Raw genomic sequence first — 243,793 nt, forward strand, 5'->3', positions numbered from 1 at the left:
TTCATGGCTGCAAGCACAGAAAGAGCCATGGACCAGCTCAGTCAATACACCAGCAGGGATGCAAATAAAGTGAGGGACCTAAAAATGGATGACAGCTGTCCCAGAGCCCCACAAATCAAAATCCCAGCCAGTGAAGAGGTGACTGCAGCTGAGACCTGCTCAGCCGATGCCTGGAGTGCCACAGGCAGTTGTTTATCAACAGAATGTGTCCTCTGAGCAAAGCTGAGGCTTTACAGGAATAGGTGAGTCTGTGGAGAACCAACTAATTTTCTTAACCACATAACATTTGAAAGATTTGTTTCATCCCAAATTCAGAGGCTGAGGAAAAAGAGAAATTGGGGACAGGACAGCAAATTATCAAAAGCACAAATGGCACAATGCAACGGCCCTGTGAGGGGCAGGAAGACAAAAGAAACACCTTAAAGGAGATTAAAATGAATAAGGGGGACATTCAACTGGAAAAAATGGGGTGACATGCTCAGAGAATAGAGTAATGAATCCCAAAAGACAGCACATCCTCTCAGGATGGAACACTTTCTCACTGATGACCTCACTTCATTTGGCCACCAGGGTTTCTGTAAAAGGTACAAATGCATCTGACCTTTCCTAGAAACTTATGCAGGTGCCCAGGTGGATGATTCAAATGTGAGTCACATAGGCACAAAACCACCGAAGGGTTTTGAAAAAAACCACCAAGGGTTTTGCACAAAACCACCGAAGGGTTTTGCACACAAACAAACTCAGAGCTGCACATGCCTTTGTAGAAATACTTGTAATGGAGGAGGAGCATTTCAAGCACCCTAAATCATGAGTGGTCCTCAAAAATATTTCAACAGTTGCAGTTTATATATATTGAACTCTGATATTTTTATCTTCTCCAGCCAAGTATAGAGTTCTCTCCATGATAAATGCAATTTATTTTCACATTAAAACTATTTTAATAACTTGCACTCATAATCATTACAATCATAGATCAGGATTGCTGTATTTCACAGTAGAAGACCCAAATGCCTTGCAATTAATTTTGTCTTTTTATTCTCCAGCAGACTTTTCCTTCAGGCCTACAGAAATACCTCAGTAGTTTCCCAAATGTGAAAATGATGTTTACACCACTCTGCTAATGAGAGCATTTCCTTTACAACATCACTGCTGAATAACTTTGCCCTGGCTCGTGCACACACTCCTACCCATGAGCTAATTCACTCTGGAATATTAATGCCATGACTCAGTGGGATGTTGAGTCACAGTGATGCAAGAACTGTTCCCACAGCCCAGCTCATCATACCACAGCAGCAGGAGCAAACACCCATCCAGAGCTGCTGTACGAGGAGCAGGGACAGATGTGGCTCTCTAGGGACATCCCTCCCAGATGAGCACCCCCAGTCCCTGTGCAGGAGAAGGTCTGGTTGCTCTGCAGAAGGCAAGGAAAGGACAGGTTTATTTGCAGCCTTAATAGTTGCTAAGGAAAGACACTCCAGTTATCCCCATTACTGCCTCCTCATTGCAGGCAGTGCCTACTCCTCCTTTCTGCTCTCTGCCTTGACCTTCTCAGGGCCACAGGGCAGTCATGGTTGATAAGAATCTAATGACTCCTGCCAGGACAGGATTCCAGGTGGCTCTGTGTCCCTGGCAAGTCACCCAGGTGCAGAGTGCAGCCCGGAACATCACCACAGCTGAGCTAAGGAGGTGACTCAAACCCTGGCAGAGACCCAGTTCCTTCCTCCAGGAACCAGCAGATACAGGAAGAACCTCAGATAGCATCATCCCACAATCTGGACCTTCCTTCCCTTTCCCTTTGGCAGCTCTTAGGAAGACACTCAGCCCATTTGGCTCACTGCAGCCTCAGCCTTTGTCTCAAAGTTCTTGTCCTTTATTCGCAGTGAGAGCTGCAGAGAGGACAGCCCAGCCTGCTCCTCCTCACCCCTTGGGACGAGCAGTGCTGCTCCAGGGATTCCCCTCAGCTGGGGGAAGCTCCAAGTACCCTAAAGGCTCCTGCATAACCCAGTGAACAGCCAAGGACTTTGCCAGGGAGGAGGAATCCAAGTAGCCCTCGCCTCTCTGGAAAAGGGAAATGCAAAGTTTATTCACTGAGCAGATTGGATTTCTTCGTGCTGGGAAGGTCACCACTCCATCTTTCACTGGATTTTATTTATTGCTGCAACTTTCTTACTGAATCTCACAATTTAAACTCCTATTAAAGCACCCACTCTGTTCCCCAGTGACTCTGCCCCACTTTAGCTCTGCCCCAGACAAAGCAGCCTGATGCCTAATGATTTTTGTTCTTTCTTTTTATACATTTTTATACCATTTCCCTTTCCTTATACCCTTCACAAACACTCCTTGTGCCGTAGCCCTACACGTTTATAACTCTTGTAGTCTGATATTTAGCTTAATTTGGGAGTCCTACAGAGAAGAAAGACAAAACTTTTATAACCATCTCAAAACTAAAGGCTCCAACCTTGGACAAAGCCTCCTCTCTAGAACATATTTTTATAAACTAGGCTGTAGTCTCACTTGGGGGAGAGTAATTAGAATAGGGAAACCATTACTTCATTTGTTAAGTTTCTTATTGGAGGATTTTAAGTAAATATGGCAATTTGTGAAGTCCATAAAATTCTATACGTGTTGTACATGGATGTACTGCTGGATGGATTTCCACCTTTGATGAGTGTGCACCAGGATCCTATTAAAACCAAAATAATACCCTTTTCCCCTATACTACTGTGCCTACCTCATATTTTTACTGGCTTTTAAGGCATCAAGCCCCCATCAAGCAATGCCCCCAAAATAGAAACCATCACCTTTTGGGTCAGTCCGAGCTTTTGGGGAACAGCCGTGTCAGGACTGAGGCAATAACCACCCCAGAGTGACCCATCTCTCTTCCCAGGGAGATCCAAGTCCCACCACTCCTCATGCAATGCTTGGCTGTCTCCCAGCCACGTATTTGCAGCCTGACTGTTAAAATGCAGAGCTTCCCACTTTCCCCGATTAGGCGTTAAACTCTCCTCTCCCTGCCCATCAGCTCACGGATAAAGCCTGAAGGCTCCAGCTCGGCCTGGAGCTTTTGCAGAGGCAATTTAAAGGAGCTGAATCCTTTTCAATAAGGCTTACAAAAGGATTAAAGGAGCTGAAAGAGGAACACAGACCTCCCGAGTCTCAGCTCGGCTTCATTCACAACGTCAGCCTCTTGCATTCTCTGCAGTAAGAAAAACCTTCATTAAAAAGAAAAAGTAAAAATAATAATATGAAGAGTGCTCACATCCTGAATGCAGAACTAATCCACAAGGGTTTAGCTGTGGATTACTCCTTTGCCATTGTCGACTCACTGTCTAATAACAGTTAAGGAATTTCTGTCAATCAAATGAAACCTATTTTAGCAGATAGAAACATTAGCAATGTTGCATGGAAAACATTGAATTGGAGGCTTTATTTCACCACTGCACAGAGCCACATAAATTGGCCTCCCCTGCAAGGGAAAAAACAGTCTCCCCCGAGCAAATGTTTCCTATATTAAAAAAAAAAAAAGAGAGAGAGAGAAAAAAAAAAGGGTAATTCAGTTTAATATTTCCCCTCCCTCCCGGATGCTGTGCTAATTATTAGAAGAGAATGGAAGAGAGGTAGGTTTGGAGTAACAGAGCACCACTCAGACCGAAACTGAGGTCAGGAAGTAGGGCTGCTGGATGGAGTAAACCAAAATTGGCAAAGGGATTAATCCAATCTGTCATCTTCATCTCCGGGTATTTAGAAATATCAGAGAATCACAGGAGGGTTTGGCTTGGAAGGGACCTCACAGCCCATCCCATTCCACCCATGGGCAGGGACACCTTCCACTGTCCCAGGCTGCTCCAAGTCCCATCCAGCCTGGCCTTGGACACTGCCAGGGATCCAGGGGCAGCACAGCTGGCAAGCTACAGGCTGGGGGATGGTTCTAGTCTGGCAGCACTGCATCTTTGCATCTTGATGCTCACAAGCATTTCAAAAAGCAGCCTGGTTTGCATTTCTTGAGGTTGCTGACAACCAATGCCTAATTGCATAGAAATGGGGAAATTAATATCTTGTGGCTGCTGCTCCAAATTCAGCACCTTCCAAAGGGAAACTGGCTATGACATGCTGGCAAGGCTTTTTAAAGCAGAGACAGATCTACCGAAGAGAGGGAAAAAAGAAAAAAAAAAAGTGTAAATCCTGACCTTGGAAGAGGTGGCAGAGATAAATAAAGAATTGATTATACCATAATCCTTACTAACAGGTCCACCAATATGACGAATGATTTCTTCACTGCTGCTGCCTCTCATACTTCAGAGAAAATATCTAATGGCAGCATTGAGATGCTGGGCAGGTTTACACTGGAAGGAATGAGAAAATTATAGCTGCTCAGGCAAGTACCAGTGCTGGGCACGTGCTGATAACACAGAAAAGGCTGGGGGAAAGAAAGAAACAAAAAATTCCAGTCCACCAAACAAACACCAGAGCCCCCCACCCCCACATTCCTCTCCCTACTACACTCCTCTGCCCTATTGGATTAAGGTTTTCCAGTTTAGGAAGGGAATTACTCAGCGAAATATGCCAAGACTCAGAGCCAGAGATAAGCTCCAGATGAGGAGAGATTTCCAAACTCTCTAGGAGCTATGAGAAAGGAACAAACACAGCCATTTTCCATGGATGTTACACCCAGTGCCAGGACTGGCTCTGGGCACTGCTGATCCTCTTGGGATGGCAATTACAGGGCAGGGAAATGATCTGCAATGTGATAAAGGACAGAAACTACAAATGCTCTCATTTGCAGCCCTGTGGTTCCTCCAGCCAGGAGCACTCACTGATCCAAAACACTCCCATGGTCTGCAGTAGGAAAATGCAGCAACTTCTCCAAGAGTTACTCACAGAGTGAAGCATCATAGCCCAGCTCCTGCCTGCAGAGACAAGGATGTCACAGCCCCTGAGCAAGCTCCTGCTCAGCTCAGTGCTGGCCCTTGGAAGTTGCTGGTGAGCCAGGACACAGCACTTGACACACCTGCCAGGGCCTGACAGACACCTCTGGCCAAGACAAATCTCCCTTGGTGGGCACAGAGGCCATTCCCACCTGCAGGTCTGTTGGGAACACCAAGCCACACAACTGCTGCTGTAAATCCATTGACCTCAGTCCCTACAGCCTCCTCTGGGCAGTAGGAATGTCCCAGGGACCCTTGAACTGCCACCTACTCCTACATTTATAGCTAACACAGTCTGTCAGGTCAAGCATATTTTTCCATCCCTTGCCTTCACCTCCCTGCAATGTGTATCAGCAGCTCCCAGGCCTCCTTCCACTCTCTGTTCCACAGGCAGAACAAGCCCAGGAAAGCTTCTCTAATCCCCTCAAGGGAGATGGCCATGCTTCACCCATCCTCCACCTGCTCTGATTCCAGGTGCTTACTCTAAATAGTCAGCTCTTATGCCCAAACTCATTTCAGACACAGCTGCAGCTAAATCCCCAGCATAATATTAAAAAGCCTTTCTCTTTTCCAAGTAGAAGAGACATCCCATCTTCAAGAGCTTTCCCAGAACAGGTAGAACGGGGAATACCTCCAGGTCCTTCACCCTGAGATGGTTTCAGTGAGACAGTTCAGGGTTCAGAGATTTCCATTCCCATTCTGATTCTGCAGTCAGGAGAGATGAGGGCTGGCTTTGCAGTAATCCTCCTCTGCTGTCTGTGCATCCAAATGAACTGTGAAATTGGAAGGAGGGGGTTTGAGCAGCCTCACCTGGTTCCTCAGCCAGCCTTGCAGCCCCTCAGCAGCAGGAACAGCTGCCCCACATGATGCTCAACCTCTCCCCAGCTCTGCCAGCCCAAGTGTCATAAAAAACTGGAGGAAAAAACCAAAATAATTAATAACTAAGTAAATGAAGGCAAAACCCATCTTCCCCTTCCCTGTACATTCCCATTGGATCAATAAAATCCCAGCAGCTGGTACTGAAGCTGACATGTCTGCAAGGGACCTGTGAGGAAAGACCTTGCAGTGCCCTTGCAATGCAGTGTGGTCTTTTTGGAGAGGACAAATGTGCCACAGGAGAAACCCCACGAGGTGCTGCTGTTGGACTGATGCAAGGTAGCAGGGACTCCTGTTCTGACAGACTATTGAGTGTGATGATGAAATCTGATTCATGAACTTCTTGCTGTGAGGCAAAGAGGGTGCACATCATCTGACTGCCCTCTGAGATTGCCACCTGCACTGACACCCAAGAAAAGCCTGTGGGAAGCTCCTGGGCTGCTCTCCAGGGCACTGTCAGCAGTTAGCCCAGCCTGCAGGATCACAGCCCCTCAGATCTCCTGCCTTCCCAGCTCCTGGGCAAGCAGGGCAACACCTCCAGAAGGAAAAATCAAACTGCTTCACTCTCAGAGTGGGAGCACAGATAAAAGTCTTGGCTGTCCAAACCAGCTGCAGTTTTCAAAACACAAACAGAGACAGGATCTGGGGGAGCTGAGCAGCCCAGAAGACTAAAACTTTTGTCAGACAACAATTCTTCATAAATTGCTGCTCTGAGCAACAGCAAGGTCCAAGAGTTGTTAGTTCCCTAAAGCAGAAAATTATAGTGGGAGAATTTTTAGTCACTTTTTTTTTCCTTCTTTCTCTGCTAATAGGAGCCTGGGGAGCACAAACTCCTGTCAGCTCTCCACGTTTCCTTAGATGAGGCTCAGTGCAGAGATGTTTTCCCTACAGGAGGCAGACAAAACCTCACTTGATCACGGTTTCATCTCTGCTTCAAAGAGAAAAGTAGCTGGACAGAGCTCAGCCCAACACAGCAGAGAGGGCAGAGAGCCCAACTGCCAGAAAAAATCACCCAACAGATACACAGAGCAAACCAGAGACTCAGAGCACCTGGATTCAGGGAGCTGTTCCCAGAACTGAGGTCCCCACAGTGCCAGTTTGCTTTACAGGGCAGGTGACACCTCCAGGAATTGAGTGCCATACACTCGGAGAACTGGCTGCACACTGAGAGCTGGGAAAAGAGAATTCCTCATGGGAAACGGGAGCAAGCCTGCAGATGGGAATTCAATACCAGAGGACTGGATTGCTGTCAGTGCTGCCACAGACAGGCTCTGACTGCAGGCTACAGATATTTTAATCCCATCCCAGCCCTCGGGTAGAGTGGCTGTGGCATCTCCATATGTACCAGCTGCCTCCCTCCCCATTCCACCCTGCCAGGCTGCTGCAGAGAGCACACAGAGCTCAGGCATTTGTCCAGCAGGACTGGGACACACAGCCAGCCCTTACAACACGTGGAGGTGCAGGAGAGCTGAACCTCTTGCACAGAACTGGCTCCATTTGGTCACAAGCTCTCCTGGATGAGGATTTCCCACTTAGAAGGTCTGGCAGGGGATGCAGCTGCAGTTCTGCCAAGTAGAAAGATGTGGGCAGCCATGGGAAAGGTATCCCACCCAAACCCCTGAGTTCCAGAGCTCACTGCTCCATTCCCTCACTCCATCAGCAGACAATATCTGCAGTCACAACTTCCACATGCACTAAACCAGTTTCCATCAGTGCAATGCTCACACTGCCATGGGTTACCAGCATGGGCTCTCCACAATATTGTCTGATCAGGTTCCACACTCAGAGGCTGCCCCACCCACTGATCTTCTCCCAGACATGCCATCCCAGATATTTCACCTCCCAACACCCAAACGGGCAGCTCCCAGCTCCAGCATTTCAGGTACAATCCATCAGTCAGGCTCCAGGTGCAGGGGGAAGAGGAAAGCTGTGTTTGACAGCAGTTGTATTTGTCTCTGTACACATAAAAATATGATTAAAGCTATTAAATAAACCAATTTGTTTTTATGGGATCATTTCCCTGGTTAGAGCTAATGCTGAGAAAAGCACTAGCCTTGCCAACACAATTCCCACTGGGAAGCATGAGGCAGAAGCTGGTGCTGGGTGCAATTAAAGCTGCCCAGGGTAAAAGGAAGAACATCCATTTTCTTGTGGATACTGATTTTCTTAGATTAGGGAAATGCTTACACACAGTCATCAGTTACAACCAACCAGAAAAGACAGTAGAAAACTTTTATGAGAAAAATCATCACTTAGCCCCAAAATGGAATTTAAACCAGGAGTTAAGACATTTGAAATTACTTTCAGCTCCAAACAAGAATGGAAAGCTGGAATGCTGAGGTCTCTCATGAACTGGAAAATGAGACATTAAGTAGCCCTAGATGAGAAAAGTTGAAATTAAATGTTTCTTTTCAATAGAATCAGAGTATTTTACTAAATACTAACACTCCTAGGCTTCAGGTAAAGCAATAGGAAAAAAGCTGTAAAAAGTTCATACCTCCATGAATATTTACCATGGAAAATATCAGTGGGAGCACATTTTTTATTTACAGAAGTCTCTTTTCTCTAACATTATTCATCTGTGGTTTTAAGAGGCTTTGGAGAAGGCTGGGATTTTGGAGGGGGTACATGAATTAATGATTAAATCTGCAGGAGGTGCATCTGAGCTGTGAAAGCTCAGGGCTGGAGAGCAGCATTTGAACAGGGCACTTGTGTCATCTTTACATCATCTGTAGGTAGGAATTACAGCAGGAAGAAAGCTGAGATGTGTGGACTGCTCTTCAGGAAGGATTCCAGGCTGAGGGAACATCAACAGCACAGGTAGCTGTGAGTTGGTAAGTCAATACCAGTGGGACAAGGGCTTGTCTTTCTGAAGTCAAAGTCTTATTTGCTACATTTTCAGCTCACCGTTTTTTGGCTTTTGTTTTTCAGCCAACTTTACTGGAAAGAGGAGATGGAAAAAAGAGATACCTGAGTACAGCTGCTGCCAAACAGAAGAGAAGTTGTATGACATGCTGACAGCCAAGTGTCCATGTGCTTCCCTCATGGACAGTGTGCTACTGCACATCCATAAATAATGCAAGAGAACTGTCTGCAAAGAATTAGCCTGTGGTTATTCTGTTATTCAGTGCACACAGGGCTGAGACCTGGAGTCATTAACCTGAGCAATGGGAGAAGGGGATGTGGGATGTCAGCACAGCTGTCACTGCCACGATGTGGCCAAAAGCAGCAAGAGATTTGGGCAAATTATGCTTCCCACAGCTGGGAGCTGATAACAGCATCAGAGTGGAGAAACGCTGAGCTGTGGATGAAGGGACAGCCAGCTCCTCATTTACAGTGCCCAAGCTGTTATTGCCTGTCTGTCCTCCCCCCTGGGCAGCCTGCCCATGCCAGCAGCACAGCACCATGTTCTGAGCAGCTCCAGGGCAGTGCTGGGACATGTCTGTCCAGTCTGCTTCACTCTGCACAAACCACACACAGAGCATCAAACCCAACCCCTCCCCACCCCAAGGGACTGCTCCAAGGGATCCTTTCCTCTCCTGCAGTTCCCCTCTCATTTCTTTTCACAAAGCCCCCAGACTGCTCCCTGCTCAGTGCTCTGCAGCCCCTCCGAGTCGCTGTGATACCTCACTGAGCACACCAGCATTCCTGGGGACCAGAAGCAGCATAATCACATCAGGGCAGGCCTGCACCCAAATTGAGCAGCTGGAGGGAGCTGCAGGGCTAATTGGCACCACACAGCTCTGCTGTGCCTGTCCTGCTCTGGGGCCTGGAGCCTGGCACAGTCACACAGAGCAGTTTGCTCCCAGCTCCCTCCTGCTGCTCATCTCTCCCTGGAGCCACGCCAAGGGCAGAGGTGAATCCCACAGACACTTCTGCAAGAAACAGCACAGAAGTGCCCTTCACCCCCTTCAGGAACAGCCCAGCACAGACACTGACTGCTGCAGCTGGTTCAGACAAGGGTCTGAACCCCCTTGGCCCTCACACTGGAGGCACAAGGTGGGTCCATGTAAGCCCAACTCCAGGGTCACAACACACTAAACCTGTGTCTGTCCAGCTTATCCTCAGCTGTGTGAGCAGCACTGCTTCAAGGTTTTACCAAGGTCCAGATGGGCTTCAGCGACCTTTAAAGATGAAAATAAACATTTGAGCAACTTTAGTAACCTTTAGGGAAGCCAGGAGACGTTTGAGAAGCTTTCTGAGCTGGAGCAACCCAAAGAAGAACCCACCAGATTTTCTCTTTTCCCCATCATTCTTCACAACTTCACGCTTCCTCTTCACTCTCATCTTGTCCCATGCTCTCCCACAAGCCATTCAGTCCTACTTCCCATCTACCAAGGCACCAGGTTTTTGCTGCTGCCTGAGACATCACAGACACAGGGACAATTAGATCAGCACAGGGCTGGGAACAGCAGTTCTTGGCAAGGTTAAGTCTCAAGACAATCCACAAAACCAGAAAGAGCTGCCCAAAGATTCACACAGAGGAGAGGTCTGAAATGCTCAGACATTGTGTGTGCTGCCCAATTACTGAATCCCCACCCAGCCCAGTTTGTTGGGGGGTTGCTCACCAGGAGCACAGGGAGTGTGGATACAGGCAGAAAAGGAGCAGTGACAGAGATGGAGAAGTTTGGCACAAGGCAAGGGCTGTGCAAGATGAGAGATAAACAGGTGAGGTGGGAATCTGACACAGGAGAGAGGGAAGGGTGATACAGATGAAAGCATTTGGGAAATGCTGCCTGCCAGGTGCTGCACACAGAGGTAGAAACCACATCAAATTTCATCAAGTGTCCTGACAAGAAGCTTTGTCAAGGAGTGCTGACCAGTGAGAGATGGGATATTTGTGCACAACATGCTGCCAGTTTGGAGAGAGAAGGCAGAAGCTCCTGTCAGAATGGGAGAGAATCCATTTCCTTACACTTCTCCCATTCTATATTTTAAAGTCTTGAAAAGCCATACTGATGGAAAAGGTCTGTGTTGTTCAGCTGTGAGTTACAGCTCTGGGGAACATCCAGTGCAACTCTTGGGAAAGGCTCCAAGAGGGAAGGTTTTGCAAGTTGATTTGTTACTTTGGCAAACTCTTCACATAGGATGCTCTTGTGGAAAAGAGACCCAAATCTGTGCACATCTCCTGTTCCAACCTCATCTGGCTGGAAGCAGAGGAGAGCATTAGCTCCAGTTTGGGAGGGGATGAGTTTTCACCAAGATTTTTCACCCTCTCCATTCAGGAGGAGCCACAGGAACCTTCCCCATCTCAGCATTTTCCAGGGAAAGCCAAGCCAGCAGAGGCACAGCAGGTTTGCTGTCACACCAAGGGCACAAACAGCCTGCCAGCTTGAAATCCCAAACCCAGCACCACTGACATCACCAACACCCCCTGCACTCTGATCTGTTTTGTCACAGTCTGAGCTGTGGCTGCAGGAGATGGAGAGCTGCACTTTTACATGAGATGGATCAAAACCATGGGGTCAGCTTTATCTTACCCTGGAAAGAAGAGAATGAGAAAATACTGATGAGCAGAAATGACAAATGCAGCAAACCTGCAGCACAAAGATGACTCAAAAAGGAGAGGCTGAAGCACTTTAGCATTCAGAAGGCTGAACATACCACATAATCACCTGGGAACAGGTAGAGACTGTGCAAGGAAAAAGAAGATTGCTTCCTCGTGCAAAACAAAGCCCCTGAGAGGGAACTTCCCTGCAGGGAGACAAAGAAGAAAGAAAAAAGGATTTCCCAGCACAGGGACCTGCTGAAGAACCAGGCTGGAGCTGGCAGACACCTGCCTCCCATCCAGCTGGATGCTGCTAAATGGGAGAGAAGGGGCAGGTTGGCCACCCTGGTGGGTCTGAGCAAAGAGCTTTTCATGCCCCCTCAGCTTAAACACACCAATCTGCACTAACATTGCCTGTGGGGACTTATTTTCCAGATTCATGTGTGCAAAATGGACAGAAAATGCCTCTAGGGATGTGTGAAAACTCTGAGACACTCAGATTCATGACAAGATCTATGATCAGAGGGAGCTGTGAAGGCAGCCTGGAACAGCAAGAGCCTGGGCAAAACCAGCTCTTACGTGGAAGAATTTGTTCTGTAATGTAGAAAGATGATTATTATTACTATTTTTTTTATTTTTCTTCCTGTTCATTTTCCCTTTTCTTTCTAAATCCCTCCACAAAACACCAGGGGTTATGTATTAAGAGCTGCAGATGTCAAAGAATGCCCTCTGGTGCATTTAATAGCTCCTTTGTCCCTTGTGAAAGGACCTGGGGTCAGCAGTCCAGACTTGATAGCTTCAAATGCTTTTTTAAAAGTAGCATTTCCAGTCCACGTATTTTTAACTCAGTGCAAGCACCACAAAACATAGATTTAAGCCTTAAAACATAGACTTCTTTTTATACAGTCAGTTAAAGACCAGAAAATCAATGACATAAATAAATACAGCTGACTACAATCTCCCCTCTTGTGTGAGCTTATTTCAAGGATGCCAGAGCTGTGCTCACCCAAAAGCTTTGAAGAAGGGCTGAAAGAGCTTCAGCTTTTGCTGTGAAGTGTTGCTTCTTGCTCTCAGCTCTGTGCAGTGAATAACTAGAAAGTGGTGAATGTGATCCCAGTTCCCAAAGAAGGCTTCAGTGATGAGTAGAGGGACTCTGGAGCAGTAAGGAGGGTGAACTGGGAGAAACTGGAGTAAAGAGAGTGAAGAGGCACTTGAATAAGCAGAGTGGGGAAAAGGCAGCTCAGGTTCTTGAAAAGCTCTGTCTCAGGAACAATTTGGAGCTCTCTCAAGGAGCTCATGAGGTGTGGAAAGGGGAAATATCATTCCAGCAGTTCGTTTGGATTATCAGAAAGCAGTCAGCAAGGTCCTTCAACAGCTAATCTTCCATGAGCCAAGAGCAGAGGGCATCTTACAAATCAATCATTTGCTATAATTTAAGAAAAAAAGTGTGGCAGTAAATGGTTAATTTTCAGAGGAGATGATCAACTGTGATGTCCAACCGCCCAGTACCTTCCTCAGAGAGCAGGAAAAAAGGGAATGAAGGGGAAAATGACAGTTTGCTGATGATGCAGAGAGATTTCTGGGGAGTGAAGTCCAACTGAAATGTTCAACATGTTTGCTCCTTGATCCTGACAGTATCTGAGTCTCCCAGCTAGGCTGCACTCCCAGCAGGGCTCCAGCAGCAAATGCTCCTTACACAGAGTATGAAAACCCTCAGCCCTTTGCAATGTGATTACTGTGAGGCCATGAAACAGCCAGGTGGGTCCCTGCACTGCTGCCAGAGGCACTGCCAGAGCAGCTCAGGGTGGCTGAGAGCAGCAAGGGAGGCAGAGTGGCACCAGCACAGGCATTTCCCTTTGTGTTTCCTTCAGCCACAACAGTGATGCAAACTCGTGATAAACTGAGTTCCACCCGAGCAGTCAGTCTGACAGGGCAGAAGGGCATTGCCTGGGCTGCAAATGGGCATTTTCATGGTTTGTCTGCATCCCCTTCTCACACCAGGGCAGGGTGAGCCCTCAGCAACCTCAATCCCACCCTCAGTCCCCCCAAAGCTGTGAGCAGCCCCTTCCCACTGAGTGGGGCAGCACCTGCAAAGGAAAAAGCCTCCACCAAGCAAAGTGTTCCTTTGGACCAAAGCAAGGCAAAGAAAAGCATTTTGAGACAATCAAACACACTTTCCAGCTGTGGAGCCAGGCACCTGCTCAGTCTTCCCGCTGTTTTTGACCAGGGAATTAAGCTACTTATTCTACATTAGAGCCATTTCCAGAGGAATTTTCCTCTGAAATAAAATGCCAAAGGCCACATCCCTCTCAAGGGGAGTTTTCAAAGTGCAGGAGCAAGCAGTGGTGGGAAGGGACAATGGGCAGGGGAGGGCTGCACCCTGGTAGAAGGGAAATGAGAGAAGAAACCACGAGAGAGTGGCACAGGTGGAGTGCTGTGTCCACTGCTCCCTCCAGCCTGTTCCTGCAGCAAAAGTGCCAACAGAGGGACAAACACTGCACAGCCACCTCCCTGCGCCCTGCAGGGTCCATTGCTGCCACCCCAACCTCATCCTGGTGACGCAGATGTCCCTGCAGAGAGGGACTGTGTCACTGGCACAGGTGACACATCTGCTCCCTGGTCTCCATCCCAGGAAGCAACTCACGGGGGGCAAAAGGCTTTATTTAAAAACTGCCACATACTTTTGAGTCTTTTAACTAGCACCTGTCATTTTTGGCAGTGCTTTTAGCTCCAAAGGTTTCAAGGCCCCTGCACAGAGCTGTTCCCACAGCAGGGAGCTCACAGCAGTGCTCAGGGCACAGGAGGTTCATGCACAAATCCCTGAGGAGAGAGACTCAGCTTCTGGAGTTTGAGGAGAAGCAAGAGTTTATCTCACTCAAATCACCCAACCAGTGGGTAACCCAGCCTGTCCTGCAGCCCTCTCTGACCACAGATGGGTACCCAGTGCCATAACTGTCACTGCATGGCAGAACATCTTCATTAACTCAGCCTCGAGGAGATGGCAAGAGGGGACCTGGGGACCTCATCCCTGTCTGTCCCTGTCTGCAGGGAGGGCTCAGAGCAGGGACCAGACTCTGCTCCACAGGGTCAAGTAACAGGACAAGAGAGCACAGGCAGAAGCCTCACCTGGACATGAAGCAGAACTTCTTTCCTGTACAGTGACTGAGCACTGGATTGCCAGGAGAGGTTGTGGAGTCTCCTCACTGGAGATATTCCAGAGCCATCTGAACACAATCTTGTGCCATGTGCTCTGGGATGGCCCTGCTGGAGCAGGGAGGTGGCACCAGATGAGCCACTGTGGTCCTTTCCAGCCTGACCTATCCTGTGTGACTGCGATGGCTCCACATGCCACACACTGAGCCATGGGGACAAACTCATGGCCAGGGGACAGACAGCTGCCTCAGCTGGAGCTGCTCATGGCCTGGGACACCCCCTCTGGGGGGGGGGGGGGGGGACGACGACACAGTCCTGCCCCTGCATGGTGACACCCAAACTGCTACTGCCATCAACCCAAACTGCTACTGCCATCACGTGCTGGGAGGGGCTGGATGCTTCTGGTGCCCTGAAAGACTCAAGAGAACACAGGGCAGAGCAGAAAGGGGCTGCAGCCCAGAGGGGCTGACACAGCATCGTGAGAACCCTGTGTCAGTTTGGTGTCACTGCCACAAGGGTGGAAAAGGACTTTACTGTTTCCTTTTCTGTTCTCTCAGCAAAGACAGGCACTAGAAGTCAGCACTGAGCCATCACCACTGGGAATGGAAGTTACCCATCAGAGTAAGCAAGGACATGTATTATGTGGGAGTGTAATTTATGATGGAAAAGCATCTTTTAAAGGAGAATTTGAATTAGCATTTGCTGCTGCAGAGAGGTGACCCACAGCAGCTCCAGCTGTCACCATCCCCAGCTCCTGTGTGCAGGATGGCAAATGCCACCACTGAGTCCACAGTGGCATCAACTCTGTGCAGTGACATTTTCTGCTCTTTATGCACTGCCAGACAACTTTCCACACTTCATCTCTTGTCTCCTGTGAGAGGATTCTGAGAGCTCCAGCAGGAATCCTTGCTGCCAGGCTGAGGATGTGTGCTGCCCCTCCGTGCTGAGAAAACACCTGGGATCAGCTGCAGGAGCTTTAACTGGAAATTCTGGGAGCTTGATATTTTTCCCTACAAGTGTTCTGGCCCTAGAGCACTTTCCTAAACCTTCTCATTCCCAGCTATGAGCATCCAAGTAGTGAAATACAGAATAGTCTCCCAGGAGGGAACAGGGCAGCTGGAGAGGATTTGGGAGGACTTTGATCCAAACTGCAGAGGAATGGTGTGGTCAGCACCAGCAGATCAGAGCACAGAGGTGCTGCACAGGATATATGGGATAGAAAATAATGGCAAAGAGGCTTTTGCCTCTCGTCTAGCAATAGCTTCTGGCCCATGGAAGGTGTGTCTCAGTTTGTCTGTACTCCCCATGGCTTTCTTGATAATGATTTGAAGGATTTCCAGGAGAATCCTGCTGTGATTTTGTTTTTTTTTTGTTAATCTTGAATGGCTTTGCAATAAAGAGAATTCAGTAACATTTTCCTGTGACTCTTAGCCCAGCACTCACAAACTATTCACAAAGAGATGATCAGGTTTTAACTGCCAGAGAGGAAAATGTGACATTCCCAGGCCAAATCCAATTCCTGAAGAAGTTCCCCAACAGGCATTAGTGAGAGGGAGAAGATTTTCTTAGAATTTGAAGAGAAGCAATGACCTCTTCTGTCTCCCACAGCCTGCCTGCCTTCCCCCTGATAATTACACTCACTGCAGCTCTTCCAGGAGCTGAAGAGAAGGTGGAGAGGGCAAAGGATAAAGAAGATCAAACAGAACACCTCAGACTTTGCAAATAAAGTGTAAATGGAGCTGTGCAGACTGAGAGGGCAACTGTGTTCACAAAATGTGAAGTACCTGGCAGGTTGGCTTGATTTAGAGTTTTAATGAGGCAGCTATGCCATGTTGGCCACACTGTGGGAGGCTGCCAGAAAGTCACCAGCATATGTGAATTAGCACTGCCAAAAGAGCTTTAGTCCTGCTCAAACCTCTCCTAAAACCACCTGAGGTTTCTGATAGCACAGGCAGGAACCACTGTGCCATCACAGACAACAGCACCTGGCTGGGGACAGGTTTGACTGTGACAAATCCATGCACAGACAGTTCACCCCATCCCTGATGGGCATGGAATGAGCTCCTGTCACACACCTCCCTGGGAATGCAGGGACCTCAGCCTCACAGGGAACCCCATACTGCGGGATCAGCCCCTGACTGCACCAGGCTGGGGTGCAGTTTGGCCCCTGTGCCACTCCACACTCCCATGTGGACCCCAGAGCACCTCCCATCACCCTATAACAAGATTTGGATCTCACAGGAATCCAAAAATCCTAACTTGTGTAGGAGCAGAGGTGATCTGGGGCATCCTGAGAGCATCCCTGTAATAGCAAGGTGGGAATAGCTGGGTTTCTTCCCCTGCCCTGGACAGTGACACAGCTTGGGCCAAGAAAACCACAGACAGGGTGACTGGGACTGACCCTCTCCATCTCCTTTCAGCATCACCCCTTGAATTGTCCATGGAGTTCCCACTGTGCAGGGGAAAAGCAGAGCAGCTACCAATCCCAGATTTGCGTAAGGGATCCTGGATGAGGGAAAGCAAACCGGAGATTTCAGCCTCCAGAGTTTCAGTTCCACAGAAAGCAGCCAAGTGCAAAAGTACAAAGCCATACCAACTCCAGAAGGACAACTGAAGTCTCAGATTGCAAAAAAAAAAAAAAAAAAAAAAAACCAAAAAACCAGGAAGAAAGGAGACCAAAATGAAAGAAAACCTCAGTGAAGCCTCCAAATGCGTTGGCTGAGTTTGGGTGGCTCTTTCACCGGTGGGGACAGACAGCAGGAAGAGTGGAGAAAGCAACTGGGGACCAGCTGGGAATTTTAATATCACATTTGCATGTGTCCAAGACCATGTGTGTTGCAACAGAGGGATTTAAATGCAACGTTCCTAGGAACAAGAGGCCACCAGGGGACTGCCATGCCTGAGCAATGCTCTTCCTCAGGTCCTGCTGCCATTCCTGTGTGCTCCTGGCCACCAGCACAGCTTCAGGAGGACTTGGCCTCAGCACAATGCTGCAAATCCTTGCTCTCCTCTGGGCTGATCCCAAAGTCAGGGCAGCTTCTCCAGAGCTAATTGGAATTTCTGTGTGACCAGGAGAACATTTGCAGTGGAGACTCCAAAGATGGATGTAGTTCTGTGACTACTTGTGGGTGTTACAGGGTCTGAAGATGAATAAACTGAGTCAGGAAAGTGGAAATCACATCTTATCCTGAGCCTGCACGTTTTCAGACCTGACCCAGACCAAGAATGCAGACACATTCATGAGATTCTTTCCTTTTATCAGTCTTGGCTCCATTTGTACACATTTTTCCCTACAAGGAGGGAGCAGCTAGATTTTAAAAACGTTATACCTAAACAAAGGTATACACCCAGCTCAGAGCAGAAGGAAACCCTTGGCTGCTGGCAAACTTGAACTCAAAACTGCCCCAGCAAAAGTGGAACAGACCAAAGGACCCTGCAGAGACCTGGGAAGGCAGCAGACAGCTCAGTTCAAGACACACAAGAAATTTTACTGTTTCCGCGAGGTTTGAATCAGTAACCAAACACAACTAAGTTCACGTAGCACTGGCATAAATCCTCACATCAAAGGGGAGAAGGAGTCTCTTTTGCCCTGTATTTAATAGAATAATTATGGTTATTGCCTGTGCAGTAACTTCAGAAGGCTCCCATGCAGAACTCCAGCCCTGCTGCAGTGGATGTTGTCTGATTGATTAAACAGACAACATTTTATTGTTTAGATTGTTTCATATTTTAGACTCTTGTCTTCACCCAGTACTGACTGTGCAGCTCCTACTCCTGTTACACATCACAGGGTTTGCCACCCCTGTCTGCAGCTCTGGCAGCTTCAGACAAACATTAAAACCCCTGAAACTCAGAGCCCTGGGAGATGAGTGAGTGCAATGATCCTTGCTTTAAAGAGGAGGAAATAAGGGGAACAGAAGGAGCAAAACTGTGAGCACCAAGAGCCCTCTGAGCTGGGGCTGTGAACCTGACACTATCCACACTGCTCCCTCCAGACACCTCCTCTGATGACTCCAGCAGGACACAGTCATAAGGCAGCCCAGCTTCCCCCAGTGGCAGCCCCGTGGGCACCGAGATTTCCTGATAGATGAAATCACCAGTTTAATGTTTGTCAAAAGGTTTAAGTGCCACAAAAGGAAGTATCAAATTGGGATCTGCAGGCACAGAAAACTGATGGATTACCCAGATGGATTACCCTTCCTCCATCCCACTGCTCCTTCCTTTCCCTGGGATGGACCAACACCAACCCCAGTGACTCTTTGGTGACAGACGAGTGACAGGAGTGTGGCAGTTCCAATGCAAGTACCTGGAGAGAGATCTGCAAACACCATGGGTGCTGAGCAGAGGCACCCATGTGCCCATCAGCATCCCTGCACTCCCCAGTCCTTTGGGCCACATGGAGGCAGTAGAAAAGGGTTTCAAGGACAGCAGCAGGTTGTCCCTGCTCTGCCTGGAGGGAGGACAATGCCACATCAATGACCAGTGGGAGCAAATAAATCACTTTGCCAATGGCTTCACTCTTGGTGCTCACTCAGGGACTGTTCCTGCTCTCTGGAGTCACACAGGCAATGGGAAGTTGGATCTTCCCCAGAAGACAGCCTGAGTAGCAGCTCCCATCCCACACTTTTCCAAAGATTTCTAGGGGCCAAACACAAAATGCAAAGTTGGAGCAAAACATGTCCATTTGAGAGTGTTTGGGCTGGGGTTTCTCAGCCAACCCTTGTTAGAGCTGCTAATATAAAACCTATTTTCATTGTAAAATCCAGTTTCCACATGAGGAATTGCTCCTAAGCTGAGTCCTTATCCCACTCAAAAGCCTTTCCCTGTGCAGAGCCCTGCTCTGCCCACCAGCTGCCCCACTGTGGGGACAGGCAGAACCAGAGCTCTCCAAGATGTCCAGGTGCCACCACAGCCACCCTGGGCAGCCAGAGCCACACTGGGGTCCCACTGCAGGGCAAGACCTTAGACACAAGATGTACCCCAAGGCACCCAGACTGCAGAGTGTTGAGAACACAGAAGCAATGATATGAGAATCCAGGGAAAGAGGCAGAGGAGGGAGCAGCACTATGGCAGCCATGCAGGGTGGATGTGTCAAGGCTGGCTGCTGTTTTCTCCCTGAGCTGGAAGCATCACCTGCTCACTGTGGGTGCCCAGGGCAAGCCAGTGAAGCAGGCAATGGGCCTGCCAGGCATCTCTCACCCCTGAGCTCTGCAGGAGGCACCTGGGAGAGCTGAGTGCTCCTCGCTTCCCACTGGAGTAAATCAGGAGCAAGTCCCCACAGTCCAGAGAGAGATAAAGCAGGAAACTGGGAGGAAGAGCAATCCCATCGTGTGCAAGCAACCAGCACAACATTCAGCTGCTCACAAAACAATCCAGAGTTTAGCCTCAGCATTTCCCAGCACCAGTCCCAGCCAAACACTGCTGTTTCAAGGTGCTGGGTTGAGCTCACTCTGTCTCTGAGTATTGCTGGGGAAAGAGAATCATCCAAACCCAAACAACTCAGGTAAGATCTTGGATTTTGTTACTGCCAGCCTGAAATGTCTCAGATGCTGAGGTGTGTGATACCACTGCACACATTCATCTGTTAGCACGCCATCCAACCCAAATAAACTTCAGCTTCCCTTTGGAATTGATCTCCAAATCAAGGAGCTCTGCTGTTTCCCTGGGCAGCCCATCCTCCCGCAGGAATTCGACCCTCCTGCAGGATTTTAACCCTCCCTGGCCCACCCTCTCTCCCCAGCCGTGATGGTTCAGCTCAGGCAGCGTTAGGAATTTGTCCTCTCCCGTGCAGAGCACAGAGTGTGGCTTTGCCTTCCACCAGCTCTGGGATGAAACAACCTGAACCTCTCTCATCCCCACCCGGGCAGGGGGACGCAGCTGAACAAGCCATGGTTATCAAACCCTGCTTCTTTAAACAGCCTCTTCACTGGCTGCAGCCAAAGCCACGCTATGCCTAACGTCACCGGGGAGCAAAAATAGCCGGCACGAGTGGAGGGAGGGGAATGTGAGTATTAAGAGCGCCCAGATTTCAAACATACTTGGCTTGGCAGCACGCTCCCTTCCTGCCCCTGCCGCTCCAGATGCGACAGAGCACCGGGATCTCTCACTCTCTGCCCGTGAAGAAGGATTCTCTTCTTTCTTTTTTCCCTCTTTTTCTGTTTTTCTTTCTTTAAGTTTCAGCTTTGATGCCGCTAGATCGATTTTTATTTTCTCTCTTGTAAGAAACTTCATCTCCCGGATTTAAAGGCAAGGTTTGAGCAGGAGAATTTAATTTCTGTTTACAGCATGGTACTCCTGTGGGATGATCTTGTAGAGGGAAAGGCAAGGTTGGCTGGGAAAATCGCTTGGACTGTAAGATGTTTGAATGGCTGCTTGGAATAATAAGCTCTTTATTGTGTGTGCATGTGTGTGTTTGTTTATAATGCAGCAATGATGGGAACTTTACAATGATGCAAGGGTTCCCCATTTGGCTTAATTTTCCTCCTCTAGCTCTGTCTGGGGATGGGTGAAGTGTCTGAATGGAACTGGTGCTGCAGGAATTTTATGAATGGAGCAAAAGGCAGGTTCAGCAGCAGAGCAGCAGAGCAGGGAGATGCAGTGGGCTCAGCTCTGTCCGGCAGGAGCTGTCACTCCACAGGACTGCACAGACAGACACCAGCATGGCACAAACCTGCTGCAAGTCTGGGACACCAACCGAGGCAGCTGCAAGGAGGCAGCTCCCGAGCCATGGAAATATACTCCTCAAAATGAGCTATCAGCAACACACCGAGCTGTTATCTGTGTGTGGGATCAGCTCTGGGCTCAGCTGGAGCATCCCATGCAGAGCTGCTCGTTTCTGAGCAATGATTGTGTGGCAGAGGAGCAGCCACAGCTCTTGGAGCAGCTGTGTGTCCTTCGTGGGAGACTCTCACTGCCAGCACAGCTCGTCACAAACATCAATGAAGGGACAATGAGGGAGCAGCAAGACTGGCTGCACCTGCCCTACAGCAGGAGGGAACTGCGCAGCACAGCACGAGCAGGATGAGGCAGATTTGGGCTTGCAGGGTCCAAGAAATAGACCTTGATGCTGGTGAAGCTGCTGGGGACCAGCCCAGAGCATCACTGTCCTGAAGGAGCACTGAGCACTGCAGAGCCACGTTCAGATCTCCCACTTGGATGTCTGTACTCGATGGACTGGGGGGGAGATGGGCTCTGTGGGTTTCTCTTCTTTTTTTGCACTTCTGTCTCAGTTGCTAAGGGAGGAACAAATCTCCCTCTGTACTGGATTGTCCTCCCTTGTGCAGAGTTTTTTATGACATCTCTGTAGCACCTGTCACCCTCAGCAGGGGCTAATGGGGACAAGGTGAGGGCGAGTCAGGAAGAGAATGAAAATTGTCCATCCTCAAGTGCCACAGAGGTCACTGTCAGGGTGACACCAGGGCAGCAGGGGAGGGCCTGGGACTGTAATTTTCCTGCCAAGGAGATAGTGGGAGGGAAAGAGGCAAAGGAGTCAGAGTTGGTGAGGAGGCAAAGGGACACCTAACTAACTGGGAACAGCTGGAAATTCCCAGGATAAAACAAATCCAACCTGCCCAGTGGAACAAGGCAGAGGGGAGTCTTTGCCTGCTGAGCCCTACAAGGACAAGGCAGTCCAGCATGCCTGTTTCTCAGCATTTTCCAAAGAAAGAGAGACAATCTGAGTGCTGTAAAACACACAGTGCAAATGCACTTCTGTGTGCTGTGACCTTTAGAATGGCACAGGCTTTTGGTATGCCTTAAAATATGGACATTTTAACTACATCTTTTCTCTGAGGTAGGTTTGATCTCCTTTTCCTACTCCCAGAATGAATTCAAAGCAGCACAGTCCTGATTTGTGCAGCACTGAGTCTGAGCTAACCAGAGGCTCCCATGGACAGAGTTGCCTCACACGTTGAAGAGCAACCTCACACCTCTCTGCTCAGGGCTGTTCAGGCAGCTTCACACCCAGCTCTGGCTGAAATAGATCTCTCTTACAGATACAGGGAAATCTGTGGGATCACACTGGACAGGGAGCATGAAAAACCCTGTGTTTACAGATGTATAAAACCCACAGGGAAGCCTACACTTTGCTTTATAAAGTGCCTTTTTCCTCACCACTCAAATACTGTTTGAAATTGCAGGACAGAGGAAGAGCTCCTCATTCAAGGGAAGCTGCTCTGTGAAAACACTGCAGGAATGCTGGACAGGACTTTGAGTGCATCACTAACACAGAACAGATAATTTGGCTGGAAATGATAAATCCAAAGTTTGTTTTCCCTTTTTCGGGGTCTTCCGCTCCTTCAGAGTTAAGAATGTAGCAAAGAGGTTTAAGCAATCATTCTGACAGCTCTGCAAATCATTGTTATGAATTTAGGCAGGATGATTTTTTTTTTCCTCCAACCCCAAACTAAGGATTGCAGTAAGTGGTTCCAGTGATCCACAAAATCCTTTTTTTTCTTTTTTCCATGGACACACCTCACAGCTGGGCTCTTGTAATGAGAGCACAAGCCTTACATGAGTGGCCTTTGGTGTATGCAGGCAGTGCAGATACGTGCTCAGGGACAGGGAACTTCTAAATGATCTTTTGTGTTGCTCTGGCAGATTTCTAACATGTTGGTTTTGATGTCTTTCCTCTAGTGGAGAATGCAGATGGTCCTTGGATGAGACCCCACTGAGAAATGGTTCAACATCTCCCAGCAGCCACACTTCTCAGAGCAGGAAGAGCCCCCTCAGAGCCCTGTGACATGAGCAAAGCCTCTGGCATTTGAACCCAGGAGGATGTCCCTAAGTGACGAGCTGGAGAGCCTCTTCTCTGCCACCCCCTACATGGTGACAGACACAAGTGAGGACAACCTGTTCAGAATTAAACCCAACGTCTCCATCAATGCCACCGGGGTTGGTGCATCAGCTGCCGGGTCCATGGAGGACATGATTGCCATCTGCACCATCGGGACAATCCTGTCACTCATGTGCGTGGTTGGGGTCACAGGCAACGTCTACACCCTGCTGGTGATGTGCCACTACCTGCGCTCCTCTGCCTCCATGTACATCTACATCATCAACCTGGCGCTGGCCGACCTGCTCTACCTCCTCACCATCCCCTTCATCGTGGGCACCTACTTCATCCAGAAGTGGTACTTTGGGGACGTTGGCTGTCGCATCCTCTTCAGCCTGGACTTCCTCACCATGCACGCCAGCATCTTCACGCTCACAGTGATGAGCACAGAGCGCTACTTCGCCGTGCTGAAGCCGCTGGACACGGTGAAGAGGTCCAAGAGCTACCGCAAGGCCATCGCCGTGGTGATCTGGCTGGTGTCCCTGCTGCTCACCCTCCCCATGCTCATCATGATCCAGCTGGTGCAAAGGGACAACAAGAGCATCTGCCTGCCCACCTGGAGCAAGCTGTCCTACAAGGTGTATCTCACCATCCTCTTTGGCACCAGCATCGTGGGCCCAGGGGTGGTCATTGGCTACCTGTACATCCGCCTGGCTAGGATTTACTGGGTGTCACAGACTGCATCCTTCAAGCAGACCAAGAGGCTGCCCAACCAGAAGGTGCTCTATTTAATCTTCACCATAGTGCTGGTCTTCTGGGCTTGCTTCTTGCCTTTCTGGATATGGCAGCTCCTCTTCCAGTATTATGAATCCTTCCCTTTATCTCCCAAGGTGATGAAGAACATTAATTACTTGACAACCTGCCTGACCTACAGCAACAGCTGCATCAACCCCTTCCTCTACACCCTGCTCACCAAAAACTACCGGGAGTACCTGAAGAACAGGCAGAGGTCCCTCAGCAGCAGCAGTGGGTATTTCCAGAGGAGGAATCGATTCCAGAGGATTTCAGGGCGATCCCTGTCCACGAGCAGCCAGCACTGCACAGAGACTTACGTCCTTGCTCATGCTCCTCTTGGAAACAGCAGTGCCTGAAGGTAAAATATATCTCCGAGAACAATCAATATTGACTTCAATGTTGCTTTGATTTAAAGTGTACATTGTAAAGGCGAAGCCTTGGCAGACCCATAATGTGCACACATTTAGTCCAGAGGCTGTGCCGTGTGTCTGTTCTCATTTCTCCAGTGCCACTGATTTGATGCTCCCAGCACTCAGCTGAACATCTATCTAAATAGCCTTTCACTTTTTATCTTTATATTTTATAGTGTATGTCTCCTCAAGTAGCCATCAATAATGAAAGCCTATAACAGGGCCATGGTTTTTAATAGTATCAGCTGTCTCACAACATTTGAAATTATGTTACCCCATGAATGGCTGTAGTTTGCTCTTTTTTTCCTTTAGCAGTAGTGCTAAATTTGTAGTTGTATGAGGACTGAAAACAATGAAATAAAGAAAAAGCAGCTGATGTTTGTGACAAGCCATGCAGTTTGCATTTGGGCTAGGACTGGATAATGTGGATGAGGCATGTCCAGGGTTGCTTGTCCTGGTTTGGGTCATACATTTGTCCTGCACTTGTGTGTATGCCCTGGGCTGGAGTCTGCAGTCACACAGGTATAGCAGTGCAGTGACACCTCAGCTCCTGTCAGCAGCACAGGCTCCCCATGGCAGTGCCACAGACAGGGAACACTCAGCATCCCCTGCAGCACTGTGGAGCAGCATCATCTGTCCTGGGCAACCATATCCACCCTCTGCCCAATTCCAAGGAGGAATTGGAAACCTCTGATGTTGCTGCCCTCAGGGAATCCACTGGCAAACTGCAACACCCAGCCTGAAGCACCAGAACTCCACCACTACATCCAGGAGGAAAGAACAGAGGGAGAGGAGGAGGTTGAGGTGTGATTTTCCCCAGGCAAAGCAATGATCTCTGGAGTGCTTAATACTCCCAATTATAAAAGTGCTGATTCTCAGTTAGGGAGACAACTTGTTCCCTTCACTGGAGGTGATTTTGCCCTTCCACTACAAAAAGCAAATGTAGTCTTGCCTACACTAAAAACTCATCACCTGTCTTGGCTTTCCCAAATGATAAGGCATCATTAGTATAAATATATAATCCATGCTGCCTGGCACTACTCCAGTGAGTCTAAAAGTACCTTCTCTGGGATGCTGCCAACATCTGTACAGGAGTGCTCTGCTTGCCTCAGCCCTCCCATCTCATTAGCAGGGACACAAGGATGCAGTGCCAACACAGCCCTCACAAGGGACAGAATTAGAACCAAATGAATGCTGAGCACTGAACTCACAACTGCAGTGGGATATCCGTTTGGCAGTGAGCTCTGTTTGCTTAGACTGAACCTGAATTCAGGGTTTTACCCTCTATTCCTCTTCAAGGTGTTTAAATACTCATTGCTGATGGGGACAGGACAAGCTCTGCATGCAGCTTCTCACACTTGGAAAATTTTCTCTTCCATGCATGAGCTTGAAGTTTGTTATGGATGGCGAAGATTCACTCCATGAGTCAAAGGATGGTGAACTGGAAGGGCCTTGCTGTGTTCCCAGTCCCCTCCACACACCCCATCCACACTGGTCCTGGCAGTCAGGGTGCTTTACCTGCACCCTGCTTGCAGTGCAGTGTGCCAGCAAGTCCTGCTTTAGGATCAGCCCCTTCCTGATTCCAGAGGGGCAGAACACCATGTATTTGGCCATTTCCTGTGCTGACAGTGCTTGTTAGTTTTTCAGACCCTCTTGGATTGGAGACACAATTAGAGAAAGTCCACTAGAGAGAGTAAAGCATCTTCACCCTGCTCTAAGGGAGTGGGAGCCCATGGATGGAGATGAAGAGGTTTGTTAGAAAATCATAAAGGATGGAAGAGATCTCCAAGACTGAGTTCAGCTATTACCCCTGCACCACCTCACTCACCACATGTCCCCTGGTGTCACATGCACACATATTTTGAACACTTCCAGGGTATTCCACCACTTCCCTGGGCAGCCTGTTCCAACACCTGATCACCCATTCATGGAAGAATTTTTCCTAATATCCAATCTAAATTCCTGAACCCATTTTCCACTTATATAGTCAGGTGTTTATCATGAGTAAAAATGTAAAGTTTAGCCTCTTTTTTTTTTTTCTTTTTCTTTCAAATAGCAATTTTAACTTTTCCTTGCTCAGGAAGACTCAGACAAGCTCAGGACCAGTAGTTTCCATGGTTGTGAAACAAAGATACTGCAGACTGAGCCTTTAGAAAGCACAGTCCCTCTTGTCTAAAATCAGACAGTCAAAATGAAAGGGGATTCGCAAATCTCAATTCACCCGAGTGTCACACATTAATGCAGACAGTGCAGAAGCTACTGAAAGATCTGCCTTCAATTATTCAGTCTGACCCCTTCAACCTCAGCAGCTCTGCTCTGATCCTCTTCTCCAAACTCTCCCCAAGCAATCCTCCTCACAGAAAAGAGTTTCACAATGCCTTTGATGGGTCTGTCAGTGCAGGGAGCACCCTGAAAGCAGCATGAACAGCATGTTGAGGGCATGAGGCCATGCCAGATGTCCTGGGGAAAGGAGCTGGGAAAGTCCCCTGTTTCCCTGGCAGGACACACAGCCTCAGCCCTGGGCTGCACAGTCTCTTCTCTCGTTTGAAGCTTGTGCTGTCTCAGCAGAGGCTTGAGATGTGTTTGTCAAATCAGCACAACAAAGCCAAGAGAGAAGACAGCCATAGGTCAGGGGATGGCTGCAGGTGATGTCTCTGTCAGCACTGGGTCATCTCTGAACGATGAGATGTTTCACTCAAGCCTTTCGCTTTCCACCCCAGGCTGGAGCTGGTTTTTGCTCCTTCAAACACTCACATCCACCAGCACTCAGCTCAGGCAACAATAAGGGAATATTATTCCAAGCCTGCAGGTACCAGCAAGGCTCTGAGCACTTCCCAAGCAGCACAAGTCCCAGCTCTGCATCCCAAACTAACTTCACAGGGCATCAGCCACTCTCAGATACCAAACAGCAGGGAGCTGTTCTCTGCCTGAAACCAAACAGCAGCTCAGCCATGAGAGCCTCTGAGTATTAACAGGGGAGCACAAGGAGCCAGTGAGAGCCAAAGAAGGAGCTGCCTCCTCCAAGACATAGATTAATTGTGTGTTTAATGATAGCTGTAAAATTATTGTGCTCTATTTATTCCTCCTTGCACAAACTTATCATCAGTCAAAGGCCCAGTAGCAGACTTTTGCATAAATAAAATCTGAAATTGGTGTGAAAGGGAAGTGTGTATACACATGGCTGTGTGCTTGCATAGCTCAGACCTGACTCTATTTGTTAGTTTTCTCCTGTGGAGTGAGGCCAGGAGTTCCTTCATGATTCTGAACCCTAAAATCCCCCCATCTCTGAGGTATCTGGTGCCCCACAGACTGGAATCACCAGCTGAACTCCAGACAGCAGAAAAAATAACACCAATCTTTTGGCCAGTTTAAGCCAGGAAGCGTTTAGCAATGTCTCAAAACTCACAGAAAGTGCAGCTGTAAATTCACCAGGATTTTCCAAACAGAGCCAGGGCAAAGACCAGTGCTCCTAAAGCTAGGAAAGGCAGGTACCCACTCTGGTGGCTGAAACAGGCAGCAAAGTGCAGCTGGGGCCAGGCAGTGCTTTCAGCTGGATATGGTCTTTGCCAGAAAAGAATGACATCTATGTTTACCCAAACTATTTGCAAATCCACCCAGAAATTTAAGAATCCTTCTGGAAATTCTTTTATTTCTTCTTTTTCCAAATACTGAATTGTCTCATTTCAGCCTTTAGGAGGCAAAACAGCACAATTTCTCACTTCAAGACGAAGCTTTACCCACGAGTTTGCTTACACTTAATTTTAAAAATCCTTTTTCCATTTTGTTCAAACCGCAGGACTTCTGTAAAAGGCCTGTGGTTCAAATAGGAAAGCAGAGAGCAGCTGTGCATCCCTCTGTCCAAATGCTGCCTGGACAGGGTGGTACCCACCAAACTGCCCCCCTGCCCAATTCCCAGGTGCCACAGCAATCCCAGGCACAATCCTCCCTCTTCAGCTGCTGATGGAGCCTCATTTAAGCTCAGCAAGAACCCCATGTGCAGTGTGAACCTCCTTGTTCCTGCAGCCTGGTGACTGCAAGGCCACTCTCCCCTCCTGTGAGTGTCCTACCTGGGCCAGGGGGACACAGCCAGTCCAGGAGCTCTGCAGCCTCAGCACACCCAGAAACACCTCAGCACAAGCTCCCAGAGGGGATCTGGGCAATATGCACATTTTGGGGCACTTACAGCTCAAGAAGGGCCAGGCTGGCTGGGTGAGGAGGTGGAATTTAAGGAGCACTTTAGCTCTCAGTCAGCAGCTCAGTGATTACCCCCCAGGGCCAGGGGGTGAGGGGTGCCATGAGGGACAATTTCCAGATTGTTGGGTGATTCCTTTCATTTCTCTAGGGTGTTTGCTCAGAAACTTCTCAATTCAATATTTTCCTAATATCTCAATATTAAAAGGAAAAGCCAAAGGCTGAGCAGAGCTCGGAAAACAAATCCACACCCTGGCAGAGCTGCCTAGAAAAAATAATTCTCTTGCCAGTGTTGCCCCACTGGTATCTGCTGTGGCTGCCACACCAGGATGTCTCCACTGAAATTATCTGCTCCAGCCACGTCTGAGCTTTCCCCACAGCAGCACACTCAGACTGACTGGTTTGGGAGATATTCCTTCTCAAAATGCACAGTCAAATCCCCTGAGACCTCCACACAGCCACTACTCCTTCTCCAGATCAAACTCCAGCTGTCTCCAGTGCAGCAGTGAAGAATTCATTGAAAGAAAAATACCAGATCTTGTCTTGTGTTTGGCAGCTTTGCTTTAAAGTGACATCTGGGCAACCTGAATATTGTCCTGTGCACCCCTGGATCCAGGCCAGCTCTGCATGGGGAGCTGTGCCACCTATTTACTGCATGAGCTGCCATATCCTGGAAAATAGTGTCAGCTCTAAATGATTTTGACCTCTTTTGCACCTCCAAATTCAGCATCTCCGCTGTAAGTCCTGCTTAGAGCTGATTTGCAGCTGAGGATGCTGCTCCAGGCACATCAGAAGTGTGGTGGAATCAAGCTCATCAAGGAGGCAGTGCAACAGCAGAGAATAAATCATGCTGCCAGAATATGGAGGGGTATTTGAAAGTGGGGTGGAAATGGCATGGCAGAGCAAAAGCAGGTCATTTGTTGTTGACTCCCAGTTTTCCAGTGTAGTAAAAATGAAAACTCACTACAAACATTGCAGGCAAAAAAATCTTGCATCTCTGAGTGAAAGCTGAGCAGCAGATAAATCCATTTGCTTGCAGTACCATAGAAGCTCATTTTTATTCTGGTTTCCCAGGAACAAACACCCCATCAATGTACTTAAAGACCAGGGAAAAAACTATCAAAAACTCAGAGTTTTCTATGCACTGAAGGCTTGCTGCTAAATCCACTCTTCCCAAACATTTATCACCTGTAAAGCCATCTGTCTGTGAGGAAAGCACATGTTTTTGCCAAAAGAGAAAGTGCAAATATCACAATTTGTGTTTCAAAGACCAAACCACTCAAGCATGCATAATTGCAACTGTTATTAGCTTTAATTACATGTTGAGTAGCTGCTGTTATTAAAGCTGTCTAGGAAGATGATAAAGTAGGACAATAAGAGCAAATATGTGACAAAAACCAGTGAAACAACCTGCCTCAGTGATAGAGTAAAACACCCACTGGCACTGGACCAGACAGGACAGGATTTGCCACACCAGCCCTGACTGTTATTAGCATCCCTGGCCAGTTCTGGCATCTCCCTTTCACAGACATCCTGGAAGTCCCATAACAGAGTTAATTCATTGCCATCAGCTGCAGCTCCAGCCACTAAACATCCAAGACCTATTTGTATTTGAGATGTTTCAAAGGCAGCACAAGGGGTGCACCCACCAAAGGACAGAGCCTCAAAATAAATGAATCCTTGTGGGAAAGAAAGGCAATGCCAGGAGTGAAGTGTGAGCATCAGTAAGGTAACTCTTTGAGCCCTATGAACATGAGAATCAAATATTATGACAAAGATCTCTAATTCTTAATCACTATTTCACAAAGGGGGGAAAAAATCAAAGGAGGGAGGTTTCCTCCATTGGCCACAGGTCCCCACATGCTTTGGGAACCAATGTAACAACACTCCTTCCAGGGTTTTCTTTTCCATATTGAATTTGGGAAGCAATAGTGAACTCTGGCTTTTTCTGCATTTGTGTTTATTTGAAACACAACAGGAAGCACAGGCAGCAAAGCCTCCTGCTGATTACTTAGTTTAGTTTATGGCTTACTGCTGAAAGGAGAGTGTAACATAATTAATTCATTAACTGCAAACGTTCTACAAACGGAATTGCTCCATGTTTATGTGAACTGCAAAATGTTTATGTGAATCTGTGAGTCTCTTCTATCCTAGGAGGAGAATTTCCTTGTGGATCCAGGACAGGGACTGCAGAGAGCTCAGTTCTGAGGGCAGCAAGGCACAGGGTGCCCTCAGCCCCAGCACACCCTCCCTGGGGTCAGAGGTTCACCATTCCAGCCAGTCCACTTGGGAGATGCTGGATCCACCTCCTGAGAGCAGCATCTCCACTGAAATCTAGGGAGGAAAAAATGTTCAGGTAGTTTGGAAACACTTTGTAAAAGCTGGAGAGGAGTAAGGCAGGAGTGGAGCAGCAGGTGGGACCCACCTGGCTTTGGCTGGAATGTGCAGGTAGCCCAAGGAATACTCTGAATGTGAGGAATATGAGCCAAACCACACAGGGAGCCCAGGACTGACACATTCAGGCTGAGATTTCTGGAAGAAATACATGTTTAATTTTGCACAAAGTCTGCCTATCCTATGTTTTTAACTGAGGCTATTAATTTTTTATTTCATGCAAATTAAGCTTTCCAGGGAAAAACTACAAGTCTCTAAAAAATAAATTAGGTTTGTTTCCATTTGAGTCAATGCAGTTGTTCCAGTTTACACTAAAAACAAGCCCTGAACTCAATCCCAAGAACACCCCAAGCATTTTTGACTCTCTGACTCCAGGAAACCTGCATTTCAGCTGCCCACATTAGTAACAGTCAAGATACCAAATGATCCCATGAATGACAAGGTGCTCCATTTACCAGGACTTGAAGTTTTCAAAAGTGAGACCAACCCCATCACACCAGAAGCTGTGCAAAACCATGTGATGTGAGGTGGAATTTCCAAACATTCCTAGTCCCTGGAGTATCAGAGAATGGTATATTTCCACTCTTTAAGGGCAGCCTGTGCTGTTCCAGCCTCCTCCTCCATGGCTGGGTTTCAGTACAGCAGCTTTGGCCATCTGGCTTCATTAGAACATCATCCCCAGCTTCTTTGTGATGGACCAAAAATAGTAAAAGCAGTTTCCCTTTTGGCATTCATCGGAGCTAACTGGTGGGTTGATTAAGATTTAGCTTAGCTAATTAAGGAAGGAAATATCTTTGTAAGCTGCTGGGGCTTGATTTGCTTTCTGCTGCCTAAAACTTCTTCCTTGCTTTGCAACCTGTGCTGCTGGGCCAGCCTGCAACAGAACATACCCTGAGGCAAACCCTAATGCTGCCACACTTCTGCACTGCAGCAAGGAAGGAGCTTTAATTTATGCCATCCCTGATCAATGGATGGAGCTGAAACTTAATTACGTCTAAGAGGAAACAACCAGCACCAGCAGGACCAGCTATGGGATTTTGGACACTCATGCAGACCTCACTTAATTTGTTCTTTATGGTTGTCCTGTCCAGGGAGGTTGGGAACATTCATGCCCAGCTGGGAGAGCTCCATCCCATCCCATCCCATCCCATCCCATCCCATCCCATCCCATCCCATCCCATCCCATCCATGGAGCTCCCAGCCTCAGACTCGCTGTCCAGGTTAAAAGGGAAAAATTCCTGCAGTGCATGAAGCAGCTGTGCTCAGCCAGCAGAGACCTAAAAGGTCTTTCTCCCTTTCTACCAGAATATCACAATCCTATACCATAAAGAGAAACCCACATTCTTTCAAGCCCAAGTTTGCAGTGATTGAGGATGATCTTGAATAGTTTAAGAATCACAAATAACTGCTTTAAACATTTCCTTGGAGGAAAAAATCTTTCTCAAAGGTGATGAAAAACAAAAGCCCAGCCTATATCCCATCACATGAAGAACAAAACACTCTTGCCCGGAGCAGGAGGTGGTTATTGTACCTTTCTCACATGAGGAAATCCTCATGTCCCCATGGAATGGAGGGAAACAATGGAGATGTGCTGAAAACACTTGGCTGAAATGGAAGAAATCAGAGTGAAACAGACTTTCATGTGAACCCAGGCCAGCCAATTCATTTTTCTGGGTTTGAGATTCTCATCACTCTCTTGCCTTTTCTTCCCTCCAATTTTGTCTCTCTCCCCTATTTAGGGCACAAACTCCCCAGGACACAGAGTACCTCTTGCAAAGCCTGTGCAGATGTTCAGCACAGTGGGGCCACAAATGTACCCAGTGGCTTCAAAAACAGTGTGACACAAACAACACATCCGAGCTGCTAATTCTAAAAGCCAAGTATTCACTAGAGAAGCTTTAATCCTGGACAAAGCTGGTGCTGTGCAGTCAGATATCCACACCTAGACAGCACCCTCCATCCGTATTTTTGAGCAAGGAAGGGGCAGGACAGATCTCTGCAGCAGAACAGACCTCAACCTGTGCTTGTTGTCAGCTTTTTGAGATGGCTCTGCCCTTCCTCAGCCATCAGGAGGCAGTTATGCAGCTGCCTCTAGCCATTGCAGCAAATAGGGTTTTTCCCCTTCTTTTATTTCCATTGAGTAATAAAGTAGCCTTTCTGCCCTGCTGTGCAAAGCATGGATATCTCTGGATATGTGCTTATGGAAGAGCTGCACTGGCATATTTAGAGCTGCTCTGACTGGTCAGGTAAATCCATCAGTGACATGAAAAAATGCTGCCCAAAAGGATCAGCTATCAGTCTGCAGGAAAGACATGAGTCAGGAAAGCAAGCTAATGTCAGATGACCCCAGGATGAGTTAAGTGCAGTGGTTTCTCCTCAGAGAAGCTGCTGAATTTGCAGCTTTGGGAGCTTGAGTTATGCACAGCACTACCCAGAGCTGCTCTGACACCCTCTGCAGCTGCCCACAGCCCCCCCAAATGAAAACTGGCTTTGGAGGATTCAGAAACTGGAGAAATTGGCTTTCCTGGGGCTTCTCCACACAAGCCTGTAAGCTCCTGGGTGTGTTACTCCCTGCTGAAGCTCAGCAAATGGCAGAACATCTGGAAACACCAGAGCAGACCAAACCTCCCCACACACCTGAGAAACACAGCAATGTTTTCCTTTTTTTGCTTTGTCCTGTCGACAGCGCAAACCTCACAACGTTTGTTTTCCTCCTGAAGTCCTTTGAAATGAATGCATGGGACAACAGTATGTCCTATACCTCCTGGACCTTCTCTTTGGCATGAACTAACTCACAGCTCTGTGTTTGCTTTATTTCTGAGCAAAACAATTTCCAAGAAGAGAGAGGATCTGACAGATTGGATGGCAAAGGGAACAAGAAACATTTGGGTGCAAGCAGGGAGACCTGAGAGCTCTGCAAAAGGCCACGTGAGCCAAAATCATCTACCTGGCACAGTGTATGGCAACTTCAGCTCCCAGAGATTTGGCTTCTCCTGGCTGTGGGGCCTGGGTGAGCCTAAGGAAAAGCCTGGGAGGTGAGCTGAAATGGGAAAACTGCTGAAATGGGAACACTGCTGAAATGGGAACACTGCTCAGCCCTCTGCCGCTCCCGACAGTGCTGAGTTATCCTTGGCACATCTCCCCCGAGCTGAAGTGATGTTTCTAAGGGTGCTCTTTTAAATGGAAGAAAAATATACCCAAGCTGAATTAAATGGCAGACATTTCTCTGGAGTGAAGTTTGGCAGGGGGTGTGGAACAGGATTGTTCTGGCAGCATCCAAGGCAGCTCCACTCTGGTGGAGGTTTCTCTGTCTCCTATTTATTTATATACTTCTTCTTTATATTCTTCTCCTATTCTGTTTATTTATGTACTTCTTGTGAATGTGTAGTTCTCATTCAGGACTTGGCATGGCAGAGGGTGAAAGGGCTCACAATGCCCACTGAGGGGGAATCCAAAACTGTCTATGGATAGCAGAGTAACCACTTGGGAGACAAGATACAGAGCTGTGGGCACATGAATGTGGTAATGCCAGCATGGAAGCATTTGGAAGAGCGACTGGATATTCCTTTGGTGCTTGACAGAGGCAGATGAGTGGTGTGTTCATGGCTGTGTACATGAGCAAAAGCACCATATTCCTCCTAACCCACTTTGTTAACATTCCTGATGGATCAGCCACAGAGATAACAGAGCTGTCTTTCAGTCCTGGAAAGAGTAAGTGTATTCTTTGGGTAAAGGCTCACTGGAGATAATCAAAACCTGCCAGCACTGACTTCCACCCAAGGAATTTCCCAAGACTTTCCCAGAGGTCTATATCACATCTGCTTAGCATCACCTCCACACCTCTAAGCAGCTCCTATGCCAAACCAGCTCAGGCAAGCCAGGGGAACACAAGAGCCTGGTAATAACAGCACCTAAAACCCCCACAGGGAGCAACAATTTGCCCTTCATCACTCCTGTAACAGAAAGCTGTAATGGGCTACAATAAATTTCTGTTTTCTCTACAGTCATTTCATTGGGAAAACCTCAACAGTTTGTCAGGAGCAAACCCAGCCTGAGGCATGGCACAGAGCAAGCAGGGGACAGGGGTCAGGCTTTCCAGGCTCTGCACACCTCAGGGAGCAAGAGCAGCACTCTATTACACCTATAATGAACATAGGGAAGTAAAGACTGCCCAGATCCAGTGTGGCCCAAAAGTTCAGCCTCTTAACAGCCAGAGACTCCATCCCAGCTTCAAGCAGGTGTCCATGTCCTCCTGCAGCCTCCACATACCTCTCCAACCTGGGGGGATTTCCCTCTCAGTAGGGGCAAGACCTCATGGGAATCACCATCGATAGATCTGCATCACACCAGAATCAGAGCATCAACACCTCTGAGCCTTCCATTTGATTCATAATTTCATGGCCAGCACAGGAGTCACAGAAAATGCAGATGGTTCTGCAGACCAGTATTGCAGGAGCTCCCAGCCCCTCTGCAACTGGTGGGGCCTGAATGCTGTTCATCACTATCTGATAGCAGCAGAAAATCAGTGTAATTGGCATTATAAAGCACGTGGTTATCCTGCAGACAATTGTACCTTGCTGGATTAAGCTACAATCAAAAAAGACCTTCATATAACTCTGCAGCTGAGTGCACTGAGGCCTGACAGCAAATCACTGTTATCTGAAGTGCTATAAATATGGGCTGCTGCAGATGGGCAAGAGCACCCTGCTGGCCTTGGCTGCTCCTGTGGCACTGAGCTCTGCTGCTCCAGCCCTTGCCCACCTTCTGCAGCACATGGAGACATCTCAGAGCCTCAGCTCAACCCAGGGTGAGATGAATGCTGCCCATTCTGGCAGAGATACAGGCAGGGAAAACAGCACAGAGAGGGAACAAATATTTCTACCTTCTTTTTTTCCCCCTGTCCTGACTACTGGTGTTTTCTGTTACAATCCCCATGGCATCAGAACATCAGAAATTAAAGAAGCTACTATAAGAGGAACAGCAGGTATGCACATAGGTGGGAAAGCTTTCAAATAAAGCACTTTAAAATCAATTATTAGATAACAATGTTGTATCTGAAGCTACTTAGATAATGGCACATTAATAGCTGGCAGGACTGACAGAGCCATTTCTGCTCACACAGGCACAACAGAAATATGTGCTTTTTCTCATAGCCATGCTGGGAGCAAAACACATTTCTCTGAGGATTTTCACTCTCCCCCAAAGCACTTTGAAAACGCAGAGCTCTGTTTGTCCCATTACACACCCAGCTCCTCCCTCCTCCTCGGCACTGCAGTTTGGGCAAAAATGCTGAGTACATCACCACAAGTGTGCTTCTTTATTTGCAGTCTCACACACATCCACCCATCTGCCTGATGCCCAGCCCCTTGCTCTTCTCATCAAACCAAGGTGGTCACCTGCACAGGTTTGCCCCAAAGGCTAGCAGGAGGAACTACCTCATGCTTAAGACATGGAAGAGCATCCCAAGTCTGAGAAGTCAACCTCTAATTTTACAAATTGCAAAATAACTCCAAACTTTTTCAGCATGGCCCACAGGACAAGGAAGGGGATTTGTCTCTGCTTCCTTGGGCAGCTGCATTTACATGAAGAGTAACCTTAAAAATTGTCACCAATCAGTCAAATTCCTGCCATCACTTTGAGGACAACCTTCCTGCAAAGCTGGGGCTGTGACAGCAGCCTCACATACCCACCAGCAGCACTGGACTAGACACAGGAGGAATTAAGTCCTCTCTGCTGCCAGCAGGACCAGCTGGCTCCAGGACACTGGGATGAAGGAAAGCATCCAGGTCCTGCCTTCTTGGAGGCCTGAGGAACAAATTACCATTTCAAGGCATGGTGTCAAGGGATGGATAGCAAATGCTTTGGCTGTTGGTGCTACTAGAGCAACGACAGCAAATTAAGCAGACACATGTTTAGAAATCAAGACCATATACATCAGGCAGGAAAGGAATCTGTATCCTTCCCAGGAGGAATGGATGTTATCATCACTGATTTTTTTAGCTAGGAGTCATCCTGCATTGCCACATTTCACGGAAACACTACCTTGGCATCTAATACAGGGCCTTTTCAAAAGGGCTTGGTAGTGTAAACTTTCTCACAAGTGGACACTTTTCCACCTTATGAAGTCACCAAGGTTTTTAATTTCTCTCTCTATTCAAGACAGAGCACAGACTGCAGTCCCTGCAGAGTGTGAGGAGGAGGGCTTGGCCCAGTTCTGAGACTGGGAGAAACTCATACTCACACAGTGCCTGCCTGGAGAGGGCTCTTGGTTTCATCTCCCACAAGCACTGAAATTTATTCCAGGTTTTTATTTTCTTTCTTTTTGTTCTTTTTCTTCCTCTAAGTAATCCTACGTCTCTGATGGGATTCTGCATTTTGTTTGTTCCAATCAGCAGCAGCTCTAGTGGCTTTTGGACTGCAAACAGCAGAGTGGAAAAGCAGACAGTGGTGGGAGAGAGAACACACAGACATCTCAGTGCCAGCACTGATGTCACGCTGAATGGACATCTGAAAGAATTTAGTGTCTCAGTATCATTTGCTCCCAGAAGCAGCAGCTATCCAAAGCACTCCAGCATGGTTTGCATCCAGGAATTCTGATCTCCATGTGCCCAACAAGCAGAACAAACTCTGGTTTGTGTCTCACGTTTCAGGGTCAGGATGGTTAAAGTCCCCATGACTGCTGTGTCCAGCTGTTTCATGGCAATTCCAAAATCATCTTTACTGGCTCGAGTGTGGCAATTTCCCTCCCCAGGAGATGACCTGAGCTGAGAGGCAGCACTTCACAGGGTGACACTGGACAGGCTCCCTTGTGTCTCTGCAGAGGGCTGGGCTCACTCAGGTTCCCTCAGGGACAGGGTCTGCTGGCAGTGAGGAGCTGCAAGTCTGAGCTCCCCAGCAAAGAGCAGGGATGTGCTCCAGGCTCAGCAGAAAAGAAGAATATCAAAAGGCAGAAGTGAGTGGCTCTAGGAGATGCTGTCCCTACCTCACCTTGATCTGTCAGACCCCACCCTGCAGAATTAGGGATACTCTGCAGGGATCAGGGATGGAGCCAGGCTTGCCTTGGGCAGCAGGACCTGGTTCCATCTGTCCTGAGCCCCCTCCAGTGTCCTGCCCTGGCCCCAGCCCATGGTGCAGCTGGACAGGAGCAATCTCAGCACAGAGAGCCCCGATGCTCTCAGGTCAAGGGCTGGTTTCCAGCAGCAGGATCCTCTGCAGTGCTGCTCACACCCTGTGGGCACTCAGGCACCACCCTGCCCTTGCCAGCACTGCCAGCACTCCTGGGGCCAGCAGGAAGGCACACTGCAGAGCCTGGCATTGCTTTTCTCCACCACCAGAGCTGCTTTTAATTGATGGAGTGGGACCTCTGACAGGGCTGGGAATGCTGGGAGAAAGTATCCTGCAGGATAAGAGCACTCCTACCCCTGCTATTCCACAGTGCATAGTCCTTGTTATTCTCAGCAGGTAAAACTCAACCTGTGCTGACAGCAGGCAAAAGACATCTGAATCACATCCTGCAAATGGAGCAAATTAAACCTGGAACAAAGCTCTCTGTACCATCCTGCTTGTGGCTTGTCCTGAGATATTCAATATCTCACACCAGGTTTCCTAAAAGCATGTGCCCCTGGTCTCCTGGTCTAGTGCCACAGGTTGGGAATAGGTGAACTGCTAGATTCATAATCTGAAAGGGGAGAAGGGAAAATCCTGTGGCCAAAACCAAAATCATGAATGAGAGCATACTGGAGAAACCTTAGGTAGGAAGACAGGGATCCATACTCTGACATTTGGTCATTCCAAAGTAATTCCCTCCATGGATGTGAAGGGCTTGGAAAGCACACACAGCAGCAGGGAAGGGACAAGCTGAGACACCACAGATACAGCCTGAAGTGTCAGGAGAGTGGCAGCAAAATGCTGTTTTACAATATGGTTGTGCCAGTGCTTCCCATCCCACAGCCACCCTGAACACCTCATGCCAGCTATAAACACAGAAGACAGAGATGCACACACCCTGCCAAGCTACAGGACATAAATACAGCCAGGGCAGCTATATTCTTTGCCCAGTATTTATCTATTAATAATTATTTATTTATTACCAGTTATTAATTTATTTCTTGAAGATCAGCTTTTCCTCTGCTAGTCCCAGCTGAAACAGATCAAACAGTTTCACACAAATGAGGCAGTCTGGAGATGATCAAAACATAAAGAGAAATCAGCAGCTGTATTTCTCACCATCATCTCAGCTGTCTGGCTGAAGGATTCACTTCCCTTGGATAGATGAAAGGAATTATACTTTGTGCTGAAGCACAATTTTGCCTCTCATGACCTTCTCTAAATCAGTTGTTCTGCACTATGGAACAGAAGGCAACAAACTCATTAAACTACCAGCATAATGTATTTGCCCCACAACACTTTTTGCCCCTCAGTTAACGAAAATGGGGAAGGCAAAAAGGGTAAACATGGGAATAGTTTGCAGGCACCACTGTGGATGCAGCAATCACCTTCATGCTCTGGGCAACTGATGAATTAACACAGTATTAGAAGTGACAAGTTCCAAGGATTCATGCAGTGGAGATGGTCCTCATTTGCCACAATAAAACAGACCATGAGAGTATCTGTCATGAGGCTATTAACTGGTTCCTGAGCCCAACTGAGCACCCTGTGACACATCTGGATGCTTCTTGGCATCCAGAAGAGATATTTTACACTCCTTTGATGGACACATAACTGCAATCGGCAAGGGCAAGGTGTCTATAGCTATGTCTCAGAGTGAAGCAAAGACAGTATTTTATTTTATTTTCATCCTTCTCCTCTCATGATTTCAAAAAAAAAAAAAACAACCAACCAAACAAGTTATCATTTACTCAACTGGATTCATTTCAAGAAGGTATTTCTTCAGAGAACACTCTGATTTTTGTTGCTCAGTTAGGACTGGACACCAGTGTCAGATGAGATTTTATCCAGATGAAATAGACTCACAGACCTGGATTTCTGATGAAAATTTTCACACTGGCAAATTGAGACATTTGCTTCCTGCAAATCATTCATGGTAATTTTTTCCCAAAGGCATTCCTGACAGCAAATGCATTAGCTCAGGTATTTGGGGATTTAACCACAAATGAGGGTACAAAAAACAGCAGAAGCAATATTTAATTTGACAAATATTTACCAAAAAACCAGTGCCCAGCCCGTGTGGCAACCATCCCACAGAAATTATACTCCTTGCATGCCTGTCTAATTTAGAAAGCCTGAATGAAAGGAAACCATCAGTAATCATCATTTGGGGAAACTAAATTTACCTTGAGTAAAATCAAGCTTATGCAACCAGCCACCAAAAGCCCTGCCAAGCTCCCAGGCAGGGTTTAAGGACAAATTTTGCCAGCTGTAGGCTACAGAAGCCTGTGTTTAATAAATTTTGACCCATCAGTAAGTCCCTGGCAGCAGCCTGAAGGGAAAGTGTGGCAGGTTTTAAAAGGCACCAGGCTGAGGGAGCTCACAGATTTACTTGTCACGGATAACAGCAAGAAACCTCTCAAAGGGTAGTCTGAGAAAATTGGTTTATGTAATTACAGAGATTTATGTCTGTTACAGTTCCAGAAGTTTCACTGTTATCCTGGGGATCTCGGCACATAGGAGTCAAGAGAAGAGAAATGTAATGTTGTTTTTGGATGGAGAGTGTAGGATCAACACCCAGAGGTAAATAAAGGGTTTGGTTAGGATGGAACAGAGCAATCCCTCCCTTGGAGGGGCAGAGGTGGCAGAAGAGCCTCACTGCAGCACCACCCTGGTGAGCAGCAAAAGCCATCAGGGCTGGGAACCAGCAGCCACATTTGGATTTATTTCCATAGGGCAGAGAGAAGCAGCTCATTATCGAAGGCACTGAGTCTGCCAAGACTTCTCATTAGCAGTGCACAGTTGTGTGGTCAGCCTGTGATGGTTTTCATGGCTGGAATGAAGTAAAGACTGGGTGTTGAGGTCTCATTTAGGGCTAGGGTGTCTAGAATAAACACCTACAGCGCTAAACCATGACAGCCCTGAATTTCCCCAGTGTTTTATAACAGTAAATTCATCATTTAAATAGCATCCCCAACCGAAATTTCAATGAACCAAATATATGGAAAATAAACGTCCAAGTCCATCTATGTTTTTCAGTGTACACACAAGGCAGAAATAATGACTCCACAGAGATGGAAATCAAGGACTTTTAAAACCAGATTTGTCATTGTCCTATCAAGCCTGAAACAGGACATCATGCCACCAGCTCCCACAGTCTTCTATTAAGTCTCAGATGTAAATAGATTTTTTTTAAACACTTTGGTTCCTGAAATCCCTGGACTGTTGGGAAACTTTACCTTACTTTAAAAAAATACATACAGTTTAGTTTCTAGCCTCTCAGATTAGCTCACAGGCATGACAAAGAAGACCAAGAGAAATGCAGGTCCATTTTTTCATACTATCCTGAGATACCTAAGTCAATCCCAGCCAGAATTCTGGCTCAGCTCAAGTCTAATTCTCCTGTTACCCAACACCCATGGATTCAATGCTGACCCTCAGCCCCTGACTTGACACATACATCCTGCAAAAGTCTTGTGCCAAAGACAAGGGCAAAATAAAGACAGCGAAGAAGAACAAACTAAAAAGACTATTTGGGGTCTTCTGATGCAGCATCTCCTCAGTCATACAGAATTTCTGGAGAAGGGACCACCATAAAGGACCCAAATCAAAACCTTATGATGGGAGGCTTGCAGGCTGCAAAGAATTTGGAAAGTTGGCTTTCGACTGCACTTTACATTGATTACAACATATTGGTAGGTAACTAGGAATTAATAACTCCAGGAATTTAATGCCTGAACTCCAGGCCAGGGCAGCAGCCCCTTCCCAGGACAGGAAGGCTTGCTCTGGCCACAGACCCTGTTCCCTGAGGCAGAGGACTGGAAAGGCTTCACGTCAGCACAGTGCTGAGGTTTTCTCTGACTGGAAACGTTCCTCCTGTTTTTCTGAACAGTCTGTCCACACTCCACGGCATCAACTGCTTTAGAAATTACAGCCTGGAATGTAAACCCAGGCTGGGCTGGCTGAGTGCCCTGGCTGCTCCTCCAGGCCTCTCTGCCAGAGGGTATCTGGTGTCGGCAGGAGAAAGAGGGACAGGAGCATAAAAAAGCAAACACCTGGCTCCAGCAGCCATCCACCCTCCCAACCAGCACTGTTTGCTTTGTGCCACAAGAGAGGGGAGAATAGAGCCCACATTTTGGGCTGTCGACAGCCAAAACCAGCCCATGGACAAAACATGTCTTCCAGCAATTACTCTCCCCTCAGGTTTCCATCCTCATCTGGATTTTGCCTCAATGCCATAGAACTGAGCCTCCTGCAATGGCTTCTTGGTCTGCCAGCATTGGCGTGGAAAGCAAGCAAGGCTGTTTTGGGTGAGGATTTGGGTGAGAAACACCCAGAACTGCCACTGTCAGTGGTTTGGGGAAGGAGCTGAGAGCAGGGCAGTGCATGGGCCACGAGTGCCTGCCCTGGCCTCAGCAGTAGGAACTAGCAGGATACGTGTCAATCCACCCCAAACACAGCCAGTGCAAGAGAATGCAGCCAAGGGAAGCAGTCTAGTCCAAGGCTTGGCCTCCAGGTGTTGCCAGATAAGATAAACATCTTTGCACCACAGCAATCAGACTTTTCCTTCCCTCTATTAGCTCCTAACTTATCAAGGGTTAAGAGGGCTAAAGCTCACGCACATTAATGGGGTTCTAACACAGTGATCTACCCCATATTAAGGCAAAAAACCCCAAAAGCACAGCCCAACTGAATCATGCTAAAGGGCTGTATTCCTCAGCCCCTGAGATGGCCCCTGTTTTATCAACACACCAGCCAGAAAAGGGTTTCTGGCCCCAGATGATATGCAGTAATTATATCTTAACAGCAGTACTTGAAGGACACATCTTCTCTATTGTTCCCTGTGTTTTTAACGTTAAACTCCCTACCACCAGATTTCAGACCAAAGAGGGTTTTCAAGGCAAAAGCCAAACATGTTAAGAAGGTAAAATTAATACAAATTACATAAAATTGCATCTTAAGCAGCAAAGAGAGCAGATGAGAAACTGGGTGAAGGCAGAAGCCAGAGTGATGAAGCTGATGCAGAACTCTTTATCTCACAGAAAAATGACTGGGTAGCTGCTCATTTGATGTGCAGCAATTAAAGACTAATTTCCACAGTGCCACTTAGTGACAAGTATAATTATGTCCCACTCAGGGTACATATCAGATAATAATTGCCTCCAGCTGAGCTGGAGGTTGTAACCCACTGAAAGGACTTTAATGATATGACCAAACATGGATTTCAGCTGGAAAGTTTATTACTGACCAGAAGAGCACAGGAGTTGCTCACAGCTTTTTTAGGATAACTGCAATGGAAGCTTGATCTCCTCTGTATAAATAATTGCACTGATCTATGCATAGATATACAACAAAGATAAGAAGGTACAAAAGAAATTCGATTTCTAGGACTGATCATGCAGGAATTTTTTCAATTCACAGGGTTCTAGCGCCAAAAGCTTTAAGAAAAAGTACTCTTATCTGGCTGTCTTATCTGTGGCTGTAGCCACTCCAAAAGACATCAGCTACCACTCCCAGGATGCTGCTGGAATTATCTTTTCATATCCCTCATTGAAATAAAACCCCAAAGCACAGAAACAAGCCTGCCTTGTAACACTTGCACAAAAGATGAAGTCTGATGTTAAGCTGTGGACAGACTTGAGCTCTTCCACAGAGCAGAAGTGCTGCACACTATGGAAGAGACCTTCAGAGTGGCTGCAGCTCTGAATGTGTGCCCAAACCTCCCCAATGAGGAGGAATTACAAAACATGATGAGCATAGACTCAGCGTTTTTCCCCCCAGATCCATGGGTCTTCCCATCCCCAGCTGAGGATTGCCAAGGGAAAGGACCTGGGATGAGGGTGTGGGAGCAGAGATGTGATTGCAGTAGCATCAGCAAGCCATGGTTGCTGTTCAGTTTGGTTTCAGAAGGCTTTGGGCTGCTGTCGCTCCACATCAAGGATCCAGCTGTACTTGTCATAAGCATATTGATGTTAAATTCCTATGATTTGGGGTGTAATTCAGTTAGCAGGTGAGATGATTGAGCAGTAAGGAATATGAAAATAAAGCAGGACAACAGCACAGGTCATAAAAACTGAGGTCAGTAATAATTTGTGCTGTAAACTAAGCAGCCTTAGGGATTCTTGTAGATTTTATCAGCCTGCTAAGAGGAACAGCATTAGTGGTAGAGGTAGTTTTGTTTAACTGCCATAACATGACTCAAATGTGCAAGTGTAAAAACGCATCAGAGTGGGATGTCAGCCCAATGGAACAGTCAAAGTCACTTTAAATGAAAGTTTAAGGCATTTTCTCACACATATTTATCTTCCTCCTCCTCTGATGTGATGAGAGATGTGAGTCATTTTATCTCTACTGCTCATTCTGGTTTCTAACTGGGAAAGGATTCTCAAACAAATTAATTAAAGAGGTGAGGTGGCTCAAGAGTTTACCATGACTAGTTACACCCACTCTCATCCTGACTCCTCACCATGAACCACCTCAGAGGAGACACAGCATGACTTGGGGCTGTAACTCCTCATCTCTGCTGGCTGAGCAGGGTCCCTGTCCAGGACAGCCTGGGACTGCCCCATTCCTCACCCTGCTGTGTGACACCTCCTGACAGAAGGCCAGTCTTGCTCTGCAGGCAGCACCTGGCTGGACCAGAGCAGTCAGAACCTCTCTGCCAGCCCCTGCTCCTCCACAGCACCCAGACAGCACAGCAGTCCTGGGGAAAACCCCTTAGGGTGCAGTGGGTACCAAGACCTGAGGTTTCACCTGGAGCTTAAGCTTCCCTTGTCTTTGGAAGTAAAGGTCTGCTAAGGTTGGCCTGGGGTGAGGGATTCCTCTGTGATGATCATCATGATTTTGGGAGGAGGCCAATGCTGCTATCATTAGACCAAGACTGGCTTAGCAAGGCTGGATATCATGTCCTGAGGCCCTTTGTGCTCTGTTCCCACTGTAAAAATAACTCCACATGGGATCACACTTCAGGCAGGAGCACTGGTGACACACACAGCTCACACAGTGATGTCCCCAAGCCCAGCAGGGATGAACACCCTGTTCCTGCTGTTCACCATCCTGTCTGCTATCCCTGCTTGCTCACCCACTGGATCCTCTCTCAGCTTTTGGGAGACAACCAGGCTGCCCAGGCCATGTCTGGCTGGTCTCCCCTTCCACACCTGCCCTGACACAGCCACAACAGCCATCCCTCAGCCCTTGTGTCCCCAGAAAGCCCTTCAGCACACACCATCCCAGATTTTATGCCAATTCTTGCCTGATTAGGGATTTAGCAGCACACAAGATCCTAGCACAGGCTCTGGGATGGTTTGCTCATACAGACATATCCAGATAAAGCACCTTGTTAACTGCGTTGATAATGGACCAAAAGGTGTCCCGGGCTCTCTCCACAGAGCTTTGGTAATTAATGTCTTGCACTTCCCAAACTACACAGAAAGCATTTACAATCAACCTCCTCTTCCTCCTATGGTATGGTGCAAAAAACAACTGTTACTCTATCCAGAGCTCAGGAACATCTATTAAGCCATCTCAGTCAAATCAGGGCAGAAGCAATTTAAAGGGCAATTACAGGCAGGAGATGTGAACTCTGTTCTCCCCAACTCCAGACACAGCACTGAAGAATAAAATGCCTCAACTCCCAGGATTTATGCCAAGGGTAAGCAACATATGAAAACCTCTCCCACCCACAGCACAACTCAGAAGACCTTGAATTGGAGAGGACTGAGCAAAACAACAAAAAAACCCAATTATCTAGGACTGATTGTTCTTAAAATTGCTCGTTTTCAGCAAAAGCATCAAGTTCTTCACACTTTAATCTTGGTAACTAAAACCTGAACTTGCTCTCCTGTGAATCTCATCTCACATTTAGGAATAGCTAATGGGTTGAGGCAGGATTGCTGAGGATGCTGAGCACCATCTCAGGGCAATGGGAAGCACGAGGATAATGGGAAATGTAGCTGAGGGCAGCACTCAGGGTACAGCAGGGTCTGCTGCTGGGGCTGGAAAAACACTAGTGCCAGCCTGAGAAAGTTCATTCTGTCTGTCTATAAAGCTTCCCCACCACAAGCTCTGAGGGGGAAGGTGTGTGACCTGGAGGACTCACACAAATCACTTCTCCTGGAGGGGATGTGGCAATGAAGCTGTTCCCACATCCAGCACTGACTCCTGGGTGATCACAGGAGGATATGGCAGAGCAGAGATCTGCAGCAGGCAAGAAAACACACTGTACCTCCAGAGAAATCACAAGATAGGAACACACAGCAGCAGTGTCAATACTGGCTGAAAGTCATGTAGAGAAACCCCCTGAGCAAACCAATGCACTCAATCAGGAACAGCACTAACATTTGAGATCAAAAATTACCAGCATGCTCAGCAAACACCACACCACCAGCTGCAGCTGTATCTCATCCCTTGGTCCAATTGTACCCAAAAAAAAGGGATATTTTTTAGTAATTCTGCTTCTTCTAATTTCTTCAAAATTGCATGTTTATTTTCAAGGCTGCCAGGCCAACACCCCACCACAAACAAGAAGAAGTGTGATATTGATCCAGATATTGCTGAGCTCTCTGCTGGCACTTGCTGATGCTTTCATGGTCTTGTGGAGTATGAAAAAGTCCAGCAGCTCCTTGAGTCACACAGGAGTCTTCTTTTATGTCTTACAAAGTGGGAATGTTTTTTTCAGAAGCAATTGAGGAGTTAAAGAAAATACTACTCTGGTACTGAAGCTGTTTATCACACAGTGAGTCAAACTAGTGAAAGGTGCACTGAGGGAAACAGAAAATGATCTGAAAAAGTGAGGCTGCCTTGGCTGCCTCAGGATGGGGTTTGTCATCCTGCACCACAGGTTTTCTTGGCTGTCTCTGACTTGATGCTGATTCCTCAGAGCTCTGAAAACACACCCAGCTTTGCATATTCCAGTCTACCAGGGGAAGAAAACAAATCCAAACACCTGAAAACAAGAGCGGCGGCACAAAGAACGATAAAACCACTGGAAATATTTTCCCAAACAAAGCTGAAGCAGATCCCAACAACACTGAGGACATCACCACTGCCAGAGCACCTGGGAATAACCACATTATTGAGGTCTTGTGGCTAGCACAGGTCTTTCCCATGAGACTTTTTTCCTGTGTTTTATAAACAAAGATAAAATTTGGATGTTGTTAAAACAGTGTCTCGAGATTTGGACAGTTCAGGCCTGGCCAGTCAGGCCTAGGGGGAGGTTTCTGACTGACCAATCTGAGTGACCTCTGAAAAATCTATATAAGTTGGAATTAAATAATAAAAGTTTTTCTTTTTTATGCCACGCTGAGAATCCAGGTCTTCTTTCTCTGCTAGCGGCTCGACAGCGACAAGATCTCTGCACTGAACTTCTCCACACTCACTCAACAGGGCAGTGGCAGAGCTGAAATGTGTCCAAAGCCCTGAGTCCAACACCCCAGGTAGGGAGCCACATGTCCCTCCAGGTGCCAGATGGCAGCAGGAGCAGCCAGCACAGGATGTGCCCTCGCTGGGAGGGGAAGAGCACTGAGCGGCAAAAAGGGTTTAATATTTCATTATCACATCATTCCCCGCCACTTCTAATGGTAAATTAATCCCTGTCTGTCCAGATCAGCTAAACTCATCCTCGAGATAAATTAGGTCAGCAATAGCCTGAATTTATTAAAAAAAAAAGAAAAAAGAAAAAAAAAGGCGATTGAATGTTGAAAGTTTATTCCATGGCTGATTTCTCTATGAATTATTCATCCCAGCAGCAGCTCTGCATTGCTCAACAGAAACATTCCTATACTCAAAGAAAGCACTTCAGCAGCAGAACAGGGCAAAATAAACTAAATTCCCCCAAAATTCAGTGTCAGGGCACACCCAGGCCCACTGTAAATCACCCTTCACAGAGGTGCATCCCTGCCCACCATCTCTGCCTTCCTTGCTCAGCAAGCATGAAAGCTTTTGCCTTTGAAGATTTGGCCTCAGGGTCAAAAACAGCTAAGAAATTCCACTGGGGCATTATTTTTTTTCACCCTGCCAAGAGCAGATTGCTGCAACAGTCATTGATAAAGTGACTCAGAGCCTCTGTGAGCTACAGAAGGAAAATGGAACAGCAAAACCTTGGCTGTTCCAAAGCTGTTGCACAAACCTGTGTCAAATCATTTGCTGGCTGTACCTACATGCACTTTGTTGGTCCTACAAGGTTTTAAATGCCTCCTAATATAGTGATGGGCCACAGCAACTTTTTAGCTTATATAAATGAATTAAAAACTATTTCAGATGGATAGACAATTCTCTGCTCACAAATGAATGTGCTTCTATCACAGAGAAACATGAAAATGTGCTCTAAAATAAAAAAATTGCCCCTTCTGAATAACACAGACCTGGTGGCTTTAGAGCTGGGCAGCTTTTACTGAGCTATTCTCCAGGGCTGAAACACCACAAGTTTTAGGATAAAAGATGCTCTCAAAGATATACTTTATTACTATTAGATGGAAGAATTTAAGATACTGGATGGGAGATAAGCCTGTACAGAGACAGAAGCTGTTTTCTAGTTCTAGGACAGAATAAATCATGCTATTGGTCTGTCTCTGGGCTTGACTGGTAATAGATCACAGACATTTTCATACCCAAGTTCAAATAACACACAGAAAACCAGCCACAAAATACTCACATTGCCAAAACACATCTTAAATAACACACCAAAAAAAATGGCCACAAACCAGTCAGGGTGCCAAAATGCATCAAATGTTAAGCAGCCTGTGCCTGTCTTCAGGATGTCAGGGTGAGACAGGCTGTTTGATGATGGCTTTTCAAGAGAAATTTTGGGGGTTTGCAAGCCATTCCTGACTAAGTCATGCCACCACAAAAGGAAAACAGCTCTGTGTAATTAGAGATCGTGATTTATGGAGCCATTTTATGAAACTCCCTCTGAGATGGCTGTCTTAGAAAGGGTGTAAGTGGTGTAAAACATTCAGAGCTGTTAACATCTCAAAGGCAAAGAGTGCAAACAAAAGGCTGCATGCAGAAAAAGCTGGCTTCAGCTGCTGCCCAGACTCTCCTCAGGGGACAAGGGACATCAGGAGGAGACACGGTTGAAAAGGAAGAAGGAGAAAATGGTGGGAATTGGTGAAAATTAGTATCTTGGGATTAAAAGTTCAGCATCCCTGGGCTGAGAGCCAGCTCATCAGGCAAGGGAGGCAGAGAAGTGAGGAGGTGCCATGGTCAGGACTCAGGTGGCCATGAGGAGCATGGTGGGGACCTCCTGACATCCTGAGTTACACACCAAAGTGGCCTTGAGCTGATCCTCAGGGCACTTCTCACACCAAAGCCAACCCTTTACCCCTGGGAGTGTAAAACTGCACCACGCCCAGGGTGGCACCAGCAGGGAAGCCACTACCCAAGTGTGACACACAGTACCCAGGCCATGTACATGTCACCCTGGGCACCAGCATCACCCCTCAGGGCACAGCCTGCAGCACCTAGCTCATTCTGTGAGCACAGAGGGGAGAGGAGCAGGAGGGAGTTCTGTCTGGAAGAGGATTCAAAGGGAAGCAGCAGGATCCAGCTTCAAAGAGCACCGGTGAGTCAACCTTCCAGGAAGCAAGCTGGTGACTCCAGGGAGCTGCTGAGCCTCTTCAGCCCCTGAGCCATCCGTGCTGATTGCAGCTGAGAGACAGGGAGCTGGGCTGGCATCACAGAGCTGACCTTTGTGAAACTGTGCTGCAGACGGAGCTGAGAGAACATTTCGTGCCTTCAGCCACTCATTCCAGCCCTTGCACAGCTCCAGAGCAGGAACTTGGTTCCCAGCCCACCAGCACATCAGAGGGCTCTGCTGTCACTGGGAAGGACTCATGTTACTGTAATGCTTCTGTGTCGAGAAGAGATGGAAAATAAAACTCCATTTTTTCTGCAGTGATCCTCGCTCTCCACACTTGCACGGAATCTGTGGCATGTGGGCACCACACCAGCTCCAGCAGCATCAGGGATACAGAAACTCCTGGGGAGCCTCTCCCTCCTCCTGGTAAATCTATCCCAGCCTGACCTGCTAGGAGCATCCATCAGGCACAAACCCACGGAGCACTGAGGGGTGGGGTTAGGGCAGACAGGAGGTCAGACTGCTTCCCCCAGCCTGGATGCACCAGCAGACACCGGATGCTGCCCCAGCACTTCGCATTTTTATTTCTGTCATACCTGGAATTTCTCAACAAGGAGAGAAGGAGCAAAGCAGCAGTCCAGGGATCCCTCTGCTGGCCTCTGGTGTTTAGACCTACCACGGTGTGCTCCTCTGCACATCCCTCCTGCCCAAATGAGCATCCCCTCTGGAAATTCAGGCTTTGTTAAAAGCAGCAGGCAATATGCAATAATTTATTCCGTTTTAACGGGGATGCTTAGTAACAAATGTACTGTTATGTGCTGTATTCCTCAGCTCTGTTTTTGGTCTTTGTCTCCAAGTTCAATACTCTCTGAAATTAGTAAAGTCTGAAAAATATGACTCCACATAATTCTGATTGAGGACTGGGAGCAGGATTAGCTGAATTCTGTCAGGAGGTGCCAAGCACCACAGAATCGATGTAACAAGTGGCAGGACAAAAGGAGAGGCTGAGATAGAGCTACAGCATAAACTGAGCTGAGTTGAGAGAGAAAATGAGCAAGATTAAAATGGAGAAAACATGACACAGTCGGAGAAGGAAGACAAGGAAAATATAAAGAAGAAAATGCCCTCAAAAGTAACCAGAAAATAGGGGTCCCTTACCCGTGACAAACACTGAGAGGAAGCTGCAGTCCTGCCTGAAGGGATACAGTGGGAATAGAGTTAATCCTGTACATTTACAGCTGCCTTTTGCTTCATATTTACAGCTATCTTTCTAATTCCACTGTTCCCAAGGGGGCTCTAAAGATCACAGCTATACTGTGTATTGAGCTTCTGCTGCAGAGCTCTCCACAGGCACAGCTCTGAACTGTCAGTCTGAACTGACAGAAATCTGTGGGACATACTAATATTCACAATTAAAAAAAAAACCAAGAAAAATCCAAACAAACAAACAAACAAACCTTCAAGGTTAATCCCATCCTTTACTGGCTGCTTTGTGATTCATTCAGGTTATGGCTAACCACTTGCAAACAGAAATGAATTGACAAAATTAAACTCAGTTTATCATTGTGACAAGAGTTGCACCTAACCCAGGTCATGGATGCAGCTGGCTGCAAGTGGGACCAGCTGAACAGGCTGCTTGGCTGGCATGTGGATGAAGATACTTGAATTTAAGTGTTCCTGTACCCTTCTGGGGAAGGGGTTGAGAAGAGGGCTTCTTTATCCTCTAAAAAGAAAACAAGACCTTCCTGAAGTATTCACATCTGTGTTTAATTCTCTCCAACATAAAGCTTAAGCAAAATAATTTAAAAGTTGCTTCATGGCCAGCATGGGCTCCAGCTCCATGGGGAGCTGTCACAGGCTGGTTTTATGAAATGCCACATAATTGTAAAATCTTCACCTCAGACCTTGGTGCTCTGCCCACAGAAGAGCAGCTGCTCACAAGAACCCACCCCAGGTAATGCTGCAGTGACACTAAGACCTGTGACACCTTGGTGACTCTCAGTCAGTAAATGAAAGGTCCAGATCTTCTCATACCACCAGGAATCCATCTCCGAGCTACAGACTGAGCTCAGCTCTGAGACTCTTCTCACCCAAGCATTGGCCTTAGCTGCCAGCTGTGCTGACACAGGGCTTGTGCTGGTCCTTCCTGCACTATTTCTTAGCCAGCAGCCACTCCTTTTCTAGCCCAGGCTCTCCAAAGTAGCAAGGTTTCATATTTATTCATAAAGGCAAATAATATTTCCCTGTGTGGAGCAAGTGTTCCCATGGAAACGATTCAGGCACATTTATATGAATGGACAATTTTACAAACTGCACAAAAAATCTTTGACATTGTCAGAGTCTAGGGGAGACTCAGGGACTAAACAAAGTTCTTAAACCTCAGTAACAGCTGTGTGGAGATAAATAGCCATGCAGCAGTGGCAGGCAGATAGAACAGAGCTGGAATTTCCACTGAGATGCAGCAGGCAAGGATAATATAAGCAGAGAGTAAAGAATTTCTTTACCAACAGTTTCTTCTACAGCTTTTTTTTTCTTCTACCAGGTTTTGGACTAGTATGAATCATATTGAAATCTCCCCCAAGACAGACCTACACTCCCCCAAGAACATGTTCTCCATCACTATGAACACTTGCATGAGGGAACAGGGGACTTTAGAGCTGGTTTTCATTATGGAGTTGCAGATCCCTCACAAGGAACCAAACAGGAGAGCAAACCCCACAGGCCAGCGAGGTCTCACAGTGCTCAATTTCACAGTCTGCTTCAACAGAACCACTGCTGTGCACAGGGAAGCCTCTGGCTGAGCCCCTGGCACTGACCTTCACCTGGGCTGGGTCCAGAAACAAACCTGGGGGCTTAAGATTTTACCTGGTCTGAAACTGAGACTGCAGGGAGCCAGTGAATGCTCATCAGCACACACTGCCTGGTCACTCTAGGAGTGTTTACTGGGGACAGTGGCCTCAGTGCTGGCTGGTGGCTTCCAGCAGTGTTAGCTCTGAGGCATTGACCACATTCTTAAAGTATTATTTCTAGGAATTTTTCAGCCACCTTAAACTGAGTGCAATCTTCAGTGGCCCCCAGGTTAAGGTGAGTCACCCAGCCCTGAGTTAGATATGCAGAAAAAGGGTTAGATATGCCTTGAGTTAGACATGCAGCCTCTCTCCACAGGCTCAGGTGTCCCAGCTGTCCCACTGCCATACCCATGGGGTTTTACAATGCTGGCTTAGATAGGGTGAATCTCCCTCAGCCCTCAGCAGAGCATGTACTGCTGATAGCCTGTGGCTGGGAAGGACAAGAGAGCCACAAGCAAGTCCAGAGACACCTTCTCAGAGACACCCACAGTGTGACACAGTCCTGCAGTCCTCTCCCAGGGCTCTCAAAGGTGCTGGAGAAGAGGCAGTAAAAGCCATTCTTAGCTGAGGCTGCTGAACAAACAGACTCTGCTGTGCTCTGGTCCTACAGCTCCAGCTGTAACTCACTGCAGCTTTCATGGCCACAGATGGGACAAATGGGACACAGTTGCCATGAAAGGGCTCACCAAGCCTATCCAAAGACCATGTTCCCAGTTCCCACTAACCCCATTCAGAATCCCTCCTGCTTTGGAAAGCTACTTTGCAGGCCAGGAGGATGGGCTGAAGTAATCAGGATTCAACTCCATCTGCCAGCTGTTTTCCTCCTCTCATTGAGATGTTTTATTGGGCAGTGGAATGATGAGACTGTTACTTCCTTCAGCTGGGATTTCAACTCTGCAAATGCCATCTTACAAAACAGAGACTCTCAAAGCAGCACACTGCCAAGGTTATCAGATTTGGGCAGCTCTTGCCAAGTAACACAGGCAGGGCTTGGAGATGAGATTGTTCCCAGTGGCAAAACACATTTCAATTCCTCTGTGGGAAGGAAAAGTCTTTTCTGTGAGAGATAATTTCTTTATTTGCATATCAACTAATGATCTTTTGACATTCACTTCAAAGCTGCTCTAGAAAACTCTTTCTGCTGTAAAAAGTTTGAACTGGTCACACTCCAAACTGCACAAAGAGCAAGCTGGGTCTGCAATGCCAGCACTAATCAGCAGGGATTCAAGCTCAGCTTTTCCATATGTGCTCCTGCTCTGGTCGCTCCAACTTACAAACCAGAAGTTATTTTGTGAACTCCTTTAAATTATATGCAAGTGTCAGAACTACTTTAAATTATATAGAAGTGTCAAATTTTCAACTGCTCATGGATAATTCACTGCAACAGGGAGAAACTCATCACATAAGTTTTTGGCCAAAGTAATTGCTCCCGTGGCTTTGCAAATATACCAGAAGTCAAGAAATTTACCAAATATAGGGCAAATTTGCACTCTGGATTAGTTCCAGCCTCACCCATAGTACTGGCTGTGGCTGCAGAAGTGGGAATCTCTTACACAGACCTGGAGGGCATTGAATTCCCAAATACTTCTGGCCAGAGAACTACCCTCAGAAGTCACAGATAAAGCACCAGGAAGGTCTGCAGCCCCCTTTCTGGGATGTCTAAAACCACTGGGGGTCAACAGTTTGGAAACCACTTATTTCTATCAGAAAATCTTTTCTTCCTTGAAATCAGGGTAAGATGAGCTGCTGGTATCTTGCAGTGGTTGATGGTGAGATTTGGGGCTCATTCCCAGTGCAGGGAATCAAGGATGTCTGTTGGCAGCAGAGCTCCTGAACAGCACACAAATGTTTCTACAGCTTCAAGGAGTGTCAAAAGATCTTTTTACTAAGTAGCATCACACCCAAGGATTTTGAAGGATTCATTCAGCAGAGTTAAGCATCCTCTTCCACCACCTATTTCATTCCTGCAGTGGAAGATACAGTATTTACTGCACAGAGCTACACAGCCAAGCCAGTCTGGTTATCTGCATGCTCAATACCTGATCTCAGCCATCAGTGATCTGCAGTTCATCTGTCCCAGGCAGATGATAGGAATCCATAATGTGCATAAAAGCATTTATTATGGACCTTTGTGTAACAATAAGAGTTGTGAGGCATCACTGTGTCTGGCTCTGCTCAGTTAGACTGAGATGAGGACAGTGGCTGCCCTGAGAGAATTCCTGATTGGAGAGGAGGAGAAAGGAAGGTGGGGAGTGCAATGACAAAGGACTTTGTGGCAGGGCAAGAGGGGAAGTTCTCCCACTCTCCCTTGTCATGGTTAACCAAGATTCTCCCCTGCCAGTGTTCAAGGCCAGGCTGGATGGGGCTTTGATCAGTTCCTGCATGTCGTGGGGAGGTTGCAACTAAATGATCTTTGAGATTTCTTCCCAACCAAACCATTCTGTGTATCTTCACAGGAACTCCCTCAGCCTAGAGATCCTCCACTGTTGAATGTGACACATTCACACATGCCAGTGAAAAGCCAAATGAAGGGCGGATTTTTTTCTTTTCCAATATGCCACTTCAGAGGGTTTTTTCAATATTAAAAAGCATGCAAACAGCCCCTTGCTGTGCTTGAACTCCCTTAATTCCCCCCCAGAGCTCCCTTACCAAGCCTTTGTCTAAAACAAACACAGAGAATGGGGCAGGATAAGCCTAGAGCATGTTGGAAACTGTCAAACTTCCCCACTGATCCCTCAGGCTGCTCCTCACCCTCACCAACACCACAGCAAACAGGAGCCAAACAGCATCCCTGACCCCAAACTAGCCAAACCCACATGGGCACCAAAAATTTATGTTCTTGGCTTTTGTCACAAGTTTTCTGTGCTGGCTCTGTGGGATTTCTGAGAGCTCTCTGACCTGTGTGTGAGGCCACTTGGACCTCAGGTGTGGCAGTCCCCGGGAAATCCCTTTTTGTAGATAAACAACTCATAAACCAAGTCTCATAAACAACTTGGTAAAGGAAAAATATCTGAGGAAAAACAAACAAAACAAACAAATAATATAAATGATGAAACAACTGACATGACTCAAACGCCCAAACCATCATGAGATCTCAGAGGGGAGGAATGCAGAGATTAAAAGCTTTGCCCTGAAGACAGTACTGAGAACAGGGGTGGATCCCTTCCAAACTGGGTCACTACTCCCATTTTTCAGACTACTACTTTGGCTCTGTTCCACCTGATAGGCCAATTCTTCCACTCAGTCTCATCCCTCAGAGAACTCACAGCCCTCTGTCTGCACTTTCCCTGTTTGCTTCCCGGGGAACAATATCAGCCACAAATCCAGATTTATGACTTGGCCAAGAGAGGAGAGCTGAGGAAAGCAGAGAAGGAACAACTCAGTCAAACAAGATACGGCTGTGATCTGTAGCAGAAGTGCCAAGGGAAACACTGGAGGAGGGGAGAGAGGTTTGAACAGTCCCTGCTCAAAGATGTGCTGATGTGCAGTGCTTTGGGAGCACTGGAGAAACAAAGACATCCTGTGAACTTCCACCCTGGTCCTGTCCAGTGGCCCCAAAGGCCACGAGGAAACATGACAGTTTGGGGCATGTGAGCGACATTCCGTCCTGCAGCACAAAGCAGTGTTTGAGACTTGGGAAATTTCATTGCTTTTGGTGTTTTCCCGAAGCCATTCTCGCTGCTCATCCCTTGGTGAGGCTTCCTGCATTACAGTCTCTTCTTTCCTTGCTATCCCAAAAAGCAGTGGTGGGAAAACCAGTCTGCCCTTTCACTGACACCAAGGTCCCTGCAGCCATTGCCCAGTAGAACTTGTCTAAAAAATAAAGTATATAAAAATATATATATATATTTCAGGGAACAATGTTCTCCCATGACCTCTGTAGATTAGTCAGAAAATTATATTTATATGTGTTTCCCACTGACATCTTTTCCCCTCACCTCCCTGTAAAAGCCAACAGCATTCCCAACAGCCCTACCAGCTTGATTCTTTTGACACTTCTCTGTAACATCCTTTTTTCCTCTTGAATTTCTCTCTGAAGGGCCATGATATCTCAGGCTGAGGCTCCAGTTCTCGATGAGTTAAACCCACTTTTTTGGCTAATACACTTCAGTTCTGGTTTCTGCCTGTGCTGAGCAGCACGGGTAGGTTTGCCTTCACTCTGCCCAGCTCTGAGATCCAAGCCACAGCACTGAGCTTTGGATCACAGTCACTGGGACTCACCTCAAGAATTTCAGTCCTGCTCAGGGATAAATTAAGTCTTAGGGTGATGTATCCCCTGCAAGTGCTTCTCTCTCCCCTGCCTGACTAGATACCAAGCAAGAGTTTCAGATGCTGAAACTACACACAGTAAGTCCAGCCTGCTGTGGGCATTTGAGCCTCAGGTAAAAAAAGTCCAGAACCCTCTGGTTGGTGACTTTGGCTGCCACACTTAGTGAAGTTAAGGCAAAAATTCCTCAGCCTTTCAACATTTTCACGCAGGAATGGTGGATGAGGCCACAGGCACATTTCATCTTGTTTAGCAGCACAGTTCAAACCTCATCTCTGGCTTATGCAAAATGGCTGGAAACTCTCCCTGACCCCAGCTGACTTCTCTTGATTAACAGCCTCTGTCACTTTTATTTTGGTTACTCTGAACACAGTTGCTATTCTGTGCCCTGATGTAACATCACCGAGATCCAAGGAATCAAACCAGCCTGGGAAGTGTGTAAAAAAAAAAACCAAAAACAAAACCAACAAACCAGTTTAAGACTAGCCAGATGAAAAATAGAAAAGGCTGAAAAACAATTTGGTGGCACTTTGAAGAGCGGGAATGAACAATGTCATAACTCACAACATAACCAAAACTGTGGACAGGACAGAATTAGCTCCCTGCAAGCTCAAATTAAACCTCCTCCCTACCAAACCCTGGTGTGACACAGGCTGGAGGTGCCAGGGAAGCAGCAGCCTGTGCCCACCAGCCCTCAGCACAGCCCCAGGCTGGCAGCCACAGCCTCTTCTGTCCCAAAATAGCTCCCAGAGGGAGCATTCCCAGAAAACAAGGAGATGGAGTGCAAAGATAAAATGTGACTTTGGAGCAGATCCCAGGTATCTTCTCAGCTCTGTGATTGCAGAGTAAACCCCACAGAATATTTATCATGTTGGGAAATGAATCACAGCTGAAATTAATGATGGGTTTTCCCCAGGGAATGAAAGCCTTGTCTCTTAGCTGTACCACACAAGCATTCAAAAACAGAACAGAGCCAGAGCTCTCCATCTCAGACTGTTGTTTAGTAGACACCTTGTGAGATGGAGATACATGGCTGAAGCCATGGAAATAGTGCAGCCACTACCCAAAGCTGCAGAGGGCAATGGTCCTGGAGGAGCCTGGGCAGACCCAGAGCTTCCCCCCATGGGACACTCCATGGCCACAGCAGCAGGACATGAGCACAGCAGGCTTAGGTGACACCCCAGGCTGAGATGGGCACAGCAGCATGGGTGTCAGCCAGGCAGCAGGGCTGCAAAGCAATGCAGGAAATGCAAACAGGGTGGGATGCATTAACCCAGAACATTTCAGGTGGAGAGGGGAGCTTGAGCCAAGCCAAACCATATTTGCATTCTTGCACAGCAGCTTAGACACAGGGCATTGAGACCAAAGACAACCACTAAAAGATAATTATTCCGGAGACTGGCTAAAATATAACCACCTGTGCCCAAGCTCTGATTAACACAGTCTTCCAAACAAATCTCCAGTGGAGAGCTAGTGGTTTGGACTCAGCCTCAGCCTCTTCTGGCCAAGTTCTGATGAATCAGGGACAACTCACAGCCAACTCCCAAAACCCTTCTGACACGTTACCAGGGCAGGCCAAGTGCAGCAACATGGTTTGGGGACTTCAGGTGGATTCTTTCCAATTGTTTAATTACAAGAGGAACTTATGGAGAGGGAATTTCATTCTCACTGCAGCTTTTTCAGTGAGGAAGCCAAGTGAAGATCTCTTACAGAGACAGAGCCTGACAAGGAACATTTCTTGGGCATTTTGCTTCAATCTTCTACCTGCCTGTTGCTTTCTACCTTTTCTGCTTTCTACTTCTTGCCTTGCTCTTCCTTTGTCTTCAAGTGACTCATCAGGTGCCTCTTTGGCTCCAATTTGTGGCTCAGATTTAATGAGGCTGTTTCTGCTCTGCAGTAGCTTCCTGCTCTCAGTCAATGCCACGCAGACAGAAGAGCCCTGACCTCAGAAATGCTACTATTAAATTCTTCTCAGCGTGCAAGTTGAGAGCTTGTGGCCATTCCTCACCTACCCTGGAGACACCTTTCATCTTTGCACACCTCTGACCTTTCAAACCCTGTCACAGAGGATGGTCTCAGAGCAGCACAACATTTTGATGCTCATCCACCTTGGCACTGCATTTAGCCTGCCCAGCCCAGATGACCACAGTCTGTCCCCAGCAGCCACTCCACACCCCCAGACCCTCTCCTCCTTCTCTTTCCCACTCAGCATTCCACCCCTTCTTTGCAACAACACAATCAGCACTCCCACCCCTCCCAAAAACCTAGCCAGGGCTTTGGCAGGAGCTCTACCCTTTCCTCATGCCTCTCCCCAGGCAGCTGGCAGCACAGGCCAGCCTCAGCCTTTCCCTCAGCTCGTTTGCTTTGGAGCCCAGGCTTGTTTTTGCAAAGCCCTTGCCCCAGCAGTGTATTTCTAGCAGACCATTTAGGAGCCTGGCATTTTCCCTGCCCAGATGACCTGCTGTCTGCTGGTTCAGCTCCCAAAACTCAGCTTAGGACCCCCCTTCACACATTCTGTTCAATTTAGCAGTTTACTTAGTGACTGTTATGGTCAGCACCTTGACCTGACTCATCACAGCACTTTGTCACTCCTTCCTGCTCAAGTGGCATTAGCCAGCTATGCAGGAGAGTATTTAACCAAGTAACTGGAGCCATGTCCTCAGCAGGGGCAGCCTAGCTGAGAAAAGAGTGTTTTCCTTGGTAGCAAATTCCTGGCAGGCAAATCAGTTGCCATCTTACAGCTCTGTCTCACCTCACTTACTGTCAGAAGCATCTGCTTTGTGCAAAATTATCAGAACACAACTCTGTGCATTTCCCATTCCTGACCTTTTTGATCTCATTTCCATCCAAAAGACTCACATGGTATATAGATTTATACTTCTTGCAATGTTTGATGTCTGACTGCTCATCCTTTGCATCAACAGCAGGCTGCACCATCTGAAGCACACAATCCCTTTCATTGCCCCTTTCTGGGTAAACACTGCAAATACAGTGCAGAGCAGATTTTTTGGTCTATTCCTGTCTGCTGCTTTTTGCCCATGGATGCCAAGCTCCCTAGAAGCCAGCAATACATAGCAGTCAGCAGGCTTTTATGGCTGGGTCCACTAAAACAAAAACAGAGGCTAAGTAACTTGCAGATTTTCAGAGCCTGAGAATCCCAGTGTTTTGAGGCTGCATGGAGAGGTTTGCTATGAAATGCTGCATTAACCAGACTGTCAAGCACTGCACTGCAATCTGCCACCACAGGAGCACAGCTGGAGTTCTGTGCTCACCTCTGTGCAGTGGGGCTTCCCACAGTGACTCCCCAGTGTCCTGGTTCTGGAGATCCCCAGGAAATCCACAGATTATCCAGCTCAGATCCCAGGCAATTGCTGAAATCTAGGTGGCTAATGAAAACTGTAACACTACATTAGCATTTCAAAGTCTATTCTGCCTTTCTTCTCCATGTTTTGTGTCTTCCCCAAAACCGCCTCAGCCAAAGCCCCTGTGACCATCTTCTCTTGATTTGCTGGACATTTGCTGCTTTTGGAGCAAATTTCAGCCTCTTGCACTCGTGAACCAGCTGCTCACACATCCCCTCCACAGCCTTCCATTATTAGTGTCTTTGCTTTTTTTGGGTCTGCAAGTTTCTCCATTTCTCATTATTTTTGGGCTTTTTCCATTTCACTTCTCTGGAGGTTGATATATTTCTCCCTCTCCTTGAAGATCCTATTGCAATTCACAGGGCTAGTGACTGAAAAAGTCAAAACACACACTTTTTCTTACAGTACTAGGGATGATTCCCAATATTTATGAGCATTTTTTCCTCCAAGGAGGTCCACAAATACAGAAAAGCTAAACACACTGAGCTCTGCAGGGGAGGAAATCTATCACAGTTCAGAAAATGTACAAGTTTATTTCTCCAGAGAAGAGTTGTCCATGTTCCTAATTGGGCTTAATGTTTATAATCACTTGATATTTGTTGAAGAGCCCTGTTAGCTCACCAGAGAATAATTATGCCGAGTCACCTTCATATTTCTCATTTAATACATTCCAAAGAGACAACCAAAGAAATTAGGGGAAAGATGATTATGAAAGACAATAAGTGAGCTGGAGACAGGCAACTGAGCTGGTGGCAGGCAGGGAATGCAGATCTAGAGCTGCCAGATGTCCTCCTGCTCAGGGAGGGTTGGGAAAGGTCTGGGAGCAGAGCTGAGTGTCACCAAGGAGGACAGGACAGCTGTGTGCATTCAGACTGTGTGCATTCAGACTGGGACACACAGCCTGTTCTGCCTGGGGACATCTCCAAAGGTGTTTGTGCAGATGTGAGCTGATGTCAGCCTGGTCAAACTGGCCCAGTTCTCTGCACACAGGGTTTATGCCAGTTCCTCTCAGGACAGTTTACTGAGTTTTGATGTAACCAGTTATGAATGGGCACAATTCCACAGCAGAAGTGAAGAAAAATGGCAGAAGTGAGTTATTAAACCTGTCAGTGACCAGCAACTCCAAGAGCTTAAATGAAATGCCTGATGCCAAAGGACTTTTCTGGAAATAGACCCAAACCAAAAGTCAAAGAACTCTTGTTCTTCCATTGGTTTCTGTTTGGGTTGCTCAAGGCTCTAAAGCACAGGAGGCTGTGCAGAAGAGAAGGCTCTGCTGGGGATGATGTCCAGCTCAGGAAAGGGTTTCTGTCTTATTGTTAATGTTTAATTATCTTCCAAAAAAAGGGTGAAGAAAACTACCAAAAAATCCCAAATCACAACACAGCACATAAAACCTTGACGTTATAACATGTCTTTGACATTATAACATAATATTCTTGTGTGCTGCAGGCTCTAATCACCACGTGAAACTCTTCCCTGCTTTTCCCTGCAGGCAGATCTCCAGCAGCACTGACTTGCTGCTCAAGTCCAAAGTCTCTTATTACATGATTTTTTTTTCCCAGCTCTACATTAACAGCACCACATCAGAAATGAGATAGTGACACACATCCTGACAGGAATGCACTGAATTGCTGCACATGCAAAGGAGGATGATAAGTGAAAACAGCTTGAAGAATGAAAGGCTTAAAGTACCATGAGAGGAACACTGACACTTGATGTGTGTACAAATACAGAAGGACACCAACTCGACCATAACGAGTCCTAAGTGGAGCATTTCACAGACTCCAGCTTGTGCAACACATCCTGCTGCCCCAGGAGCCAGCATGCTGCAGGGGTTTGCTTTTTCCCCTCATTATCTGAACTCCCTGACAGCACAGAGAGGCAGGAGGAGTGGGCAGCATCCCAAACCCATCAAGGCCAGAGGATGGCACATGAGGTTACACCACATACCTGGCAAGCTCAGGTTCACCCCACTAGTTGTTTGTGATTTCTTAAATGCCACTGAGGTGCACTAATGCTGTCTTGCCTGCCCAGCTAAGGCTTCTCTGGTGTCTGGCATCTGGGAGGTCTTTTTCAACCTTAATGATCCTGATCATTGTTCAGATCCCAAATCTGAAGAGGAGTGCTGGTTTGGATAGCTAAGAATACACTGCCCAGAACAGGTAGTGATGTCTCATAATACAGGAAAACTATCATCCAGAAAAAAACAGAGAGAAAAGAAATAAAAATCTCTTATCTTACCATTTCAGATTCTATATTTTGATCAATTTGAGACAGACTCAGAATTTCTGCCTGCCCAATTAAACTCCCTCTTGAAGCTCCTATGGTTTTCTCCTTTTCCAATTATCTGCACTCATTCTTAACAAACAACTCATTCCTTGAGGAATACATTTCTAGCAGCATTATGAACAATAACTGCAGTTTTTCCACACAGGGAAATAGTCTTGTAGCACAACTGCCACTTCATATATCAGACCCAATTTCAAGAGTGCACAAATGTTGACAACAACATTATCCAAAGCATCTTAAATCCCATGGCTCTTACTAGGAATAGGAAGTATTTGAGTGGCTAAAACAAACAGCAACTGTCCTGCCTATTATGTGCTATCAAAATGTAGTCCACAAATTCCTCTACTTCTTTTGAATGCTAGCCTCACACACTCCTTCAAACCAACAAGCCACATGTTTTTCTCTAAGCAGTGAGTTTCTCATGGAAAGCAAAGAGCCATTGAAAGCCACTGATTTTCCTCCTTATCTGCAGATTCATCCCAAGCTCTTCTCCACCAAGGCAAACCCCTTCACAAGGTGCCAGGCTGGGACAAAGCAGGTCCTCCCCAGCCCTCCCTGCAGGCTCAGAGCTCTGGAGCTCACATCAGCTTTCTCAGGAGATTTCTTATTTGTCCAGTCAAAACTGCTAATATCTGTCCTTTGATTTCTTCCCTCTCATTATTAATATTAAACCATATTTTGTCTGCATTGTAAAAACATCCATTATGATAGACTAATGAATCCCCTCCCTGGCTCTTTCTCAATTAAATCACTGATAAATTCTATTCTTTAATTTCTCTTCAGTGGGGCTGATGGATGAGCACCACAAATGACTAAGAGGGAAATAAGCTGCTGCTGCTCAGTGTTAACACTATTATCAGACACAATGGCTCTCCTCTGCTTGGGCAGAAATGACAGTGAATGACCTCAGTGCCTCTGCCTTGCCTGGCCAGCTAACCAGCAGGACAGGAGCTTAGATAGTTCACCTGAAGGGGAAAGAAAATGTAAAATTCCAGCTTCAGCAGCAGCCCAGCTCAATCTCTCAGTGTGATGTGCCACTCTCCACAATATTTGGGGTCAGATACATTCAAGACACATTCACCAGACACAATCAACAGACTGAATTCTTTGCCAAAGTTTAGGAGTGACTCGAACTCACATGGAAGTAAACAAAACCTTCTTGGCTTCTTACCTCTGACAGTACCACAAACTCTCATCTGAACCATTCTGCAGTTCAGAAAACCACACTGCAAAAGCCATTGGACAACTCCAATGTTTGTGTGTCCAGCTGGTGGGAGGAACACTGTGCAAATCTCTGGTTTTCCATGCAGAGGCACCTGCTGTTTGTCAGCACATGCTCAGGGCCAGTGCTGCAAGGAGCCATATAGTGTGGGGAAGGCACTGCTGGAATGATTCCTACTGCACTAATGAAGGAGCTGGGCATTCACAAGGGCTTGGTCACAGAAAACCTGTCCAACTCAAGGAAATGGGATGTTTATTTTAAAGCTGTACAACATTTGCTCTATCTGATTGTCACTAATCACCAATTTTTACATTAAGGAATGAATCCTGAGCATTTAACTAAATGAAGATATCACCAAGTTGCCTGTAGGGATTCCATTCTCAAGCAGAGGATGAATTTCCAAATAAGCAGAATGCAAAGTGGAGCCAGAGGCTATTGCTGCATCTCAGAAAGGTTAGTCAAGAAACATGACTTGGCCCCAGTCCAGTGTCCTCCAGAGTCTGGGACTATCCACAACTGGACTTTTGCTTTCCACTGCAAAATGAGGTCAGATGTGAGGTCCAGTTTCAAACCTCTCACTGGATGTGCTATTCTGTCCTGAGGCTTTCCTGAGCTCCCACTCTCTCCTTCTGGAGGAGCACTTTGGGACTGGGAGGGGACACAGTGTTCCTGTTATGTTTTATCACATGTATTATAAACTGAAAGTGGGAAGAGACTGTAGTGAGGTTAGTGAATTGCCCTGGAAGCACATCAGTTTAGCCAAGAGAAATGTATGTCCCCAATGAGTGTTTTTAAAAGCATCAGGCAATATTTATTATTCATTCTATCCTCAGAACCCAATCTCCAGAAGTGAATGCAGGAACCTTCACTTTAGGTGGTGGCAGAGAACACCCAAAACCCAAAGCTGATCCTGGAAAAACTTCATTGTTCATTAAGAGAACACTGATGGACATTCAGGTTTAAGCAATTGGCTTAAACCAGCTGGCACCATGTGCTCTTCATGGCTCTTTGCCACAGAATGTCACCTCCAACACCTTATTGTTCCCAGAAAGAACAACCTCTAGGCTGTTCACAACATTTGACTAAACATGATTCAGTTTTTGTTGGGTTTTTTTTTCCTGAACTACCATGAACCACCTAAAAGACTTGAAAGTTTGAAACCACCTAAAAGTTTGAAAGCCACATTTAGTAAGCAGTGGAAAGCTACAGCATAAATTAGAAGGTTTACATATAAGGCTCAAACTCTGTACTCCTCCTCTGGAGCTGTGCCATCCATCCTTTCCCCAGTCCCATTCCACTCACTCCAAGAGTCCATAAAAACACAGTGGAAAGTAGCCACAAACAGATAATCTGAGCAAAGTCTGTTTGTATGCAGAATCCACAAGTCCCTCCTGGGATTCATTAGGGAAGGGAAGGAAATTTGCTTCTGTTTGTTTGGAACGCTTATTTATTAATGGCTGTGAAAAAAATAGCACTTTGCCAGCATTTCCCCAGATAATTGCTTGCAGACCAAGTCTAGTTGAAAGGGCAAAGAGCACTTCACAGTTCAAAGTGAGAAAAGGATGAGCCAAGATTCAGGCTGGTGGTAATTTTGTTTTGAAAGGGACCATAGGGACTGCAAGACATTACCACCCCTATTATAGAGAGCTTGCATCATCTGCAATTGGTTTTCTAACCAAAATATTCTTAAACTGTGACTCCTGGAGTGCAGTCTAGTTCTAGATGTGAATTTCCAAAGATCCTGAATGGCTCTAAATTCTTCTAAGAGAGGAACATTTAAGCCAATACTGAGGGAGATTAGATTTGATCCACAGATGCTTGGGACAACTGTGTCCTTTCCCTGCAATTGTTTTTATGGATTGTCATTGCAGTTGCTTTTTTCTAGGCCAGGAAGAGCAGGATTCTCAGCCTTTGATTTCTGGCACTTTCCCCAGGTCTGTGTGTGTTTTGTCTCTCAGGGCAGCACTGAACTGATCCCTTCTCTTGCCAGGGTTGTTGTTCACTCCCAGCTGGGATAAAGTGATGCTCCAACAGCATTTCAGGTCCAGGGGGTGGGAGAAGATGCAGCAATTGAAGCTACTACTGATGCCTTAGGATTTATCTTCTATATTTTTCCATGTATCTGTAATCCTGTAATTTTTAGTGTATAACTCTAGGCTCCATATAGGGTGCTAAGCTGCTGTTCTCAGAATTTTTAGACAAAAAAATTCCTCTCTAAGCTCAAAACTCAAGGACACCTTACTGTCTCAGGGACCAAGGTATGTAAACAACAGTGAACTGGGGGTGGGGAGGACAAACTTGGAGTAATTAACTTCATTACCTGAAGCTTTAATTGGAGGATTAAAGCTCAATATGCAAATGGACAGAACTAATAAAGTATGAAAAACCAATGACCTGTAGTCCATTTTGGGTGGGCTTTGTCTGCCCTAAATGCACCTGAATGCCTTCAATAAATATACCTGCTTTTTATTCTCTTCACTTTGTCCAGCCTGTGTTTTAGGTAATCCCATATAGCATCACTACAACAAGCCATTTTCAGGAAGGACAGGCAGCAGCTCCCTGGGAAAACCAGCTCTCTTCCCTCACCTCAAGTGACACCTTTTAATGATCCTCAAGAGAGAAAAATGAAACCACTGTGTCAGAAAGAGGCATGATCAGCATGGATATCAAAGCTCTCACTCTCTCCCCAGGAGAATAAGAAGCACAGGAATTAGCAGTGAATTCCCAGCTGGCCCCAGACCCATCCTCACCCAGCACTGCTCAGTGAGTGCTCCAGGGCACAGGGGCGAGCAGTGCACTCCATTCCCCCAAATCCATCCCTCCATGTTTCCCTGTAAGATTCCATTCTTTCTGCCCCAGCCAACAGGAAGGAAACTCTCCACGTGTGATCTCCTCCCCTCACTGAGGAGCCTCAGGTCAGCTTGGTGCCTCAGCCACACCTTGAATTTCCCATCAAACAGCCAAAAACTTTAAAATTCCCCTTGAAGAGGTGAATACTGTCATCTAGGACCCTCAAAAAGTACCGCAACAGATGATAAAAGTCTTCCACTAACATATATGTGTAGGTAAACCTATGTTTGAAATTAACTTCATTTTGTATTTATTTTGTATATATCCAACTCTCTCTAGGACACCAAAACTGTTAATGAAAACAAGCATCCTGCTTTTTCTTTTTTTTTTTTTCTTAGAATATTAAAGATTTTCATGTAAATCCCCTCCATGAGAAAGACAGCAAGAGTCCCAGGTGTTGTGCTCCATGTACATCAGCTGGGATGTCAGCCTGGGAGCTCTGGTGCTCCCGGAAAGGAATGGACAAATAATAACACCCAGCACTTAACCCATAGTTATTTTCCTCAAAGGAGGCCCAGGGGAAGATTATTCCATGTTTTTTGACCATTTGGAGAACATAAATGAGCTATTTAACAAGAAATGCTTTCTTTCCACTGTCTCATCAGTATTAAATGTCTCATTGTCATTAGATCAGCTTGACTAATGGGATCTTAAATTTTAATTAGGAACTCTAAATGTGACTTTCACACAATATAATTATTAAAAAAATGCTAGTCAAAAAGACATGAAAGTGCACTTCATTGGAAAGCACAATTGCTTCCAAAAATCACATCAGAAAGTTTTCAGAAGAAAATGGTGTCCAAGTTCTTCAAACCCTCAAAAAAAAATTCTGTTTTTTTTTTCTTTCTGAACCAGAAGCTCTTTGCTATTGTTACTTCTGTGTTGGTAAAGCCCATGTAGCTCAATTGCATCCTGTTTGAAATCCCAAAGACCTTGGTGTGGCAGGGTGACAGTGTGACAGTGTGACTGCACTTGCCAGCGACAATCCTCAGTTGTTCCAAAACACTCATCAAGTTATTGAGGACTCCACGTGTTCCAGGGCAGGAACCTGTCAGCAGTCCAAGGAGAACCAGCAGAGAGATGAACCTCCCATCCCTGAAACACCTGCAGGGGGATTCTAAATGGGGACAGGTGTCTGTCTGCTCACAGCAGGGCCAGGAAGCTTCTGCCAAAGGGCAGTATTCCCTATTTCCAGATGTGCATCCAATCTGTTTCTCTCTGGACCCACAGCTGCCTCCATTATGGCTGTTAAAGGACACTGTGCCAACAGAGGAGTATTTTTGGAGCTTGCATGAATTATTCTATTTACCAACGTATGCAGAGTTAATGCTTGACTGATTTTGACCGGGTGCTGATAAACCTTACAAATAATTTTGTTCCTGATCAGAGGAGTTTCCAGCAATACAATTACCTGTGAAAGGCCAATAAAGGCCATAGCTACACTGCATTAATGAATTTATAAATTAAAGTTTGCTTTGCCCTTGAGTCAGAGCAATTAGCATCACACAGCCCCTTCTGCAGAGCAGTGATGTGAGACTTCTCAGAAGCTGCTTATTGTTGCAGCAGTCAATAGCTTACTCTGGGGAGTGCATTGTGCACAGCAAACAACAGCTCAGACAAACTCCAGCACAGCCAGGCTGAGTAAATGATGCCTCAGGTTCCCCTGGCTGATGACAGAATTTGATGACAGAAGCATCAGTTTCACAGCCTCACAGAGCCAGGAGGAAGGGCAGGGTGGGAAGTGCTGTAGGGCAGAGCTGTGAGCAAGGGCAGGGCAGAACAGAACAGCCCAAATCCTCACCTGCTGCTCCTGCACACTCCAGGCTCCTCTTCCCACATCCATCTCAGCAAACGTGGCCCAAGTGCTGCTGTCACCTCCAGCTCTCAGTGTGCTCATGCTTCACCATTAGCACCCAAAGTGACAAGTTACATGCAGGCATCCTAACCCATGGATTTATGGAGAGATCTGACAACATCCTCCTCTGTGCTCATCAACAGCTGACAATAAACACACCCTAATCGACTCCCATCCAATATTCTTCCCTTCATTTCTCCCAGTCTGTATTTTTTTTGCTGTCACAGACACAGGACCTTGTTCTGAGACATTTATTGTGCTGCTACACATGCAGTTTTCCTGGGCAAAGGGCAAACTGAGGACAAACACACCACAGGCACAGATTAAACCAAAGAGGACTTACTACTCCAACAAAAAATACTGGCTCCAGAAAATTATGTAGATATGTATATCTGTATTCCACCTGAATACCTTCCAGAACAGGATCACTACTGTCATTGGAGACAGCCAAGTCAACAAGAGGATCATCTGAGAGCAGTGCTTGCATGACCCCAGGCAGAAAACAAGACTAACCAAAAAAAGCCCTGCTTCCCCCAGCTGAAATACCTTCCAACAAGGCAGGGCAAAGAAGCTGAATCCATGTGAGATTCCTGCATGTCTTGAGGATCCACTGATCCTCAAGCTCATTCCTGAGGCCATGGAGACACAGATTTGGGGAGGGAGATAAAGCTTGAGAAGTCAACTAAGGACTGCAAATGCTCCTGTGCTTAGAAAGGAAAATCCCAAAACAAACTTGGGTAGAGACTGGAATAGCAATGACACTGAAACTCTCCAAGTGGCAGAGTCTGAACCTCAGAAATTTAAAATAAATAAATAAGATTTATTTATTTTATCGCAGATTTCCATTTGATAAAAACCACAGACACCAAGATTATTGCACAGAAAGGTGTAATGAAATCAATTGCTTAAAGGCTAGAAATACAATTCCTCCTTATGATTTCTTTGCTGATAAACTTCTTTACAATGTTTTGACACTTTTTTTTGCAAGACCACCACCCTGAAAAAAACAGGAAAAACAGATTCCTTGTTTCAGATTTGATGTGAAAAAAGCCCCAAAAGTCAAATCCTTCCCATTGCAACATGATCCAAAACACACCTCCAACATCCATCATCATTTCCCAGGCTTGGCATGACAGAAACAATTAATTTAATGGCTCCACTGATGCTCACAAGCTTCACCCATTTATTTCACAGTGAAAAAGGACTGTAGTAAAACCAGTTTACCTCTAAAGGTCAGCAGGATGCATGAACAGGGATTTTTCCTGGAAGACCATGCTGTGGGGACACACAAGCTTCAAGGTCCTGCTGGAGTCTGAACTCCACCAGGGTGAAAACTGTACAGTCCTGAAAATGAGTAAACTCTGGGAGATGAACCAAGAAGGAACAAGGGAGAAGAAAATACAACTTCTGAGACTGCAGTGGAGGGTCACTGGAACATTGAAGCTTTAATGGCCTTTTCCTGGCAGAACAGGGAAAACTAGCTCTAGCACAGCAGCAGCACACTGGTTTGCAAGTCTGCACTTCTGATTGCCATGCAGTAATTGCCAGGAATAATTACAAAGTTCCCACATTTATTATAACCTTGGGACACACTCACCTTGCTGTGCTACTTTAAAGCACATTGCTTAAAGCATTCTTCCCTGTCAGCATTGCCAGCAGGACTTAAAAACCAATTTTACCTTCCAAGTGTGACCTTAGATGTGATTTTATGTCATGGTAAGAACCAAGAGCTGTCCCCCAAAATTCTGGAAAAAATCAGCACTGTTGGAGAATTCATAACTGGTGAGGACAAAGCACAGCTTTGAATGTGGGAGGTTTCTCTTGAATGAACAATGCACACAGCACATGAAAATACTCAGCAAGCAGCATTGGAGGAATAATGCTCTCAGAGCCATTTCCAGGCCTTTTATTGAACAAGTGGTGCCTGACTGAAGTTGATGCAGAATAGGACTCACCAACCTTTCAAGCCTCAACATGAAACAGTCACCAAGAAATGTATTTATAATGCCACCCAGCAACTGCAATCTATGTCCCAAAGGGACCTTATCTGCCTTTGAACTCAAAATTACAAAAATTACTACAATGGTAGCATAGAAATTGGTTCAGAGTTCGCTCTACTGCTTCTCTCTCATCTCACATCCAAATTACTGTAATGACTCATCAGGATATCCCCAAAGGGGATCAGATCAAGTGCTGGATATTGATAGTTGAAATAGAAGTCACCTGGGCAAGAGCCCTAGGGCTGGAGGAATAAGGCTAAACTGAAAAGGGAAATATGAATTTAATACAAAGTTCTCCCTCAGCTTGCATCTGCCTTATTCTACCTAAGACCAGAACTCACAATAGACATTAAAAGATTTATTAAATCACCTCGTGGTCTCTGCAGGTTAAGGAAATATTTCTACCAAATCAGAACCTCTAATACATTTTTTTAAATATTATCTTTTTTTTTTTTTTTCATCCTTTCCAAGCAAGAGCTACAACTCAGGGTTTATGAATAATTAATGCATCTATCCCATTTCATCCTTTGGAGCAAAGGATTTCCTGAAATTTACCTGTCAAAAATGTTGCCCATCTGACATGTTTTCTAGCACCAGAAAACCAGAAATGTTTTGGCTGTGTTGCTTTGACTTTTGAAATAAGGCCATTAGCTTCGTTTTCCAAATGTCCATGTCTTTAGCTGCACAACAGCCTTTGTAAGGATGGTTCTTTTGTGTCTTCATGGCACGAGTTCTTTTTCAACTTCTAGTCAAAAGCAAAAAAATCCATCTTCCATCCACTTTTTTATGCTTTTAATTATTGATAAATGTGGGCTACAACATTCAGAGATGACTTCAGACTGTGTTACAGAAACAGAGCACTCAAAGAGTCTGTCAAATATGCTCAGCAAAAGGACGAGAAAAATCACAAAAATGAACTCTGAGCAAGTTTTCCCACTGAGATAGTTTCCAACGTCCTGAAATAAAACTGAAATAATCCCTTTTAAGAAGGGATGGTTTCAAGCAGGTGACTTGTGAGAACTTCCCTACAGAGACAACAGGAACCCCAAGGAGCTGGAACTCCATTTTTAGGGTGAGATTAACACCCCATGAGCCTTGAATTATTTTAATTCTGATGGAGTCAGAGGAGAAGGAAGAAGGAAGGTACATTTAAACAAAATTACTAAGGTCACTTGAGGTTTGTTGTCAGTGCAATTATGTTTGTTCACTAAGCATCCAAGAAAACTTCCAAAACTAATACGGACAGGTCTGTGTGAGAACATGCACAGAATGAGGCTGTTTGTGCTCTCAAAAGCAGCTCCATTTAGCAGAGCTTTCCAAGACAGCTGAAGGAATTTTGGAGCCCAAATCCCACAGGGGCCAACCTTATTAACATGGGGTCTTAGAAATATCTGTGTTTCTTACAACAACATGTGTGCATTCTAGGCTCGTATGTTTTCAAGGAAAATTCACATTTTTTGTCCTCTTTCAGAAAGATTCTCGAAATGCTAAACAGAGAGATCAGTTCTGCTTTTTTTGAAATAAAACCAACCACCAATCCAGGCTCTGCTTGGCCTGAGTGTTCATGGCAGGAGGAGAGTGAGCAGTGAGGACCTTGTGATGTTCAGAGCTCAAAGCAGATTCCTCTCTCTAATAAAGTCTGAATTTAGCAACAACTATATATATATTTATGTGTACATATATATTATATGTATATATATATAATATATATGTATAATATATATATTTTTATATATGTATAATATATATAAAATATATGTATATATTTTTATATATATATATATAAAATATACATATTCAGATACTAAGGGCTTTTTCCCCCATCACTTTCCACCACACAAGAATCCCCACATAAGCTATGTAATTGCTGCCCAAAATGGCAACACAAGCTCTGCAATTATCATTAGAGTTAATTAAAGCCTCTAAGCAGTAGGCAGCCTGAATTGCTGTTTACTCTCAAGTCTCTGAACGTGCTGCAGGTAATTGAAAGAGAAGCATCAACCCAATATTGTTGATTTTCTTATTGGCAAGGCTTTGATAACTTGACTTTGGTCATCATGTTGTTCTAAAATTAAAAATTCATTTTCTCTGAAGGCCTGGATCTCCCCTTCATCACACTCCACTAAGGTATTTTCACACTTCTGGGGCCTTTATTGCACTGAACCTTGGAAGTTCTAAGAGAACCAGGTCAAAAAGGAGATTATATAGAAAAACATCTCCTGTGTATAGGAGGAGAGAATCTTTTCTGCATTTCAGAGCAGTGGCAGCAGGTCCCATGGGCAGCTGTGTGTACCCCAGGATGGCAGCCAGAATGGGAGGGAGGCACAGGGTTTGACAAGTCACTTTGGATAATCAACTGGAAGCAATCAGTTTTGGCAAGACCTGAATATCCTTGGTTTCCATTCGAGCACAGAGGAACAAAAAGTGCTCAACAACTCCATCCATCAGGGCAAAATATTTATAAAATGGACACTTAGAGAAGCAAGATTTGCCTAGAAGTAGAGTCTTCATCCCACAAGGACTGATGGCTCTGGGCAGTCTGAGCTCCTCTGAGAACTTTGCAGCTCTGCCTGCAGTGAGCTGACCCTTTAGAAATGTCCAGCTCAGGAGTAAACAAACAAAATTCACCCAGCTTTTTCAACTTGAGATAGAAGGGGGAAAACTCTGCCTTAACTTTGCCTCAGCCATTAAGAAAAATGTTCTCTCTGTCTCTATTAATTTCCTCCTCAACCACAAAGCTGATTTTCCAACAAAAAAGCTACAGGGAGTGATATAAAAATAAATTGGTTTGTGAGAAGCACAGATGAAACATTACCTGGACACAGGAAAGCACTGCTCCAGGAAGATCAAACCCCATATTCTGCTGAAAACAAAATGGGGTTTAATGAAAGGCAGATCTTAGGTCAGCAATAGACAGAGAGATTAGTGGAAACCTGATTAGATCAAAGTCTCTGAACATGGCTTAGAGACCACAACATCTGGCCATGGTCACTGAAACCTGAAGGCTGAAGTCTGTGTTAAGAGGAATCTTTTTGTGTGTGTGTCTTTAATCAGAGGAGGAAGAAAAGCTGTTTGAAAAGTGCTTTGACAGGTGTGAGGATGATAAGCTGGAAGCAGATCACAAAGACAACAGTGTTTGATAAAGAGGAGACTGGGGATTATCACCACAAATATGCCTCAGCTCCACTCTGTACAGCAAAGCATGTCATTATTAATAATACTACTTATCCCTCTTAAAGCATTTTAAGCTTTCAAGTGCTATACAAATACTAATCACTATGCAAAGGTGCCAAAGAATCCTTTCTATATCCTGCTGATTGCAAAGACTGAAAGCACAATAATCACAATGTGTATTTATTGTACAAACACAGCCTGAACAATCACCCCAGTTCATCATATTACCAAAAAGATTGTGCTCCAAAGGGAGAGAGATTAGTGTGCATCCATTAGAAATCTGCTCTTACCTGGTGCTGGGGGAGCTGAAGCACAGAGGGGAAATGGAAACCTTCCCTCTACAACATAGGATATGAAGACAAAAGCCTCCTCAAAGGAGGAAACTTTGCTAGAGAACCAAAAGTAAAGCTGGGACAAAGATTCAAGAGCAAAAATAATGGCATTAGATCAGCCAAGGAAGAAAGTGCTGGATCTTAGCAGCTCCACTTTATCAGAAAGGAGGAAATCAAATAAGCTAGTGGCAAACAGAAGGGCTGATCAGGACATGGGCTCGTTCCTTGGCAATGGGAATGAGGAACAAATTATATTAATTTGAGGTAATGATGGGAAACTGTCGCCAAATTTGGTGCATACTGGTTAGAAAGCTCACATGGATGAATCCTTTCTAGTCCTGGAGAACTCAGGCTGCCCAGCAGTGCTTCCTGCAGGAGTGCTCAAACAGAATGCACAAAAAGCCAAAGTCTGTCATCACACAGAGTCATCCTCACAGCAGCACAGAGAATAACCAGATTTCCACAGCTGCTGACCCTCCCAGGAAGGGCTGCAGGCTCCCACCAGCCTGTTCAGGGGCACAATGTGGTTTTTGGTGTTAGTGTTCTGCAGTGAGATGAGCTCTGTCCTAAGCACCCATCTGCCACCAGTGCTAGTAAAAATGCTTCCTCATTTTAAACCACTTCTACTCTGAGGATACCACAAACCTGAGCTTTCTGGCCTCAGCTTTTAGTCAACATGAACAGAAAACTCAATTATTGACAAACATGTCCATATTTCTAATGCAGGAAGAACAGAGAGAGCCTCTGCTCTGATCCTGAACCAGAAGCTGTATGAGGCTGGAAAGGTGCAGAGCAAACTCAAGTGCACTTTTCAGGCAAATCCCATTCAAATCCCTCCAGAAAAGGGCTGTGTTGTCTCCAAGGAAACAGGGAGGCAGATCTCAGCCCTGGATTAAATAGAATTATCTCATTAACTTTTGTTTCCTTATCTTGTGTTTCATCTGTAAATACAGAAGATGCTAGAGATACCACAAAAAGGCTTTTCCATGCAGAACAGGGAAACACAAGCAGTGAAGAGGTCCCAGATTTTTTTCCCTGAAGTTCTGGCAAAGCATCTTGGCCTTCAGGGAGGAGAAATGATAGCTTTCGGCATTAAAGATGATAAAGCACAAGTCATGACAAGGCATCAAGTTTTTTATACCTGTTTGGTGATTCCCAGTGCTTTTTACTTGTAAATACTCATGTGGTTGATTTAATTAGTTTAACTTGTAAAAATTTCCTAAGGTTAAGGGTCTTCAGTTATCTCAGGGACACCCAAATGAGTAAAGCTTAATGAGATTAGTATCCATGGATCCTTCTGAAGGTTTTGACCCTTTTTCCCCCCATTTTTCTGAACAAACTAAGCAAGATCTCAGTGAGAGGGAGAAGAAAGGAACTGATGGATGACAGAGAAGTCATTCTTTGGAGATGCTGAAGTCTCACCCCTTGTTATCTGCCTGCTGTCAGGGGTTCAGCCCCATCCCATGAATGCACACAGTTAAAACACCAATATCTCCAAGGCACCACATTTGAGTTTGGGTAGTCAAAAATCAGATTTCATTTACTGAATCTCCAACCAACAATTTCCTCATTCACATTGCTGTTTGGATGTCAGAGATTTGCTCAGGGGTCCAAGTCCAACAGGCATCAATGTCCCTGGGAACAGTGATCACCCACAGGGTCTGATTGTACTTCAGCTCCTTTTCCCTCACCACACTTGAAATGGGCAGTGCATGGCAGGAGCAGCTCATGCTGGGAAGGAAAAATCAGAGCAAACACCACAAGCAGCTCTCATTCACCACGTAGGAAACTTGGTCAAAGGCTGCCACATTTCACCAGAGGAGTTTTTCTTATTTTTCTGTTTTATCTCCTTTGCTCAAGTGGTTGATCCTAATTGCTGATTCTGGCAATTCACTGCTTGCAGTTTTCATTCCGAAATCTGATAATGTTTTCTGAATCCCTGCTCATCAGAGAGCTGCCATCTACAAGCTGTGCTATGTCTTCCCTGGGATTGCAGAAATCCTCTCCCCTTCCAAAAAAGCTCAACCCTTCTTAGCAACAGACAGCAATACCACCAAATTCCTCCAGTGCCCTTGGATGTGTTTTGGATGTTTAAAATTCAAGGGAACAGCTGTCAAGTGAGATGATAATTGTGCTGTCAGTGCACCCAAGGAGAATTAGTGAAATTGCCCTCCAAAGAATGTATGCCACATCATCTTGTAAGGGAAAAAAAAAACAGGTTTCCTTATCACAGAGAAAGGGAGAGATCTGAAATAGGAAAACACTCCTCTGAAATCAATGTTATCTGAAAGATTAAATGAAGCACATTGCATTGCTGGAAGGTGTGATAAACGAGACACACAGGAGAGGCCAGCTGAGGCCACCAGGGGCCATGGCAGCACAGTGGCATCACTGCCACTCTCCAGGGCTTTTGAGAAAGACTCCAGGCAGCAGCTGCACTGTTGTGACTCTCCAAAGAGGCACTGAAAATCCCTACATAATGCATTAATGTCCCTGACTTCAGTAGGACATTGCAGAGACATCTAAAGAACCTCCACATCTGCTAAACTGAGAACTGGGTGCTGTTAGACTCTCAGTCCCTTATTTTCTGATCCAAGTGACTTGGTACAAAGTTGGCCTGATGATACCAAGCTCAGGTGACACCATAACGCAAAAATAATCCAAACCCCTCTGTTGCCACTGAAAGCTCCAGGACTGATCTCTCCAGCAAAATCTCAAAGGAGAATTCCACTTTTAGGAAAATCCCAAAGATTGTATCAAAGATGAGCAGGGAATTCCTGAGTTCCCACAAGGAGGTTATGGCACTGAGCCAAGGTGATTGAAATAAGATATAAGGATCACAGCAACTCATCAAAAGACACACTGCTCAAATAGGCAAACATTTCTCAACACAGTCCAGCTTCAAATAAGTGATTTACCTTCTCCAAACTGGCAAAATCAACAGCAATTTTCACATTTTGTAGGAAACCTTATTCAGGCAGAAATGAGAAAAAGATAAAATTTGGGAAATAACTTGTGAAATGGCTGCATTTGTCCTGTGGATTTTCCAACAGCATTTGTACAGAGCTGAATGCTCCCATTGCCCTCCAAGATCGAAGACTCCAGGCTCCAGGGCAGCTTTCACACTGAAATATTCCTCATTATTTCTCATCATGAAAAGGCAGAAATCAAGCCCTTCCTTTCAGTTATTAAACAATCATTAATTGTGACTTCTGATGCATTTCTATTGCTTCTACCCCCATTGAAACCACTGACTTGAAGAAGGTAATGGACAAGATCCAACCAGAGGCTTCACAAACTCAAAGGTTTCCACACTTTCCCAAGATTCACAAGGACTGGAAAGAACCTAGAGGTCATAATATAAAGAACATAAAAAGGTCTCATGCATGCTAGACATAGAGACTAGAAAGTGGAGAGAAACTCTGCTTTCCATGGATGGGCAAGGAGTGGCCTTTGGGACACATTGAAAATCAGAAACTGGAGGGTGAGAAGCAGCAGAACTAAACAGGAATGTTCATTCTGGTTGAAGCTAACGATAAACAAAACACACCTAAATCAGTGTTAAAGTGAGAGGCAGCAAGTGTGTTCATTTTAGGGGGCAAAAAAGGAATTCTTCATCTGAAATACTTTGACAGGTGACAGCCAACGTCAGAGCAACACTTTGAAAAGCAGAGTCAGAACAAGAAGCTCACATGTCACTGTCCTCAATTAGTCAAAATTCGCATCACATTCAGAGATTTTTGGCCAGAATTAGATACCAGGCTTTAGCTTGATATTAGAGCCTTCATTTCTCACAGTGAAAATAAAGCCACTCCATTTTTTTAGCAAAACTACCTTCTCTGAGGAAGCTACACTTGAATCTGCTCCATTTTTTTTTCTCCCCACAAAAATGCCTGCACTTTGTTGAAACACCTGTGGTTTTTCCTTGTGTTTTTTGGAATAAGTCAATACTTTCTGCTGGAAAAAGGGTGAGGAGGGAGAAAAAAATGACAGAAATGACCACTTTCCAACCAGCAGCTCCTGGTTAGATCAGAATCTGCATTCAATGGGCACAGGAAAAAAAGGAGCAAATACCAGAGAATTATCCCCAAAACCAGCTCCACCCAAAGCCTCTCCAGCTGTTTCCCTGCTTCATTCTCCAGCTCCTCTTTGCACCCTCCTTGCATACAGGGTGATGTTACACCATCAAAACCTGAGTTCTTACATCAGCTCAGTTGTCTGTTCCCAGCATCTCTTGCTGTCTTATGAATTTTTCTCCAACAGGGCTTTTCATTCAGTAGAAATCTATTTCAAAGAGTTTCACAATAATACTTTGCACTTCCAGACTTTGAAGAATGGAAATGATTTCACCTTCGCAAGGCTGATCTCTTGCCAAAAGCACCTTGTAGACAAAAGACAGAAAGCAGACAGAGAGATGAATGAAATACAAAGGACAAGGAAAGTGCCTCTGTGGGTTTAGCTTTTGCTGAGGTAAAAAATCCTTTAGAACTCAGCCAGGTTAATTATCCATTGTATTCATCAATGACTTTCCATTCATTTTTAAAAGCTTCCTGTAGAAGACAGCTATTAGAAAAACCTGTGGAAAGAAAACCCACAGTTTCAGGCTGCCCCTTTTATTGCCATTTCCATGGAATAAGAGAAAGGAGGATGGAGAGGTCAGGCACAGACCACAAGAATGCTGTGGTAAAGCAGCTGCTCAAAGCCATCCCAGGAAGCCAAATAACCAAATTAACTGGTGAATTCAGACAAATGGGAGCCCAGAAGATTTGTTGAAGTGTCTACACAGACAGAAACCCAAAAGATACTTTTCTACCTTTGGAGGTTCTGCCTCCATCAGACCCAGATTTTAGGGGAAAGGCTGCAGAGCAGCTTGGGGCATCATCCAGACCCTCAGCAGGAAAAGGAATAAAACCAAATCAGTTTCCAAATGCATTTGGAGCAGCAGGGGCTGATAGGCACACACCAGCCAGGGGAAAACAGCCTACAGGTCAGGATTCTTTCCTAGTCAGAGATATGAAAATTACACTGCTAAAAGAACATGTTGCTCTATTTATTGGACTCTGCAGAAAGATTGGTTTGGGTTTTCTTAAAAATCATCATTCCACTCCAATTTTCCTCTTCCTTTTTGATGCTCACTATTCCCAGCAAGATCAAGCTTGCAGCCTCTCATCTCCACGAGTTCCTGGCCAGGGAAAAGCAATCTTAGAAGGATTTATTATTCCTGTCCCTTATCAGTGGAAAGCAGGTGCAAGAGAAGCATCCATAATCACAGAGGGACTTTCCATTTGGAAAACCTCCCCTGCTCTCACAGCATAATTGATAACCTTTTTGTCTTAGATTTGGTTACTGAAACTACTCAAATACATTTAGGGTGTTTCAGCCACATAAAAGCAGAAATTATACAAATATGTGTCCTTATGCACATCTGTGGGTGGTCATATATTATATATACATTTCCTCTTCAAATTTCTAGGCTGAGCATTAGATCTGTGCACGTAATTGAGAATTTTATTTTTGTAGCTAGCCCATAATGGTAAGAAATGGATTTATGGCTTTCTGAAGTACATGTGGAAGATTAGCAGCCCTGCAAGAGTTGCTGGAGCTGTTGAACCACTTTTACCAGAAGCCCTGGAAAAGTCCCCCTTAAAGCCATCAGAGACCTCCCAGCCCAAAACTCACTGAGAACAGGCAGGATGAAGTATCAGAGGGAGATAAGAAAGCTGGCTCTCCCAGGGACCTTTTCCCAGCACCTGATGAGACACAGAAACACTTCAGACAGCCCTGGACTTCTAACAAAATGCTGCCATAGGGTTTCCCCAAGCTCAAAGCCACACATTTTCATTCTATCTTTTTTAAAATTGTTCCCATTTTTAATTGTTCTTTGCCATCTCATCCAGTAGGAAATACTGACAGCAAAAAGTCCCCTACTTACACAGGAGAAGCTGATGATGCTAAAAACTACATGGCACGGTCTTAAATCTTCACAAGCCCTCACTGTCAGATGGATCTTGGTTTCCTGTCAATAAATCCAAAGCAGTGTCTTGTCAAATCAATCTTTTTCCTCACTTTCCCTCCTCCCCTATGCACATGTGGAGAGGAAAGCCCAGGCTGCAGCTGGCACCAGTCCTTAGCAAGGAAAAGACACTTATGTAAAGTAAACAAAGCACTGCCAACATCTTTCTCCAACATCCTGAAGGTCCTCAGTGTCAGACATCCTCAGATGCTCACCCACTCCTGTCCCACAGAAGTTGGAGTCACAATTTATTTGAACACAGCCCTGCAATCAGAACAGTCTTTCATCATCATCACCTCATGCCCAACTCCTTTTCCATGTGATTTGCATTCCCTGTGTTTTTCCCCATTAACATTTTATCACAGAGCACAGAGAGCTGTGTTGGAGCAGCCTGAGCCAGAAAAAAACTCCTGCATTGCAGCCAGAGAGGATGAGTTACACTTCAGCACCAGGAGCTGCAGAACCGCAATGTGATTATATTTAAATACCCACCACGTCATTTCAAATGTTCTTTGATTGCTCAGCAGAGGTTCTCCAGCTCTGTTTGGGAGCAAAGGGAGCTGCACATCCCAGGCAGGAGCAGAGGAACCACCTGGAACTAAATCAGCTGCTAGTGCAGAGCTGAAGAACAAAAGGGGAAGAAGCACCAAGCACCTTCACTGTTATTCCCTGGTAGCCTTACAATAATCCTGGTCTCTAATGAGCAGACAAATCAACCTAGTAAATCAAAATCTAAATCTTCAAATAGCTTCTTCCTGTTCTTCCAGCAGAGAGTCACCAGGGATTGGGCATTAAAGTCATATTTGAAGATAAAGGGGGAAAATTATGTAGTGAAATGTTGCAGGAGATACAGAAAATGGAAGGAAGAGAGACTGAAAATCTAACTTGATGGGAAAACAAACAAAAATAGATGGCACAGATAAGGAAGAGGTTTGAAAAGGAAAGTGAAGTGTTTAGATGGCAGAGGCACTTAAGAAAATAGATGTTCCTTTTGGGAAGGTGAGCTTTAGCTCAATAGAGAACACACCTTACCCACAGCTCCATTAAAACCAGAACTGAACCTCAGAGGAATAAAGGAAAACAAAATATTTGACAAGAAACCAACAAAGCAACAAACTGCAAAAAAAACCCTATTTGTTATCCAGTCCCTGCTGACTTCTTTTCCAGAACATCTGCAGGGGAAACTCCTCATCCCAGTCAAGTCAAGCAGACAATTTCAATACACATCACAAAGCACTCAGTTTTGGGGAGCCAGGTAATCCCCAAAATAAAGGCCACAACCACTTTGATATATCTATAAACTACTGCCATCAGGGAAATAAGGACATTTGGGTCTGGGAGCAAACAGGATCAATTTTGCAGTGATGAAGTGGTAAAGGGTTATTTTTTCTAATGAAATATGCAGAAGAGAATCACTCTACAGAACATTACCACAGAAATGAAAAATAAAAACAAAACGTGTCCTCCACACCCTAGTGTTAATTTAATGATGAAAGGTTTAGGAAAATATTACAATATAGTTGGGAAAAAGGACTGAAAAAAACTCCACTGCAGATTAAGCATCAATGCACAAGAAGAAATACTCTGACAATGCCAGAAACCCCAATATTAGCTAGCTTTCTAAAAGCTCTTCCAGGATTAATGAGCTATTCCATTCCTAGAAGACTCCAAATTCAAAGCAGTTTGAAGACCACATGAATCCAACCAGCACAACAATCATGTGAAGTCACCCCCAGAGCTCCTTTCTAATATGTTCAGATGGCTCCCATCACATTCCAATATCTGGTGGCACAAGAATATTTATGTTCCACCAGAAATAATTATATACTTATCAAATTTATGACAGAGTGACTTAATCAACATCATATTATAAATTGCATAAGAAATATCACCCAAATTCCACATATTTACCATTCTCCTTGCAGAATAATGAGAAAACAGGAACTTCAAAGCATATCTTGAATACTAACAAGCTTGAGCTACTCTGGACCACAGGCAGTGACCCAACTAACAGCACCTATTCCCTCCATGCCTTTCACAGCACATTTTGCTGCCCAAGGAGTGAAAACACAGAGAATCACAGACTCTGAAGGACAAACAGTGCCTGGGAATGCCTTCCAGAGGACCTGCAGAGCCAGTGGAGGGAGCAGCAGAGCCCTGGGATAAATAACAGCTGCATCAACTGAGCTGAGCTTCCCTTCTTCATCCTCCCCCTTCAAACCAGCTAAGGGATTCAGTCACAGCCCATCTGTGGGGCAGGAGAGGTGCTGGTGCTGCTTGCTGACAAAAGTAATAATTCTATTTTTATTCCAGATCCTCTTACCACTGAGAACTGTGTGTTCATCCTGGCAGTCTCGACATCGTGCTGTTCAGGTTATTTGCTGCACAAAATTGCTCACAAGATTTGGGCTTAATTTCCCTGTTCCTTTTTGCTTGGGCTCCTCAGAAACACCAGGCTGCCGGCAGTGCTTTGTTTTGTTGTTAAGAGAAAGAACCACATCATTTATTTTGGAAGAACAAAACATTGTCACAGAGACTTTTTGTTTTGGGGTTTTTTTTGCCACAATAGCTGCCCAGAAAGCTGTCAGAAGCAACCTTTTGTCTCCTAGTTAATCTGCACCGGGAAATGACGAAGTGATGAACTTGCTGCTAATAAATAGATGAGCATCTGACTCCCTGCAGCTGAGAAATCCTTCCCACCAACCTGTGCAGCCCAGGGCAGCGTGCTGAGCCTGATTAACACCATCCCAGTGCTGCAGGTGCCTCACACTGGGATTAATCAGGCATTCTCAGGTTGCACTGCTGGTGTACACTGGAGAGGGCATTAGCTGGAATCAGCTGTGATGCTCTCAGTTGGGTCCCTGGCTCCTAATAGAGCTTCTTCTCCTCTTAGCAACTCACCATTAGGAATCAGAAGATGCAGTAATTGTTTAGGGTCCAATCAGCAGGAAATTTCATTAGCTGTATAGATGCAGACTGCTTTTTACAGAGGGCAGGAGGCGAAAAAATCCCCAGGTTTATTTAAGGAATATCTAAATGTCTCTCAGACACCTCTGGAGTGGCCTTTCTAACCATGCTCTGTGATTCACAGACATTAAGATCATTAATTCCTTCCTATAAAGGTTTCCCATAAATAGATAGCACAGGAACTTGGGGCCATTAATTAAAGGTCTTTCCTGAGAAGCTGCAAGAGGAGCCTTTGGGAGCTTGATTGCTTCTGCAGGGGAGAGGAAAAGAAGGGGTTTAGGTGACAAATATCTCCCCAGGGACATCACCAGTGGGTAAAGCCATGAGTCTGTTTGCAAGTAAGCAGAGATGCAGCCAGAAAACCTCTTGTCCTGTAGCTGCCAGGACTGTGGGTACAAAGCCTGCAGTTGAGGGACTCTGTGCCTCAGTTTCCTTCATTTCCAAACCAGAGCTAAATGTAATTTTCTGCATTCATAATTTTGCTGATACCCATAAGAGAAGAGATCTTAAACTTCAGGGGATGTGTCTCTTCTAAAGTCCTTGTCTCATATTTTTGTAGAGTATTTGGAAGCATTTCCATCACTGACAAGAACAAATGGCTCACTGTAACTAGACAAGAAACCCTCTAACAAGTCAAACTTTTCTGCTCTGCCACATCTCTTATTTTTCTATGCATTAAAATAAGATTTTCTATCTTTCATCTGTCTATTCCTGTTCTCTGAGCAAGAAACAAAACTCCAGTAATCCTTTTGAATTTATTTGTTTCATTTAACTCTCCTACTCTGCTTAAGGGCCATTGGGAGGCACTTGGAGCTTTTAACCTCTCCTTCCTTGTTCCAGTCTGGCATTGACAGTTCCATTCCCAAGCCTGCCTTTTCTTCTTCTCCCCCTCACCCAGCAGCTCCATCAACCTGCTCTTACTGCAGCTATGAGTGAGAGCTCCACAATTTTATTTGGTTTGTGGCCAGAAGCTGCTGCTGGATCCATTTTTCCATGGAGATGCTCAGTGTGGTGTGAGACACCTCATGGGAGCTCCTGCTCCTTTCTCCAGCTGCTTTAGGGATGCAAAACAAAACCCTGCTGGCAGGGAGCAGCCCAAATTTAAAAAGACATCTTCTTGCCCTTTACCATTCTGAGTGCTTGTCACAGGTAGGCTCATTAGCAGAATTTTGCAAAGCTTTTCAAAAGTTCATCAAGACACTTTATGAGGAGATATGTCATTTTGGACTCCTAAGCTTTTTATTACCAATAAGCTGCTGAAGTAATAAAGTCACACTAGTGCCTTAAAGGAGTTTAAATCATGAAAATTTAACAAGAGGAGAAAGCAAGCCATTTTAAATTATTAGCAATGCTTTTTCCTTTTGGTTTGCTGTTCACAGACCAGTTGGAGGCTCCAGCATGTGAAGTCATGCTCAGACTGACTTCAGGTCTGGAATTCAGCACAACTAACCAACTAGACTGTCTGGAGACATCCAGACCTTGGGAGTGGATTGTATTTCAAAAATAAATTTAAAAATAGTCAAAAATTAAGTATAGCAAGACAAATTCTCTGATAGAATGGCTCATTTGAAGGCAAAGCCAATTAACAGGAAACAAAAATATGTCTCACTGTGTTCTCCAACTCATGCTTCACTCTCCCCAGGCTTAGACTAATTATTCTCTCCAACAGGTTGTCAAAACCCTTCCTATTTCCTATTTCCTGTAGCAATCACTGCTGTGTGCTTTAATAACCATTACTGTTGTATATTTTGATAACTCTGAGCAAACTGGGGGCCTCAAGCTATTCATGCCCTGACACTTTGCAAGTTCCACATGGGAAGGTGATGAATTTTCTGAGACACAGAACAAAGTTCTTAGCAAGCAATGCCCTCCAATCCAAACAATGTGCTCCAGACTGCTCATCTCTGTTGGCCATGACAAGCAGAGAGCAGCAGTTTGCAGCAGTGTGAGAAGATAGAGATGGTCACTAACTCTAACTCTAACACTAACTCTAGATGACCTCTAACTCAGAGTTAAGAGCTAACAGCAAATTTTGGGATTGTCTGAGCATGTCCCTCAATCTGTGTTGCAAAGCAATCATAAATATCTGGTGGGGAATGAATTTAACTCTTCTCTGATGGCACAGAGAAGCCAAATGGGGCAAAGTCCCTGTTCCCACCCTGATTTCATGTCTGTGCATTTGTCATCAACAACATCCATCAGCAACTCAGCTCCTCAAGGACAGATTAAACCAACAAGATGAATGCCTTCCCACACCAATAGTTTTCCAGCAAACACTGGTTTTGGGCTGTGAAAAAGTTGCCACACCATTCCCTGTGGGCTTCACAGTTCTGCATTGGAGAAGTTCTGACTAAGGAAGGGGACTGGTGAGCAGAATTCCTGTTTTCAGCAGGTTATTACATTACTCAGGCATACAGCATTATTGCAGCACACTGGAGTTTTTAGCTCTCCTGCTAAGTTCAGCCCTGGCTGGGTTTTGTGTTACTTTTGACTTCAGAAGCAGAGCCTTGCTCAGAGGAAAGGTCTGATTTACTCAAAAACTCCCCAGCTGATCAGAGGCAAAGGGAAGAGCACAGGACAGCTCAACGTCATGATGGTGAAAACCCTTCAGTTGACAGGAGAAATAGTCAGCCAATTATATAGGAAAAAACCCCAAAAAATACGACCATATCAGAGTTTTCTCCAATTTTTCTTCATTTTTCCTCATTAAAGAAATACTACAGCTTCAGAGCAGAAAACTGTAATAATCAAGCACTGTTCTGTCCTTGGCCAGGGCAAATGACCCTCAGTAAGGAAGGTGTAGCCTTTGAGACAGCAGTTTGCAGATGGCACAACCTGATTGCTTGGGTTACATGTCACCTCTCCAGGTCACACACTAATCAACAAAATAGTGTTGCTGATTTGGGATCAGATGATGTAATTTTATGTCACTTAAGTGTGGTCTTTCCAAACAGCTCTATTTGATTTATTTTTTTCTGAATGCAAGAAATTTATTTCAGCTCACAGGTCAGCAGACAGGAGCACTGTGGCATCAAGAGCTGGGACAGAGGAAGCACTTAAGGACTTTGATTTGTTATGAATGAAAATAGAAACAAGCATTGATGAGAAAATACATCACTTTTATATTTTTGCAGTGCTGTCATTGTTTCCTGTGCTAATGTCCATGGCACTTGGCCTCCATGTGTGCTTTCCCAGGCTCTGGGTCATCCTGGTGTGATGCTAATGCTGCCCCTTGCCTGCAACAGATAAAGATCTCTCTGCAGCTTGTATTGACTGAATCTGCACAAGGGACACTGGGGATAAGCAGTTCTGAGCACAGTAGGCAGGGGACTGTTCTGAGAGTGGAGCAATAATTAGCCTGAATTCCCAGAGGGCTCTGAATAGCCACAAATCAAAGCAAGGCTGAATTACATCTTCAGCCACAGCAGAGAAGTGATTTTGAGCAAAAGCAAAACAAACAAACAAACAAAAGCCCCACATTTATAGCAAAGCCATTTGGGCAGAAAAAACTTTCAGCTGCTCCTCTAGTACTTGAGAGCACTTCAAATTCTGCCCAAATGCACCAGAGAGCACAGAAATCATAAAAGCCCCACGGGATGGGAATGGAACCAACATTTTCAAACCCAAGGCAGGAGGATCTCCCTGTGCTCAATCCAGGACTTTCCAGAAGGAAAGGGATTGATTGCAAATGGGAGAGAAGCACCACAGGTTGTGAGGAGCTAAACCACAGCTATGGGGCTGCAGAAGGAAGAGCCAAGGAAGGAGGAAATTTGTGGTCAACACCAGGCTCTCACTCCCTTCCGGAGTCTCCACTCACCCAGACACAGCCAGACCATGGAATTCCTGCTGCTGCCCTGCTCCAGCCTGAGCTGCCCAGTCTGAGGAGGTTTGAAGGCCAAAAAGGTGGTGTTTTCATGGCAACATAACTCCTAAGCAATTGCAGTCTTGCAGTTAAATCCTGGTGCAGTGAAGGCAGCTGGAGAAGGTTTCCTCTCCTGCTTTGTCAGTAAAACACCAGTATCTGATTTCACATAATATGGGGTTTAAGACAGATTCTGCCATTCTGCAAAGCAAAGACCCTGGTTTTGTCAGTGTTGAAGGCAAACCTGCAGAGCAACTGCTTTTTAAGGTGTAGCACAAAGATAGAAGAATAAGATGATCTTAAGAAGAATTAAAGTAACACAACTCACTTAGCAAATCCAGTATCAAATACTCTCCTGCCTGTGAGTTTCCTTCTCCCAACCCCATGTCCATTCCTCCCAGCCACATCCTTTGCTTTTGCTATCATTGAAGTCACTATTATTAACATGAAGCCTAATGCAGGATGCACTTTAAGCCTAAACTCCCAAAACCAGAGTCCCTGTCTTAGTTCTAGCATTGGCAATGACAACAAAGGTGAGTTTACCCTGCACAGCAAATAGTCCATAGTAGGGCATTAGAATTTCAAGGCTTCAGCTCTCTGAACAACATAGAAAAAGCTTTAATTTGTAAGTTAACAGATGAGGAAATTGCACTCTGCTCACAAAACAGGCATGGCCACAAAGAAAAGTGGCAAAGCTTACAGGTAATAAAACTCACTATTTGAAAACTGCTGCACAAAGCACTACTTGAACTATTTCTCTCCAATTATTTTTCCTTCTATGGAAATAATTTTGCCTCTGATGGCAATGGCTTCTACCAGAGGATTGCATTTCAAGGCTTTGTGAGCTGAAAGAGGATTCAGCCCTTCTCCCTCACCCCCTGCACCAACCAGGACCCTACATGAGCATTGAGACCAGCCTGGAAAAGGTTGGGTTTCACCCCACAGGACAGAGGGGACTTCATGGGCACAAGAGGAGGGCCTAGAGAACCATCAGAAGTGCCATCAGTTTTGGGGAGAACTCAGAGGCCTGTGACCTGAATAGCCACAAATCAAAGCAAGGCTGAATTACATCTTCAGCCACAGCACAGAAGTGATTTTCAGCAAATGCAAAACAAACAAACAAAAGCCCCACATTTATAGCAAAGCCATTTGGGCAGAAAAAACTTTCAGCTGCTCCTCTAGTACTTGAGAGAACTTCAAATTCTGCCCAAATGCACCAGAGAGCACAGAAATCATAAAAGCCCCATAGGATGGGAATAAAAGCAACATTCTCAAACCCAGGGCTTGGGTTGGGTGGGAGAAGAGCAGAGACAACATGGAGCAACCTTGGACACCCAGCAGTCCCAGAAATTCACACATTAATCTCACCCCTGCTCCCACAGAAACATGGCAGCATATTTTACAAGTTTGTGCCATGAACAAACAGCACTTTTGAGGGAAATTAACCTTGACATTCACCAAACCATTTCAGTGATGGCAATGCCCTCCCAGGCTCCCCACACAGATTCATTTCCCCAAATAAAAATTTTTCTCATCACCCCATTTCTCCTGAGTTAACAATGACACTCAGTGGTCAGGAGGATTCCCTGCAGTCTACACTCATGCTCCAGCATCCAACAGTTAATATTCATTAACTTAATAATATTAACTTGAGTTAATACTGCACACAATAAATGTCTTCTGTGAGTTTCAGGATCCTAAGGCAGGGTTTGAGTGATACAGAAAGATCATGGATGAAAAGGCTTAAGAAAAAGGTGAAACCAAACCATAATCTCTTTTCCAATTTGTGCAGTGACCTGGGAAAAATTTTCCATCAATCCACATCCAGGCTATGAAAAAAGCAGACCTGAGGAGGCAAAGGCAGCTCTAGATCAAATTATTAACAGAGAACACGTAGTCAGAGAGAGTCACACTGCTAACTCAGAGATCCAAACCACAAGGGAAGAGTTAGTTACTTCTAATGTGAAACTTCTGGTTTTTCCTCCTCTTCCACCCCAAGGATGGATGCAAAACAACTGCACAGCTCCAACCCCTGCCTCTGGAGCTTGGTTCTGCTGCTTTCTTGACATAACAGAACTTCTACTGTGCTCCAGACCGAGTGAGTCACAGGGTGATGTAAAACCAGGAGAGGATCAAAAGAAAACGCTCTTGTTTGTGGACAAATTTGTCCACAATAATTCAATAATAATTCAAATTATTCGAGTCCATTTCCAAGCAGCATTTAATCAGCAGGTTTGAAGGATTCCTCCACGTCTCCAGCAGTGCAAATCACGCTGGGATTATGCCTTTCTGTTCTGACCTAGACACAGTACAGCTTTGCAATGAATTAAGCGTTTGATTTACAATGTTCCTGTGCTGAAAGGAAAATAAGCAATTAGATATCACACTCCAGCACTGTAAATTATGTATATCCCAGATTCTGTTTCACAAAATAATTCTACTCCTACCTAAAATGCTGTGCTTATTATTTTCCAGGTAAACAGCTTGACACCTTTTTTTCCCCAATATGTCTGGGCTCTATCTTAGACAAATGCCCAAAAAGCAGGATTTATTCTTTCAAATTATTTTGCAATGCAAAGCACACACAATCTTAAGTGTATTCATACACTGACAGAATCTTTAACCATGTATTTTACTCTTTTAACAACAATAATTCTGTTCACTCCAGATTTCTCATTTCTCTTTGGACTAGAACAGTAAAGCACCAGAAAGGAAAAAGGTTTTCCACCCTATTTTTTTGCAAAGAGAATTCATTTCAGTCTTAGCCAGCATTCTGTTTTCTCTCTGACCATTGTGGCATAACTGTGTTTCCCATCAATCCAGTGAGAGCATCACCAATATAATACCTTATTATCAAACATTATTACAGCTGCCAAGTGAAGCACTCAGAAGACAGGAAACACAAGAATTCACATTGGGCTCCCAGCATGTTTATGTGCATGAGGATATTAACTTTATAATAAGCTCTTCCCCCAAGTTCTCAATTTTTTATGCTCAGAACTGCACCCACTGAGCACAGTTTGGGCTCTCTAAAGGCACCCCTGGCCATGCCCAGACCTCTCCAGTGCCCACAGGCACATTCACCAGGCTGCCCTGAGCATTTGGGGATGCACACCACAGACCACAGCTGCAGGAACATCAGCAAATGAGACACCAGAATAGCAAACAGAGAGAGAACTTAGAATAAGGAACTGGAAACCCTTTGGGAAAGCCATCATTTAAGCAACTTTCCCTGCAGAAATAATATAATTTGGAGGGGATTGGACTGGCACAGGGGCTCCCTCCAATGCACTACCCTCAGATCACCACACAGGGCAGCCCCTGTGCCATCCAGCCCATAGCTCCAGGTCACTCAAATACACTCAAGGACAGAATTTTGGAGATATTCGTGGCTGAGGTTGAAGAAGTCTGATGTGGGTTGCACATCCCCAGAATAAAGGAGCACAGTTCAGCACTGATGAGCAAATTGCACTGGGCCTTTCCAGTGTTAAAAGGCATTTAATAATGAGCTCCATCTCTTTAAGATGAATAGAAGCCTAGAAAATAGCATCCTTAAGCCATGCCCTTCCTCCCTGTTTACCATTGCAATGATGGAGGAGTGAATTAAAATGCTCCAACATAAAGATGCATGAGAGAAACTGGTGATTGTACCTCTCATAAAACTTTAATCAGATTCCCTGAGTAAAAAAAAAAATTCTAAGTTAAAAGTTATTAAACTGATATTTAAATTACAATTCAGAAGGACTCCAGCTGCCAAAATAAGAGAACTCAGTTTTGCAAAGCTCTGACACATTAACATAAATCCCTGCCAGACTAATCAGCTCAGAAAGCCAGCAAAGTGACCCAAAATGTGACTTTTGCCCATAGAACTCATCTCCCCTTGTAAGACTCCTGCAGGATTGACACCAGTCAGGAATTAAGCTTAGGAAGGAACTCAGCCTGTAACAAAGATCCAGGGATGGATGCACTGCCCATCAGCCCTGCCCCAGTGACAGCACAGCAGCCAAAAAGGTCACTTTATTTACTGCACAAGTGCTGAGCATTTAATCACACAGCAAAATCATCCCAAGCAGGTAATTACAGGCTGCCTGCCAACTCATTATTTCTTCCTTTGCCCATCCTCAAGCCTGCAGCTGCTGCATGACAGTGATCACATTCTGACTTTATTCAAACCTTCAATAAACACACAGTTATCCAAGAAGTCTATTTAATAAGTAATAGCTGTTATTAATATTAATGGCAACTACATTTGCATACTGCTGGGAAAATTATTTACTTACTAAGACCTGGAGGGTCTGTTGGAAAGCAAATGAAGGTCAGTCAGAGATTAAACTTGCTCCAGGCCTTGCTTAGCTCAGGTAACCCAGCAAATTCCTGGCTCCAGACAGGTATTTCACAACGAACCTACACCTTGGCCAGGTGATTACAACCAAAAAATTGTCAGAACAAGAGAAGCAGGAATTCTCCTACATCTCCTAATCTCTTCCCCCCCAGTCCTGATGCACAACAGAGCTTTTATCCAAAGCCCAGGCACCCCATGGAGTCACAAACCAGGATGTGGAGGAAATTCTCTCCTTTCCAGCACCATCTTTCAAAGGCCACATTTATGCCCTGAAAATAGATCAATTTAATCCACTCCTTTCTGAATTCCTTTTGGAAACTGCACCTTGGGATTTTGAATAACATCTGAATGAAAATAAAGGAGAAGTAAATAACAAAGAGATCATCAAAATAGGATCTCCAGGTGCTGGAGAGGTAAGAAAGGCTTATTGTGTAACAGGATTATAAAACAGCATTTATTTCTGGCTTTTTAACTGTAGAACACAAAGCATGTCACAACAGTGATAAACATTATAATCTGTTTACAGCAGAGAGACTGAGGCACAGCAAGGAATTTATTCAAAATCCCACAAACAAGAAACAGCATCAAGCATTGCACCAACCTCCCCAGGCAGCTTCAGTGCTCCACATCCAACCCTGAATCATCCAAGGACAAACAGCTGACAGGTGACTGAGGAAATTGAAACACTGAGGAATGAAGAGGCACAAAAGGGAGATTTGTATTGTTCAGTTACCCTGTGTGACATCCAGTCCCACCAGATTTAAATAACTGCAGAACACACGTCTTCATCAGACCTATTCAGAGCAGGATGAATTAACTCAAAGTGCCTTTTTTCCTTCCCTCATTTTCAGTGGAAGTTACCTGAGCACTCAGGCTGGCTCAGGCACTGGCACTGCAAGGGGTGGAACTTCACTGGCAGAGTTTGGTGCCAAAGCTCTGCTTTCTGCCCTGTGCAATAATTACACCAAGACAATGACTATACCTCTCAAAATTACCACTATTGTGACAGAGAACTGGGCAAGTGTTTGCCCAAAAGGATTCAACAGGTATCCTTTTCATGTGAAAAATTTCATCCCTATAAAAGGAAAAACACCCTTTTCTGGTTTGTATCAACCAAGGTCACTTTTTGAGAAAAAAGCATTGAAAACAGACACTTTTCAGCCAAACCTTACAGAAATTCATGGTCAGCCAAGAACAGCCTGCTCTCTCTTCTCTGGGAACTTAGAAGAGTTTGGGGATATGGATTGCTTTTAACAATAAAAACACCAGCAGCCCAGGTTGAGGTGAGTCAGTGCCACATGCAATGTACTGAGAAGGAAAGGGGGACACAGATGGGCTGAAGGTGGCCCTTGCTGCAGGTCAACACCTCTAGGCAAGACATCAGGTGCCTGAGGGCCAGAGAATATCCTTGGCTGCAAAGAAACTTCACCAACTTCTCCATAGGCAACAATCGACCTTTCAGTCTCTCTTTGCAGTGCAGCAACAGGGACATTTTATATATCTATATATGTTTAGATATATCTATAGATAGATATACACAAGGCACTCTAAGAATTAAAATCTCTTCACTCCGTTGTGCAAACACAGAGTTCTGTGGAGCACTGCAAGGTTCCACCTCCCCACAGTCCCAGTCACCCAGAGCACCCCAGGGCAGGCTGGGGATGTCCTGCCAGTGTCCCCAAGGAGCCAGGGACAATGACACCCCACAAACAAGTGACTCATCTCCTGGGCATCACTGGACTCCAGTTGCTCCAACATCAGCAGCACAGACTGTGCCAGAATATGTGAACTGGCTTGATACAGAGATGATTTTCAAGGCATTTCTGAACTGTCCAAGGCTGCTTTCATGCCTAGAAACACAGAAGGAGCTCCATGAAGTATCATTTTACTTTTCCTTGGGATCACGTTTATTAAGCAGTTTAAGCCCACTGAGGGAAAAAGCTGCTCACACACATGGCTGCAGCTGTAGCAACTGCCTGGGTGATTATTTCACTGGGGCAGTGAGGCCATCTGGATGCTGAAGATGTGGTCCAGGCTGACCCAAATTCCACAAACCTTTCCCAGCTCAGCTTCCTCGAGACACTGGCAGCATCCCCTTGATTTAGCCAGGGCCATAGCTGGGCTGAGCCTGGACATTCTTCCCCTATCACACAAACTTTTTGCCAGGTTTTTTTTTGGGGTTTTTTTACAATTTGTAGAAAAATCCTTAGTGGAATTGCAGGAATTTGAGGCTACAAATATAATTTGAGTGAAAGCTCGGGGAGAAGCAAACCTGGATGCAGTTTTATGGCCAAAACAGCAACTTTTGCTGCAGAGCAACCACTGAGCCCAGAAAGCGTTAAATACAGCTAAGCTTCCTCACTGCTCCAGACCTGTAAAGTAAATAAATAACAGATTTTCTAGGCTGAGGCATCGCCTGTTATCAGCCTGGAGGGATTTTATATCCATGAGTTAAGCCATAAGAAGACATGCTTATGTAACAGAACAGTTTACAGAGCACCAAAGAGCTCCAGGCACTGCTTTAATGCTTTAATGCTTTAAAGGCTTTGGGGCATTGGTCTTTACACTCCCCTTTTCATTACCTCCAAGATTTCCTGGGATTTTTGCATAGCACCATTGCATTTTATTGTAAAAAAAAAAATCAAAATCTAATTTCCTGCCATGTTGGCACATGACTCCATTGCTCTGTCTAAATTAATAAGAAATAAAGTGTCATGTTCCTGTTCACTGGTTTTGTTATCTGTATGATGTTCCTTTTGTTAAATAAGGGCTGAAAACAACAGCAACCCAGCACCTGCTGCAGGGCCAACCACAGAGCCCCAGGATGTGGAATGTTCTGTCATTTCATGGATTCAGACAAGCAGAAAGCACAAGGCAGAGCTGCTGCAGCACCTCAGGCTGGCAGAACCTGCAGCTGCTCCTGGGCAAACTGCTGCTGGCTGTGTGTGTCCATGCTGGCACCCAGGGAGGCTCCCAAAACATCTCACAAAGTTTTGTTCTTAGGATGGAACTGAATTTGGAAACAACGTGCTTTCAAATGATGTCTTGCTTATGAAACATACCCTAGTAGAATGGAATTACATAATTAGGGCTTCTGTAGCTGCACAACTGGCCAAGAACCATGGTTTTAACATCAATGGGTTCAACCTTTAGGGTATTTGGTCTCTGCAATGGCTCAGTCTTTGACCTCTCTCCACATCCCACAGCTCTCATGCTCTAGACACAATACCAGAATTTTGGAGCCCTTGTCTTGACCATCATGCAGCCAGGGAGGAGCAAGGGGAAGTGCTGTGCCCCACAGGTCCCCTGCCCTCGCTGTCCAAGCACCAGGCTCAGCAGTGTCCAGGTGGCAGCAAGCCCAGAGCAGCTCAGTGTTTGCAAACCCACATCAGTCATTTGGCGAAGGATCTCCGAGGGCTAAATGTCATGATGGAAAGCTGGTTGGTATTCATCCAAAACCAAAACAAATCAGTCTCACTCAAGCCAGGACACCTCACCCTTGAATTCCCTCCAGGCAAGATGAGCAGCAGATAACACAGTGTCAGGCTTTATAAATGTCAGAGATCAGGGCCAAAACTGCTTCTGCCTTTGCTGATTAGAAGGGAGGAGATGTTGTGCTCATCTGCCTTGGCCTCCTGTGTTACACAAGCCAGGGAGCTCTCCAGGAGTCACTCCAGGTGGAAACTCTCAGGAGTCAACCCTTTGTGACTCCAAAAAGCACATTTTTCCAAGCTGCTTTCCTTTGGAAAAGATTGTTTTATTCATATCAATCAAGGATTCTTTTTTGCATCCCTCTGGAGAGTTTCAAAATCCAGCATTTAATGCGGATGGGAGAGAGGAGAAAGAGTCAGGATTTTTAATCTTGTCTTGGCTAAAGAGCACAAAAAAATGAGCTACTAAACCACCTGCAGCTTTGGGATATTCCCTGCAGTTGGAGGTTAAAGGGCTGTAGCTGGAGTGGTACAGCTGATATGGAAACTGCAGTGTGTCTAGGAAAGCAGGAACAGATCAGGAACAAGTCAGGATGGACATCCATGATGAGATGGGACAATCCACTGCCAGACAATGGAGAAGAACCCAGGGGGAAAAACCAAACAAGGAAACAAACAAAAAAAACCAGCAAACCCCAATCAGGTACTTCTTAGTACTGAGCAAAGAGGAGCAGGCAGGAACTGATGCCCAGGAAGTTCCACCTGAACACAAGGAAAAGCTTCTTCCCTGTGCAGTGACCAAGCCTGAGCATTGTCAGAGAGGCTGTGGGGAGGTTGAACCTGATGACCTCAGTGGTCCTTCCAACCTTACCCATCCTGTGAAATCCTTTCTGCTGCTCTTCAGGTTTTCTCTGTCCTACAACCCCTCTCCAGGCTTCTCTTGATGGCACTGGCATCAAACTAGGAGTGGGATGGATTAAGGTTCCCCTTCTCTGGAAGCTTTAATCTAAAGTCCTCTCATTATGTTTAAAAAAAAAAAAAGGTACTTGTGTGTTTATAAATCAAAACCACAACTAATTGTGGTTATTTTTTGGAGTCAGAAACCAATCAAAATTACCTTCTTCATAAATGAGCATGACTCATCCAGGCGTCTTTGTTGAAGTGCTGGATTTCTTTCCAGTAATTTAATAGCCAAGAGGGTTTATCATGAAAAAAAACAAACCACCATCATTGATATTCACACAGAGAAACCAGAGAAGTTTCACAAAATCTACTTGCATTTGACATTTCTCCCAGCTCCAAGCAGCGAGTACACATTCCATGGGACTCTTTGTTCCTGGAAAATGCAGCCCCAGCTCAACTCCATAGATCAGTTTGTCAAGAACAAACATTTTGTACTTACAAACAGGCTTAATTGACTAAATGAAGAAAGCAGAACATTCGCTCCACATAACAAATGGGGACGGATTTCCTTTGTCTCCTCCACGTTGGCAAGCATATACATCAGGATAAGAAAAAATACTTGAGCATATCAATATGTGCCTTATCAATCATGAGCCAAAACTCTGCAAAGTAGAAAACTCTGCAGTTTTCATGCCTGGATCTCTACGTAGATCCTGGGGAAATCTGACATTTTTCTGGTGTGAAGAAGAGAATTTGTGTCCAGACAGACACATGCTGGGAATGAGAACTCTCTCACCTGGCTGGTGGGACTCTCCAAACTGAGTGATGATTTAATGCATTTCTTTGACTTCCTGCATACTCTGTATCCCCTTAACATTTTTGTCATGCAAACCACAGCATGAAGCATATTTCTGTATTAATTCTCCAAATCTCTTTACGCCCCAGGCAAGTATAGGAAAATTGTCTTTAATTCAAAAATTTTCGGAGACTGTGAATGAGTTTCCAATGATGAGGGAGAATTCATTGCTTCTCTCACCACACCAGAATCAATAAGTAGCTCTTATTTATTCACATCTCCCAGCAGAAGTCAAGGGTGTTTGAATTAGGTTTTTTGAGGAATTAACAGAAGATACAAAGCATCACTATTAAGCAGCAAAATTAATTAAAGTTCAACAGCCTGGAAATCAATTTTAGATTTCCCATACAAAAATGTTAATTCCCAAAGGTGCCATCCTCAGTCCTGGCCTGACTTCTTCACACCAAAATGATCAAGGGTGGAAGCATTTACATGGTTCACTTTAAAAGTGAAAATTAGTGCTGAAGAGGAATCCCAAGCAGTCAGGAACATGAACCAAATGGTTCTGCTCAAAACAGGGTCAGACAATGGGAGATACTTCATCCTGCAGGATAATCACAGAGCTGAGCCATAAAGTTAATAGCAGCTCATGCAGTTGACAGATTCCTCAATTTTAGTTTAAAAGTATTCTGTGCAAAAGGAAAGAGCTTTTCCACTGTCCAAGTTACACAGCTACTTTGTTTTCAAACAAAAAGCTACATTAAAATGGGGCTCCCCTGCATGGATGTGTTTTCTGCCCCTTGCCTGGAACTTTCAGCAGACCCTGAGAGGTTCCATGAGGCTGAGACTGGTCAAGAGCTCCCCAGCAAAGCCCTGCAGGTGTTCTCCATCCTCACCTGCCACCTGCCTCCCCCTGACCTGTGCAAGGCACCAGCTCAGACACAGAGATATTCCCAGAGCTCCCAATGCCCAGGGCAGCACTGCCCAGGGGAGGCAAACTGAGGGAAGTATCCTTGGTCACCCTGTGACAGGGCAGAGCAGCTGAGATGTTTTAACAGAACCAGGCAGGGACCAGTCTGTACAGAACCTTCTCTCTTCTTCCTGGCACCTTGCACCTTGATTTTGTCTCTGCCACACCCCCAGTTCCCAGATTAATTATGTGAGACTCACACAGAACTCTCTTTCTGCTGACAGTCATCTCCCTTTTTCATATACATACATGAAGCACTCTCCAGCCACTTTCTCCCCCTCTCTGCTGTGTCAAACGTTCACATAATTTATTAATCTGTTCAAAGTACATCCTCCAAGAGCTTATTCTTATGTTTATGTTGAAGCACCAAAGCTGCCAAATCCACAGAGAGCCACAGTGTCCAAACTAGCAGTTATTTTGGCAGTGTCTAGATCTCCATGGGATGTATCCAGCACCACAGCAAAAGCTCCAGCAGCTTTTTCTGCTCTTTTTGGAATGGAACAGGAGGTATTTTTCTTAAGTGCAAAGCATTTAATATTGCAGCAGCCGCTAAACTCATTAAGGCAGCCCAGACAATGAGCACATCATTACCATAATTCCATTTAAAGCACTTGCCTCTTTTAAGAGGACCCACACAGCACAATCATTATAACGTTTTGCTGGCAGTTAGCACCCTTGTTTGTTGAGAGAGTGAGAAGTGAATTGAGACTTCCTCATTTTGCTCTGATTAAGAGCTCAATTAGGAAATAAAAGATTTATTGATGTCACCACAATATTTCAACGTCCCGTTTTTTCCACTGAAGACCACAGAAACATCACTGGGCTTCAAAAGATGAGCAAATTGAGCTCCTTGTTTGTGAGCCAGCACCAATATGAGCTTTACTAATCATTGCTGTCCTGATTAGAGTAAAATTCGTGTTTCTTATGACCTTTGGGTGTTTTGCAAATGCAGTAAGAGAACACTCAAGTGGTTTTTATAGAGTGCAAAGGCAGCACCTGAGAATTCCTTGCCACATCTCACAAACCTGCATGCCTGCAGGAAGGAGCAATATTCCCTAAAGAGCAGCCTGGGGAGGAAATGTACTGTGAAAATGTCATTATAGAGCCCTGAGTAAAGTGCCAGGAAGCCACCCCTGACTGCTGCTGCCCACCCAGCACTCACAGGGAAGAAATTGCAGTGCAGGTGATGAGAGACAGAGCTTTTGTCATAGCCTGACAGCAGGGCAAAGCCACCCAGATGTGGAAATGTCTCTCAGAAAACAGGCTGCTGGTCAGATATCCAGCATTAGCTGGAATGAACCTCACATTCACTTCTGAGCTAAAAAGACATTAAATAGGTCTTTTTCCAGGAAGGATTGTGCTCTCATGTTGAGAAGCTGCCAGGTGAAGGATTCAGATGGATAACTCCATGTCAATGGGAAAAGTGGTTTTCCACAAAACCCTACCTTGCCCAGCCATTCACTGTTTCCTGCAATTCATCAAGTGAAACCACAAGGCAGCAGGTTTTAAACAAAGAATGTGGAAATGCTTTCTGCCCACACCTGTGGAATTAAACTGGGGAAGGATCTGCCCTGGTGAGGCAACCAAAAGCCAGGAGGAGCCAACTCTGCCCATGCCCACATCTGCTCTCTCTGATGCTCACTGCTTGCAGTGACTTTTCTCTTGATGAATACAAGAAGAGCAGCATCACCTTGCCATGATTTCCTCAAGACCCTACAGCAGCAAATCCAGAAATAGCATGAATTTTATGAATAAAAGATCTCGCAATTTTCAACCTTCTTGATTTGCTTCACACTAGTGATTTCTCTTTCACACAAGGGTCAGAACAAGAATTGAAGGCTACAGCTAGAGATGCCATGGCTCAAATCAGCTCTCAGCAGTGGCAGAAAAAAGCTGACACTGTCCTGTGCATCTCTTTAATCCTTTGCACTGTAGGAAAGAATGTGGGTAAACGATTTGGAGTGTCACCAGGAGCAACTCTTCATCACCTGCAAATGATTACATTTCTCTGATTTCAGATTGCTGGAGCAGGCTGACAAAGGTGATTCAAAAAATAGCATGGGAAGAAATACAATAACTGAGCTGTACAGGCAGTGGGAGGAGCACAAGTGAAGGACTAAGGAAGAAATGTAGTGTCCTAAAATCAGGAGGAAAAAACACCAAGAAAAAAAAAATCTATACTGTTACAGCAAACAAGTATTTCAAATATTGTCAAAAGTTATAATCACAGAATCACAGAATGGTCTGGGTTAGAAGGGACACCTTACACTAGTTAGTTGTTCAGAGCCCAATCATACCTGCCCTGGAACACCCCCAGGGATGAGGATCTTCTTTTGCAATGGACCTGCAGTTCCTGGGCCAGGGACCTCTCTACATCACACCAGAGAATCCAAAGGCAAATAAGTTCCTACTTTTCAGTCTTCTGTTGCAGCCAACTCCTCCTGAGGTTTTCCCACAGCTGAGGGAATTCCTAACACATCCAACCTTTGTAGACTACTGAAATCCTGGACTCACACCTTTTTCCTCTCCACAGATCCTATAACTGGGTTTTCCTCAGCTGCTGTTTATATTACAAACCTCATATTTCTGAACTCTTTGTTTGCTTTAGCTGAAATTGGCTAAGGCACTCAAAATTAACCCAGGGAACTGTCAGAGAAGTTGATACATGCAGAGTAAATGATCATAAGGGGTTAATTTTCTTATGAAAAAAAGGCTAAAATGTACCTTTTTTTGGTCATTGTGAAAATGTGTTATTTCAGGGAGGAGATTCTCAATTAATGGTCAGAACACTTTGATATTGTACATTCTGGTTCTTTGCTTTCTGGGCTGCAAGTCTGGCTAGCTTCAGATGGAGAAAGTGAAAACTGTGGTAACAACTCATCTGTCCTGGGTGTGCTGCTTCCTGCCTGTGCCAGCAGCTGGGAGCTTCCCCTGCCAGAGGAAATTCTTTCATAATTTCTTATTTATTTATTTTAATTTTTTTTATTAATCAGAACCTCTAAGCTCCTTCCAGAACACACAAACTTCTATTTTGCAACACTTCCCACTGGAAAGCTTTCCCCCGTCCCTCCATTCCAGCTGTAAATTTAAGTTTGTATTTAGTCATAGTGGGACTGTCAGCAACAGGCTGTGCTGGATCATCTGCAAATTTAACAACAGCAAAAAAATTGTTGATACCTCTCCATACCCTCTAGTAGGATATTATTATACTAAAACATCATAAGAACAAAAATTACACTGAAAGCAGCTCAGGCACCAGGGAAACGTGGGAGTTTGCTGCCTTATTATGATTAAACCAACATTTATACAGCAACCACGACACACATCAGTGTCAGTAGCAACAGGGGCAGTTCAGGGGAATCACGACTTGCTGCAAAAAATAATGATGTTGTCTTGGATGAGGAATTTGCAAAGGGAGTTCAGGGCAATTTAAAAGTGCATTGCCACACCTCAGTGCTCCTGCTTGGGTCTGTCCTACCCTAAACCAGACTCCTTGGCTTCACCCAGAGCCTGGAGTGAAGTTTTCCAGAGGAAAAGCAGTGGCACCACAATGGCAAAGAAAGCATCTGGGGTTTCTGCACAAAGGGATGGAGCAGCTTGTCTGCAGTTCTGCAGTGAATTTCAATGCAGGAGTCAAGTGCTGAGCCAGGTGAGTCCTGCTGCCTTCCCTGCAAGATCCTTCCAGAAGGATTTTTAAAAGATGCTTTGCTCCCCAAACAGTTGTCCAACAGTAGAGGAGGAGAGAAAAGCAGCTGAATTTAAAATAAAAGAAGCTGCTCTCTGCAGGAACAAAAGGAGGAGAGAGCACACAGCTGTGAGTGGATAAAGGCCACCCCTGTGTCCTCAGGGGGAGAGCAATGGCAAACCCCATGGGCTTTGGGCACACAGCTCACAGCACTCAGAAAAGCAGACTTTCAGCAAAATACGTGCTTATTGCCTTGGGTATTTATAACTCCTTTCTCTGGCCAGACAGAGGCTCTTGTCTCAATGGTATCCCATGAAAACACAGCGCAGACACTGATATTTAGTGAAGATTTAATGATGTGGCAAAGGCAAACAGCTGGCTCTCACCAGTAGGTATTGCTGGCAATCCCCTCGATGTGCCTGCAGTTTTTGATGACTAATCTGAAATGCCTGTTTTAACAGGGAAATTTTAAATGTCAGTGCTGTACATTTTTCTGATGAAATTTGCCCTTTAAATTTGGACTAGCAAAAAAATACAGACTTTCAGACTTAATCAGCTTCTGCTGGTTCTCCTAAATGGGCAGCAAATTAAAATATTGGATTTTTTTTTTTTTTACATTTCCTAAGGAGAGTTTTCTTTTGAAATTTTGGTCTCAGTATAATTATTTATTGATAGTGATAAAGAAATTTCATTAGATGAAAATGATATTGTCCCAACTAATTCCTCAGAAAAATTCCCATGCAAAGCTCAGGTGGAAATCTGTGTTCCTGCAAAAATACTTATGTTTTTCCAAAGAAACACTTCCTCACAGAAAATAGACTCTTCCGTGAGTTTTCAAAATTATTTTCAAAAGCTTTCAAATTTGCCATTTAGAAACTAGAATGCCAAAATCTCAAGACAGGTTGGTTGTTTTTTTTTCTCCACTTTTGGGCATTGATGCACACAGACAAGCAGTGGCATATAGCAAACTCCCTTCCCTTATTGATCCTGTCACTGTGTGAAAAGCTGCTACACTGCAAAAAGGCTAATCCAGGCAAGTCTGAAGTGTGAATTGAAAATAAACTAAATAAGATTTCTCATGAGAACTAAACTGTTGAATCTGCTCCTCCGCTTAATAAAAATCAAATTAAAAATAATGTGGTTGCAGTATAATTTCTGTCTTCAGTCACACTTTATCTGATCAGGACAGAGACAATTTAACCAATTTCACAGGAATTTTGCTGGCACACGAACACAATAAGTTGTTTTGACTCTTTCAGCTTTTAGAAAAGAACATGTTCATAAAAAATAGTCTATTAGGTCAGAGAGAGAATGGGATTTAAGACATTATCAGTGTATTTGTATATTATGCTTGTTATGCTTGTAGTATCCCCAAAATTAAGCAAATTTTTGTTGTTTTCACCAATTTCTGTCATAACTGCTGCAGGGGAAAGATAAAACATAAGCATTCCTTTTGCATCACAACAGCCTCTGTTCCCCCAAAAAATCCCCACTTTGATGATCATGTAACATTTCTTGACTCTGATGTCTAGAAACATAACACCAAACATCCACTTCCAAAATACCTGTTCAAATTCCCAGCTCAGCAAACAAACAGTTGCACACGGAGGGAAAAGGACAGGGAATTAAAAACAATAATAATAATAATTTTAATCAAATTTAGGATCAGGACACTCTCAGCTGCATCAGCGTAGGGTACCAACTCATCTGTCTGTGTGCAACAACAGTGGAGAGCTCTCTGCAAACCTTCAAAATAATGAACATGGGCTTTTATCCACCAAAAAATTGCATTGTGTTTCTCTAAAATAAAAATCCTAAGAACCTAACATGCATTATATTTCTCAGCAACTGCCACACTCTTTTGCTGACAGGGAAAAACATCATCAGTGCTAATATTTTGTTTCTGAAACAGAGCTTCAATTGTCATCACAGTTTGAGTCACCAGCACAGAGTATCAGCCTGGAGCTGGAAATTTTAATTAATAAAGGGTACAAACACATGGCCCTGTTCCAAGCCCACAATTTGTCTACCAACATGTGAAGCAGCAAAAACTTCCATTTCAATTAAATATATTGTTCAGATTCTCTGCTTTCAAGAGCATTGTGATAACCCTGAGTGAAGTTCTTTGTTTTATCACACTGGAAGGTAAAGTAAATCCCAAAGGGTGATGGTACAAATTGCATTTTACTGCTTCCTTTTTACAATATATGACAGGAAAAACATGAAAGAATTCAGAAAACATGGAAGAAAGAATTTGGGACGATGTTGCAGAGCAGAAAGGCCTTGCAAAGTAAGGGCTTTGCTGCCCTTGTAAAATCCTTGTTCACTTCTGTTCCTTTGGCTAACTAGGAAAGCATTCTGGGAATGACTCAGCTAAACTAGAGGTGAAAAACAAGTTACAGAATTGTAAAACAATTATCAGAACCAATCAGTGCTCACACCATGGGCTGTGGTTGGTCACACCTGATGTTCCTATCGTGGTCTGTGGTGTTGGTTAAGCACTTTTGTTGTGCCTCACAAGTGTGTAAACTCAGAACAAACTAACAGTTTAGGAACCCTGGATTTTTGCAATAAAGTGTCTTTGCCATACCATCATAGAGTCCGTGCCTTAACAAACACTGTCATTTTTAAAACAATTGGTGGAATGAGTAGAAAATATGCGTTTATGAGTTTACACTCATAAAGAGTAAGAGAGCAAGAGCTCCCAGGAGGAGTTGGACTCAGGACAGCAAAGGTCTGAGCCAAAAGGGGTTTGTGCTACTCAGTGCAGGACAGCTCCACATCCAAACCTGTGATCCCAGACTGTCCCAGTGGCATCACACACATCCCAGCTGAGAACACACTCTTCATCCGTGCAAACTGGGAGAATAATTTCAAGGTTGTTTCAAACCCCAAAATGAAAAGTGAGGAGACTGAGTGCAGATAACCCCTCTGGTCCACATGGACTCCTTACTGCTCAGAGGCAGCAATACAGACAATATTCAGACCTGGGCTGCAATTTCTCCTTCCTGCATTCTCTGAGGGTTCATTAATGCTGGATCTCATCCCTGCCCTTGGTTAATGAGGAGCCTTTGGCTCCACGCTGGGCTGCATTGCTAGGATTGTTGAAGGGAACAGTCTGCTTCCAAGGATGAGGTAAGCACCAGAGCACAGAACATCTCCATGAGCTGCTGCCATTCATCAGCTCCCACAGGCTCAGAATGCACTGGCTCAGCCAGCCAGAGAAGGTGTAACCAGCAACAGCCTTTCCCTTTCAGCTCTGACACCTTTGTGGCATCTGCAGCCCAAGCTCAGCCCTCCCTCGTTCCAGAATAAGACTGTAACAGGGACAAGACAGATGTGCTCTTAAATACATCTTAACTAAAATTAAAATTCAACCTTGTGAGGCCAAAATTACTCCCAGTGAGAGTAAATCAGCCATATTTCCTTAATTTGCCAGCCAGGCAATTAGACCCAATTCTTGTATATACACAGCAAATCAATATATCCAGTTGAACACAACTGTTCAAGCTATGATCACTCTTTCCAAGGCAAACCCACGCCAGCTTCTATGGGATGATGATTCTGCCATTCACGGGAGCTCAGTTATCCCACCTGGCAGTGCTGAGAGTAGCTGTAACTCTTGATACCTCTCCCAGAAATGACTACACTCACAAAAGTGCATGCAGAAAGAAAAGGATACCGTATTTTTCCTCCTTTTCTCAGGATTGCTTTCTGGCTTATCCCTTCCAGGACCACGTTTAAAAAAAACCAAGAATTTCAGACAATGCAAGAGCTCATTTTCTAGCCCTGCCCTTAGGTTCTTGATGAAGGTTTCATTACAAGCTCTGTCCTCCTGGTCTTCTCAAGTTTAAAGCATTTGAATAGAGGTGTTTGAATGCCCAGATTCTGGAAGGGAGTGAAGGGGAAAAAAAGAAAACAAAATATAGAACTATCTGCTCTACCTTTTCACTTCATTCAGAGATTCTTTGCAACAGATAATGAATTTTGAGTATCAGTCAGACTGCACAATCCAGCCACCCACCACCAGGCTGCTCAGCACAAATTTGGCTATATTTTCCCCCCTTGCCAAACTGTTCCTGCAGCAGGCCCCTTAATTGGCAGAAGAGCTGCTGCTCTTCTGGCTGTAGAGCACATTGCAGGGGAACACTTTGTTCCACTGTGTCGAATTCATTCCCAGCAAACTCCTCCTCCCTTCTCCAGAAAAAGCCACCGAGAGCAGAGCAGCCCCAGCCTTGCTCCTGGCCCATCCACCATCCAGCTCCACCACACCACCTTTGGTTGGGAGCCTTCAACAAGCACCAGAGTGCTGCTGATGGAACCAGCTGTCCTGAAAGAACTCATCTCAGTCTCAGCACAGGATTTGTGTCACACGGAGTGACAGGAGAGACACTTGGAGACTCATCTCCACATCTCCAGCTCAGAGTTGGGTTATTTACAACTGGGACACTTGTGCCTTTCTTCTGCCTCACTTCCCTCACTACAAACTGCTCATGAGAATAATCCCTACAAATGAGGCTGCTGGACAGAATTAATGCAGAGTTTTAGAGTTTTCTCTAATGGTTTCTATCCTCTCAGACCATCAGACCTGGAGGCTGTTATTACAATTTATTCTTCTTACCACAGAATCTCAAAATGGTTTGGTTTGGGAGGAACCTTAAAGCCCTTCTAGAGCCACCTCTGCCATGGCAGGGACACCTCCCACCATCCCAGGTTGCTCCAAGCCCTGTTCAACCTGGCCTCGGACACTTCCAGGGATCCAGGGGCAGCCACAGCTTCTCTGGCAAACCTGTGCCAAGGAAGAATTTCTTCCTAACATCCGATATTTTAGGAGTAGGTTTACTTCTTGTCCAAGTTATTATCATCCCCATCGAGACAGAGAGACTGAAAAAGCAGTGGGAAGTGTTTCAAACACAGCCTTCTACAAAGGGAAGAATCAGGACTGTTTGGGTTCTTTTTAACATGTGAGAAGCACCCATTAATTCCATTGATGCTCACTATTCCTTAAAGCTAGAAGGCAAAAGCCTAAATGCCTCAGTGCTAGTACCAGGCTGCAGACCTTTGAAATGCCCAGCACTAAAGCACAGATGAGTGCTCTGCTCCCAGACCCAGAGCTCTTCTACGAGACCAAAACCTGCATTGAAATGAAAGAAACAGATGTGCATTGCCACAGAAAAATGGAATAACACGAGTCGTAACATTATCAGTGCTTATATGTAACTTTGGCTTAAAATCATTAACCTTTTTATAGCTTGCTTTGTGGCTGAGCACTTTCTGTTCCACATAGCATTGTGAATAAAAAAGCACTCCTGAGTGAATTTAGCCTAACGAGAGAAGCCTGTGAGACACTTAACATCATCCATTTATCTTTTGAAAAGAAACAGCATAAGCACATTCCCCTTGCTCAGAAATTGGCTTCAGCTTTGTTCTCTGTGGTGAACTCAATCCCTCACCAGCTCCATTAGCATCCACTTTGGTGGTTTTGGACTGGGCTTTGTTGTTCTCTGGGGTCTGGTTTGACATTGAGCACCCACCTGCACTGCTGGGACAGCAATGGGCTCAGGGTTAACCTCAGCTGGATTCACTAACCAGCAAGGGACTCAAAGGGTGAAAACTCCACATGGATTTTGGCAATACATCCCACAGAAACTGCCCCAGAGTGACCAGCAGTGCTTCACTTGAGTCAGGAGCTGCCAGAACCCACCCAGGCACCTGCCAGCTCTGTCCTTCCCTCACCCACTGCTGCCAGGACAGCCCTGCCTGCTCCACACCTGGAAATATCAATTTCTCTGCATCACCACCTCACTTTCTGAGCCTGGCACAGTGCAGACAGCCAGACCAAGGTCTCTAAGCCAGAATCATACTGAGGATGCAGAATTATGTTTGGCATCTACTGCAGTAAACAGTTTTAACACCCCAACCACAAGATCATTTTCACACATGTATTACTCAGGTGAAGAGCACACCTCTTTCTGCTCCTGATTCTATCACCCAGACTGGGTTTTGTCCAGGTCTACCTAAATCAAACTTCTAGTAAAATGGCATTTTTTCTTGTTTATATACAGGAAAAAAAATCTTGCTCTTAGAAGTAGCAAATTTGTATTTCTCTGTTGAGAAATAACATCAAACTGAATATCTACCCTTCCTATTCCTAGTAATTAAAGGGAAAAAATATGCAGTAACTTTAAAGGATGCACAGAGCCATTCTGCCAAACAAATATCTTGACTTGAAAAATTAGAATAATTACTAATGCTCTCTTACCTTGCTGATGAAGTCTCAAGTGAGCTTCAGACCCAAATTGTCCTGTAAATGCAGCACAGCTTGAACTCAGAAAAGTGCCTCAGGAAAACACTTTGAGAGAGGTGCCTGAACTTAGTTTCATTACATAGCACTGAAGATAATTGGGGTTGATTGGTTTCTGAATGAAACCCAATGAGCTGATATAATCCATTTAAGGTGCCACCAGCTCCAGAAATTAAAGGTAAAGACCCTGAAAATCAGTGAGCCTGATTCCTAAAAGTGAGGAGGAACAAACTAAGAAGAAGAGTGGGAAGTAAAATTCAAACTATCCTGATGCTGGGATGTGGTAAGATAGGAAAAGGCTGCAGGCAGCCTAAACCTAAATAAGTTCCAGATGTGCCCCTAAACAAGAGAGGTAAACACCTTTGGTAGACAATGAGGCAGAGAATGCAGAGTGTAGGACTGATTAGAAAAGGCACCTGTGGATAATTTACTGACCAATGCTAATGTAATAAGGAGCACCTGTTATGTAGGTGAAGAAAGAGTATAAAAAGATATATAAAAAGAGGATAATAAATTGCTGATTCCTAAAACCACCTTGTGTGTCAGTGTTTGACTCCACTGTCACTGGAACCCTTAAATGATGCAACAAGTGACTGAGAAAAGTTACAGGTGCCTTTGAAAGATAGCAAAGCAAAAAAGAAATATGTGTTCTTCAAAAGTTCTGCTCACCTTCTGGGCTGTATGGAGTTTGAGGACATTTCTAGTGACAGCAAATACATCAGAGCTTAGAAACTGCTTGAACAACGTGAAAGAAGTTCTGAATAAATGTTCATCCACACCACAGAGGTTGCAGGAAAACCCCTAATTCTACCAAATGTTTGATCTGGGAACTCATAGAATTTGTGTAAAACAGATTTTTACTACTTTCTTTCTTGACTTAAAAACATATATATATATATTTATGTATAAATGAATAAAGAACAATTGGGCAAATCCCAGGGACTCCCAGAGTGTCTGTTGGCTGTCCCAGTCTGGGGCAGCTCTGGTTGCTGCCCAGGGAGGTCAGGGTTAGGCACATCCTGAAGGCAGCAGCAGCTCTCACCCTCACTCTCTGCCAGCCAGGGCAGTGGGGAAGAATCCCCTCCTGGTGGTTCTGCAGCTGTTTGTGAGCTCCTGACAAAGCAGGGATTGTGGTGGCCTCAAACTGGAGGTGAAGTTGCCTAGGGAGCCACAAACCCTTTTTGGGAGCTGTTGGGATGGGCAGTAATGCCACTCCAGACCTCGTTACCCCACTCCTAATTGCACAGCATCCCAGTTGTTAATTATCTCCTCATTCCTCCTGCTCTTCCTCCATATGCCCAGCTCCCCCCAGCTGGCTTTGCCTCCTTTCCCTTGGGGACACCAGAGGAGCTCCCAGAGCTGGAGATGCTCCTGGAGAGTGAGGTGGGGTGATTTGGGGAGATTCCCAGGTGGATATCTCAGCCCTGGTCCTAGCCTGGCCTCAAAGCAGGCCAAGCCTTCCTGCAGGGTATGACAGAGGTGACTGATGTGGGGAGCACAGCACTCAGGGGAGGTGCAGAACAGGGATGCACCTCCCACCTCACAAGGTTATCTTGCCCTGACCCTGCCTGGCCAAAGTGACTCTTTATTCACCCTGGTTTTCAATGAGGGAAATGGCTTCCGAGGCAAAACACAACCAAAACAATCAAAATCAAACTCCCAGCATGGCAAAAGTCTGGAAAACACCCCTGCAAGCCAAAACCCAGGTGTGATGGGAAGTGTTGAGTGTCCTCAGCAAGCACAGCACCATCCTCACTGCAAGGGTGACCAGGGACTCCTTCATTTCAGTGCCCTGCTTGGCTGCACACTGCCAGCTTTTCCCCTGGCTCATTACCAGGTTAATTACCAGCCATCACATTCAGCTAATTTAGCTTGGGTTTATTCCCTCCAGGTCTATAACACAACTCTAAACTTGCAGCAGCAACTTATACCAGAGACACAATGCACAAAGCCTGTTTCCCTCTGGCAGCAGAAACTCGGAATGTTTCTTAAATCAGAAGCATCAAATGCTCTCAGCTTTATGGGGACTTTGATTCTCTTCCACAGAGTTTCTGAAGTCTGCAGATAAAGTGATGGAGGATATCCTGCCAGAGCCAAACAGCCTCCAACTATACAAAGACAGACAATTTTTCTCATCAGCCTACCTGGATTGCCTGGCTGGATTAAGAATGAGTAAACCCCTCTACCTCGCAGGGTAAAACTTATTAAATTTGGGCATTTTCTGGTGGTTGGAACACAACTCATCCCAGTGTGAACAGCTGGGAGCATTAATGTGAACTAATATAAATGTAGTCAAATACATTACAGTGATTGTCACTCAGTCAGCAGTAGCTATGCAATATGAATAAAAACCACATTAAATCTGTTCCAAATAATTGGCACAATGTGTTTATACAGGACTAGGGCTGCATATTAAAACACACCTGATTTATTCTTCATAAGCAATGAGTATTTACTACATCTGTGATAGCTGTATAGATTCAGATCTCATTTTTTAAAATGATTAATTGCTATTTAATTAACATGTATTACCATACGAGTTATATACAGCCTAGTTGTGAATGCAAATATAATTCTAATAATTACATAACTAACTATGTTTTCAAGAGCCTAATACATAATGCAGTGCAGACAGCTTCCCTTGGCAGAGAAAACAGCACATAACACAGACAGAGTGACATTTTAAAAATGCCTAAAACCTCTTTTCAAAGTGGACTTTGATCTTAATCAAGAATTCTTAGGTTTTTGAGTGTTCCAGTGCAGAATTTATGTGTTGCTGCCATTCTCTAACCCTGCTACACGACCCCACAAGCACTTCTGTTCCTGCTGGTTGGCAAGACCAGCTCAGATCCCCAGCCAGCTCAGGGCTGGTTGGTGGCACAGCTCAGGCTGATGCCATGAGGATCCAGGCTGGGATTCCTGTCAGCAGTGTCCAGGTGAGCACAGGCAGCCCAGGACAGGCTGCACCACCCATCCCACCTGGCTGTCACTCTTCCTTGGCTGTTTACCACTCTGCTCTCTGCCCTGGGGCTTGGTGTGGCTCTGTGGTGGCAGTGGGACAGTGAGACACTGCCAGCAAATACACAGAGCTTTCCCAGCTGCCCAGGCTGAGCAGAGGGACCCAACACCAGTCAGGTCACTGGCAGGATCATTGTGATCATTGTGATAATGTTCAACTCCTTTCCTTCCCTGTCACCAGCAGCTCCTTGTGAGCCACTTTTGGTGACACAAGACACAAACCTTTCCCTCTGAGCAGCTTGTCTGTGAGCCTGAGCACTGAACAAGGAGCTGGGAGCTGCCCTGGAGGTTTGCACTCTACAAGTAGTTTAAAACCTGGGCCCTCAAAACTCTTTCAGTGCTTAAATCCCAGTGATTTTCAATCAAATGTATGACCCAACATCCCTAAGTCCTTTTAAAAAAATAATATATAGTTTATCAATGCCACATGAAGCAACTTGGACAGATCTTTGCATTGGCATCTTTCTGGGAGTAATGGAATTGCCTCTCTGAGGACTATCACAGGGGTTGGAAAAGGTTCCTTCCTTCACCATGAGGTGCCTTTACCACACTACTTGCTTCTTTCAAATGCAGAATTGATATGTGAGGTTCTGGAGATGTGTTTGAATCTCAGCTGAGCAGCAGACCTGTGACACTTCAAGACTGAGCAACTAAAGTACCACCACAAGTGCCAGACATGAGTAAATATCTCACCACTTCTCTGGGAGACAAATATCCCTACAGACTCCTTCCCTGCAGGGGTGAGTTAATTCAAAGTGTCAGTGCAGAGAACAACCCCAGAGCCACTGGCAACATGAAGGTTAGGAGAATCAAGTGGTAACATTCAGTGTTTGCATTCAACCTTTTACCAATACCTAAGAAAAGTCTGGGAAGCTCACCCTGAGCCCCAGCAGGTCTGTCAGATACTCTCCTACCTTCTTTCAACTCCATGCTCCAACAGGGAGATGTTTCTGAACAGATTAGGAACATGTGGGGGTAACAGAGAGTTCTCTGAATAGTGAAAAAACAACATACTTTCTGCTATTTCTCCCACTTGGGAAAGATGCTTCAGCCCACAGCTCACCAACCTGAGCCCTGCAAGAGAAAAGCTGATTATAGCCCCTAGCAGGGAATCTATCTTGTACCTATCTCTCATCCAAGCTATTTGGGGTACAATGTAGGGCCCTTTCTCAGCACTCCCATCGCCTGTGATGCTGACAGCTACAACTGCTGGTTGGCAGCTGTGTCCCCACACATCCACCCTCTCTGCTCTGAGGAAGGCACAGTAATCCCAGCCCCTTCTCTGCACTCCAGCAGAAAAATCCACCCCCTAATTGGTGGCTGTGATGAAAACCTGTCAGGTCCAATTCTTTACTCCAACACTACCTCCCATCTTTTCCTTCCAGGGTCCCACACCTCACATACAGAGGCTGTTTTTGCAAACTTAGAGATATTTCTAACTGTAGCTCAGGGTACAGGAACTCTCCTGCAACTCTTGATAGGACTAAGCAACAGTGCTGCTTCCAAGCCCAGGTGTGTCTCTCAAGAAGATGAATGCAAACTGTGTCTCTGCCCAGAAGTTACAAACACAAATTCCTGTACCTTGGGACAAAGATACACAACCTGCTGTCACCTCCCCACTGTGGGGTGTGAGATTGCAGCTCACTGAGAGGAACAGGTACAGGAGCCACTGGCCTCAGCACAGCCCAGAGCACCCTGCAGCTGCAGTTAATGGTGGCAAAAAAGCTGCATTTGTCAGCCTGACAAAAACACCCCTGAGATGTGGCATTTTCTCTGAGTTCAGAGAATCCCCACACAGAGCTTCCTCTGCTGAGCAGCACTCCTGCAGCCCTGCACCCCAATCTCTCTGCTTCCCACCAACAGGGACAGAAACCCTGCAGCCATTCAGCTGCCCTGACCACACTCCCCTCCCTGGACTCTGCCTGGGAGAGTGATGTTTATCTGTCATTCCTCCTCTTGAGCCCAGTGCAGGAAAATCCTACTGAAGACAAATCCCCTCTTTTAAAAGCATTGAACTTAGACAGAAGCAGTTTTTAGCCGAAGATTTGCTGACCACTCATGGCGAATAATAAAGCCTTTGATTTACAAGCTGTGCTTGTATCATCTGGTCTCTCTCTTTGTCACGCCTTGCCCTCCATCTCACAGAGGTGACTGAAGTGGCTGGTGTCAGCTCTTGTTCCAAAGAGCCATTTGATTGTGTCTGTGTGATGCAGCTGCACATCCCTGTGTCACCATGGCCAGAGTGACACAGACAGTCATCACTGAGCCCGTGCTGACCAGCTGGGGGGAGGATGACAGAAGGTTGGACAGCTCTTTATGGAACCCACACCGTACCTGTCACCCAAATGGGGAGAAGGGGGTTCAGCTCTTCTGGCACAGCTGTGTTTGCTCTTCACTGCCAAGCCCAACTCACCCTCAGAGTTGTGTTCTTTACACCAAACCCACCTCCTGGGGAAGGGAGCATCAACCAAGTGTCTCTCCTGGACTTGTCTCAACAACAGCAGTGTCCAGGACCACCAAGCCCCATTTCCCAATTCCAGGTACATTTTATATTTAAATGAATCACTACTATTGCATGCTTTGGGATTTTGTTGTGGAGCAGAAAGGCTTTGCAAAGTGAGGGCTTTGCTGCTCTTGTAAAATCCTTGCTCACTTCTGCTACTTTGGCTAACTAGAAAAGCATTCTGGGAATGACTCAGCTAAACTAGAGGTGAAAAACAAGTTACAGAATTGTAAAACAATGATTAGAACCAATCAGTGCTCACACCGTGGGGCTGGTTGGTCACTCCTGATGTTCCTATCTGGTCTGTGGTGTTGGTTAAGCACATTTGTTGTGCCTCACAAGTGTGTAAACTCATAACAAACTAACAGTTTAAAACCCCTGGATTTTTGCAATAAAGTGTCTTCACCACACCATCCTAGACTCCGTGTGTGCCCTTAAAAAACACCCCAGGAGGAAATACTTCTGACTTTCTGCAGACAAAGCAAAGGCACAAATTCCCACCAGGAAGCAAGGAATGGTGTCATGGCTGTGAGGCTTCATGGAGCCAGGAACTGCAGTGTGAGCTGATCATATGGCACAGCAGATTTTGGTGTTCTCTTTGTCGGACGTCACGTACTTCAGAGCTTTTGCTCCGACTGCCAGGAGACAAGAAAAACACACAGTGAGTGGGGGAAGATCAAATATTCCATTTTCTAGGCAAACTGTAAGGGCTTAAGCTCTGGGCTATCTTCAGTAATGAAAGTATTAGTGTTTTTACATCTATATGCTGATCTAGCCTCAAGCTTATTAGTAAAGAATTGCAAATCTACCTGGCTCTCTGCATCTGCAGGGGAAAAGCTGTGCTGCTAATGCTTAGTTTTAAAGGCTTGGAGTTTATGAACATTGATTTTCTGATTGCCTACAAGTAGCCATGAACTAAAAAAATTAGTCCAAAACCCCCTCCAAGAAGCAAGCAAATCCCTGTGCTTTCTTTATCACCGTTCCTCTCCAGTGCTTTTGTTCATCTTCATCATCCATGGTGAGGACATGATGACATGCAGGAGGAGTCCTTGGGGACAGTTGGCAGCAGCTGGTGACACACAGCCATGGCACCATGTCCCAGCAAAGCCCTGTGCCCAGAGAGCCTGGCCAGCAGCCCATGGGGCTCCAGCAGCACAGCCCTGAACAAGTCCAGAGTGGGAAAAGGACTGAGACAAAGCTCTTCTGAAGGTAATTCCAGGGCTGAAAGTTGAGCACATGGAGCAAACCCTCTGCTCCATTTCAAGGCTTTTAAAACCAAGTTTAACACAGATCTAGAGAGACAAAGTCTGATCCAAAGGCAGTGGAAAAGAATTAGGAGGACTTCACTAAAGCTTATGAAAGTATCCACACATCTGGAGTCTCACTGCCTGAAATCCCCCTTCAGCAGCAACATCTGACACTGATAGACTCTGACACACAGCCTCACATAATTAAGCCAGAGAAACATCAGAATGAAAATATAACAAATGGTTCTCAGCTTCCCCAGAGGCACCAGAGTGTGGAGACAAGAGTCAGCTTACAGATAAAATTGGTAGCAGTGAGATTCCCTGCCTGGTGCTGCTGGTTTGCAGCAGAGTCTCCTTTTCTCCCTAACACACTTCTGTCTGAGGAGCTCAGGAGGAAGAACCCTTGGAGAGAAGGTAGATAATGAGGAGAGAAGTGACTAAGCAGAGGCTTTGAGGCTCACACAGAGCTATCACCCTCACCCCAAGGGCTGGGCCAGGAGTCAAAGCACTGCTCTGCAATGCTCTGAGTGTGGCTGCTGCTGGAGGAGTTTAAATAATCCACCTCACAAAGGATGCTGTGCTGCCAACCTCTAAGGCAGAGTCACCACTCAGTTCAAACCTCCCCAAAGCTGGATCCAGCTCTGTTCTTGTTTGGTTTTTAATCAATGGCTTCCTCCAAAGCCCACTGAAAGCCAGGAAAAACTCATGTTGACTCGAGTGAGGTCTCACCTGAGATACCAAGCATGAGGCTTGACTGGGAATTGTTGCTTTGGCAAAAGGAGATTCCTTGGGCTTCCATCCTTTTCTCACATCTGCCAAGAGTTTTTATATAATTCCTATAAAACCTACATGAATAAACATCCACTCTATTAACTGTTCCTCCAAAACAGTGCAGGAGTTTCCCTCTTCACCATGCTGGATGCACCATCCCTGCAGATCCCCATCAGCTTCTCTCATAGCTCCCATGGAATGCAGACTGCTCACTTGAAGGCAAGTTCTCAGTGGGCACTAAGAAATATCACAGAAGTCAGGAAAGAAGAGAGAGTTTCCAGCATCTGAAGCTCTTTATTAACAGGTCGAGCTGTGGAGATGAGAGTGTAGGTTTTGCATCCTCTGAGTGGAGTTTAGCCTGCTGAAATAGCCAATGCCTCTTGGAGGGAGAAATTTGCAGATATAAAGTCTCTTAATTTTTCCATCAGTAGAAAAGGCCATTTAACAGGAATAAAAGCCTTCCCACCTTGAACAAAAACAAATCAAGTACCAAAAGCAACACTGCACTGAGCATGAGACTTCCAGAGCTCCTTCAGCAAGACAAAAGGTATCTCAGGTTGCCAAATCAAACCTGCTGCTCCCCCAGCTCTACCCTGTGCTCTCCAGATCTCTGCCAGCAGTTTGGCACCATCACTGCAGTGCACAGTCTGTGCAGATGCCATGTTGTGCAACAAGAAAAACCTCCCCGGAGCCAAGACAGTCTCCTTTGCACTCACATGCATGGTAAAGGAAGAGGATTTTATTCTTTTTCACTGTACAAGTCTGTCTTTCAGGGGAGGAGAAAGAATTCACATCTAAGTGTAATAGTAGTGGTTTGAGTTTCTGCAGGAAATGACTTGGGGTTATTAATATGTATTTTTTTTCCATTGTAAAATGATCTCAAACGCTTTAACACAAGGAGAAGATCCTAAAAATCCAGGAAGGCTGAAAGTCACTGTAATAGCACACAATTCACACTCCTGATCTTCTGCAAAAAACAAGGACAAAGCCTTTGATCTCCTCACCTTTTCCTGTGGCCACTGTATTCTCTGCCAGGTGTAATCTTCAGTACTGAAGGTCTGAGGCTTACTGCAACACTCCAAAGGTGCTTTGATGGCACAAGAGGTGAGGAGCAGATTTTCTGGGCTCATTTCTGTCACACAGGTGTTTGAAATGACAGGGAATTGAGCTCAGTGACCTTGAGAGTGCATTCAGTACAGCCAGGCTGCAGCTGCCTCCAAAGGGAGCAGACAGAACCCACCAGATCCCCTCAGGCACAAATCTTTGTGGCACCTCAGAGCTTACCCTGCTAGGGACTCTTCTCACAGGGCATCAGGAACCACACCTGCTCATGTGTGCTGTGATTGAGGGGTATAAGAACCATGTTCCTCTCTCCTATGCTCTTTCTACCTGGGTGGGTTTTTAAAACCCATTCAACTACATTGCTGAAATAATGCTGACTGAAACCTGTCACACAGTCCTCTTTAGAGGTCCTGGAGATGGTTCAGAATGTCTCCAGTGGCTCCTCCAGAGCTAGGACACTTGCATCTCAAACATCTGAGTGAGGGGAGAGAGATCCAACTCAAAAATAAAGTATACCTGTAAATTTAAATTTAAGGGTGTATTCAACTCTGTAAGACAGATGTAAGCATGGATGTTAACCACACATTCAGAAGTGGGGGATGAAATTTGCTTTTCCTTTTAGCTGTGCAGCTCAGGAGTGCCCCACTGCAACCAGTGTGCACAGCCCATGCTTTCAGATAATCCTTTGCACCTGAGTGATGAGTGGTTCAGAAACAATTTCAGAGAGCAAGAAGCCCTGTGCATATTGCAGAGCATAAACACTGCCAAACTGCAGGGATTATACATGAGTGTGCTGGTAACCTGAGAAAAGGATCTGCTATTGTCAGCAATGCAGCCAAATCAGTCTCCAGCTATCCCCTGGGGTACTGAGCTGCAGTTGCTTTCAACACCTCTTTGTCATCCACTTCCACTGCAACATTACATTCCATTTACAGGCTCTGCTCTAACAGATGATAACTGAGCCTCTGAGTTTAGGATTAAGAAATGAATGTATGGATCTCATCTGACAGCACATGCTTGGGATCTAACAAACCTCACCCTTGGGCTTCCCCACAGACATCCCAGCCCCTGCCCTTCTCACTCAGATACTCTATCAAGACCCCTCTGAACTTGGCAAAAGCAAAATACTTTCCTGATGGTTTGGCAAGTGATCAGTTAAGTGTTTTCACTTCCTGCAGGGTAGGAATCTGATGGGAAGAGGATCATCCATGTGGTGACAGAGCACAAGAGTGTCACAGGAAACATCAGTGCCCACCTGGCCAGGGAGAACTTGTGCAGCTAAAATCCAACTCAGCCAAAGGCTGAACCTGTGCTCCACAGCACTGCTACCTCAAAGCTCACCTCAAGGACACAAATGCAGCATTTCACATGTTCCAGAACTCAAAACTCACTCTCAACAATAAAATTCCACCCAGAAGGTACTTTAGGAGGACAACACGTACAAAGATGGTCCCTAGCAGGGAGCCTCTCCTTCCAAACACTCATTGCCTACCTTTTGCTCAGACAGCACTTAGTCTGGAAGTCTCTCACAGCTGAGTGGAGTAGTGAGAGAAGCCTTTCAATTTGCCAAGGCAACAGCCTTCAGCTGCCCACCATATATACCGTGACCTTCACAGCCAAACAAAGGAGCACCAGTTATTCACAGAGAAAATCAAGGCTTTATGAAAAAAAATATGGACATGGCTGCTCCAACAGCCATCACCATGTAGACTGCACTGTCTGCTTAACCAGCAGGCAAATTTGTTAGGAAGTTCTAAAATTAGGTGCTGAGCACCTGGGGAAAAAATCTGTTCAAAGCAGACAATAAAATGCCACATGGAGCTATATTTCAAGATATCTGGGTGTGTTTCTGTGCATTAGCACAAATGGCTCCAGAGGGGAAATTTTGCACATGAAGTACATGAGCAAAGTATTGTCCAGAGAAGCTGTGGCTGCCCCTGGGTCCCTAGGAGTTTCCAAGGCCAGGTTGGACAGATCTTGGAGCAGCCTGGGACAGTGGAAGGTGTCCCTGTGCATGGCAAGGGTGGCATTGGATGGGCATTAAGGTCCCTTCCCACCCAAACCATTCTGTGATTCCATGAGTCTATGATTCTACATTATTTATCATTTTCATAACAATACTTTTTAGAATATTACAAGGAAACCACACAGGGAATAACAGATTTTGAGGTTCATAAGGCAGTTTGATCCTTGATAACTTGGCTTTGTGTTCAAGTCCCTAAGGACTTACTCTGACAGTAATTATACTGAGCTCCCTATTCCTGTATGATTAAAATTCATCTTCCAAAAAGGCACTTGCAGTCCTTACTTAGACAGCTGGAGAAATTGAAAATTCACCATTCCTTCTGGTAGCTTGTCACCCACACTGCTGAAAGATGTGTTCCTTGTGTACACAGGCAAATGGGAAACATCAGCATTGCAGACTCCCGCATCGTCCCCCTTTTAATTCTGATTGATCACGGTTTTCACTCGCTCCAGGCCCAATTCCACCCACCATGAAGTGCTCTGTTAATGCCTGTGGGTACACAGGAGAGACTCAGTGCATGGTGAGAGCAAAGTGCTGGAGGGCAGAAGTGCTCTTGGTTCAGAGAACAGGTTTTGCTGTGCTGCAGAACAACTTAAGGCAGAAAACTATTTGTTAAGAGTTTAACAGGTCTAAGTTCCCACAGATTCATATGTGTATCCTACATGTTCAAGAAAACAAGTGTCTCTCAGGCTCACTGATACCTAGTGTTGCTTAATTAAACATTCTTGTGCTGGCAGGAAAAACGGGAAGTTGAAATTAGGTATTTACTAAACAGATGAAGTCATTCTCTGTCTAGAAGAGCATATTACTGTGTTTACTGCTAACACCTCATGTGATCACCCAAAACAAATCAGGTAACACAGCAGAAAACAAAATTTCTGTTCTCTCTTTGCCCTCTGTCCTGGCCACTAGATGAAGACATAAAAAAACCACTGAGAGAACAACTTCCAAACAAAAAGGAGACAGGACTGCAAAAGTTGCACTCAACCTAATTCTCAGAGATGATCTCTTTATGCCAAATCCGGATCTTACTGTCAATCCCCCTGCCTGCCATGCCGGCAGGATTTGGCCCCAGGGAAGCATCCGCCTGCATTCCCAGCTGCTCTGTCCAGCTGCCGACAGGAATGCAGGGCTGCCGAGGGCGCTGGCACGGGAGGGACTCCAAACTGCCAGTGAAAAGAAAATTCCACCTCAGCGCTTGGATTTGAGCTCTGTCGGTGCAATGGCTGAATCTGATAGAGTAACCCTGCCTGATGATAATACAATTCGGATTCTTCTCCCTCCCTCCCTGATGTTTGAACCAGACCTGTATTGAATGTAGCTTTGAGCGTTTGGAGTGCTTCGGAGAGAGACTTGAACATTGATGAGCAGTACCAGGAAGGAAAGCAGGGTTGTGTTTGTGTGTGTTCACTTCACACCAGATTACAATCAAGTACTCAAGGCAATATTTTTATAGGGCTAAATCCTGCTCCTACAAGTCAACAAGATTATCAGCAGTTCATAGCATGTCACAGAGAATTAGACAACATTTTGCACAACAGCACCTTCAGGAGAGATTAAAACAAGCAAATAAACACATATCAGTCATTTTAGCACCCTGGTTTAAACAAAAGTGTTTGAAGGCAGAAAAGCCAGTTAATTCCTATTGGAAATCAATGGTAGCTGAGGAAATACAGCATTCTGGTATTCTTGGAAAGCTGTCTTTTTAGTGTGGACAGCCCTATGTCTGCTTTCTCTAAAATAAGATCGAAATGTAAGGTGCTTATTGATTTTGCAACTGTTCCCAGACTTCTTGCCTAAGGGGAAAAGTTGTCTCTGAACCTCATCCATCCCACTGTGCACTTCCCCCTCTTCAGAAGAACCAGCCACCACTAAAGCTCGACATTCAAATCTCATGACAGCATTGTCGGTTTTTTCAGGGCAAAATTCAAAATCTGAGCTATTGCCAGGGAGAAAGGAGGCTGTTTCAGCCCGGGGTCGGTATCCACCTCCACCTCAGCCTCTCTCGTTCCGCGGGGCACCTGCGGAGCGGCTGCTCTGGCTCTCCCTGTCGGCCGCTGACATCGCTTTGCCTGATGCCTTGAAGCGCCGCGCCGAGCCCATCGCCAGCGATGCCACCGCGGCAGGGAAGCGCCAGATTCCAGCGGAGCGGCCAGGAAAACTTTACAGGCAGCTCCCGCAGGCTGACGCTGCCCGGCGGGGCTCGTTCCGCGGGGCGCTCGGGTCCTGCTCCCGGCTCGGGGAGCTCCGTTAGCGGAGCGGAGAGCCCCGTTCCGGGCTCGGGGAGCTCCGTTCTCGGAGGGGACATCCCCGTTCCCGGCTCGGGGAGCTCCGTTCTCTGAAGGCAGAGCCCCGTTCCGGGCTCGGGGAGCCGCTCTCCGCAGGGTCCCCGGCCGGGCTGATTGCTCCCGGTCCCGGACGGCACGGGCAGGGCTCGGGGGTCCCCGCGGTCGCAGCGGAGCGGAGCGGATCAGGTCGGAGCGGGGAGCCCCGGCGGGGCGGGGGCAGCCCTTCCCCCGAGGGCAGCCCGGTACCGCCCTGCCTCCCGCGGGGGCGGAGCGGCCGCCGCCGGGCCGGGAGCTCCGCCGAGACGCTGCCGGGGCCGCCGCCGCCGCCCATGGAGCCCAACGGGACGGCGGCGGCGGGGGGCAACGGGACGGCGGCGGCGGGCGGCGGGGCTGCCCCCGGGAGCGGCCCGCTGCTCATCCCCTCGGCCTTCGGGACGGTGCTGTCGGTGATGTACGTGGCCGGGGTGGCCGGCAATGTCTACACGCTGGTGGTGATGTGCCACTCGGCGCGCTGCGCCGCCCCCATGTACAGCTCCATCGTCAGCCTGGCCCTGGCCGACCTGCTCTACCTCTCCACCATCCCCTTCATCGTCTGCACCTACCTGGCCCAGGACTGGTACTTCGGGGACCTGGGCTGCCGCATCCTGCTCAGCCTGGACCTGCTCACCATGCACGCCAGCATCTTCACGCTCACGCTGATGTGCACCGAGCGCTACCTGGCCGTCACCCGGCCGCTGGACACCCTGAAGCGCTCGCGGGGCTACCGGAAGGTCACGGCGGGGGCCGTGTGGTCCGTGTCGCTGCTGCTCACTCTGCCCATGATGCTGATGGTCACGCTGACCGAGGGGGGCAAGGCGGAGGGCAAGGTGAAGAGGATGTGCGCGCCCACCTGGAGCGTGGACGCCTACCGGACCTACCTGACGGTGCTCTTCAGCACCAGCATCATGGCCCCGGGCATCATCATCGGCTTCCTCTACACGCGCCTGGCCAGGACCTACCTGGAGTCCCAGAGGAACCCCCCCCACAAGGAGAAGAGCAAGAGATCCCCCCGGCAGAAGGTCCTCATCATGATTTTCAGCATCGTGCTGGTCTTCTGGGCCTGCTTCCTACCCTTCTGGATCTGGCAGCTGGTGCGGCTCTACAGCAGCTCCCTGCAGCTCACCACCCAAACCCAAAAGTGCATTAACTACCTGGTGACCTGCCTGACCTACAGCAACAGCTGCATCAACCCCTTCCTCTACACCCTGCTCACCAAAAACTACCGGGAGTACCTGCGCAACAGGCACCGCAACTTCTACCGGTTCACGTCCTCCTTCCGCAAGAGAGGCTCCAACCTGCAGTGCTCCTGGGGACGCTCCATGTCCTCCAGCAACCAGTACGACTACAGCTCGGAGGCGCTGGGCATGGCCACGCTCAAGGACAAGTGAGGAACACGAGGAGGTGCTCCGGACACACCAGGACCAGCAGAGTGTCTGGCCAAGGTAGGGCTTTGGGACCCCCTAGCCCTGAAGGGTCTTAAAAACTCGTTTTTGGTGCTCTCTCTAGCGAGGGGCAAGGAGTTGCGTGAACCCAAATGCTGAGATGAGTGTGAGTTTCCATCTGGCTGAGGGCTGTTGGGGGGTCCTGCCAGGAGGAGCAGCCATTTGGGACAAGTCCTGCAGGGCTTTGGGGGCAGAAGATGAGGTGGATGCTGTGTTCAGTTCTGCCACAAACTGTTCTCATGCTGCTTTGCTGAGTTTCGGCTCCAGCTCCGCACACCGCGTCTCCCGTGTGGTTTTTCAGTGCTGTCTTTGGGCTCCAGCTGGGTCAGAGCTGCACAAGTCTGAAATTGGCCTGGTGTCACCTAACTGAGCTGCCAGCCTTGGGTTTGCCCTGTGTGTCACCGTTGTCTGTTTCTGGAGTGTGTAAAGAGACCTTTAAGCCCCTTTTCCCATTTCCTGTTATGTTACGGTGCACTACTGTTATATCGAGCTTAAAGTCTCTATTTTAAAATTCATTGCAGCAGCACTTTGAACTCCAAGCGTTCAAAAACCACAAGGTAAGCTGTCAGAAACCACAGGATTACCTAACAAAAAAAAAGCTTGTAATTTTTTAAGGTTTCTACCTAAGGTGGTTTGAATTTGCCACTGATTTTTTTTCTTAAAAAAGTTGGTCCCTTTCTTAAAAGTCAACAGAGCTTGAAAAACCTGAAAATTTACCTTGGAAGAAATAAAAAAAATATTTATAATCCTGTCACTCAAGGACCTGAGGCTCTAAGAAAAATGACTGAATCCTATAACACGAAACTCATCATAAAAGATACAAATTTTTTCATGACATACGATCAAAACCATTTTGCCTCAATGTATTCTGCTCATTTTCTCCCTGCTTGGCATCTCACAGTAAACTTTCCCCACAGATCCTGGAGATGCCTGTAAGCATTTGAACGATTGTAAAGTGTCTGTTTATAAATAAATGCTTATTAAAAATGGACCATCATCAGGTTTCCCCTCGCCTGTCTCTTCACCCAGCTCAGGGGGATTTATTTATCAGGGCAGATGCTGCAGCTCCAGCTGTGGGGATGAAGTTGGGGTCAGTTTTGGGACAGACTCTGGGAATAAGAAAAGCACAGTTTGAGTTGCATAAACTCTTGACAGGAGCTGGTGATGCCCAGGGACTTCAGAATCAGCAGCAGTGTGAGGAACTGTCATTTCCACTTTTTATTTCTAACTCCAAGCCCTGTCTGCCTGAGCAGAGTTCCACTCCAGCCTGCAGGGCTACTGCATTCCCCTGTCCTTGGGTGATTCTCTCGTGTCCCAGGGCAAACTTTAGGCTGTGCTTGTGCTGGAGCAGAGACAGAGTGCCAACAGCACAGCCAGGGCTGGCAGCAGGGAGCAGGCAGAGATACACTGGGTTTTGTGCACTCAGCTAACAGAAAAATACACAAGTTGGATGAAGGTGTTTCTGTGCAGGAGTCAGACATTCTCTTGGGATGCTTTTTGGGGAACAGGGGAATAAGTAAGTCACCTTGCCCATATTGCTTGTAACCAAGCAAGGACTGTCTTTGAAATGCTGGTGATCACTTTGTCATATTCCAGGGTTACATAGACTACCAGGCTGGGCATCATAAATAGTCCATTCCTTAGGAAATAGGGGGACAAATGCACAGCTCATGTTGGGAACTGCCAGGGAGAGCAGGATTCTGCAGTTTTAAGGAACAACTTTTCAGAAACGAATCAATTTTTTAATTATTAGTTCTACAGTCGTTACTTTTCCTTTGGTTCCCATTTCTGAGGCTGGAAGTCACTCCCCTACAAGAATAAGAAAGACAAGGCTGAACTCAGAAGCAGTTGGGGTACAAATGTCATGTCCAAGGTGTATCTGCACAGAAGTCCTGGCAGAGCCAGGCAGGGTTGCATCCCGTGAGCTGGACAGGGATCAAAAAGAGTTTTAGGGACTTTGCTTCGTACTTAAAAAAAAAAAAAAAAAAAGCCCAAAACCAGTTATAAATAAGAGGAGGAAACTGAAAAGAAGTTCTGCATAGAAAAAAAAGGATGAAAATGCAGAGCAGATGAGCTCTTCAGTTGTAACCTATTGTGGGGATAAGCAGACAGAAGGGGCTGGTTTGGGATACACTTCCCAAGACACCTCTCAGTCCCCTGAAGAGATTCTGTTACTCTGTTCAGTGTCACCAACAGTGTGTAGTGGATGTGCTTTCTGTGCCACATGGTGAGAGAATTAAACATCAAAGGGTTGATGGAGGAGCATCCTGATGAAAGGCAAAATACTGGGTATTTCAAAAAAGGTGTGCCCAGCAGGTCAAGGGAGGTGATTCTCCCCCTCTACTCCACTCTGGTGACCCCAAGCTGCAGTGCTGCATCCAAATCTAGAGTCTCCAGCATCAGAAGGATGTGGAGCTGCTGGAGAAAGTCCAGAGGAGGCCATGGAGATGCTGCCAGGGCTTGAGCCCCTCTGGAGCCAGGCTGGGAGAGCTGGGAATGTTCACCTGGAGAGGAGAAAGCTCTGGGGAGACCTCAGAGCTCCTTCCAGTGCCTAAAGGGGCTCCAGGAGAGCTGGAGAGGGACTGGGGACAAGGAATGGAGGAACAGGACACAGGGAATGGCTTCAAAGTGATAGAGGGGAGGATCAGATGAGATATTGGGAAGAAATTCCTCTCTGTGATGGTGCTGAGGCCCTGGCACAGGCTGCCCAGAGAAACTGTGGCTGCCCCTGGATCCCTGGCAGTGTCCAAGGCCAGGCTGGACAGGGCTTGGAGCAACCTGGGACAGTGGAAGGTGTCCCTGCCATGGCAGGGGTGGCACTGGATGATCTTCAAGGTACAGACCTGCACAAACACCACTCCTCAGGAGCCCTGAATACTCCCAGGGCTCAGAGCTCAATTTAAAAGATGAATTACATAAACAACATCCCTCTTGCTGTCCCATCAGACCTGTTAAACTGCCAAAAGTCAGCAGGTCTGATCCACTTCATAAATCTCCTGCAGGAGCTGATGTTTTAGCTGAATTCTTGCTGTCTGTAGCTGGGCAAGCCTTGACCCCTCATGGTTTGGGATTGAGGAGAGTGTCCTCATGGATCTGCCCTAAAGAACAAAACCACATTAATCCAGTAGCTCACCTGGGGAGTGCTGCTGCCTGTCCAGAGCACACAGTCCTGCCTGGGCTGACACAACCTTCAGGTTACCTGTGAGGAGTAGCTTTACCTGCTGTCACCCAGAGCATTCTGGGGAGGGTGCTGGTTTGGGGTTGGGATCTCAGCATTCCTCAGCACATCCCTGTGTGCAGGACATGCTGTAAGGCAGCTCAGGCTGTTTCCTACATGAGGGACACTTATCAGCTGTCCTCAGCATTGAGAAGGATGAGTCAGGATCCCCAAAGTCATGAGATTAAAAACATCTTGTGTCCCCAACCACAGAGGCTACAGAAGAGTGTGAAAATTGAGGTAGACACATCACCAGAATCTGGATGATGGGACTTTGAAAATGCTATGATTGGTGTTAATTCAGGTAAATCTGAAGCAGCTCAGGCCAGGGCTGTGTAACAACAGGGAAGTCAGTGGGGCTGTAGCTTAAAAACAACATGTGGAGAGTTCCTTGAAAACAATTTTACTTTGGCTATTCTACATTACAGGAAATCAAGTTCTCTGTACCCTGGGGTCACCTGTCATACCTAAATCATGGTAATCCTTTGGTTTTTAATGCTTTGGGTGTTTTTTATTGTAAATGGAATGTCACTGCAGGTTCAGTGACACAGGTACTTCTTCAGCAGCCTTTTTCTTGTTGGGCCAGAGGTTGTCACTGCAAAACTCCATACATGCTTTACAAGAAAGAAAATAGTTTAATCGCTAGAGAGCATTTTCCAATTCCCCTTAGGATTTAGAGGTTTATAACAAAAAAACCCAACCCAGACTGCAAAAGAAAGCAGTTTCATCTCCTTCCTTTATGGTAGGATCTCCTTCTCAGATGGGATCTGCTGCAACAATGCAAATTTTTCCATTTTCAGTTGAAAAGACAAAAGACCACTCCTTTGTGGGACAAATGAGAATGATTGTTTCATCAGACACAGGAGAATCCATTTGAACTTTACGGAATTTTTGCTGCCTTTACCTTCAGTTGCTTTCTTTTTTAATCATCTTTCCACTTCTGAAAAACAAATTTGCAATAAATGCTCAAAAGCCCCACATTCCAATTCCACTGTGAGTGCAAGCAAATCCTTAACTTTTTAACTCCTATTTCAGCAGTCAGTTTTGGTGCTCAGTGTGTGACTGAACACCAGGGAAGCCAGCAAAAGAGAGGAGACTTTATGAGCATTTTGTACCTTGAGCTGCAAGATGCACAGCTGCATTAACTGGGGGGAATGGGCAGGATGACAGAGTTCTTAATTTATTATAATCTATTCATAATCACCAGGATGATGAGAGAATAAAGCACATAAACCTCATATCAGAGCCCAGCCCTCAAGCCCTGGGTGCAAAAAACAGAGAAATCCTCAGAGCAGCCCCAAACAGTCAGGAGGCTTTGCCAGGAGGTTTGCCTGCTTCGAGGACACTCAGTTTTCTGTCACATTTCAGAGTCCCTCTGGTGGCAGCAGCAAATTCCCATCCTGAGGTCTCAGGAAGAAAATCTGCCTTTTATTTCTAGGCTTTAAAACAGAGAGGTTGCCCCAAATCACAGCCCATACATAAGAGCATTTAATACCTTTAAAGTAGAATGTTAAGTAGAATGTTAATGTTTTCTCTTCTCTTCCCCTCCTGCTGCATCTGGAGGGGAAGAGAAGAGAAAAACCTACTTGCAGGAGTTAACTTTCCTTTCCCACATTTCTTCCTTTGCCAAACCCAGACGGACTTTGTTGCTGTCATTTTGCACAGCATCCTCCCAGGCAGCACCCACAGAAACACCCAGAGCTGCTGACTAACTGCAGCTCAGCCCAGCTGGGGTTTTGTGCCTGATAATAATTGGGTTTTGCTGCTAGTTTCCAGTTTTTCCAGGGAATAGAGAAACTCTGAGTTAATTCCTGCGGCTTATGAGAAATACATTGCTTTGTCTTCAAAACAGTAGCCACAGCTTCACGGGGTATAAGTACCCTGTAAAGTTATTTTTATTAGCATTATACAAGTTTTTTGCCCTTGTTTGGGAATCTAAAGCACAGCAGAGAGAAAGGATGTGTCAGTTGGAGGGGTTGGGTGGCTCAGGCTGAGCTGTGTGAAGGCAGGTGGAGGAACTCATTTCCACTCACTCAGCCAAACCTCTGGGGTGCAACAAACCTCTGTTAGACACCCAACACTGAAAAAAGTTATTAATGTATTAATATTATACTAAATATAGGTGTATTAAAATCCTAAATGGGACATATATCAAAAGCGGGTTTTTAATAATAAATATTTCTGCTCAGGAATGCAGCTTTCTGCCCACACTGAGTTTCTGCTGTGGCATATATCACCTTTGGAGGAGACTAATTTCAGTTTAACAAGTTGGAATGGTCAAAACAACTGAGCTTTGTGATCTGTGGTCACAGCTGGTGCCATCCTGTCCCCAAAGAAAATGCTCCTACTGCAATACACCAAAGCAAAACTGCTGCATCATTTTACTTTGGTTGCCCCACCAAAGAAAGGAGAGAATTAAAAGAGAAAAAGGAGAAATTAATCCAGTAGAAGTCTGCTGGCATTTGGCCTCTGCTTTTCTCATTCTCTCCTTTCTTAATATAAATTTTAATTTAAATGGAACATTTTGGTAAGCACTAGGAACACTTCCACATTGAGAGATGAGATGAAGAGTTAAAAAACGTTCATTAAAGCATTTATTTTAAAAGGCTGAACTTCAATACTGTGGAAGATCCCACCCAGATCCCTCCATCAAGGTATCTAGGAGGAAAGTAGTAGATAAGTTTGTGCACAATCAAATCACCAGCAGTATCAGCCATGCTTGGCAGAGGAAACAGTTCTAAAACCAAACCCATGCTAAGGCTGGAGAAGGAAAATCTGCCAAGTTTGTTCCAGCTTGTTTTGGCCAATCTCTCCCTGAGATGCTGTTAGTCTTTCCTTGTGCATTCCTGTCAGGATCTTGAATTCAGCTGCTGAATTCTTAACTAGAACCAAACATGATTCCATCCAAACAAAGCAGGGGAGATTCCTGAAGCTAAATGTGGTGTGTCCACAAACACAGCCTGTTAGACACAGTTACCCCTTCATCTGTGAGCTCCTCCAGCCAGGGACGTCCATCAAACTCACAGCCTCCTACCTCTGTTATTCTTTTAAATATCAGCTTGGCATTCGAGAAGCACAAGGCTGCCTCTTGCAAGAAGCCTCCCAGGAAAAGGCACTACAGAGCAATTATTCTTGCGTACTTTGAACCTGTCTTTGAAAAACCTGCGAGAATGGAGAAGGTAAATCACTGTAATGTAGCAATGCTGAAAGGGGAGAGGCAGCAGCACCCTTGGCACTTGCAGAGAGGACATCTGAAGGTCCCACCAGACATGCTGGCAGGGCAGGAGGCAGCAGCAGCTGCTGTGCCAGGCTCCCCCAGCATCCTCCCACAGCCAGCTGCCAGCACTGCACTGCTCAAAATCCCAGTGGCCCCACAGGTTTCAATTGAGTTGCTGCTTTTTCTTTGTAACGGATTTTTTTCCCTCTCATTTAACACTGTTAAAAGTGATATTTTACAGAAATGGCATTATTGTAAAATCAGCTGGAGCCCCAGTTACCCCAAGCCATCACATTTTGAAAGCAGCTTTCTGCCCCTGGGCAGTGTCCAGTTAAGGTTGGTGGCAGGAATACCTGAGGAGGTGCAGCCCCTGCCTGCACTGTGCCCTGCAGCCAAATGCACTTATTTATCTTCTTCACATCATCCCCTGGTGGGGCTCAGAGCCCTCTACCCCAAAAGCATTTGTGCTGTGGATAACTCAGGCAGGCTTAGAAAAAGTGAATGAAAGCCAGGAGAGATTTACAACAGAGGCAGCACTGCACAGTGTGGGAGCTGAGCAGAGGCATTGACTGGAAGGGGGGAGCCCAGAAGTCCTGGAAAATGAAAACTTCCTCCTAGAAAATGACCTCAGGGAAGTCACTTGGTCTTGTGCTGCTGTTCATGAAGTGCCTGGAAAGCAGCAATGCTCTTTGCAGTGTCTGCAGGTGTTTTAGTGTCACTGTTGTGTGTCACAGCTTTTGAGGTCGCTGGATGAGAGATGCTATGTGTGAAGGGAAAAGGGTCTTGTAGGGATAACTTAAGGCTCAGGGGAGCTATCCATGGTCAAACACAACCTCCTGCTTTTGATCTGTGGCAGCTGGTCAGTGAAGATGGTCCTTCCCCCCAGTGCTGTAGCTGTGCCCAGCTGGGATCACCACTGAAATGAGCCTGCTGATAAAAACATCACTTCAGTGCATCAATACCCTCCTTAAAGCTCCTCCTCGGTGAGAAACAACAGGAGGATATAGGTAGGGAAGGAAAATCTTTCCTTTACCTCCTGGGAGCCTCCTCCCCACATGAAGGGCTGGGAGCTCTGGGATCAGTGGAGGTAAAGGCAGATTAAGTGGAGGTAAAGGCTCTAAGAACACATTATCCAGCAGAGGAGGTTGGATAGAAAGAATTATCCCAACGCTTATTACCAACTGCTAAACACAACAGAACTTCCCTGTCATTTTGCTGTTGGCATCCTTTTAGAATGATTAAATCTGTCGAGGAACCTCTGCCTGCCTGAAGCACAGCACAATTAATTCCCCACAACAGAAGCAGAGGAAATAACAACTAACTTTGCTTGGCTACTTTCATGTGTTTGTTGTTTTTTTAAAACAAAGGCAAGTTTGTTATGGAAAACGTCCCTCAAACTTCAAAGCATTGCTTCAATCCTTGCAGCAGCTTCTTTTAGGCCAGATGAGAAGGTGAAGCCCCACATCCTACATTGCCCAGTGTTAAAAGAAAAGCTCCTTGCAGATCTCATTTAAGTGGGGAGGGACCATGGTGGAGGGATGGGGACAGGGCTGGAGTGTCACTTGGGCTTTTCCTCCATCCATATAGGAGAATATTTTCTCTCCTGAGCATTCTCTGCAAGAAGAAGGGAAGCTCACTGGCATGAACATGGTAGCTTAGAGCTCAAAAAAAAAAAAAAAAAAGCATTGAAACAGCATCTCAATAGACATTTGTGTTTATCTGGGGAGTGCTCTGAGGTGTGTGTTTGGGATCAGCCTGGGGAGGGTCTATGCATAATTACAGATTCCATCCCAGGCCTGCCCTGCACAATGTGCATTCCCATTGCTCAAGGATGGAATCTCCAGCCTGTGTTGAGAGGAGCTTGAGCAGAGAGATCACGGATCAAACGTGGCTGTTTAGCTTATATGTTTGGTAGAAACGTGTTTGGTTTTATCATGTTGCTGTCTTTGCTGTTCTTACTTTAACCTTATGATTTTTTTTCTGTCTCTGCATATTCTGCCCCTTTTTGGTGTTACATTTCCTCCTCAGCAATAAGCTGGAGCCTCTCCCAGGGACTCTGCTTACACCCTGGCTTTGCTCCATAGCCAAAACCACATTCAGTGATACCCCAGAGGGAGTTTCAAGGCTTTGGGGACATTTCTTCCCTCTTGGTTTCAGAGCTGTTTCAGGTTGCCCACAGAGAAGGCAGAAGCCTCTATTGATTTGCACAACCTGATCAGAAAGTGGGCATGTTGCTGCAAGTGTGACTTCATGAGCAAATCCTTCAGCTCCATTAGAGGAGTTCTGTCTGCACAGCCAGCAGGATTTAACAAGCTTTTCCTTTGCTGGTGCTCCACCTTCCACCTCCTCTGTCCTATTCCTGAGGCTGGGACATCTGCTTTTGCAGTTTTGTAATTTTAAAGGATTAAGTCATTTTACTTTTTAGGGTTGAGGGTTGTCTCGGTTTTTTTTCCTAATCAAGACAAAAGTAATTATTTCTTGTCCTGATCAGGTTCCCTACCCACCCCCAGGCAGCTGAGCTGATAAAACTGATGGGTGTGAAAAGGAGTGCATGTGAAACATCTTCAAATTGGTTTCAAAAGCCATTTTAAAATGATTCAGTGCACTTGAACTTGTTCTTGTTTAACACATCAGTTAAACTCAGGCCAGTAAATGGCCACATTCATAATACCAATGACTTTTACCTTGCTGCAACTGGGGAAAATCTTGTTTTCTTAGAGGGTCTGGGCTTAACTTCTGCTTTCTGCTTTCTGGTCAGTGAATAAGGCAGTGCCTTCCCCCTCTAGAGATGCCCATTAGACCCCAGGGAGGCTCTGTAAAGCTTCCTAAAAGCAGAATAACCATGAGGAACATTTCTATCCCTGCCAGAGCATCCATGAAAATAGAGAACTGCAGCTCCAACCCACGGTCATCATCTTTGGGATGGATCTTCAGTCTAGGAGGGACACTTAGGGACTCAGCATGGGGGAACAGCTTTCCTGACAGTGCCTGGGAACCTGTGGAGGCTTTTTCCTGTTCAGTTTTCAATTATTTGACTCACACTTGATGGACTTCATCTCCCAGCACATTCACAGCTGGTGGGTTCCAAGGCTGCAGTTGGCAATGAATGGAGAGTAATTACTTGCTGAGCTCATTATAATTGTTCAGTTATTGAATAATTTGGAAAGGCATTGCAGGAGGAATATTTGCTTAATTAAGAGCTCGTTTAATCACTGCTAAATTTAGCCTTCCAAAGCAGTGCTCACCTTCCCCAGATTTGGAAACCTTTGCCATGGCTCTGGTCCTTGTTCCCTCCCAGCTCCATCCCTCCCACATTTGGCTCCATGTGCAATAAGATCTCTCTGACATCACCATCAGTGTCCAGCAAGGTGTTTAATTAGCAACAACTCACCTGGAACTGCTCAGGTACTTTCAAGACCAAACTCTCATCCAGTGGGAAAAACTTTCATTACAGACAGAACAGCAAAGTCTGAGAGCTTAACAGAGCCTGGGCAATCTGAGCAGCAGAAAATCAATCTTTGGAGCCCTGAATGTTTTTTGAGTTGCTGCTGGTCCAACACATTTGGGCACATGTTCCTCCTGCTTGAGGGGTTTGGTAATTTAAGGTTTAGGAAGGAGGATTAGCACCCAGAGGAGGCTCTCTGAGCCTAGACTGACTTCCAGGAGCCAAGGGGAGTCTTCAAGGCAGTGCTTGAGACAAAAAGGTGTTTCCAGCTTACTGTCATGTCTCCACTGTTGCCCAAGGAATGTCAAGTGTCTGTGTGGGAAATCAGGCAGGCTTGTAACTGAAAAGGTTGTATTTGAGGACTTTTGGGGAGAGTTTGAAGGATGGACTTAAAACAGGAGGCAGCATTTCACTTAAAATGAGTGCAACTTCATCTTAAACAATCGATTAGTAGGTTTAAAACAATTCTTTCGCTCTGGGCTTGTTGTTGAAGTGCTTTTATAGTTTGTTCTAAGTTATTTTAATACATTTTATTCTTCATGCTCAGTCAGTGGGGTGTAACTACTGCTGCCCATGGGATGTGGCCATCAGCTGGCACACCCTCCTGACAAGGGGACTCTCCTCCCAGCATGGCAGTCAGTGGCAGATGTTCAGAAAGCAGAAAAAAGCAAAAGCAAAGCCCTGAAACTCTTACTGCCCACAGGCAGATTTATCTCCTTTGCACTTCCAAAGTGACAAATGGTTCAAAGCCTCCAAGAGGTCGTGGCTCCTCTGATCCTGGCTGTAGCAGGAAGGAAGGAAGAGTCTGTTCTGAACCTCATCCTTCCCAACACACTTCAGTACGAAGTCAACTTATTTTTTCTGCAAGGGAGAAGACATTAGAACAAGCCAGATCCTGTATCTCTGGCAACACACCACCAAGGCATCCTTGAACATCTTCTATTTTACCTGCAGTTTAAATCCTGCAAAAAAAAAGGAAGTAATTTTTAAACAGGTTTTTCAGGGCAAACTCTGTAAGGTAAATGCTGCAGAACAGAAGAGTCATCAAAGCAGGTTGATTTTAAAACCTGACAACCTTGACAGCCTCCTTGCAGCACCACAGAGCCACGTCAGTTCTGCTGTTACCCATGGTTACAAAATTGGTGAATGAAATGAAATGGAATCCAAACCTGTCGAGAGTTGTAAGTCTCACACAGGCAGGACAAATGACCTGGAATGGGAACTCCTGGAGTACTCCACTGGCTCCTCAATTGAGTATTTTGTCAACCTGGTCTAAATTAACAGAGCTCGCCCATTCTGAGTCTGGGCTGCTGAGGAGATGAGGAAGCTCCTGGTGGGCTCTAGCTGATTTTAAATATCCCCTTTCTTTTAACAAGAGGACAAGGCATAAGGCAGATCTCCAAGAGATTCTGTAGATTCAAGCAGAGAAGTGTCATGGGATAGTCTCTCATTGCCCCAAAGGAAAAAAAATCAAGTTAAAGTGCGAGCTAGAATCAGTCTTTTCAGTCAGTAATTTCTTCTAAATTAATAAGGCAGAGGCAGCTCTTTAGCAAAACAATTAAACAATACTTTAATAAAGCAGCTGCCTTAGTGAGACAAGTGACTTCCCCTGGGCATCTCCCAGCTTTCTGTGGGTGGAGGCCACTGAGGCAACCAGCACTGCCTCTGCTCCCCTACATTTTCTGCTGGATTTTGGAGATCCTGTGCTGGCAAGAGGATGACAGCCATGCTGTCAGGATCCTTTCTTTCCCAGTCTCCCTGCCAAAGCATTCTTCAGTGGCACATCACAGCAGGGCACTGCTTTCCCATCAGCCTCCTTTCCTTACCCAGGAATTCTCAAAGAGTCAACAACTCCAGAGTCCTGTCAGCAGAGGATGGCTGGAGAAGTGCTGCAGGCTGATCTCAACTCTCAGGATGAGGTGAAATGTCTCTGAACAGCCATTTCAGTCTCTGCTTGTGCAGGGATCCCACTGATCCCACCCTGTGCTAAAACTCCTGGGCCAGCAGTTACTTTTACCTTTCCCCATCCTGTGTATCCATGTGATTTTGATCCCTATCAAGTGTCATTTGGGATGTCAGACCAGACCTTGCCCTTCAGCATTCAGCATCACCCAGATTTAGCATTTTCTCCTTCCCAGCACCTCTCCAGCAGCCGGAGCTCTCACCCTTCCATCCTATTGTGTTGCCAAGTCCCACAAAGACCCTAAAGATCCTCTCCCTGTCCCCCCATAGGGACTTTTCTTCTCCCACCACCTCCTTGGAGAGTCCAGACATGCCCTCCCCACCCCAGCTGCTCACTGCTTTTGCACTTAGAGCCAGAGCAGCCCCAAAGCTCCTCTGGGGTTGTCCCCACTGCCCACCTCGTGCAGGGCCAGGGGACACTCAGCTGGAGTGAGTGCAGTCAGAATTCTCATCAGCACCAGTTTTACTGTCTCTTCCCAACATAAACTGGCCAAATGGAAGGAGTCCTGGCCCTGAGGATAAACAGCATGTGCAGTGTTTAGAGTAGCTGTCTGCAGAGAGGAGCCAGGGCAGCTGAGCTGACAGCCTGGGAGCTCCCAGGGGCACAGGGGTCTGCAGGGTGGTGGCACCTCGCTGGCAGGGACATTCCCCTGCTCTCAGATGTGAACAGGCCCAGTCTGTATGGAGGAGAAAGACTAGAAAAAACTCTAGTTGTCATAATCAAGTTTTCATAATAACCATCTGAGAGTTGTTTTGCAGAAATAGAGGGTTTGTGGCACCTGAGGCACTTGCACAAGTTCTTGCCAAGGACTGGCTTCAGTCTGAGCCCAGTCCACAGGGAGCTCCTAGTTCCAATACACCAGTGTTGCAAAATGTTCAGCTTTATGGAGTTTTCATATTTCAGATTAGTTTCAGCTTTTTAGCTGTTTAGGAATGGTAAATCCTCATGGGGTTAGGAAGCATTCTCAGCTATTATCTCTAAAAAGAACTTCAATATTGACAGTCAGGCTAGTACTGATGAAGAATGCTGAGATTAGACAAGCTCATTAAGCCAAGCATTCTTTCCACACCTGTGCTCTTCCCAACAAAATAATGATTTTTCAATTTCAAGGCTGTTAATTTAGAGCCAGATTTTCCTTGTCACACTGATGCAAACCTGAACCCCTGGCATGCTCCATGACCAAAGCTGGCTCAGAAGCACACAGGCTGTCCTTCCCTTCCAGGGCCTTGGACACAACTGGAAAATCTATGTCTCCTAAGTGGTACAGTCTGGTGCAGCTGGACTACTCACAATGCATTCAGCAAGCAGGTGTTGCTATTAGAGAACTAAAATCTCATGAATTTAAAATATTTGGAATACACCTTTTCTCCTCCATGGTACAAACAAGCCCTCAGCAGCTTTTAGGAGGAAGCTGTGGATGTCTAGAGCAGGCAGTGACTGAACCTTCTCCCAGCTCCACATCCATCCACAGAAGGAAATCAAACCACTAACCCTGTTTGGCTGGCAGGCAGGGGACAGGATGACAATGACATCTGCTTTTTAAGTTAATTGATCCACTGACTCATTCACTCAATTTCATTCATGATAAACAAGGCTCTTAAGGCTCAAAGATTTCTGGTTTTTTGTTCTGTAATATGGTCTAATAAGAGGCTGTTGCTCTTCCTAATGACCTTGTCGTGTTTGTAAATTTAACACAGAAACCCTTATCAGTGCACCACAATTACAGAATTAAATATACCTCCTCCTCCAGGGGAGTTGAGCCATCAAACACCTTCACTTCTGCCTAGCCTAGATCCTGCAAATCACCAACCTGGCCTGACCAGACGACAGAATCATTAATTTAGACCTGATCATCTCAGAAATAATCTCCCTGTACAACTCAGCTGTGGGAAGGTTTTTGATTACTGCCCTTTTGTGCATGCTTTATGGCTGAAGTATTTCATTTAAGGAGGATGATTAGGAAGAGGACAAGTTTTAGCAGTCTGCTCCAAAGCCTAAGTAGAAAATTAGCAACCGAGTCAAAACGTGTTTGACTCGTATTGAAAGTGATAATTTTTGCAGCATGCTGGAATTCAGACTCACAGCTGTCTGGAGGTGCTAAAGGCATTTAGGAAACAAAGTCAACAGGTCTCAAGTTCCAGTGGAGAGGAAAAGGCTCAAGGAGAGCAGGCAGTCAGCTGAGAGGGGAAAGCTTCAAGGCACTACTAAATGTGACAGGAGAGAGTCTCCATCACCTCTGAGCTGTGCTGGCAGCTGGGCACTGCTCCAGGGGACAGCAGCCCTCCTGAGAAACCCACAGGCATCACCCTCTGCTGGTGCTGAGAGAGAGGAAGGAGGTTTTTCCTGCACATGGTCTGAATGGATCACGATCTCCATCAAAATGTGAACCTAGAAAGGGAAAATGAGCAGGGAGATTTCTGGATATTGCAGCTGGTAAAAGCAGAGTACAGTCTCAGTGGACAGTAGGTGCCTATTCCCTACAGCCCCCACTAAAGTATTAATATATCAATAAAACTTTGTTTTTTCTTACAGTTCCAAAACCCACCAATTTTTCAACCCCTTTTTTTTCCCCAAGGGGAAACTTTCTGTACACTTCTGTATATTTATTAATTCAGTTTTCATTTCTTCTTGGATTATTTCTTCTTTACAGGTCTAAATTCTGCCTAGTCCCAGGAAAGGTGCAACAGACACAAGCTATATGTGGAGGACAAAATCATTTTAAAAATGCCCATTTGATACACAAGATAATGCAGAAGAAAGCATAACCATTATTTTTAAATAGGTGGATGTAGCATCACTTAACATATTTTAGCATATTCACTGTTCATTATTAATGCAAACAGAGGATGGACAGGATAAATAGCTGAAGGAGAAGGTTATCAAGAGGTCCTATTGAAAATTTTATAAAAGGTTTTAACAGCAAGAGCTTTGCTGCCTGAAATCTGTTTCCAGTTGCCTTATCTTCTAATGAAACAATAAAGCAGAGTGAGGAGGAGGAGAAAATGTCAGTTCAAATTGACACAGACAAGTCAGTGTGGGAGAAATCTCCTGTAGCTGCTCTCTGCCTAACACCACTCAAATTTAACTTACCCCTCTGCTTGGCTGACTCCAGGGGAAAATTGCTTTTTTCCTCCTAGTCAAAGTTTATTTTGATCATCTTCATCCCTGTGGAAAGGAATGACTCTCAAATTAATTCCTATTTTCCTTTAAAATAAAGAAACAAAAAAACCCCACACATTTATGGCCCATAGTGAAGTAGAAATAATCCAAGTGTAAGATCACTTCTCTCATTTCTTTTGTGTTGAGAAGTGCAGGAACTAAATGGGCTCAGAGTTTGTCTTATTTCTCAGCAGCCTTTGAAGTTCTGACTCACCTGGTAAAACGTGGCCTTCTTTTTCTGAGGTTATTCAGTGAACCACAATTAAAGCCCCATTATGCAGGGAGGACTCCCAGAACACATCTCCTCTTCAGTGACATAAATCAGAAATAAACACATCTGCCTGCTAGAGGGAATGGAAGAAACCACCATGCAGAGCCAAGACATGCAGAATGACTCCATTAGGACCTGCCTTTGTTTATTCCCACAAGATTTAATGGTCTAGCTGGCAAGTTAATATGCTGAGGAGGTCACCTCCAAGGTAGGAATCCACCCAGAGACCTCCCTCTGGCAGGGAAAGGCTCTCTCAAAAGAAAACAGCTAGATTTTTTTGTGTGGAGTCAGCAGCAAAGTGTCCAGGCATCTACATAAACAGCTTAAAATAATTGTATAAACTGAGGAACAAGAAAGAGAGAAATCCTCAAGGTGTCTGTCCAGAAAAGCCATGCCTCAGGAACCTAGCTGGTGCTTTTTTTTTGGGCAGTGGTGGTGTGGTTTGTTAAGAATAGGAGAGGCATTCATGGCTAAAATGAGTTTTTTTGAACACTGGAGGTGTCACAGGAAATTCCCAGAAACATGTAACATGAATGCTCCACAAATCTCAACTTCTCTCTATAAATAGAATATTTCCTTCAAAAAGGTGAAGGTTTCAGTGCAGTTCATTATGAACAATGAATCTGACCTGGCAGCTCATGGATTCCCTTGAACAGTCTCAAGATTATCTGGCTATCCAGATGTTTGGATGGTTTTCTTTTGTTTAGATGCATCTAAATGTTACAAATATTATGGAGGTGGTACTTCCAGGCTGCTGTATTGATTCCCCAATAAGGACTATTCAAGCAAGGCATTCCTTGTTGTGATCCCAAGGTCTGACCTGCTCTCTCTAGTACCTTTTTCAAAATTCTACTCATTTTCCATGAGGTATCGTGAAGGACAAGAATGCTCAATAGCAGGCAACACTGATCCCTACCTTGTGATTATTTCAGCTTTGCAGGAAAGCAGGCAAGATGGAAATAAATCTCTCTGAAAAAAGGGTGTTGATCCAAATATGGACAGTGCCTCTACTAGAAGAAAAATAAAAGTATTTGGAAAAACATTAATGTTGAAGAACAAAAAATCTCAACAATTGAGTTAGATATTTTTCATAAAGATTAATATCACATGTAGGCTAAAAGAATCAGAGGAAAAAGCCAACTTCTCTACACTGCTAGCAAGCCAATGAATGAATAACTCACAGAGCTGCTAGCCCCTGGTCAGTACTTGCTACAGGTCAAGGCTGAGGTGTGCTGGGACAGAAGTGAGAGATGAAATAAGGGATTTGAGGGGAGAAGATGGACACACTCAAAGATGTGCACTTGGGAAATTGGACAGTTATTTCCTTGGCACAGTCCATCCTGAAAAACTTTAGTACCAAGTCACCAACACTCAGAGAAGATAAAAAAGGGCTACACAGATACTTTGGGGATAACTTAACAATCAGTAAAGGAGAGCTGAAAGCAGGTTTCAGTAAATGATGTAAAATGAGCTTTCAGCTTCCTAAGAATGTTCCCAAGAAGCAAAGCTAGGCAGAGCTGCAGCTCTTCAGGGTGTTTCACGAGGAGCAATGGACACCAGAGGACTCCCAGCCCTCCAGGACAGAGGCTCAGCTGGATTTCCCAGGCTGGGACAATCCATGAGTGCCAAAGCCACCAGCAGTTCAGAAAGGAAATAATTCTTCTGCTGTCCTGGAATGTTTGCTTGGATTTCCACGAGACTCAAAAAGGAAAGATGGGAGCTGGGATTTTTTTTTCCCCTTTTTATTGCTTGGAGAAGGGAGGTTGGTTGTGTTTACTTCTCCCCTCTCAAAGAGCCCTGATCTCCAGCAGCATTTCCTGGTTTTATCTCTAGAATTCAGGTAAGACACAGATGTTGCACAAAGTTCCAAATGAGAGAACCAATTCACCTGCAAACACTTTGTCACTGGATGTAGAAAGAACCTGAGGAACTCTCATGTTAAAAACAACATCACCTTCATTTACTGGGGAAAGAAAAGCTGTAAAGGAGAAATTCAATACTAAGAAATGCAATTGAAGAAACAAACCCAGATTTCCCAGGCAGCACAGTCATCATCAATGCCATTTCAGCTATGTTTATTTTAATGTGCACATTATGATGAGCTACAGCCTCCCAAAGCACCCAGCTGAGATGCTGACCTGAAAAATAAGTAAGACATAAAGCTAAATTTCTGCTATAAATCCAAATTAAAATCTTTCTGTAAATAGGGTATCCTTGTAAACACTTCTGGACTTGAAATTCATTAAGATGGAGCACAGAGTATTTCAGGTGTATTATATATATTCAGGAAAATCTCAGCATAAATATATCTTTCCAAACCTTAAATTGACTCACACAGAATTTAAAGCCATAATAATTCCACAATTGCTTACACAATGAAAATGTTATACATGAGAAATGCCAAGAAGTCTACCTAGAGTTCCTAGAATCACAGGGAATGAAAAATTAAAATTTAATGCATGCTGCAGGACTGAAAGGTAGGTGTACACTAAAAATCCATCTAACCACATACCTGTCAATTTTTCAAAAGTTCCTGATACTCCACATTTGAATGGAAATATGGTTTTGAAAGTAGTACAACTTCACAGAATTCCTCGGGAGGCTTCACTCAATCTCACTGCAGGGAGTTCAAATCTGGCTTAGTCTCCTGCTGCATTTCCTATTTTACTCTGGGACTTCTCACACCAGCAGCCTTTTCCCTTTCCTTACAAGTAATTTCCTTTCAAAATACAAATCAGCATTCCCAGATCCTTGTAACAAGTCTGCTTTCAGATGCAAAGCTGTAATTTTTATATCAGCCCCAATTCACACTGCACAAGCACTGACCTTTCTTCACTTTGTTTTAAGCACAAGGGCTCTTTACAAAGATCCTGACACTACTGGGACACATCAAACCAAGTTCTGTCATCACCACATGTTCAATTAAGAGAATTCTCTGCAGCAGCCTGGCATCAGATTTAAGCTACTTGAACAAATCCTGCCCTTGGAGTAATCAGAATTCTAAGAATCAATTCCTAGTAGGCAACAGGCAGCTGAGCCTCAAAAAGGACAGAAATTGAAATATTTCAAGTTCAGAATTACCTGTCATTATCTGGACAAAGAGACCCTTAATAAAAAGTTATTCAGGGTATTTAAGTGGCCTAAAACAGATGAAGCCAAGTTTGTTCCTAATGATCAGGGAATTCTCCAACTTCTACTCTGCCCCAGGAACATCAGCCTTCTGCAATTACTGCTTCCTGCTGGAGGCTTCATTCAGAAACTTTTATATTGCACTTTACTTTCTCATTTGTCATTAAATTCTCCCAAGATCTAGGCTTTGCTTTTAGTAGTCTGCATATTGAAGCTTTAAACAGAAGAACCTCAGTGGCACTAAAACATACATTGAATTATTGTGCTTCTTTCCAAAGAGCTCTCCTACCATGTACAGTGCTCAATTTCCCAGCAAATTATAGGTGACAGGTCTGGTCATCATATTGACCAGGTTACTGAGGCTTAAAGACTCCAAAAGACAAATACCAGCTTGATTTTATTTCTGAATGTCCATCAGTTCCCAGCAGGAGATACACCATGTGCAGGAGATATTACAATACACAGGATCTTCAAAAGATGAAAATCCAAGAGGAGATCAGCTGAGAATCCTCCCACAGTCTGAGATGATCTTGCTGAGCAGGATTTTATAGAGGGCAACTTCAGAAATGCCACTTCCTTTTAGTGCCACTCACAGCTGCCATGACAGCAGCAAACATAGATCCATTTGTGTTTAGATTCCACTGCTCTCAGGTATTTTTGGGGAAAACCCTCTACATTTAAATCTCAGGGTAATGTCAGGAACCAAGTTCAAGCCAGTAAAGCAGTTGCTGGTGAAGTTGGCCTTCACACAGACTTAAAACTTGGGTGTAATGCAAATTCCTTGGAATAAACAGGCTTTAAGACAAGTATTTCAATATGAAACCCAACAAAATTTATTATTTCCTTGCACCCAGCCATTTTAACAATTCTGCTTTTTTAGTACAGACAAGGAAGCCTTTTTCAGGTTTGAGAACAAAGAACTGAAATTACAGAGGACTAATCTTGCTGGTGTGCCCAGTGAGAGCCATCACAAGTGTCCTCTCATCATTCCTCTTTATACTGATCTTCACTGTCATTCCCCCTAATACTTATATTTCCATTAAAAGGTATATTATAGAGTCAAAACTGTATGCATAAAATTTAAAAAAAAAATCAAAGCACACTCCCAGATTTTCAGTGTTTCACAGAAATTATACATCCAAGTAAAAAACCAGATCAACAGGGCTGCTTCAGAATTTCAATGAGAAAAAAAAATAGTTTTTTCTACCATTTATTTATCAACTTCCTGACCACAGAAATCTTTGATTGCAGTAAAAAACTACAGTAGTTGGCAAGACTATGCATGTATTTGTTACTTTATCTGTACTCTAATGCACACAGCTCCTCTTGGAAGTCTACAATTTAATATTCAGGGAGCACCAGTGGTCCTAGTTAACAGAAAAAGTCTTCACACTAAACTGGAAAAGAGAAGTCCAAAAATAGCTATTGAGAGACTTCCTGAATATTAAATCAGTAGTAATTCAATAAAAAAAGTTCAAGTAAGTCCCAGTAGCCAAGCCCAGGTGTATTGCCCACTGATCAGGAGAATCTAACCCTCTCACCAGGTGTATTCCAGAGTAACACTTACCTTGCTCACTTAACTTAAGTCAGACTTTCTGCATCACATTAGTAACTGGAAAGACTGAAGAATGAAACAGGGAACAGCAGCCCGGGGAGTCAGATCAAGGCATAGCCAAAAAGATTATCTGTACCTTTCAAACTGAAGAATTTTTAAAGAAAATTGAAAAACAAAGAGCCCAATTTCTCTTCTCTGTAGAGCTCACTCTCTTCTTTGTAGCCTGTCCCTTTGGGACATGAAGACAAATCAGTTTCAAAATGCATCCAATTTAAGATGGTCCTTAAGCCACCGTTTGCAATGTTTATGCAAAAAGATGTGAAAACAAAGTGTACAAGAGTATGTTCACAGAGCTGGGCAATTCTAACTGTCTGTGAGGTTACAAAAGATGGAATTCCCCTTTCTCCTCTCCTCTTGCAGGGCTTCTCTCCTTCCACGTGAGCTCCCATCCCATCCCAGGAGTCAGCCCAGCACTGGATCCCCGATGCCATGCTGCGGGTTGCAGGTGAAGGAGATGGTGATGGCAAAGCGAGTGCCCCACTGCACCTTCTCCACCCGATGGAGGTTCTCTGATCCAGAGGTGAAAAACGACACCCGGCCTGCAAAGACAAAGGGTTTGACCAGTGAATGCAGTTTGCCACTCAGCTGCAGCTCTCCCTGCACTGCTGAGCTGTTGTCCAGCTGTCCCCCAGTGACCTGAGAGCCCAGGTGATCACAGACAGACTGCTATGAGCTTACCCTGCACTCTGACAGCTTTTTACTGTTTAAAGCATCCATTAATCCTTTGTGCCACGAAGCTGGAGGTGTAAGTCCACTGTATCTTGTAATTTATAAAAGTCAGGAGGAAGCCAAGAACGTGGAAGGCAGTTCTTAGTTGCCTCAATTAAAAACAGAAAGCGCAACTCTAGTGACTGTCAGCAAAGTGTACTGATTTCCTCTCTGCTCCCCTTCCAGTTCAGGCTCTAACTTTAGACCAGAGGAGGAGGAAGCACTACAGAGGTGGCAAAAAGCCTTCAGTGACAAAACCTCAGCAGGTTTACAAGCAGCTGTGGCAGCTTATCAGCATTGTAGCAAGTGTTTGCTCTTGCTTTCCGTGCCTGGTCTGACCACTCGCTGTCCAGACAGGTTACAAAGTCATGTATCAGCCATGTACAAATTCCCTTTCCTTACACAGAGCCACTCCATCGATGCATTGCTTTACAGATCCAAGTGCTCAGTGCTGTGCTTGCTGCTGCCCAAGCCTTGACCATCACCACCCTGCCCCAGGGCTCTGCAAGCCTCCAGTGGCACCAGGTGAAATGTGGTGACTGTGCTGATGACAGCAGGGGTACACTGCCACCCCACTCGATGAAACAGCAGAATGGAGCCCTCTGCACTCCCCCATCATTGAACTGTTCTGGGAATGTACAGTTTGATGTTCAGTGAGTAACTCCGAACCGATGCGGCTCCGCAGGACTGCTCGAGTTCTCCTGAGGAAGCCAGAAATGCTCACCTGCACAGCTCCTTCATCCCTATACCATGTTTTTCCTACTCAGGCTTTCCCCCCACTGTTTAAAATAAAGTTTATTTAAAAGCTGATGCTTTTAAAGTCGGCACAACATCACCATGAACTATTCCAACCCTTACCCCTCTCCCACTGCAGAAATGGGCACCAGGCACATGGCTGGGTTTCCCTCCTAAAGGGATCCCAAAGACCCACAAGTTACTTTGCTTGCACACTCCTAAGCAGCACACATGGGAGATTTGGACAAAACTAGACTGGCTTTATGGGGCTGGCTTTACCCACTAATCCCTGAATCCCTTCCATGTTCAGCTGCAGCTCACATTGAATCCTTGAGCGGTTCAGAGTCGTTCACAATTGCCAAGCACAATTTCATCCCCTTCTGTGCATCCCCTGTGGCTGCACATCAGTAATGGGTAAAGTTACACATGTAAAGCAGAGATCCACTTGTGTGCACAGCTCATTTCCACCTCAGTGTCCTGCTTTTCTGGATGAAAGAAAGGCAACATGCTCCTGTCCTACCAGTGTTGCAATGAACAGTGCTGCCCTCAAGGATTTCATACAAAATCCCTGTGTAATGCATTTTTTTTCCTTTTAAACCATATTTCAATGGCATTAAAAAACTTTATTATCAGTCCCTCACCTCCTCACCCAAAGCTTTGCCTACACTGACTTTCAAGCAGTTTTGTTTGATCTCTCACTAGAAGAAGTAGTAATTCAGAGTTAGACAAGGTTCAGTGTGTTAAGCCAGTTAAATTGATTTTTTTGGCTATACTGAATGTCTTTTAAGTTCTTTCTTTAATAAATATGTCATATATATGGTATCATCTGCTCCCATATCCATCAGCTGGGGTCTCTGGGTAACTGAACAAGGCTACAGTCAGTTTTCAAAGATGTTGTTTTTTCCTCACTTGGGAAGAATTCCTTTAAAACTTACTTTGCAAAATTTTTGATGCAAAAGCACACTCTTGCCATGGTACATTATTTTCATCAGTATAAATGTTCAAAAAGAGGACAGAGAATGTTAGTTCCCATCGCATCTGACAAAAGCTTCAAGGGACATATGGCAATATCCTCATCCAGATGATGGTCACTGGCAGTGACCATCCCTGGCAGTGACCAAAGCCAGGGAACTCCTAACAACCTCTTACACGAATAAGATCTTAATTGTGTTCGAGGTAACCACTTATTCTCCTGACTTCTTGAGAATCCATTTTTGCACTGATCCACAGGAATCATTATTTAAGAAGACATACAAGTGCCAGTCACAAGATCCACTCAGTGAAGGAAGGGAATGGTAGCTGTGCCCTCATCTCCTCCCAGGGCAGGGCAGGAGCCACTCCTGCATGGACACAGTGCCAGGGAGGGATGCAGAGCAGGGCTGGGGAATGGAAAAGCTCTCACCACCACCCACTGCTGGTTGGAGGCACTGGGAAGACTGAGCTGCTGCTCAGAAGGAAATGGAGAGACTCATCTGTTTGGTTAAAGGGAAGCAGGAACAGTTAATTTGGCACTGCTGATTTATTCAACATCTTTCCTCTTACACACTGACAGCTTCGACTGTCTGCCTAACGTTTATCAGCTCTAAATGTTACTCAGGAAAGAAGGAAAAACTGCATCTCATCTGCTGAATGACATCCAGACAGAAGCACTGCCAGGGAAACTGCACAACAGTTGTGTTCTCCTCCTTGTCATCTGTTAAGGATGAATCACAAATTCATTCTCATGCAGAGTGTCCAAGAAAACCCATCATATCATTAGGCAAATAAACTGATAATAATGTTTTCTGCAATCACACTGTAAAATTTATTTAACAGATATACTTATTCAATTACTTATTTAAAAAAAGGTTTGAATGGGGAGAATTTAAGCAAGTCCTTTAAGGAAACCCCACAAAAGGAACATGGAATGACAGTGTCTGCAAGTGCCCTGATCTGGGGTGAAGAGAGGGCACAAGCTTCTCTGAACAATTTTACTACATATATGTCAAGCACTGAAGTATAAAAACCCTATGGCCTAAAAATAAAACCCCAACCAAAAAACTACCTGCCATGGGTATCAAAGCCTAGCTACAAACTTGTCCCAAATTTAGTTACCAGACAAAATTAATCGTTGTTATAAATGGAATCACTGATTCACATAGTGAAGTCTCCCACAGCCAGCTTGTAATTTGTAGTACTCACAAAAAAGGTTTCTACTTTAAATTCAGAAGGGCCTGGAAAACTTCCAAATTACAGTTTTTATAGAAAATTAATGAACTTATTTATTTCCTGCTAAAAGTACATGAATGTTTTTAGACATCAGCTAATCCCTGAAGAGAAGAATCCCTGTCTTCTCTCCCACCAGCACAGTTGGTTGCTCAAAATCACAGCAGTTTCCATCCTGTGTGAAGGTGTGACAGCCTTGGGGAGTATTTAGACTGACCTGCACTCCCAGGTACCCATTGCTTCATGGGCCCAATTCAAATGGTGTTTCATTTAATGCCATCGTTAACCTGTCACCAAGCACCATTAGAATACAAAACCTGCCTGGAACACAGTCATTCTTCCATAGATAACAAAACAAAAAGCAAGTTCTACAGAGAAATAAAGAGCTATTTTCTGTCTTTTTGACATGACTGCAACTGATCCTCCTTTTCCTACATCTCTTTGCAATCACCTCACCAGTCCCTGGCACAACTTGTGATGAGTATTGCAAATCAGTAAGAACTGCTGTCCTTTGCACACTGGTTTGTACTGCAGCTGCTAATGCTGGCTCCATTTGCTCTTCACCAGGACTGACAGCTACTTCTGTGGATTTTTTAAAAATTATTCTCAGCTTTCAGTTGATACTGATTTAACTTCAAGATGTGCTCCAGTTTTACTGATTGGAGCAAAACTGAAGCTAGGATTGGCAGAAGATTATCATGATCTAGACTGAATCTGGATGATGTGGATTGAATACAGAGAAAGAAGAGACTGTCTGTATGGGAGAGGGGGGATATCCACTATTCCATGATACAAGAAAGATTACTAAATATGTGCTTTAAACACATTTTTCCCACCTTTTGTTAACGCTGCTGTGGGCCTCTTGAACCTGGAAATCTTACTTTTCATGTCACTGCACTTTCTGTCACTGTGCTGCATTTCCTCAGCCTTTAGTAGTGAATTATTCAAACCTGTTTCTTTCAACAGCCCAGTAACAGAAGAATAAGACAGATTCCCACCAATTTAACTTGGAATACTGCACCAATTCTCATAGTTACAGGATGTGAGACTCATGTGATATTGAACCACTACAATAAAGCTACACTTACCCAGTGAATGCACCCACAGACTCCTGGGTGAAATGGGAAATGAGAAAACCTCGTGTGCATCCCAAAATGTCTGTTTTTCCCTACCTGAGCAGAAAACAGCACAGGCTTTGAGTTTCCATCTTAAACAGAGAATAATCCAAGTTTCTAAATACCTTATACCTTCAAATCAAATATTTCACACTTTCAGAAACACACACTTCTGACAGCTGTGAGAATATGCTAAGTTTGATATTAAAGGGTCACATTTCACTGCCCAATGTACAGAATTCATTTTGCCCCACTGATTATTTTCTTCCTGAAACACACAGAAGTGATTGTGACCTTTCCTTCTACCTTTGTATAATAAATGACTTGTATGAAGAACAAATTCCCTTGTAAGCTGAAAATAAGAGCAGCAAAGCTGACCTTCAAACCAAGAAATGCACATGCAAATAAGGAACACAGAAGCAGTACTGAGATTTCATTCCAACAGCAGAGTTTCATCTGCACTTCATGATCAAGTAAAGTCTGTGACCTAATATTTCCAGACCCCAAATTCACACAGGGCTCTTTCAAAATGATGAAATTTTAAAGTATGAAATTTTAAAGTATGAGACTTTAAACACTGACAAGTTTAGCAGCAGCAGAAAATATACCAATTTTGTAAATGAAAAAGGAGTGCCTTGATGTCTGCCTTTTATTCTTAATCCTCCTGTATCTCTTGTAGATAACTAAAACATGTCTTGGACCAGCAAAAAGAGTTGATGTTAAAAGGGTTTCATTTTGAAGGACCTCATTCAAAATGTTCTCTATTTCTTGTAGTCTCTCAAACAGAGCCAACCCTGGTGTGAAGGGTGGAAAAGGTATGACAATTTTGGAAATAGAATTTCCGTATATATTTAAAAGGAACAGATACTACTTTGGTTTTCTTTCTTTCTCACCAAAAAATGGTTTTTTTTCAAAGTGGTATTTCCTTTGGCACTAAGAATTCTCTTCCTCATGGTACAGTGAGTTTCTTGCAGCAGAGAAGAGGTCCTGACTGAGGTCAAAAGACATATATTTCTGAAGCCCATCAGGGCACAAGAAAGATGTGTTCCTTCATGCCACGTTTGGTTATGAATTAGCCAAAGGTCTGTACACTTGTACTGGCACTGACTTGTTCATTTCTGTTAAAAAGAAAATAATCTCAAGAGCCTCAAGGTTAATAAATTATATTTCATTCTTCAAGCTAATGTTTGCTGACAACCAAACTAGGGGATGGTAAAGTCCATCCTACAAATCAGAGAGTCTTTCACTCAAATATGTGACAGTCAGGATTTACAGACTTCTTAAGTAATCCACAAGTGATATACACTGAGGAAGTGAAAAGCACTTGACTTTAGGCTCCACTCCTAGAACAGTTCTGCCTGTCCCCAGCTGCCTGGCTGACACTGATCCTCACCAGTAAAGAGCTGCAAATGCATCTGAAGCAGCAGAGGGACTTGCCCAGGCAACACTTTGAAACCCAGGACATCCCACAAAGTTTTATTTTTAATTGCTTTTTCTTGTATTTCTAATTATGCTTTTCTGCTCTGCTGCATCACCAACAATGGGTTTCTGCTCCCCACTGACACCTGAGCAAATTGCTGCTCACACAAAAAGAACATTTTGCTCATTTTGCACACAGCATCAGCTCCCCAAAATGCAGGCTAAGTGTGAGACAATAAGAAATGCCAGGTTTTAGGATTGCAATGGCATTAGCAAGACAGAGAAGGTAAATTAACTGTCAAACACTAAAACTGAACCAGTGATTATGAGAGTCATCTCTAAAAAAGCCTGGATCTCTTAAATGAGAAGCATGAAAGCTTATCAACATGTGGTTTTAGAAGTTGAGCTGGAGTGACAAGAGAAACACAAAGGATCAAAACAGGCATAAAACAAAACAAAGAAACAAAAGCCAAAAAGACAGAAGGAGAGAAAAAACACTGCAGAGGAACATTCTGAACATGAAAAATGCATCAGCTTGTACCAGCAACAGAAAACAGCCTGGGGTTATTCTGTTAAAAAAAATATCTGTACTTCATCAGCTTCCTCTTCTTCCCCCAAAAAGCCATCAAGACCTTGCAGCAGAAAACCTGAAAATTAACTGAAGGGGCTGAATGGAAACAATTTCACAGTTACAGACTTTTGGAAATTAAGTCAGGGGTACTTTGCACAGTATAGCCAGGCTGAGTGCCCCTGAACTGAGGAGACAGCTCTCCTCACCTACCCAGAAATCAGATAGGATTTCTACAGCTATAAAGACCTGGTAATCTTAGAATTGCATCTGGAAACGAAATAGTTTGATGTGTTGCCTTTCCAAATACTGGCAGCAGCATTTTGCAATAGATTATGCTTTCAGTTTAGGGTTTATTTCCAATTGTAAAAGCCAAAATAATCAAACATAAAATTCTTGATAGCAAACGCAGAATGCAGGTAATCTCAGAGTTTATCTAAACCACCATCACTGCAGGTGAGTGGATCACTATGATCCATAAGTCAAAAAACATCCATCCCACTTTGCAGGCAGCAACAGTCCACAGTCAAGTTCTGCTTGGGGTAATGCCTGTCAGCAGACAATTACTGAGGCTCTCTAAATGAGTCAATTTCCGTCTTTTCTGTCTTGAAAAAAATAGAACACAGCAGGAATATAAAATTATCCTTTTTTTTTCCCTGCAGAAGCATGACTGATCTTGTGTTATAAAAGGTAACACTGCTGGAAGCTCAGGACTCACCTGCCAGACAGATGAGTTCAGGCTGAGCTCCTCTCTAGGCAGAGTAATTCTAGTTCCAAATTATCCACTTATTAGAAAAGTCTCAAACCAGCCTCAAAGGCTGTCAATTATTTATACCTGACAGCCATCAGAAGGTTCATCCCTGTCAGACCTCCTGGAAGTCTGACAAGTCCTGGAAGTCCTCCCAAGTAATCACAGTTTATCATGCTCCAGCAGGTCAGCAGAGCTGTGCCAATCCATCACCCTCACAGCCAGCCCCAGCCATTACAGGGTATTAATCCCCACCCTGAGCAGCAAAGGAATTTCAGGCCAGTCTAAAATAAACTGCTTTAATTTGGATTTGCTGCAGTCACAGTTAGTTCTGCTCTTGCTGCACAGTGACCTGCTAAGCTATCAGAATTGGCCATTGGTTCTAAACCCTTCAGCTTTCAAGGAAGTCACTTACTGTGGCTTAACACCAAATATTACAAACTGTGGCAACATTTTAACTTATTTTAATCTTCACTTTTTACATCATCAATCTGAACACAAAATGCTACATTAAACCACATTATTCCTGCTGACACAAAACAGCCCCACACCACCTGCCAGCCCAGCCAGTCAATAAATGGCAAACCTGAGCAAAGCTGGGCTCATACCTGCTCGGGGCTCCACTGTCTTGTTGGAATCTGAATCCATGAACACAAACCGTCCACCCCCGAAGTCTTCACTGTAGTCAGAGAGATACAGCAGAGAAGTGTAGTCAAAAGAGCCATAAGTCACCTGGTGGAGAAGCCAAAAACACCATAAATTAACAAATTCTTTATCTCATCTCTGCAGAGCACAGCTAAGTAAGCAGATTGATCTGGTGGGTTTTTCTAGTTTTCCATTTTTCATGTATTTAGTAAAGGGGTCTTTGAAAAGCAAGAACACTATTTTCTAGAAATTATCTATGTTTATTAGTCTATTCTATTGTGTTTACACATACAAGACTAGCATGTTATGTTTATTATTTCTATTTTACATTTTCCATAATTAGTAAAATGCTCCCATTGATTTCTATCATCCAAGAGCAAAAACCAGTGTAGTGTCAGAAGTACATTTTATCAAAAAGACAGGATTTATATTACTCCAAGATAAAACTTCACCAGAAGGTTAATAAGCTGAAGACTTGCCCTTGACTAATGATTTCCACCCATTACCTAATTTTGGTTTCTGGATACCTCACTTTCTACTCCTTCACCAGCTACCACACAGGAGATTCACAGTAACAGTAAATTAAAACTTCCAAGGAAACACACATTTGCTGGAGGAGCTTCTACTCTTTTCCATACAGGTTTTGTTTAAAACCCTTCAAATGTGACTAAGTCTCTGCTTCTTCTCAGCCTACAGACCAAACACCCCATTTTTAAGTGTAACAAGGTGATTTTTCCTTCCTTTTAAAGCATTATTTTTGGTTGATATGTACACTGAAGTTGGAGAAAAGAAATACTATATGCTAATGCCCAGAGTTAAGCTATCTAAATATTTAACACTGAGCTTAGCTGATTCTGGTAATATTTCCTTTCATATCTACATGTCACCAGCAACTAAAAAAAATACTGGAAATCAACGTCTGTATTCTCCAATTTCTTTGTGTATCACAACTCAAAAGTTCAGCATTACACTGTCAAACAGTGAAATGTGCAGCACAGTAGTACTGTATAAATATACAGCATTTGCAGAGTGTTTTGAGTGACCTGGTGACTGTCAGAGGTAGGTGCTACTTCCAAACTTAGAAGTTTTCTAAATATTTTCAGTTATGATTAAGTTGTACTCATTAGTGCCAGTTAAATTTTGGCTTGGGAGCAATTGCACACATTTTTCTGTAAGGACAGTGACCAAAGAGAACAGAACAGCAGATGGAAGACATTTTCATTCATACTCATGTTGTTATTTTGATCAGAAGGGCTTAAAGGAAAAAAGCCAGATCTGGTGATATGCTGCCCTGCACAGCCTGAATCACAAAAATGAGAGAAATATTACAGTGACCCCCTTCTCCCCGTATTTTCCCAAACCTTGGTAGCAATACAAGGCAATAAATGGGAATTAATGACCAAGTGCTAGTGCAGCACCTCCAAGCAGCCATTCTACAGCCCTTCTCATGCAAATCAGCTTTGCAAAGCTATTTTCCCCTTCCTTGACGTGGTGATAAAACTTCCAGTCGATTTAAGGATTTAAGGAAGTCTCCAGCCAGCAAAGGCATTAGCACAGTGAAGAAGTTCATTCAACTTATTTATTCAGAAGTTCATTCAACAAGTTTAAATGTATGAGAATTGTTTTTACCAACTCTTCAGTGGAGCAGCAATCTTTGCTCCCTTTGCACTCTCCCTTCTCTCCAAGGTGGCTCTACCAATTCTGAACTTTTAAGAGCTGACTACAAAGCATTTTAGCCTAACCAAACACATCTGATTTCTACAGATTACTAATTTGGGGAATTCAGTGTGCAAGGGAAAATGACTTTTCTATTCCTATCCTTATTCATTACTGACTCTTAGAAGTGGCCAGGCCTGAGAAATGCAACTCCATGGAAAGGAGGCATTAAATTATACTCAATTATTTAACATGCTAGAAGTCCCTCCATGTATATCAAACATTTGTTACCCTGGTAATGATTTCCAGTACCAGAGAGGTTAATAATTAAACCAGAAGTTCAAACAATGTGAGAAAAGCTGTCATTAACAGCAGGTGATAAACCATGCAGCCACTCAGCTGCAAATCAAATTTCTACAGCTCCCTGTAAACAACTCAAGAGAAAAAAATGCAGATATTTCCATTCTGCCTGGTATGTCATATGGTTAATGTGCTCTTCTTGAACACTCTTTATCCAAAAAGTCAAACAGAGTTAATATTTAATGGTAGATGCTCATAATGATGTTTACATGACACTTCTTTTAAGGCTATTATTATAAATAGAACTAATTGACAGAATTAGCCAGCTGCATTTTGCAGTGGTTTTTTGAGGGACACATTTATATAAAACTAAATAGTTGCAGGACCATGCAAGAGGTTTGCAATTACTGAGGATATTTAGGACAGCATCCTCTGCTTTCCACTTTCCAATCAGCATTGGTCCAGCACGCAGAAAAAAAAAGTCAAAACTGCTCTTTTCCTGTAAGACTTCAACTACCTCTGTGTAGATAATCACAAAAATAGCCTTGATAGCTACTTGCAGTGTTCTATTTGTTAGCAGTATCTATTTAGTAGACAGTGTAAGAGCAAACAGCACATCTCTGAATTACAAACTGAGCTGAGGTGATGGGTTTGAGCAGACATTAGAATTAACCTCCTCAGTTTTCAAAGATGATGCTGTCCCAGGGCAGCAATAGGATCTTTTGATGTAATTTATTAAATGTGTGACAATAGAGGGGAAGAAGAGACTGCTAGAAGAGAAAGCAGCTGCTCTCAGTGACAGAGAGGACTACAGATACAGGGAAGGGCTGGGGAGATGCACAGCACATTGCAGGTAAGGAGACTTCAAGGTTTGGCTTTTATGATTCCTACCTATGAATACATGGGGATGGGAGGAGAAAAAACTGGGAGGAGGAAAAAAATAGGTATAAACTGATCACGGGCATGTTTAGGCTAAAAAAAAAAAACCCAACCAATTTTGGGAAAATGTGCACTGAAGTGCTGGAATAGCTCTGATAGAAGAAATTCAAGGAAAACAAACCCAAAACCATCTTATGGCAGAACCTGACCATTCTGTGAAGGATGACAGAATCCTTGCCCAGGCAGGGGAATGCACCAATCTAAGTCCCACACTGCTTCTATCAGAGAAAACTGTAAGGCTGTACTGCTGACAGTGTTACATGTGCAACAGCAACTCCATTATAAATCAGATATTTGACATTTGGAAGCCTCAGTTCCAAACAAATTCCATCCAAGATGAAACTCCACATCATAAACCAACACTCTCTTTATTTGATTTAGATGCTTATAAATTCAACAAGTTTAAATGAGTCATTCGGATGATTTCAGGGTTTCCATTCCTGCGTAACTACAAACCAAATAAATTTTGGAAAAAAAAACAAAGCCTCAGACACAATAAATCTGTACTAGTTCATTATGCAGTTAAAAATCTTCAAGGAGATTCAGATTGGGAAATATAACTGCAGTAGATTTAGCAACATAAGGAAAAAGGCAAGAGGAATATTCATGTGTTCCAAGAATCCACATCTTTTTAACAACAATGCCACCCTGAAACAGAAAATATAGTGAACTCCTTTTTCAAAAGCTTCATTTTACCTTTCTTTTGGAAAGGGGCAAGGAAAAAATCCTGATGTCTTCTAGGAATGACCTTCATTGTTAAATTACACAGAAATACCTAAAGTGACTAGTTTATTCCAAGGAGAAAGCATAAATAATGATACAATACGAAATCGTCTAACAAACTAGCAAGTTTTATTGATCTTCAACTTCTCAGTATTCACACTTGCTTTGGAGGCCACAAAAGAACATCATTGCTCTTTTCTGGGAAGCACTACCTACCTCAGCTCAATAGCAATGTCTTTTTTTCCTTGCTTTCAGCTGCAGTCTGGGAGGGCTAAGTGCAACAGTTTGCTGGAGAAAGTGAAATACAAAGCCAGGCTGACTGCACTGAAGGCAACCTGTGAAGCTCAACACCTCCATCCTATTTAGTCTCTGCTCAAACTACTTGTGATTATGAAAAAGGTGTTTGGTAACTGCTCCAACTGGGATAATTCTCTTCAGAGAGACAGAATTATTTAGGTTGTGTAAAAGACCTCCAAGATCACCAAGTTCAACCACTGTCATCAATCAGACAACCCAATTATTCAGTATAGACTCTACTAAGGTCTAAATTATGCATTCTAAGTTTAGGAGAGCACGTTTTCTGCTTGTTTTGTTTTTTGAAGCGTGAGATGGGTTAGAAAAAGCCAAGGCAAATCAATTGATGTATCTGCTCCCTGAACAGTCAGGCTGCAAGATAAATAAAACATGGACTAAACAGAAGGATAAAAACAGGAAAACATTCAGCCTGCTGTCCATCACACTCAGGCACTCTCAGGATGACAGGACAGAAAAGCAGCTCCCACAAATTCTCTTCATGGAAACTTATTTGCATTTAAATGACAAAATAACTTGTACATGATAGGAGATATTTAGGCAGAAACACTTAATTGTGAGGTTATCCAACCACCTTATGCATTTCCCATGCATAAGGAAAGAATAGAGAATACTGACAAGCAGTGCTTGTGCAGACACAGATCTCATTATAGTAATAAATCAGAATCTGAAATTCTAAAATATGCTTCTTTAGGCTGAAACAAAAGAGTGGAGAAAATAGGCATCAGTTGTTGAAATATACTGCTTTTCCCACCCTTGTGGCAGTCAAATCTGAGTCTCTGAAACTGTGGCAAAACTATAAGGAACCAATGAATTCACTGCACTTCACACAACCAGAATCACCAGTTTACCTTTTTCCAAGGAACTCTTGGAAATGAGCATAACATGATGGAATTTCTGTGAATCCCACCAGCACAATTTGCTCCCTACAGCTACTTCCTACCAACACAAATCAAAACACTGGATCTCAAAATCATCCCCAGCACCTCTGGTCTACAGCCACGCCTGTTCACTGGTTACCTCACAGCTTTTCAAACCAGGAGCATCCAAAACCTGGCAGATTCCACCCCACAGCACTTTCTGCTTTCAAACATAAGTTGTGTCTTCACTACCACCCCATTTTCTAAATTCAAGCTGCTTCTGCCCCCATGACAAGGACACAGGAATTCACACCAATGTTGTGACCAACAAAGGACACAACATTCCCTGAGACTGGCATTTTCCAGGAAATACTTTATGGCAAGGAATATTCCTCTGTTTGATTTTTCCGTGTCTCAGGTCACAGATTTCAAGGTACACTGCCCACTTACAGACTCTAGCCCTGAGGAACAACTTGGATTTTGATGGGATTATTTTATTTGGTACCATCTTGGGTAATCCATGACTCTAGAGTGACTCATTTATAAATCCTGAATGGAATGTGGGTATTGTGGTGTGGAGGTTTTTTTGCTTGTTTGGGGTTTGTTTGGTTTTTTTGGTTTTTGGGGTTTTTTTGTTTGGTTGGTATTTTGTTGCTGTTGGGTTCTTTTCTTTGATTCTTCCATTGTTTGTATTCTGCTGTACTGCACAGAACCTTTGACCTCAGTGAAATTCAGAAGTAAATTCAATACCAAATCATGTAAGTCCATTGAAAAATGCAAAGTATGAAGCTATAAACCTACAGATAAGACTGTGCAGTTAAAAGGATGTCACAATACTTCCATTCTAAAAAGACCAAAACACCAAGCTATTGAAAGAGGGTATCAGGTACCATATCCTCATTGAAACACACACAGTAAAAAAGCCTCAATTCACATAGAGCTGAAATACAAATGTTAATCCTTTATCAGGAGGCTCAGATCAGTAACAACAGTGACCAACTGACCACTGTGGAACAGCTCCTGCTAGACCTGGCTAAAAGAGCAATTCAGGTCATTTAACCCAATGCTGCTGACAAAAGAGATTCCTGAGTAGTCATTCTCACAATTTATTAATTCTAGCAAAACTACATTAAAAAAAATTAAATGGGATGTAATGGCCTAAGTTTCTAAAACTCACTTGTCTCCCATTAGGTTCATCCCCTGAAGCACCAGTTTTCAAACCTGTTTGATGGATTGTTTAGTGCAAAATGATTTTGAGGTGATCTAATAATGTAATTAATAACAGAGGTTATTGCTCCTCACCTTGTCAACGTGGGGGTGCCAATACTCATCGTGTGTTGTCTTGGCCTCTGTGCTGTTCATTCTGGAGAAGAAGGTTGGCTTGGTCAGGTACATGGCAGAGGAGCTGATCCCAAACACCTGAGCAATCCTTTGCTGAATCCTCTGTCTCACATCCCTGCAGAGAACACACACAGCACACAGTGCTCAGTCACTGACACCTCTGCTGCTGCTTCTGGGTGCTTCAGTCACTTACTGCTTCTTCCTCAGCTGAGAAACCATGGGCAGCACATACCCACCCTGTCGCTCTTATTTTACTTTAAATAGACATCTACTACATATAAACAAACAAACAAATAAATAAAGGCACCCCCCTCAGCAGTTTTGATTGGGGTTTGTTGCTTTGGTTTCTTTTAATTCTCAGAATATCACGGGAAAGAAACTATGTCTCCTGTGGCCCAGGTTTTAAAATTTCTGTCTGTTTTCCTGAATAATTCCACACCTACCCCACTGTTTGTTAACTGCTGAAAACATTGAAGTTTTTCACATAGATATTTTTATTCCAAAGCAGGTAACAGTAAAGCTGTACCTTCATAAAAGGGCTGCCTCTGAAGAACTTTTAACTACTTTTAAACCAACTGATGAAGTTCCTGGCACTAAGAAATTCAGGGTTCTTGGTCAACATATGTATTGGTATAATAACCAGACTTTTTTTAATTAATGCAAGATGTCTTTCACAATTATTTTCAAAGATTCAGAAACACTATTTCTACCTTGGCTATTCCTCTGTTTCTTAGGACACAAGGAAGAATAGAATAGAACAGGACTTTTATTTTATTTCAGGTTAAGATTATCAAAATACAAAACTAATAATCACACGTTGCTATACAGAGCTGCTCCCATAGCAGCATCCATCTGCCAGGACAGGGCCATCCAGAAGTGCCACCCTTAGTTCAGCCCACAGCACTTTATTTAAGAGAAGAGATTTGTGATTAATGAATTATACCACTGGCAAATCCCACCAGGAAACACACAGCTAGCACTCAACTTCGAGGAAATTTTAACACCAGCAAAGAATGCAATAATACAATGAGATGAAATTAAAGCACTGGAGTTTCAGATTTACTCCTCTATGCTTCTTAAAGCCTTTATATTGTTTTATCCCATTTTAACACTTTCTTGAATTAATCTCAGTTATTGTATTAGTTTTCCTTTTCTTCCTTCCTAAATGCTACAAAAGCAGTCTACAAACAAGATAATCAGAAAACACATTTCTGAAGTTGTGCATGGAATTACATTAGTAGTTTTGTATTTTCCACTACCTTTCTCCACTGGATAGCACTGAACCTCAGCATAACTTTCAAGAAGGTTTTTCCCAGGTCTAGGGAACTTAAATGGTTACTAAAAAAGAAGTGACAGAACTAAAACAAGACCTGTGGTGTGTGCCCACAGCCTACAGGATGTGAAAGTCATCTCTTAAAATCCACAAGTACTAAAAAATCCTAAATATTCATTCTGTTCATATCTAGTCCATCACAAGAAATAGAAATAACACACACAGATTTGATTTTTTAACCTGTCTCACTTTACATTTTTAGGGGTCAACTCAAACTATTTTCCATGTGAAATAACAAAAGCATTAAGTGGAGTTAGAGGGATTTTCAGGTATTCACATGGCTGCACGAACTGAGGTTTCAAGCTGAGAGCTACAGTGGCAGAGTTTGCAAGACTTGACACCATAACTCCTTCCTCTCGTGCTGTGGGAGGCTGATCTTTCTGTCTGCCTTTTCCAAGGAGCAGGACTGCAGGAAAGGCTGCCAGAAAGCATTAAATGCAATTACTCATTTTGTGAATGGAGAGCAGGTAGCACTTTGAACAACCCAGCTCAGGAATTCATAGCCACAAACACCAAAGCAGCTGATTGATTCCCTGGCCATGGCATCAGCCAGCTGGAACACAGCTACTCCCAAGCATTCAGTCTTCACATAACTAAGTCTCCAGCAGTTGTCCTGCTCTGTAAGGAGTCCTCTCTCTTCTTTCAGCCTGCTTCATTTTCCACTTTTAAAAGCTTTCTATTAAGATTTGCTGTCTGGTGTTTATAAGGCTCTGTTAAAGCTTCACTCCTCTTTTGAGACTTGTGTGCAATGGCTTTGGGCAGAATGTGCGTTTTACAAACCAAACAGGATGCAAAGCCCTACTCAATATGCCAAATACAGCACACAGCTGGTTGGAAAAGTAGAATAAAGTCACCTTTTAGCCTAGAAAAACTTCTGTACAGCCTGTTTTCTGCCAGCCAGGCCATTTCAACATTTATCAATATCATGACTGCAAGTTTTTCATTCCGTTCTCTTCCCTGTTGTTCTAAACACAGCCTATGTAGCCCACTGGCAAAACACTTATGGACCAACACACTGTACTTCATGTGTAAATCAAGTGACAAGCCAAATTTCAACTTAGAAGGTGCTGTCAAGAAAGGAATGAATGAACCCAAAATTGGGAAAGCCACATTATTCTCTCAGCCACTTCTCTAAGGCCCAGAAGCAGCAGGAGCTTCCCTTCTCTCACTGATCCTGGCTCACTGGCCCTTCAAAACCATTGGGAGCATCCTGGTGTGCTATGGCTACCAACACAATACCTCTTTATGCTGGAGAATACAAGCATTTGATTTCCTAAACACAGCAACTCGTCTCACTCAGACTGCTGAGGTGTACCCTGGCCCTGAGCAGATGACTATCAGAGCTCTGCAGTGGCACTAAAAGCCCAAGTACAGTGTTCAGTCAACAGCATCAGCACCAAATTAATCCTTGCCCACATCTGCCAGCAGCAGTTCTTGTCCATCTGCACTGAGTCACTGGAGAATATCAAATGCTCAGGCCAGACTCAGGGAAAGGAAGAACAGAGCTCCCTGAAAGGAGCACATGACCACTGGATTCTGTAAAAACAGGTACTGAAACCTGTTTTGGAGTTAGGGTGATGAGAAAAACAAAAAAAGCCAATGAAGTAGCTGGAAGTCCAAGGAACACACAACTTGAGAGAAAGGAAGTTCACTGGATTGCAAAGCTGCCAGTTTAATGTAGCAGCACCAGCAGAGAGAGCTAACAGTGCCACTGAAAAAGTTTCTGTGAGATACAGGCTCTGCCAGACCATCCAAAAAAAAATGCAGTTAGGAGCCACTGCAAAGTGTGATTGAAGCATGGTGACAGAACACTCCAAGCTCAATCCCACACAGGTTCCTGATTATCCCCCTTGTCAGCACTGCCCCAGGGATCTGCCCAGAGGCAGCCTGAGCTGACAAAGCAAAGGTCTCTGCAGCCAGAGAGCTTTAACAGCAATCACACACAGAGCAGACACGGGGAAAGGCAAACTAACAGCTCTTCCTCTGCTCCCTCTAGGTCTCTGCCTTAATAAGTTGTAAGGTTTGGAAATAAATCTCTCATTGTTCTGTTTTCTGCTCAAGTCACCCCTTACACCAAGCATCCCGATTAAAGGTCTCCCTTCGGAATAAACATTTCATTTATTACGTGAAACAAGAGGAATTGCTGTAATGTGCTTGGCAGATGGTGGTTAAAGCCTCAGCCTAGAAACCATAATTGATTCTGAAGCAATCTAATTTTGACAGAGACAGTTTAGAAATCAGCCTCCTGGCTCAGGATGCCTACTCAGATATGTTATTGTTGCAATCAGTAATACTTAGACATGAATTACATTCAGTTATTTCTCTCAAGAGTGTATTTTTAAAGTGACCTTGGTAGGTAAGGGAAAGTAATGAAGATAAATGCTCCCAAGAATAGCATCAAATCATTCATTAAGGCCATAAAGTACTGCAGTTCATGTTAAAGTACTGCCATTAATAAGAACAGAAGCATTTAACAATATATTTTGTATTAGCTTCATATCCAGCAGACTGAAACATCCCCTATAATGGCATGAAATCCCAATGGAATATTGACATTCCCTAGCAGCTGTCTCATCTCACAGCATAAATTTATAAAATTATTGAAAAATTGAATGCTTCTGTTCATGTGAAACAGAAATTATACATTTTCTTTATTCAAAGTTATGTTATAATCAAGGAATCATCTAATTTTTGCAATTTTGGGGTCAGAAATAAAAAGATTTTAAGGAAGTTCATCTATAAAGACCATGGTATCTAAAACCAGTTGTTGAATAGAAATAAGCTTAAAGTGATTAATATTTTAGGATTATATTAATTACTATTTAATAAAACACATGAACCCAATTGGCTACTTAACACTCCTTCCACCACTAGAGGGAAGTCAGAATCCTTCACACAAGGAAAAAAGACCAAAAAAGGAGTTAAAATGTTCAGATCAGGAACATTTTAAATGAGGAGAAACCAGCTGAAATGCATAACTAAAGAATTATTGTGTCTAGTCAACAAAGAATACTTGTTCCTCAGCTTTGGCCACACACCTTCACTGCCACATGGAACTCGTTAGGTTTGTTGTGTTTGTTAAGTGGATGAGCAGGGCTGCAGGAAAGCTGAGAGCATCAGATGCCAGAGCTGTTACAGTACAGAGCTATCTCATCCTCTGGCTGCTTCTCCAGCCAGAACATGAGTAATCTGAAGTCCTTCCATTTCCTGCTTTACCATTTTTAATGTTTTGCTACGCTCTGCCTCAAAAAAACCCCCAAGCTCCTGATGCAATAACAGCACAGAATTGTCTCTACCATCTCACACAAGCCCTTGGCTGATGTGTGAAAGAGGAGGCAGTGATGAAGGATTTTCCATTCCAGCTCTCACGTTCCAGCAGATCCCCCCAGAGCTCAGATGAGCAGCTCTCCTTGCTGGCAGGAACCCCTTGGGCAGGAAGGGAAATGTGTGGTGCTGCCAGCACCCCAAGAATTTCACACCATAAAACTGTCCTGATGTGGCTGATGCAGCTCAGAGCAGCTGAAGTTGTTCATCAGCTACCAAAAGGTCCTTCTGTTTCTCTTCAAGTCATCTTAGTTCTCAGAGGTTACTATTTGGAGCTGTAAAATCCACTGTAGGAATGCAAAGGGCAATCCCCTCCTGACCTGCACTCTACAAAAAACTCAAAAACATAAAAGTTCTGGTTTGTGGTTCATTCAGCAATTATTGAAAATCTTTACCGGTACAATGCAAAATCCTCTTCTGTGAAGATGTCTTGAATTTTGTCCCCAAAGTACCTGAAAAATTGAACAACAGTCTAAAACAGGAATTGCTGAATCAGACTAAGCAACAAGAAGATGCCTTCTCAGCCCCACCCACACTTTACCCACAAAAAAAAAGTGAGAACACAAAACAAAAGAAATCTTATAAATGCTTTTGAGCGTGATGTCCAAAAGCAATGCTAAAAGATCAAATGTTAAAAGATTAAAGGATTGAAATGCTGCAACTGGTAATGGAATTCCTCAGGCATTAAAAAATCCCCTCCCACATCATGAAATAAGCACATGGATTCAAGTTTTTAAGGGTTCAGGCTATTTGATTTCTTCCACTGCTGACAAACTAGACTATAACTGTGAAAAAATACTATGATTTACTGGTGCAAGAACACAAAAATAAAAATAACGGCAGCTTTCAAAGAGCCCAGGTCAATAAAAGATGCATTTTCATGCCAGGAAAGCTCTTTATCTGGCCATGGAAGCTGGTGAATCCAACCAACTTCCACATTTTCTCCTCACTAATCCCATCCCAGGGGCTCGAGACACTGAAGAGGCAGTGTGGGGAAGGTGTGGGAAGACAGCAGGCAGAAGCCACAGCCCCATTTTACCTGTACAGATTAACAAAATGCTTCCCCAGGGAAAGAGCTCCAGAGTGCAAGTCCAGAATTGATGCCTGGAAAAGGAAACAAAAAAAAGAAGGGGAAATGAGCATGAAAAGGATTTATCATTATTTAACTATGACCTTTAATAACTGTCCCAAGTTGGCTCCCACTTTCCACAGCCTCCCAAGTAAAAACAGTAGTTTCCAGCCTTTGAGTTCACAATAAAACATTCATTTTACAACTACAAACCCCCCCCAGATCCCTGTAGAGATGCAGAGATATTAAGGTACTATGAAAAAAGCAAAGGACTGCTACTCCTGAGATTCAAACTTGACAGTATTTGCCAGAGTCTTCCCCCCATGGGCTCAGGGCAAAACCCTGGGCTCCAGGATCCCTTCTTGGACATCTCCCTTGCACACAAAGATGACTCATTTTCCAGTATTTGTGAAGTGCTCAAGTAGCAGCACTAATATTTATCTTGCCCAGCATTTGTTATTAAAACTTCTCCTTCACCATGAGTTCCTGTATATTTCTCGTATTTAATACAGACATAAAAAATGTCTGTTTAACAGAACAATTAGAATTCTAAGGCTTACTAGAGCCAAACTTTCTTTTCCTCAATTTCTAAGCTGCTGTAAAAGAAAACCACAGAGTGAAAAGTTTTTCACATAGGAAAATTCACTCCATTTCTTCATCCAACTCTAGCCAAACACTTCCACTGAGCTCCCAACAAACTGAAAACATTAATATTCAGATTTACCAGGACAGAGAGCTATCTCTCAGGACTATAAATTGTTTCTATAAATTGAAAAAACTACAGTATTGTACATCTCTTGCTGCCCACAAAATACTTGTTTGTTTTGCATCAGTAAAAAATATCTTAAAACATGACTGTCTAATAGAAGCCTGGTTTTCTTTTACACTGGAAATACCAAATAGCAACAGTTAATTAACCTGACTGGCACCAAAGTATTGACATCTCTGAGGTACAATATCTGGGCACTCCTCTTGCAATTTGGCATTCTTTTGATGCACCACAGACCATTCACATTATTCTAACAAAATCTCAGCAGTAATAACACTTGTGACAGAGGAAGACACTCCTAACAGTCCCTTAGAAAATCTCTGCAGCCTCGATTGCCTTGAGCTCCAGAGCTGAATCAGGGAACCCCACTAACATCTTTTATTACAAGTGATAATAACATCCTTTTTAAAATAAACCTACTCAAATAATCTTATTTACCCCTTGAAAAATACATAAAGTAACAAGTTATTCAAGTGGACACAGCATGAGCTTTTCAGATCTCCCTTTCCCACAGTTCTGCAAAAGCTTCAGAGGACTGCTACAAAAACAGGTAATCTCACACTCATGCAAGAGCAGCTCTTGTAATAAGCTTTACTCCAGCTTCAGAAGCAAAATAATTTTATTTATTGGTTTCTGGTTTTGTACCAAAATCTAAACTACAGCTAGAAGAAGTAAAATTGCTTCTGTGTAGCTTCAAAAATATGTTTGTGACCATATTAAAGTAGATGATAAGAAGCAGCACAACACAGCTGAGAAGATGAATTTAATTTAAAAACAAATTACTTTTCTAACTGTTTCCATATGCTTTTCAAACTTACAAATTTCTTCTCACTCCCCAAGCTCCAGATGATTAGTTAGCAAGAGCCAAAATAATGAATCAATAGAAGACACCCACAAGAATTGTAGTTATTCATAGCTGAGAAGGCAATAGCTACAATATAAACCCTAGAAAAGCCAGATAAAGGCTGAAGAGGCAATTTGAAAAAGAAAGACTATTCCTCAGGGTTGTTTCAGACAGGGGGAAACAACTGAATGCCAAGACAGGGACTTGCTTACACTTGAGCACAGAGCTCTTTGTTTAACAGCTACCTGGGAAAGAAACCGAAACACATTTATTGTGGCCTCTGTCATTTCAGAATATTAAACATTTTCAGTATCATTTCTGACCCTGAGAATAAAACCTTGGTTACTTCAAGTCCCCCTCTGTGATCAAGGCCAGCCTGCAGTTCAGGGCAGTGTTCCCAGGCTGAAAGGTCTACAAAGCTTGTCTGAAGACAGCAAACACATATCTACACCCCTATGTCTGAGAGACTGTTTGACAGAACTACATCCATATCCTGATTTACAGAACTTTCTATAGAACTGAAATAGAACTCCCTTAAAAAAATAAAAAGCACAAATATATGTTCTTTTGGACCCTCAGTACTTTTAGTCCCATATTCTCCACCTTCTTGCTACTAAAAGAATTCAAGAAGAATATGCAAGTACCCAGCACTTCTAAGCATATGGCAAAAAGGATCAATTTTCCCATCTTGGAAAGCCTGACAGGCCTTGCCTCTGTTCCTCACTAAAACGGATTGCCAAACATTAAATACCTGTTCACATCTACACCATTTCCTCCAGACTGTAAAAGGTTTTACATGATAGTTTTACAGAAAGCAGCAAACACACTACCCAAAGAATAAAAATGAAAAAACCTCACTTCTAGAGAAGATCCTCACTTGTCTAGAGAGGAGCTGGTAGCTTCCAAACCCTCCCAAACTGCTCCTGAGGGAATTCTCACAGACTGCAGCTGAGAAGAGGGAAGAGAATGGAGGTCCCACATGGTCACCAAGTCCTGGGCACACCCATGGTGGTGTCACTGCAGCAGCCCTGCACACACTCTGCAGAACAATCCCACCTTCAAACACACTCCCCTACCTGAATCACAGCACACAGACAGGGTCTGCTCTTACAGAAATAAATGCCTTTTCCAATTACACTGATTAATGAGGAGACACGAGTGTACCCAGGCTGAGTTACACATCAGCCAGCCTGGGGGAGGTTCAGGTTACTGCTGGGGAAGTTAAATGCAGTATTTGGCTGCAGAGTCCAGCACAAATTTACACCAGCAGAGACTGAACACCACCAGCTCCTCTCCAGCTTCCTGGAGCTCAACCAAGATAATCGCACCAACACAGAGCTGTAAGGAAGGTGGAGGATGCTGCCAAGTACATCTTTCACCCCTGAATTGTGTTCCCTACACACTATCAGGAGGCTAATTAGCAAGGAAGAAACCACACAACCTGCAGTAGAGGTATAAAATAGGACAAGTGTTCTGCACAGGCTTTATGTCCGCCCTGGAAAAAGCAGAGATGGCAGCATTTTGAGGACTCCAGATTTTGGCTGGGAGGGCTGAAAATATCAAGGGATAAAGTCTGCAGAACCACTGGGTTGGAAGGCTCACACCAGAACACCTTGTTTGGCATCACACTGTTTGCTTCTCCCAGTGACTAAACATTTTAATTTTCCCCTGCAAAGAGAGGCCTGGGTGCCTACTGCCAGTTCTGCTGGAAGGGAGAACACAGACTGCAGCTGACTGGCTCACCAAGGGATTTCTTTCCTGGAGCTTTGAAATAAATGCCAACAGGTCTGATAGGAGGTGAGTTGTCTCATTTACACCAGAAGGTTGCTGTGATGGCAGCACCTGCAAGATGTGAGTGAATGAGTCAGGACTGAAGTGCTCACACAAGCAGGGGTGACCTGCAGGAAAGTATTAGGGAGGGGAGAATTATAAAATCATAGAAAGTTGAAAAGGGAAATGTTATTATCTATATGAAGGAGAAAAAACCTAAGCTGAGGCAAACATCAAGACAACCAATGCAACTCCCATTCTGTGAATAAGGAACAGAGTATAAAATGACTTTACAGAGACAGATGTACAAGGGAAAGCAGCCTTCTGGTGGAGAAGATATTCCTGTTTGGATTCTGCTGGAAGTTGGACCAGAAGATTACAATGGCCCCTCTAGCCTCACTCCATGTGTGTCTGCATAAATAAATATAAACCCAAGAAAAGTTACCAAGGAAGATAAGAAAGCTCAGAATGACAACTGGGGTATGACTCCCGGGAAGCCTCAATAATTTAGATGTTTGTCAAGACTTTCTCAACATAAAAGGATAGAATGAGAAATAAGTTTTGGTGCTATGCTCCAGTACTCCAGGGAAAAACAGCAAACAGAGGGAGGAGAGAATTGACAAAGTCACAAACTGCAAGTTTGGATCTTTAAATTAATAAATCATATCTAGATACATAGACACAAATCCACTTCTGAGAATTCAAAATATAGCAAGTATGACAGGCAAAAAAACCCCAGACAAAAACCCCAGATGTGTTGCTTACAAAGGGGTTAAGTGGAAACCCAAGGCAATGAAAATGCAGTCTGCACCCCAGCAGAAACCTGTACAAGTTTTATTTGGAACAATGGAGAGAACTTGTACAAAGAAAGAATTCAAAATAATTAAACAGCAACAGTGAGCTTGAGGTGTTTTAAAGGAAAAATTAGTCTTCCAGCAGACATAATTGGACAGAATTATAAAAGCAACAAGCCAGACCTACTCCAAGTGGCTTGAAGCTTGGGAGCATACAGACACAGCTGGATGAAGTAAGGCTTGAACCAGTCTGTATGCTCTGAGGGTGAGAGACTGGAAAAGATGAAAGGCTCAAATGAAGACAGACAGTTTCATCTAAAGCCCATCAGCTCACATCCAGCAGGACCTAATGGTGTCTGAGAGCCAGGATAGCACCACTGAGTGACATCAGGAATACAGGCTGACACATGGGGAAAGAAAGATGGAAATGGCAGCACAGGAGGAAGAGGTATAAAAGAAACTACATAAGGAGAGTGTATTTAAAGCTTCTCCTAAACATGATTCTTCCCTGGGAGGGTGGGGAGGGCCACAGTTGCCCAGAAAAGCTGTGGCTGCCCCTGGATCCCTGCAAGTGTCCAAAGCCAGGTTGGACAGGGTTTGGAGCAACCTGGGGTAGTGGAGGGTGTCCCTGCCTGTGGCAGGAGGGACTGGATGATCCTCAAGGTCCTTTCCCACCCAAATCATTCTATGATCCATTCCATGACTCTACAGTTTCCCACAAACACTGGTCAGCTCTTGTTTCTAACATTTTTCAGTTTTTATCCTTTATTTTGGGTAAAGCTTCCACACATTACAATTTCTTCTTGAAGCTTTCCCTAAGGATTAACAGCACAAAGAACTTCCTCACATTTACAGATGATGAGACATGTGAGAAGGCCTGGCTCAGAGCCCAGATCTCTCCACGGACATCGGATTTTTAACAGATTTTATTGCAGCAAGAGAATCATTTTCCCTTCTCCCTCATTTCCCTCCCCTTTGAAAAAAAAAAAGAAAAAGGCACAATGAAGCTTCCAAAATAACATTTCTATTTGTCTGTCACTATGGCATGCTGTCCAACTATGCCAGCTCAGCACTCCTGCCCAGCTCTGGGCTTTGAGCAGCAAAGCCTTCCAAGCCTTCTCTGCCTCAGTTTCCCCAGTTCCCTGACCCTGAGCTGGACAAAATTCTTCTGTGCTCCAAATCCAAGCTCTGTGTGTTAAACTTTGCCATTCTAACTCCTCTTTGTGGGAGTGCAATGAAAAATCCCACATAAGTCCCAAAAGCAGAGAGGAAACCCACAACAGAGCCCCAATGACAGGAGCCAGGCTGGAGGTCCCAACTGGAGAGCAATCCAGGGGAAGTGGCAAATTATGCAACCAGAGAACTGGAAAGAAAATCCAAGGGATCCCAACAGAACTGAACACAGAATGTTAAATCTTTTAAACACATTGTTTGAGATGGGCAGCACTGCTTAAGTTTCTCAGTTTATATTTTTCACAGATCTTTCTCAGCAATCACAAGGAAAATAAAGTCTTGTTTTTTCCCACTGAAACCCTTCTCCTTTTTTTGCTAATATATACCCTAATTCAGCAGATGCCTAAAGAATTGGCTGTGTTTACAAATACTCAGGAAACAAAGACATTCTGAAAACAAAGATGGGGGAAAGAAATTAAAATAAATGTGCTCATTAAAGAGAAGTGGAATTGCTTTCATTTTAAAGAATATTATTCCAAGGTCTACTTAAGACATTACATGGCTTTTTTGTCACTACACAAAACCAATCTTTACATGATGCTCTGAACCACTGTGATTTACTTTCAGAAGTCAAACTTTTGTAGTTCTGCTATAGCAACTGTTTCCAGATGAAGACTAATTCAGTTCAAGAGAGGTGCCAGAAATAACTAAATTGAATATAAGGAAATGGCAACTGTATTGAAGAAGTCAGGAGTTACACTGCTAGCAGAAGTATCAATGGGAAATAACTTTCCAAATCAATTTTTTTCCAAGTCCGAATGGAAGAAAAAATCTCCATCTCCTCACCTCAGCCCCAAAAAATGCATTTATAATCTTGCCTTGGCAGTAAAAGAATGTAGAAAGTAACAGGACACTGCTCACCCCTCCATCAGATCCTCCCAAGGACAGTCCCCTCTCTGCTATTCTGCAGGCAAAACAATAATCTCAGATGAGAACTGAAGTCTGATTACTTTGTCCTTTAATGTCCTTATTTACACCTCCTAACTCCTCACTAAGTGGTATTTGATGCATCAGATATAACCCAATTGACTTAACAGAAGCTCCCATTTATTTGAAACTGAACCTTACAGCCTGTCATGAAAATAAAGCATTTGTGTTGCAGAACAATTCTGAGCTTGCAGCTCCCTTCCACAAATCCCAAAAATACCCTAAAAACCTTGTCTTTCAAATACATTCTGGCCAAGTAAGATTAAACACAAAACCCTCCCCAGATCTTTATTCTTAGGAGCAGCACAGATAAATGTGTAGAATGCAGAGCTGTGCCACAGTCAGGAGCCCAAGTGAATCTGAATCAGAGTGAACAATGAGCTCCTGAGCTGCACAGCACTTCCAGCATTACTGACACCCCACACCCATGATCAGCAAGGGCAATCCCACTCAGGGAGGCTGATAACCTCTTTAACTGCACAATGTGACAGTTCCTCTAGTCTCTGATCAGAACTCCCCATTTAGTGTTCCTACAGGGTCAGCCCAGCTGGTGATTACCCAGACAGAGACACAACTGCAGTAAGGCTTACATTGTTTTCTTCTGCTTTTAAAGGCCAAATGGAGGCCAAGTGAAAATACCTTAAAACTTATTCAATTCATTTTCCTTTCTTTCTGTGAAGTGCTCATGCCCCTCAAAGCCAGGCAGATTCTGTGTGGAAGAACTGCCCCCACTACAGCAAAAATGGCTTTAATAACAAAACTTCCCTGCTTTAACCAGTCTAACCCATCCTGCTCACCCATCCTGGCTTTCTGCTGCACCTCAGACTGGCACATTTCCATTAAAGTCAGTGCTTTTAAAAGCTAGAGCTAAAAGAAAAATTACCTACGAATTCTTTCAGCTTCTTCCCTTGTGATTACAGCATCAGTCACACCTCTTCCACACTTCCTAGGAGTGCACCCTGCAACACAGAGAGGAAAAAGCCACTGAAAACACTTCAACCACTTGAAGGACAGGTTTTTAAATGAGACTTTGCACAATATCTCTCTTTAAGTCACTCTTGAAGCACACAGCTTGGATATATAGGATAGAAAGGTCTCCTAAAATTCACTGCTAAGAAAGCTAACATTAAATTTTAAAAGCTCTTGGGATTAACAAGTCAGCAGCAAGAGTTCCAGGTGAAGAATATATGAAAGTTCTTGTAAGTCTGTTTGACAACAATCTTCAGGCAAGAAGAAGAAATAAGATCAGTTCTGAGCCACCAGAGACCTTGGGATGTTACATTTGGCACTGTTCTGAGGAAGATCCACATACAGATATAAAGCCACAGGAGAGATGGGCTGAGTGTGTTTTCTGACATCTGCCAATACACTCAGTGCTGCTGAACTGAGTGTCACTTCAAGGACTATTTAGGCATTAGAACACAAAATTCCTGGAAAGAAATCAATCAATTCACCCATGGTGGACAAAAGCATCAGTCTGTTCTGACCAAAAGCAACTAATAGCAATGACCAAGCCGACTGGAGAAGTTTTGCCAGGAATTTTGTAAGCACTTCATTTTACTGGATATTTTACCCCCATTTTACCCCATCCATGTCTCAGGTGGGCTGCAAGAGAAAGCTGAAAGTAGGGAAGAGCTAGGAAGGGATAAACTCAAAGGAGAAATTCAATACTCCAGGACAAACCTGGCTACTGAGAGCTTCCTTCCTACAACATTCTGCAAAGATTCTGATTTCAGAAGAGATTTGTTCCTTTTCCAGCTGCAAACATCAGCACAGCCCTTGTCCTTTTGGAAAGGCTGGTGTTGGAGAGTCCAGACTTGGCAAAACTACAGGGTTACCTCAGACAATTGTTAAATGTCTGGGGTCTCTGACAGAGAACTGGCAAAGACAGTACTGGAAGCAGGAAGTGTTCAGAAGGCAACAGCGTAAGTTTTCCCAAATGGAGAAAAAACCCCAACAAACAGAAAAATGTAGCCCAGCATAAAGTTAGTCAGGTACCAACAGTACAGCACAAATAGTGGGTGAATGCTAAGGAAAAATCAGAACAGCCAGTTTGAAAACAATTTCAGCAGAAAGAAATGTATCCTCTTTGTCTCAGAGACCATGGCAGCAATAAAGCACTAAAAGCACACCTGGAGAATCTCAGGAGAAATTCAGATTAGTATTACAAGTAACCAGTAGGTTCCACAAATTTGTGCCCAGTAAACACAAAACTGTCCCTTTATCTAATAAGGTACCATCAGCTATGGATATCAGGTAAATCAAGGTAAAGGAGCAACATAACAAAACATGTAAAAACACAAATACTGCCTCTGGCCCATTCTCCTGTTGAGCACAGAAACCAGGAGGTAACACAAAGGATGAACAGCCCAAACTGCAGCTGTGTCTCCTACTTAGTGGTATTTAGCCAAGAACCACACACTGCTGAGACAGAGATAATCCACAGGAGAAAAAAAAAGCCCCATCAAGATGCTCCCCTCATGAACAGAATCATAGAATGGTTTGGTTGGAAGGGACTTTGAAGATCATCTCATTCCACCCCCTGCCCTGGGCAGGGCACAATCCATCTCAAAGCTGGACAAGAGCAGGGAAAGACTTACAGCTGATATCCCCACAGCAGTCTGTGCTAGACCTTTCCAGTCACTTTCCTCACAGGCATCTCTGCTTTCCACATCCCCTGATCCTGTCTCTGGAAAAGCACCTTAACTCTGTCTCCTGGGCAGTGACCATGGATGCTTTGTGCACTGACACAATATGTTAACACACATGAGGAACTACCCAGGAGCAGTAAGACTTCATCACACACAGTAGTCACAGTAGGTTTACTTAACCACATCCCAGCACAACAGAAATGGCCAAAATCTGGCCACAGAGTTTAGAATGCAGGTGAGACTGTACTCACATAACAGCCTACCTTCTGCAAATATAATAAGTGCTTGGCCTCTGAAAAATAGGGAACTTTATTTTGTACAAAGCATGTTTACAGGCAGGCAGTGCTATGGAAATAAATCCTGCTCTGACACCAGCTACCAAATCACTTGAAGCAAACTGGAAGCTGAATTGCACCGAGTTCAGCTGGAAGCAGGAACAGGTGCATAAATAAAAAGCTCATTTTAGCTGTGGAAACTTCACAGCTGAGCATCTGACACTGAGTGGCGACAGGAATGTGCCTCCTACTGACACAGAGCCTGCAGCTGTGGGTGCCAAGGCAGAGTGGAGACCGAGAATGAAAAGCTATTGAGTGACAGAAATCTATTTCCCAAGTGACTAAAGCTGCCGAGCTGATCCAGTTGAGCAACGACCATAATCTGCATTTTCTGCCTCGCTCAGCTAACGGGACACAGAAGCTCCTCTGCAGCTCAGCACCACCCTCGCGTGGGGAAAGCCCAGCGCAGAGCTCCTCCCGGCAGCTCGGCTCCAATTAACCAATTAACAGCTGCTCACGCGCTGCTAACACCACCCATCCTCGGAAAGCACAGTCACAACATCTGCTAAAAACCCGAATCAATCACGGAACTTAAGCAGCAGCACCAAGCAAACATCTAATTAGGAAAACAAGTGAATCATCCTCATACAAAGCCAAGAGGTGACACCTCACCCTGCAGTCAGCACTTGCTGCTGCTCCCCGTGACAACCCCAAAAATAAAGAACACTTTCATTCCTCTTCCTGGAGAGATGTCCTTGAAGTTCCTGCCTTCCTTACAATGGAAAGAATAACTGATGGAGTGGCCAAGACCACAAGTCCACAGCTCAAAAAGTTGTTCTTGCAAACCCAGGGAAGGGAAAAATAAGGTTTTGCTGGTTTTGAGGGTTTCTCTTGATAAGCAAAAGCCCCAGTAGCAGAATCCAGAGATTTTTAGCCCCACTTCAATCATAACCAAATCACCAGCTGCAGTCTTCTCTGGCCTCTCACTATGCAAATGTAGCCAGCAGCAGTTTCCCCTTGTAGTAATTATGAAAAGTTAACACAGAACATGTGTTTTCATGTGGGCTGTAAAAAAAAAAAAACTATCTTACCAAGACAGTTTTCTTGTTGGTAGCTTCCTGACATTGGTTTTCTTGGCCTGAATAACATTTGGGATTAATCCTCCAAAAAAAGATGCTGCAGTAGCAGCACTGAGGAAAAACTATCTGACCCCAGACTACATATAAACTTTTATTTTATGTCACAAGTGTTTCTGACCAACAGCAGCAGGATCAGCCACCTGAAGAGCACAGGGAGCTGCAATTTGTCAAACACATTCTATCAGTGTTGTATCAGTATCACTGCAAGAAAGTTACAAACTGTAGAATCACAGAACAGCCCAGGTAGAAAAGGACCTCAAAAGATCACCTGGTTCAGCTTTTTGTGGTCAGGAGAGCCTGGATAAGATTATCCAGCACAGTGCTCAGTCCTATCCTGAAAAACTCCAGTCACATGGACTCCACTGCATCCCTGGAGAGGTTGTTCCAGTGACTGACTGCTCTCTCTGTAAAAATTTCCTTTTTATATCAAGACAAAACCTTGCCCAATGCAACCTGTACCCACTGTGCCTTGTATTCTCCATGTGGCTCTTTGTAAAGGGAGAGCTCCTGTCCCCTGTAACTTCCCTTTAAGTACTGGAATACTGGAATGTATTTTTCCTGAGCTTCCCCAGGGAAAGGAGACCCAGCTCTCTGAGGTTTTCCTCACAGGACAGGTCCTCCAGCTCTTTGATGACATTTGTTCTTCCTCAGCTCAAAGCAGCTTCTTCCAGCCTCCAGCTTTGTGTCAGCAAGTGTTTTCTCAGCCACGTCATGAGCCACATACAACCTCCAATTTGGCTAAAAATTAACTCAGAAGCATTGTTTTTCTCTAGATTCAATAGTTTATCAGTCAACACACAGACAGACATACTGACAAAAGCCAAGAGCAGAGCTGCTCTCTGGCAGCTGTACCAGCTAAAAATGTTCCTCATGATACACTCTGCAAATCTGAAAGAGAACATCAGCACTGCTCATCCATGGAAGCTGCAAGTTAGCCTCTCACTGTTCTTTATCAAAGAAGATGAAAATCTTCCATGTGTCTTTAAAAACCAACATCAACACTCCAAAGAAGTGCCAGGAGCGATAGACACCAATTTGAAAAGAAGCTCAACTGAAAGACACAGGGACAGTGAAGTGCTTTGCAGGCAGCACCCAAAGCAGACACATTTCAGAACAAGTGTGTCAGAAGATGGCACTTGTGCATTTATCACAAGCTGGTGGCACAGGCAATGTCCTAAATCAGTTCCACTCCATACTCTGTATGGTACTGACCAGCAACAAACTCACTCACAAGCCTATTATAGGGATCAATCAACAGAGTGTGAAAGGAAACTAGAAACAGACTGAGCAACAGGTTTATTTCAGAGAGCCCAAGCAAAGCAATTTCAGAAGTTATGTAGGAATGACAGAAAAACCTCTCAGAATCAACTTCTGGGCTGGCCCGAGAGGCACGAACGTTTGGGGCTTTAGGCAAGAGACAGTGACCCAGGCGTTTGCTGGAAAACGCGGGTTTTGCAGCCCGAGCTCGGTTCCCAGGCCCAGGCAGCAGCCAGGCAGCACTGCCCTCTCAGCACCTTCACCCGCTTCAGCCAGCCCCGTCCAGTTACCTTCGAACCGCTTGTGGCTGTCGTAGTCCTCCGAGCAGGGCACCTCGACGAACTTGTCCCGCAGGTTGTCGCTGCGCCGTGCCAGCACCTCGGTGACCCCATCTGCAGGGATTTCTTCCTCGCGGATCCCATCCCAGGGGCTCCCACCCTCGCTGCTGAGGCTCCAGAGCAGCAGGCCGCCTCCGGCCGCGGCGGAGAGGAGCAGGATCGCTGCCTTCAGCCACCTTCCGCGGGGATCCTGCTGGAGCCTGCCCTTCCTGGCGCTGCGGAGGGAGCACAGAGCGGGCCCCGTGAGCGAGGCACCCCCTGAGAACCGCGGGAGCTCCGGTTTTGAGCACCGCACACGCGGTACAAACACGCGGTGCCATCCCACTCCCGCTCCCGCCGCTGCCAGGCCGCTCCCCACCCGAGCTCCCCGGGAGCCGCAGCGCCGCCGGGCCTGGGCACCGCCGCCCCCGGGAGAGCGGGCGGGAGGTGCCGGCCAGGGCCCCGCACCGGTACCTGCTGTGCCGGCGGCCCCCGCGGCCTGACCCCGCAGCCGGGCCCGGCGCGGCGCTCTCGGGGCCGCGGGGCAGCGCCCGCCGCTGCGCAGCCATCGCGCCTCCTCGCCTCGAGCGATGCGCTCGGCGCGCCTCGCCTGGCCTGCCGGCCTGCCGGCCTGCCTGGGGAACGCGCTCGGCCGCCGAGAGGAACGGGAGGATCCAGCGAACAGCCGGGAGCGGCGGAGGGGCGGCGCGGGGACACCGCGACACGGGGACAGCAGGACAGCGGGACAGCAGGGCACGGGCGGACAGCGCCGGGACAGGCAGGACGGGACAGCGGGACGCGGCCTGGCGGAGAGTGCCGGAACGCCGCGACAGGCCAGAGCAATCGAGGGCAGAGCATGCGGCAGCGCCTGGTGCACCTGGACCTGAAGGGCGCCGCGCCGCGCGCGCAGTACCTGGAGCAGGTGAGGGATGAGCCTGGGGCGGGTGAGGGATGTCCACAGGTAGGAGTGTATCTGGCATAGGTAAGGGTGTATCTGGCACAAGTAAGGGATACACTGGCCTCAGGTGAGGGGTGTACCTGGTATGGGTGAGGGATGTGCCCAGCGTAGGTACAAGATGTATTGGGCTCAGGTGAGTGATGTACCTGGTGCAGGTGACAGAGGGACAGGGCCGTAGGACTGGTCACAGCCCAGCTGCACCCCCAGTGTCCTCTCCCTCCCTCCCTTCCCGCAGGTGCTGCCGCTTCTCCGCGCCCTGGGTGCCACCGGGCTGCTGCTGGAATATGAGGACACCTTCCCGTACTCGGGGCCGCTGGAGCTGCTGCGAGCGCCCCACGCCTACAGGTACTGCCGTGCACCCCACAGGTGCCCCGGGCCGTGCCCAGCGGGCACTGACTGTCGCTGTCCCGCAGCCCCGCGGAGCTCCGGGCGCTGCAGAGCCGGGCGCGGGCACACGGGCTGGATGTGGTGCCGCTGGTGCAGAGCTTCGGGCACATGGAGGTGAGCGCCCTGGGCTGGGCTGGGTGTGCTGAGCCAGCAGTGCCCCGTGGGGCAGCTAGGCCGGTGGGATCCCGGGGTGAGTTAGGAAGAGCATTTCCAACAGGTCAGGGAGTGATCCTGTCCCTCTGCTCAGCAAGGCCTCACCTGTGGCCTCACTGGACACTTGACCTGTGTCCAGTTCTGGGCAGAGACTGATGCCCAGGAAATTCCACCTGAACATGAGGAGCATTGTTTCCTGTGCAGTGACCAAGAACTGACCAAGCCCTGAACAGATTGCCCAGAGAGGCTGTGGAGTCTCCCTGACTGGGGATATTCCAGAGCTGTCTGAACACAATCCTGTGCCATGTGCTCTGGGATGGCCCTCCTGGAGCAGGGAGGTGGCACCAGATGAGCCACTGTGGTCCCTCCCAACCCGGCCCATTCTGTGATTCTCTGTTGGGAAATTTCTGATCCAAGTCCTGGTGCTCTGGTTATCCAGCTCTGCCAGCTGCAGGATTTGACATCAGGGTCACACTGCAGTGACCTTCCTGTTTCCTTCACCCACCCCAGGAGGTGCTTTGTGGTCAGAGACACCCCAGCACCGTGGAGCAGCAGCTGTGCCCCTTGTGCTGTCCCTGGGGCTCACTCACAGCCAAACCCTGGGTTTAGCAGGACACCTGCTCTCAAAGCCCTGGTGACAGGAGGACACTGCTGTCCCCTCGTGTTGCAGCTGCTCCCCAAGCTCCCCTTTCCCTTGCAGTTTGTGCTGAAGCACAGGGAGTTTGCACATCTCCGGGAGGTGAAGGCGCTGCCCAACGCCCTGAACCCCCACAAGGAGGAGTCGCTGGCACTGGTCAGAGCCATGATTGACCAGGTCATGGCTCTGCACGAAGACTTGCAGTGGTTTCACATCGGATGTGATGAGGTGGGACTTCTCTCGAGCTAGAGTGTTCCTTTTCTTTTGAGGAATGATAGTAAGGGCTAAGCCTTTGCATTCCAGTGGTCCCCAGGCCATGTTTGGGTGGGATTTTGGGGACAGAAAACACCACTCAAGGCAGTGTAGAAAAGTCCTTTTGACAATAAATTATTCCAGTAGTACAGGTTGTCATTTCCATAGATATGACTGTAATATTGAAGTATTGATAGGAGCTTCTTAAAGCTTGCTCAGCATTTGGGTTTAGGTCAAGTGAGTATTTAAAGGGAGATATCAATTAGAGCTGTTCATTAAGAATCCTGTAAGTCTGATGTAAGATGTTGGCTCATTGTTCTGGCCAAGTTACTCACAGTAAGGCCTTTTGGGGTGGGAAATGTTGGGGTTTTTATCTTTGTAGTTTGTCTCCTTGAGAAAGGAGAAGACTCAAGTTTCTCATAATTTCTTAAAACCATCCTGATGGCACACAGATCTCTGGAATTCATTGTGACCACTTTACTGTACTGGTGTTAGTTTAGCATTTTATATCCTATTGTATGGAAACTGACGGGAAGATTAGACAGGGAGCTGCAGGCTTTTTTAAAGCAAAATACTATTTATGTGGCATAAACATGTTTTAGATAAAATCTGCTCTGAACCAGCAAATTTAAAGTGTTCACTCTCTGCATGGGACCAAGCATGTTGGGCCACCCTTGGACATGTGTCCAAATTGCTTCTAGACTCACATTTGGATGATTTCCTTCCTGGAGATAGGAACTTCATTTTATCTAACTCAGATGCTGATGGTTGCTAGAGTTGAAGTGAATAAATGTGGTGAGGGCTACTTCCAAGGACAAATCTTCCAAAGGCAAATATGGCATATAGATATTTTAGTTTCTGTGGGAAAATTCCCTTAAGTGATGCATGTAATCATGGCCACAGTCTTCTGCTGACAGATAGAACTGCTTGCAGTGTCTTCAGCACTGAGAGGTGCTTTTGAATGTGTCCACACAGTGGGTGACATCTGGGCAAAGGTTTTGAATATTGTCTGACTTACTTGCTCTATTTCTATACAAGAAGTCCAGATTATTTGCTTGATGTTTCAGGTCTACTACCTTGGTGAAGGAGAGGAGTCAAAGCAGTGGCTGCAGCAGCAAGACAACACTCCAGAGAAGCTGTGCTTATCCCACATAAAAGCAGTTGCCAGTTGTTTGGCCTCATCTTACCCCACAGTGACACCCATCATGTGGGACGACATGCTCAGGGGGATGAGTGAGGAAACACTGGCAGGTGTGTGACCAGCGATGGGCTGAGGCAAGTTTACACAGCCACTTAAAACAGACTGGTTTGCAGCTGAATGTAATGAAAACAACAAATCTGACAAGAGTTGAGGTATGGTCTGTTTGACTAGAGAATAGAAACACATAGTCCTTGGCTGTCACAGACTGTGGGCCAGTCTGAACATGTACTTTTAGTTTTCCATCACAGTGACAATCAAAATGCTCAGTGGTTGCCATCAGTTTGACTTTCTTTACACATTAAAACAACAACCTATTAATATATGTGGTCCAAATCTAAATCTCTGTGCCTCTCACCACCCTCTTATGTCATTGTTGCTCTTTGCAGTATCTGATCCCAGTGGTGCAAATGCACATGGAGAAGCTGCATCCCTGTGAGCATTTGTGATCATGGTCCACATCATGAGAACTTTGACACTGAATTGTGGGGTAGCTCCAAGACCTTGACATGACAAGTCTTGTTTGTTGAAAAGTACCAAACCACTGCTAAAATTTGAGCATGAATGGAGTTCCAGCATTTTCAGAGCCACCTTACATAGCTGCTCTAAACAGATTTAGACAGTACCAGGAAGAGCTATGCAGCTCATCCAGCAGTGACTGACCTATTCCTGACTTTGATAGTGGGAAATCATCCCCAAAAATGCAGATGGGACCCATGGAGTTTCCATAAGGGCAGTACAGCATCTAGCTACATGCACTCTACTGCTACAATAACAGACTAAACAAATTAAAATGCAACGGAGTTAAAATACTGAATTTCTGCACAATTTATTGCAGTTTCTCTAGGCATCACTTTCACATGTTTAAAACTAGTTGGGGAGTTGATTATAAAAGGATTTAAAGCTAAACTTGTATCTTTATTTGTATTTCAAAGGCATCTTGGAAATCAACATTCTGTGCAAACACAGCCCAGGCACTCTGAAAGGTTGAATGTTACATTTGAATTTAGGTTTAATCTTGCAGCTCTACCAGTGGAACCCAGCAGGTACATGAACAGATGCAAGGGACTAAAAATGATGTGGGCTTGGAGTGAATGGGACCTCTGATAAATTGTCACTGCCCTCTGTAATAGTGGTTTCACAATGCCTGAAGACAGTAGCCCCGGGCTTGTGCCAAGTCCTGGCCAGGCTGAAAATGCCCAGGGGCACTTCAGCTGTAAGTGACAAGCCATAGTTCTAGTCATGTGCTACTGCACCAGTAACCTGTACTTAGTTCTCATTTTACCTGCCTGTTTTCCATGACTTAGATGAATTCTGTTCCTTTCAGAGTCTGGGGTCCCACAGCTGGTGCAGCCGATGATCTGGGATTATGCAGCAGACATCGATGTGGAGGGCAAAGGTTTGTGCTTCTCTGCTGAGTTGTGTAGAATCAAAATAACCAAAGTAAAACTGTATCATTAAAACATTCCTTAGCTGGACAACAAAACATTATGGTTTGTTAAATTGTTTTTTATTGCTTTAATGCATAAAGACAGCCCTTGTTTGATTTCACATAACAGTTGCTACTATTTTTTTTTCTATTTGTTTCCCCTATATATGATTTTTATTCTCTGCTGCTTAATTCTTTTCAGCAGAGCTATGAAATCACTGATAGAAGATTCAGAGGTTTTTCACAAGCACTGTTACATTAACACCAGTAGGAGCACATAACTCCGTACTGAACAGCTCTGCAAAAGAAGTTTCAAGGCTTCATAAATTTGTAGAATTCAAAGGGAGACTCCTAAAGGCTCCAGCCAGGCATCTAACATGCATGCAAATATTTCTTTGTTGCAAGAAGAACCAGCTGACAGACGCTGTGCATGCTTGTTAATGCTCACAGCTCTTAGCATGGTAGCAATACAAAGGAGAGGAATACAGTAACTGGCACATGAAAATAGGAGGGCAGCCACTCAAAAGGCTGCTCAGAGAGGATGTCAAATCTCCCATCCTTGCTGATGCTCGAAGCCTGGCAGAAAAAGGCTCAGCAGCCTGTTGGAACTGGAGCTGCGTTCCCCTTCACTGCAGCACTGCAGTCAGGGCTGAAACTGGAGAAAGCTCATCCTGTGTGTCCCTTTGTGTCCCACTGCAGTGCAGCTCATAGAGAAGTACCGCAGGTGTGGCTTCTCCAAGGTGTGGTTTGCAAGCGCCTTTAAAGGAGCCACAGGAGTGAATCAGTCCCTGACACTCATTGGGCACCACCTCAGGAACCAGCTGGAATGGCTGCAGGTGGCCAGCAGGAGCCCTGCTGATGTCCTTGAAGGTATCGCACTGACCGGCTGGCAGAGGTAAGGAACAGCCTTTTGCATGGTTCCAAGGATTAGTGGAAGCAAACTTCCACCCAAAAGCCCCCTAAGACCTACAGGGAAGCTGGGGATTTAGAAGGGAACTTTGCAACCCTGCAGTCCTTCCTGTCAGTCACTGCTGGGCTTCACCCCCAGACTGTGAAGGGTGGATTTGAGTTCCAGTCAGCTGTACAGCACTACCCAGCAGGAACAATGGCTTTGGGGACACAACCACCAGCAGAGGGGGTTTGCAGGCTTGAATGGATTTTGTGCCACCTTGAACTGCTCATAGACAGTGTAGTTCATGCATTGTGTGTCTATGAATGTCTGATGTGAACTCAAATACAATGAAATTGGCTAAGAGACTTGTTAAGGTAGTGAAGGAATAAAATATTTTTATATAAGTCAGGGGGTCTAAGGGAATACCAGAGAGTTGAGTTCCACTTTCTGACCCTAACTTGCCTTGAGAAGGGAATTTGGTTTGTATCTGTTCTTATTACTAAAACAGGAATACTTGACATTTCAGAGACATTTCTCTGAAACAGAATCAGATATTTTTAAAGCTCTTTGAATTTTAGTGATTGAAATATTAAAGCTTCCCACTTGTTTAGTATGTTCTACAATAAAATGTGTAATTAACAGAAGTTTTCTGACATAGGTATGATCACTTCTCTGTTTTGTGTGAGCTTCTCCCTGTGGCAATTCCATCACTGGCCGTGTGTCTGCAGGCACTAAAGAATGGTACAATGACAACTTTATTCTCTCAGCTAATGCCTAGCACAGGAGTGAAGTGACCTTGCCCTAAGGTTGGCACAGGCTTGTTACATTTTCAGGTGGTTTGACTATCTGATCAGGGTCTGAATTATGAACAATAAATTACAATTTGAAGTATGGGACCAGAGAAACCTCTTGGCCTAACTATTTAAAAATAGCTATTGCATACTACTCATCATTTATTGTGATCTAACACAAATGGTCAAAAACTTCATGCTTATATTAAAAAATAAATTGAAGCAGAATTGCTTTTCAAACTGATTTGAAACAATACTGATATATAAATGAGATTAATTTAGTTTAGATTTAGAACACGCTTATGTGTAAAAGTTGTTTTAATGAATTGTTTTTCTTAAAATGGATCTAGGAAGGACACTGTCTGGTAAAATACTTCCTGTAGTTTCTGCTTTCTTTACAGGCAGTTGCCAACAGAATTTTTCATTTTGTCTTGCTGCATTTTTTATTTTCAAAGTAAAACCCCCACAACCCACTGATTTTTAATTAGGGTACTAGAAATATTCAGCACCCTGAATGGAAAGCTCAGAGCTAGGAGGTGCTTCACCTTCACAAGACAACTGTGTGAAAGACAATGAGGTCCTCCTCCCACCCACAAGTGGTTTTTTCTTCTTTTATTTCCATCTTACCTTTTAAAAAGATCTTCACCAAAGGGGAAACTACTAAACCAATGCAGAATACTCCAGAAAACCCCTTTTGTATGAACATTTTGGTTTCTTTGGCTTCCTTACTCATTTCCACTGTCTCCTGCCAGGTGGCTATTCTGAAAGGGTTAAAGAAAATGTGGAAAAGCTCCTGGGAATGTCTAACCTGGAAGTTGATACTTTCATGAGGTAAAATTCCAGCTGCAGAATTCAGGTGCTTCTCGTTGTGTGGTAAGTTCAGAAACTTAATGGATCCTCTTTGGACAGCACAAGTCTGGGGACCTTTCCTGGGAGCAATATCCTCACACTTGTGACACAAGTTAGTTTCTACCTCAAGTCATCAGTGGATGAACTTCTTGAAAGGAACAGGTAAAGAGGTTTATGTTGATTCTCTGCCTGGCTGCAGGAGTGTTGCAGCTGTATCATCTCAAAGTGGGGCATGACTCCAGAAAAGTGATTTAAATATCAAGCTCTGCATTTCAGGTGCTATTGACACCTCAGCAGAACATATTATTTAGGTGAAAATTTAAAATTTTTCATCAGAATTCTTAAATACCGTGTGTTGCCTTATTTCAAGCATCTAGTTCTTTCCTTAATTACATTTTGCTGCCATTTAAAGTTAAAATGAAAAGATCAGGTGATCATCTGCCAGGAACACTCTTTAACAAGCTAATTCCAAAGATATATAGACTTAAATAAACGTACTCCTTGAGCATCATCTCTGTGCAGGAGTTCAGCTAAAGCCTTACCCTTCTCTCTGTCGCTGCTGCTTCATCCCTGCTCCCACTAACATCCATTTCCAGGTATGTCACAGGCTGGTTCAGCCCCTACCACAGGAAAAGGAGGATTATTCATCCTATCATAATACACCACTTCCAGCCAGATGCAGTCAGGTAACACCACTTGTTTTGCAATACAGGGGAAAGAAAGTCTGACATATTTTGGGCACTCAGGTAGAGAGTTGTGAGTCCTTATCTCTTTCTATAATTATCTCAGAAATGTCAGTGGGAATCAGACAACCTACAGATAATAAGGTTTTAAATGGAACATATTTGGATTGAAACTAGATGGTTTTCAAAGTTCCCTTCCAACCCAAACCATTCTTTGATTCTAATTTTATCTTTGCCTGCTATCTGTTGAATAAGTTCTTTGAGAACAAGTACAAAATTGGTCTCCAAAAGCCTCTCCCTTGTTACTCCTGTGCAGCCCTGCTGCACCTTACATTGGTTGGCCTTGGTATAGGCCAGACTCCAGGCAGGGCTAAAAGGTTAATTTATACTTTTTTTTTTTTTTTTTTCTGTGATAATGTGAATGTCCAACTGCATCTCCTCTTTCTGATAAAACATGGAATTAAATTCCCAGGAAGTCTCACAGTGGGTTTCAGTTACCCTTAAAATGTGTATAGTGTTTTCTTGAGCTCACAGTTTGGTACTTTAAAAGTCTCTGCATGAGAAAAGTGCCAAGATTAATGGAACTTAAACAGAGGCAGCATCAACCTTTTGCCATCTGAACAAAATCAAGTCCATTGGGTTCTTGAAATAGATACTTCTTTTCCTGTAAAGTCATTTTAAGGACAGTACTCCCTTCCAAAGGCCAGTAAGCCAACTCTCCCTTGAGGCAGAGCTCACCTGCAAATGTCATTGTTTCTTCCTTCTCATTTCTGCTCAGTCTCCTCTCCAAGTGGAATGCTGTGGTGCAAGACCTCCAAGCAGCCATGGAGCAAGTTTTCCACAAGTGTACAATAGAGGAATGGATGGAGGAGAATGTCCACCCCAGCCTACAGAAGCTGCAGCAATTGGTGGATGATTTAGATGAAGCAATAAAAGCACAAAATTAAGGGCATTTCAGTTAGTCTGACTCATTCCCTGGGAAAACTTGGCTAGTGAAAATCAGCAACTAGTCCTTGAGCTGGAGTTTGTCATCTTGAGAGGTGAAACAAGAACTGTGGTAAAATAAAAGTGACCTGAAGGCACAAAGGAATTTATTGGCATAACAGATTTCAACTCTGTTGTAATTTTTCTGTCTTAACACACGCTGAGCCTTAATTCACCTGCTCTGTAAGTCAGGTTTGTTCCCCTTGCATAACAGAATGCAGGAGTGAGTCACAGCTCACAGAGGAAAACCCAGTTTCTTCCAAATTCAGTATTTGTGGCAATAGACTCTTACATAAAACAATGACCTGAGAAAGTGCTAACTTAATATTTAGGATCCTTAAAAAATGTTGGGGTCATTGTTCTGTACCCTAACTCCTTCAGCTGCCAGCTGTGTTCTGAGTTGTGTCCTACCATTCCCTCACAGGCAAGAGAGCTCCTGAGGCAGTGACACCTGGATTTGGAGGGAAAACTGCCTTAACACGTTGGGCTGCTTCACTCTCTGCCAAAGCACCACCTAAGCTCAGCGTAGTCTCATCCCCACAGAAAAGCACCAACCCACTCACTGAGGCATCTGTTCAGCTGCAACCTGCACTTTCCACGTTTGTCCCAAGTTGAAGCATGATTAAATATGAGGAAAAAATGCTAGTTTATTCTGCATTAATGCCCAATTTTTCATAATGTATAGCACCTTACTGGAGTATTAAAATAATCGCTAAAATGGAAATAATTCAGAAGTCTGTTAGTTAAGTACGTTACTTCACCATGAATATTCAAAATATTTATTTTTGTGCTTCATTATTCCTTTCTTTAAATTCTTTTTGGAAGCACCAGTATTGAAATTTTTTTGGAACGCTCTTGAGATACAGAAAGTAAAACTAGAGCTAAGACAAGCTTCACCTTATTCACCAAGAGCCTCAGTGATTTTGCCCACAGGCAGATTTTTACCTAAAAAGAATCAATTGCTGTGTGTCCCTGTCACATAGGTTGAACTAAACAAGATCCTAATTTATTTTACTTGAATAAAACCTTTGATACTGAAAATGTTTGTGGAAATGTGCTTCCTTTTGTGTGTGTGGCATGCTGGTTTGATTTAAAGGGGGGAAGATGGAAATATATTCACCACTGGAGAATATACTGGATCATCTTACACGAAATTGAAAGTTGGACTGCTGCAAGAGTGTCAGCAGAGCCACTTCGAAGCAGGTATTTGGACTTCCTCTACTCTGTCCTACCCCCCATTAACCCCATCAGTAGGTCTGTGCCAAGAAGTAATGTAGACAGCCATTAACATTTTAATAATTTTAATTAAAAACAATACAAAATACTACAGTGATGCAAAACAAGTTATCAAAGTTGATTTTATCAATGGATCTTTTTTTAAAAAAGACAATACAACAAGGCCTCGCTGAAATTCTACTTGCAATTTTAAAGTAAAAAAGCGATTTCTAAACATTTTCCAGAAGTATTTTTGCTTCCCAGCAATCTACAGCAGTGTCAGAACTAGCACTCTTTATTTACCATGTAAGCCAGCTGAGGTTTTGGTATCTGTGTAACTTCATAAATACAGCCCAAGAGTCACATCTCATCTACAAATACTCTGAATTTCTTTGAGACTTGCACAATTCCTCCTAGGTATGGAATATTTTGTTGTGAGATATGAGGTTACACCTTACATAAAGCAGTGCTCTCCCTCTGTCCACAAGCACTCTGGCTTTTGCTCACTGCAGCAGCCAAGGCCACATTCCCATCCCACCACAGCCATGCCAGCAACTGCCATTGTGCTGCTCAAGCAGAAGCTGAAGCACCTGCCAAGTGGCACTTAGCATACAGAAATTACCATTCTAGTAAAGGACACAACAGAATGGGTTGGTTTTAGGGGTCAAGGTGTTGGATCTAACCTAAGGTCTGCCATGCAGGTTTTTACATAATTCCTAAGTCATACAAACTACAGCTGTCCAGGCACAAGTCTCTAGATGGCCTGAGATGCAAAAGTTAACGACTACATCTGCTGTAATAGTCTTCTAGAAGTACCTAATTTCCTAACCAAACCAGTCTTTCACATCATTCCTTTGGGTACAAGACACTTTACACCAGGCACATGTAAGGCTATGTTTACTGGGCCTTTGAATTTGCTGGGCCCAAGAGAAGTGAGGAAAACCATCCACAAAACCTTGGGCAGAATGGTGAGAAGTGGCAGAAGAGCAGGATGAGAGAGGACTAGTTCAAACAGCAAAGAGTGGAACCTGTCCTGAGTTAGCTCCTGCTTTCAGCAGTTCTTCAAGCTGCACTCACATTGCTGAGGAGTGCACAGACATTGCAGTAACAAAATCCATGTGAATGGCAATTGCAAGTTAACTGTACTTGTACACAGTTACTGCATTACATCTCGCCATGTCTTCCAACTACAAAAGATAAAAGTTGTTGAGGGCAAGCAGCTCCACATGTGGATCAAGAGAAGTACAAGAGAAAACCCCATCAGCCTGTGATAACATTCATGCAGTGTCTCACTGCCAAGCTCAGAGATCAGTGCCACAGGAAGCTCTCGGGTGGATCAGCCAGCAGTGCCTGACACACCCACAGCCCTGCAGAATGTCCTCAGTGTCCCTTCCCATTAACTCAGACTACACAACTCAGGTTCCCATTGAAACTGTACTTGTTGGTACAGTGACAGCTGCCAAATGCAAAATGGAAGTGGTATGAGTGAGGGTGGCACCAGCTGCTCCAAGTGAAAGGCTGAGGAGTCAAAATATTCCTCCTACACACAGTGCATGGCAGCAGCCATCCCTCTCCTGCCTACCACAGCAGGATACTGAGGAGTGAGTGGGATACTAGAAAACACCTCTAAAGAGGTGACCACTGGACATCAACCCAACATGCAACTCACTCCACAGGATGTATTTCAAGTTACATTGTACCTTACCATAGGTAATTTTCTTTTCTATAGATTCTGAGTTTTCCTTACATTGTTTTAGTCTTTGTATAAGATAATGCATAGTCTGTAAGTAAACACAATACTAACACCATGAATGCACAGCAAGCTGGATGCACAACAGCTCAGCAGAAGCAGGACACACTATGCAGTGCAGGGCTAGACCAGACGTACCTTTCAAAAGCTGATTTTTAACTGGGAAACTACAGTATGCCTTACATCTTCCATGGAATGTCAGCTCTCATGGGAATACAAATGAAAGCCAGTATAGGTAGGACTGAAGGTAGGTAGTTTTGTCTGTTTTATCCATGGTCCACTCCATGGGCTCAGAGCAAGTGCAATGCACACCATGAATGCCCTCTGAATATCCTTGATACAAAGCAGCAGTTAGCACAGGCTGAGCCCTGGTGCTCACATTATACCATTACATACTCCAGGATTGTACTTCCTACTGGAAGTCCTTAGAACACTCACCAGTCTCATTTTACACTGTGGGGGGAAAAAGGGTTCTTGAAATCCCCAATCTCATTCTCTTCTCTCTAAAATGAGCATCACCTGGGGTATATATATTACAGTGGATTAAAATAAGAAACTCTACAAAGTGTTACACCCTGCAATATTTTTCAAACAGGTTTGATGATTATGCTTAGCTTACAGCTGTGCTCCAGAATAAAGGCAAATTTAGCTAATTGTCTGCAACCTGATTGTTCCCCATTCATACCCCAACAACTCAGAGAACTTTCATGATCATGTATTGGCAGAGGTCTGTGCTGATACCTGATGTGATTACAAGTTTTTTATCTTATTTAAAGCAAACAAACCCACTTCTGTGCTGCACACAAGCTACATCAGCAGCCATCTCCCTGCTGCAGTGTGAGTACCTTCCCACTGACAGCACAAGCCTTTGCCTCTCAGTTCACACTAGGCCTGAATGGCTGGAAGGGAAATCTTGGTACAACCTGTTCTTTGATGAGCAGGTGCTCACTTTCAGACCAAGCAGGAACACACAACAGGACGTGGCTTCTGCCAAAAGCTTTTCAGAGCCTGCTCTCTGTAGAGGAACAGTGATTGGGAACAAGAACACAGGCTCTTTTAAATCCTGAACATACTGCTGCCAGAAGACATTTGCTGCTGGCCAACAGTGAAAGCAGACAACACAGTTACCTCGTACCCTGCTCAGATTCCCTACAAGTAACTGTGTAAATATTTTCTAAAGCAGGTCTGAAGACCAGAAGACACCCAAATAAAACCTAATGAACCTCAGTACCAGCAGCTGTAGCATGTTGAACTAACTTTCAGCTTTTTACAATTTGTTTCTTGTACTGACATGTCAATGTAAGCATGATGGAGTTCTAGTTCTAGATAGAATATGCTGACTAACAGAGGTAGCTTTTACTTCAGAAAATACCTTGAAAAAACTTGTATTTTAACTATTTGTGAAATCATCAGTCAGAACAGAGGACACCACACACCTGGAGTAAAACATGGCTACAAGTCAAACATTGAATCTACGCCAGCTACCTTAAATAAGTTATTATTTAGCACTTCGGTATTATTTCAAGTGAAGAAATACTAAACAACTCTAGGCTACCACCTTGTTTGATATCAGTCTTTTCCCCATCTAAAGTTACACATGTCCCTGCTTCCTTTCTAAATACACAGTTTAAATAGTAAACACTGAGGTCTAGAACGATTGTTCTGTCCTGCCCAGAAGTTAAGCAGTACAGGATTAAGGTAGAACATCCCAAAGACATTTCATCATCATCATGATCATTTTTCCTTTACTATTTATGGCTCCCTGGTGAGTCCAAGATAAGTTAAGACAATGTTACATGTTGATCAACCTGATGTTTAGAATTCTGAGACAGGCACTCAGAGTTTGATTTCCAGAGATAGCTAATGGCAAGTCAGTAGTAGAGAACATAAAAGTGCCACTACTCTGCATCTCCTAATTGCATATATTAAAAGGAACACTTCCAAGCATTGTTTATGAGTTATAAATTCAACTCTTCTACATTTCATATACTGTACCTGCAGCAAATGTTTGCAGTAAGCAGTTCACATCTGTATCTCCACTTCATTAATGGAAAAGCAATTATTTCAAGCCAATTCATTAACAAATAACTATTCCTAGACAAGTTTGATGAGCTGACAAAGTTCCAAAGCCAGCAGTGTCCACATGCAGGGTCTTGAAGCAGTTTAGCACTAAACAAAGTGCCCTAAAACAGATTCATCCCATTGTAAGTGCACATGTTGAAAAATGCCCAGGTAAAGGTTGTGAGGGATTTCTTTTTCTGAAGAACAATAGGAATACTTTCCAGATGTGTGAAAGCCTCTGCTTGCTTCACTTCCCAATGACTATCAGTATTTAACCTGTGGTTCATCTGCATCACTTGCCTCTGTTTCGCTGCTCTGAGAGAAATCTTGTGGGGTCTCTACTCTGTCCAGTTCCAGAAAGCTAGTAATGAGTTTGGCAACTGCTTCCACATCACTGTGGAAAAGAAGAAGCAATGGAAGTGTTAGTGGAACTGTGGTGCTGACAAGAACAGGCATGCTAATTCCTGGGAATAACTGCTTAGAGGGAAAGTCATATGGGCAGAGAGAGTATGGCTGACAGCATGAGACACCAAGCCATTCCTTCCACATCAGAACAAATCACTCCTTTCCCCAGTCCTTCTGCAAGGTTCCTTATTATCCATGCTTAAGATAATTTTCTGTTAACTACTACACCAAATGATTGCAAAATAGAATTAATCCCCTCTGCCACTGCATAGCTAAAGAAGGCAACTCCAGCAGACATGCAGCATTAAAAGCGATCTTAGATATCTAAATATGATCCCAATAGATGGTGTTACCCGAATGTCTGCAAATGAAAACATTAAGGGGTTTAAAAGGTTACACTGAACTTAATCATAATAGCTGATAATTACTGACCCACATGATTGGAATTTCCCACGTTACACATTCTAATTTTAAAAAGTCCATACTGCACCTTCTGCAGCCCAGCACTGCACTCTGAGTGAGGGGGTGTGAAAATCCAGTGACGAACCGCAGCACGACCAGGTAACCCTTCCCAAAATACCGCACAGTCTCCTCTTCCACGTTCACATCACGGATCTCATTCAGCAGAGCCACGACTGCAAACACATGGGGAAAACAAGGCAGCCTGTTAGCACAACTGCAAACCCCCAGCACTGCCAGAGGTGACTTGGGTGACAGGGACACCTTGTGTGACCCCATACAACCAGGGCAGTCCTGCAGCAGCAAACAGCTGCTGAGCTGCTCAGACAAAAGAAATATCCACAGGGTGTGAGTGCAGCACATCTTAGTTGGCACAGCCCCTAAGGAACAAGATGTACAGCCTGCCTGGCACTGGGGAGCAATCCCTTATTACTTGTGTTTCCCACCTACTTTAATGGCAGTTTTAACTATTTTTCTGTACAGAGGAGGCAAACAGGTGCTCAGTTTACTGAGATTGAATGAATATTGAAATATTTAAGTGCTCAGTGCACCTGCTGATCTCTGCATCTTCACATGAATGGTACGCAAACAGATCTTATCAAAGAGGAAGAGATGTGCTCAGCTCCCCAGTGTAAACACATACCGTAAAGGAAAGTTCAGAAACATTAAACATCCTTCTCTTATCTTCCACCTCCAAAATGAACTGTTTAAAAGCCAATTCAGCTTAAGGTCATTCCGAATTTGGCCAGTCTTCTGAGCTTACTGATAGCTGGTTTGATTTATATCAGGAAGTAGAATAAAACCTCTGCCATGGAAGAGGATCCTACTTCAGTTTGCAATAGAACTCCCAACTCACAGACTACATTTCAACTTCTGTTAATGCAACAGGAAGCCCAAAAGACATCAGATACTCCATTAAACGGAGCCTACTGAACATGCTGCTATAAATGCATATTCTATAGCTGCAGGATGTAACATGCCTGTTTGCATATGATACCTAAACATTTGTCTGCTCCCCAAAGCAGATGAAATTACAGGAATCTCAACTTCTGGATCGAAAATTGAAGTTTTTCCACCAGTCCCAGCTGCCAAGCAGGCTAGCCAAGGGAAAGGTAAACCTGCACATTAACATCCCAAAGGAATGGCTAAGATTATTATGGAAAGCAATGTGTGGGCCTAGTTCCCTTGGATTAAAATAATTAACAAGATGCATTCAGCCCACTGAAAAAAAGCATTTGAGCCCTGAGAGGCAGGTTATTATATCTGCTGCTTGGGAACAAAGCAGATCTGGAAGCAGATGTGACTTAAATCAAGTACAGAACTCCAGAGAAGCTATTAAATGGGCACATATCCATCTCTTCTGCTGCTAACATTTTCTATCACAGATGCTGCTTTCTCACCTTGTTCATTGCCTCCTTTGGACAAGGTCAGTATTTTTTTGTAGAGATTGAATGTTTTTAGGCAGATTGTTCCCTTGTTCTTATCAAATACAGCTTCCTGTAAAATTGAAAAATAAAAATTAAGATTTTCTTGAAAACACCACCACTAGCTATGCTTCAAAGTAATATAAAAATAATTCTCTGAGAAAATAATCTTGTTAACAGAAAAATACACAGCTAGTTTACAGATATTTCTTTACTACTAGACTGTGAAAATCACAATCTTGCTCTTGGTATTAAAAAAGACATTACTGTATCTCCTGTGTGACTTCAAGAAGGGAGTTAAAAGTGGGTTCATGGTCCCTCTTGCCACATTCCTCATGTAATAAAAAATTTGCCAGGAAAAATATGTGAACATTAACTTTTAACTCCTATAATTTTCACTTCTGGTGAATTTGATATTCCAGTGCTGTGCTCTATGGGCCAGGCTTACACAGATCTCAAATATCCCTGCCAGTCGATGAAAAGAGGCTCTCATTCTCTTCAGGTGAGTTGCTCACTCTAATATAACTCAGGTCAGCAAGGTGACAAGGTGGCTTTATTGCTTTCCGTCCTACTCCCAACAAACCAACATCCACAACATTCTAAACCAGCTTACATCACACTTGTCCCAGAGGAAAACAGCTGAGCGGCCTGGAAGGTTAGAGCTCCCTTATTTAATGGTTGCTTTGTTATTCACTTGAAGGGTAACTTCAAAATCATGTTGTGCAGCTGAATGTCCTGGTCATCCTCTCTCTTTTATAAGAGACAGAACATTCTGGGACACAAACCCATATGTTTAGCTTCACATTTTCATGTTTGTCTAGTCAAAGAATTACTGCCCTAATTCTAGCTCCAGTATAGCAACCCCAGAGGGTTTCCTCAAAACCAAAAGCATAACTTGTCTGTTTGGACTGAGCAAGAGCGTGGGGCTGCTGGAGTCAGCATCTGCCAACTTCTGCTTCCTACTCAGACCCTCATTTCCTGAGTTCAGCATCTTACCTCCCACTGCTCCAGATTCTGTGCTGCCACAAAGAAACACCCAGCCATATAGAAGAGCTTCCATGCCAAGCTGTCTGAACAATGCAAAAAATGCACAAATTTAGCCTTTTTTTTTTTTCCTTCCTTGGTATTCAAACAATGCTGAAAGCAACATGCTCCCTTTAAAAGCAACAAAAGGAAGAAAGATTTCTCTGATGGAACATTTTTGTCTTTAGTTGTACTAGAAGCTATTTTACACCTCTCTCCCAGCATGCAAATACAAGAAGTCTTCAGGTTTTTCAGAGACTTCATTCCCACTGGGCTTCAAACCATGCAGAATCATAAGCATATGTATTATTGGCAAGGTTGTAACATCACATCTTCCTCTTCTCTATAAGCAAAGGCATCTTAAAAGGTATCCACAAAACTGCCAACCTGCTGTCAAACACCAAATATTTGTGCTGCAGAGGACAAGGATTGGGGACAATGAAAATTCAATGAAGCAAACATGTTTCTCAATAAAAGGAAGCAGTTGGTCCTCTTGACAAACAAACATTTGCATTTTATGTCCTGGAAATGTTTACATGTCACAGCCTGAACAGTTTGCTCACTCAGGCTTTTATCTGAAGGCACAGTAGAACTGTGCTCAGGATTGTTTCAGAATACTTTGTTGCAATGTCTTAGGAAAAACAAGGCTGATTTAGCTGGTGGCTCAAGCAGCTTTCACTGCATTTTGCTCTTTAAATAAAAATACGTGGGTTATATTGGTAGCACATTCCCACGCACTATTAAGTTTTAAAATTTGATGTTAACAGGATGCAGCACAAGAATCACAGGACAACTTCCAGCATAAATTCCACTGATGGAAAGACAGCTGGCATTTGGTGCAGTCTGCTGTACTGCAGGGGGAGGAAGCAGCAGTAGCTGTCTGATCTCCAAAGGTGTTCGGATGAGTAATCTCTGCTAGCGATGATTTGACAGTTTCCAGAGAAACAGAGAACTTCCGTCAAAGGCAAAGTAATCATTTCATTACAGTGGCAAATAATCATTCCATGTCTTCCCAGGAGAGCTGTGAGGATCAGCTAATCACATTTGTAAAACACACAGAGAGTACAAAATGCCACAGAGTACTAAATACCATTATTAAAAATACTTGCAAATGGAAAAGGAGGCTGAGTAAGAAATAGAGCATTAAAGCACAGTAAGTCATAGAGGCAACAGTCATTACTGATTTTAATATTCATGCCACAAAGTGGGAGAGATACCTCCACTGCCTTTGTGAGGCCAGACAGAAGCTGCAGAGGAGTCACCAGCATGAAAAACAGATCTACAGGAAAGAAACAATTCTTCAAAAAAAGTGATAGACCATTACCTGCACTATAATAAGCAGCAGCCAAACCTATGGAGGCTATTCCTAGGAGGAAAGAAAAGAGAATTAGGACAAACAAGCAGCTCCAGCCCCATCTAAAATTCCCTGATAAAATCAGGGAATCACTTTTCAAAGAAAAGACAAATGTGATTGCAACATGATCACTACATGAAAGTCAAGTTATTTTTTTCTCTGAACTCGGTATGAATAAACTCCCATTCTGCAAAGTCATTAAAAGCACAGGGGCTGAGGTCAGAAATAAAAATTTTGTGCCACAACTGGGAACTGAACCTCAGAGGGACCCTATGAAACCATTACTCCATACTTCCTCTCAGCACAGTATAACTTGGGAGTGTGCTGACACAAACCTTGCAATGGTTATTTTTCCCTCTAAGTGCTCCATGGAGCCAAAAGAAAACAGCCAAAGTTGCACCAGAAACTGCCAGCTCCTTTCTCTCAGGGAGAAGAAAGCAGCTGAAGAGTGTCCATGCCCCAAAGGCTGCTGCAACTGCAAAGATCTTCTCAACAACATCCCTGAAAGCAATGACAGTGTTGTGGTGTTACTGCAGTGGGATCTACTCAGCTGGAAAGCAGGATATGCCAGATTTTCCCCACCTGCTCTCTCAGTATAATCCTAACAGGTTTATTTTTTCTGCATATTCAGTAGTGTTATAAAGATGCCTTTCAGAATATCCTGTATGATTTCCCATTTCATACACAGTGTCCTCAGGAGCTCACCACCAACCACACAGACAATCCAACCCCAGCATGGGCACACTGCAGTTTTCCATTCCTGAAAATCAAGATTTTTTCAACCTAAATACACAGCCCCTTCAGAAGCTTCACATTTATATTGCTGCATGGTACATAATAAACTTTCTGTTCTTGATCTTTCCAGACTCCCTTAAAATTCCATCCATGAGCTTCTGAGGTTCTGCAGATGAGACTGAAAAACAACCACTCTCACAGTGAAACTGCCATGCTGAGACTTCAGACTCATTTAGTGGCTATGATAAAGGAAGAGTTCAAAACACAATCATTCCTCTTCTGGAAAGAAAAACTCCTGGAAGGCAGGAATTTTGCTAGGGGCTCTTTCAGAAATTTATGTGCTGACCCTCTTCCCTTAAAGCAAACTCTGAAATAAGCTGAGGGATGCTGTGGTCTTACCAACACAGAGAGACCAGGATCGGATGCCAGGTGACCTCTTCAGATGGAGATGGGAACTCGTGCGGTTTTCAACCAACATGTACATCTTCAAAAGAAACTCCCAACAGCCCAGTCTGACTCATGAAACCTCACTGGACCCAAAGAAAAAAAAAAAAAGGGATATGTAAGAATTTTAAATCATTGATGATTCCACCAGTTCCCTTTCCTAGCACTTTTCAGAACTGACCAAGTCTTAGTCTAGACTATAAAAGATGTCCAGGGTACACAGTCTTTTAGCACAGGAAGAGCAATATGTTCACTGAAAACAACCACAAAGTGAAACTGTCATGTGGAGACTTGCATAACAACAGCAATCTGAACTCTTGGAAGAAACTTCTTATTTTGGGGGTAAAAGTCTCTCCCTTTCTATTTATAACAAGATTCCAGAAGAAAAATATGAAAGACAAGGACCCGGAACAATGGTGTTGCTAATTCATGCAGCCCTTCACACAAATAAAGCAGCAAGAGGAATGGAAATCTCTGACAGCATTTTTGCTGTGACCTGAAAGGGTTGTGTGAAGGACTAGTCTGGGAGCTGGGGCAGGACAGTGCAGCCTTCTGCACCTCTGATGGGATCTCTCATCCCTGATGACACACCTGGAAGGGTTAAAAGCACAGCCGAGCACTGCCACTGTCCCTAATGCCACAGATAGCATTTCCATCTTCTGAGCCACCTCAAGAATACAACCAGGAGCTTCCAACAAGTATGTTTGTCTGTCCTGAACAAGACCACACTGTCAGCCTAGGCAGAAACTATCAGTACAGACTAAAAAGACAGGTGCTAATTAAAACCAGTAAGAGCTGGGTAATCCCATGCAGCATTTTCATTAAGTTTTTACTATTTTACAGCATGGAATCAGAATTGTTTAGGGTGAGAAAGACCTTTAAGATCATGAAGCCCAACCAGTCCACCACTTAACCATGTCCTTAAGCACCACACCTACATATTTTTTGAACGCTTCCAGGCATGGTGACTCCACCACTTCCCCAGGCAGAACCAGTTGCAGGAGGCTGGCATTAAGCTGCTGTTAGCAGCCAATGATAACAGGTTTCCAGAAAAATGCCAACGTTCATCAGGTTTTGAATAACCATGAAAAACATGAAGAGAGCAGGTTGGGGCACATCCAAGTTCTTACAAAAGGCAAATATGTGATTTTCAGTCCTTTAGTTATCCCACTGTTCTTGGATACATGAAGATACTCCTGTAATTCTGCTAGCTTGGATGCAAAGCTCCAGAAGAGAAGATTCAGCCAAGTCTTTTCAGTTAAACAAAAAGCACCCATGACTTTGATTTTAATCTGTTAGTAACACATCTGAGAGCATCTGAAACTGAAAGAGCCATAAGCACTTATGCATAAGACACACTCCATCTCCTCCGGATGTCAAGCATCAAATTTTAATTTTCAAATTACTCCTGTGAGTTGCTCTCAACACACCGGAAAATCTCTCTGCATGTACAGTGCCTTCTCCTGCCTGGTATCAACTGCAAGTTATCAAACACATCCAGAGCACTGCAGAAATCCGGCTGTATTTCACAAATACAACAGCCTACTTAAAACATCATTCTTACACATATCAGTAAAGTCCATTAATGCAAACTTGGATATCTCCCCACATGATAATTTAGTGAAGGTCAGCCAGGCAAATGCCAGTCTAGGTTTAATGGTGAGCACTCAGCATCAATGGCAATGTCTTTCACAGGCTGTTTTCTGCAAGGGGTGAACCCTGGAATAAAAAGCACCAAAGCAGCTTCTAAAGCTATATTTAATAAATAAATCACAAACACGCAGGTGAATACCCAAGTTTTACTACAATGCTATGATTACAAAGAAAGAGGTATTTTTTGGCTGCTATTTCATTTCAAATTAAAAAACTCGATTTTGCTGGAATTTGTCGGGTTTGACACTGGACTGACCTCCAGCATCAAAATAACATTCTTACGCTTCCTCCAAGCTCTCGGCTGAGGGGTAGCCACCAAAAGCCATGGCAAGGAGCACTTTGAAATTTACACCAATACCCATCAAGGTAGAACTCCACATCGGGTGAATTTTCTTTCCAGAGCTCATTTTCTTTATCCCCCAGCCCTGCACCTGCTCCCCCATCCCCAGAGCCCATCTCTCCCTCAGGGAGAGGAGAACCCTCCGCAGGCACGGCGCGGCCCCGCCAAACCCACCCGAGCCGCGGGTTTTGTCCCTCACGCGTGGGGAACCCGAGCTCCCCCTTCCCCTCCGCCCAGCGCCGTCCCCGCCGTACCTGCCCGGGCTCCGGCCGCTCTCTGAGGAACCCGCGGTGTCTCCGCGCCCTCAGCGCAGATCCCGCCTCAGGGACGGTGGGAAGCGCCCGCGGCCATTTTGGGTGAGGGCAAGGCATGGCCATGAGCCTCCCCCCTCCGGGAGGGCGGTGCGCGCCAAGATGGCGGCGCTGCCAGCGCCCGGCATGGCGCTGAGCCCGCGGGTGCTGCCCGAGTAAGAGTGCCCGTGCTTCCTTGGTTGTGTGACTTTAGCGGTGCTTAAAAGGAGGAGAAATTCGCGTGATGAAAGGAGTGAAATGCTGTAGGGTGAGGCTGGGTGTGTGGGAGAGCCTGGCTGGCTCCAGTTGGAGCGAGCCGCGCTGAGGCTGGGTGAGGCGGGCATGGCTCCTAGCGTGAGGGGTCGGGAGGGCAGGGCAGCCCTTGGCTGTGCAGGAGTGCCCTGGGGGCTCTGCCGGGCTCGGCCAGCCCCTGTGGAGGTGAGGAAACGTCTGCGCTCTCGATGGCAGCACTGGGAGCACGGCTGTCACTAAAGGTGCTGTGCCTCAGCCATCACAGAGTGGTTGGGATTCGAAGGGCCCTGTGGAGATCATCCAACCCAAACCCCTGCTAAGGCAGGGCCACTGGGGCTGGGGACACAGCAGAGCGTCCAGGTGCCTTTGGAACGTCTGCAGAGCGGTGTTGCGATTTCAGGAGCTTTGTAAACACAGATACAGAGTGGTTTTTGGAAGGAGATGTTATTTGTTCTGCAAAGGGTGCAAGGTGGAGGTTTCCACAAATCAAGTACACCAAAACTTTTTAACTACTTATGCTTTCTAGCAAACAAAGACATTAGTGTTCACTGGCTGCAAGTTACATAGTTCTCTTATTAATTAGTATTCTGTCTTCTGTTGGTTAATGATGCTCTCACATCTCGTACTTCTTAGCCTGCATGCTCATTCTTTCTCTTCTTACGGGTGGGTTTCTTGTGTCTGGTCACAGATCTTTCCCTGCCAGAATGACCTTTTACCCAGCTGGAGCTGATTGCAGCACAGTTGCTGAGTTGGCTTTATTAGTTTCTCCCTTATCTTGGGAGTTCTTGCCAGATGGCCCATAAATTCTGCATTCTTTGTGTCCATTGCCACTGGGCATCCTTTTTTTCTGAGACTGTGTTAACCTCTGTCTAGGTCTGAGATCATTAAAACATGTCAAGCTCTAGACTTTAACAAGGCAATTCCACCATGAAAAAAATCTGTTTTTTTCTAACACATGGACATCATTTATATTTGCAAAGCAGAAATATCAGTGATAATCTTACAGGTCCAACATTGATGTGTTGGGAATTGTATGTCAGCTGAAGGCTTGGGTTTGAAAATCTGTTATTTGGGGAGGAAAGCTTCTAATTCACTTGAAATACTGAGTGACTTTCCTGTTGTGGACAAGTAGGCTACACTTGGAAAATCTTTAGTGTTTTAGTCAAACATCATTCTCATGGGAAAGCTGCTCCTGCTCAATCCATTAGAGCAACTGCTTATATCAGGCAGGATGGGTGAAGCACAGACATCTGTAGTTTAGCTTAACTTCTTAAATTCCCTTTATGTAAGTCAGTGTAACTTCATCTACAAATGATATTTAGTCCTCTCTCAGTTGCACAGGAATGTCCTTCCTGAATGAAATCCTCAATTTTTGGCTTTTTCTCTGAACGTGAATATATTCTGGTGTGTTTGCTCAGGGCCATGACATGGTAGAAATTTGTTTAGCTGTTCTCAACACTATTTTGGTGAACTGAGATTTTGATCAGACAGTGTTTTTCATAACAATCCAGAGTGAAGAAAGGGGAAAAAACCCCGAGTCCATGGTATAGACACTTAACTGTAAGTACTGGAAAATACCAACTGATGTGCAATTTCTGTGTGTGTTAATGGGAAAAGGCAGTGAGGAACTGCAAGAATGAATTGGCCACCTTGTGAGTCACAAGGTACCAGCTGCTGGATTTGGATGAAAAATAGGAAGTAATAAGTATCACGTGTGCTTAACCCAAACAAGCAGCTGACTGAGTCTTCTGGGAAGAAATTTATGTTTAATTAGCTGTCAGTCAGTTTTTGTAAGCAACTGGTTTCTCTGGAAACCAAATGTTAAGCCATTTTGAGTGATATAAGACAAAAGATTTCTTGTGTCTAGAGCAGAGTGAAATAAGTAAGAAATTCATCTGTCCCCTCCACTCAGCATAAACCACACAGCATATCACTCTGTTTTATTATTATGTTACTAACTGCAATTACTCTGTAATTCTCCAGTTCTGTAAAGGTCACAGTAGGATAACATGATATGACTTAATTTAATTATGAAGTTAGAGAGAAATTATTTCAACCATGGGAAATACCACACACACAGAGTCACTTAAAACAAATATGGCAAGGATCTTGTAAGGTTCTGCTATCCATTAATGATTCTTACAGCATTTTTTCTAAAATCTGGGGATCTTACATCAGCACCTTGAAGTAGGGGAGTGCTGTTATGCCCACCAGTAAAAAAATTAAGAAGGAACACATTTTGAAAGGTTGATCCTGGACTTAAAGAACAGCATGAATTTCAAACCACATTGCTGCAGAAACAAAACCTATTTTCCAAAATAAACATTCAGGAATATGTGATTGACTATTTGTAGACTTCTTCCTTGACAATATAAAAATAGATTATGTGACCATATAAAAATAGATTCTGACAATATAAAAATAGATTCTTTATATACTATTTGTATAGTAAATACACTTGTCACTTTTAAGTCATTGATCTAAACCCAAGAACATGCAGACAGAACAGAACTGGTGTGTGTTTTGAATTAATTTGACGTTCCTGTAATTCTGGTGCTTTTTCCTAATTTCAGACCATTTTCCTAAATATTCTTTTCTAAGGGCTTGTACTTCTTTTTTTTTCCCTAAGGTATTAAACTTAGGAATTCAGCTATGCAATGAGCATGTGATCTTATTAACATGCCAGGATAAATTCCCAGAGTGCTTCCCCACAGCTCTTTGGAAGCAGCCACCAAATGCTGCGGCTGGACGGAATTGGCTATGAGTCCTGTTGGAAATGAGCTCATCCCATGGAATGAGCTCTGCCTGGTGCCCCCTGACCTCAGTGGGAACAGTGTGTGTGCAGCCTGCAGAGCCCTGATTTCATGGAATACGTGTTTACCAGCTGTAGCCAAGATTTATTGCCCAGTTCTGACAGCTGTTGAGTGGCATGTGCTGTCACTGTGGCGAGGAGGCAGTTACAGCTGGCACTGCCTTGCAGGACTGATGCAAAGCCTGTAACACTTTGCAGTTGCTTGCAGCACACTGTTTTCACAGAGAAATACTTATTTCTCCATTTCATTCAGGGTGTAAACACTTCAGATGCAGGGATAAATGTTACATGGAGCCACAGAGGCCATATCCATCAACAGTGGCCATAAAAGCAAGTGATGCCCTTAAGTGCTACCTACTGTTAGCATAGGAAGGCTTTCAGATGGTGAGGTTTCTGGGATGCAGCCCTGCAAAGGTGGTAACAGTTACCTCTCCAGGGCAGATTAAAGCAGGTTGGTTCTTTCTTGTCTCAGGTTGTCAGGCCTGGTTTGATGGTTGGTTATAGATCCACTGTTCTGTGGGAAAATGGCATCCATAGCTAATGGAAAGCAGAGAGTGCTCTTGGCAATAAAATAAATGAGACATCTAATTATCTAATGATTTCACAAATATAATCTTATACTGCATGCTGAAACAGAGATTCCTTTCACACTCTTCAGTTTGTATAAGTTTTTGATCTTTTTGTTTGAATTTTTAAATTTAAATTAATTCAGTCCAAGTATTAAGACACAGGATGAAATAGGGATACTTAATGTATGTACCTAAGATGTCCTCAATATTTCTGCAAAATGCTTCAATTTCCATGTAGTTCTCTGTTTTTCATGGTGATTATAAGAAATATGGGGGGAAATTTGATCCTCTGCCCTTTGATGATGTGCAGAAGAATATCTTTAATCCAGTCCTGTAACAGATGACTTAATTGACCAGAGAGGTTGTAGATTCCCATCCCTGGAAACATTCAAGGCCAGGTTGCATGGGGCTTGGAGCAGTCTGCTCTACTGGAAGATGTCCTTGCCCATGGCAGGGGGTTTGGACTAGATGATCTTCAAAGGTTCATTCCAACCCAAACTACTTTGTGATTCTGTGAAATAAAAAATATTTTAAATATGATCTGTGCAGTGAAAGAAATACGAAAAACTGTCATGTCTTTTGAAGGATCACTGTATCAATTTTGGATAATAAATATAATCATCAAAGTGTGAAACAGGAGGATTTTAGCTGTGCCTTGAAGTGCAAATCTCAACACATTTCTAATTTGGAGCTTTCATCCATCCTATCACTGTATTGATCAATGCAACTATAACTGCTGTATCCTGATGGGATAAGTTGGGAGGTTGGCACAGCTTTTTCGTGTATGAAAATACTCTTCCAAAGGAACAAGAAAGATGTCAGATAATGCAGCATTCCAGCAAGTCTGTAGGAAATGCAAATTCTTAGGTCACATAGGGATTGCTCAGGGGTGGTTGTGGTGCTTTTAAAAAGCTTGGGTTAATATGCTAATATGAAATGTGAGCATTTTGAATGAAGAGAGCAGAGGCACAGAAAATTATTACCAAAGCTATTACAATTTTTACCTCAGGCCAGGATTAGTGATATTTTTCCAGGGTGTATGTAAAGCAGCATCATATCAGCTTTTTTTTCTCTAGATGGGCAGTATGCAAACCTTTCTGTTTGCTTTCATCACGGTAAAGCTAAGGAATATCTTGACTGAGATAACTCACAGTCTGCAAATTAAAAAAAAACAACAAACAAAAAAAACCCCACTACATTATTCTCTGGCGTTATCTTTAGTATCCTTAAAATGGAACAAGTGTTTAAAGTTGTGTCCTTGGGTAACAAACCTCTGTGGCTGTGCGTGTCTCCAGCCCTTGTGCTCAAAAAACATCTGTGGCTGAAAGCATTAGAGCTCACTGTAACAGGAGGGGATTTACCCAGTGTTACAGAAAAGTTGCAGTTTAGGCAGGAAGTTACTTGGGTTTTGGCAGTTGTGTGGTTTAATTTCTAAGACGTCATTTTACACTTGAAAAACTTCTCTGTGTAGCTGTAGGCAGCTGCTTGTACGTGTTCATATGGCCGGGGATTAAAAAAGGAGCAAAATTAACCTTTCTGTCTAAATCCTACAACCTGGGGTTTAGAAAGACAAGAAATAATAAGCATCTTAATTAATACTTCGGAGTCTTTGAGACTGTGGGTGGCTGATGTATTTAATAATCCTGTACAGGAGGAATTGGGATTCCTGCCTGGGAACAGCATCGCTGGTACTTTTGTTAAAGAAATGGGAAATCGCAGCATATTGGTTAAATAAAATGGTGACGATGCTGTATTTAGTAAGTCGCAGAGTGTCATTTCATTTAAAGCCACCGAGAGAAAGCAAAAATCGGGGAAGAAAACCCTTTGTACGATATAACCGCGGAGCGCGTTGTAAAAAATATGCAGGGACGCTCCAGAGAAGCAGCGGAGCCTCGGGCACAGCCACCCCCCAGAGCCGGGCGCGGAGGGCAGCTGCCTGGCGGACCAAGGCGGCGCGGGGGTCCCGCTCGGGATGGGGATCGCTATGGGGGGGTCCGTCCGCGTACGTGCGGCGGCGCAGGTCCGCAATGAGCCCGGCGGGCGCGGCCGGGGACGTGCCGGGGAGGCGGCGGAGGAGGCGGTGCCGCCCCGCCCGCTCTGCGGCCACAGGCACAGCCCCGGCGGCAGGTACGGGACCCGGCCCTGCGCCCCGCTACCCCCCGACAGGCTGGTCTGGGGGTTTCGGGGGGATTTGGGCGGTCGTTTTTCTTTTTCCCCGTGGAGCCGGTGAGCTGCGGCTTGCGCTCGCCCGCTCTCCCGTCACCTCGGCGCGGGCGGCTCTCAAGAGCCGGGCGTGCGGCGGCGGGGGCTCCGCTCCCCGTGCGGGGACAGGGCCGTGCTGCGGGGGCACCTTGCCCGCGGGGCTCGACCAGCGCTGTCCCCTCCGAGGCCGCTCGGGGCGGGGTCCGGCGGCGTTTGCGGGGTGATTCGGGCGAGGGAATTGCGGGGCACGTGAGCGCGGCGGGGCCGCCCCCGCCCCGGGACCGCCCGGCGGGGCGGGCGCGGCAACAAAGGGCGGCGGCGACGGGCGGGAGGGGAACGGGCCGGCGGTGGGCGCTGCTCGTGCGGATCTCACCTCCCGCCCCGCTCTCTCCTGTCCCGCAGCCCCGGCGGCCAGCACCGCGCGGCAGCCGCGCCAGGGCCGGGCTGTGCCGGCCGCGCCGCAAATGAAGTGCGAGAACTGCACCAAAAAGGTGAGTGCGGCGGCCGGGTCCTGCCCGCCCCCTCGCCTTGGCGGGGACGGTCTCGGGGATGGGGGGATGCAGCCGGCTGGGTCGGCCTCGTCCCCCGGCCCGGGAGCCCCGGCAGCGGCAGCGGCGCTGGCTGCTGGCCCCAAGGTCACCGAGCTCCGCGTCCTCCCCGCGGCCCGGCCGTGGCACCTCCCGGGAGAGCCCCGAGCGCCTTACCGCCGGGATGCGGCCGTGGCTGTGCCCGGGCGGCACGGAGCGCGCTAGGCTTCTCTTGTGCCTCCGCGGGCAGCCCCTCGGGTTAACAAACCGCCCCGAACTCTGACACTGATGAAGCGGGGGAATTCCTGAGAAATTATTTCCAACGTAGCAATTGCGCTTTGAACGCGAGGTCTTGCATGTGAAGAGGGAGATTGAGCACTTCCAAAAAGCTGTAAATAACTCTAGCAGTGGTTAATGGCACGAACCGTTCTGCAAAAGTGTTCGTACAGAACGGTGAGCAGGCTATGCATAATCCATCTATTCTATGTTTTGTTTCAGGAGTGCAGTAAAAAACAGAAAAATGATGATACGCAAAGTACATCTGTTGATGCACTGAGTTCAAATGATGGCTCTGAAGAGGTAATGTTTCTTCTAAAACCTGTAACAGACTCTATTTATGTTCTTTTGTAGTTGTGCACCCTAAAGGAGGTTATAAGGAGACAACTTTCAAGTACTAAATATAACAATAAACAACAAGCAGTTGAAAGCAATTATGAGCTCTTGTAGACATCCTGTAATATGTGAATCAAAAATCTTGTAAAAAGGTGAAATAAAAGCCCCTTACTATGCAACCACAGAACAGAAATTCTAAAAAATTTGAGTGCCAAAACGCTTATATATCAAGTCTTCAAAACAGAGACAGAGCTTACAAGGCATAAAGAGGGGTTTTGATAGTACAAGTGGGCAAAATGTCTACTTATTCTTTTTATCCAAGTATTTCTTCTTCTCAGGTGAACTGCAAATAGTGTTGTGGCCAGGAGTGTGAAACTCTTTATCTCAAAGTGTATGTTCAATGCAATTACAGGACTTCGTTCTGTTTGTTCTACCTTGTGGTACAAAGCCCAAGCCATCTTGCTGTTAGAGTAACATCTGGTTAAAGAGCTTTAATAGTTCTAGGGAAAGTTTTCTCAGTTGCTTGGTGAGTTGTTGGGGACTGTCAGCTCTCAAGTACAGTGCAAATTAAGTTACTAGCATATGGACTAGGGGCTAAATTTAGGTCTTTGTTTACACGTAAACATTTTGGAGTTTCACAGTAATAGGAGGAGCAGAGCTATGGAGGGGATGGAACAAATTGTTTTGATTACCTGTAAGTAATCTTGGATGTTATGCAAGTGTCATGGATTGTCCTGTTTTAAACCAAATAGTGATATTGTGTTTGCTTTTCAACTGGCTCATTGCAGAGATCTTGAAAACCATTTGGTCATTATTAAATACTTGTTTCCTTTTTTTTTTTTTTGCCACCAGAAAAATGACTTTGATACATTGGCTAATGCTAAAATACTCCTTAGCGACTGCCTAGCTTGTGACAGTTGCATGACATTGGAAGAAGGAGCCAGAGTTTTCCAACAGAATCAGAAGGAGTTCTTTCGTGTTCTCAACCTTAATAAGGTAAAGTGACCCAAACAATAACACACTGTTTTCTGTGAAGAGGAGGCAGTTACAGAATGACTAAGCAGCTCGGTTTCCCAAGGCAGATAACCTGAAGATTTGTCAGGATATGTTTTTTTCCAAAGAGGAAGTGAAAACTTCAGGCAATACAAATGTTAAAGTACTTAAAATAATTTTGTACTGGAGTTGCAAGGTCACAGCACTTAACATAAACACCAGAGGAAAGTTACTGCACCTGCAGAAGGAAAATTTATTGGCAATGTAATGGTTTCATTACTGTACCAACAAATTATTCTGTAGCTCAGTGTTTAAAAATATTCATACCTTCATTATTGGGAGTGTTCTGGGTGGTTTTGGTACTAATGTATCCACATTACACAAACCTATGAAGACATGTTTTTGAAAGTAGAATTCTTTCTAATATATATTCAACCTGACTACATTTGGAACATATATTTTTGTCCATATTCTTAGCAAACCTTGTAAGTGTTCTATTGCTGTCTTATTTTCTGCTGAGTTCTGTTTTTTCTGGAAGTTAGTTGCTAGGTGTAGTGCCCAGATCTTAGAACCTGATATTAAATTATTTTGGTTCTGCTCCAGACTTCTGTGCAAAAGCTACTAGAATTGAAACCTTTTCTTGAACTGTATATAACTGTCGTAAATAAAGTTTTTTTTTATGCAATACTTAAATTTTTTTAGAAGGAGTTTAACTCTCCATACAGAATGATGTTGTCATATATATGAGAAAGTTAGAAGAGAAGTGGAGAAAATAATCTTTTTGGTCACATGGGTCCTGTTAAGAGAGCCTGAAGCTTACAACAGCAAGGCAGTTGGGTACCTTCATCACGACACCAGGGGTCCAAACGAGGACAGTGAGCAAGGGGCAGTCATGAGCTCTGAGTCAGGAGCTCTCCTTGAAGGGTCATTATACAGCATGGAGATGAGTACAGACTGTGCTCTCTGACATTTGCAGGCTGAGACTTGTCTGTAGCATGGTCCTGGTTTGTCTTCCAAGGGTTCCACTGGTGTGGAAAATGTCCCAGCTAAAACACAAGATTAATCTTCAGCTAAATGCCACAGTCATCAGAGCTGCACAGCTCCACACCATACTGCTGTGGAATCATAGGATTCTTCAGTGCCTACAAATGCTGATTTGTTGAGGGTCCCATCTTGCCACTTTGCCTCAACAACTGCAGTGATGAAGACACCGGAGCCTTAACAAAAAATCAAATGTGTAATTTGCTGGCTTGCATTTATAGCTTCAAATGCCCCTGCTTCTTAAACATTCATTAATGTTTAAACATACAGCTCTTTTCATATTTGCTAGAATGTTTCATCTTGCTAGAACATCATAGGTGCTGAATGTCCCTTAACTTTCCTTATGCCATGTGGAAACCAACCACAGAATTGTCCCAGGAAGGATGGATTTCCATGAGTTATATAAAAAAACATCTACAGATGACTGGAGATGAACACTGTCAGGATCAGAGGAACATCCTGTGCTGCTGCCACCTGAGGGTTGTTTAATGGGGTTTAATGATTTGGCCCACTGAAGCATAGGACTCTAAGGAATAACTCCAGGAATGGGAAAGAATGGGAAAGGAAGAGAAAGCAAGGAGCCTTACCCTGTTGTAATGACCTATCTTTTTTTCCCCTTTGTTTTTGTTTCATTTACCAGAAATGTGATACCTCAAAACACAAAGTGTTGGCAGTGTCTATATGCCCTCAGTCATTGCCTTATTTTGCTGCTAAATTCAATCTCTCTGTGAATGAAGCAGCCAAGAGACTCTGTGGTTTCCTCAAAAGTCTTGGTAAGTTTGGGTTTGTTATAATGGTGAAGCAGAAAGGGAGGGATGATTTTGGGTGTTTTTGCTTTCACAGCAGTCTTCCAGTACCTGGAGGGACTGCAAGAGAGCTGGAGAGGGGCATTTGACAGGGGCATGGAGTGAAACAGGGCAGGCTTAGATTAGATTCCAGGAAGAAATGAGGGTGGAGAGGCCTGGCACAGGTTCCCCAGAGAAGCTGTGGCTGCACCTTCCCTAGAAGTGTCCAAGGTTGGAGGAACCTGGGATAGTGGAAGCTGTCCCTGCCAGTGGCAGGGAGTGGAACTGGATGAGCTTTGAGTTTCCTCCCAACCACAAAACCATTCTGGGATTCCATTCCACAATATTTTGTTATGCAGTGCTAAGGTTCCATTGCACAACTTTGTTCAGAGCTTGAACTCCAAGCTCTGTAAAGTTGCAACCAGGCACCAGTGCCACATACACCAGTGTGAGAATTAGATTGGGGACATTCCCTGCTCACAGTAAAGGTCACAGAACAGAAGGACATTGTGGAGCTGGCTCCAAAACTGTCACTACTGAGAAATCAGGGAGGCTTAGTCATAAGCTTCCCATTATTTTATAAATTGAGGGAGAAGGTAATTCTGATTCTAAGTTCTTTCCAGTTCTTTTGACACGTTGCATCTCTAGAAGATTATCAGTTCTGTTTTTTTCCTGTAGTTTGAAATTGCAGGCAAGAACTCTTGTATCTGCCTATTTTATGTGTTTCCTTTGCTATTACATATAAAGTTTTAAATAAAAAGCAAAGGTAACTTTGCTTATAAGTTTGAGAATTTTTAATTTGCTTGAAGGAAGAAAAGGACAGTAATAAACTTACCAACTGTTTCCTCCCATATATAGCTATATATATTAATGTTTCATGGTTTTTATCATGCATCTTTGTACCCAGTGTATTTTCTTCATCTCAAAGCATTCCTAAGTTTTGGTGGGCCCCAGTTTTCCTAGAATGCATTCATTATCTATGGTCACTTCTGTGGGGATGTGCTCAGTGTTACGTAGGCATCTAGGGAGTATGTTGCTAAATGAGCAGCCAGAAGGTCTCTGCTGTGTTGGTGATATGCTCCTGTGCCTCTGCAGACAACTTGAGCAATGGAAGATATGCCTCTTAGCTGGATTTTTTTTTTTTTTGTGACTTCAGCATGTCTTGAAAAGAACTCTGCTTTACAAGAGTCCATGCATGTCACCCAGGAATTGTGACATCCTGTTCAATTAAACTAAAAGCAATAGTGCTGAATGGTAAAGTCCTCAGGAGGAAGCAGAGAACTGTTTGCAGTGCTGCCTGCAGCATTAGCCACTTGGTTGTCCTTTTAAACTCAGGATGTAGAAAATGTTTTCCAGTGTATGGCTTTTATTTATGGCTCTACTCTTTGTGACAATTTGCAGAGGGGAAGGAATATACCCATTGATCCTTCCAAGATTTTTCATAGGCCTGGAACTTTGAGAAGGGTTTGTGAGGTGGAAAACATTCTAGTAGTTCCATGATCCTTTCTGCTTGCTTCCCTAGGAGTGCATTATGTATTTGACACCACTATAGCTGCAGATTTCAGTATCCTGGAGAGCCAGAGGGAATTTGTGCAGCGGTACCAACGGAGGAACCAGGAGGAAAATGCCTTACCAATGTTTGCCTCTGCTTGCCCTGGTGAGAACTGATTTATCATCCTTCCTGCCCTTCAAACTGGTCTCATTGGAACTACCAAGGAGATGAGGAAAGGGTGGCTCCCTTTTGGAGCCTTACATAACTTAGAGCATTTTTGTTTTCCTTTTGAGGGACACCAAGAGCACAGTATTAGTTCCCAGTATCACTGGTCATTCTGAGTGCATTTCAGTGCTTGGAATTGAGAATCAGAACTGGAATGGAGGAGTTAGTGGCTGCTGCTTGTGTGTTCAGACCACAAAGTTTAACAGGGTGTTTCCTCATTGAAAAGGAACTTAAAGGAACTTCTTAAAGGAACTTTGATGTAATTAACCCACAACCTCTGTTATCTTTAGCAAAGTCTTAAGACTTGCCACTTAAGCCTGGGGAAAGTAGCAAGTGACACTCCTTGTGATGACTGTGAGATGGTTATGTCTGACACTTGGAAAGTAATTCTCACATGAAACGTCACAGACTTGACTCTCTTAATGTCTCACTTCTGAGAATCTTGCACCTGAGAATGTGTTTTGTTATGAGCAGAACTTGCACTTGCAGCAACTGAAAAGATGCAGAACATTCAGTCACTGCTAACTTTTTCCATTTCTTAGCACAGCACCATTTCAATTCAACTAAAAAGTCACATTCCTAAATAATAAGTATCAAAAAGGAGGTGGAAGTAACTCCTTTTCCTAACACCCCCCCATGTTCACCCTAAAGTTCATAATGCTGCTTTTCAAAAGGCTGATAAAAATATCCAAATATTTCTTGCTAGCTTTGAAATAACTCAAGAGGATTGCATTCATTAAAGAAGTGTTAGTGATGATGAGTTGCAGTTGGTGATCCCCAGAATCTGCTATTGTCATTGACCTAAAATTTAAATACTGCTCTTTGAATTATACTTGCATTTTTGCTTGTTCTGTGTATTTTATAGTGGAAGTATCTGGGTTATGCTTTAAGTACTATTTATGTGTATTAAAAAGATAAGTCTTTTCTTTTTCTATTGCTGTTATCTTAGTGTAACCTCTTATCTTCAGGAGCAGACATACTATATATTGCTCTTCCTCATGTAAAACCTATGCAGTTGAAACGCCCCTGTGACTGAGCTTTGTTGTCTTGTATGTGCTTTAGGTAAAATTCAAAACCTGAGGATTTCTTCTAGAGTTTCAGAGATAATTTTAATTTTCTCTATCTAGAAAAAGAGCTCAGATTATCTGCTGCCCTCAGTGGAAATACTTCAAAATAGTTAGTGGAGCACTTTTCTTGTCCTTGTCTGGTCTGTGCAAGATAGTTTCTGGTTTCCGTGCTGGTTTTGGTGTCAGCTCTGTTGTGATACAGATGTTAACAGAAGCTTGGGTGCTTTCATTTCTGGGAAAATAACCCAGAATATCACTGTAAACCCATTTTGAAAACATGGTATATTTCTTTGTCAGCAATTACAGAAAGCAAAAATCCTGATTAGTCATCTTTAAAGTAAGGTTGTTCACTGTGTTTCCTGATCTTATTTGTCTGAGTGCATTTTCTGTTCCTTGTTCTCCTTCCTCTCTCTACCCCCAGATTATATAAATTTGTCCCAGAGATGTTGTTTACTGGATGGGTTTATCACAAAATGGTTTTTATATAGTTCTGTAGATGCAAGGTCAATGTGAACTCAAGTATAAATGCTTTACTTTCTTTCTATCGTGGTGTGTGACTTTGCACAGACCTATCACCCTCTGCAGCACTCTGGGGTGTAACATCTACCATGAGCAAAGAGCTGTATAGTCCAGAGCCTGGTAAAAGGTGTTCTATCATCCCTGTCTTAATTATTCACCTCCTGCTGCTCTCTGGGGAGAAAGTGAGCTCATTTTTGGTTTGCTTCCTGTTGAAAGAGCAGTGGTGTGACTATTGGTAGCACATGTAATAATTCAAAGTATTATCCATTCTCTTCCTTAATGTACCAAGCTGGTGAGCAACATCAAGCACTTGCTCTGGAAAATCCAGTGTTTTTAAGGCACTCCCAACCTAACCTCTGTGTACTCCCAGAAAAGCCAATGGGGCAGTCTTGCAGCAGCAGTAGGAAGAACATAACTATTGAGGGTTCTGATGCTTTTGTCCCAGTCAATCAATTTCCTTCTCCAGGAATAGGGTTTTGCAGTATCAAAAGTCTTCTTATTTTTTTTGCACTTCCTACAGATATATAGATGCATCTTTGTGATCTTCTAACGATAAATCACCAGAAATAACATGATCTGAGCTACATCTGCAAGAATTTATATGGTGATTTGTAGTGCTTTCTTGCTCTTTGATGCCAACACAAGCCAGCAAATGGCCAAGAATCCAAATGAATTTGTGAAGGATGTAGGTCTGGAAGAGTACAGGTGTACCCTGATATAGGAATGGGGTATCTGAGGTTTTCCCTAACTGTGGCTCTGGAATTCAGCCCTGTGATGAGTGGGCAGAAACAGCAGTGTGTGTGTGGAGTGCAGATAAATGCTCACTCACCAAGGCTGCCTGTACAATTAACCAGTGACTAATGAGCTTTGGGAGCTGCAGCTATGAGACACTTGTTCCATCTGCTGCAAGGACAGAAACAATTTAAGGAATTGCTTCAGATAATACCTGTCAGAAGTCTCTTGGGATTTAGTGAAAATTCCTTAGAGTTCATTACAACAGTATCAAAACCATTCCAATCATAAGAACCAGCCTCATAGCAGGAGTGCTGGAGTGATTAATGGTAAGTACAAGGATTTTAAAAACTATCCTTGTTTTGTTAGAAGCAGTTTTTGTTCTACTTGGACAGCACTTGAGACTAAAGCCGTTTAAGCAATAGGATGTACCTATCATGCTGAATATGCTAATAAAGCTTTTTACCAAGCATCAATAAATTAAGTCCTTTGTTGCAGGTAGTGTCTTGGACTTAAAGTCTCAGTTGAAGGTGGACATTAGGCAAACTTCCAATTCAGAGTCTCGCAATTCAGCACAGTCCTGATGGGTAAATCTGTGGTCCTCAGCTTTTCCTACAACAGTAGTGTATGCTTGATGATGATGATGTATGCCTTGGAGATTTTTCATGGAAACCAGTATCTGTTAAGATCAAAGTGTGTACATTAACAAGAATTGGGAATATTTAAACAGCTGGAGGATCCTTGGGTTTTCCTGATACTTAGCACCTTCTCATTTTCATCAGAAAAATTTTATTACACTGGGAAAACTATTTTCTCTGCCATAGAGAGACAAACCACATGAACAACACTTGCATCTCAGTTTTGTGCTGCTTTTGGCCTTTGTGGTATTGTTCTGACTTGAACATTACCAGGTGTTTTTACATAAGTTATAATTTCAAGCTTGAAAATTAACCTACAGGTTTTCCCCTTCCTGGACAGCATGTACTGCACAGCAGTTTCTCTTTTTTATGTAATCACTAATTTGCTTGAAGACAAAGTGTGATTTTTCTCACTATTTCTTAGCACCAAAAGTTTTTTTGCCCTGAAGGCTGGGCCTTCTCTGCACAATGTAGGTGTCATGTAGATGAAAAACACTCCTGCACAATATAAGTGTCATGTAGATTAAAAGAACTCCAAACCCTTGCTGTGAAAGATTCTGGGCTTTTCAGTAAGAGCTACAGTGCCTATGAAAGAATTGCACACCTAAATACCTTAATTTGCTCATTTGCCAGTTGGAAATAATACAACAGCTGTGGATGTAGGAGGTGCTGTGGATATCCATAGTTTGCCCTAGCTGGCATGCTGAAAGGATCTGGTGAAGTGGAGGGGAATTCTTGAGTAACTAAGGACAGAGTGTTGCATACAGAGATTTCAGGGGGTTACTGTGTGGTTGAATGTGGGGGTGTTTCTGAAGGTGTGGCTACTCTAACAATAGTAAAATAAGCCACTTTTTTCCCTAGGCCTAATTCATGTGCATCTTGTGATAATGCTTTCATGTGACTCTTCTGTTCTAGGGGAGGCAAGCTGGGTGCATGGATATTAAATCTCAGGAAACAGCAGGTTACAGTTAAGCAGCCAAACAGAGCATTTGTTGTACTATCTGGTGATCCAAGGGCTGAGGTCTAGAAGGTCAAATTTCTCTGTTAGCTAGGATCCTGTTCTTTCTGCTTTGTTAAATCTGTGCATTAGAAAGGGGGTAACAGGTCATGAAATTCACAGTGGCCCTAAGTCTAGAATTAATGACATAGTGAATTATTAAGGCATTATTAACAGTACCTTGAGGTTTCCTACCGTTCCCAAGGTGGGGAGGCTACACAGAAGTATCCTACCTGTTGTGATGAAGGTGTTGTCATTTTTAGGAGCTGTTGTGTGACTGCTGCCACTTGCTGTGCTTATGGGCCACTTCTCTCTACCTGTAATTTTTTGTGGTTCCAGGCTGGATCCGTTATGCTGAAAGGGTACTCACCAACCTGGTGACCTCTCACATTTGCACTGCAAAGTCTCCCCAGCAGATCATGGGCTCCCTAGTGAAGGGCTACTTTGCCAGACAGCAGGTAAGTAATTCTGATTTATTTTTACCATTCTGCTCTTCTAAATAGAAGAGTTGGGCTTTAATACTGAAATACAGATCTTAGTGTGTTATATTTGTCCTTTACTTGAAGAAGTGGTGCTCTGCTGCTGTACAAGTGCCCATGATGAGAAGAATGTACAAAGAACCTCATTTCATGCAGTGCAGTGTGAGCTGGCAGCAATCCTTGCACCCGCAGTGCAACATGAATTTAGATATTTATGGGTAAAGTTAAATCCATGGCAGTTAAAGGGTTTTTTGTGAAATGCTGCCTGGGTAGTTCTATAGCACAGCCAAAACAGGAGTGGAGGAGAATAATGTGGAAATTGCCCTGTTATCTGGTATCAATGAAAGCATTGTATCCTAGAAACTAACCTTTTTATCTTCTCAATTTGTGTTGAAAAAATTGCTGTTCTTTACATATCACACTTAAATGAAACTGCAGCCTTAAATGAAATTCTTTAGCAAAGTGTTGCTGTCTGCACACAGATGGACGAATTCTGAAGGACTTGCTGTGGGTGAAGGTGAATGAGTGACAGCTAGCAACCAGAACTCTGAACTCCTGACTTGTTCTTTCTAAGGCAGTCAAATAGCTGCAGAAAATGTGGTCTGAGGGAATAAGGTCCAGCCAGAAGACAGACTTTAAAAGTTTGTTGCTGATGCTTTGTGATTTCTGGCAAATCATTATCTGTGTGTAACATTCTTTAAATTCAATGGGTAGGGACTTATTCCTGGTATTGCCTGCATGAGGATTATGTCACTATTTTTGTCCTTGTCATCCTTCAAGGTGTCTTTTGCTCTTCACAGAGTTCACATGTGCTCCCTTTTGTGTTCCACAGAACTTGTCTCCTGATAAAATTTTCCATGTAGTTGTGGCGCCTTGTTATGACAAAAAGCTGGAAGCCTTGAGGGAAGATTTCTACACTGCCTTGTATAATTCAGCAGAAGTTGATTGTGTCCTGACATCAGGTTAACTTTTTTTAACTCCATCTATAAATACATAAGTGAAACATCGTTTTTAGAATAGCCTTCATGCCAGAGTTTGCTTTTTTCAAGTCTGCTTTAGTCATAAGGTTGATGTTTTCTGCTGTAAAAATTAGTGCATAGTTTTGTGCTCCTGGTAGTACAGGTGCTGCACAGGGAAGGCAAAGTGACACATACTTTCCTCCTAAGCTGCTATTCATCTGAAAAATCAGGTATTTTGTCAGCCTCTAGATGTTACGCAAATCCATATTTAAAATGATTATCTGGCTTGTCTGTGATTATTATTTTATCTCCACTGGGGTTATTCGTAACACTCAAAACTCATGGCACCAGTGGCCTTTTGGTGAGGATCTTGTCTTTAGCCTTAGTGTCCAAACTAGACACATTGGTCTCTGAAACAGACACAGTGTGTGTTGTGCTTTGTGTTGAAAGTAAAATGTCATGTGTTTTCCTACAGGTGAAATTGCCCAAATAATGGAACAGAAAAATGTGTCTATGAAAGATGTGACTGAAGTAGCTGTAGATAGTTTGTAAGTAGTTTTGTTGTGGATTGCTTCCTTATTTTGATGACAAATGACATGTTAGAGCATATTCAATATAACTGTAAAACTGCTTAGAAGAACGTTTTTTCTTAGAGAAAAAAACCTGCATCAAAGCCCCAGTATACCATAGCTTCACTCTTTATATAGTGGCCAAACCCACAAAAATACTCTCTTAGATGTTCATTGCTATATGTAAAAGTAATATGAAATAGATAATGTACTGTCTAAATACAAAGCAGATAATTTGAGGTAATGACCCTTATACAGTAACTCCTTTAAAATTTATGACTTGAAGATTTGTGTAGCTCCTTATTTGTATTTTAATGCAGTACTAATAGATTTTACAGTATCAAGTACAAGCCTTGCTACTAAGAGTGACTGTCTGTGTGTGTTAGCCTGTTCAGAGCTCTCTTGTGCTGGAGCTTGTGTAAAGCCCAGCAGTCTGATCTGCCCTGTCCAGCTGCCTCCCACAAAGCTGCTGAGACACAGTCCTGGGCTTGACCATCTGCTCTGGGCTCCCCTCTCTTTCACAGCAGCATCCTGACAGTAAATTTCCACTTCCCCAATATGTTCATGTGGATTGCCAGAAGCAGCACCCTTTCAGGAAATGGTAATTAATTGGTTTTTATACTGAGGACAGCAGTTAGTTATTCAAGATGAGATAAAACTGAACTGTGCTTTAGATGAGAAGCACACAAAGCTTTGGAGAGGTTTTGTTTCCATCCCATATGCCTGGCTCAGGGAGCAGTGTGTGTGGTGTTTAATTCTCAGACTTAGTTACAGAGGCTGCTCTCCCTGATCTTTGTTCAACTGTGACAGATGTTCCTTGGTATCTTTCCAAAGGGGTGGTAGTGGAGCAATAAACATGCTGTCTTGCACAAAATAGAAAGCTTTGGAAGTTTTGAAAAATTCTTTTCTGTTCCAGTTAGTATTCTGTTTGGCCCTAGAGTGAAAAAATTTGAGTGGGTCAGTGGGCAGAGCTGTGTTTGTAGTGCAGCTCCACCTTTGTAGTGATTGCTTCCACCTGAGATTGTCACACAGAGTGAGAATGAATAAAGTTCTTGCAGACATAATCACAGAGAGAGTAATTTAATTCAATATCAGAATCATGTAGAGACAGTGTTTTAATTCTATATCAGCTTGTCCAGTGAAAGGATGAGCTATTATTCAGGATGTACCTGATTTATTAGCCAAATTTATAGAATCATAGGATATCCTCAGCTGGAAGGGACCCACAAGGATCATCACAGTCCAACTCCTGGCCCTGCACAGACACCCCAACAATCCCACTCTGTGCATCCCTGAGGGTGTTGTCCAAATGCTTCTGGAGCTCTGGCAGCCTCAGGATGTGCCCATTGCCTGGGGAGCCTGGGCAGTGCCCTAGCACCTTCTGTGGGGAGAACCTTTTCCTGATGTCCAACCTAAACCTCCCTGGCACAGCTCCAGCCATTCCTTGAGTCCTGTCACTGTCATGGAAAGCAGAGATCAGAGCTGTCCTTCAGAAGGAAGCTGCAGATCCTGGTAAAGTCTGAGCTCCAGGCTGAACAAGACAAGTGCCCTCAATTTATGTTGGAAAATGTTAATTTTTAAAAGGACTAATCTGATAATGCTGGTTCAACTGTGCAACCAAATGACATAAATTTTTGTTCTTTGGGGTATTAAAAGTACATCTTGCAGAGAAATTTAAATAACTTGAAGTCATCCTCTACAGCACAGTAGCAATTTGTGATAAAGTGCTTGGTATTGAAGAAGTTGTATGAATAAAGTAACTATAGCTAAAGCAAGTAGCATTTGGCAAAAACTGGGAGACATACCAGGAAACAAAATCACCTGAGGTTATTAAAAAAAGAAAAACAAACCCAGGAAATCAACCAACTAGAAGCTGCAGTAGTTCCTAAGTAGGTGCACTGATGTGGTATGTAGGGGACAGACACAGTTCAGCTCTTCAGGATTAAACAATTGATTAAAACTTCAGCACTTGGTTAGTGATGTGTTTACTGTGTAACTCTCACTTGGGCTCTGTGGCTGAGAGCAGCTCAGGCACTGCTGGCTGTTCTGGGAAAAGGCAGTGAGATCATGTCCAGAGAGGCTTTTACGTGGAGGAGCAAAGGGCATCATCTGTCTCTGTGCTGGGCTGATGAGGAGGATCTCTTCCTGCAGCTGGCATTCGCCACAGATTGCTCCTCTGCCAGAAAGCAACAGGAGCCCACAGAGCCTTTGGTAGTCACCAGCACATGTCCCAGCAGCAAATCCTGTGCCATGAGGGCTCTTCAGAGCTGCTTTTAACTGGGGGAGAGGTGAACTTCCAGGAGATGCCCTTGGGATACAATCTCCCATTTTCTTTCCTGAACCATAGTTTAGCACTTATTTTCAGGGTATGCTGTTCTAACCTGGTTTCAACTGTACTGATTTGGTGTTATTTTATTGGCACAGTGTTACAGACTGAGACAAACAGTTCCTGAAGCAGGAGAATTGTCAGCAAGGACTTCAAACTTCTGAAGTACTTTCATATTCTCACCAGCAAAAAATGATTATTTAAATAATAAATTTTCCCCAACATGGCTTTTGAGCAGTGAATGGCTGTTCACAAAATCTTCAGATTGTGATAAATGTGCATTTTTATAATTTATGGTTGCTTGATATTTCTGAACATGGAAAACCCTACATCCTTTTTTTTTTTTGAATTTATTTCTTTCAGCATCTCACTGCTGTCCTGAATAACTTATATTTTTAAGCTGTAATAAATAAAAATGTTAATATGTTCTCAGTGCTACAAAACACTTTTTGGTGGGGTTAGACAGAGAAGGGGAGAAATACACTACTTTATTGAAGTGAAAGAATGAAATTTTGAAGTTGATCTTCCTTTGTGTTGTTTCCTAAGGTTTGATGACCTAAAGGAGGGAGATGTAGTAAGGCATGAAGGGAAGAGATCTGATGGTTACCTGGAGCACATTTTTAAACATGCTGCAAAGGAGCTTTTTGGCATGGATGTCAAGGAAATCACCTACAAAGCATTAAAGTAAGTTAGAGTTTTGTATCCTTGTTATGTAGAATGGGTGAACTGGGACAGTACAGGGTATATTCTCAGTTGGAAGGGACCTACAGCAGTCACTTAGTCCAACTGCCTGAGCACTTGGGGCTGACCAAAAGTTAAAGCATGTTTTCAGGGGCTTTGTCCAAATGTCCCTAGACACTGACAGGCTTGGGGCATTGACCACCTCTCTGGGAGGCTGTTCCAGGGTTTGACCACCCTCTTGGCAACTTCCCTGCTTTGACTGGTGCTGCAGTGGAAGCAGTTACTGCTAACCTGGCTCTTTGGCTAAAAACCCACCAGTCTCTCACTGTAAAGCTGCTCCTGCTGGTACTCTTTTTATTAAAAACTTGCCTGCATTTAAAAATTAAGCCTAATTTTATTATGAAGATTCCATCCCAATGTGTGGAGAGTAGAAGAGTTCACCTTGATCTCACTGGTATAGTTGTTCTGTTCCCTTTAGAGCATCTGAATACAAACTGACACAGTTAGATTGTCCCTCTGGGAATGCAGGAGGTTAAAATGTTCTCTGTGTATCTTGACAGGAACAAGGACTTCCAAGAAGTTACCCTTGAAAAGGATGGGGAGACAGTGCTGCGTTTTGCAGCAGCTTATGGCTTCAGGAATATCCAAAACATGGTCCTGAAGCTGAAAAAAGGAAAGTTTTTGTACCATTTTGTAGAAGTCCTTGCCTGCCCAGGAGGTAAGAATAATTGTGGATCCCCAGTTCTGCACATACATCTTGAATCTCAAAGGAAAGCTGCCTTACAGGCAGGCACTTCATTCCCTCTTAATTCTCTTCTTAATCATCTAAAATCTCACTATTTAATGATAGGTCCAAAACACCAATTACAGGTGCTGGGTTGGCTCAAAAAATGATTGGGTTTTCTAAAATTAGCCACGATGTTATTTGTTCTCTTCTGACCTATAAATAAGTGCCAGCACTGTGCTGCCAAATCTCAGAGGAAACACTCTGAAATTGTGGTTGTCAAGGGCAAGAAAAGACAAGGAACATAATTAGGATCATAAAGCCATGGAGAATACAGAGAAAGATTGTTGATATGGAAACCTCATTTCCATTAAGATGATGTTGATACCAGAGTCACTTTAGGTAAAAACAAATTGTAACAGTGTGGGGGGAAGTTAAAAGAGAAAACTTTCTTTAGAGAAGTGTGAAAAAAGAATTCTGAGTTAACAAAAACTTCCTTTTCATATCAAATCTCCATCACCTTCCAACTTTTTTCTTTATTCTTTTCCTAAGGGTGCCTAAATGGAAAAGGCCAGGCACAGACTGAGGATGGCAAACCAGACAGAGCTCTGCTTGCCCAGATGGAAGAGGTGTACACTGCAATTCCTGTCAGGCTGCCAGAAACCAACCTGCATGTTCAGAAGATGTACCAGGACTGGCTGGAGGGCATGGACTCCAAGAAGGTCCAGGACACTTTGCACACCACCTACAGTGCAGTAAATCAAACCACAAGCAGTTTGGATATCAAATGGTAACGAAGCAAGGTGCAGAGCTGTGCTGAGCTTACAGGGCAGCACTGAACCCTCTATGCAATCGCAGCTGCTGTGCAACAGCAAGGGTGTGAGTGAGGCTCTGCCCAGCTGGGGATTGTTCTTGGGAAGAACCATTGCTTTTCTAAACCAGAGAAGTCTCCAAAAGCCCTGGTTCCTGCCACTGGCATTTAACTTTTACTGTTTGTCATTTCCTGCATACAGTGGATTTATTTCTTCATTCAAAAACCTAATGTTGCAAGGTACATGAGCCCTTTCTGCCAGGGACAGGGAGTGTAATTCCTGATGGAGTTACTCCCTGAAGTGAAAGGATCATTGCACAAAATGGGCTCCTCCAAGAGGGTGAGATGATTTTACTCCTAGGTCTGCAATCCCTGTCATCACAGGAAAACAGTCAACAGGAATTTCAGTATTGATGCAGTTGGTGTGAAGTAACTTGGGATTTACTTGCCTTGTTAAGGAAAAGGCCCTTTTAAAGGACAAGTGAGTATATGGAGAGATTTAAAGAATTTCTATAAGCCTTGTATCCATAATTCAGTAAAAAATACTCAGTTCCAAACTAGCCATCATTTCTTACTGATGTAATGTCACAGAATGCTTCGTAGAAACTAAACCTGGGAAGCTAATGCTAAATGGTTCATTTAAAATAGTTCCAAATAGGTTGGTTGGTACAAAAAGAGAACTTACGAGGAAACAAAGTTTTCTGCCAAGCTTGCAGCCGTGAAGAGTGATGTTGCTCGCTTTGGCTTCTCTCTGAGAGTGAAACATGCCCAGATTGTTCTTTCATTTGTCTCCATGTTGAAAGACTTCTGCAAAAAATATCTTCCTGGGGTGCCTCTGAGAAAAAATACTAAGCAATGCTTGTGAACTCGTCAAAGTTACAATCCGTCGACATCATGAATTTTGATGCACTTATTTTTATAAATATGCTATAGAAGTTCATTGAACAGACATTGTGAAGTGGTACTGCCATGCAGCTTGTCTGCAACTTCCCCAGTTGTCAGAGAGTTATTCAAGAATGTGATGGACAAAAGAAATTAAACTCCTGCCAGACTTCCTCAGATTTTCCTGGTAGCATCAGATCTGTTCACAATTAATGGCTGTTTGAAGCTAGCACAGTTCTAGCTTTTCTTAGGCAGCCTGAAAGTGTGGATGGGCTTTTTGAACCATTTAATGCAGTTTGAATGAATCTTCTTGCAAATTTCTTTAATATTACAACTGCTTGTGTGATTAAGAAATCCTGCAAAAACCTGTGTGTATTTGAAATCCACATTTAACCTGGACACAGTGGAATGGGATACAGGGAGGGCAGGGCAAGACCTGGCATTGGCCAGACCAGGGATGCTGCAAAGGAGAAAGACAGTGAAGTGTCATCCTGCTGACAAGAAATAGCTCTCAATGTGAAGCTGTTAATAATTGCAGCTTTCCATTGGACCTCCACCTAAATAACAAAGCAGAGCACTTGGAGGGATGTTTTCTTTCAGGTGCAAATGAATTTGATCACTGCACTTTGTGAATGCCCACGATGAGATTATGCCCATGAATTACATAAATTAGCCTTTGCAAGTTGTTCCTTGTGATGAGAACATGATACTTAATGTGGTGCAATATCAGAACATTGACAGAAATCTACCTCTGTACGGGAAGGGAGTCCAGGAGTCATGGGAAGAGCTGTGTGTAGCTGGAACTGTAATAGATGTGTGCTAAAAAAAGATGGGGGTGTTGTGTGACATTTCAGAACAGATTACTTTCAGAAGCAACATACACCTCCTTTGGTCTGACTTTCGTTATCTGCCGTGATTTCCTCCAAAAACTCCACCAGAATTCTAATGTAATAAAGTGGTCCTGTTCTGTTTGTATAGGCCTGTTTCTCTGTATATATGGTTTGTAGCTGGATGCATGTTTAAATTATATCCCTGCTGCGCTTTGTACAGTGTGCTTATTTTTTTATGTGCATATACTGGGTGAAATGGTACAAAAAAAGTTTGCTTTTCTGAGCAAATCTTCAGTAAACTGCACAAGAGCTGCCTTGCTGTTCTGAAAGCTGACCCCGAGGTGTTTGTACATCATCACAGATCCTCCTCAGGCCTGTGCTTGCCTGCTGTTCTGAAGGGCCCTCACTCCCTGTGCCACTGGGGGACCCCAGGAATGGGCTGCCAGTGGGTGAAATACATCTGCTCTGCTCCCACTGCAAGGGAAATTGGTGGCTCAGTGTCTAAAATAACCTGTTTCAGTTGGATCCACCATCTCTACCATCTGCTCAAGTATTTTAACCTATTGAGGTAGTTGCAGTGTAAAGAGCTGTTGGTAAATTGTCTGCTGTATAATTCTTTTTCAAAGACATGAAAGGCATCTAACTGAGCTTGTAGTGGCTACACAGGATGTCTCTATTATCATTAGTGACTTAAGTAACTGAGACTAGTATTTTTTTTTGCCAGCTTCTGTTTTACAACTTTGTGAAGTAAAATGCTTTTTTTTAAAGGCCTTTTCTTTAAAGTGCCAGTTGAAAAGGAAAGAAAAGTTTTATCCCTTAAGTCTTTCCCCCTTCACCTGCTTTCATTGGAATCTTAACATATGTCAGAAAATCTTGTTGCAGCTTCATATATAGTGAGATATTTGCCTAAGATTTGATTCTGGCTTTTAAATCTGCAGTTGGAAAGTCCATTATTGTTGACAATATATATTTGTAGCCACACTTCTAAAATTACAGCATGATTTCATTCCCTGATTGGATTTTGGCAACTAATACTCTCTATTGCTACTGCCTTTTCAGCAACAGGAAAAGCTCCTGATGTGGCCACAGCCATAGTGCTTTACTTCTCCCTTGTGCTGAGACAAGAGGATTTTTAGAAAATTATAAACTGGAGGGACTGTGGGAAAGGAACTGGACCTAGAAAATGAATTAATAAAACTGTCTTGGGTTGTTCTTGACTTGAGCATGTCAGATTCTTGGGGTTACAGTACTTTACTCTGAGGCTGCTGCAGTGTGTTGTGAAGTCCCTTTGCCTGGTGCAGGAGGTTTCCCTCAGCCACAGCAGCTCTGTGTGTGACCACTGTGGCCAATGACATGGGCAGCCCTGGGCTGTGCTCTCCCCAGGAGTAATCCATATATCCACATGCAGCAGTCGCAGCTCGATTGTATTTGGATGATGTTCAGTTACCCAGATTTTGGTGCTTTGTTTCCAAATGCAGCATGACCATGAGTTGTCATAAATAAACCTCAGTATTCAATTCTGCACTGATTCTGTCTCGTTCCATGGAAAAGTTCAAATGCTCTTGGTTTTACACAGGGGTTTGTCTGAGGCACTGAGCAGGAGCTCTGGGCAGGTCTGTGCCACCAATACTGCATCAGCAATTTATGGGAGTTCTGGATTACAGCTGCACCTCAGACTGGGAAATGGAGGAAGTTGCCAGATTGCTTTAGGAAATGGTAATTTGCTCTCTAGAGTTGTAAACTAATATATTGGGTCCTTGCAAGGCAGACAAGCCTCTAGGGCTTTAAAGCTCTTGTGCCTGGGGAGAACAAGGTTGGTGTGTGAAGGCAGTCTGAGGGTGGCTGGTTGTGCTGAGATTACTGGATAAAGTAGGTTAAAGCACTGGTGCACAGGAAAAGATCTTTCTTTGTGTGTGGCCTAATCCAACAGCTGTGGAAAGGATGAAAATAAGCCTTGACACAGACAAGGGATTTTTTTCATCAGTAGGTTGTGTGAAAATTTAATGAATTGAGCCAACATTTCCTTATATTCTCTTGACCAGCTGGGACCTGGATTTCTACTAAATAATAACTCTATCTGAATGTGTTCTGTGTTGTTTTTCCAAGGGACAACAGGCCAGGGTTACCTGGCCTGAGAAGAAGGAGAAGGAGGAGGAGGAGCTGTTGGCACAGAGCAGGGTTGTTCTGTTGCTGTGTAAACAAGTGACTAGTAGGACAGGTTTGGAGGAGGGGAGTCAAGGTGATAAGATGTCCTTAGCTACCCTGGAAATGAAAAATAACTACTGAGGGTTTGTGTAAGCAAAGCAGAGGGAATATCCATTTAAATTGTGTAGAGTTCAATCTGTGAGATCATATCCACTCCAAAACCACTGCATTTCTGCCCTTATTTTCCAAGTGAGTAGTTGGATGCATCTGAAAAATAAAGTCCAAATTCTGCACACTTACCTGATGAAATTTACCACAGTGTAGATGCCTTTTTTCCTCCCCCCCCAAATACTTTACATAAAACAGCAGTAAAATACAATGAAAGATCTATTTAAAGGGTAGTAGGAATTACTTAAAGTCTTTTGTCAAATTGATTGCATTGAATAAAATTGGGAAGAGCATAACCCAGTTCAGGTCGAGGAAACCCTCTGGTGCTGAGCTCCTGGAGCTTCATCCTGGTCCTGTCCATCCCTGCCGCGCTGGGAGGCAGAAAAAGTGTACCCCGGGGCAGGTTCTACCGAGATTTGAACTCGGATCGCTGGATTCAAAGTCCAGAGTGCTGACCATTACACCATAGAACCGGATGGTGTCATTCAGGTTTGCCAGCTCGAGCAATAAATCCACAGCAAACAAAACCTGCTGGGAAATCGTTGTCCTTTCTGCCCTTGCACATGGGATAACCGATAGGAATTTAACACGACCTAAATATTCATGTTTGTTCTGAGTTTCTGCAATATTCGTTGTCTTCATAGAATCACGGAATGGTTTGGGTTGGAAGGGACCTTAAAGATCATCCAGTCCCAACCCCATGCCATGGGCAGGGACACTTCCACTATCCCAGGCTGCTCCAAGCCCTGTCCATCCTGACCCTGAGTGTTGCCAGTGATAGAGCATCGAGTTTCTCTGGGCAACCTGTGCCAGGGCTGCACTATCCTCACAGGTAATTCTTTGCCAGTATCCCATCTAATCCTCCCTAGGGCAGTGGGAAGCTATTCCCCCTTGTCCTGTCACTCCAGTTCCTTGTCCAAAGTCCCTCTCCAGCTCCCTTGGGACCCCTTTGGGCACCGGAAGGGCACAATAAGGTTACCCCTCTTAGAATGATGGCAGAAAGCAAACATGAACTCTGGGAGAACATCTGCTGTCAGAGACACCCCAAAATCTCATCCCTGCCTCAGAGCTCAGCAGCTGCCACCAACTTTGCTGATGCAGAATTTAAAACTGTTTCCACACAAGCGATTCAAAGCATAGAAATAGAAGGAAACTATATACTATGACATGTCTGAGATTCTTCTGATAATTTGTGTCAGAAAGTACTAACCTGGCTGCAAAAAATAATAGAGATGGGGGGTGGAGGGGGGGGGAAACCAGGAAAATTCTATTATTGCTTACTCGTCTTCTTTAGATGGGTTTTCCACGTAGCATGGGATGATTATGGCATGGGATATCTATGGCATTCTAACAGTCCATGAAAAACGCCTTAAAGTCATTTTCCAAACTTTTGAGCAGTAAAGATGTACCCGCGGCAAAAACATTCAGGTTCCACCGAGATTTGAACTCGGATCGCTGGATTCAGAGTCCAGAGTGCTAACCATTACACCATGGAACCGCACAACGTGACCCCCCGAGCCGCGCCTACTGAGCCAAAAACAGGGAAAAGGAATTCCATTAAATGGTTCTTTTTATGGACCTATAACTAAAATCATTGCCTTTTTCCCCCCCTATGTATTCTGCACATATTAATTCCACGTAAGAATTGCACTGTTTGTTTCTCACAACATCTGACAGCCCTGAAAGCAATGCCCCTTGAGAAGCACTGTGGCATTAAGTTCACGGTGCTGTTCCCTCAGATCATGCGATTCAGAAGCCAAACACAGCCTTTCAACACCACGTGCATTGACTTTTACATGACGTTTGTGTTTTCATTTTGCTTTCCTGCATTTTGTGCTGACAGTCTGTGTGCTATATTTGACATCGCCACGATGTTTCATTCAAACAGGCAAGACAGGGAAAAACTACAAATGTGTGCAACGAGCTTTTTATGGCTAATTAAACACATGTACCTCCTGGAGAGGGTCCAGATAAAGGCAAAAAGATGCTCAGAGGGCTAGAGCACTTCTATAAGGAAAGGCTAAGAGAGCTGGGGTGGTTTAGCCCGGAGGAAAGGAAGCTCCAGGGGAACCTTGTGACCTTTCAATATATAAGGGAGCTTATAAGAAGGATAAAGAAGAAACTCTTTACCCCGAGGGTACTGAGGCACTGGCACTGGGTGCCCAGAGAGGTAGTGGATGCCCCATCCCTGGAAACATCCAAAGGCAGGTTGGACGGGGCTCTGAGCAACCCGGTCTGTCCCTGACCATGGCAGGGGGTGGCACTAAATGGCCTTGAAGGGTCCCTTCCAACCCAAACCACCCCGTGATTCTATGAAACCTTCAAATCGCACCAGAAGAAAGGCTGTAGGCTTCACACTGCTGTGCTGTCCGTCCTTTACTCACACCCGTTAAAAGATTGTTTAGGAAAAACAACTGTCCTCCCACCAGCAACACCACTGCTCCCCACAGCCAAAAATAACCAGCAGAAAGGACGGAGCCGCCGGGCACTGTTAGGTGAGACGAGCGGAGAAAAAACCGAAAACAATTGTGCTAGCAGAGGATGGTTTCGATCCATCGACCTCTGGGTTATGGGCCCAGCACGCTTCCGCTGCGCCACTCTGCTGCTCCTGACATACACTCTGTCGGCCCCACCTTAGAAACGGTAGCACTACGCGATCGTCGCCCTGCCCACTGTGCTGTACGGCCGTGTCCCCTCTGTCCCCGCTGCCACGGGGTCCCGCTCCAGCCGCCGTGTGCCGCAGGTACACCCGATTACATCACGACTCATGGTCATTAACTAAAACACAAGGAGTTTCACTTCACACCGAGGGTGGCAGAGCACTGAAGGGCTGCCCAGGGAGCGGAGTCTCCCTCTCTGAAGACACTCAAACCCGTCTCGTTCGTGTGCCACCCGCCCCAGATGACCCACACTTGCTAGGGAGATGGACTGCCTGATCTCCAGAGGGCCCTTCAAACCCGAACGGTTCTGCGATTCTGTGAAACAACAAATGGCTTGAACTCCCCGCATATCGCCAAGATTAACTAATTTAGGTACAAACCACCGACGCGTCAGCACAGGAAAGTGCCCCAAGCCCAGCTGCGCAGAGCCCAACGTCGCCCTGCAGTCTGTCCAGCGCTATCGATACCTAACGGCCCGTGAAGAGCCCCCGGTACCGCCCCGCCCCACAGTGCTTTGCGCGTATTTGCATACAGAGGGTCTATTTGCATAACTCGTCTTATGCCGGATTTGGAGTCTTTCTTCCCCCACCCTCCACTGTCGCCTGCCCGCCAGACCCTCGGTACCGCCGAGATGCTGTGCACGACTCCTGCTGCCACCAGCAGGGCCGGCTTATCGCACCCCAGGTCACCCTGACCTTGCGGAACTCGCATTCTGGAGCTATAAATACCAGCGGCCAAGGATGAAAATTCGTGCTCGCTTCGGCAGCACATATACTAAAATTGGAACGATACAGAGAAGATTAGCATGGCCCCTGCGCAAGGATGACACGCAAATTCGTGAAGCGTTCCATATTTTTTTTCTCGCACCCAGCCCTGCAAACCCTGGAAGGGGAAGCTCAGAGGTGATCTTCTCACCCACTGTACCTCACAGGTGAGAGTCAGGCTCCGCGCTCAGGTAACAGCGATAGGATGAGAGGAAACTGCACCAGTGGAGGTTTAGGTTGCACATCAGGAAGGTTTTCTTCGTGAAAAGGGTGATTAAACATTAGAACGGGCTGCCCAGGGGGGAGTCACCATCCCTGGAGGTGTTCAGGAAACGGCTGGACATTGCACTCAATGCCATGGTCTGGCTGACATGGTGGTGTTTGGTCATCATTGGAATCGATTATCTCAGAGGATTTACCAATGTAATTGATTCTGGGATCCTGTGAGCCCCCTCTGGCAACCTCCCAAGCTCGCTGACCACTGCATGGCACACATGTCAATGATGGGCATTCTCTATTTCTCACTTTTTCCTTCTGAGGATTGTCTCCCCAAGATGGTTTTATTTTCACGCAGGGTGTCTTAAGCAAAGCAGAGGGACTCTGCTCCACAGAACAGCAAACCCCCTGGGCACTGCTTAGGTGCTTCCATGACAGAAGCAACAGTTCTTGCTCAAGAACTGCATGTTCTGTAATTCACCTTCTTTCTGCACACTACAGGATCTCACTCTTGTAGTATTCAGTGCTGGCTGCCAAAAGAACAGGGGAAGATTTGGCAAAAAGAGCAGGACTGAAGGCACAAGTACAACCCAGAGTAACCAGGGGCCAAAAAGCTCAAGTTCCTTTGTCTAGAGGGTGTGTAGCAAAGCACTGAATCAATATGGATTGCTTCTCTTAAGGATCTACAGCTACTGTCAGAAAAAGGAGACTTATTTTTGGAAGGTCTTTTATGAAGAGGTAGTGCTTTTTTTGGCTTTGGCATTAGGAATTTTGTTTTTATTCAGCCTGAATCCTGTGATGGGGTGAGTGAAGCTAAATGAGGTGGATGCTTTTTGAAAGAGGCAGATGGTGAGGGGGAGAAAGTAAAAATAGGAAACACGAAACAAATATATTGTTAGAGATGCCATTTTTCTGTAGTAAAAATGCTTCAGCTTCTTGGTTTGATTGGCTTCCTTTTTTTTTTTTTTACTTCTTGTTTTCTGCATGAAAGTTTTATTGCATGTTAGGTACCACACAGCATAATTCAGTTTCTTTTTAAGATAAAAATTATTAATCTTGTCAGATATGGTGATAACAGATAAAAGAATGAAGTTATGAAGCTCATGTGAATTTAAGAATTTAAATGCAATGAATCATCTAACCACAGCAGTAAACAATAAATGTGAGGAATTCTACTTTGGTATTACATGGATTACACTGCCCAAGGTGCAGTAAGAATGCAGGTCTTGAATTTGTGTTTCTTAAAACTTCTTAAAGTATTCCTGTGTTGTATCATGAAGGCCCAAATGACTAAGAGCTCAGTTTGGAAATTACTGTGGTCTCTTAAAGTCTCCCCCTTAAACTGTCTATTTATCATTTATATTCTGTTCTTGAAGTGTTCTGATTTTGAGGTGCTCTTTAAGCACTAAGGACTTAACACAAGCAAAGTCTACTGTTGGAATGAATCATGTGCTGATAAACCCTGTGGTTTTCGGTTTTCAGCTTTATTCTTATTTCTGTTTATTAAATAGTTGCTTTGATTCTGTTTTGGGTTAGAAACAGACTGGTTACAAAATGAGAGATGGTCTTTGTGGGGCTGATTCAGGTCACTGCTGTGCTGTGTCTTCTAATGCGGTATCAATATTGCACTGGAACATGGAAATAAATGGCTTTGTGCCAGTGCCATAACTCCCTTTTTGTCTAGAAATAACAATTATGTAACAAATGCAAAAAGCAAAGTGAAGACTCCCTGCAGCAGGACATTAGGAAGTCCAAAATATTAAGAGGGATCTCAAAGGGATTCTGCTCCTGGGGTGTAGGTCTTCCCACACCTGCTTAATGTAATGGTTTGGATTCACCTTCATCTTCCAAGTCCTTAAATCATGGATAACTGGAGCCTGGGAGAACACCCAGTGAAAGGTCTGAGCTTCCCATGCATTCTGGGAACAGGCTACTTGGCTAGATCAACAGGTCTCCACATGGGTTTTATTCTATTACACAGATACATTAATTATTCCATGAAAAAGTTTGCATTGGCTTTTCCAGGGAGCAGTTTCTCAATCCTGTCTCACAAACACACATAAAACACAAGATAAATGGGGTACTTAAACATGCTGCTGAGTTGACTGACAGTTCTTGTAGCAACACAGGGCATTTGGAAATCAAAATTACCCTTCAGGAGGCAAAAGGCTTCTGGGGTTTGTAAGGTGCATTATTGCCATGCTTACAGCTGGGACCTAAACGAGATGTTTGCTCTGGAAACTACTGAAGCACAGTGAAATATTCATCAGCACAAAGGTGATAGAACAGCCAGCATTCTCAACTGATGGAAAAGGAGAGAGTGAGTTAAAGTCATGTAGCTGCAAGGCTGCCATACAAACCTCTCTCTCTATATAAACTACATAAACCACTGAAATTCCTTCCTGCATGGCTGCAGTTTGGAACTGGGAGGAGGCAGCTTCTGCACCTGGTGCCCTGAGTCCCATACCTGTGCATTAGTGTGGAAAACAAACCTCAACCTGTGGTGGGCCTGGGGCATTGGCTTTGGGATTTCATTCCTGACTAGCAGCTGCTGCTTTGTAAGACACACCTCCTTGTACCAGGAATGCTGTTCATTTTGGGACCTGCTGAAACTGCTCAGGGGTGAAATATTCACCTTGCTGACAGGGATGGATGTCCAAATGGTAAAACCAACATTAATGCAAGTATTGGTGGCATTGAAAGCATTCCCTTGCTGTGTCTGTCACACAGACAGGATCAGCTCAAGCAGCTGAAATGAACACTGGCTGGCAGATCCTAATGAGATGAACAGGAAAAAAACCCTCACAAATATGAGAAATATACATTAACTTAACCGCTTTGAATCTTTTTTCTTATGTTCTAATTAATTTTTGAGGACACTGACACTGACCTCTGTTTTTACATCCTATTTTTAACTTTACTAGCATGCGTAACAGCAGGAGCTTGCTCAACTTAGTTGGCATAAAAAGTGAGTTGCTGCATAACTGCTTTTGTTTCCAAATTATTTGGTAGAAAGAAATGTTGTTTGTACCCTCTTGCTTCTCCCAGCAGCTTTGCAATTTCAGTATAAACAGGGACCTTAAACACCCATCAGGTTTAGGTGTTAAGACAGTTCTGTTCCTTGGAATGTGAATCTATTTATACAAACAGTAACTATATCTGTGAAGGCAACCAGAACTAAATATGAAAATCCTCTAAAATAGTGATATGAAAATCCTCTAAAATTTACCTGGAAACAATATAACCAAGTAGGTATTTTACAGAAATAATGGTGAATTATGAGAAATTATATTTACATTAAATGGGTGAAGTGCAACTGATTATCTTTATATATATGTATCATTAAGAATTTGGCCTATTTTGAGCAAAACTATTCATAAGATACAGTAATTCCTATAAAATTTTCTTCTCTGTTAACTCACAGTAAAATGTACTATGAAAATCGGCTCACAGGCTAAAGCTGTAAATGATAAAAGTGAAATAGATTTCAGGAAGTGATGGTTCTTTTCTTCAGTTCTTTATTTTCAAGTTATGTAAACGTTGGACAAGAAACAAAAATAATTGTTTTGGTTATTCAGCTGATTCAGAAAATGCAAATAAATACTTTTACAAGCCATCAGCCATCTACTAGTTCTTGAGCCAACTTGTTTGACTTGTTACTGTGACTCTACTAAAGCTGACAGTAGAATTTATAAAAAATAAATCAGCAGGTGTCCCTTTCTTGGTTAGATAAAATTATCCATAAATATTGCTAACCTGGTCTGAGTTTTTAGTTATTTATTTAAAAACGCAGGCTATGTCCATGTCACTCTTAGAACACACTGTGACAACAGGGATTCCAAATTCTCATTGCATTTCTCTCTCCGTGTCACTGATTTAGCATTTTAACAGACAGGTAGCATTTAAAACATTTTTTGCTCTTCAGAGAAAAATTCTAGTTTTGTGTCTGATTCTAGCCTTGCAGAAGGTGAGATAACCACATAGTATTTTGGGAGTTCTTCCTGGGAGTTGCTACTTGGGAAAACGGTATGTTTTTTATTGTGCATAACACAATAAACTGAAGTTTGCTATTAAACACATATTAAAAAACATATCGGGTTACCTCTTTCTCCGAGCTTCAGTGATATGCTGAGAACTCTTTAAATAAGAGCCACCGCCTATTCCCTCACTGCATTGGCGGTAAGTTTTAACACTTAAACGCTTTTTTTTTAGCCATTTTCCTTAAACCGGAGCCGAGCCCTCCCCGCCCTCACGTCATCTTCGCGCCATCAGCGCGCGCCGCCGGTCACGTGCGCCTTGTTTATCTCGGTCGCTGCCGGCGGTGGGAGAGGAGCTGATCGACCCACCGACCCCGAGCGAGACACCGGGCACCGTGTGAGGGGCTGCGGGGGCTCTGGGGGCGGCGGGGAAAGGGCGTCCCCCTCAGGGGTGGTGTGAGGGGCTTGTCCCCCCTCGGGCGGTGTGAGGTGGGCTTGTGCTCAGGGGTGGCATGAGGTGGGAGTGTGCGTGTGTGTGTCTGTGTCCCAAGAGCGGCGTGAGGCCGGAATGTGTGTTGTGCCCCCATCGCAGGAGCGGTGTGAGGCGGGAATGTCCCCCATCCCCTCAGGAGCGGTGTGAGGGGGAATGTCCCTCATCCCCTCAGGAGCGATGTGAGGCGGGAATGTCCCTTGTTCCTTCAGGAGCGGTGTGAGGGGGAATGTCCCCATCGCCTCAGGAGCGGTGTGAGGGGGAAATGTCCCCATCGCCAAACAAAACATCCCCTCAGGAGCGGTGTGAGGGGGAATGTCCCCATACCCTCAGGAGCGGTGTGAGGGGGAAATGTCCCCCGATACCCTCAGGAGCGGTGTGAGGGGGAAATGTCCCCCGATACCCTCAGGAGCGGTGTGAGGGGGAAATGTCCCCCGATACCCTCAGGAGCGGTGTGAGGGGGAAATGTCCCCCATCCCCTCAGGAGCGGTGTGAGGGGGAATGTCCCTCATTCCCTCAGGAGCGGTGTGAGGGGGAAATGTCCCCATCGCCTCAGGAGCGGTGTGAGGGGGGAATGTCCCCCGATACCCTCAGGAGCGGTGTGAGGGGGGAATGTCCCCCGATACCCTCAGGAGCGGTGTGAGGGGGGAATGTCCCCCGATACCCTCAGGAGCGGTGTGAGGGGGGAATGTCCCCCGATACCCTCAGGAGCGGTGTGAGGGGGGAATGTCCCCCGATACCCTCAGGAGCGGTGTGAGGGGCTGCCCCACAGCCCTTCACCGTGTTCCGACGGGAAGCAGCCCCGTTCTCAGCCGCCGCTGCCGCGGAGAGGGGAAGCCCCGGGGGCGGGCGCGGGTCGGGAGCCGCCGGTTCAGGGCTGCAGCGAATGCTTGACTTCCGAGCAGCCAAAGGTGTTCTGCCATCAGTCCCCGCCGAGCTGGCTTGGGACGCTGAGGTACCACCTGGTGTTCTGAGCTGCCTCTCACTAAAGCCTCTCCTTTATTTCCAGGCTCACCATGTCCCTGCCAGCAAAGAGGTGTGGAAGGCCCCCAGTGTTGTCTTTTCTGGAAAAGAAAAAGAGAAAGCAAAGTCTTGATAAAAGAAGGGGGAAAACAAGGATTTACGTGGGAAATCACATTGACCGGTGGCTGACACTTAAAGAAAAGCTGGATTTCAGAAACGATGCAGAAGTCGCAGGGTTTTTACTGGACTTGTGAGTAGATTGTCACAATACTCCTCTGTTTGCTAATACCAAGTAGGTAATTCTGGGTGTTGATACCAGTTGTGTATTTTCTTTCTAGGTATGACAGCTATGACCCATTGTCAAAAGCTTCTCTCTGTCCCCTCTCTGAGGGTGTGAGAAGGATCACTATGAAAGAAGAAAGAGCACTGTCAACCAGCACTTCTTTAATAGCAGCAGATGGAACGTTAGTACTGTCCTTTCTTGGGAAGGGTGGATGAAGTGTTTTTCTTGGTACCTCTTGAAAGACTGTAGCTGACATTTAAAACGAATGGGGTTAAAGTTATATAAACAAAAGGAAAATATACAGCTAATTTTAGTTAAATTGAACATTTTGAATATTCTTTGTAAAAGATTTTTGGTCTTTGTTTTTCTTGTTTGTATAGTTGAGTGCATGACACTAGTGGAGATGAAACAGAAGCAGAACCTTTTTGCAATGGAAATGTTTCAGTTAACAACTTGGGTTGTATTTTCAGGTATGACAATGATGACCAGCTGCTGAAAGAATCTGCTTGTTCTGGATTCGGAGATGTGAGAATTGTAACTGTGAAAGAGGAGCGAGAGCTACCAGGGGACTGCACGTTGACAAGGGCAGATGACACGTTAGTGATACTGTGGTTTTTTTGCATGTTTTGCATTTGAAAGTATTTTGAATTGATTTTATTATCACACTTAATTTTGTTTATTAGAAACTCATATAATTCATGCTGTGCTTCATTACCTAAAAGCATGTTGGTACATAATAGATGGTCCAGTCCTTCTGAGGCAAGAATCTGTAGGAGATACTGGAAAAGTTGTAAAACCCGTAAGAGTACAAGCAGCAAACCCCATGACTGCTTTCCTTAATTGTGTGTGAGGTTCAAGTGAGTGAACAAGGAAATAGCCAGTACTTAACCTGTACCCTGTCAGGAGTTAGGCTTTTACAGTAGTACAGTGTCCAGACAAGTGCAACTGCGTGTGCTTTAACCTTTCTCAAAAGAAAAATATTTCATTGTTGACTGAGTGATGTTACACACCAAGTGATGTGTTAAACTATCTAAAAATAGTGCCGTGCTCAGCGAGGCAACCCCACCATCGACTGCTGGTGTCTGTTACTGCAGTGTCTTCAGTAACTGGGGCATTCCCACTTGAGATCAGAGGAGCCTCCAATAGGTATGCTTGTCCATTACTTTTTTTTAGGTTTTGATTATCCACAACAGTGTTACTGAATAATTCATCCATGTGTTAGTTTTCTGACCTTTAAAAAACTGTATCTTTTAATATGTACAGGGAGACACAGAGACCATAGGACATTGCATTGGCATTGCATGATGTGTCCAAACCCCTCGCTAATATGGTGAAGTATGTCAAATACCATGTTTGTCTGATTCTTGTCATCCACTGTGGGTTTGCTTGTGACTTTCCTAATTGTTCTTACTTTTGATTTTAGTAGGTGAACAAGTTGGGGTTCCGAAAGCAATTCAATAGCAGAGAAGAATCCTTGGAAGCTAGGTCAGGAGAAAATAAATACCAGTGCTGATGAAGCTGGAAAATTGAAATACATTCTTCAAAATAGCATTTTTCTCTGGCAATATAATTTTAGTTTGGAGTGCAGCAGTAACTGAATTCCTGGGACTGATTTAATACAGGTGAGACAGGGGGTTTGTTTTTAATTGATTGCTTATTTTGACTTTCTGAGATGTGAGAAATGCTGTGAAAAATTGCCTGGTATGAAAACAGCTTTGTTGCCCTAAAAGGTAGGGCAGTGAGGCTTTGGAACAGTCTCATGAGATCAATGTGAACATGCTAAATCTCACCAAGTATGTAAAATGCTGGACAAATGCTCAGGCATGTACACCGAGGTAATTTTACAAGGCTAAGGAACAACCGCTGCCTAAGGACAAGGACACTCAAAAATAAGGGGGTTTAACGAGACAGGCACCCTAGGGCATGCTGTGTTATTCCAGGGAATATTTACCTACCAGGAGTAGTTGTATAACCTCACTATGAGGAAAATTATTTGTGTTTCAGTGTCTGAACACCACATCAGTGGTAACACTCAGTTATCAGGTAACACATCAGTGGTTTGTTTTTTACTCGCAGGGGAGGAGTGTGATGATGTCACTGAGGTTTTTACTGACTGTGGGATGTCCATAGAGGGGTCAAGTCAGTTGCCCAAAGTCCTGTTGTTAGCTGAACTTGGATCTTAAAAGTAAGACCAAACTCAATTGCTAACTCAGTGTTTTTAGAAATCTGGGCAAATAGCAAATACTGAGTTTTCTTCAGAAAGGAATGGTGCTTATGTTAATGCATACTTTTTTCTTGTTTTTAAAGGTGTGGTACTGCACTTCCTTTTGAAGGAAGGCAATGCAGGCAGGTATTTCCTGCTTTCCAGGCACTTGGGTGTCATGTTTTCCTGTGACTGTTACTGTTTTGGGGTTTACCAAATATGTCTTTTCATTCTGTGCTTGTAAGAGTCAGGAAAAGAGCAAGGTCTTGTTGTAGGTGCTTTATTAGCACATTGAGAATTAATAACCATAAAGCAGCTGTTGTGTTCTAGGCTTTTTACTATTGAGTCTAGGTTTAGGTTGGCTAAACACTATTAAGGAACTGCACACATCAAAGGCTGTGGAGGAAGAACACTTAAATTCAGTGGTTTAATGTTTGGTTTCTGGCTTGGTTTTGGAGTCTTGCCTGATGACATTGCCTTTCAGCAGTTGCTGTTATTGTAGAGAATTAAGTTGATGGAAAAATAGTGAAGGAATCAAGTGACTTCAAGATTCTTGCCAGGTGAAATCGTATGGCTTTTTGAGTTGTGACTATTGTGAAGAGTTGGCATGTTGATACAACAGGAAGGAAAGAATGTACAGAAATTCTGATTTAAAGTGGCATTAACAGGGCAGAGCCAAAGGGAAGGGTTACCAACCCACATCTAGTAATGCTCCTGAAGACATTCAGTCCTTCTCCAGTGCTTCTTCTGTGATGAACTTCTAACTTTAACATTTGGAATTAAACCAAACCAGCTTAAAAGTCTTTTTCTGGTTTCCATACAACCAGTATGAAACTGTCAAAGCAGACAATAAACTATTCTTTAGTTTAAAAAAGAAAATTTTTCAAAGTTTTTAATTTTTTAAAATTTTAAAATTTTTTAAAAAACAAATTTTTCAAAGTGACTGTAACACAGCTTTTCCTTACAGAAAATTGAGTGGTTAGTCTAAGACAAATAATTTACTTTATTGTAATGCTGAATGTTGATCTGTATTTCCCTATAGTGAAATCTCTGTTTAAATGTCATAAAAACATATGAAGAGACCAACATCTCATGTATTGCATATACAAAAGCACAAATTCACTTATTGTGATATTTTCTCTTGTTTCTGAGTTAGAAGATTGTATTATGGGAATGCACTTGCCTAGACATACTCAGTGAAACAATGTAAACTTATTTTATGTTTAGGTATTTGCATGTCATATTGTAACTGTTCTTATTGTGTTGCTTTTCAGGGTGAGCAGCAAGAAGAAAGTCAAGCTCTTGCATAACAATATCCGGGACAGGTTTTAGTCCATTTTGATTTTGCTGTGAGGTTATTGTGAACTGTAAAGAATTACTGTAAGTTGTATGAAATTCCATGTTATGTGTTGAACAGCACATTAAACTTAATTACCTAAAGTTTTATTGTGTTATGTTAATGTTAATAAAGTGTGTGGAGCGAATTAGTTCCCTGTGAGAGTCCCTATGTAGTTCTCTGAGGGGCAGCAAGAAAGGACAAGCAAAAATCTCATGGTATTTCTCAAAGTCAGAATTTAGTAAGTTTTTGTAGCTTATGTTAATGACTAAGTTCCTTACATTTTATTTAAAACTCAAAAGGGTTAAGATAGAAACAATATTCTAGTGTCAGTTGCAGCATCAAGTGTGCTTCCATCTGATTGTGTTTCTTGGAATGCTTTTCTAGTGGACAAATTCAACATGTCCCATATATTGGAAGGCATTTGTGCCATTTATTGATGCCCTGAAAAATAAGGGATAAAAATGCTGGACTACTGATTGTGTTTTGTTGGTGCCTTTGAACAAATGAGTAGTTGAGATCAGCTATTCTGGTGCTTATCTAAATATCTTTTGTGATTGAATTGTTTGATCTCTTGCTTTGGTTTCTGATACTACGAAAGCTGATACATGAGCTGATACTTGATGCATCTTAATTATTTTCTTCTGTAACAGAGATGAAATAAGTGGAGTACTTTCAGTAACTGAAGTTGTACAGAAAAGTGTTGGCAGTTCTGAATCTGTTTTGTAGTTACCAAGTATGAGTAATCCTGGAAGTTTTAAAGTTTTTAACCGAGAAGCTGAGGTTAGAATGATTGTATTCAGTGTATGGTTGCCAGAAGCACAGAAACTTCCAGTCTTCTGATTTTAACTATTTTTTTTCTTTAACCACACACTTGCATAAGCTTTCAGGTCTTGATATTACAGTATTCAAGCCAGCTGGGCTTTCCCAGCAACTTAGGCTAGAACAGCCTCTCTGTGGGGAGAAATTCCCCTAATAAGGTCACCATAGCCTGCATTCAGTTTTTTAAATGAGCTACTTCACTAACTGTAAGAAACTGCTGTTTCTCTTAAATTTTCTGTTGATACTTTTCAAGTATCCAGATTCAATGTTGCTTCATGAACAATAGATTTTTCTTCAAATGTTGCACAGATCTAAAAAAAAAAAAAGTTGAGAAGGTAGTTTGTTGAGGCTTTCTCAGAATGAAAATGCCACTTCCTCTGCAATTGTGTTCTCTCTTTGCTCTGTACCTTTCAAATTTTTCTTTGACTACCAAACATTCATTCATGTAAATAACTCAGTTTGGCTCACAGAAGTAGTATGACTGGTGATACTTATTCTCACTGAAGTGTCTTTCAGTGCACTCAGATTTTCAATTGTCAGTGTTTTTACAGTGAGAAGGGAGGAGGACTCAGCCTTCAGTTACATTTTCCTCCAAAGTCTTCAAGATCAGAAGAATGCAACTGCACCATATTCTCAGCCAGTTCAACCTGGTTCTTGAACCTTTTTAAATGCACACTGCAAATATTTATATGATTTAATGACTGACTGTAATACAAGTAGACTAATACTGCCAGTACGTGATTTGTTTAGTTGCGCTCACTGTGTAAATTACTGGTAGAATGATTATTCTTGTTCATAGTACTGGAATATAGTACAATTCTTACTTACCTTGCTAAGGTGTCCCCCAAACCTCCCATTAGACTGGCATTTCGTGCTGAAGGAAAATCAAGAGAAATTAGACTTCTAAAAATTGCCTTTTGTAATGTTAATAGTGTGACAGGTGATATATTTGGGTTGCTATATGAGCATATGCGTTTGAATATCTGACTTCTGTAGAGCAGAGTATTATCATTGGTATTTTCCAGTAAAGTTAGCAGAGTGGTGACTGGAACTTATTCTGAAACAAGGTTCTTCTGCTAAGAAAATGATGAACAGTGGCTCTACTTTAGTCAAAATGGCTAAGTAAGGATTTCTGCTCCTGTAGGTACATGGGAATTGTGGAACTTGACTATGTTTAGATGTCAGAACTAAACCCATAAGAATTACTTACCCTCTTCTTCCAATGATACATTAAAAATTGGAGATAGGAGAATTACAGAATTGTAAGTTGTGCTCCTGGCAATATTGAATACTTAGGGCATAAACCTATAATGTTAAATAAGAAAATTTTCTATAGAGATTTACACTGAAAGGCAAATAGTAGTTGTAAAAACACTATGGTTTGGTTTTGTTTTTGTAAAGTAAAACAAAAGTTCGTTTTGTTTGTTTTGTGTTTGCTGTGCCAGTTGGTTGCATTAGAACTGTGGATCTATCAAATGTTTTGAAATGTGAGTGTTTAAGTACATAAACTGGGAACTTTCCGTCCAAATAAGGACTGTTCTCTGTTGAACTTAAATTTCAAACAACTAGTTAAAGGATTGAAGTTACAATGCACTGTTTTTCATAGTACTGACTTAATCTTCCATTACCTTGCCGTTACAAGAAGCTGTTTTCTAAAATCACAGTAACTACAATTGTGCTCTTAACTCACATAATGTATCACCTGAAAGCTTCCTGTGTCTTGCTGGGAAAAGGTAGTCTGGCTTATATTGTGATTTACCTTTGTAGTAAAAAACCCCTACAAAACATGAGGAAAAAATCTTTAGAAAAACCCTTGCAGGTTTCTTGGTGAAATAAGGAGTTTTGCAGATGATCAATGCCCTGCTTTCTTGCCATTTCAAATGGCTATTTAAGTCCTTGGGTCTTTTTTTCCTCTGAATGCTTACAGGTCTGTAAAGCTTGATCAGACAGTCAAGAGGAATGCTGCACTGAGGCACATTATTTAAGAATATAACAGGGATGCAGAAACCTGGTTTTATTCTGAATTCTTCAAGTTTGGTAGATCATCATGGTTTTCATCTGGTGGTAAAATTGAAATAAGTTTGAAATACGACTTTTACAAGCCATGATAATTTGTCTGATTTAATAGTATGAAATACTATCATCTGTGGGGATGCTTGTTATTACTTCTGCAAGAGGCTTTCATGTCCTGTGCCTGTTAGTGAGGAGTCTTTTGGGCCTCGAAATCAAGACACCCTGAACGAGTTTCATCTGTGTGTCATGTTAAGCATGTTCTCATGAATCACTGCTGAAAATACTGATCAGTGGATGGCAGGAAAGAGAATGCATCAAAGGAGGAATTCCAGGGGTGGGAGAAGTGGAGTTTCGGTTTGAGATGTAAATGAAATGTGGGTCAGAGAAAAATAGTGAGCCTGAGCGTTGTTTGTGGTTTGAGTGGTTACCTGGGCCAGGACAAGCCTGCTTCCTCTCTTTTCCCTTGTCTCAGCAGAAGCAATTAATTTTATTTATAATTCCAGAGAGGTTCCTCACCACTACTGCACTCAGAGCCCTGGCAGTGAGGATCGTGTTTTCACGACGCTGAGGATTCAACAGATAAATTGGACACTTCTGGGATCAGGTAGAGCTGATAAGTGTGAGAAGTCTTACATCTTCACCACCTCACTTAGGTCATAGAGCAATACAATACTTTCTTCTGTAGTTATTATGCTTAAGTGTAAAACTGATGTGTATTTAACATGCCAAAATCAGCCATCTCTATTCATGGCTGTTTGTAATCTTGCTCTGTGTGCAGTGTTCAGTGTAGTTGTATCCAGAGACTGCCCAGGCTATCTAGAAATCAAGAGAGCAAGTGTTTGTGTTTATATGTATGTACACACATGGTCCCACTCTCCAGTTTATTTTATGAAATCTCAAATTAACATGGATTGAAAGGGACATCTGAAGGTCATCTCATCCACCTTGCTCTAAGTAGGGCTGACTTCAGGTTTGGATCAGGTTCCTCAGAGCCTTGAGTAACTTTTGGCCTTCTGGAAACCTGAGTATTTTATAGAATTTTGAAAGTTTTTTCATAAAACATAGGATCCAGAATGGTTTCATCTTGCATAGCTCTTTTCCATTTTTCTTTTTATTCTTATTGCAGTAGCCAAAGTTGTGATCCATGGCTTTTAAGATATGTGAGCTGACAGTATGGGAGCCCTTAACATACATTCATGTGGACACCTAAATAATACAACTACAGACCATTACTGATTTGAATAGCTTTGTCTGGGCTAGGTAACAGTGTGTGCACTGGAGATGTTTTAAGATGTATTGCAAAAATCTTCCTTTCTCTGGCTTTAAGAGATTACATGGTCCAAAGTGAGATGACCACAGGCATTCTGTTAAGTAATTTTTTATGTGATTACTATTGTGTAAGGTGTTTGTAAACATTTCCTATCTATAGTAGCAAAAATACTTCGGTAAATGTGTATGCAGCAGGCAGAGACAGAAAAATCAGGGTCTCTTGTGTGGACAAATGTTGCTATATAACTTAGTTACATTGGTTCTTTGGCTTCAGTCAGGTAAAGTGGAAAACTGCATAAACTTTCCTAGAAAAATGGTTTAGATATTTTAAATTACAAAAGAAGTAACTGTTTTCCAAGATAGCCTATTCTTTACTGAAGTTAGTGTGTATTCCTGTTTTTTATCTCCACATCCTTGGAATATCTGTTAAATCTCATCCATGTTCTTCCTGGTTCTCTGCACAAATTTCTTTCCTCTCCTATATGCTCCTTCTTGGATGGTCAGCCCTGCTGCAGACATTAGAAGACATTTCAGCAGCAGAATTTCACCAGTGTTTGTAAGCTTTGTTTAAATAATCATTTGAAAGCAGTTTTTGATGTGACCTATTTTTCAAATGAACACAATAACACTAAGACAAGAAATGCTATCTTCAGTGGCAAAAAATAAAATCCTATTGTAGTAGATTTTTTTGAGTTAAAAAAATCCATCATAGGATAAACTCAACCTGGCTTTGAGTATGGTACAATAGTGTTTATCTTGTGATTCAGCTGTTGATCTGGGATGAGTTAAACTGAGTCTCTACAGAGTAGCTCTGATAATTCTTATGCTGGTTTAAATTCCCAATTAGATAAAACTACTTGGGGATAATAGAGTGCAACATACTTAATATATCCCAGTGACTTCTCTTTCCTTTTCTTTTCCAGAAGGGCAGATAGAAGTACAGGTTGCAGTAGAAAATTCTCATAGGTGAAAGTGATTCTTGTCTGTAACATCCTGATTCAGTGTGTTGTGTGGGCTTACAGCTAGGAGCTTGGGTAAGATTTGAGCAAAAATACCTCTCTAGGTTGTGCTTTGGTTGTGAACTTTGCTATAAATTAAGGCAGCTGCAGGTGTGTTTTGTGAACATGTAGAAAAAATAACTGTTCCTATAATTCATGTTGCTGTTGTCTTCCTATATCTAAAGTAGTCCTAAATCAGCTTTTTTTAAAAAGTCTGGTCTTAAGATAAAGATTTGCATAATTTTATTTCAAGATTGATGAATTATAAATAAATATAGGAAATACAGGAATAACGTTTGGGTTTGGGGTTTTTTGGGGGTTTTTTTGGTGGGATAAGCTCCAAAAGCCATAGCTAGAAGAGGATCTCCAATAGAAGTCTAAAAATGCTCTAGTGAATGTGCATAGTGTTCCTGTCAGGCCTCCATTCCCAGGCTGCACAGGGCTGCCAGGCTATTCAGGGTAACGGTGGCTCTGGGCTGTAATGGGAGGCCAGGGCTCGTGTTCCAGCTCACACAGCTGCTGCTCTCCCCTTTGCCTGGCCATTCATTTCAGTCTCATCATGGCCTCTGACAGCACCACACTCTGTGAGTCTATGTGGTAACCTGCCTACAGGAGCTCACCTGGCCCCAAAAAGCCTCCCTCAGAAGGGTGGTGTCTTTTTTTTCTTTTTTTTTTTTTTTTCTCTGTCATTTCTTTCATGTGGTTTGTTCTCAGTCACACCAGCATCTGCTGGCACCAGGGAGGTGCTGTGAGGCTGGGAACCAGTGGCAAGCCCAGGAAATGACACTAGCATTGCAAGCTTGGGATTGAACTGTTGGCTAAACATTGATCTGGGACGTGCAACACCTTTTCACCTTGTAGTCATGTATAGAAGCACTGAGGAAAAAGCTGATCCAGTTATTCAAATTACTGTGTCAAGATATTCTGGAATCTTAGGCAAATAATACCTATTTTCAGTGACAGATTTAAAGCCTAATGAGCATTAGAAATAGGATATTAAAGGTTTAAGTTAAAATTATGAGCTTCCAGAATGCTGATTTTAGGAACTTTTTGCTTCATTTGCCTATTCTGTGTCATCCCTTCCTAACAAAACAAAAACAAAAAAAACCCGAAACCAAAACCAAAAAAAAACCCAAAAAAACCCAACCCATGAACAGGTGTTAAGAGGAAGAAAAGGATTGTTAGGATACTTAGTAGATGTTTCAAATTTTAATTACACTTTGATATCAGACCTTTGTGGTGTAAAATGGCAAAGGTAAGTTCCAAACTGCAGTGCAGTATTGATGTATTTAATAGTGAGATGACACCAGGTATTCTCAAAGAGGGTAAGTTTTGTGTGTAAAATTCTGTATTGGGAGTTGGAAGGAAAAAGTATTATTAGATATAAAAATGTTCCTCTTTTGGATGTCCAGTGGTTCTTTCTCCTGCTTAACATCGATTCTAATCTTGTTTTATTCAGTTACAGTTGTGAGTGATGTTTTTCCTCCCTCTCTTGTGTGCTAAAACCCTGCCTCTATAATTACTGCAGCTCTTTTATTGGGAAAAATAGCCTTTCAGTCTTTTCGTAGAAAGGAAGAAAACTAATGCAGTGAGATTTTCAGCTGCATTTACATGTTTGGGTTTGTGTAAAGACGAACAGAATCCCAGGTGTCTGATGTAAAAAAAAAAGTTGATAAACTGAATGAAAAATGTTATCTCTGGAAGAAATTGAAGACTGTTACTGGTGTTAATTATAGGAAGCATGTTCTTACCTGTATTTGCTTTTTTTCTCTAATTTAAATGGAGCAGAAGTCAAAGAATGAGAATGCATAAATCATTCGACATTACAGAAACACATTTTGTTTTACTAGGGCTATTAGAATAAGAGACTTGAAAAGCCTCTGAGTTGGTGTGCTGCCAGTTGCTGTACGTGGGGTGTTGTCATACTGACACAAACTCAATTCAAAATGCTGCCTTCAAAGATTGTCCAACCTGAGAGTGGGCCAAAGGCTTAGAAATTAAGAAAGATGCCTTTATATTGAGCAACATTTCTTTTAAAAGCTGCAGAAGGTAGAATACACACAAAAAGGTCAGGCAGGAACACCATGACTGGCCCCAAATAAAATAATTTCTGGAGGGCTCTGTACCAGTATATGACAAGAAATGCATTGAATGGTGTGTCACAGGTCAGTTTGCAGAATTGTGCTTACGTCAATGATCAATTTGATTCCTGCAAATAACTTCTTACTAAGTGCTTTCTGGGGAGGAAAAAGCACAGCCTTACTAAGTAAAATAAAGGCAGTTTGAGTGAAAAGTGCCATTAGAGATGTGATGGGGGGAAAATACAAATAGTCCCTTGAAACTGATTAGTAGAAAGTTAAAAATTCATTAGAATCTTTGGAGCTTGCCAACACACTAATTAATTAAGCTGTTGAGTTGCTGGTTTGTATAGCTGAGCTTCTCAAGTCATTCCCAGCATTGACCAGCCCCAGGGCAGTGACAGCAGTCTGCAGGGCAGGGTTTGTGTAACTGCTTTATTTACAGACAGGTTCTAAATTTAATAGTGTTTTGCAAAAATATTTTGAGTCACAAACGTTAATGGTAATGAGTGAAAGGTGACTGATTTTAATTTTGTGTCCTTGGGAGAAAGGGAAATGTGTTTGTGAGCTGCAGCCTACTAATATTTCAACTCTACTCACAGGTTCTAGTTTTGTTTATGTCTAAGGATCCTATTAGCAAGTGGCTGGATTTTATCTGCAGAGCTTTTATCTGGTGAATTTCAGGTGGCATAAACAGCTTATGAAAAGTCAAAAAAGTCCTGAAGTCACAGCTGATGCTGTGGAGTATGCTCTGCTGTGTAGTTGATGCATATTACTGTTTTTCTCTAATGCTGCAATCCATCCTCAGAAAAGCTTCAAGTGCATTTTAAAGTATTATGGTCTGTATATTTATTACACATATACAAATGCTTCTCTTTATGGTAGCTTTCCATGATTTCTACTGAGCAGACTTTCCTCTTGCATTGCTCTGGGTTTTTTTTCTGAGACACGTGTTCAGAGGAGGCTAAAGTTGGATTAGGAAAAGGTTATCCCTCCCAGAGGGTGCTGGGGCACTGAACAGGCTCCCCAGGCAATGGGCACATCCCCAAGGCTGCCAGAGCTCCAGGAGCATTTGGGCAACACCCTCAGGGATGTACAGAGTGGGATTGTTGGGGTGTCTGTGCAGGGCCAGGAGTTGGACTTTGATGATCCTTGTGGGTCCCTTCCAGCTAAGGATATTCTATGATTTCTTGTCCCAGTTTGCACCTCAGTCAGTGATTTAATAACAGCCAGTGAAGAACTGTGTGTTGCTGACTGTAGCAACTGTAAAAATTACAAACAAATTGTTCCACATTCCTCTTCTGTTCAGTTTTGTCATGATCCAAACAGGCAGTTCCCACTGCAGCAGGAATGCCCTGCAGGATGCACTGGAATAGATGGCACTTGGGAACACTGGTGAGAAACTTTGCATCCTCATCACAAGCTGGGTTGTTTATTTGGTGGTTGGAATACAGTCTGTTGCATCATTCCTTTTCTGAGACTGAAATGAAAACAGAATATCATCTTAAATTAACCACAGGGTAATTCAATTAACAAAATAAATTGGGGTGGAGGAGGTGGGCTTTGAAGATCCCAAGCCCTCAGCAGAGAGATTTATTCCTCTGTTGAACATCTGTCAGTAATTACTGTCTCTGAGTGTCAGTGGCTTCTGGTCACAGACTCTCTTCTGGCTGTTCCTCACACAATCCTGTGGTGGCCTTTGACTGATGAGACTCAGTTTCATTTTTCTGCTCCTGATCGTGGCATTGTAGTGGCTCTGTGTTGGTATTC

General features: G+C 44.2%; 8 protein-coding genes and 4 non-coding genes across 23 annotated transcripts in view; 6 read left to right on the forward strand and 6 right to left on the reverse strand.

Annotated features, from left to right (window-relative positions):
- The window catches only part of LOC146429639 (uncharacterized), a 15,054-nt gene extending 11,607 nt beyond the window's left edge, over positions 1–3,447 (reverse strand). For 3 of the 4 annotated variants that reach the window (XM_085077903.1, XM_085077905.1, XM_085077904.1), the window contains exon 1: positions 1–2,820. This exon is cut by the window's left edge and continues 4,444 nt beyond it. The gene's annotated coding sequence lies outside the window, so the exon portion shown is untranslated. Of the gene's footprint in view, positions 2,821–3,146 lie in introns of those variants that run through there. The other variant, XM_085077902.1, reaches the window with a different exon arrangement.
- A 16,833-nt stretch (positions 3,448–20,280) lies between these two features.
- UTS2R (urotensin 2 receptor) lies at positions 20,281–24,808 on the forward strand. 4 transcript variants are annotated; one of them, XM_085077909.1, is made up of 3 exons: positions 20,477–20,693; positions 23,077–23,994; positions 24,106–24,808. In XM_085077909.1, exons 2-3 carry the CDS (start codon positions 23,218–23,220, stop codon positions 24,364–24,366), a joined length of 1,038 nt encoding a protein of 345 aa, XP_084934035.1. In that variant the 5' UTR covers positions 20,477–20,693; positions 23,077–23,217; the 3' UTR covers positions 24,367–24,808. The 4 variants fall into 4 exon arrangements, with proteins under 4 accessions (XP_084934033.1, XP_084934035.1, XP_084934032.1 ...); XM_085077907.1 differs by lacking the exon at positions 20,477–20,693 and adding an exon at positions 20,281–20,446 and having other exon boundaries at positions 23,077–24,808; XM_085077906.1 differs by having other exon boundaries at positions 23,077–24,808.
- Positions 24,809–120,004: 95,196 nt separating this feature from the next.
- Positions 120,005–143,837, forward strand: LOC146429641 (urotensin-2 receptor-like). 2 transcript variants are annotated; one of them, XM_085077914.1, is made up of 2 exons: positions 120,005–121,556; positions 141,933–143,837. In XM_085077914.1, exon 1 carries the CDS (start codon positions 120,405–120,407, stop codon positions 121,500–121,502), a length of 1,098 nt encoding a protein of 365 aa, XP_084934040.1. In that variant the 5' UTR covers positions 120,005–120,404; the 3' UTR covers positions 121,503–121,556; positions 141,933–143,837. The 2 variants fall into 2 exon arrangements, with proteins under 2 accessions (XP_084934040.1, XP_084934039.1); XM_085077913.1 differs by lacking the exon at positions 141,933–143,837 and adding an exon at positions 136,049–141,054.
- OGFOD3 (2-oxoglutarate and iron dependent oxygenase domain containing 3) lies at positions 131,340–174,159 on the reverse strand. Of its 3 annotated transcripts, XR_014855626.1 has the most exons (14): positions 174,023–174,159; positions 173,522–173,784; positions 168,793–168,868; positions 167,844–167,886; positions 161,543–161,607; positions 160,899–160,955; positions 155,808–155,961; positions 149,679–149,802; positions 141,525–142,111; positions 137,745–137,838; positions 136,772–136,863; positions 136,489–136,563; positions 135,633–135,786; positions 131,340–132,397 (listed from the first exon to the last, which is right to left on the reverse strand). XR_014855626.1 is itself a non-coding variant. In XM_085077916.1 (9 exons), the coding sequence occupies exons 1-9, from the start codon at positions 174,115–174,117 to the stop codon at positions 132,375–132,377; spliced, it is 900 nt and encodes a 299-aa protein (XP_084934042.1). In that variant the 5' UTR covers positions 174,118–174,159; the 3' UTR covers positions 131,340–132,374. The 3 variants fall into 3 exon arrangements, 2 of the variants coding, with proteins under 2 accessions (XP_084934042.1, XP_084934041.1); XM_085077916.1 differs by lacking the exons at positions 135,633–135,786; positions 136,489–136,563; positions 136,772–136,863; positions 137,745–137,838; positions 141,525–142,111; XM_085077915.1 differs by lacking the exons at positions 131,340–132,397; positions 135,633–135,786; positions 136,489–136,563; positions 136,772–136,863; positions 137,745–137,838 and having other exon boundaries at positions 140,767–142,111.
- A 10-nt stretch (positions 174,160–174,169) lies between these two features.
- On the forward strand, positions 174,170–183,802 carry HEXD (hexosaminidase D). 2 transcript variants are annotated; one of them, XM_085077910.1, is made up of 12 exons: positions 174,170–174,470; positions 174,742–174,851; positions 174,920–175,007; positions 175,747–175,911; positions 177,003–177,186; positions 178,461–178,532; positions 179,262–179,457; positions 180,113–180,195; positions 180,998–181,076; positions 181,155–181,256; positions 181,691–181,780; positions 182,556–183,802. In XM_085077910.1, exons 1-12 carry the CDS (start codon positions 174,405–174,407, stop codon positions 182,722–182,724), a joined length of 1,404 nt encoding a protein of 467 aa, XP_084934036.1. In that variant the 5' UTR covers positions 174,170–174,404; the 3' UTR covers positions 182,725–183,802. The 2 variants fall into 2 exon arrangements, with proteins under 2 accessions (XP_084934036.1, XP_084934038.1); XM_085077912.1 differs by lacking the exon at positions 181,691–181,780 and having other exon boundaries at positions 174,255–174,470.
- Positions 183,803–184,045: 243 nt separating this feature from the next.
- Positions 184,046–196,083, reverse strand: CYBC1 (cytochrome b-245 chaperone 1). Its single transcript, XM_085077917.1, has 7 exons — positions 195,879–196,083; positions 193,587–193,717; positions 192,423–192,464; positions 191,072–191,145; positions 190,052–190,148; positions 188,683–188,827; positions 184,046–188,181 (listed from the first exon to the last, which is right to left on the reverse strand). The coding sequence occupies exons 2-7, from the start codon at positions 193,669–193,671 to the stop codon at positions 188,052–188,054; spliced, it is 573 nt and encodes a 190-aa protein (XP_084934043.1). The 5' UTR covers positions 193,672–193,717; positions 195,879–196,083; the 3' UTR covers positions 184,046–188,051.
- Positions 196,084–201,634: 5,551 nt separating this feature from the next.
- NARF (nuclear prelamin A recognition factor) lies at positions 201,635–221,155 on the forward strand. Of its 2 annotated transcripts, XM_085077919.1 has the most exons (12): positions 201,635–201,674; positions 202,152–202,240; positions 202,775–202,855; positions 203,741–203,884; positions 205,563–205,695; positions 207,230–207,364; positions 211,717–211,835; positions 212,689–212,818; positions 213,291–213,363; positions 216,257–216,394; positions 216,952–217,109; positions 217,668–221,155. In XM_085077919.1, exons 2-12 carry the CDS (start codon positions 202,214–202,216, stop codon positions 217,907–217,909), a joined length of 1,380 nt encoding a protein of 459 aa, XP_084934045.1. In that variant the 5' UTR covers positions 201,635–201,674; positions 202,152–202,213; the 3' UTR covers positions 217,910–221,155. The 2 variants fall into 2 exon arrangements, with proteins under 2 accessions (XP_084934045.1, XP_084934044.1); XM_085077918.1 differs by lacking the exon at positions 201,635–201,674 and having other exon boundaries at positions 201,998–202,240.
- Positions 221,156–222,352: 1,197 nt separating this feature from the next.
- TRNAQ-UUG (transfer RNA glutamine (anticodon UUG)) lies at positions 222,353–222,424 on the reverse strand. The gene has a single exon. It is a non-coding gene; the product is annotated as a tRNA-Gln (tRNA).
- Positions 222,425–223,377: 953 nt separating this feature from the next.
- TRNAQ-CUG (transfer RNA glutamine (anticodon CUG)) lies at positions 223,378–223,449 on the reverse strand. Its single transcript has one exon. It is a non-coding gene; the product is annotated as a tRNA-Gln (tRNA).
- A 1,034-nt stretch (positions 223,450–224,483) lies between these two features.
- Positions 224,484–224,555, reverse strand: TRNAM-CAU (transfer RNA methionine (anticodon CAU)). Its single transcript has one exon. It is a non-coding gene; the product is annotated as a tRNA-Met (tRNA).
- LOC146429649 (uncharacterized) lies at positions 224,493–234,947 on the forward strand. The gene is made up of 10 exons (XM_085078052.1): positions 224,493–224,694; positions 224,984–225,131; positions 225,225–225,448; positions 229,824–229,965; positions 231,068–231,271; positions 231,360–231,485; positions 231,775–231,900; positions 232,568–232,639; positions 232,731–232,926; positions 234,782–234,947. Exons 1-8 carry the CDS (start codon positions 224,493–224,495, stop codon positions 232,584–232,586), a joined length of 1,191 nt encoding a protein of 396 aa, XP_084934178.1. The 3' UTR covers positions 232,587–232,639; positions 232,731–232,926; positions 234,782–234,947.
- On the forward strand, positions 225,362–225,468 carry LOC146429650 (U6 spliceosomal RNA). Its single transcript, XR_014855683.1, has one exon. It is a non-coding gene; the product is annotated as a U6 spliceosomal RNA (small nuclear RNA).
- Positions 234,948–243,793: the final 8,846 nt, after the last annotated feature.

Source organism: Lichenostomus cassidix, chromosome 18, assembly GCF_008360975.1.
Source record: "Lichenostomus cassidix isolate B80296 chromosome 18, HeHo_3.0, whole genome shotgun sequence".
Classification (NCBI taxonomy): domain Eukaryota; kingdom Metazoa; phylum Chordata; class Aves; order Passeriformes; family Meliphagidae; genus Lichenostomus; species Lichenostomus cassidix.

Coding starts and splice junctions, on each gene's coding strand:
- UTS2R (XM_085077907.1), top strand. CDS start 23,218: ATGTCCCTAAGTGACGAGCTGGAGAGCCTCTTCTCTGCCACCCCCTAC.
- LOC146429641 (XM_085077914.1), top strand. CDS start 120,405: ATGGAGCCCAACGGGACGGCGGCGGCGGGGGGCAACGGGACGGCGGCG.
- OGFOD3 (XM_085077915.1), bottom strand. CDS start 174,117: ATGGCTGCGCAGCGGCGGGCGCTGCCCCGCGGCCCCGAGAGCGCCGCG. Junction 168,869..173,521: donor CAGCCACAAGCGGTTCGAAG/GTAACTGGACGG, acceptor TCTGTGTTGCAG/GGTGCACTCCTAGGAAGTGT. Junction 160,956..161,542: donor CATTTTGTTAATCTGTACAG/GTAAAATGGGGC, acceptor TCAATTTTTCAG/GTACTTTGGGGACAAAATTC.
- HEXD (XM_085077910.1), top strand. CDS start 174,405: ATGCGGCAGCGCCTGGTGCACCTGGACCTGAAGGGCGCCGCGCCGCGC. Junction 177,187..178,460: donor GAGTGAGGAAACACTGGCAG/GTGTGTGACCAG, acceptor TGTTCCTTTCAG/AGTCTGGGGTCCCACAGCTG. Junction 181,781..182,555: donor TTCCAGCCAGATGCAGTCAG/GTAACACCACTT, acceptor ATTTCTGCTCAG/TCTCCTCTCCAAGTGGAATG.
- CYBC1 (XM_085077917.1), bottom strand. CDS start 193,671: ATGTACATGTTGGTTGAAAACCGCACGAGTTCCCATCTCCATCTGAAG. Junction 190,149..191,071: donor AGAATCTGGAGCAGTGGGAG/GTAAGATGCTGA, acceptor TCAATTTTACAG/GAAGCTGTATTTGATAAGAA. Junction 188,182..188,682: donor GCAGTGCTGGGCTGCAGAAG/GTGCAGTATGGA, acceptor TCTTTTCCACAG/TGATGTGGAAGCAGTTGCCA.
- NARF (XM_085077919.1), top strand. CDS start 202,214: ATGAAGTGCGAGAACTGCACCAAAAAG. Junction 202,241..202,774: donor GCGAGAACTGCACCAAAAAG/GTGAGTGCGGCG, acceptor GTTTTGTTTCAG/GAGTGCAGTAAAAAACAGAA. Junction 207,365..211,716: donor GTTTGCCTCTGCTTGCCCTG/GTGAGAACTGAT, acceptor TTGTGGTTCCAG/GCTGGATCCGTTATGCTGAA.
- LOC146429649 (XM_085078052.1), top strand. CDS start 224,493: ATGGTTTCGATCCATCGACCTCTGGGTTATGGGCCCAGCACGCTTCCG. Junction 225,449..229,823: donor CAAGGATGACACGCAAATTC/GTGAAGCGTTCC, acceptor CTTAAACCGGAG/CCGAGCCCTCCCCGCCCTCA. Junction 231,486..231,774: donor TTAATAGCAGCAGATGGAAC/GTTAGTACTGTC, acceptor TTGTATTTTCAG/GTATGACAATGATGACCAGC.